This window comes from Plenodomus lingam (genome assembly GCF_022343315.1).
Source record: "Plenodomus lingam strain CAN1 chromosome Unknown scaffold_20, whole genome shotgun sequence".
Classification (NCBI taxonomy): Eukaryota; Fungi; Ascomycota; class Dothideomycetes; order Pleosporales; family Leptosphaeriaceae; genus Plenodomus; species Plenodomus lingam.
This window is the reverse complement of record NW_027093974.1, coordinates 142,923-424,653: the sequence shown is the minus strand read 5'-3', so window position 1 is coordinate 424,653 and position 281,731 is coordinate 142,923. Positions and strand designations below refer to the sequence as shown.

Below are 281,731 nucleotides of genomic sequence, written 5' to 3'. Positions count from 1 at the left end.
AAAGATTATAGTATATAAGGTATATTAATTATAGATATTAAAATAATATTATACGCTAAATATTAGGCTAGGATACTACTTAGGATCCTTATAATAAATATATCTACTACTAATACTTTCTTAAATACCTAGATTAATATAATAACACCTAACGCCCTAGCTCTCCCTAACCTTTAATAGCTTCTACTAGATAATTATAGGGTATAGAGTAGTTTAGAAAGCTACTACTACTAGATAATTATAGGGTACGGAGTAGTTTAGAAAGCTACTACTACTAGACTACTTCTAGTTAAGTAGCTCCCTAAGTCTCCCTAATAAGTGTAAAGGAGGCTTAACACGCTAAGAGGGTAAAATATACCTTAGCACTCCTTACGTTATTAAAGGAGATAGTTTTAATATCCTAGACTAGTAGAAATTAAATAAAGCTACCTATCCCTACCTTACACAGGTAGCACGTAATATTCTACCTATCTAGATTACAGGGGTTAGTGTTAAAAGAGTATTTAACACTAGTAAGGACCTTATTAGGGACTAGAGGCACTACCTTTCTATATAGATAATTTAGTAGCTTATAGTTCTTAAATACGCTATTTCTAGTAAGGAATAGGATTCTACTATAATAGGTAGTAAGTTTATATTAGATAATATTATAGAGGATCTTTTTAAGCTTCTAGCTAGCTTTAGGCAAGTAAATATAGGGATAGGCAAAGGACAGGAGGTTCTAATTTCTAGTAGTTTAGAAGATTCTAAGGTAACTAGGGATAATACACCTATATTAGTAGAGGAGTGCACTAAACCTCTACTGCACAAATATTAAAAGCTACAACGTTACTATAATTAATAGCTATAATAAAAAGATATAATACTATTTTAGAGTTCTATATATAGTGTATTTTATATATAACTATAAGAATAGCTATAACCTATATACTACCTATATAACCTTAACTAATATCTGCTTACGTAATACCTAACCTAACTACTAGGTCTAAGCAACCTAAACCTAACCTAAGCCTATAGGCTATATAACCTAAACCTAACCTAAGCCTATAGCCTATATAACCTAAACCTAACCTAAGCACTAGGTCCGTGCAACCTAAACCTAACCTAAGCACTAGGTCTGTGCGACCTAAACCTAACCTAGTACCACAGTTAGTGTACACTAACCTAGATTTACCAGCCTAGTTCTAATATAGCTATCCTACCCTACTATAAAATTCCTAAACTTATTTTGTTATATAATAGATTTCTTGCTAGCTAATTAGTCCTCTTTAACTCTTTTTCTTTTAATCTAGCCCCTATTACTTCTATTATATCTAAATCTGCTACTACTAGTGCTAGTAGTAGGGATCTACTATAAGGTAGTTAGACCTTACACTAGGCCTACTAAGATAAGGTGTGTACTTCTAATATTCTCCTAATATTATCTATACTAACCTTTTTCTTAGTACCCTTCTCCCTAAACTTAGTTACTTAGTAGCTTTATTATTTCTAGTAACTTACATAATAACGAGTATAATAGTAGTTTTATAAAGCTACTTCCCTATAATTAGTATATTAACTAACATAGAAATTTAGATTACTAAGCTTAGGAATAATTTAGGAGATTAATTATTAGATTATATCTACTATAATTAGACATATATAAATAGAGCTTTAGCTACCCTTACTAGAAGGTGTATAATTAGTAAACCTTCCTTACTAGAGCCCCTGTTCCTATTAGGCACTTAGTAATAAGCTAGTAGTTAATTAGATAGTAGGTTATATAGGGGTATTAATTAGGATTAATTAGGATTAATTAGATCAAGATACTCTATAATCTATTTATTATCCCTCCTATAATACACCCCCTAGGTATAGGTAGATCTTTTTATTATACTTATCTATATATAGATAAGTAGCTAGTATAGCTAATTAGATCGTTATATATCTAAAGGGTTAAACTAGTGCACCCTTTAGATACCTATTTAGAGCTAACGTGCTTTCCTTACTAGGCTTATACGCTTACACGCTAAGATATTATCTAGAGTAAGCTTTAAAATCCTTTTACTTAACTATAATCTTTACTATAGCTTAAATTATAAGATTATATAATCTTAAAGATCTAACCTATAATTATATCCCTACTAACCTATATTTTAGTTAAAGTCTAAAACTACTACTTATACTTATTCTACCTATACTACCCTTAATACCTTACGTGCTACTAAGGCTACTATTACTACTAAGGCTAATCGCGCTACTACTAAAGCTACTAAAGAAGCTAAGTATATAGCTACTAAGTATAAGGCTATTACTAAGCGTATAGCTACTAGGCGCGTAGCTACTACTACTATTAAGGAGGCCCTAATTAATACTACTTATAAGAAGTATATATAGTTATATTTAGCTAATATTAAGAAGCTAAAGAAGGGGTATATCCCTGCCCTAGCTCTTACTCCTCCTCTAGCTCTATCTCTATCTCTAGCGCTTGCCCCCTCTCTAGTTCTTACTCCTCCCTAGACTATAACTAAGGCCCCTACTTCTACTCCCTCTCTAGCTCCTGTTATAGACTAGCCTTAAGGGAGAATACAATAAGTGTTAATACTAGTATTTAGTATCTTAAAGGAGGGGTAAGCCCTCTACGCCTTTTTATAGGTGTGTAGCGTGTTTGCTTAGTAGTAGTAGTATTAGACTTAGTCTATCTTATATTAGGCCTAGGCTTAGGCATAAGCCTAAGCCCTTTATATACCCCTAACCTTCCCTATAAACTATTGTAAAATTGTCTTTCTAGGGGTTTAGGGTTATATCTTTATCCTCTATAATCTATATTAGGCTTTATTACTATATATTCAGGTTTTATTATTATATCTTTATATTCCCTCTTAATTTATAATAGGCCTATATATTAAGTAGTACGCACGTGTAGCGTCTATATGCTTGTTTTAGCACCCTACTATAAAAGTTCTAATATAGCTATCCTACCCTACTATTAATTTCCTAAACTTACTTTACTATATAGTAGATTTCTTTTCCTACTAATTAGCTTTTCTCTACTCTTTTTCTATCTATCTAGCCTATATAGCACCTATTATATCCTTATCTACTACTACTAGTACTAGTAGTAGGGGCTTAGACTTCTAGACCTATAGGTAGTGCTAGATTACCTTTAGAAAAATCGCGTTAGATTATATTAAGGTAGAGACCTAGAGACTACTAAAAGCCTAGAGGAATTAGAGGCAAAGCTAATATCCTCCTACAACTAACCCCCCCTAAAAAGAAAAGATTTATTATTCTTATTAACTATAAAATATTAGATAAAGGTAAAGGAAGGGTATCTAGTTTAGCTACTTTTAAAAGCCTATTTACTAATAGAAAGAAATTAGATAAGGAAGACTTAATTAATAACGCCCTCCTTAAAGGACTTGCTTCCTATCTATCCCTTAAGGTACCTTATACTCCTAGGAAATCTTAAAGCAATACCTCCCTTAAAGATAAATATATATTAACCCTATCTAAAAAGGAGAGGTTAGAGGAATAAGTTAAGTAACTTACTAATTAGTTATATAACACCTCCCTCTATAAGGAGATATAGGGTACTACCTAACCTAGCTAGTCTTTAGCTTCTATATTAAACCCTATAGTGTATGCTATAAAAGCTAAGAGATAATCTAAAAAGACGCTAAATATCTCTATACTTAGTAATAGTGCTAATCCTACTTTTAGATAATAGTAAGCATCTATTTAGGATAGGCTAGAGATTAACACTAATTACTACCCCTCTTCTAGAGCTTAGATAGCGTTAGTCTAGGGACACTGCTTAGGACTAGCAAGAGAATACTTAGAGCCACGTTACCTATCTAATTCCCTAAGTCTTTAATTCTAAAAAGCTAAGGAAATAATTACCCTCCTTTAAACTTACTTTATTACTAAAAATAAGATAGCTAAGAGTTAGACTATATTTAACCGCCTGTATATAACTAATATAGAGACGTTCCCTACTTTTAAGTTATAATTCTAGAGTCTTGCTATTAGAGGAGAAGTACCCTAATTAGAGTAGTATTACTACCTCTAGATAAAGATTACACCTTCCCTAAGGATGCCAAATCTTGCTTTCTAATAGAATTAGCAGAATAATTTCAAGACTATAGTAGATTATCTTACTGCTTTTAACATAGAACGCCGCCTATACCCTACCTTGTCTGCTCCTACCTAGACTACTCTATTATCTAGAAAAGGACTAACCCCCTTCTAACACTCTAGAAACTAGTCCTATTTAGACGCTAATTAGAAACTATGGAAATTTAGATCACTAAGGTTAGGAATAATTTAGGAGATGGATTATTAGATTATATCTACTACGATCGTACTTATATATATAGAGCTTTAGCTACCCTTACTAGAAGGTAAATAATTAGTAAACCTTCCTTACTAGAGCTCCTGCTTTTTATTAGGCACTTAGTAGTAAGCTAGTAGTTAATTAGATAGTAGGTTATATAGGGGTATTAATTAGGGTTAATTAGATTAAGATACTCTATAATCTAGTTAATATCCCTCCTGCAACACACCCCCTAGGTATAGGTAGATCTTTTATTATTATAGTTATACTTATAGTTAGTAGGTAGTATAGCTAATTAGAGTGTTATATATCTAAAGGGTTAAATTAGCTTACTCTTTAGATACTAACTAGCGCGCCTTCCTTATTTAGCCTGCGCTTGCGCGTGTAGATATTATCTAGACTAAGCTCTATAACTCTATCTACCTAACTATAATCTTTTACTATAGCTTAAATTATAAGATTATATAACCCTAAAGATCTAAACTATACCTATATCCCTACTAACCTATATCTTAGTTAAAGTTAAAAACTACTACTTACGCTTGCTCTACCTATACTACCCTTATTACCTCCTACGCTGCTAAAGCTACTATTACTAAGGCTACTGCTACTAAAGAAGACTATGCTACTACTAAGCGTAAGGCTATTATAGAGCGTGTAGTAGCTAAGTGTATAGCTACTACTACTGCTATTAAGATCGCGAAGCTAAGGAAGGGCGCTCCTGCTCTAGCTCCTACTACTCTAGCTCTAACTCTAGCTCCTACTCCTCCCTAGACCCCGCCCTATATCCCTACTCCTGCTCCTACTCCCTCTCTAGCTCCTAAGGAGACCCTAAGATCCTCTTATTATAAAGAGCCTAGTATTTATTATACTAAAACTTATCTAAATTATCTACGCTCTACACTTTTTAATAAGTCTAATAGTAAGTGCTATAACTTTTCTAGTAGGGGGACTTAGTACTAGTAGTGCTCCTCTAGGTATAGCTATATCCTAATATATATAATTTATATAAGAATTTTCCTTTATAACGCTTTAGTAAGATCTTATACTAATAAACTAATAGCCCTAAGCTTGCCTAATATTCTACGCTATCTTTCCTAGTAAGGAAGCAGGTAGGTAAGAGCTAAGACCTTCTTAAGGATAAGAAGCAGAGGGTCTTAGTGCTCCTTAAGGAGAGCGAGGCTAAGCAGCAGGAGCTAGTAAAAGCTACTACTGCTGCTACTAAGCTTGCGCGCAAGGCTACTACTATAGCTAAGGGTGCCTAGAGCTCCTTATTAGAAGATAAGGACTTTAGCTCCTCTAAGGTTCCCCCTATAGATCCTAGGTTAGGGTAACCTAGGTAGCTCCCTATAGACTCTAAGGCACGCTTTACGCGCGTAATAGAGCTCCTTAGGGAAGCTACCTAGTTAATAATAGAGAGGTAGGCTATAGTTAGTTATTTTTATATTATATATTAATAGATCTTATATACTACCTTACTTTAATTAACGCTATATAATATATACTCTGCTATTATATAACTTTAGGTGCTCCCTAAACCTTATAAATTATTATATAGTTAGGTTTTTAGTAAGCCTATTAGCTAGTATATTACTAGTAGGTAGGTAGGTAATATAGAAAGATCCCTTTATATACTCTTATCTTAGCTATATGTTTTAAATATCTATATAGCGCAGCTTAGTAGTGATCCTTTTATTATTACCTACTACTAACCTAATAGTTTGTTAATTATTATAATTAATTGTCTAGGTGTTATCTAAAGTAAGGTGTATTTTGGTTAAAAAGCGTTTTAACGCTATTGCTTCTTTACCTACTTGCTTAAGCGCAAGGAGCTCTGCCTTAGTAGTTAAAGTAGTAATAGTTACTTATTAAGCTGCCTTCTAAATAATAGGTCCTCTAAAGAGCGTAATTAGGTATCTATATAATAATCGCTAAGTATTAATATTATTAGCAAATAACGCATTACTATATATTATAAGCTTATTAGGATCCCTATTCCTATATTAGATTAATTAGTATTAAGTTTAGTATAGATAGATAATCACTTAATTAACCGCATTAAAGTGTTGTTTAGATAGGTTAGTAAGGTATTAGGAGAGCTAGGAGGCTGCATAGGTAATATTAGGGCGCACCATAATTAAGGTGTAAAGGATTAATCTAACGCGCTCCTAATAGTCCTTAATCTCTTTTTTAGTAGCTTCTCCTGTGCTCTTTTTAATATCTTTACTTAATAGTAGTGTAGTAGGGAATTTTCCTATCTCTGCTAGATTAAATTTCTTTATAATCTTGTTAATGTATTTATTATAAACAAGCGTTATTATCTATCTCTTTCTATCCTAGATTACTCTTACCCCTAGAAACTAGCTTATAGGTCCCTTTTCTTCTATAGTATATCTTTACTTTAGAGCTTAGATAACTTTATAAGCTTAGCTTGCGTAGTTTTAGTAATAGAGTAATAGGATATCGTCCACATAGAATATTAACAAGATACTGCGATCTCTGTTAAAGAATAGGTATAGCTCCTCTTTAGAAGCAATAAGCTTATTTTCTTAGAGTGTAGTTAAGAGCTTATTATACTATAATAATAGTAAGACTTTTAGTCTATATAGAGCTCGTTTAAGCTTAACACACTTCCTAGGTATTTAATATCCTTTAGGTAGCTTGTAGATAACTATAGGGTGTTAATCCCTTAAGGCGTTAAGGAAAGCTCTAATAATGTTATATTAATATATCTTAAGGTTAAACTTAGCTCTAATAGCTATTGTAGTCCTAAAGGTTTAAGCTGCTAGGGTAGCTGCGTAGGTTAAATAAATTAAGTTAGTAAGCTATAGATCTCCTCTTACTACTATCCTTGCTTTGCACTTAATTAGGTAACTATCCTAATTAAGCTTGTATATAAACACCTATTTAAGTAGGAGTAGACACTCTCCTTTAGTTAGCCTATTAATCTCCTCCTAGGTACTAGCTTTTAGTAGAGTATTAATTTCTTTATATACTACGTCTCTAAATTGCTGTCCTATTTAGTAGTTATAGAGATCCTTCTATTATTTTAGCTCCTTTTGTAGAGCGTCCTAGTGCGTATTTCTTTTAGGGTTTTTAGGGGATTTGCTCCCTATTACTACTGCAATTATAGCGTGGATTATAGCGTTTAGTTTAGGATATACTAAAAGATTATATAAGGGATTTCTAATTAGATCTATATCTAATAGATCTATTACTATATATATCCCCGCACTTATAGAGCCTCCTAGTGGTTTATTAGGGTCCTGTCCCTAAGCTTGCTTACTAACACGCGTTAGTGGCAGTCCTTTAACTTGTAGTTTTCTGCTTCTTCTAGGAGCTCTAGGTGCTGCTTGTAAGGGATCTGCAGGAGATATAGAATCTAGTCCTAAAGTAGGTAGGTAGGAGCTCTACTTACTACCCCTATAAGAGCTAGATAGGGTGCCCTTACCTATCTCTATGCTCTTATAGAGTGACCTACTAATAGCACTCTCCCCTCTAGGTCTTTCCTAGAAGCTACCTATTGTGGCGTTAAAGTAAGTTAGATTACTACTATCTCAGGTAGTAAGACCCTAATCTATAACCTGTATAGATCCTTTATCTCCTGTACTAGAGTTTAGTTCTAGTATTAGTTTAGGAGTTTAGAGCCCTGTTAGCTTAGGGGACTTTGCATAGATCCTTTGTGCTAAGCTAGCTATGCTTAGTACCTACGCTAGAGGTGTCTGCTTAGGGGGTTGTGAATTACTAGGCTAGCTAGCCTAATTATCTACCTCCTCTAGCTCTACCCTACCCCCTAGCTCCTACGCTAGGTTTAGTCCTCCTTGCTTACTAGACTCCTTATATTACTCTACTGCAATATAAAGCTAATTAAAGATATTAAGCTCTTTATATACTTCTCCTATATTATAGATCTTATCTTTGCTAATAATATTAACTATCTTTTAAGCCTCTAACTATTAAAGCTGCTCTAGATCTTTCTCTTTATAGAAAAGATCCTTATTAAAGGTAACGTTCTGCGTTATAATAATCTAATTAAGCAAGGGGATTTATATCCTATATATATTAGATACTCTATATCCTACTAGATATCTAATATAACCCTAAGGGTTCACCTTAAAAACCCTCTTGTGACGCCTAGCTACTTAATCTCTATTAAGGGGGTAAGCTCGATAGCTATAGGCGTATATTCTGCTCTAATTAGGGCAGAGATTAGCAGTTACCTCCCTTATCTACTCTAGTTGCTACTACCTAAAGTATCTAGTAAACTAACAATCTAGCACTTTGTTAGGTGATATTATATTATAAGCATAGGACAGGCTTATATTATAGAGCTAAGTCACTGCTTTAATAATTTTAGGCTAGAGCTTTGTTAGTAGGTTAGCACTAATCCTTATTTTAATTAATTTTGTTATAATCTCCTACCCTACTCTTTCTACTCCTCTATTAGGTTTATAGGTATATATAAGTAAGCTCTTAATTTTAATACTATTATTAGCTACCTAGATCTAAAAGCAAGATTTGCTACACTAAGGGAGCGTTGCAACGTTATTATCTTATATAATCTTAACTATACTAAGCTTATATTAGTTAAGTATTAAGCTCTTAAAATTTTTAAATACCCGCATAATCTTATTAAGGTTTTTAGCTTATAGTAAATAGGTATAAAGCTTTCCTAAGTAGTCGCACTTTAATACTAAGATCTATTACTTATAAGCTATACCTATTAGCATGTTAAATAGATCCTATAATACCTAGTAGTATAGACGTAGTAATCTTTCCCTTAGTTATCTTAATATAACCTGTTAGGCATATATAATAGCGCAGTGCTTGCATTTGCTCCTAGGAGTTCCTTTAATCCTAACATTTATTACTAACTTAACTAGAGCTTTAAGCGCCTTAGGTCCTAAATAGCCTAATTATTAGTGCTAAAGCTCCTTTCTGTCGTGTCTTAGGTAAGTTATCTAGGATTATTACGGTTGTTTAGGCACTATGCTTTAGATTATTTAATAAGGGGTAGAGGGCTTGTATTCTAGGAAAGTTAAGTTAAACTTGCGCAGTAACTTAGCTAATACAACGCTCTTTCCTAATAATCTAAACTATAAGTTGGCATCTAGCCTAAGGAACTAAACTCCTACTTTAAGTAATTAAGCTTCTAATATAATATTTATATAAAAACCTTTTACTAACACCACGTTAGTAAGCACTAAATCTTCTGTTTTTGGACCTCTTGGTCTATTAAGAGTATTAGGGATTACTCTAGTCCCTCTACCTAAGATTAGAAAAGCTTAAGTTCCTGCTTTAACTGTCTTATATTTAACTAATCTAAACAAGCTTTCTTCTAGGTAGCTTATATTATTAACTAGGTGCACTGCACCCCTATTATTAAAGATAGTGCTCTTTAATAGAGCGTAAGCTTTAAAGTCTATAGTTAAATAGATCCTGTTTGTTTTCTCCGCTATTAATATAGGGTTAATTAGTGCCGCCTAGATACTGCCTGGATAGGTAATCACGCTTGCCTTACTACTATAATCTTGATTAATAGGATAGGACTCAATTAGAGCTTTTCTTAACTCTTTGAATTTTTAATTCCTATTAATCTTTTTCTTAATCTCTAATTGTTAAGTAGTAGTAAGCTTATTACCTATATTAGTCTAAGCTTTAATAACATTTTTGTATTTAGGAGGTTTCTATAGGTAGGATCTACTATATAGGCATAAAGACTCCTTCTTTAGTTAATTAGAAGGAGGAGCTCCTATTGTTGCAAAGACTCTAGGACCTTTAGAGCTTAATCTTATGTTGTTTTCTTAGAGAAGTGATAAATAGATCTTAGCAACCTGTAGGAGGTTATAAGTTAGCTCTCCTATTACTAACTTTTTAATAATCCTTTAAAATATAGTTTAGCCCTAATCTAGTAAGATCCTAGTAGATAGAGCTTTAAGATAATTCTATACTACAATCTATCCTTTAATATTAGGAACGTTGTATACCTTAGCTCGCGTATATAGGATTGTCTACTTCTTCTACTAGTAATTAGTATCTTAGCTACTTATCTTTGCCTTAGCAAGATAAGCTTTATACTGCAATCTCGCTAGTGTTACAGCGCTTAAATTAGTTAGCGCTAGGTTATTGCAGAGCACTTAGATAAGTGCTTAGAGGGTCACTCTTCCTTAATTAACAAGCTCTATATAGGCTAGGGTAAGGATCCCTTAATCTACTATGTTGTTAACCTATATAAAAAGGTTCTAGATTGCTAATAACTTTAATGCCTAATCTAATAAGTAGGCTTAGTACTAAGCTATTTTAAGTTTGTACTACTCGCTTGTTTTATTAGATAGCGTAATATCTATTAGCATATTAGGCTTAATAGGTCTATTCTTAAAGTAGTTTTTAGCATCCTAAGCCTTAGGGTCTACCTCTACCTAGATCCCTTTAGTTAGGGCATAGTATCTAAATTAAATGTACTAGGTAGGCTAGTTAGTTAATCTAGTAAGTAGGATATCCCCCTTTAGGATTTAGTTGCTTATAGTAGAAGAGTAATAAGTAAGCTTCTGCTTAAGAAATAGTATAAAGAAAGAGTAAAGCTTGCTAGTTTAGTGTCTAAGTTAAACAATACGCTTAAATAGATAGGACGATCTTTAATAAGGTAAAGCGCGAACTAGGCTTATAACTATAGAAATTTAGATCACTAAGGTTAGGAATAATTTAGGAGATAGATTATTAGATTATATCTACTACAATCGTACTTATATATATAGAGCTTCAGCTACCCTTACTAGAAGGTGAATGATTAGTAAACCTTCCTTACTAGAGCTCCTGCTTTTTATTAGGCACTTGGCAGTAAGCTAGCAGTTAATTAGATAGTGGGTCATACAGGGGTATTAATCAGGGTTAATCGGATCAAGATGCTCCGTGATCTAGTTGATATCCCTCCTGCAACAGAAACCCTATAATAGACCTTTAACGGCCAAACCTTATGTGCCCTACTTATAACAATAAGGCACTACCCCTTAAAACAATTAACCCCTATCTACTACACTAGCCACTCCTAGCGCTACTATAACAGGAATCCTAGTAAATTGCTATAATTATAGAAAGCCTAGGCACTTCTCTAGTAACTGCCCTAAACCCCCTAGGATTTAGGCTATAGATGTAGAACAGGTTGTTAAGAATTTTAAGGAAGAAGAAGCTGCTAAATTAACCAATTTGGATAGCTATTAGACGGGAAACAACAACGCCTAGGAGGATCCTCCTTCCTAGGCCTAACTTAATATAACCTATTAAACCTTTCCTTAACTAAATTATTTATTAGTTCCTATTTACTTGCACGTATAACCCTGTGCCTTAACAGATCTAGTGTTTACCTAAACGCTTTAGTAGATACTAGGGCCTAAGGTTACTTATTTCTTAATTTAAAAATTGCTTATAATATCTCTTCTACACTTAGGGTACCTATCTAAAAGCTACTATACAAGCTTACTATTAAAGGGTTCTAGGATTAGATTACCTCCCTAGTTGCCTACTACATTTAGCTTTATATAATAGTTAGTAGCTAAAAGGTTTATAACTACCCCTTTATAATAGTAGACTTAGGTTCTTAGGATTATATTATTAGATAATACTAGCTAAAATAGTTCTAAATCCTAATTAATATAGATAAATCTTAACTAATCTAGCTAGATAAATATCCTCTAACCTACAACCCCCACCTCCTATTCTAGTATAACTCTACTAGCAAGTGCTGTCTACTCTAGTTACCCACAATATCTTGCAAAGAGACGCCCTTTAGGATTAAGAGGAGAACTAGAACTAAAACAGTCCTAGTTTAATTAACAGGATACGTAGTATACTTAAAATTCTAGCCACTTATAGGGCTGCTACTAAACCTATTACGCTACCTACCCTAGTCTAATCACTAACTATTACCCTACCTATAAAATTCTAAATTGCTACTATTTCTACTAATGCTTTCTATTTTAATATAAAAAAATCTTCTAATAAATTCTTTACTACTAGCCTGTATAAGATTAAGTGTAGGATCTAAACCCTATCTAAATAGGACACTCTTAATAATAGCCTGCTAGATTAGAAGCTCCTATCTAACTATAACTCCTATTAGGACGTCTTTAATAAGGCTAAGGCTAATAAACTTCTAATCTACTAGCCTTATAACTATAAGATAGTCCTAGAGGAACCCCTTCTAAACTACTAGAGTCCCCTCTATTGTTAAAATACTAAGGAACTCTAGGCTACTAAGGAATATGTACAAGAGCACCTATAGAAAGGTTTTATTAAGACTAGTTAGAGCCTATTTACCTCTCCTATCCTATATATTAAGAAGCTAAATAGAGGCCTTAGGATCTATATAGATTACTATAAGCTTAATAGCTTAACGCGAAAGGACGCGTATCTAATACCCTGTATAGATAATCTATTGTCCTAGCTAGCTAAAGCAAAAATCTTTACTAAGCTAGATATTTGTGCTGCCTTTAATAAGATCTAAATAGACCCTAACTTAGAGGAGTACACTACTTTCCGCACTAGGTATAGTGCCTATAAATACAAAGTCCTACTATTTAGGCTATATAATAGACCTGTAACCTATTAGCGTTATATAAATAATATACTAATAGATTATTTAGATAACTTCTATATCACCTATCTAGATAATATCCTTATCTACTCTAAAAACCTTGCTACTTACAAGGACTATGTTTAAAAAGTCCTTAAGCGTCTTTGTTCTACTAGATTATAGGCTAATATTAAGAAAAGCGAATTCTATATAACCTGTACCTATTACCTTAGATATATCCTTACTAACAAAGGCTTAGAGGTAGATCCTAACAAAGTTAAAGTACTCTAAAACTGGTCCGCTCCTAAGACGATAACTAGAGTAAAGTCCTTCCTAGGATTTACTAGATTCTACTAGCAATTTGTAGAAAACTTCTCTAAGACAGCCAAGCCCTTAACCGCTCTCTAGAGCCATGCTACCCTATTTATATAGATTTTAGAATGCTAACAAGCCTTTAACTAGCTTAGGAATACCCTGCTAGCAATCCTAAGCTTGGCTTACTTCTATCCTAAGTACCCTCTAAAACTAGAGATAGACGCCTCTAATAGAGTCATTACAGCTATCCTCTTATAGAAGTATCCTAATAGGAAATAGTACCCTATATCCTTCTTTAGTTAGACCCTTACTAGTTCTAAACTTAACTAGGAAATCTATAATAAAGAATTATTTACAATAATCTGCGCTTTTAAGAAATAGCGTGCTAACCTAATAAGTACTTAGCACCTTATTAGAGTATACACAGACTATAGAGCACTAGAGTACTTTATATCTACTAAAGTCCTTAGTGCTAGGCAAGCTAGATAGCTAGAGGTTATAAGTCCCTTTAACTTCTAAATTAAGTATACTCCTAGATCTTATAACGCCTAAGCTAATATCCTAAGTAGAAGGGAACAGGATATAATTAACCTTAAGACTACTTAAAGGGATAATTGCTTACAAGTAATAATTGCCCTAGATAGGTTATACCCCTAAATTAACTCTAACTTAGCGCAAGACTACCTAGCTAAGCGTTCCTTACTAATCCTTGCTTTAATTATAATAGTTTAGAACCCTATAACTCTTAGATCCCTAGAACTTATTAAAACTCTTCTCTAAGAAAATAGGTCCTTATTCCTAATAGAAAGATTAGAGTTGCCTAAGCACTATTAGATAGAAAATAGACTCCTTCTCTACTAGGATTAACTTTGCGTGCCTGCTAGATTAGTCCTATATACTAGACTAATTTATAAGGCTTATAATTAAGTGTCTACTACGCACCTATTAGCTACTAAAACCTATTAGATTCTAGCCTAATATTACTATTAGAAAGGTATAGAGACTACCTATAAATGCTACGTTTAGAACTATATCCTATGTAGGAGAGGGCACCTAAGATAGCACTAACTCCCTAGCATGCTCTACCCCCTTCCTATCCCTAGTCTACTAATGCAACACCTGTGCATTAATTTTAAGGATTTTCCCTAGGATTAACGTGGTTATAATTAGATTATAGTTATTATTAATCGCCTATTAAAGCAAGCTATTACTATCCCTTGCTATAAAACTATAGACGCCTAAGGTATAGCTACCTTATTTGTTTAGTAGGTGTACTAATTTAGATACACTCTAGATACTATTATTTCTAATTAAGGCCCTTAGTTTATATCTAGTTTCTAGTCTAAGTTCTATTAGATTATAGGCACTAAAGTTAAGCTCTTTACTACCTACTATAAATAAACTAATAGACAAACTAAAATTATAAATAAGTATATTAATTAGAGACTAAGGCCTTTTATATCCTATTACTAAGATAACTAGAGTAACCTACTACCTATAATAGACTGTGCCTAAAGTACTCTTCTATATTTATCTATTAGTATAGCTCTATATTAGCTCCTCTTTAGTTCCTTACTAAAGTAAAGTTAGTATTAGAAACTAGAAAAGACCCTATCTACTATACTAGAGAAACTAAACTATAAGGACGCCTTATCCCTTGCTACTTAGATACACGACGCCTAGAAGATTGCTAAAGAAAATATAGAAAGAGCTTAAGACCAAATGCGCTCTGCTACTAATCGCTATTACTATCTAGTTAACTAGAAGGTTAGTAACTATATTTATCTATCTACTACTAATCTTGCTATTTTACAACCTAGCTAAAAACTATCTAAATAATAGGAAGGTCCCTTTAAGGTATTAGAACAAGTAAGAAATGCGTATTGCCTCTAATTGCTACCTAGTTCTAAGATCTATAACGTTTTCTCTCCTAATATACTATACAAAGATCCCTAAGACCTATTACCTAGATAAGAGGCTCTAAAACCCCCTAGTACGCCTATACAAGGTGTAGAGGAATAGAAGGTAGAAGAAATCCTAGCTAGTAAATTATATTAATCTAAGCTAAAATATAAGGTTAAGTAGGTTAGACATAATTCTAATCCTGTTTAGTATCCTACCTCTAACTTTATAGGTGCTCCCTATAAATTACAGGCATTCTACTAATAGTATCTAAATTAGCTAGGTCCCCCACGCAGCTTACTAAAATAGATTTAAGCCTAGGAAAAAGGCAAAGAGGATCTAACGTTACTTCACAATAATTATATCTAATATTAGAACTAATTTATATCCTATTTAGCTATATATTAGGCTATTAACTACTATCTATTACTATTATTCTTGTCGCTATTTATTATTATATCCTATTTAGAACTAACCTAGAACCTTTAAGGTTCCTAGGACACTACCCCTAGGAAACCTCTTTATTCTATATCTATCTCTCTATTAGAACCTAGTTTAGACTCTGTATTAGCTAAGATAGCACCTAGACTACCCTTCTTAGCTAGCTTCTTGACAACTAGTGCAGCAGGGTTTAGAGCAGGTGCAGGAGTAGGGGTAGGAGCTAGGACTAATTTAGACTCCTTCTTGTGGAACGGCTTTATCTTAGCCTATACTATAAAGGTTACCTCCTAATTTAGTGCTATTTCCTCTTTAAGTTTATTAATAGCCCTTATTAAGCCCCTAACTACTAAGACTATCTTATAAATACTATTCTAAAGCTAATATAAATTAGATATAGCAGTATAATATATAGCTATAAGGATCTTAGTAGCTTCTATGCCCTTAGTCTAAGTATTAGTAATAGTAACGCACTTAGCTAGGTTTTAGGTAGTTTCTTAAATAGTAGCCTTAAACTACTTAACATCCTTCTAATAAGTAACTATAGCTTCCTTATCCTTATCCCCTTTAGTAGGGTTTGCTACTAAGCTATAGTACTTATCTAGAGCACCCCTAAGGGTAGAGTACTCTTAGCTAACAAAAGAAGGAATCTGCTAGAATTAGTAAAGGAACCCTATTAGACTTAGATACTTACTAGATTATAATACTTATTCTAGGAGATACAGTACTAGCACTTCTTAGAATTCTTTAACTTAAAATTAAAATTATTAAACCTACCCTTAGCTAGAGCCCTAACTGCCCTTATATAGAGAGCGTGATAAGTAATAGGGAGGACTCCTAGTAGTACTAGTACTAGCATAGCTAAAGGTCCTAATTTAGATTAGTAACTATTTAATTATATAGATTAAATACTTACTAGATTTTAGATAGATTAGGTTAAATAATTAAAAAATAGGGGATATAGGAATAAGAAAGTTAGTAGGTAGAGGGCTAGTTATATGCAGGCTAGGGATAGGGGTCTGTGCCCTAGGAAGAAGAAGTAAAGGTAAAGGTAGAGGTAAAGGTGGATTTATTTTGCAAAAAGCTCTTCTTTTATAAGGGATCTAAACCTAATCCTAAGGATAGGGACTATCCTTTCTCTATAGGAGGGGGTAGTGTAACAATAGGGTAGAATTGCCTACCTATTATTCTATACTAAGTTAGGCCTAATAAAGGCCTGACTTACTAATATATATAGAGAACAGCTCGCCTATAGTTAGGATAGGCATGTTCTTCTTATCCTTTCGTACAAGACCTATAGGTGTAGGAATCTTATCCTTTTCTGTACAGACGCGCACTCCTATATGCCTTTAAGTCGTATAGGATATCTTTTGGATGCTCTACCTACCTAAGTCGTTACAATAGCTATAGGTCTTGTACAAAAGGATAAGAAGAACATACCTGTCCTAATATACGCGAGCTGCTCTCTATATATATTAATAAGTCTGGCCTTTATTAGGCCTAACTTGGCATACAATAATAGGCAAGTGATTCTGCCTTATTATTACAAAGTAGGGGATAAGGTACTTATATTAATCAGATATATCTAGTTATTACGCCCTAAGAAGAAGCTAGACTAGAAGTATTTAGGCCCTAGAACTATTATAGAATAATTTAGGCCTATAGCTATACAATAGATAGCAAAGGACTAGGTAGTGCCTATCCTACCTTCTACACGTTACTCCTAGAGCCTTATAATCCTGATAGTTCTATCCTACACCTAAATAAGCTAATTATAGACACACTAGCCTATTATAGTAATAAAGTATTTAAGGTAGAAAAGATTAGGGATAAAAGGTATAGTCCTAATAATTAATAGGAATATTTAATTAAATAAATAGGTTATAGTACAGAGGAATGTTCCTAGGAGCTAGGATCTAGGCTAGTAAATCTAGCTTAGTATACACTAGCTATAGTACTAGGTTAGGTTAGTGTACACTAGCTGTGGTACTAGGTTAGGTTTAGGTCGCACAGACCTAGTGCTTAGGTTAGGTTTAGGTTGCACAGACCTAGTGCTTAGGTTAGGTTTAGGTTATATAGGCTATAGGCTTAGGTTAGGTTTAGGTTATATAGCCTATAGGCTTAGGTTAGGTTTAGGTTGCTTAGACCTAGTAGTTAGGTTAGGTATTACGTAAGCAGATATTAGTTAAGGTTATATAGGTAGTATATAGGTTATAGCTATTCTTATAGTTATATGTAAAATACACTATATATAGAACTCTAAAATAGCATTATATCTTTTTATTATAGCTATTAATTATAGTAACGTTGTAGCTTTTAATATTTGTGCAGTAGAGGTTTAGTGCACTCCTCTACTAATATAGGTGTATTATCCCTAGTTACCTTAGAATCTTCTAAACTACTAGAAATTAGAACCTCCTGTCCTTTGCCTATCCCTATATTTACTTGCCTAAAGCTAGCTAGAAGCTTAAAAAGATCCTCTATAATATTATCTAATATAAACTTACTACCTATTATAGTAGAATCCTATTCCTTACTAGAAATAGCGTATTTAAGAACTATAAGCTACTAAATTATCTATATAGAAAGGTAGTGCCTCTAGTCCCTAATAAGGTCCTTACTAGTGTTAAATACTCTTTTAACACTAACCCCTGTAATCTAGATAGGTAGAATATTACGTGCTACCTGTGTAAGGTAGGGATAGGTAGCTTTATTTAATTTCTACTAGTCTAGGATATTAAAACTATCTCCTTTAATAACGTAAGGAGTGCTAAGGTATATTTTACCCTCTTAGCGTGTTAAGCCTCCTTTACACTTATTAGGGAGACTTAGGGAGCTACTTAACTAGAAGTAGTCTAGTAGTAGTAGCTTTCTAAACTACTCCGTACCCTATAATTATCTAGTAGTAGTAGCTTTCTAAACTACTCTATACCCTATAATTATCTAGTAGAAGCTATTAAAGGTTAGGGAGAGCTAGGGCGTTAGGTGTTATTATATTAATCTAGGTATTTAAGAAAGTATTAGTAGTAGATATATTTATTATAAGGATCCTAAGTAGTATCCTAGCCTAATATTTAGCGTATAATATTATTTTAATATCTATAATTAATATACCTTATATACTATAATCTTTTATAATAGATCTAGGATAGTAGTATAGTTAAATAGGTAGCTATGCTCCTTATCTATCCTCCTATAGTATTTTAAGAGTTTTTCCCTACCCTTTTTAGTAGTAGCTTTTACTAACTTTAGCTATTTAATATTTTCTTAGTTACCTATATCCTCTCCTAAGTTATTATTTATCTTATCTAAGAAGTTAAAAAGCTAGTTATATATTAACTATAAGTATTAAACTTAAGGTTTCTAGTTTTAGCTAAGGTAGCTAGTTACGTCCTTAAATCTTTCTAGCATAGTAGTAACAAGCTTAAGGTAGTGCTATTCTATAGAGGAAAGTTAAAGTTGCTTAAGATTACAGGCGCTAATATAGTTATTATCCTCTCTAGAAGCGCTAGTAGAGTTTATTATAATTTCTTACTAAAGCTAATTATTAATATAGCGTTTAAAGTAAAGAGCGTAAGAGTATATATTATATATAGAGTTCTATCAAGTTAGTATATCTTATATAACTAATAGATATTCTTTTAGTAGTAGGTTCTATTAGGTAGTAATATAACACTTAAATTATTATAGTAAATAACTAATTATAATATATATTATTCTAATCTAATAGTAGCTTAGTATATAATAAAAAACTATAATAAATATATACCTTCTTAAGTAAGGTTAGAACTTATATATTAGACTTAATTTGTTATATCTGCTACTTAGGTATAGACTTATCTAGGGCTAAATTATAAGGGGCTACTATCTAGAGGTGCGTAATAACGTCCTAGACTACTAGGTTAATAATATAGGCAAGGCATAGCACTATATTTTAACTTAGGCTCTACTAGATCCTATCCTCCCTAAGCTTAGCCTTAAGTAACTAAGCTAGTGTGCTATTATTACTAGCGTTATTAGAAGTAATAGCTAATAGCTTTTATTTATAGCCTGTCTCTCTAAGAAGCTAATATACTTCTATTGCTATTAATTTACTAGTATGCTGTCTATAAAGGGGTATAAAATCTAGAAGCTTCTTGCAGAGGTGCTATTAATTAGTAATATAGTAGCCTTTTATAGCTAGGAAGCTAAGATAGTTACTTATAGACTAGGTGTCTAAGGTAAGGGAGATCTTTAACTTCTTACCTAAGTTAGTAAGAAGGGAAGTTTTAGTAATAGTATATTACTCCTAGAATAGCTTCTAAAATTTATAATAGGTAATTATTATAGAGTTAGGCCTAAGGAATTAAATAAATTGTTAGAACGCAGGTCGCTTAATTATCTAGAAAGACTAATTACTATCTACTACTACCTATACTAGTTTAGATTTAAAGGTAGCCTAGGTGTATAGTAGGATTATCTTATTACTCTTATAGGGAGTAATATAAGGACTAGGTGTTCTTCTATAAATAGGAGTTATAACCTATAGGTAGTTTTATAACTTTAGATAGTTAAGAAGGTGCTTTATACTAATTACTTTTACTAGTAGGTGCTATAAGGTAAACCTATAGTTATAGTAGAAAATATATAGATAACTATCTAATAGTTACATAGCCTCCCTAAAATTACTCTATATATAGCCTGTATAGGTAGGGCTACCCTATTATAGGTAAATAGAGGTAGAATCTATAGCCTACTTAGTATTTTCCTACTATATATTCTAGATTTAAAGTAGCTCCTTTTTACTCTTACTTAGATTAGGATTTAGGAGTAGATATTTAAGTAGGGTTAAGGTCCTACATAGTCTACCTTTTAAAATATAGGTTGCTATAACCTTAAGATTATAGAGGGTATCTAGAAGATATAGGAGATCTTATAAAGAAGCTATAGATAGTATTAGGTAGTAATAGAAGGTAGTAGAGTAAATACAATATAAGTAATAGAATAGTATATAGGGATAAGCGCTCTCTATCTCTAGTAATTAAGTTTATATAATAAGTAAATAGGATACTAAGTAGGTTTTTGTATTTATAAGGAGAAATAGAGTAATTATAGTAGTATAAGACTACGCGCGTGACTGTTAGCTATAATTAACCTTATAAAGTCTGTGTAGTATTAATTATAATACTAGACCCCCTAAATTCTGCTAGTTAAACTCTATTAAAGTATAGGCTAGCTAAGTATATCCTAGTTAGAAAATCTATTAAAATTAGTCTTAGTATTATTATTATTGTCCCCTAGACCTAGATTGTACTTATTACTACTACCCTTATATATCTTAGAATCCTCCTTACCTTCCTCCTTATATTCACTATTACCCCTAACTATATATTAGTTGCTATAATTAACAGCAGTATCCTTGTTAATACCCTAAATTAGTGTAAGTTCCTATTACCTAGTACTATTAGTATATTTATATAATAAAGGGCTATAATAAACTTACTACTTCTCTTTAGCTATTACTATCTATAGCTTATCCTTTATAAGACTACTAATAAACTCTTACTAACTATCTCTTACCTCCTTATTCTTAAAAGTATTATTTATAAGGTTACCTAATCTATCTTAATAGATTTTGCGTATTATTTTATAAAGAATTCTACTAGAGCTCTATACCTAAGTAAATATATAGCTTATAGTTAATTCTTTACTAGACTTTCCCTTAGTATATTACACGTCCTTAATAGAATTCTAGTAGCCTCTAAGTGTAGTTTAATAATTAATATTAGCCTACTTTTTATAGATAATATCTAAGGTAGTCTATAGCTACTTACCTACTAATTATTAGTATAGGTATATAATAATCTACTATACTAATATATAGCTTTTCTTCTTATTATATCTCTTCTAATTTAGTTACTCCTAGCGTTCTACTAGAAACTACTACTTGTGCTTTTTACTAAGGCGTATATATTACTCTAATTTTTTAATCTTCTTCTTAAGCTAGGATTATACTATATAGTCTAATATATTTCTAGCCTTAATTTCCTTTACCTCCTAATCTTAAAGCGCTATATAATCTCTCTACTATATAGTATATATAGTATTACTTAAGGGACCCTTATATAGAACTAATATATACGTAGGTCTACCCCTTTAAGACCTACCTTAACTACGCTACTTAATTATAGCCTAGATCTCTTACTATTTAGAGGTAAATCCCTAGTTAAAATAGCTACTACTATAATAATATAATAGGATAATTATATTTATTAGACTTTCCTATTCTACTACCTTAAATCTATTAGGTATGTTATACTTAGTAGGGGAAAGAGGGCCCTTAGGTACTAGAGAAATAGTGCTATCTAAATTAATAGAGGGCTCTTACTTAATATAAGTAGGCTCTATTATAGTTAGAATATAATTAAAGTATATAATAAAGTTTATAAAACTATAAGTTACTAATAGTAGGTAGGAGGCAGGTAGGTAAGGTAGATTTTAGGTGTTATTGTTTTTTTCTAGTGTATAGATTTTTTCTAGTTACTAGCGCTAGCTATTTACCTAACTATAGCCTGTGCTTAAACTAGTAGTGTACTATCCTAGACTCTATACCCTATTCTACACTATTTTTACTAGCATGCACGCTATAATATTAGTATTATTAAATTAAGCTTGTTAAGCTAACCTAGTAGGGGTAATATTATAGTTAATTATAATAGGATTTATATATTAGGTAGTATTTAACTTTTTCTATAGGTTTAGCTCTAATATTAATACCTTATTTACTGCGTATTTAACGCCTATCTAATATTACTATATTATTTACTATATATCTAATATTACTATCTAAATTTAACGCGTCCTATACCTTAGTAACGCGTTTATCCTACAACCTATCCTCTAATTCATCTATTTTTTGCTCTAGAGCTATTAATACTATAAATCTCTCTACCTCCACGACACTAGCTACACTATTATAGCTAGGACCAAGTAAATAGCAGGTAGATCTACTAGTAGAAAACAATCGCAAAAAAACTTAGCTAAGAAAGCTACTTAAAACCCTATTAAAAACAAGAATAGAATAGATATAAAGAAGTATTAGTACAAGCTAGGTAGTAAGTTTATTATAGATTTTAATTATATTCCTAAGCTAATAATAGTCTATAGCTATTATACTAAGAGAGATTATATACTACTAGAAACGCGCTAAGCTCCTCCTCTATAAGCTGCTATTCTTTTAACTTGTACGTGAGATTACTAATATTATAGGTTAGCTAAAGGACTATTACTTCTAGAGGTATGTAATTAAAGCTATTTAAGAATCTATAGAAGCTTTTCTTATTAGGTTTTTAGAATGTATATTTTTATACAAGTATACCTAGTTAATACTATAGCTAATAAAATAGACTATAATATAAATAAAATTTATATAAAGAGGGTAACTATTTAGGCTAAGGATTTATAGCTAGCAAAGTACTACTATTAGAAATTTAGTAGGAAAGACTTTACTTAGGGTTTCTATATATATACTATAATAAATACCTATAAAAAATACCTATAATAAATACCTATAATAAATACCTATAATAAATACCTATAATAAATACCTATAATAAATACCTATAACAAATACCTATAATATATACCTAAGATACATGCCTATAATAGATGCCTATAATAGATACCTAAGATACATGCCTATTATATATATACTATAAGTAGATTATATAAGACCCTAGACCTAACCTAAGCCTATAGCCTATATAACCTAACCCTAACCCTAACCTACTTATATAAGACCTAACCTAAGCCTAAGGTCTATATAACCTAACCCTACCCTAAGCCTATAGCCTGTGTAACCTAAACCTAACCTAAGTCTATAGCCTGTGCGAAAATTTGGGGTTAGGTTTAGGTTAGGTTTAGGGTCTAACATAAGCTAACCTAACCTATACCTAACCTATACCTAACCTATACCTATTTAATACCCTACTAGGATCCTGTATATTATATAACACGCTACAGGAATTTTAGAAAAGAATAGGAGTTACTAATAGAAGGTAAAAAATAGACTAGATAAAGGCAAGTAGTAGGAATATAAGGCGTTAAGAATAACTACCTTTAAAAAGAGGGGATAGGTACTAAAACTTAGGTAGAAGATAATATTTAACTACTAGATAGCCTATAATAGCTTAAAACAAGCTATAATAGGTATAAATACTACTAAACCTCCTTTAGATAACTAGAAATTCAAAACATATTCTACTAATTCCTAGATAGCTAATAATAGTAATAATTCTAGCCTAGAATAGCCTAGAACTACTTAACTAAGGCTATAGGGCAACTAACTAGCAAATTATGCTACCTTTCTTACCCTTAATAGTAGATATTTGTATAGCTTGTAGCTTAGTAATCTAACTAATACGGTCTTTATACAATATAGCCTACTTAGTATTATAGATAGTCTTTATATTAACTATATAGCCCTATAATAGGTTAGTATATATTAAATAGGCTAAAATAACAAAATTAATATTTCTCTTAATTATATAGGGCCCCCTAGTCTTAGCTATAACCCCCTTCTCTATATAGGCGTTAAAAACGCGCTTCTTAACCTTAGCCTTACTAGTAATTATCTAAGTATTATAAGAATAGCCCTTAGAGTAAATCTTAGACTAGGTAGAATTACTAGAGTAAGTAGTACTACTATAGAGGAATAAGTAATTATAGTAAGGAATTAGCTCCCTAAAGAATAGGGTTAGTATAGCCTAGAATAGCCTAGAAAAACTAGTTTACGCTAGAAAGAATCCTTACTAAGTTAAGGCCTACTAGAGAGGATAATAGCGCTCTATAATATTATATTTAGTAATCTTCATCTACTCTTTAGTTATATAGTTTTTACTTTTAGGCGTCTTAGTACCCTTAGGGTAATTAAGAACTTTACTAAATAAATAGTCTTTAAAAGGCTAGAAATAACCTTAAGATTACTATTATACTTATTTAAGACCTATTATAGGTTAGAATAGCCTATTCTAAGGTAATATAGGTATACTTACTATAATATACTCTTAACTAAGGATAAAGTAGTATAACTACTTATAGAAATACTTAGTCCTACTATTAGCCTTCTAATTGTTAAAGATACTACACTACTAATTATTAAAAATCAGTAGTAGGTAACCTAGCTTCCCTAAATACTAATATTACCTATTAGTAAAGGTATTAATATAATAGATATAGGAGTAGTTAGTAAAGGCCTTATATATTATTATAGAATTACCTATAGTAGTAGTATCTATAATAAAGCTATAAAAGAGGTAGAAGTATATAAAGAGATAGTTTAGGAAATCTATAAGTTAAATAAGTAATAGATTATACTAGAATAGCCTATAATAGCTTATTATAACTACCTTAGGAAGTAATAAAAAAGAAATAAACCTTAGGAAAATACTTACTAAATAGGATAAGTATAAGTTAGAGTAGAGAAGTAAGAAAAGAATTTAGGCTAAAGGTAGGCCTAGTTTTATATAGGCGCTAGTAATAGTAGCTAGTAAGCTAGTAAAGTTAGTAAGTAAAGGTATAGGTAAAGGTAGGAGTAAAGATTACTAGCTTTACCTTAGATTTTAGTAAATTTAATAATTAGTACTAGAGTAGGCTAGAATAGCCTATTATAGCCTATTTAAGAAGGCGTATAGCCCTTAGAAGACCTAAAATCTATCTAGTTAAGTTAGTTAGGGTAACCTCCCTAAAGAGGGGGGATAATATTAGGATATAGGGCTCTACTAACCCTACTAACATAAGTATAGGCTAGAGTAGCCTAAGCTAGGTAGATTATATAATTATAGGTAGTATAAATACCTTCAAGAATTAATATATATAGTATTAATTTGTTTAATATTTAATTAATACCAATTATCCTTACCTACTACTAAACCTCTATCTCCTACTATAATATCTTATACTATCCTAGTATAATACTATAGGTAAATAGGAACGTATAATAGGGGTCTAATATAACTTAAAGTTATATAGTAGTGCGTATCTATATAGAGAGCAAATAATTAATTCCTACACCTATAGGCCTTATATAAAAGGATAAGAGAAATACATCTATCTATAGGCAAGATGCTTCCTATATACCTAGGAGATTTAGGCTAAGGTTAGGTTTAAATTACAGTGCTAGCCCTAGGAACTAACTTAGGAGGTTAGTTGTGGTGACCGTGAGTGGCAGAGCCGTTATAGCTGGTTTGTAGCTGGCCAGTGTTGTTGTTAATCTTTTGCCCTAAGCCACCTATCTCTTACCCTTTGCAAAACAGCCTAGAAGCCATATCAAAACGCGCAAGAGTTCTAGGAGAACTGAACGGGTATTATGATAATATTCTCTAGTCAAATCCTAGCCAATCTCCCTCTTCTCTATCATCGTTACCGTCTATTATATCGTCTCGGTCGATTTTCTCTATCGCTTCAACGCCAAAGTCGAGCTGCAGCGTCGTTTCCTTCGTTTCTACCGGCTGAGACAGGAGGTATTCGATCCTGTAGATATTTTCATCGGCCAGCCTTGCAAGTTCAGCCTGTATTCTTCGAACTGCTTTCTCCACACTTCGTAATTCTGCTTCTAGCCCGCCCTTGTTTTCCTTCATCCACCGCCCATGTTTGTTGAGCAGTGATTCAATCCAGACGAGATTGAATTCCAAATGTGGAGACTCGTCTGCTTGTAAAGCAACAAAGCGTAACAATCGACCAAGATACATGGTGGGAATGTCCTGAACGACGAGCGGCACATCCGCAACAGGAATGGCTTCGTAGACACGACGAATGAGGTTGCGTTCATTCAAGCGGAACGCCATGACCAAAGCTTTCAAGTATTCCTTCCGGGCCAGGGTCTCCAAAGTTGTCGAGGGGGTAACGGAGATGTCCAGGTCGAATGGGTCGAATTGGAAGGTATTATCGAGAGAATAGATGAGCAACCCTTCTGTAGAGGCTGCACAGAACGCACGGCCCGTAGGAGAGAAGGCCACAGCCGGGACGCGAATTTCAGGTCGAGTTCGTCTTGCACCAGTACCTCTTTGTGCGCCTGGAAGTGTTGCATCTCGACGATCTTCAAGATCAGACGCTTCGCCTTGATCGTCAATAAGACCTTGTGGGCCTGCAGCAGTGAGAAGCTTGCTATTGAGAAATTCTTGGGTACCATCCAGAGAGAGATTGGTCGAGACTGTAAACTTTTTCAATAACACTCCTGACTGCGCATCATACAGACAGATGTACTTGCTGTTGCCGCCAGCAAGCACACAAGTGCCGTCTGCACTATACCTGACAGAAGTGAAGGCCTTGGTTCCCGCCACATTCGCGGCGGTCCGCCGATCAGACATTTTACGACCTCCAGATACATCGCGCCGTGCATCCACGCCGTTTTGCTGTGCAGCCTCGGAGACTGACCAGAAGGTCAATTGCCCGTCAAGTGTGGTGACAGCTATCTGTTTCGAATCAGGACGGAATGCGACTGAGAGAACGTCAGCCATCAACTGTAATGGCTCGCTGGTCTGTGTGCGAGCGAAAATGTTCCAGATGCGGACAGTCTTGTCCCAACTTCCACTGACAAGCGTTCCTGCATCTGGTGAGAATGCTAGCGACGACACTGGACCTTCGTGTCCGGCAAGTCTATCGAGAAGCTGCCCGGTCTGAACGGACCAGATGTGAATGTCGAAAGAATCAATGGAGCCTGCGCATACGACCTCTCCGCTAGGATCTACTGCCAAAGATGAGAAAGACAGTCTCGAAGGGGCCGTAAAGGTGCGGAAATTGCGGTAACGGATGAGATCCCACGCTCGAATTGAGCCGTCGAGGCTGGCTGTAAAGAGCACGTTTCCCCTCTTAGCGAATTCACAAGCAGTTACTCCGCCAATATGCTCAGTGAAGGTGACGATGCAGAAGCCTGAGTTTACATCCCAGACTTTGACCTTGCCGTCGTCGGCGGCGGTGATGATGCGCTGGCCCTCTGGCGAGTATGCGATTGTGTTCATCGAGTCAAAGTGGCTTTGCTGTTTCAAGACGTACGACTCGGACTGCCATTCCCACACCAGCAGTTGACCGAGATTGGAGGCACCAAAGGCCAACCATTCCCCTGTCTTATTGATGGCGATGTAGTCGATGTCGTTTTGCGAAATGCCGAGACTTTGGATCTGGGCGAAGCTGGGTAGTTCGTGTACGAAGAAGAGACCGTGGGAGAAGCCTGTGACCAGCAGGTTGGAATCGGCATGGAATTGAGCACATGTGACGTGAGCGTTGTTTTGCATGAAGAAATGGCGTTGGGCGATGCCCCACTGCAAGTTTTGGTCGTCGTTCTCATCGGCGTCGTCGGGCGCATCGTAGCGCAGCATATACTTCCAAATGAAAAGGGCACCATCCTTGCTGACGGTGTAGATGGTCTCTTGATCTTTGGAGAACCAGGCGCCCACAATGGCCTGCCTGTGTCCGCTGAGAGTGGTTTGCGCGAGGCTCTCGTCTTGGCTGACGCTCCATATCCGCGCCGTCATATCTTTGGAGGCGCTGAGAAAGAATCGCGAGTCAGCGGACCACTCTAAGCCCTGCACAGCATCGTAGTGGCCCGTGTAAATGCGATGTCGCACGAAGGGCGCGAATTCCAGCTCACCTTGGGTGACATCGGGCGTCGACGGCGTATGCCAGACTTCGATCTGACGCCCCAGTCCGACGGCGAAGTGACGACCCGAGGGCGCAAAGGACAGTGCCGTGACCTCGGCTCGGAGAGAGAAGTGGTAGAGGACGATGCGGCGGGCGAGGTTGGTGAGGATGGCGCGGCCGTCTTGGTCGACGGAGAGGAGCAGGTTACCCTGCGGATTGAGGGCCAGACGGGCAATGTTTCTGCGATGTGCAAAGGGGAGAGTGTATGACTTGGAGCTAGAGGAGGGGCCATGTTAGCGGGGGGACGGTTGCCTCTGTCCAGGTTGTGCCTTCCTGTTGTTCACAACTCACTTGAACAGGTCGAAGACGGTGACGCGGTTGCCTACGGGCGACAGCAGACAGGTGCCATCGGACGTGAAGAGTAGATTGCCTCTGCTATAGACGGTGCCCAGCAAGTTGGAGAACTGATGGCACATGGGATCAGCCAGCAATTATGGGAAAGTAAATCGGAACTCGGTAGAGTGGAATTGGGGTTGTCGCATGTGCGTGGCAATTTGGTACTACTGACCTGGAAATCAGTCTTCATGTTGGATTCAATCTACTAGAAGTAGCAGTAGTAGTAGCAGTCGTGAGCATGGCGCGGCAGCATTCGGTTTGTCTGTAGGAGAGGAGAGAAGGGAAGAGGAGTGGAGGGAAGAGGAGTGGAGAGAAGAGGAGTGGAGAGAAGAGGAGTGGAGAGAAGAGGAGTGGAGAGAAGAGGAGAGGAGAGGAGAGGAGAGTGGAGAGAGTGTAAGTGGAGTAGAGAGAGTACTAGAGGAAAGCAGAGTACAGTGCAGTAAAGTCTAGTAGAGTGGAAAAGAGTATAGGATAGTGTAGTGTAGAATAGCTCTGGTAGTATGGTACTACTCTACTCTACATTACATACACAGGCGCAAGTTGTCGCATCACTCTTCTGCCTCAACTTTCTGTTTCTTTCTCTTTTTTTCTTCGTTTTTTTTGGGGAAGCTCAGACCCTCTGAAAAGAGCGCTAGCTTGGAGTGAGGTTAGGTGCATGCATTAGCGTGCCTTCTGTCCAGGGTCAGTGCCGTCAGTAGTGCTTGCCGAATAGGTTCAGTGTGCCAGGTGCCAGGTGCAGAAAGGGGACTCGCTCAAACTGCACGACACTCGGACACCGCCCATAACATTACGCCTCACCCCTCGCACTGTGTGTTTGTCTTCCAGTCTTTCAATATCCCCCTTGCGAAAACTTGTAGCAATCAACAACACCCAAAAGCATCGAGAACGGCATTGTCAGGCTTCCTTCCCCCTTGCTCTCCCTCCTTTCCCTCTTCTCTCATGTTGGACTCACCAGACTAACGTACACGCCCAGACACGCCTATCTCTCTCCTCCCATACAAGACAACCAGCACACATCAGAGACCGCCGCAAGACCGCCATCGCCATCGTCATGGCCGAGTCACTGTCCCCCATTGGCATTGCCAACGTACGTGTCTCCCACCAAACGCATCTGACTACATATCACAATGCTAATCTACATCGCAGTTGCCCAACCAGAGGTGCGCTCTCCCCCAAACGGACACGCCCACCCCTAACTAACGTCGCACAGGCACAAGATTGTCGCGAAACGCGGAGCTGCCTTCACCATCATGGTATGCCACCCAACCCAAACACGTGCCGATGCGTCGTCAATTGGCTCGCACCTCCAGCTCTAACAATGGCAGGTCGCTGGCGAGTCTGGCCTCGGAAAAACGACGTTCATCAACACGCTCTTCTCCACCACGATCAAGAACTATGCCGACCACAAGCGACGACACCACAAGCAGATGGACAAGACAGTTGAGATTGAGATCACAAAGGCAGAGCTTGAGGAGAAGTTCTTCAAGGTCCGTCTGACCGTCATCGACACACCTGGCTTCGGCGACTACGTGAACAACCGTGATTCTTGGCAGCCTATCATTGAATTCCTCGACGACCAGCACGAGTCGTACATGCTGCAGGAGCAGCAGCCGCGCCGCTCTGATAAGATCGACCTCCGTGTCCACGCTTGCCTGTACTTCATCCGCCCCACCGGCCACACCCTTAAGCCTCTCGACATTGAGGTCATGAAGAAGCTGTGCACGCGTGTCAACCTGATTCCCGTTGTCGCAAAGGCCGACACATTGAGTCCCACAGACTTGATGAGGTTCAAGGCGAGGGTATGCCTCCTCACCAGCACTACACTTGGTCCTCACTGACACAGCCTAGGTTCGCCAAGTCATTGATGCTCAGGGCATCAAAATCTACACACCACCGCTTGAGGACGATGACGCGGCCGCCATGCAACACGCTCGTGGTCTCATTGACGCCATGCCCTTCTCAGTCATTGGCTCCGAAAAGGATGTCCAGACTAACGATGGCCGCACTGTCAAGGGCCGTCAATACGCCTGGGGCGTTGCTGAGGTGGAGAATGAGGAACACTGCGACTTCAAGAAGCTCCGCGCCATTCTCATTCGCACCCACATGCTCGACTTGATCCACACCACGGAGGAAACTCATTACGAGGCCTACCGCGCCGGACAAATGGAGACCAGGAAGTTTGGCGAAGCACGCCCGAGGAAGCTGGATAATCCCAAATTCAAAGAAGAAGAAGAGGCGCTCAGGAAGCGCTTTACCGAGCAGGTCAAGGTGGAAGAGCAGCGATTCAGGCAGTGGGAACAGAAGCTCATTGCTGAGCGTGATCGTCTCAACAAAGATCTCGAGGCTAGCCACGCCGAGATTAAGCGTCTAGAGACCGAGGTGGACTCCCTCCAGGGCAGCATCAATCGCTCACACGGCCGTCGCTAGACTTCGCAAACGGTGTCATTGGATACACGCAAGCGAGCTCGACGTGGCGTCGTTGTCGAAATTATTCCTTCAAGATTCCCCTTCTTTCTCTCTCTGTACGTTTGTAATGTTGGTTGTAACGCGGTAGGGTCGAGCCTCAGACTGGGTTTGTCTATGCTCGAGGGAATCTTATAGAGGCTCTTGCTACATACCATGTTGCAGCTTTTAGGACCTTAATTTACTTGGCAGTGCCTGAGTTTCAAGTGTCTTCTAGTTTGGTGACAGACGTATTGCACGTGTATGTGATGATTGACGACATTGGTGGTGGAGAGGGAACGCTGTGCGCAGGGTAGATGAGGCATGCATAGAGCCGAAAGAATGTGGGCATCGCCAAGTATGTCATGCGTCCATGTACTCTCCTAGACCTTCAGCTGCCCAAACACCCTGTCCAGTTCCTCCCCCTCCTGCCTTCGGCCATCTGCCTGTGGGTCCAAATCCATGAACTGTGGCACTTGCTCGTTGGCCTCACCCTCTCTTTGACCCGTCTGGTCGCCAACCACCTCGGGCTTCAGGATATGCACCCCACTATCCAGCCATCCCGGCGCCACCCTCCGTTTCTCTGCCAGCTCCTCGCGTTCTCGTTTGTCCTCCCACTCTTGGAGCGTGCGCCTTGCGTCGGCTTCCAGTTTCGCGAGGTGCTGTTGTAGGGCGAGGCAGGAAGTCAGGATTTCGTCGGGGGTCGCCGTCGTGCCGGTTGAAGATTGAACGTAGGCGGGTGGTTGGGACGGGTGGGAAGAGTTGGGTTGGGTGATGGAGGGAGGCAGGGTTGACGGGAGGGTTTTGTACGAGTAGGGCAGGGGGATTGCGGTCGGAAGAGAGAGGAAGGGGGAAAGGGTAAGGGGAACTTGGGCTAAGAGGGGATGCGGATCTTCATAGGCGCGTTAGTGGCTTGTTTGCTATTGTAGAAGGGTGATTGAGTGTGGGGTGAGCTTCGTCCATGTCGCCTTGCGTTTCGTGCTGTTCAGCTCTCTATGTGCGTCGGCTACCGGTAAGACGGGCAGCTTGCACGCGCGTCTGGACAGTAGAAGTCGTGGAAACAGACTACTTACGTTCATCATGCATCGTTATTTGTATTTTGCGTTTAGGATGACACCAAAATCTGGGGTCTTGTTCGCCGTCAATGTCGAGCTGGCACGGTCACACGCTGCGTTGTTTGGATGAAGCGGCTCGGCGGGGGCGGGGAGTTCTTGTGGAGGTTTGTGGAGTGGAGCCAGGCAATGCAGGTCCGCGTCGCCTAGGTACCGGTACTCTAGGTCCTAGTTGTCTCGGGTAGTTTGAGGATCACGTTACTTGTCTTGTGCCATCAAAATAGCCAGGATGTAGCAGTGGCAAATCACATGATACTCAAACTACCCGAGCGCATGAGATACCGTAACTGTACCAAGTGCCGCTGTGCGTGGCACGGTACAGTACAGGTATCAATAATTCAGCCTACCTACATTCTAACCCCATGCTTCCATTCTCGATACACGGGTCGTACGCAGATGGAGCTTGGCATGATATTATATGGATAGGCATGTTGGAAAGTCCATGGGTAGATAAGATAGGTAGATATAGCAGAACACCTTGAAATCCTACCCTATTGTCCGAGGTCCATTGTCCCTCTACCATGATGTAACTCGACCCCTCAAACTTGGACTCTTCCGTCTCTTGGAGCAATCAATTGCGCTTAGCAGAACAAGTGAAGGGCCGGGGACCAGGAATACTGTACGATGTAGGCTTTGGCCAGTACAGCTGGAACTTGATTCCTGGGTCTGAACCTTTGTACGCACCAGGAAAGCTTATCGTAGGGGGATTGGCATTGCCGCCACCTGTAACATTGATCTGCGCACATTCCATGTAGAATTGAGCACCTGGGTAGCTGCCTGCACCGTGTAGCGCGATAATTTCTGCCCTCAAAAGATAACTGTGTCTGAATTAGCTCGCTGCGCAGAGGAGGAGAGGCGCATGCCAGCTTACTGTCCACTCGGGATGCATGAAGGAATGGCAAAATCTACCAAGCCCTTCTTGTTGTAAAGACGCGTAACAGCCCATTCGCCATTTGCATCCATGCCGTCTTCATAAATCTTGAACCACTTTAAGCCGGTGACCTTTGTGGTCAGGGCATCGTCGACTTTGGCAAGATAAACCATTATAGGGCCCAAGTGGCCAGGGTCAATGGGGTCTGCCTTGTCTGTCTCGGGCTTGGAATCCAGCGTATGGTGCCATTCGGCAGAGAGTTTGTCCCCGGCTTTTACCTGCCTACTTGTGAGTGTGTATTCGCCTTCCAAAGCTCTACTGCAAGCTCCACGTTTGCGAAGAAGGCTTACGTTGAGGATATCTTTCGGTAGAGGCATTCTTAGCGGGTTGGGCCTGGTCAGGGGTCAATACAGGCGTTGATATAGCTGTCTAGATACACCTGCCCTCCATTGCAAATCATGTCATTGGACGTGACGTCCGTGATCGGTCTGAATGTATTAGATATTACCTGAGCAGAACAGTGGTCCGCCAGATCTTACCCATCGTATGTCTGCACTTCTTGTTAGCAGGACTACTATAGTGTTGGTACGCGGTAGGTTCCTGTACCGGAACTCGAATTCCTTTAGTATGACCCTGCCCTACGCCATTGACGTGAAGCTGTGTGAAGATGGTATGGGCCGAAGTGCCAGCTAACAATGAACAAGTGATGGGAGTGAGCTTCATTGTTGCGCCAAATCTCCAAGCGTGCATTACCACTACGCAGCAACACGATGACCTTGGTCCCTATATGATCATCTCTTGAGATCTCTGGCCCGTCTCTCAAGCTAATCTGAACCGACACGGAGGCATCTAAACAATGTCGTCACAATCTTCAGAGCAGTGTTGGCATCCCACAAATGGATCACTGCCCAATTCCAATTCCTAGTCTTCTAGCCCGTCAATATATGCGATAGACTATGAAATAAAGGTGCACTATCACGCGCCATTGTGATAAATGCCACTGAGACTGTGAGGCTTCGCGTGTGGCGTCCGGCAAATGAGTGCGAATTGACCAGTGCTTGCACATCCTTGGTGTGGTGTTGGTGGGGTGTTGGTGTGATAAAAGCAAAATGAAATGCCGGCGGAAGAATCAATGCTTCATTACAGGCAGAACGTACGATTCAGGCGCGTGCGAGCTAACACAATGTAGTGCGAAGAGGGTTGCAATATAATATATTGGCAGGTACTGAACTGGGTCGATCTTCAATTCATGAAACGCGTCCAGGCTTGTTGCGAGTAGTCATATCTTGGTCTGGTTCAGCCTCGTGCAACGATCGGAGAGAAGGTAGGACCGAGTTTCTCGAAGCGGTTCCACGTCGTCAGGAACACAAAAGCTTGTCGTGTTTCCGGAAACATGTCTTGTAGCAGAATATGTATTTGCGGCGCTTTTTTTGGAGGCCCAATTTAAGCCGTCTGGCCAGACGTTCCCCTGCAGCCCATGTGATAAATGATTGTGGAGAAGTCCAACATGGCTAGCCACCTGGCCGTCGCCCCTGCGCTGCCCTGGTTTCCTCTTTCAATATACATCAATCAACCTCCCATGTCACCATTAGCTTCAAACAAATTAACGGTTAACCTCGAATCTTACCCAAAGTGTTGTTGTTTTCGTGGGGGCCAATCGCAGCTCATCTGATGATCATCAGCTTCATCGTTTCGGCAATTTTCATGCGGGTGCTCATATTCTGGACCTGGTTGAGGGAGCTCGTTTACCTCTCTTTTACTCTGCTCAATGATAGCAACCCTGTCAAGGCCTTGGTATCCCGGTCTTAGTTTTAGCCATCATCTGGCGTCTGCTGTGCCGCAAGGTCACCCATTGTTGTATAGTATATAACATGCCTACCTACGGGCAATCGACTGGACTTTGTCTTTGTCGTCTGTATTGCCGGTGCACGGTTCATTTACAACGGATACCTACCGACTTGTAGGAAGGTTTCACCATGAAGGGCTCGTCACTCGTTCGCGTGGCTTCGCTGCTGTCTCCTCTTTGTACTGTCACGATCCCTTTTACATGACATTCCCGTGACTGACACTCACAGTTTCTTTGTCAGCATATGCTCAAGACAAATTCACCCATGCCGGCACTGGTATTGAGTTCTGGTATATGATTTATGCCTCTTCGAAATGATCGTCCTGACCATTTTAGGCGACAAACAGTCAGTTCAGACCAAACCCCTGGAGGGCTGGAGTGGGGCTATGTGCTACCTGGCGAGCCTACTGGTAACAATGATGAGTACATCGGGTATTTGGTATGATTTCTCGTGGTTTTCAAAGACTTTGACTCACCTCTTTAAGAAAGGTTCACTGGAGGCAAACAGGCAGGGATGGACTGGTATCAGTCATGGAGGTGGCATGCCTAATTCCCTATTACTTGTGGCTTGGCCAGAGGCAGACTCCGTCAAGACAAAATTTGTTTGGGCTGGGTAAGTGTATATCGACATTGTGTGACTCCCGGTACTGATCAGATTGCAGTGGCTATGTAACGCCTCAGGACTACACTGGTGACGCGATCATCTCCCAGATTTCACACGCGGTCAACGACACACACTTCGAGCTCATCTACCGCTGTCAGAAATGTTGGACCTGGAACCAAAACGGCGCCACAGGCTCTCAAATACCGTCTGAGGTTCAGGTCATTGGCTGGGCACAGCACAGCACGATCTATTCTGGAACCTGGGTCTTTCACAACAAGGGTCAATCGCAATTCGGCATCACAGTAGCAGACGCAAGAAACCAAAAGTATTTCGACTGGGTAACGCTGGTACCAGGAACTCCGCCAGAGAGTCCTACGTCAACGCTGCCAGGCCAGCCAAGCCCAACACCTACTCCTACCGGCCCCGTCACGTGTGTTGGGTCTCCAGCACCTACTAATGCATATGATTATATCATAGTAGGTGGTGGTGCCGGTGGCATACCCGTTGCTGACAAACTTTCTGAATCTGGAAAAACGGTGCTTCTGATCGAGAAAGGCCCACCTTCCTTAGCACGGTTTGGAGGGACCATGGGTCCCGAATGGGCGACAAGTAACAATCTCACTCGCTTCGATGTACCCGGTCTTTGTAACCAGATATGGGTAGACTCAGCTGGGGTTGCTTGCACCGACATCGATCAGATGGCTGGCTGTGTCCTTGGTGGTGGCACTGCTGTAAATGCAGCGCTCTGGTGGAAGCCTGTTGACGTCGACTTCGACTACAATTTTCCTAGAGGCTGGAAGTCAGGGGATATCAAGGGCGCCGTCGACCGCGTTTTCAAGCGCATCCCTGGTACAGACACTCCTTCGATGGAAGGCAAGCGCTACAAGCAGGAGGGCTTCGATGTTTTATCCGGAGCTCTGGGTGCTGATGGTTGGAAGTATGTGACTGCGAATGATCAGCAGAACCAGAAAAACAGAACATACTCACATTCGCCATTCATGTACGAGAACGGACAGCGGCAAGGCCCTCTCGGCTCATACTTGGTCACCGCCCTTGCGCGCAAGAACTTCAAGCTCTGGACTAATACCATGGTTCGTCGCATTGTTCGCACCGGAGGTAGAGCTACTGGTGTCGAGCTCGAGAATGGTATTGGTGGCGGTGGCTACTGCGGGACCGTCAATCTTAACCCAGGGGGTCGTGTCATCCTTTCAGGAGGCGCTTTCGGAACAACCAAAGTTCTTTTCCGCAGTGGCATTGGACCCAAGGATCAGCTCACCATTGTCAAAAACAGCACTATTGATGGAGCCACTTTCATCAATGAGTCTTCTTGGATCAATCTTCCAGTTGGTCAGAATTTGAACGACCACGTCAACACTGATCTTGTCATCAGGCATCCTAACATCTCGCACTACAACTTTTACGATGCGTGGGACAAGCCGATCGAGACAGACAAGGATTTATACCTTAACAAGCGATCTGGTATTCTCGCGCAGTCCGCGCCAAATATTGGTCCCCTCGCTTGGGAAGTCATTAAGGGATCGGATGGCATTGATCGTTCACTCCAGTGGACTGCTCGTGTCGAGGGTCCTGGTGCCAACGATACCCGGCATTTGACTATTAGCCAGTACCTTGGTCATGGCTCCACCTCCAGGGGTTCACTTTCCATCAATGGCGGTCTCGGGGTCTACGTCAGCAAAGCGCCATACCTCCAGAACGAAGCTGACACTGGCGTCGTTGTTGCTGGAATCAAAAGCATGATGAAGGCCATCCAAAAGAATCCCGCTATTGAGTTCCAGGTTCCACCTTCTAACATGACGGTTGAAGCATATGTTGCTAGTGTATGTCACATCTACCTCTGTACTAAATATGCTGACTTTGCTCCCTAGCTTCCTAAGACCCCCGCTGCACGTCGTGCCAACCACTGGATTGGTACAGCTAAGTTAGGTACCGATAGTGGTCTCTCTGGTGGAACCTCCGTTGTCGATCTAAACACTCAAGTCTATGGCACCGAGAATATTCATGTCGTTGACGCTTCTCTTTTCCCAGGGTCAGTGGCTTGTTCAACTTGTCTGTTAATCCAAGCTAATGTAACACAGGCACATCTACACCAACCCAACATCATACATTGTCGTGATGGCTGAACATGCTGCAGCCAGGATCCTTGCTCTATCTGCGTCAGGCGGGGATGGGCAACAATAGTCCTCAAACATGGGTCAGCCGAATACTGACTCTCACAATGCGGCATGCTGATAATCTACCGCCTAGGTGACTAAGCTGTCATCTGCCACCCAAATCCTCAACATGAATATATAGCCCCCAGCTAAGCCATAGAATAGCTGGAGGTCATCGGCTGCAATACTCAGATTCTCTACCTAGTCATTACTCGTGAACTCATCAGCCGCGGCTGGCGAATAGCTCCTACTAGGAAGCTAGTGAAAGCCGTGTGTTAATGACATCTCCCTCGCCCGTGGGGTTGCATTGAATATGTCCGGAGGGTGGGAGCAATGTGGCGGCGTAGGTTTGACTGGCCCCAGAACTGGTGTCTCTGGTTACACTTGTCGTACTGAGAACCCGTAGTACAGTCAGCATATCATGGATTAGGATGCGATCTTCGATTTTATTGTACATACTTGAACCCTAAAATTTATTCTTCTCCTCGGAACTATGGCTCTTTTTTCTGGGTCTGTCGAAGCACAAATCGCTCTTTCATTCGTTGAATATGATATCCCCGTGTCCTAATCACCAACAATGATAGCTTTAACTGCCCTATCAGGTACTGTATCGAAATCAACCAACTTTATGGTACCACCCAATTAATGCTAGCGCGAATCGTGTATTACAAATAAATTTTCTGTTTATTATAATGTCGTCGACTTGCGCTCACTACGGTACAAAACCGGTTTACAGTAGCCATATGTATCTAAAGTATACTAAGAAGTGGTTTAGGTAAAGAAGTAAACCTAAATAGGGTTTACTATACTATGTATGCCACGAAAGTAAACTACTTTTATTTCTACTTCTATTAATCTACTAGTATTACGTAGTACTATAATAACTAGTTTCCTACTAACTATTTAAGTATTTTACCCCTCCTTTCTTTAATCTTCTTTACCACCTCTACCACCACCTCTACCACCACCTCTACCACCACCTCCACTACCTCCACTACCTCTACTACCTCCACCACCTCTACTACCTCTACCACCACCTCTACCACCACCACCTCCTATTAGTAAAACTATTATAACTTATTATTATGTTATATGTGCGTATAGCGTAAAGCTAATCTTTCTACCCCTTTTAGTCTTAGTTAGGTATTATAGCGTATAATAGAAATAAAACTACTTTTTATACTTAATTTAAACCCCTACTATAAAAGTAAACTACTACTTTAAACCTATTTATAGGTATATACAAGGTTAGTTTACACCTATATAGTAAACTTCTAGCGTACTATTCTATAGTAAATAATTTTTTACTATAGTGATAAGACCTATAGGTATAGGAATTATATTCTTTTCTATATAGACGCGCACTCCTATGTACCCTTAAGTCGTATTAGATCCCTTTTAGATACTCCTACCTACCTGCGTTGTTACACCTACTAACTATTTAAGTATTTTTACTCCTCTTTTCTTTAATCTTCTTTACTACCTCTACTAACACCTCTATTACCTCTATTATCACTGCCTCCTAGTAGTAGAAATATTTTAACTTATTATTATGTTATATATGCGTATAGCGTAAAGATAATCTTCTTTACCCCTTTTAGTCTTGGTTATTAGGACATAGGCCAACGTAGCCTAAGATAGATAGATAACGTAATTATAGGCGGTATAAATACTATAGAAATCTAGTTACTAAGGTTAGGAATAATTTAGGAGATAGATTATTAGATTATATCTACTACAATTAGACTTATATATATAGAGCTTTAGCTACCCTTACTAGAAGGTAAATAATTAGTAAACCTTCCTTACTAGAGCTCCTACTTTTTATTAGGTACTTAGTAGTAAGCTAGTAGTTAATTAGATAGTAGGTTATATAGGGGTATTAATTAGGATTAATTAGATTAAGATACTCTATAATCTAGTTAATATCCCTCCTATAACACACCCTCTAGGTATAGGTAGATCTTTTATTATTATAGTTATACTTATAGTTAGTAGGTAGTATAGCTAATTAGAGTGTTATATATCTAAAGGGTTAAATTAGCTTACCTTTTAGATACTAACTAGTGCACCTTCTTTATTTAGCCTATACTTATATACTTAGATATTATCTAAACTAAGCTTTATAACTCTATCTACCTAACTATAATCTTTACTATAGCTTAAATTATAAGATTATATAACTTTAAAAATCTAAACTATACTTATATCCCTACTAACCTATATCTTAGTTAAAGTTAAAATCTACTACTTATACTTACTCTACCTATACTACCCTTATTACCTCTTACACTACTAAAGCTACTATTACTAAAGCTACTACTACTAAAGAAGAGTATACTACTACTAAGTATAAGGCTATTATAGAGTGTGTAGTAGCTAAGTATATAGCTACTACTACTATAGCTAAAATTAAGAAGCTAAGGAAGGGCGCTCCTACCTTAGCTCTTACCCCTCTAGCTCTAACTCTAGCTCCTACTCCTCCCTAGACCCTACCTAATACCCTTACTTCTTCTCCTACTCCCTCTCTAGCTTCTAAGGAGACCCTAAGATCCTCTTATTATAGAGAGCCTAGTATTTATTATACTAAAACTTATCTAAATTATCTATACTCTATACTCTTTAATAAGTCTAATAGTAAGTGCTATAACTCTTCTAGTAGGGGGACTTAGTACTAGTAATACTTCTCTAGGTATAGCTATATCCTAATATATATAATCTATATAAGAATTTTTCCTTTATAATACTTAGTAAGATCTATACTAATAAACTAATAGCCCTAAGCTTGCCTAACACTCTATACTATCCTTTCTAGTAAGGAAGTAAGTAGGTAAGAGCTAAGACCTTCTTAAAGATAAGAAGTAGAGTGTAACGAGTTAGGTAGGTAGGGCATCTAAAAGGTATCCTATACAACTTAAAGGTATATAGGAGTGCGCGTCTGTATAGAAAAGGATAAGATTCCTACACCTATAGGTCTAGTATAAAAGGACAAGAAGAATATACCTATCCTAACTATAGGCGAGCTATTCTCTATATATATTAGTAAGTTAGGCCTTTATTAGGCCTAACTTAGTATAGAATAATAGGTAGGTAATTCTACTCTATTATTACACTACCCCCTCCTATAGAGAAAGGATAGTCCCTATCCTTAGGATTAGGTTTAGATCCCTTATTAAAGAAAAGCTTTTTATAAAATAAATCCACCTTTACCTCTACTTTTATCTTTACTTCTTATTCTTAGGGTATAGACCCCTATCCTTAGCTTATATATAACTAGCCCTCTACCTACTAACTTTCTTATTCTTATATCTCTAATTTTTTAATTATTTAACCTAATCTATCTAAAATCTAGTAAGTATTTAATCTATATAATTAAGTAGTTACTAATCTAAATTAGAAGCTTTAGCTATACTAGTACTAGTACTACTAGAAGTCCTCCCTATTACTTGTTACGCTCTTTATATAAGGGTAGTTAGGGCTCTAGCTAGGGGTAGGTTTAATAATTTTAATTTTAAGTTAAAGAATTCTAAGAAGTGCTAGTACTATATCTCCTAGAATAAGTATTATAATCTAGTAAGTATCTAAGTCTAATAGGGTTCCTTTACTAATCCTAGTAGATTTCTTCTTTTATTAGCTAAGAGTACTCTACCCTTAGGGGTGCTCTAGATAAGTACTATAGCCTAGTAGTAAACCCTACTAAAAGGGATAAGGATAAGGAAGCTATAGTTACTTATTAGAAGGATATTAAGTAGTTTAAGGCTACTATTTAAGAAACTACCTAAAACCTAGCTAAGTGCGTTACTATTACTAATACTTAGACTAAGGGTATAGAAGCTACTAAGATCCTTATAGCTATATATTATACTACTATATCTAATTTATATTAGCTTTAGAATAGTATTTATAAGATAGTCTTAGTAGTTAGGGGCTTAATAAGGGCTATTAATAAACTTAAGGAGGAATTAGTACTAAATTAGGAGGTAACCTTCCTATTATAGGCTAAGATAAAGGCGTTCTATAAGAAGAAGTCTAAATTAGTCCTAGCTCCTACCCCTACTCCTGCACCTGCTCTAAACCCTACTACACTAGTTATCTAGAAGCTAGCTAAGAATCCTAGTCTAGGTGCTATCTTAGCTAATATAAAGTCTAAACTAGGTTCTAATAGAGAGATAGATATAGAATAAAGAGGTTTCCTAGGGGTAGTGTCCTAGGAACCTTAAGGGTTCTAGGTTAGTTCTAAATAGGATATAATAATAAATGATAATAAGAATAATAGTAATAGATAGTAGTTAATAGCCTAATATATAGCTAAATAAGATATAAATTAGTTCTAATATTAGATATAATTATTATAAACTAATATTAGATCCTCTTTACCTTTTTCCTAGGCTTAAATCTATCTTAGTAAGCTATATAGGGGACCTAGCTAATCTAGATACTATTAGTAGAATACCTATAATTTATAGGGGGCACCTATAAAGTTAGAGGTAGGATACTAAATAGGATCTAAATTATATCTAACCTACTTAACCTTATATTTTAGCTGTTATAGACTAGCCTTAAGTGTTATAGACTGGCCTTAAGGGAGAATGCAATAAGCGTTAATAATAGTATTTAGTATCTTAAAGGAGAGGTAAGCCCTCCACGCCTTTTTATAGGTGTCTAGTGTGTTCGCTTAGTAGTAGTGTTAGACTTGGTCTATCTTGTGTTAGACCTAGGCTTAGGCATAAGCCTAAGCCCTTTATATACCCCTAACCTTCCCCTATAAACTATTGTAAAATTGTCTTTCTAGGGGTCTAGGGTTATATCTTTGTCCTCTATAATCTATATTAGGCTTTATTGCTATATTTTTTAATTTTATTATTATATCTTTATATTTCTTCCTAATTTATAATAGGCCTATATATTAAGCAGTACGCGCGTGTAGCGTCTATGCGCCTATTTTAGCACCCTACTATAAAAGTTCTAATATAGCTGTCCTACCCTACTATAAATTTCCTAACTTACTTTGTTACACAATAGATTTTTCCCCCTAATTAGCCCTTCTCTCTACTCTTTCTCTATTAAATCCCCCCTATCTAGCCCTTATTATATCCCTATCTGCTACTACTAGTGCTAGTAGTAGGGATCTACTATAAGGCGGTTAGACCCCACGCTAGGCCTACTAAGATAAGGTGCGTACTTTTAATATTCTCCCTATATTTCCTGCACTAACTTTTTATATAGCATACACCTCCCTAAATATAGTTGCTTAGTAGCTTTATTATTTCTAGTAACTTAGATAATAAGGAATATAATAGTAGTTTTATAAAGCTGCTTCCCTATAATTAGTATATTAACTAGCTTTATCTCTTTAGCAAGTATAACTATTAGGAAGGTAGTAGTAAGTTCCCCTTAATTTTATTTTCTTTATAGCAAGTTCTAACTATATCTAGGGCGCTTGTGCAAGTCCTACTATTATAGCTATAAGACCTATACTTAATTAGAAGCTATCCTTACTAATAATCCTAATATTTGCTAAGCCCTTTGTAACTAGCTTTAGTTTTATTATAGTTACTAGGAGGATCGCCTCTATATTATAAAGAAGGGGACCCTTAGCACCTTTATAGGGAAACCTACTAAAGGCACCTATTACTAGTTTGTGCTATAGTTCTACTAGCTCTGCTACTATTTTAAGGATCTTATATTAAGGGCTTAGACTAATAATACTATTACCCTACTTGCCCCTACTACCTACTCGCGCGCCTATAATTAGTATTAGCTTAGTGCTATTATTCTATCTACTACTAGTACTCTAGTATTTCTACTTTAGTCTACTATTACGCCTTTATATAGTAGTTATAGCAATAATAATATTATATAGCTTGCTACTACTACTAGTGTTTGTGAAGGGCTTAGGCTTATGCCCAAGCCTGGGTCTAACACAAGACGGACCAAGTCTAACACTACTACTAAGCGAACACACTAGACACCTATAAAAAGGCGTAGAGGGCTTACCTCTCCTTTAAGATACTAAATACTATTATTAACACTTATTGTATTCTCCCTTAAGGCTAGTCTATAATATTTTAGTATCTTCTTCTAAATATACTATAATAGTAATAAGAGATAGACGCGCTAGATATTTAGAATAACTAGGTGCAACCTAATATAGTAGAAAGGCTAATACAACAGGTTTATAGATTAATAGAATAATAGGCTTAAGACTCTGCTATAATAGCTGTACTACGTTAATAGAACAAGGAAATACGCAATTAGATTCTATCCTAACCCTCCTCTAAGCCTGCTAGGTTTAATAACATGCTACCTCTGCCCTCTCCTACCTTACACTGCAAACCTTTCCTAGTTAGCTTGCTATATAATAGCACTAAGGCAAACTTCTCCTCCTAGCAAATAACTATAGAGTTTAAACTGCGTGCAGATAAGGTCTTTATTAGGGATAAGGAGGCAAGGTTTATATATATTTAGTCCTAGTTATCGCCTATAGTCTAGCGCGCTATAGTACTATACTTTAAGGATAGGGCACGCAAGCGTTAGGATATAAGCAGGTTTCTTAACTACCTAGCGTTCTATTATAGCAACTATTACAGGCAGGAGCACGCCTAAGTTGCGTTAGAACACTTATATTAGGGCTAAAATTAACCTTTTATAGAGTTCTTTATAAATTTTATATAGCTCCTTATATAGTTAGGAGGTTTATACTAGGATAATAAATAGAAGCTTTTATAACTTTAGTAATCTCTTAATAGTTATATGCGCTTAGTTTCCCTTAATAGGGGAGTCTCTAGGACAAACTACAACGTAGCTATAGAGAAATATAAGATAATTATAGTAGATATTAAAATAGCCTCTCTAGAACTAGGCTTTCTTTAGGCTAGTAAGTCTAAGGAACCCTAGTAGAAGTCTAACTTAGATTAGGACAGCGACACAAATATAGTAGAAGTAGTAGCCTTATTAAGTGCACCTACTAAACTACTAATATTACGTCCTAACTAGATCCTACAGGACCTATTTAATATATAGAAACTAGCAAAGGTCTACACCTAGTATAGATAGGGTAGTTATTTTATGCGTGCATACCCTAATACCCTGTTGCTATAACTAGTAGGTGTTAAGACAGTTGCAGCATTAGCAAGCGGCCCTAATTTAGGAAACTAGCCACCCCTAACCTTAGGCTAAGTTAGGGGTATAAGGAGGATACTATAATAGAGGAATTATTAATAGCAGAGGCTATTAAGTATCCCCTAGATATTAAGGCTAGGTTAAATAATCCTCCTTTCTTTATTCCCCTTCTCTTAGGCAGAGTAGAGAACGTACAAGTAATAGTTAATTTAGGGTGCTAGTGTTTTAGTATAGTTAAGGAAAAGTTAGCAAGATAGATTAGTAAGAACTTTATTAACATTCCCCCGCGACCCTTGCAATATGCCTAGGGAATTACTAAGGGTACAAGAATTTTATAGTTAGTGGCATTAGACTATAATTTAGATAGTTAGCGGTCTTAGCTTTTAGCTTATATAGTACCTAGTCTCTCCTATTAACTAATACTAGGTAGACTATAGCTATATAGAGAGGGCGTTGTTATTAATATTCTATAAGGCAAATTAATAATTAGGAAGGCGGGAAATATAGTAGTACAAGAGAGCGGGAGACGCCTATATCCTACCTATATCTCTATTATCTTAGGTTTAGTTATAGCAGGGTTGCTAAATTAAGGATCCTAATAGGAAGATATATAGGTACAAATTTTTATAATAAATATACTAGATATTTTATAGGTAATATATAACTTACGCCTAATAAAATATCTAGAAAGTATTAGTAAGGGAAGTCCTATTAATATACACACTATCTATATTACTAATAATATAGTTCCCTATAAACCTAAGCACAAAACTAGAAAGATAAAGTTGCTACTAGAACTATAAGAGTTTAAGGACCTGTTTAACAAAGAGTTAGCAAGCAGTTTGCTGCCTTATTAAGGCAGTATAGATTACTATGTTTAGTTAATAACTCTCCTAGATAGAACCTAGCCTAACCCCCTATAGGGTCCCCTGTACCCTATATTGCGTGATTAATTACTAGAACTAAGAATATAACTTACTAGATTAATAGATAAGGGCTAGATCTAAGCAAGCTCTTCTATAGCTAGAGCTCTAGTATTACTAGTAAAGAAGCTATTAGGTAGTTAGCGCCTTTATATAGATTACTAGATACTTAATAGCATAATAATATTAGACTAATATCTACTACTACTTATTAAGGAAACTTTACGCACACTATCTAGCGTAAATTAGTTTATAAAAGTAGATATTCACGCTACCTTTTATAAAGTTAGAATAGTAGAAGGTTATAAGCCCTTAATAGCTTTCTGTACCTAGTTTAGGTTGTATAAATAGTTAGTATATCTATTTAGTCTTAGTAGTGCGCTATCTACTTTCTAATAATATATTAATGCTACGCTTACAGAGTTACTTAGATTATATACAATAGCCTACCTTAACAATATCCTAATTTATTTAGGAGGAGACTAGTTTAACTATATAAAAAAAGTAAAGCGTGTACTTATGCTATTAAAAGAAGTAGGACTACACCTAGACTTAGAGAAATATGCTTTTAGTATTAAGAAGGTACGCTACCTAGGCTATATTATTAAGGCAGGCAAATTACTTAGACCTAAGCCTAAAAAGCTTAGGGTAGTATAGGAATAGGAATCCCCTAGGAATATAAGAGAGGTAAGGAGTTTTCTAGGTTTTGCTAACTTCTACTATAATTTTATCGCAAAGTTTTCTAAAGTGGTAGCGCCTTTAAACTAACTAACTAGGAAGGACACCCTATTCTAATAGGGAGAGGAAGAATAGAGTGTATTTAATGCACTAAAAAAGGCATTTATATCTAGACTAGTACTAACGCAATAGGACCTAGCTAAAGAAATATTATTAAAAGTAGACTATTTAGGATACACTCTTAGGGGTTGCTTATTACAAAAAGTTAGGGGCGTCTAGCGCCTAGTTACTTACTACTCTGCAGCACTAACGCTAGAGAGATAAAACTACACTATATATAATAAGGAACTACTAGCTATTATTAAGTGTCTTAAAAGTTAGTTAGCAGAGCTACAGAGTATTTATAAGCTATTTATAATATTTACAGACTATAAAAACCTAGAGTACTTTACTAGCCTTTAAAGCTTAAGCAAGTAATAGTACTACTAGGCAGAGGAACTTTTAAAATATTAGTATATCCTATAGTATAGACCTAGCCGTCTTATAGGATAACCTAATACCTTAAGCAGGTAACCACAAGATTTAAACTCCTCTAAAGCAATACTATAGTTAGTAATACGCCCTAAATTAATTTAGGTTGTAGTGTTAGAAGTAGAGGAGGCGTCTAAGTTACTAAAGGGCGCTAGCCTCTTTGCTAACCTATATATATAGATACTATAGGACAAAGCAGTACTAGAAGATAAGATATACTAAGTACGTCTTAATATAGTTTAGAAAGGCGCTAGGTCTTTCCTAGTTTTAGCTAATATAAAGCAATAAATTAGGGACTATATAATTAGCGCACACAGCACTTTACTCTAGAGGGGTGTTATTTAGTTGCTAATATAGGAACCCCTTATAACTACTATTATATAGTAAGCATATAAATTAGGTTTAGTAGGATATCTAGGGAAGAACACAATATTTTAAATACTACACTATAACTATTATTAGGATAGAATATTAGGAGACGTTACGTGGTATATTTAGAACTACTATTATTATAGTGCTTACATCTCCTAGAAGCGCTAATAGGGTCTATTATAACCTATACTAGTTGCGTTATAATACTAGTCCTAAATATCTATAGATTTTATAGTTAACCTACCTATAAAAGATAATAGTAAACCTTAGTTCCTATTAGTTATTACTAACAGATTATCTAAATATATTTAGCTTAAAGTAATAGTCTCTATAGTAGCTAATTATTATACAAGGATCTTCTAGGATAACTAGTAGTAGTTTTAGGGCTTCCTATCCTCTATTATTACTAACTAAGGTTTAGACTAGTTAGGATCCTTTTAGATAATATTATACTAGATAATAAAGATAAACTAGTTACTATCTACTATATACTACCCCTAGATAGACAGCAGGACAGAGTAGGCAAACTAAGAAGTATAGGTAGTGCTACGCATAATAGTATGCTTTAAGCAGACTAACTAGCCTAATTACCTACTAGCCTGCTAACTTGCACTTAATAATAGGGACTCTAGTATAACTAGTATTAGCCTAAATCTACTTTTAAATAGGTATACTATAGACACGCTCTAAAAGATAATATTACTACTAGTAAAGCCTAAGAATCCTTATAGAGAGGCGGTAGCGTTCTTATCACACCTATAGAGGGGTGTAGAACTAGCGCAAGCTACTATTACGTTCTAATAGTAATAATAACAAGAAGTAATAAACTAGTCCTAACGCCTAGCTAAAAAGTTCCTAAAAGGCAATATAGTTTAGTTTATAATATATAATATAAAGATAAACTAACTAAGTAAAAAGTTTAACTAGCTACAGGTAAAGTATAAAGTAATATAAGTTCCTACTCTACTTATAGTAGTATTAGACTTACTAGGGAGCTTATATAAGACTATATATATAGATCTACTAGAGAGAGTAGCTAATAACCTGCTACTAAGCTAGAAGCTTAAGGACTTATAACTAGGTCTAATAGTTACTCTAGAAAATAAAGATGCAATACTAGATAAATAGGAAGTAGAAGAGATCCTTTGTGCAAAGAATGCAAGGGAAAAAGGGAAGTATTAAGTCCTAGTAAAATAGAGGGGGTATATTAATCTAATATAGCACCTGTTAGAGGTAGTGCAGGATACTAAGGCTCTAGATAGGTTTAAGGAATAGTATAGGGATGCCACGCATAATAATAGCCTAATATATATAAAAGCTAGGAAGTAAGGGCAAAAGGAAACTAGAATAATAACTTAGACCTTTGTTATAATTAAGAAGTAGGAAGGTATTAGAGATATCTTTTATTTCTCCTTATAACACTCTAAGCAAGTGCCTTACTACTAAAGTTTTATAGTGTAGCTAATAATTAAGTAGTAGTATCTATAACGTCACTATCTATAACTAACCCCTCTTTAGCCCCCCCTAAACTATTATTTATATTATTCTAACGCCTCTATATCTCTTAGCAATAGTAGTGGCGCTTACGCGCGGCGCAGGTAGGGGACAACTTAGTTAACAAGTATAAACGGCGGCAGTAGCAGTAGCAGGAGGAGGGTAGTGCTTTAATAGCTAGCTAACGCGTAGCACCCTAGGCCTAAAGAAAATAAATATTAGAATAGATACAAAGGAAATAAGGGAAAATCAACACTAATAATAAGAGTCTTAATACCTTAGGTAGTACGCTTAGCAGCGCTCTTAAGCTAATTAATACAAAGGTTAGTTTAGGCCTAGGTCTTGTTTATACACTAGTTAATACGCTAGAAGGTAATACTAGTAGCAGCAGTAAGCTATATAACGTTGTTATTACTATAACCACTACGCAAAGGTATAATAGTAGACTAAAGTAGAAACGCTAGAGTACTAGTAGTAGATAGAATAATAGTACTAAGCTAATACTAATTATAGGCGCGCAAGTAGGTAGTAGGGGCAAGCAGAGCAATAGCGTTATTAGTTTAAGCCCTTAATATAAGATCCTTAAAATAATAGTAGAGCTAGTAGAACTATAGCATAAACTAGTAATAGGTGCCTTTAGTAGGTTTCCCTATAAAAGTGCTAAGGGTCCCTTTCTTTATAATATAGAGGCAATTCTCCTAGTAACTATAATAAAACTAAAGCTAGTTATAGAGGGCTTAGCAAATGTTAGGATTATTAGTAAAGATAGCTTCTAATTAAGTATAGGTCTTGTGGCTATAATAGTAGAACTTGTATAAGCGCCCTAGACACAGTTAGAACTTGCTACAAAGAAAACAAAAATTAAGGGGAACTTACTACTACCTTCCTAATAGTTACACTTGCTAAAGAGATAAAGCTAGTTAATATACTAATTATAGGGAAGCAGCTTTACAAAGCTACTATTATATTCCTTATTATCTAAGTTACTAGAAATAATAGGACACTAAGTAACTGTGTTTAGGGAGATGTGTGCTAAGCAGAAGTTAGTGCAGGAAATATAGGGAGAACATTAAAAGTACGCACGTTATCTTAGTAGGCCTAGCGCGGGGTCTAACTACCTTATAGTAGTTCCCTACTACTAGCACTAGTAGTAGTAGATAGAGATATAATAGAGGCTATATAGGCTAAATTAATAGAAAAAGAGTAGAGATAAGACTAATTAGCTAGGAAAATCTGCTGTATAACAAAGTAAGTTTAGGAAATTTATAGTAGGGTAGGATAGCTATATTAGAACTTTTATAGTAGGGTGCTAAAATAAGCGCATAGACGCTACGCACGCGTACTGCTTAACATACAGGCCTGTTACAAATTAGGAAGGAATATAAAGATATAATAATAAAACTAAAAAATATAGTAATAAAGCCTAATATAGATTATAGAGGATAAAGATATAACCCTAGACCCCTAGAAAGACGATTTTACAATAGCTTATAGGGGAAGGTTAGGGGTATGTAAAGGGCTTAGGCTTATGCCTAAGCCTAGGTCTAACACAAGATAGACTAAGTCTAACACTACTACTAAGCGAACACACTAGACACCTATAAAAAGGCGTGGAGGGCTTACCTCTCCTTTAAGATACTAAATACTATTATTAACGCTCATTACATTCTCCCTTAAGGCCAGTCCATAACAGTGTTACCTTCTAGTGTATTAACTAGTATATAAATAAGACCTAGGCCTAAACTAACCTTTATATTAATAGGCTTAAGAGCGCTGCTAAGCGCACTACCTGTAGTATTAAGACTTTTATTATTAGTATTAATTTCCCTTTATTCCCTTTTATATATTCTAATATTTACTTTCTTTAGGCCTAGGGTGCTGCGCGTTAGTAAACTGTTAAAGCACTGCCCTCCTCCTACTGCTGCTACTACTATTGCTTATACTTGTTAACTAAGTCCTCCCCTACCTACGCTGCGCGCAAGCGTTACTACTATTGCTAAGAGATATAGAGGCGTTAGGATAATATAAATAATAGTTTAGGGGGGGCTAGAGAGAGGTTAGTTATAGATAGTAATAGTATAGATACTACTACCTAATTATTAGCTACCTTATAAAACTTTAGTAGTAGGGCACTTACTTAGAGTGTTATAAGGATAAATAAAAGATATCTCTAATACCTTTCTACTTCTTAATTATAATAAAGGTCTAAGTTATTATTCTAGTTTTCTTCTACCCTTACTTCCTAGCTTTTATATATATTAGGCTATTATTATGCATAATATCCCTATACCTTTCCTTAAACCTATCTAGAGCCTTAGTATCCTATACTACCTCTAGCAGGTGCTATATTAGATTAATATACCCCTTTTATTTTACTAGGACTTAACACTTCCCTTTTCCTCTTATATTCTTTGCATAAAGGATCTCTTCTACTTCCTATTTATCTAGTATTGCGTCTTTATTTTCTAGAGTAACTATTAGGCCTAGTTATAAGTCCTAAAGCTTCTAGCTTAGTAGTAGGTTATTAGTAGCTCTCTCTAGTAGATCTATATATATAGTCTTATATAAGTTCCCTAGTAAGTCTAATACTACTATAATTAGAGTAGGGACTTCTATTACTTTATACTTAACCTATAGCTAGTTAAACTTTTTACTTAGTTAGTTTATCTTTATATTACGTATTATAAACTAAACTATATTACCTTTTAGGAACTTTTTAGCTAGGCATTAAGACTAGTTTATTACTTCCTATTATTATTACTATTAGAATATAATAGTAGCTTACGCTAGCTCTATACCCCTCTATAGGTGTAATAAGAACGTTACAGCTTCTCTATAAGGATTCTTAGGCTTTACTAGTAGTAATATTATCTTTTATAGCGTGTCTATAGTATACCTATTTAAAAGTAGATTTAGGCTAATACTAGTTATACTAGAGTCCCTATTATTAAGTGCAAGTTAGCAGGCTAGTAGGTAATTAGGCTAGTTAGTCTGCTTAAAGCATACTATTATGCGTAGCACTACCTATACTTCTTAGTTTGCCTACTCTATCCTGCTGTCTATCTAGGGGTAGTATATAGTAGATAGTAACTAGTTTATCTTTATTATCTAGTATAATATTATCTAAAAGGATCCTAACTAGTCTAAACCTTAGTTAGTAATAATAGAGGATAGGAAGCCCTAAAACTACTACTAGTTATCCTAGAAGATCCTTGCATAATAATTAGCTACTATAGAGACTATTACTTTAAGCTAAATATATTTAGATAATCTATTAGTAATAACTAATAAGGACTAGGGTTTACTATTATCTTTTATAGGTAGGTTAACTATAAAATCTATAGATATTTAGGACTAGTATTATAACGCAACTAGTATAGGTTATAATAGACCCTATTAGCGCTTCTAGGAGATATAAGCACTGTAATAATAGCAGTTTTAAATATACTATGTAATATCTCCTAATATTCTATCCTAATAATAGTTATAGCGTAGTATTTAAAATATTATATTCTTCCCTAGATATCCTACTAAACCTAATTTATATACTTGCTATATAATAGTAGTTATAAGGGGTTCCTATATTAGCAACTAAATAACACCCCTCTAGAGTAAAGTGCTGTGTGCGCTAATTATATAGTCCCTAATTTATTGCTTTATATTAGCTAAAACTAGGAAAGACCTAGCGCCTTTCTAAACTATATTAAGACGTACTTAGTATATCTTATCTTCTAGTACTGCTTTGTCCTATAGTATCTATATATATAGGTTAGCAAAGAGGCTAGCGCCCTTTAGTAACTTAGACGCCTCCTCTACTTCTAACACTATAACCTAAATTAATTTAGGGCGTATTACTAACTATAGTATTGCTTTAGAGGAGTTTAAATCTTATAGTTATCTACTTAAGGTATTAGGTTATCCTATAAGATAGCTAGGCCTATACTATAGGATATACTAATATTTTAAAAGTTCCTCTACCTAGTAGCACTATTACTTACTTAAGCTTTAAAGGCTAGTAAAGTACTCTAAGTTTTTATAGTCTATAAATATTATAAATAGCTTATAAACGCTCTATAACTCTACTAACTAACTTTTAAGATACTTAATAATAGCAAGTAATTCCTTATTATATATAGTGTAGTTTTATCTCTCTAGTGTTAGTACTATAGAGTAGTAAGTAACTAGGCGCTAGACGCCCCTAACTTTTTGTAATAAGCAACCCCTAAGAGCATATCCTAAATAGTCTGCTTTTAATAATATTTCTTTAGCTAGGTCCTATTATATTAATACTAGTCCTAATATAAACACCTTTTTTAGCGTATTAAATATACTTTGTTCTTCCTCTCCCTATTAGAATAGGGTGTTCCTCCTAGTTAGTTAGTTTAAAGGTGCTACTACTTTAGAAAACTTTATAATAAAATTATAGTAGAAGTTAGTAAAACCTAGAAAACTTCTTACCTCTCTTATATTCCTAGGGGATTCCTATTCCTATACTACCCTAAGCTTTTTAGGGTTAGGTCTAAGTAATTTGCCCGCCTTAATAATATAGCCTAGGTAGCGTACCTCCTTAATACTAAAAGTATATTTCTCTAAGTCTAGGTATAGTCCTACTTCTTTTAATAGTGTAAGTACACGCTTTACTTTTTCTATATAGTTAAACTAGTCTCCTCCTAAATAAATTAGGATATTATTAAGGTAGGCTATTATATATAATCTAAGTAACTCTATAAGCATAGTATTAATATATTATTAGAAAGTAGATAGCGCACTACTAAGACTAAATAGATATACTAACTATTTATATAACCTAAACTAGGTGTAGAAAGCTATTAAGGACTTATAACCTTCTACTATTCTAACTTTATAAAAGGTAGCGTAAATATCTACTTTTATAAACTAACTTATACTAGATAGTATACGTAAAGTTTCCTTAATAAGTAGTAGTAGGTATTAGTCTAAGGTTATTATACTATTAAGTATCTAGTAGTCTATATATAGATGCTAACTACCTAATAGCTTTTTTACTAGTAATACTAGAACTCTAGCTATAGAAGAGCTTGCTTAGATCTAGCCCTTATCTATTAATCTAGTAAGTTATATTCTTAGTTCTAGTAATTAATCACACAATATAGGGTATAGGGGACCCTATAGGGGGTTAGGCTAGGTTCTATCTAGGAGAGTTATTAACTAAATATAGTAATCTATACTACCTTAATAAGGTAGTAAACTGCTTACTAACTCTTTGTTAAACAGGTCCTTAAACTCTTATAGTTCTAGTAGCAACTTTATCTTTCTAGTTTTATACTTAGGTTTATAAGGAACTGTGTTACTAGTAATATAGATAGTGTGTATATTATTAGGACCTCCCTTATTAATACTTCCTAGATATTTTATTAGGCGCAAGTTATATATTACCTATAAAATATCTAGTATATTTATTACAAAAATTTGTACCTATATATCTTCCTATTAGGATCCTTAATTTAGTAACCCTACTATAACTAAACCTAAGATAGTAGAGATATAGGTAGGATATAGGCGTCTCCCGCTCTCTTGTACTACTATATTTCCCGCCTTCCTAATTATTAATTTGCCTTATAGAATATTAATAACAACGCCCTCTCTATATAGCTATAGTCTACCTAGTATTAGTTAATAGGAGAGACTAGGTACTATATAAGCTAAAAGCTAAGACTACTAACTATTTAAATTATAGTCTAATACTACTAACTATAAAATTCTTATACCCTTAGTAATTCCCTAGGTATATTATAAGGGTTGCGGGGGAATATTAATAAAGTTCCTACTAATCTATTTTACTAACTTTTCCTTAACTACACTAAAACACTAGCACCCTAAATTAACTATTACTTGCATATTCTCTACTCTACCTAGGAGGAGAGGAATAAAGAAAGGAGGATTATTTAGCCTAGCCTTAATATCTAGAGGACACTTAATAGCCTCTACTATTAATAATTCCTCTATTATAGTGTCCTCCTTATACCTGTAATAAGGTAGGCGCCCTGCCTGTGAAATAAATACTACGTTATCTCCCCTACCTGTACTACTTAGCTATAGTCTAAAAGGTACGTATAAGAATACTTAAGCTAAGTAATCCTTATATAGTATAATATATATATCTTAGCTAAACAGCCTTAGATAATAGTGCTAGACCCTAGCGCTAACCTATAAACCTTGTTTAAGTCTAGCCTAGGCATCTAGTAAGCGCTAGATATTTTTAGCCTAGCCTTGTTATAATACCCCTAACTTAGCCTAGGGTTAGAGGTAGCTAGTTTCCTAAATTAAGGCTGCTTACTAATACTATAACTGTCTTAACACCTACTAGTTATAGTAATAGGGTATTAGGACATACACGTATAAAATAACTGCCCTATCTATACTAGATATAGACCTTTGCTAGTTTCTATGCATTAAATAGGTCCTATAGGATCTAGTTAGGACGTAATATTAGTAGTTTAGTAGGTATACTTAATAAGGCTACTACTTCTACTATATTTATATTGCTGTCCTAATCTAAGGTAGACTTCTACTAGGGTTCCTTAGACTTACTAGCCTAAAGAAAACCTAGTTCTAAAGAGGCTATTTTAATATCTACTACAATTATCTTATATTCCTCTATAGCTATATTATAGTTTGTCCTAGAGACTCCCCTATTAAGGGAAACTAAGCGCATATAACTATTAAGAGATTGCTAAAGTTATAAAAGCTTCTATTTATTATCCTAGTATAAACCTCCTAACTATATAAGGAGCTATATAAAATTTATAAAGAACTCTATAAAAGGTTAATTTTAGCCCTAATATAAGTGTTCTAATATAACTTAGGCGCGCTCCTGCCTATAATAGTTACTATAATAGAACGCTAGGTAGTTAAGAAACCTACTTATATCCTAACACTTGCGTGCACTATCTTTAAAGTATAGTGCTATAGCGCACTAGACTATAGGTAATAGCTAGGACTAAATATATATAAACCTTGCCTCCTTATCCCTAATAAAGACCTTGTCTACAGGCAGTTTAAATTCTATAGTTATTTACTAGGAGGAAAAGTTTGCCTTAGTGCTATTATATAGCAAGCTAACTAGGAAGGGTTTGCGTTGTAAGGTAGAAGGGGGCAGAGGTAGCAGATTATTAAACCTAGCAGGCTTAGAGGAGGGTTAGGATAGAATCTGATTGCGTATTTCTATAATAACTTAGTAGGTAGGGCATCTAAAAGGTATCCTATACGACTTAAAGGCATATAGGAGTGCGCGTCTGTATAGAAAAGGATAAGATTCCTACACCTATAGGTCTTGTACAAAAGGACAAGAAGGATATGCCTATCCTAACTATAGGTAAGCTGTTCTCTATATATATTAGTAAGTCAGGCCTTTATTAGGCCTAACTTAGTATAGAATAATAGGTAGGCAATTCTACATTATTATTATACTACCCCCTCCTATAGAGAAAGGATAGTCCCTATCCTTAGGATTAGGTTTAGATCCCTTACTAAAGAAGAGCTTTTTGCAAAATAATTCTACCTTTACCTCTACCTTTACCTTTACTTCTTCTTCCTAGGGCACAGACCCCTATCCCTAGCCTGTATATAACTAGCCCTCTACCTACTAACTTTCTTATTCCTATATCCCTAATTTTTTAAATATTTAACCTAATCTATCTAAAATCTAGTAAGTATTTAATCTATATAATTAAATAGTTACTAATCTAAATTAGAACCTTTAGCTATGCTAGTACTAGTACTACTAGGAGTTCTCCCTATTACTTATCGCGCTCTCTATATAAGAGCAGTTAGGGCTCTAGCTAGGGGCAGGTTTAATAATTTTAATTTTAAGTTAAAGAATTCTAAGAAGTGCTAGTACTATATCTCCTAGAATAAGTATTGTAATCTAGTAAGTATCTAAGTCTAATAGGGTTCCTTTACTAATTCTAGTAGATTCCTTCTTTTATTAGCTAAGAGTACTCTACCCTTAGGGGTGCCCTAGAAGAGTACTATAGCCTAATAGGAAACCCTGCTAAAGGGGATAAGGATAAAGAGGCTGTGGTTACTTATTAGAAGGATATTAAGTAGTTTAAGGCTACTATTTAAGAAACTACCTAAAACCTAGCTAAGTGCGTTACTATTACTAATACTTAGACTAAGGGTATAAAAGCTACTAAGATCCTTATAGCTATATATTATACTACTATATCTAATTTATATTAGCTTTAGAATAGTATCTATAAGATAGTCTTAGTAGTTAGGGGCTTAATAAGGGCTATTAATAAACTTAAGGAGGAATTAGCACTAAATTAAGAGGCAACCTTCCTAGTATAGGCTAAGATAAAGGCGTTCTACAAGAAGAAGTCTAAATTAGTCCTAGCTCCTACCCCTACTCCTATACCTGCTCTAAACCCTACTGCACTAGTTATCTAGAAGCTAGTAAAGAAGCCTAGTCTAGGTACTATCTTAGCTAATACAGAGTCTAAACTAGGTTCTAATAGAGAGATAGATATAGATTAAAGGGCTTTCCTAGTAGTAGTATCCTAGGAACCTTAAGGATTCTAGGTTAGTTCTAAATAGGATATAATAATAAATAGTAATAAGAATAATAGTAATAGATAGTAGTTAATAGATAATACGTAGCTAAATAGGATATAAATTAGTTCTAATATTAGGCATAATTATTATAAAGTAATATTAGATCCTCTTTGCCTTTTTCCTAGGCTTAAATCTATTTTAGTAAGCTACGTAGGGGACCTAGCTAATTTAGATACTGTTAGTAGAATACCTATAATTTATAGGGAGCACCTATAAAGTTAGAGGCAGGATACTAAATAGGATTAGGATTATGTCTAACCTACTTAACCTTATATTTTAGCTTAGATTAATATAGTTTACTAGCTAGGATTTCTTCTACCTCCTATTCCTCTACACCTTATATAGGCGTACTAGGGGGTTTTAGAGCCTCTTATCTAGGCAATAGGTCTTAGGGATCTTTGTATAGTATATTAGGAGAGAAAATATTATAGATCTTAGAACTAGGTAGTAATTAGAGGTAATACGCGTTTCCTACTTATTCTAATACCTTAAAGGGACCTTCCTATTATTTAGATAGTTTTTAGCTAGGTTATAAAATAGCAAGATTAGTAGTAGATAGATAAATATAGTTACTAACCTTCTAGTTAACTAGATAGTAATAGTAATTAGTAGTAGAGCGTATTTAGTCTTAAGCTCTTTCTATATTTTCTTTAGTAATCTTCTAGGCGTTGTGTATCTAAGTAGTAAGGGATAAGGCGTCCTTATAGTTTAGTTTCTCTAGTATAGTAGATAGGGTCTTTTCTAGTTTCTAATACTAACTTTACTTTAATAAGAAACTAAAGAGGAGCTAATATAGAGCTATACTAATAGATAAATATAGAAGAGTACTTTAGGCACAGTCTATTATAGGTAGTAGGTTACTCTAGTTGTCTTAGTAATAGGATATAAAAGGCCTTAGTCTCTAATTAATATACTTATTTATAATTTTAGTTTGTCTATTAGTTTATTTATAGTAGGTAGTAGAGAGCTTAACTTTAGTGCCTATAATCTAATAGAACTTAGACTAGAAACTAGATATAAACTAAGGGCCTTAATTAGAAATAATAGTATCTAGAGTATATCTAAATTAGTACACCTACTAAACAAATAAGGTAGCTATACCTTAGGCGTCTATAGTTTTATAGCAAGGGATAGTAATAGCTTGCTTTAATAGGTAATTAATAATAACTATAATCTAATTATAACTATATTAATCCTAGGGAAAATCCTTAAAATTAATGCACAGGTGTTGCATAGGTAGACTAGGGATAGGAAGGGGGTAGAGCATGCTAGGGAGTTAGTGCTATCTTAGGTGCCCTCTCCTGTATAGGATACAGTTCTAAATATAGCATTTATAGGTAGTCTCTATACCTTTCTAGTAGTAATATTAGGCTAGAATCTAATAGGTTTTAGTAGCTAATAGGTAGGTAGTAGACACTTAATTATAAGCCTTATAAATTAGTCTAGTATATAGGACTAATCTAGCAGGCACGCAAAGTTAATCCTAGTAGAGAAGGAGTCTATTTTCTATCTAATAGTGCTTAGGCAACTGTAATCTTTTTATTAGGAATAAGGACCTATTTTGTTAAAGAAGAGTCTTAATAAGTTCTAGGGATCTAAGAATTATAGGGTTCTAAACTATTATAATTAAACTAAGGATTAGTAAGGAACACTTAGCTAGGTAGTCTTGCGCTAAGTTAGAGTTAATTTAGGGGTATAACCTATCTAGGGTAATTATTACTTATAAGTAATTATCCCTTTAAGTAGTCTTTAGGTTAATTATATCCTGTTCCCTTCTACTTAGGATATTAGCTTAGGCGTTGTAAGATCTAGGAGTATACATAATTTAGAAGTTAAAGGGACTTATAACCTCTAGCTATCTAGCTTACCTAGCACTAAGGACTTTAGTAGATATAAAGTACTCTAGTGCTCTATAGTCTGTGTATACTCTAATAAGGTGCTAAGTACTTATTAGGTTAGCACGCTATTTCTTAAAGGCGCAGATTATTGTAAATAATTCTTTATTATAGATTTCCTAGTTAAGTTTAGAACTAGTAAGGGTCTAACTAAAGAAGGATATAGGGTACTATTTCCTATTAGGATGCTCCTATAAGAGGATAGCTGTAATAACTCTATTAGAGGCGTCTATCTCTAGTTTTAGAGGGTACTTAGGATAGAAGTAAGCTAAGCTTAGGATTACTAGCAGGGCATTCCTAAGCTAGTTAAAGGCTTATTAGTATTCTAAAGTCTATACAAATAGGGTAGCAGGGCTCTAGAGAGTAGTTAAGGGCTTAGTAGTCTTAGAGAAGTTTTCTACAAATTACTAGTAGAATCTAGTAAATCCTAGGAAGGACTTTACTCTAGTTATTATTTTAGGAGCAGACTAGTTTCTAAGTACTTTAACTTTATTAGGATCTACCTCTAAGCCTTTGTTAGTAAGGATATATCTAAGGTAATAGGTATAGGTTATATAGAATTCGCTTTTCTTAATATTAGCCTATAATCTAGTAGAATAAAGACGCTTAAGGACTTTTTAAACATAGTCCTTATAAGTAGTAAGGTTTTTAGAGTAGATAAGGATATTATCTAGATAGGTAATATAGAAGTTATCTAAATAATCTATTAGTATATTATTTATATAACGCTAATAGGTTATAGGTCTATTATATAGCCTAAATAGTAGGACTTTATATTTATAGGCACTATACCTAGTGTAGAAAGTAGTGTACTCCTCTAAGTTAGGGTCTATTTAGATCTTATTAAAGGCAGCACGAATATCTAGCTTAGTAAAGATTTTTGCTTTAGCTAGCTAGGATAATAGATTATCTATATAGGGTATTAGATACACGTCCTTTTACGTTAAGCTATTAAGCTTATAGTAATCCACACAGATCCTAAGGCCTCTATTTAGCTTCTTAATATATAGGATAGGAGATGTAAATAGGCTCTAACTAGTCTTAATAAAACCTTTCTATAGGTGCTCTTGTACATATTCCTTAGTAGCCTAGAGTTCCTTAGTATTTTAATAATAGAGGGGACTCTAGTAGTTTAGAAGGGGTTCCTCTAGGACTATCTTATAGTTATAAGGCTAGTAGATTAGAAGTTTATTAGCCTTAGCCTTATTAAAGATATCCTAATAGGAGTTATAGTTAGATAGGAGCTTCTAATCTAACAAGCAGGTGTTAAGAGTATCCTATTTAGATAGGGTTTAGATCCTACGCTTAATCTTATATAGGCTAGTAGTAAAGAATTTATTAGAAGATTTTTTTATATTAAAATAGAAAGTATTAGCAGAAATAGTAGTAATTTAGAATTTTACAGGTAGGGTAACAGTTAGTAATTAGACTAGGGTAGGTAGCGTAATAGGTTTAGTAGTAGCCCTATAAGTAGCTAGAATTTTAAGTATACTACGTATCCTATTAATTAAACTAGGACTGTTTTAGTTCTAGTTCTCCTCTTAATCCTAAAGGGCGTCTCTTTATAAGATATTATAGGTAACTAGAGTAGATAGCACTTGCTAGTAGAGTTATACTAGAATAGGAGGTGCGGGGTTGTAGGTTAGAGGATATTTCTCTAGCTAGATTAGTTAATATTTATCTATATTAATTAGGATTTAGAACTATTTTAGCTAGTATTATCTAATAATATAATCCTAAGAACCTAAGTCTACTATTATAAAGGGGTAGTTATAAACCTTTTAGCTACTAACTATTATATAAAGCTAAATATAGTAGGCAACTAGGGAGGTAATCTAATCCTAGAACCCTTTAATAGTAAGCTTGTATAGTAACTTTTAGATAGGTACCCTAAGTATAGAAGAGATATTATAAGTAATTTTTAAATTAAGAAATAGGTAACCTTAGGCCCTAGTATCTACTAAAGTGTTTAGGTAAATACTAGATCTGTTAAGGCACAGGGTTATACGTGTAAGTAAATAGGAACTAATAAATAATTTAGTTAAGGAAAGGTTTAATAGGTTATATTAAGTTAGGCCTAGGAAGGAGGATCCTCCTAGGCGTTGTTATTTCCTATCTAATAGCTATCTAAATTAGTTAATTTAGCAGTTTCTTCTTCCTTAGAATTCTTAATAACCTATTCTATATCTATAGCCTAAATCCTAGGGGGTTTAGGGCAGTTACTAGAGAAGTGCCTAGGCTTTCTATAATTATAGCAAGTTACTAGGGTTCCTATTATAGTAGCGCTAGGAGTAGCTAGCGTAGCAGATAGGGGTTAATTATTTTAAGGGATAGTGCCTTATTATTATAAGTAGGGTATATAAGGTTTAGCTATTAAAGGTCTATTATAGGGTTTCTAATTAGCGTCTAAATAGGACTAGTTTCTAAAGTATTAGAAGGGGGTTAGTCCTTTTCTAGATAATAGAGTAGTCTAGGTAGAAGTAGATAAGGTAGGGTATAGGTAGCATTCTATATTAAAAGTAGTAAGATAATCTACTATAGTCTTAAAATTATTGTGCTAATTCTATTAGAAAGTAAGGTTTAGCATCCTTAGGGAAGGTATAATCTTTATCTAGAGGTAGTAATACTACTCTAATTAGGGTACTTCTTCTCTAATAGCAAGACTATAGAATTATAACTTAAAAGTAGGGAATATCTCTATATTAGTTATATATAGGCAGTTAAATATAGTCTAACTCTTAGCTATCTTATTTCTAGTAATAAAGTAAGTTTAAAGGAGGGTAATTATTTCCTTAGCTTTTTAGAATTAAAGACTTAGGGAATTAAATAGGTAATATAGCTCTAAGTATTCTCTTGCTAGTCCTAAGTAGTATCCCTAGACTAACGCTATCTAAGCTCTAGAAGAGGGGTAGTAATTAGCATTAATCTCTAGCTTATCCTAAATAGATGCTTGCTATTATCTAAAAGTAGGATTAGCACTATTACTAAGTATAGAGATATTTAGCATCTTTTTAGATTATCTCTTAGCTTTTATAGTATATACTATAGGGTTTAATATAGAAGCTAAAGACTAGCCTAGTTAGGTAGTACCCTATATCTCCTCCTAGAGGGAGGTATTATATAACTAATTAGTAAGTTACTTAACTTATTCCTCTAACCTCTCCTTTTTAGATAGGGTTAATATATATTTATCTTTAAGGGAGGTGTTGCTTTAAGATTTCCTAGGAGCATAAGGTACCTTAAGAGATAGATAGGAAGTAGGTCCTTTAAGGAGGGCGTTGTTAATTAAGTCTTCCTTATCTAATTTCTTTCTATTAGTAAATAGGCTTTTAAAAGTAGCTAAACTAGATACCCTTCCTTTGCCTTTATCTAATATTTTATAGTTAATAAGAATAATAAATCTTTTCTTTAGGGGGTTTAGTTATAGGAGGATATTAGCTTTGCCTCTAATTCCTCTAGGCTTTTAGTAGTCTCTAGGTCTCTACCTTAACGCAATCTAACGCGATTTTTCTAAAGGTAATCTAGCACTACCTATAGGTCTAGAAGTCTAAGCCTATAGGCTTTAGTTATTAGAAGTTCTAATAGCTATTCTAACTATAGAGTTATAGGGTTAGATAGCTACTAGAACTAAATTAGTAGCTTAAAATAATAATAAGTGCGATATTCTTAAATACTATTACTAGCTAGGATAATATTCTTCTTATAATATAACAACTTAGGTAGGTAGGGTATCTAAAAGGTATCCTATATAACTTAAAGGTATATAGGAGTGCGCGTCTATACAGAAAAGGATAAGATTCCTACACCTATAGGTCTTGTATAAAAGGACAAGAAGAACATGCCTATCTTAACTATAGGCGAGCTGTTCTCTATATATATTAGTAAGTTAGGCCTTTATTAGGCCTAACTTGGCATAGAACAATAGGCAGGCAATTCTGCCTTATTATTACATATAGTATATCTTTGCTTTAGAGCTTAGATAACTTTGTAAGCTTAGCTTGCGTAGTTTTAGTAATAGAGCGATAGGATATCGTCTATATAGAATATTAACAAGATACTATAATCTTTGTTAAAGAATAGGTATAGCTCCTCTTTAGAAGTAATAAGCTTATTTTCTTAGAGTGTAGTTAAGAGCTTGTTATACTATAATAATAGTAAGTCTTTTAATCTATATAGAGCTTGTTTAAGCTTAACGCACTTTCTAGGTATTTAATATCCTTTAGGTAGCTTATAGATAACTATAGGGTGTTAATCCCTTAAGGCGTTAAGGAAAGCTCTAATAATATTATATTAATATATCTTAAGGTTAAACTTAGCTCTAATAGCTATTATAGTCCTAAAGGTTTAAGCTACTAGGGTAGCTGCATAGGTTAAATAAATTAAGTTAGTAAGCTATAGATCTCCTCTTACTACTATCCTTGCTTTGCACTTAATTAGGTAACTATCCTAATTAAGCTTATATATAAACACCTATTTAAGTAGGAGTAGACGCTCTCCCTTAGCTAGCCTATTAATCTCCTCCTAGGTACTAGCTTTTAGTAGAGTATTAATTTCTTTATATACTACGTCTCTAAATTACTATCCTATTTAGTAGTTATAGAGATCCTTCTATTATTTTAGCTCTTTTTATAGAGCGTCCTAGTGCGTATTTCTTTTAGGGTTTTTAGGAGATTTGCTCCCTATTACTACTATAATTACAGCGTAGATTATAGTGTTTAGTTTAGGATATACTAAAAGATTATATAAGGGATTTCTAATTAGATCTATATCTAATAGATCTATTACTATATATATCCCTATACTTATAAAGCCTCCTAGTAGTTTATTAGGGTCCTATCCCTAAGCTTGCTTACTAATATATATTAGTAGTAGTCCTTTAACTTATAGTTTTTTACTTCTTCTAGGAGCTCTAGGTGCTACTTATAAGGGATCAACAGGAGATATAGAATCTAGTCCTAAAGTAGGTAGGTAGGAGCTTTACTTACTACCCCTATAAGAGCTAGATAGGGTGCCCTTACCTATCTCTATGCTCTTATAGAGTAACCTACTAATAGCACTCTCCCCTTTAGGTCTTTCCTAGTAGCTACCTATTATAGCGTTAAAGTAAGTTAGATTACTACTATCTTAGGTAGTATAACTATAATCTATAACCTATATAGATCCTTTATCTCTTATACTAAAGTTTAGTTCTAGTATTAGTTTAGGAGTTTAGAGCCCTATTAGCTTAGGGGACTTTATATAGATCCTTTGTGCTAAGCTAGCTATACTTAGTACCTACGCTAGAGGTGTCTACTTAGGGGGTTATAAATTACTAGGCTAGCTAGCCTAATTATCTACCTCCTCTAGCTCTACCCTACCCCCTAGCTCCTGCGCTAGGTTTAGTCCTCCTTGCTTACTAGACTCCTTATATTGCTCTACTGTAATACAAAGCTAATTAAAGATATTAAGCTCTTTATATACTTCTCCTATATTATAGATCTTATCTTTACTAATAATATTAACTATCTTTTAAGCTTCTAACTATTAAAGCTACTCTAGATCTTTCTCTTTATAGAAAAGATCCTTATTAAAGGTAATATTCTATGTTATAATAATCTAATTAAGTAAGGGGATCTATATCCTATATATATTAGATACTCTATATCCTACTAGATATCTAATATAACCCTAAGGGTTTACCTTAAAAACCCTCTTATAACACCTAGCTACTTAATCTCTATTAAGGGGGTAAGCTTAATAGCTATAGGCGTATATTCCGCTCTAATTAGGGCAGTGTAACAACTTAGGTAGGTAGGGCATCTAAAAGGTATCCTATATAACTTAAAGGCATATAGGAGTGCGCGTCTGTATAGAAAAGGATAAGATTCCTACACCTATAGGTCTTGTACAAAAGGACAAGAAGAACATGCCTATCCTAACTATAGGCAAGCTATTCTCTATATATATAAGTAAGTCAGGCCTTTATTAGGCCTAACTTGGTATAGAATAATAGGTAAGTAATTCTGCCTTATTATTACACTACCCCCTCCTATAGAAAAAGGATAGTCCCTATCCTTAGGATTAGGTTTAGATCCCTTATTAAAGAAGAGCTTTTTGCAAATAATTCTACCTTTACCTCTACCTTTACCTTCACTTCTTCTTCCTAGGGCACGGACCCCTATCCTTAGCCTGCCTATAACTAGCCCTCTACCTACTAACTTTCTTATTCCTATATCCCCTATTTTTTAATTATTTAACCTAATCTATCTAAAATCTAGTAAGTATTTAATCTATATAATTAAATAGTTGCTAATCTAAATTAGAACCTTTAGCTATACTAGTACTAGTACTACTAGGAGTCCTCCCTATTGCTTATCGCGCTCTCTATATAAGAGCAGTTAGGGCTCTAGCTAGGGGCAGGTTTAATAATTTTAATTTTAAGTTAAAGAATTCTAAGAAGTGCTAGTACTATATCTCCTAGAATAAGTATTGCAATCTAGTAAGTATCTAAGTCTAATAGGGTTTCTTTACTAATCCTAGTAGATTCCTTCTTTTATTAGCTAAGAGTACTCTGCCCTTAGGGGTGCTCTAGAAGAATACTATAGCCTAATTAGAAACCCTGCTAAAGGGGATAAGGATAAGGAAGCTATAGTTGCCTATTAGAAGGATGTTAAGTAGTTTAAGGCCACTATTTAAGAAACTACCTAAAACCTAGCTAAGTGTATTACTATTACTAATACTTAGACTAAGGGTATAGAGGCTACTAAAATCCTTATAGCTACCTATTATACTACTATATCTAATTTACGTTAGCTTTAGAATAGTATCTATAAGATAGTCTTAGTAGTTAGGGGCTTAATAAAGGCTATAAACAAACTTAAGGAGGAATTAGTACTAAATTAGGAGGCAACTTTCTTAGTATAGGCTAAGATAAAAGTATTCTACAAGAAGGAGTCTAAATTAGTCCTAGCTCCTATCCCTGCTCCTGCACCTGCTCTAATCCCTGCTGCACTAGTTGTCTAAAAGCTAGCGAAGAAGGATAGTCTAGGCGCTATCTTAGCTAATACAGAGTCTAAACTAGGTTCTAATAGAGAGATAGATATAGAATAAAGAGGTTTCCTAGGGGTAGTGTCTAAGGAACCTTAAAGGTTCTAAATAGGATATAATAATAAATAGCGACAAGAATAATAGTAATAGATAGTAGTTAATAGATAATATATAGCTAAATAGGATATAAATTAGTTCTAATATTAGGTATAATTATTATAAAGTAATATTAGATCCTCTCTACCTTTTTCCTATACTTAAATCTATTTTAGTAAGCTGCGTAGGGGACCTAGCTAATTTAGATACTATTAGTAGAATGCCTGTAATTTATAGGGAGCACCTATAAAGTTAGAGGTAGGATACTAAATAGGATTAGGATTATGTCTAACCTACTTAACCTTATATTTCAGCTTAGATTAATATAATTTGCTAGCTAGGATTTCTTCCACCTCCTATTCCTCTACACCTTGTATAGGGGTACTAGGGGGTTTTAAAGCCTCTTATCTAGGTAATAGGTCTTAGGGATCTTTATATAGTATATTAGGAGAGAAAACGTTATAGATCTTAGAACTAGGTAGCAATTAGAGGTGATACGCGTTTCCTACTTATTCTAATACCTTAAAGGGGCCTTCCTATTCTTTAGATAGTTTTTAGCTAGGTTATAAAATAGCAAGATTAGTAGTAGATAGATAAATATAGTTACTAACCTTCTAGTTAACTAGATAGTAATAGTAATTAGTAGTAGAGTGCATTTAGTCTTAAGCTCTTTCTATATTTTCTTTAGTAATCTTCTAGGCGTTGTGTATCTAAGTAGCAAGGGATAAGGCGTCCTTATAGTTTAGTTTCTCTAGTATAGTAGATAGGGTCTTTTCTAGTTTCTAATACTAACTTTACTTTAGTAAGGAACTAAAGAGGAGCTAATATAAAGCTATACTAATAGATAAATATAGAAGAGTACTTTAGGCACAGTCTATTATAGGTAGTAGGTTACTCTAGTTATCTTAGTAATAGGATATAAAAGGCCTTAGTCTCTAATTAATATACTTATTTATAATCTTAGTTTGTCTATTAGTTTATTTATAGTAGGTAGTAGAGAGCTTAACTTTAGTGCCTATAATCTAATAGAACTTAGACTAGAAACTAGATATAAATTAAGGGCCTTAATTAGAAATAATAGTATCTAGAGTGTGTCTAAATTAGTACACCTACTAAAAAAATAAGGTAGCTATACCTTAGGCGTCTATAGTTTTATAGCAAGGGATAGTAATAACTTACTTTAATAGGTAATTAATAATAACTATAATCTAATTATAACCACGTTAATCCTAGGGAAAATCCTTAAAATTAATGCACAGGTGCTGTATTAGTAGACTAGGGATAGGAAGGGGGTAGAGTATACTAGGGAGTTAGTGCTATCTTAGGTGCCCTCTCCTATATAGGATACAGTTCTAAACGTAGCGTTTATAGGTAGTCTCTATACCTTTCTAGTAGTAATATTAGGCTAGAATCTAATAGGTTTTAGTAGTAGATAGGTAGGTAGTAGATACTTGATTATAAGCCTTATAAATTAGTCTAGTATATAGGACTAATCTAGCAGGCACGTAAAGCTAATCCTAGTAGAGAAGGAGTCTATTTTCTATCTAATAGTGCTTAGGCAACTCTAATCTTTCTATTAGGAATAAGGACCTATTTTCTTAGAGAAGAGTTTTAATAAGTTCTAGGGATCTAAGAGTTATAGGGTTCTAAACTACTATAATTAAAGCAAGGATTAGTAAGGAACGCTTAGCTAGGTAGTCTTGCGCTAAGTTAGAGTTAATTTAGGGGTATAACCTATCTAGGGCAATTATTACTTATAAACAATTATCCCTCTAAGTAGTCTTAAGGTTAATTATATCCTATTCCCTTCTACTTAGGATATTAGCTTAGGCGTTATAAGATCTAGGAGTATACTTAATTTAGAAGTTAAAAGGACTTATAACCTCTAGCTATCTAGCTTGCCTAGCACTAAGGACTTTAGTAGATATAAAGTACTCTAGTGCTCTATAGTCTGTGTATACTCTAATAAGGTGCTAAGTACTTATTAGGTTAGCACGCTATTTCTTAAAGGCGTGGATTATTGCAAATAATTCTTTATTATAGATTTCCTAGTTAAGTTTAGAACTAGTAAGGGTCTAACTAAAGAAGGATATAGGGTACTATTTCCTATTAGGATGCTCCTATAAGAGGATAGCTGCAATAACTCTATTAGAGGCGTCTGTCTCTAGTTTTAGAGGGTACTTAGGATAGAAGTGAGCTAAGCTTAGGATTGCTAGTAGGGCATTCCTAAGCTAGTTAAAGGCTTATTAGCATTCTAAAGTCTATATAAATAGGGTAGCAGGACTCTAGAGAGTAGTTAAGGGCTTAGCTATCTTAGAGAAGTTTTCTACAAATTGCTAGTAGAATCTAGTAAATCCTAGGAAGGACTTTACTCTAGTTATTGTCTTAGGAGTGGACTAGTTTTAGAGTACTTTAACTTTATTAGGGTCTACCTCTAAGCCTTTATTAGTAAGGATATATCTAAGGTAACAGGTATAAGTTATATAAAATTTGCTTTTCTTAATATTAGCCTATAATCTAGTAGAATAAAGACGCTTAAGGACTTTTTAAATATAGTCCTTGTAAGTAGCAAGGTTCTTAGAGTAGATAAGGATATTATCTAGATAGGTAATACAGAAGTTATCTAAATAGTCTATTAGTATATTATTTATATAGCGCTAATAGGTTATAAGTCTATTACATAGCCTAAATAGTAGGACTTTGTATTTATAGGCACTATACCTAGTGCAGAAAGTAGTGTACTCCTCTAATTTAGGGTCTATTTAGATCTTATTAAAGGTGGCACAAATATCTAGCTTAGTAAAGATTTTTACTTTAGCTAGCTATAATAATAGATTATTTATATAGGGTATTAGATACGTGTCTTTTCACGTTAAGCTATTAAGCTTATAGTAATCTACACAGATCCTAAGGCCTCTATTTAGCTTCTTAACACATAGGATAGGAGAGGCAAATAGGCTCTAACTAGTCTTAATAAAACCTTTCTATAGGTGCTCTTGTATATATTCCTTAGTAGCCTAGAGTTCCTTAGTATTTTAATAATAGAGGGGACTCTAGTAGTTTAGAAGGGGTTCCTCTAGGACTATCTTATAGTTATAAGGCTAGTAGATTAGAAGTTTATTAGCCTTAGCCTTGTTAAAGACGTCCTAATAGGAGTTATAGTTAGATAGGAGCTTCTAATCTAATAAGCGTTAGTTAAGAGTATCCTATTTAGATAGGGTTTAGATCCTAAGCTTAATCTTATATAGGCTAGTAGTAAAGAATTTATTAGAAGATTTTTTTATATTAAAATAGAAAGTATTAGTAGAAATAGTAGCAATTTAGAATTTTGCAGGTAGGGTAATAGTTAGCAATTAGACTAGGGTAGGTAGTGTAATAGGTTTAGTAGCAGCCCTATAAGTGGCTAGAATTTTAAGTATACTACATATCCTATTAATTAAACTAGGACTGTTTTAGTTCTAGTTCTCCTCTTAATTCTAAAGGGCGTCTCTTTACAAGATATTATAGGTAACTAGAGTAGATAGCACTTGCTAGTAGAGTTATACTAGAATAGGAGGTGCGGGGTTGTAGGTTAGAGGATATTTCTCTAGCTAGATTAGTTAAGATTTATCTATATTAATTAGGATTTAGAACTATTTTAGCTAGTATTATCTAATAATATAATCCTAAGAACCTAAGTCTACTATTATAAAGGGGTAGTTATAAACCTTTTAGCTACTAACTATTATATAAAGCTAAATATAGTAGGTAACTAGGGAGGTAATCTAATCCTAGAACCCTTTAATAGTAAGCTTATATAGTAGCTTTTAGATAGGTACCCTAAGTATAGAAGAGATATTATAAGCAATTTTTAAATTAAGAAATAAGTAACCTTAGGCCCTAGTATCTACTAAAGTGTTTAGGCAAATACTAGATCTATTAAGGTATAGGGTTATACGTGTAAGTAAATAGGAACTAATAAATAATTTAGTTAAGGAAAGGTTTAATAGGTTATATTAAGTTAGGCCTAGGAAGGAGGATCCTCCTAGGCGTTATTATTTCCTATCTAATAGCTATCTAAATTAGTTAATTTAGTAGCTTCTTCTTCCTTAAAATTCTTAATAACCTATTCTATATCTATAGCCTAAATCCTAGGGGGTTTAGGGTAGTTACTAGAGAAGTGCCTAGGCTTTCTATAATTATAGCAAGTTACTAGGGTTCCTATTATAGTAGCGCTAGGAGTAGCTAGCGTAGCAGATAGGGGTTAATTATTTTAAGGGATAGTGCCTTATTATTATAAGTAGGGTATATAAGGTTTAGCTATTAAAGGTCTATTATAGGGTTTCTAATTAGCGTCTAAATAGGACTAGTTTCTAGAGTATTAGAAGGGGGTTAGTCCTTTTCTAGATAATAGATTAGTCTAGGTAGGAGTAGACAAGGTAGGGTATAGGCAGCGTTTTATATTAAAAGCAGTAAGATAATCTACTATAGTCTTAAAATTATTATACTAATTCTATTAGAAAGCAAGATTTAGTATCCTTAGGGAAGGTTTAATCTTTATCTAGAGGTAGTAATACTACTCTAATTAGGGTACTTCTCCTTTAATAGCAAGACTCTAGAATTATAACTTAAAAGTAGGGAATATCTCTATATTAGTTATATATAGGTAGTTAAATATAGTCTAACTCTTAGCTATCTTATTTCTAGTAATAAAGTAAGTTTAAAGGAGGGTAATTATTTCCTTAGCTTTTTAGAATTAAAGACTTAGGGAATTAAATAGGTAATATAGCTCTAAGTATTCTCTTACTAGTCCTAAGTAGTATCCCTAGACTAACGCTATCTAAGCTCTAGAAGAGGGGTAGTAATTAGCGTTAATCTCTAGCTTATCCTAAATAGATGCTTGCTATTATCTAAAAGTAGGATTAGCACTATTACTAAGTATAGAGATATTTAGCATCTTTTTAGATTATCTCTTAGCTTTTATAGTATATACTATAGGGTTTAATATAGAAGCTAAAGACTAGCCTAGTTAGGTAGTACCCTATATCTCCTCCTAGAGGGAGGTATTATATAACTAATTAGTAAGTTACTTAACTTATTCCTCTAACCTCTCCTTTTTAGATAGGGTTAATATATATTTATCTTTAAGGGAGGTGTTGCTTTAAGATTTCCTAGGAGTATAAGGTACCTTAAGAGATAGATAGGAAGTAGGTCCTTTAAGGAGGGCGTTATTAATTAAGTCTTCCTTATCTAATTTCTTTCTATTAGTAAATAGGCTTTTAAACGCAGCTAAACTAGATACCCTTCCTTTACCTTTATCTAACATTTTATAGTTAATAAGAATAATAAATCTTTTCTTTTTAGGGGGTTTAGTTATAGGAGGATATTAGCTTTGCCTCTAATTCCTCTAGGCTTTTAGTAGTCTCTAGGTCTCTACCTTAACGCAATCTAACGCGATTTTTCTAAAGGTAATCTAGCACCACCTATAGGTCTAGAAGTCTAAGCCTATAGGCTTTGGTTATTAGAAGTTCTAATAGCTGTTCTAACTGTGGAGTTACAGGGTTAGATAGCTACTAGAACTAAATTAGTAGCTTAAAATAACAATAAGTGCGATATTCTTAAATGCTATTACTAGCTAGGAGGATATTCTTCTTGTAATATAATAACTTAGGTAGGTAGGGCATCTAAAAGGTATCCTATATAACTTAAAGGCATATAGGAGTGCGCGTCTATATAGAAAAGGATAAGATTCCTACACCTATAGGTCTTGTATAAAAGGACAAGAAGAACATGCCTATCTTAACTATAGGCGAGCTGTTCTCTATATATATTAGTAAGTCGGGCCTTTATTAGGCCTAACTTAGCATAGAACAATAGGCAGGCAATTCTGCCTTTATTATTACATATAGTATATCTTTGCTTTAGAGCTTAGATAACTTTGTAAGCTTAGCTTGCGTAGTTTTAGTAATAGAGCGATAGGATATCGTCTATATAGAATATTAACAAGATACTATAATCTTTGTTAAAGAATAGGTATAGCTCCTCTTTAGAAGTAATAAGCTTATTTTCTTAGAGTGTAGTTAAGAGCTTATTATACTATAATAATAGTAAGTCTTTTAATCTATATAGAGCTTGTTTAAGCTTAACGCACTTCCTAGGTATTTAATATCCTTTAGGTAGCTTATAGATAACTATAGGGTGTTAATCCCTTAAGGCGTTAAGGAAAGCTCTAATAATATTATATTAATATATCTTAAGGTTAAACTTAGCTCTAATAGCTATTGTAGTCCTAAAGGTTTAAGCTACTAGGGTAGCTGCGTAGGTTAAATAAATTAAGTTAGTAAGCTATAGATCTCCTCTTACTACTATCCTTGCTTTGCACTTAATTAGGTAACTATCCTAATTAAGCTTGTATATAAACACCTATTTAAGTAGGAGTAGACGCTCTCCCTTAGCTAGCCTATTAATCTCCTCCTAGGTACTAGCTTTTAGTAGAGTATTAATTTCTTTATATACTGCGTCTCTAAATTACTATCCTATTTAGTAGTTATAGAGATCCTTCTATTATTTTAGCTCTTTTTGTAGAGCGTCCTAGTGCGTATTTCTTTTAGGGTTTTTAGGAGATTTGCTCCCTATTACTACTATAATTATAGCGTAGATTATAGTGTTTAGTTTAGGATATACTAAAAGATTATATAAGGGATTTCTAATTAGATCTATATCTAATAGATCTATTACTATATATATCCCTATACTTATAGAGCCTCCTAGTAGTTTATTAGGGTCCTGTCCCTAAGCTTGCTTACTAACACGCGTTAGTAGTAGTCCTTTAACTTATAGTTTTCTACTTCTTCTAGGAGCTCTAGGTGCCGCTTATAAGGGATCTGCAGGAGATACAGAATCTAGTCCTAAAGTAGGTAGGTAGGAGCTCTACTTACTACCCCTATAAGAGCTAGATAGGGTGCCCTTACCTATCTCTATGCTCTTATAGAGTAACCTACTAATAGCACTCTCCCCTCTAGGTCTTTCCTAGGAGCTACCTATTATAGCGTTAAAGTAAGTTAGATTACTACTATCTTAGGTAGTAAGACCCTAATCTATAACCTATATAGATCCTTTATCTCCTATACTAAAGTTTAGTTCTAGTATTAGTTTAGGAGTTTAGAGCCCTATTAGCTTAGGGGACTTTATATAGATCCTTTGTGCTAAGCTAGCTATACTTAGTACCTACGCTAGAGGTGTCTACTTAGGGGGTTATAAATTACTAGGCTAGCTAGCCTAATTATCTACCTCCTCTAGCTCTACCCTACCCCCTAGCTCCTACGCTAGGTTTAGTCCTCCTTACTTACTAGACTCCTTATATTACTCTGCTATAATACAAAGCTAATTAAAGATATTAAGCTCTTTATATACTTCTCCTATATTATAGATCTTATCTTTACTAATAATATTAACTATCTTTTAAGCTTCTAACTATTAAAGCTACTCTAGATCTTTCTCTTTATAGAAAAGATCCTTATTAAAGGTAATATTCTATGTTATAATAATCTAATTAAGTAAGGGGATCTATATCCTATATATATTAGATACTCTATATCCTACTAGATATCTAATATAACCCTAAGGGTTTACCTTAAAAACCCTCTTATAACACCTAGCTACTTAATCTCTATTAAGGGGGTAAGCTTAATAGCTATAGGCGTATATTCCACTCTAATTAGGGCAGTGTAACAACTTAGGTAGGTAGGGCATCTAAAAGGTATCCTATACGACTTAAAGGCATATAGGAGTGCGCGTCTGTACAGAAAAGGATAAGATTCCTACACCTATAGGTCTTGTACAAAAGGACAAGAAGAATATGCCTATCCTAACTATAGGTAAGCTATTCTCTATATATATAAGTAAGTCAGGCCTTTATTAGGCCTAACTTGGTATAGAATAATAGGTAAGTAATTCTACCTTATTATTACACTACCCCCTCCTATAGAAAAAGGATAGTCCCTATCCTTAGGATTAGGTTTAGATCCCTTATTAAAGAAGAGCTTTTTGCAAATAATTCTACCTTTACCTCTACCTTTACCTTCACTTCTTCTTCCTAGGGCACGGACCCCTATCCTTAGCCTGCCTATAACTAGCCCTCTACCTACTAACTTTCTTATTCCTATATCCCCTATTTTTTAATTATTTAACCTAATCTATCTAAAATCTAGTAAGTATTTAATCTATATAATTAAATAGTTGCTAATCTAAATTAGAACCTTTAGCTATACTAGTACTAGTACTACTAGGAGTCCTCCTTATTGCTTATCGCGCTCTCTATATAAGAGCAGTTAGGGCTCTAGCTAGGGGCAGGTTTAATAATTTTAATTTTAAGTTAAAGAATTCTAAGAAGTGCTAGTACTATATCTCCTAGAATAAGTATTGCAATCTAGTAAGTATCTAAGTCTAATAGGGTTTCTTTACTAATCCTAGTAGATTCCTTCTTTTATTAGCTAAGAGTACTCTGCCCTTAGGGGTGCTCTAGAAGAATACTATAGCCTAATTAGAAACCCTACTAAAGGGGATAAGGATAAGGAAGCTATAGTTGCCTATTAGAAGGATATTAAGCAGTTTAAGGCTACTATTTAAGAAACTACCTAAAACCTAGCTAAGTGCGTTACTATTACTAATACTTAGACTAAGGGTATAGAGGCTACTAAAATCCTTATAGCTACTTATTATACTACTATATCTAATTTATATTAGCTTTAGAATAGTATCTATAAGATAGTCTTAGTAGTTAGGGGCTTAATAAAGGCTATAAACAAACTTAAGGAGGAATTAGTACTAAATTAGGAGGCAACTTTCTTAGTATAGGCTAAGATAAAAGTATTCTACAAGAAGGAGTCTAAATTAGTCCTAGCTCCTATCCCTACTCCTGCACCTGCTCTAATCCCTGCTGCACTAGTTATCTAGAAGCTAGTAAAGAAGGATAGTCTAGGCGCTATCTTAGCTAATACAGAGTCTAAACTAGGTTCTAATAGAGAGATAGATATAGAATAAAGAGGTTTCCTAGGGGTAGTGTCTAAGGAACCTTAAAGGTTCTAAATAGGATATAATAATAAATAGCAACAAGAATAATAGTAATAGATAGTAGTTAATAGATAATATATAGCTAAATAGGATATAAATTAGTTCTAATATTAGGTATAATTATTATAAAGTAATATTAGATCCTCTCTACCTTTTTCCTATACTTAAATCTATTTTAGTAAGCTGCGTAGGGGACCTAGCTAATTTAGATACTGTTAGTAGAATACCTATAATTTATAGGGAGCACCTATAAAGTTAGAGGTAGGATACTAAATAGGATTAGGATTGTGTCTAACCTACTTAACCTTATATTTTAGCTTAGATTAATATAATTTGCTAGCTAGGATTTCTTCCACCTCCTATTCCTCTACACCTTATATAGGGGTACTAGGGGGTTTTAGAGCCTCTTATCTAGGTAACAGGTCTTAGGGATCTTTGTATAGTATATTAGGAGAGAAAACGTTATAGATCTTAGAACTAGGTAGTAATTAGAGGCGATACGCGTTTCCTACTTATTCTAATACCTTAAAGGGACCTTCTTATTATTTAGATAGTTTTTAGCTAGGTTATAAAATAGCAAGATTAGTAGTAGATAGATAAATATAGTTACTAACCTTCTAGTTAACTAGATAGTAATAGTAATTAGTAGCAGAGCGTATTTAGTCTTAAGCTCTTTCTATATTTTCTTTAGTAGTCTTCTAGGCGTTGTGTATCTAAGTAGTAAGGGATAAGGCGTCCTTATAGTTTAGTTTCTCTAGTATAGTAGATAGGGTCTTTTCTAGTTTCTAATTCTAACTTTGCTTTAGTAAGGAACTAAAGAGGAGCTAATATAGAGCTATACTAATAGATAAATATAGAAGAGTACTTTAGGCACAGTCTATTATAGGTAGTAGGTTACTCTAGTTATCTTAGTAATAGGATATAAAAGGCCTTAGTCTCTAATTAATATACTTATTTATAATCTTAGTTTATCTATTAGTTTATTTATAGTAGGTAGTAGAGAGCTTAACTTTAGTGCCTATAATCTAATAGAACTTAGACTAGAAACTAGATACAAACTAAGGGCCTTAATTAGAAATAATAGTATCTAGAGTGTGTCTAAATTAGTACACCTACTAAATAAATAAGGTAGCTATACCTTAGGCGTCTATAGTTTTATAGCAAGGGATAGTAATAGCTTGCTTTAATAGGCGATTAATAATAACTATAATCTAATTATAACTATATTAATCCTAGGGAAAATCCTTAAAATTAATACACAGGTGTTGCATTAGTAGACTAGGGATAGGAAGGGGGTAGAGTATACTAGGGAGTTAGTACTATCTTAGGTGCCCTCTCCTGCATAGGATACAGTTTTAAATATAGCGTTTATAAGTAGTCTCTATACCTTTCTAGTAGTAATATTAGGCTAGAATCTAATAGGTTTTAGTAGTAGATAGGTAGGTAGTAGACACTTAATTATAAGCCTTACAAATTAGTCTAGTATATAGGACTAATCTAGCAGGCACGCAAAGTTAATCCTAGTAGAGAAGGAGTCTATTTTCTATCTAATAGTGCTTAGGTAACTCTAATCTTTCTATTAGGAATAAGGACCTATTTTCTTAGAGAAGAGTTTTAATAAGTTCTAGGGATCTAAGAGTTATAGGGTTCTAAACTACTATAATTAAAGTAAGGATTAGTAAGGAATGCTTAGCTAGATAGTCTTGCGCTAAGTTAGAGTTAATTTAAGGGTGTAACCTATCTAGGGTAATTATTACTTGTAAATAATTATCCCTCTAAGTAGTCTTAAGGTTAATTATATCCTATTCCCTTCTACTTAGGATATTAGCTTAGGTATTATAAGATCTAGGAGTATACTTAATTTAGAAGTTAAAGGGACTTATAACCTCTAGCTATCTAGCTTGCCTAGCACTAAGGACTTTAGTAGATATAAAGTACTCTAGTGCTCTATAGTCTGTGTATACTCTAATAAGGTGCTAAGTACTTATTAGGTTAGCACGCTATTTCTTAAAGGCGTGGATTATTGCAAATAATTCTTTATTATAGATTTCCTAGTTAAGTTTAGAACTAGTAAGGGTCTAACTAAAGAAGGATATAGGGTACTATTTCCTATTAGGATGCTCCTATAAGAGGATAGCTGCAATAACTCTATTAGAGGCGTCTATCTCTAGTTTTAGAGGGTACTTAAGATAGAAGTGAGCTAAGCTTAGGATTGCTAGTAGGGCATTCCTAAGCTAGTTAAAGGCTTGTTAGCATTCTAAAGTCTATATAAATAGGGTAGCAGGACTCTAGAGAGTAGTTAAGGGCTTAGCTATCTTAGAGAAGTTTTCTACAAATTACTAGTAGAATCTAGTAAATCCTAGGAAGGACTTTACTCTAGTTATTATCTTAGGAGTAGACTAGTTTTAGAGTACTTTAACTTTATTAGGGTCTACCTCTAAGCCTTTATTAGTAAGGATATATCTAAGGTAACAGGTATAAGTTATATAAAATTTGCTTTTCTTAATATTAGCCTATAATCTAGCAGAATAAAGACGCTTAAGGACTTTTTAAATATAGTCCTTGTAAGTAGCAAGGTTCTTAGAGTAGATAAGGATATTATCTAGATAGGTAATGCAGAAGTTATCTAAATAGTCTATTAGTATATTATTTATATAGCGCTAATAGGTTATAAGTCTATTATATAGCCTAAATAGTAGGACTTTGTATTTATAGGCACTATACCTAGTGTAGAAAGTAGTGTACTCCTCTAATTTAGGGTCTATTTAGATCTTATTAAAGGTGGCACAAATATCTAGCTTAGTAAAGATTTTTGCTTTAGCTAGCTATAATAATAGATTATTTATATAGGGTATTAGATACGTGTCTTTTCACGTTAAGCTATTAAGCTTATAGTAATCTACATAGATCCTAAGGCCTCTATTTAGCTTCTTAACACATAGGATAGGAGAGGCGAATAGGCTCTAACTAGTCTTAATAAAACCTTTCTATAGGTGCTCTTGTATATATTCCTTAGTAGCCTAGAGTTCCTTAGTATTTTAATAATAGAGGGGACTCTAGTAGTTTAGATAGGGTTCCTCTAGGACTATCTTGTAGTTATAAGGCTAGTAGATTAGAGGTTTATTAGCCTTAGCCTTGTTAAAGACGTCCTAATAGGAGTTATAGTTATATAGGAGCTTCTAATCTAATAAGGTGTGGTTAAGAGTATCCTATTTAGATAGGGTTTATAGCTAACACTTAATCTTATATAGGCTAGTAGTAAAGAATTTATTAGAAGATTTTTTATATTTAAATAGAAAGTATTAGTAGAAATAGTAGCAATTTAAAATTTTGCAGGGGGGGTAATAGTTAGCAATTAGACTAGGGTAGGTAGTGTAATAGGTTTGGTAGCAGCCCTATAAGTAGCTAGAATTTTAAGTATACTACGTATCCTATTAATTAAACTAGGACTATTTTAGTTCTAGTTCTCCTCTTAATTCTAAAGGGCGTCTCTTTACAAGATATTATAGGTAACTAGAGTAGATAGCACTTGCTAGTAGAGTTGTACTAGAATAGGAGGTGCGGGGTTATAGGTTAGAGGATATTTCTCTAGCTAGATTAGTTAAGATTTATCTCTATTAATTAGGATTTAGAACTATTTTAGCTAGTATTATCTAATAATATAATCCTAAGAACCTAAGTCTACTATTATAAAGGGGTAGTTATAAACCTTTTAGCTACTAACTATTATATAAAGCTAAATATAGTAGGCAAATAGGGAAGTAATCTAATCCTAGAACCCTTTAATAGTAAGCTTATATAGTAGCTTTTAGATAGGTACCCTAAGTATAGAAGAGATATTATAAGCAATTTTTAAATTAAGAAATAAATAACCTTAGGCCCTAGTATCTACTAAAGTATTTAGGTAAATACTAGATCTATTAAGGTATAAGGTTATATATATAAGTAAATAGGAACTAATAAATAATTTAGTTAAGGAAAGATTTAATAGGTTATATTAAGTTAGGCCTAGGAAGGAGGATCCTCCTAGGCGTTATTATTTCCTATCTAATAGCTATCTAAATTAGTTAATTTAGTAGTTTCTTCTTCCTTAGAATTCTTAATAACCTATTCTATATCTATAGCCTAAATCCTAGAGGGTTTAAGGTAGTTACTAGAGAAGTGCCTAGGCTTTCTATAATTATAGCAAGTTACTAAGGTTCCTATTATAGTAGCGCTAGGAGTAGCTAGTATAGCAGATAGGGGTTAATTATTTTAAGGGGTAGTACCTTATTATTATAAGTAGGGTATATAAGGTTTAGCTATTAAAGGTCTATTATAGGGTTTCTAATTAGCGTCTAAATAGGACTAGTTTCTAGAGTATTAGAAGGGGGTTAGTCCTTTTCTAGATAATAGATTAGTCTAGGTAGGAGTAGACAAGGTAGGGTATAGGCAGCGTTTTATATTAAAAGCAGTAAGATAATCTACTATAGTCTTAAAATTATTATACTAATTCTATTAGAAAGCAAGATTTAGTATCCTTAGGGAAGGTTTAATCTTTATCTAGAGGTAGTAATACTACTCTAATTAGGGTACTTCTCCTTTAATAGCAAGACTCTAGAATTATAACTTAAAAGTAGGGAATATCTCTATATTAGTTATATATAGGTAGTTAAATATAGTCTAACTCTTAGCTATCTTATTTCTAGTAATAAAGTAAGTTTAAAGGAGGGTAATTATTTCCTTAGCTTTTTAGAATTAAAGACTTAGGGAATTAAATAGGTAATATAGCTCTAAGTATTCTCTTACTAGTCCTAAGTAGTATCCCTAGACTAACGCTATCTAAGCTCTAGAAGAGGGGTAGTAATTAGCGTTAATCTCTAGCTTATCCTAAATAGATGCTTGCTATTATCTAAAAGTAGGATTAGCACTATTACTAAGTATAGAGATATTTAGCATCTTTTTAGATTATCTCTTAGCTTTTATAGTATATACTATAGGGTTTAATATAGAAGCTAAAGACTAGCCTAGTTAGGTAGTACCCTATATCTCCTCCTAGAGGGAGGTATTATATAACTAATTAGTAAGTTACTTAACTTATTCCTCTAACCTCTCCTTTTTAGATAGGGTTAATATATATTTATCTTTAAGGGAGGTGTTGCTTTAAGATTTCCTAGGAGTATAAGGTACCTTAAGAGATAGATAGGAAGTAGGTCCTTTAAGGAGGGCGTTATTAATTAAGTCTTCCTTATCTAATTTCTTTCTATTAGTAAATAGGCTTTTAAACGCAGCTAAACTAGATACCCTTCCTTTACCTTTATCTAATATTTTATAGTTAATAAGAATAATAAATCTTTTCTTTAGGGGGGTTTAGTTATAGGAGGATATTAGCTTTGCCTCTAATTCCTCTAGGCTTTTAGTAGTCTCTAGGTCTCTACCTTAACGCAATCTAACGCGATTTTTCTAAAGGTAATCTAGCACTACCTATAGGTCTAGAAGTCTAAGCCTATAGGCTTTAGTTATTAGAAGTTCTAATAGCTATTCTAACTATAGAGTTATAGGGTTAGATAGCTACTAGAACTAAATTAGTAGCTTAAAATAATAATAAGTGTAATATTCTTAAATACTATTACTAGCTAGGAGGATATTCTTCTTATAATATAACAACTTAGGTAGGTAGGGTATCTAAAAGGTATCCTATATAACTTAAAGGTATATAGGAGTGCGCGTCTATACAGAAAAGGATAAGATTCCTACACCTATAGGTCTTGTATAAAAGGACAAGAAGAACATGCCTATCTTAACTATAGGCGAGCTGTTCTCTATATATATTAGTAAGTTAGGCCTTTATCAGGCCTAACTTGGCATAGAACAATAGGCAGGCAATTCTGCCTTATTATTACATATAGTATATCTTTGCTTTAGAGCTTAGATAACTTTGTAAGCTTAGCTTGCGTAGTTTTAGTAATAGAGCGATAGGATATCGTCTATATAGAATATTAACAAGATACTATAATCTTTGTTAAAGAATAGGTATAGCTCCTCTTTAGAAGTAATAAGCTTATTTTCTTAGAGTGTAGTTAAGAGCTTGTTATACTATAATAATAGTAAGTCTTTTAATCTATATAGAGCTTGTTTAAGCTTAACGCACTTTCTAGGTATTTAATATCCTTTAGGTAGCTTATAGATAACTATAGGGTGTTAATCCCTTAAGGCGTTAAGGAAAGCTCTAATAATATTATATTAATATATCTTAAGGTTAAACTTAGCTCTAATAGCTATTATAGTCCTAAAGGTTTAAGCTACTAGGGTAGCTGCATAGGTTAAATAAATTAAGTTAGTAAGCTATAGATCTCCTCTTACTACTATCCTTGCTTTGCACTTAATTAGGTAACTATCCTAATTAAGCTTGTATATAAACACCTATTTAAGTAGGAGTAGACGCTCTCCCTTAGCTAGCCTATTAATCTCCTCCTAGGTACTAGCTTTTAGTAGAGTATTAATTTCTTTATATACTGCGTCTCTAAATTACTATCCTATTTAGTAGTTATAGAGATCCTTCTATTATTTTAGCTCTTTTTGTAGAGCGTCCTAGTGCGTATTTCTTTTAGGGTTTTTAGGAGATTTGCTCCCTATTACTACTATAATTACAGCGTAGATTATAGTGTTTAGTTTAGGATATACTAAAAGATTATATAAGGGATTTCTAATTAGATCTATATCTAATAGATCTATTACTATATATATCCCTATACTTATAAAGCCTCCTAGTAGTTTATTAGGGTCCTATCCCTAAGCTTGCTTACTAATATATATTAGTAGTAGTCCTTTAACTTATAGTTTTTTACTTCTTCTAGGAGCTCTGGGTGCTACTTATAAGGGATCAACAGGAGATATAGAATCTAGTCCTAAAGTAGGTAGGTAGGAGCTTTACTTACTACCCCTATAAGAGCTAGATAGGGTGCCCTTACCTATCTCTATGCTCTTATAGAGTAACCTACTAATAGCACTCTCCCCTTTAGGTCTTTCCTAGTAGCTACCTATTATAGCGTTAAAGTAAGTTAGATTACTACTATCTTAGGTAGTATAACTATAATCTATAACCTATATAGATCCTTTATCTCTTATACTAAAGTTTAGTTCTAGTATTAGTTTAGGAGTTTAGAGCCCTATTAGCTTAGGGGACTTTATATAGATCCTTTGTGCTAAGCTAGCTATACTTAGTACCTACGCTAGAGGTGTCTACTTAGGGGGTTATAAATTACTAGGCTAGCTAGCCTAATTATCTACCTCCTCTAGCTCTACCCTACCCCCTAGCTCCTACGCTAGGTTTAGTCCTTCTTGCTTACTAGACTCCTTATATTACTCTGCTATAATACAAAGCTAATTAAAGATATTAAGCTCTTTATATACTTCTCCTATATTATAGATCTTATCTTTACTAATAATATTAACTATCTTTTAAGCTTCTAACTATTAAAGCTACTCTAGATCTTTCTCTTTATAGAAAAGATCCTTATTAAAGGTAATATTCTATGTTATAATAATCTAATTAAGTAAGGGGATCTATATCCTATATATATTAGATACTCTATATCCTACTAGATATCTAATATAACCCTAAGGGTTTACCTTAAAAACCCTCTTATAACACCTAGCTACTTAATCTCTATTAAGGGGGTAAGCTTAATAGCTATAGGCGTATATTCTACTCTAATTAGGGCAGTGTAACAACTTAGGTAGGTAGGGCATCTAAAAGGTATCCTATACAACTTAAAGGCATATAGGAGTGCGCGTCTGTACAGAAAAGGATAAGATTCCTACACCTATAGGTCTTGTACAAAAGGACAAGAAGAACATGCCTATCCTAACTATAGGCAAGCTGTTCTCTATATATATAAGTAAGTCAGGCCTTTATTAGGCCTAACTTAGTATAGAATAATAGGTAAGTAATTCTACCTTATTATTACACTACCCCCTCCTATAGAAAAAGGATAGTCCCTATCCTTAGGATTAGGTTTAGATCCCTTATTAAAGAAGAGCTTTTTGCAAATAATTCTACCTTTACCTCTACCTTTACCTTCACTTCTTCTTCCTAGGGCACGGACCCCTATCCTCAGCCTGCCTATAACTAGCCCTCTACCTACTAACTTTCTTATTCCTATATCCCCTATTTTTTAATTATTTAACCTAATCTATCTAAAATCTAGTAAGTATTTAATCTATATAATTAAATAGTTACTAATCTAAATTAGAACCTTTAGCTATGCTAGTACTAGTACTACTAGGAGTCCTCCCTATTGCTTATCGCGCTCTCTATATAAGAGCAGTTAGGGCTCTAGCTAGGGGCAGGTTTAATAATTTTAATTTTAAGTTAAAGAATTCTAAGAAGTGCTAGTACTATATCTCCTAGAATAAGTATTGCAATCTAGTAAGTATCTAAGTCTAATAGGGTTTCTTTACTAATCCTAGTAGATTCCTTCTTTTATTAGCTAAGAGTACTCTGCCCTTAGGGGTGCTCTAGAAGAATACTATAGCCTAATTAGAAACCCTACTAAAGGGGATAAGGATAAGGAAGCTATAGTTACCTATTAGAAGGATGTTAAGTAGTTTAAGGCTACTATTTAAGAAACTACCTAAAACCTAGCTAAGTGTATTACTATTACTAATACTTAGACTAAGGGTATAGAGGCTACTAAAATCCTTATAGCTACCTATTATACTACTATATCTAATTTACGTTAGCTTTAGAATAGTATCTATAAGATAGTCTTAGTAGTTAGGGGCTTAATAAAGGCTATAAATAAACTTAAGGAGGAATTAGTACTAAATTAGGAGGCAACTTTCTTAGTATAGGCTAAGATAAAAGTATTCTACAAGAAGGAGTCTAAATTAGTCCTAGCTCCTATCCCTACTCCTGTACCTGCTCTAATCCCTGCTGCACTAGTTATCTAGAAGCTAGTAAAGAAGGATAGTCTAGGCGCTATCTTAGCTAATACAGAGTCTAAACTAGGTTCTAATAGAGAGATAGATATAGAATAAAGAGGTTTCCTAGGGGTAGTGTCTAAGGAACCTTAAAGGTTCTAAATAGGATATAATAATAAATAGCGACAAGAATAATAGTAATAGATAGTAGTTAATAGATAATATATAGCTAAATAGGATATAAATTAGTTCTAATATTAGGTATAATTATTATAAAGTAATATTAGATCCTCTCTACCTTTTTCCTATACTTAAATCTATTTTAGTAAGCTGCGTAGGGGACCTAGCTAATTCAGATACTGTTAGTAGAATGCCTATAATTTATAGGGAGCACCTATAAAGTTAGAGGTAGGATACTAAATAGGATTAGGATTATATCTAACCTACTTAACCTTATATTTCAGCTTAGATTAATATAATTTGCTAGCTAGGATTTCTTCCACCTCCTATTCCTCTACACCTTGTATAGGGGTACTAGGGGGTTTTAAAGCCTCTTATCTAGGTAATAGGTCTTAGGGATCTTTATATAGTATATTAGGAGAGAAAACGTTATAGATCTTAGAACTAGGTAGCAATTAGAGGCAATACGCGTTTCCTACTTATTCTAATACCTTAAAGGGGCCTTCCTATTCTTTAGATAGTTTTTAGCTAGGTTATAAAATAGCAAGATTAGTAGTAGATAGATAAATATAGTTACTAACCTTCTAGTTAACTAGATAGTAATAGTAATTAGTAGTAGAGTGCATTTAGTCTTAAGCTCTTTCTATATTTTCTTTAGTAATCTTCTAGGCGTTGTGTATCTAAGTAGCAAGGGATAAGGCGTCCTTATAGTTTAGTTTCTCTAGTATAGTAGATAGGGTCTTTTCTAGTTTCTAATACTAACTTTACTTTAGTAAGGAACTAAAGAGGAGCTAATATAAAGCTATACTAATAGATAAATATAGAAGAGTACTTTAGGCACAGTCTATTATAGGTAGTAGGTTACTCTAGTTGTCTTAGTAATAGGATATAAAAGGCCTTAGTCTCTAATTAATATACTTATTTATAATCTTAGTTTGTCTATTAGTTTATTTATAGTAGGTAGTAGAGAGCTTAACTTTAGTGCCTATAATCTAATAGAACTTAGACTAGAAACTAGATATAAACTAAGGGCCTTAATTAGAAATAATAGTATCTAGAGTATATCTAAATTAGTACACCTACTAAACAAATAAGGTAGCTATACCTTAGGCGTCTATAGTTTTATAGCAAGGGATAGTAATAGCTTGCTTTAATAGGTAATTAATAATAACTATAATCTAATTATAACCACGTTAATCCTAGGGAAAATCCTTAAAATTAATGCACAGGTGCTGTATTAGTAGACTAGGGATAGGAAGGGGGTAGAGTATACTAGGGAGTTAGTGCTATCTTAGGTGCCCTCTCCTATATAGGATACAGTTCTAAACGTAGCGTTTATAGGTAGTCTCTATACCTTTCTAGTAGTAATATTAGGCTAGAATCTAATAGGTTTTAGTAGTAGATAGGTAGGTAGTAGATACTTAATTATAAGCCTTACAAATTAGTCTAGTATATAGGACTAATCTAGCAGGCACGTAAAGCTAATCCTAGTAGAGAAGGAGTCTATTTTCTATCTAATAGTGCTTAGGCAACTCTAATCTTTCTATTAGGAATAAGGACCTATTTTCTTAGAGAAGAGTTTTAATAAGTTCTAGGGATCTAAGAGATATAGGGTTCTAAACTACTATAATTAAAGCAAGGATTAGTAAGGAACGCTTAGCTAGGTAGTCTTGCGCTAAGTTAGAGTTAATTTAGGGGTGTAACCTATCTAGGGCAATTATTACTTATAAACAATTATCCCTCTAAGTAGTCTTAAGGCTAATTATATCCTATTCCCTTCTACTTAGGATATTAGCTTAGGCGTTATAAGATCTAGGAGTATACTTAATTTAGAAGTTAAAAGGACTTATAACCTCTAGCTATCTAGCTTGCCTAGCACTAAGGACTTTAGTAGATATAAAGTACTCTAGTACTCTATAGTCTGTGTATACTCTAATAAGGTGCTAAGTACTTATTAGGTTAGCACGCTATTTCTTAAAGGCGTGGATTATTATAAATAATTCTTTATTATAGATTTCCTAGTTAAGTTTAGAACTAGTAAAGGTCTAACTAAAGAAGGATATAGGGTACTATTTCCTATTAGGATGCTCCTATAAGAGGATAGCTGCAATAACTCTATTAGAGGCGTCTGTCTCTAGTTTTAGAGGGTACTTAGGATAGAAGTAAGCTAAGCTTAGGATTGCTAGTAGGGCATTCCTAAGCTAGTTAAAGGCTTGTTAGCATTCTAAAGTCTATATAAATAGGGTAGCAGGACTCTAGAGAGTAGTTAAGGGCTTAGCTATCTTAGAGAAGTTTTCTACAAATTGCTAGTAGAATCTAGTAAATCCTAGGAAGGACTTTACTCTAGTTATTATCTTAGGAGTGGACTAGTTTTAGAGTACTTTAACTTTATTAGGGTCTACCTCTAAGCCTTTATTAGTAAGGATATATCTAAGGTAACAGGTATAAGTTATATAAAATTTGCTTTTCTTAATATTAGCCTATAATCTAGTAGAATAAAGACGCTTAAGGACTTTTTAAATATAGTCCTTGTAAGTAGCAAGGTTCTTAGAGTAGATAAGGATATTATCTAGATAGGTAATGCAGAAGTTATCTAAATAGTCTATTAGTATATTATTTATATAGCGCTAATAGGTTATAAGTCTGTTACATAGCCTAAATAGTAGGACTTTGTATTTATAGGCACTATACCTAGTGCAGAAAGTAGTGTACTCCTCTAATTTAGGGTCTATTTAGATCTTATTAAAGGTGGCATAAATATCTAGCTTAGTAAAGAGTTTTGCTTTAGCTAGCTATAATAATAGATTATTTATATAGGGTATTAGATACGTGTCTTTTCGCGTTAAGCTATTAAGCTTATAGTAATCTACACAGATCCTAAGGCCTCTATTTAGCTTCTTAACACATAGGATAGGAGAGGCGAATAGGCTCTAACTAGTCTTAATAAAACCTTTCTATAGGTGCTCTTGTATATATTCCTTAGTAGCCTAGAGTTCCTTAGTATTTTAATAATAGAGGGGACTCTAGTAGTTTAGAAGGGGTTCCTCTAGGACTATCTTATAGTTATAAGGCTAGTAGATTAGAAGTTTATTAGCCTTAGCCTTGTTAAAGACGTCCTAATAGGAGTTATAGTTAGATAGGAGCTTCTAATCTAATAAGCGTTAGTTAAGAGTATCCTATTTAGATAGGGTTTAGATCCTAAGCTTAATCTTATATAGGCTAGTAGTAAAGAATTTATTAGAAGATTTTTTTATATTAAAATAGAAAGTATTAGTAGAAATAGTAGCAATTTAGAATTTTGCAGGTAGGGTAATAGTTAGCAATTAGACTAGGGTAGGTAGTGTAATAGGTTTAGTAGCAGCCCTATAAGTGGCTAGAATTTTAAGTATACTACATATCCTATTAATTAAACTAGGACTGTTTTAGTTCTAGTTCTCCTCTTAATTCTAAAGGGCGTCTCTTTACAAGATATTATAGGTAACTAGAGTAGATAGCACTTGCTAGTAGAGTTGTACTAGAATAGGAGGTGCGGGGTTGTAGGTTAGAGGATATTTCTCTAGCTAGATTAGTTAAGATTTATCTATATTAATTAGGATTTAGAACTATTTTAGCTAGTATTATCTAATAATATAATCCTAAGAACCTAAGTCTACTATTATAAAGGGGTAGTTATAAACCTTTTAGCTACTAACTATTATATAAAGCTAAATATAGTAGGTAACTAGGGAGGTAATCTAATCCTAGAACCCTTTAATAGTAAGCTTGTATAGTAGCTTTTAGATAGGTACCCTAAGCGTAGAAGAGATATTATAAGCAATTTTTAAATTAAGAAATAAGTAACCTTAGGCCCTAGTATCTACTAAAGTGTTTAGGCAAATACTAGATCTATTAAGGTATAGGGTTATACGTGTAAGTAAATAGGAACTAATAAATAATTTAGTTAAGGAAAGGTTTAATAGGTTATATTAAGTTAGGCCTAGGAAGGAGGATCCTCCTAGGCGTTATTATTTCCTATCTAATAGCTATCTAAATTAGTTAATTTAGTAGCTTCTTCTTCCTTAAAATTCTTAATAACCTATTCTATATCTATAGCCTAAATCCTAGGGGGTTTAGGGTAGTTACTAGAGAAGTGCCTAGGCTTTCTATAATTATAGCAAGTTACTAGGGTTCCTATTATAGTAGCGCTAGGAGTAGCTAGCGTAGTAGATAGGGGTTAATTATTTTAAGGGGTAGTGCCTTATTATTATAAGTAGGGTATATAAGGTTTAGCTATTAAAGGTCTATTATAGGGTTTCTAATTAGCGTCTAAATAGGACTAGTTTCTAGAGTATTAGAAGGGGGTTAGTCCTTTTCTAGATAATAGATTAGTCTAGGTAGGAGTAGACAAGGTAGGGTATAGGCAGCGTTTTATATTAAAAGCAGTAAGATAATCTACTATAGTCTTAAAATTATTATACTAATTCTATTAGAAAGCAAGATTTAGTATCCTTAGGGAAGGTGTAATCTTTATCTAGAGGTAGTAATACTACTCTAATTAAGGTACTTCTCCTCTAATAGCAAGACTCTAGAATTATAACTTAAAAGCAGGGAATATCTCTATATTAGTTATATATAGGCAGTTAAATATAGTCTAACTCTTAGCTATCTTATTTCTAGTAATAAAGTAAGTTTAAAGGAGGGTAATTATTTCCTTAGCTTTTTAGAATTAAAGACTTAGGGAATTAGATAGGTAACGTAGCTCTAAGTATTCTCTTGCTAGTCCTAAGCAGTGTCCCTAGACTAACGCTATCTAAGCTCTAGAAGAGGGGTAGTAATTAGCGTTAATTTCTAGCCTATCCTAGATAGATACTTGCTATTATCTAAAAGTAGGATTAGCACTATTACTAAGTATAGAGATATTTAGCATCTTTTTAGATTATCTCTTAGCTTTTATAGTATATACTATAGGGTTTAATATAGAAGCTAAAGACTAGCTAGGTTAGGTAGTACCCTATATCTCCTCCTAGAGGGAGGTATTATATAACTAATTAGTAAGTTACTTAACTTATTCCTCTAACCTCTCCTTTTTAGATAGGGTTAATATATATTTATCTTTAAGGGAGGTATTGCTTTAAGATTTCCTAGGAGCACAAGGTACCTTAAGAGATAGATAGGAAGCGGGTCCTTTAAGGAGGGCGTTGTTATTTAAGTCTTCCTTATCTAATTTCTTTCTATTAGTAAATAGGCTTTTAAAAGTAGCTAAACTAGATACCTTTCCTTTACCTTTGTCTAATATTTTGTAGTTAATAAGAATAATAAATCTTTTCTTTTTAGGGGGGTTAGTTATAGGAGGATATTAGCTTTGCCTCTAATTCCTCTAGGCTTTTAGTAGTCTCTAGGTCTCTACCTTAACGTAATCTAACGCGATTTTTCTAAAGGTAATCTAGCACTACCTATAGGTCTAGAAGTCTAAGCCTATAGGCTTTAGTCGTTAGAAGTTCTAATAGCTATTCTAACTATAGGGTTGCAGGGTTAGATAGCTACTAGAACTAAATTAGTAGCTTAAAATAATAATAAGTGCGATATTCTTAAATACTATTACTAGCTAGGATAATATTCTTCTTATAATATAATAACTTAGGTAGGTAGGGTATCTAAAAGGTATCCTATATAACTTAAAGGCATATAGGAGTGCGCGTCTATACAGAAAAGGATAAGATTCCTACACCTATAGGTCTTGTATAAAAGGATAAGAAGAACATGCCTATCTTAACTATAGGCGAGCTGTTCTCTATATATATCAGTAAGTCGGGCCTTTATCAGGCCTGACTTGGCATGGAACAATAGGCAGGCAATTCTGCCTCATTGTTACAGGCAGAGATTAGTAGTTGCCTCCCTTATCTACTCTAGTTGCTACTACCTAAAGTATCTAGTAAACTAACAATCTAGCACTTTATTAGGTAATATTATATTATAAGTATAGGACAGGCTTATATTATAGAGCTAAGTTACTACTTTAATAATTTTAGGCTAGAGCTTTATTAGTAGGTTAGCTCTAATCCTTATTTTTATTAATTTTGTTATAATCTCCTACCCTACTCTTTCTGCTCCTCTATTAGGTTTATAGGTATATATAGGTAAGCTCTTAATCTTAATACTATTATTAGCTACCTAGATCTAAAAGCAAGATTTGCTACGCTAAGGGAGTGTTATAATATTATTATCTTATATAATTTTAACTATACTAAGCTTAAAAGTTAAGTATTAAGCTCTTAAAATTTTAAAACACCTATATAATCTTATTAAGGTTTTTAGCTTATAGTAGATAGGTATTAAGCTTTCCTAAGTAGTTGCACTTTAATACTAAGATCTATTACTCTTAAGCTATACCTATTAGTATATTAAATAGATCCTATAATACCTAGTAGTATAGATATAGTAATCTTTCCCTTAGTTATCTTAATATAACCTATTAGGTATATATAATAGTGTAGTGCTTATATTTACTCCTAGGAGTTCCTTTAATCCTAATATTTATTACTAACTTAACTAGAGCTTTAGGCGCCTTAGGTCCTAAATAGCCTAATTATTAGTGCTAAAGCTCCTTACTATTATATCTTAGGTAAGTTATCTAGGATTATTAGGGTTATTTAGGCACTATACTTTAGATTATTAGATAAGGAGTAGAGGGCTTATATTCTAGAAAAGTTAAGTTAAACTTACGCAGTAACTTAGCTAATATAACGCTCTTTTCTAATAATCTAAACTATAAGGTAGTATCTAGCCTAAGGAACTAAACTCCTGCTTTAAGTAATTAAGCTTCTAATATAATATTTATATAAAAACCTTCTACTAACACCACGTTAGTAAGCACCAAATCTTCTATTTTTGGACCTCTTGGTCCATTAAGAGCATTAGGGATCACTCTAGTCCCTCTGCCTAAGATTAGAAAAGCTTAAGTTCCTGCTTTAACTGTTTTATATTTAACTAATCTAAACAAGCTTTCTTCTAGGTAGCTTATATTATTAACTAGGTGTACTACACCCCTGTTGTTAAGGATAGTGCTCTTTAATAGAGCGTAAGCTTTAAAGTCTATAGTTAAATAGATTCTATTTGTTTTCTCTACTATTAATATAGGGTTAATTAGTGCCACCTAGATACTACCTAGATAGGTAATTGCGTTTTCTTTTACCTTACTACTATAATCTTAATTAATAGGATAGGACTTAATTAGAGCTTTTCTTATCTCTTTAGATTTTTAATTGCTATTAATCTTTTTCTTAATCTCTAATTATTAAGTAGTAGTAAGCTTATTACCTATATTAGTCTAAGCTTTAATAATATTTTTATATTTAGGAGGTTTCTATATATAGGATCTACTATATAGGTATAAAGACTCCTTCTTAGGTTAATTAGAAGGTAGAGCTCCTATTATTATAAACACTCTAGGACCCTTAGAGCTTAATCTTATATTATTCTCTTAGAGAAGTAATAAATAGATCTTAGTAACCTATAGGAGGTTATAAGTTAGCTCTCCTATTACTAACTTTTTAATAATCCTTTAAAATATAGTTTAACCCTAATCTAGTAAGATCCTAGTAGATAAAGCTTCAAAATAGTCCTATACTATAAGCTATCTTTTAATATTAGGAACGTTATATACCTTAGCTTGCGTATATAGGATTATCTACTCCTTCTACTAGTAATTAGCGTTTTAGCTACTTATCTTTACCTTAGTAAGATAAGCTTTATACTATAATCTTACTAGTATTATAGCGCTTAAATTATTTAGTGCTAGGTTATTATAGAGCACTTAGATAAGTGCTTAGAGGGTTACTCTTCCTTAATTAATAAGCTCTATATAGGCTAGGGTAAGGATCCCTTAGTTTACTATATTATTAACCTATATAAAAAGGTTCTAGATTACTAATAACTTTAATACCTAATCTAATAAGCAAGCTTAGTACTAGGCTATTTAGAGTTTATACTACTCGCTTATTATATTAAATAGTATAATACCTATTAGTATACTAGGCTTAATTAGTTTATTCTTAAAGTAGTTTTTAGTATCCTAAGTATTAGGGTCTACCTCTACCTAGATCCTTTTAGTTAGGGTATAGTATCTAAATTAAATATACTAGGTAGGCTAGTTAGTTAATCTAGTAAGTAGGATATCCCCCTTTAGAATTTAGTTACTTATAGTAGAAGAGTAATAAGTAAGCTTCTACTTAAGAAATAGTATAAAAAAAGATAAAGCTTGCTAGCTTAGTATCTAAGTTAAATAATATACTTAAATAGATAGGATAATCTTTAATAAGGTAAAGTATAAACTAGGCTTATAACTATAGAAATCTAGATTACTAAGGTTAGGAATAATTTAGGAGATAGATTATTAGATTATATCTACTGTAATTAGACTTATATATATAGAGCTTTAGCTACCCTTACTAGAAGGTAAATAATTAGTAAACCTTCCTTACTAGAGCTCCTGCTTTTTATTAGGCACTTAGCAGTAAGCTAGCAGTTAATTAGATAGTGGGTCATGCAGGGGTATTAATTAGGATTAATTGGATCAAGATGCTCTATAATCTAGTTAATATCCCTCCTGCAACAAATACCTATAAGACTTAATACAGATAGTGTTAATTTGTTTAACAATTAATTAATATTTATTATCCTTATCTACCTAGCAAACCTCTATTATTTAATGTAACGTTATATATTAGTTAGGTATTATAGCGTATAATAGAATTAAAACTGCTTTTTATACTTAATTTAAACCCCTAATAATACAGTATATAACTACTTTAGATATATATAGGGATATATTTCTAGGTTATTTACGCCTATAGTATAAACGCTAGTCTACTATTCTACTATACGTAATTTTGTACTATAGTAAGAGGAAGTAAATATAATTAGAGTTCCTGGTAGAAGGTACGCTAGAGTCTACTATAGCAAAATAATTTTATTTATATTATTTTTCTAGCGCTAGGTAATAGTGCGTAGCTTCTTGCTAACTATTTAAGTATTTTTACCCTTCCTTTGCTTAATCTTTCTGCTACCTCTACTACTACCTCTATTACTACCCTTATAGTAGAATACTAACCCCTATACTACTATTTTACTGTAAACCATTTTAGACTACAGTGACACTAATGCTTTTAAGGCCTTTATTATAAATTTTACATCTTCTAGACGTAAGCGGTAACACAGCTATTGTAATGCGTTGTAGTAGCAGCTTCTATATCCACACTATTTATAACAGACGCTCAGAACGCGGTTAAGAAGATTATTAAGAGGGCCGACAATCAGTTGAAGCATCAATTTGGATAGCAGCCTAGAAAGCAAGTGGAGAACATGCTTGCGAAAGTTTATAAGCAAGAAGAGCCATTGAAACCAAGAAGAAAAATGAAGATACTGTATGAAAACAGTGTCGGTTAGGTCCACGAGTAACAGCAGTACTTGGTTAGTGATTGGGACACTGATCCACGCGCTGGCTGAACCGCCAGTTTATCCAGCATCTGCTACGGCTCCAATAAGACTAAAGTAAAAGTGCAGGCACTTATCCATGCCCCAATATACGTGCTACAGTCTTCATGTGGGGTCTAAGTATTGTTGATTCTATCTCACCTTCTGACATGTTCTTTTTGGTTTCACGTGCTGGGCCACCTTTCAAGTCTGGTAAGCAGCTCATTCACATTCCCGTCGAAGTTCCAGAAATAAATCGGCTCAGAACGGCCGATGATCGAGAACAGGACCAGAATATAGAAGATTTGGTAATGGGCAAAGAACAAATGTCTCACTCAATTGACTTGGCCTTTAGTATGCTTTTAACTTGACCATGAGCATGCGTAGTGAAGATCCCATCAGGGCTACCAAGAAGAAACGAGGCGAATTACATTTAAAGTCATTGGTCAACTACTTTGGGATGAAGAGGCGAGCATGTGTGTACCCCGCCTACCTGCTAGGCGTGGCATAGGCTCCTGTCCGCACAGCGTTCTGCCCTTGTAGCGGCTATAAGACAGACATTTCATGCCCAGTTTTTTTTGGCAGCGTTCAGAGTGCCTATTTGCTCTGATGGCTGTGTCGGAAACCACGTTTTGATGTCGCGTTCGGTTTGTAGGGTCCTTTCGATTTAGTCGCAAGCTAATTCTTGCAATATTCAATTTCCGCTTCCCTTTACAGTAGCATGCGGGAAGACATGGGTATTTCCCTAACTTGTTTCTCTGGAAGCATCAATATGTAGTCACATCGCTAATTACGGTAGGCTAAGGTGTCCAGAAAGTCTTAGGCAGACGTACAGATTTTGTCGGAGCGCCGCTCGTGTGTATTGACCACTTGCTTACGCACCGTTGCGCTTGAAATTGGGGCAGCTCTGAGGGTGTAGTCTATTGATATACTAAAGAATATCATGATCTTAAGTCTACGGTATAGTGCAATGGATCTTTGACAAACCTTGGACTTGGGTTCTGTTTCACAGCATGGTTTCGACCTACAAAGGCCAGCTCGTGAAACGATCCATATTCACCCACTACGTGCTATGGTACCATAGCTAGTTCAAGTTGCACAGCTCGGAGAATTTCTTGGATTAAAAAACCTTGGAGAATGCGATGATACTTTGACAAGCAGTTCATGATTGGTGCAGTGAAGAGAAATGACGCGTGTCGCGGCTACTGAGGGAAGATGTCTCGAATAGTACCAACACAAGGATGTTTAGGCTAGGAGTCAATACAGACGACACAAAACTCATGCCATTAACACAAAGCAGACAGTTCCTGCAGGCGGTGTGAAGGGATTCGTTGTGGGCAAGTCTTGGACAGTACCTAACGACCACCCCCCCCCCCACTATAAATTGTGGCACCCGCCAAATCCATTTCGAATCGAGCAATAAAAGCCGGCCAACGATAAACCCGCAGCTTTTGTATTCCTTCACCAGTACCCACTCTCAGTGCTATTGGCTATCAGGATCAACATTTGCAGTCCGTTTACCATTACCGACAGAAGAGATTGCTGTTTTCAACTTGGAATTTGCCGTCGGGTTTCTCTGAAGACTTCTCCGACTTGGTGGCTGCAGCTGCCCGTCGGATTAAAAACCGAAAGCCTTGTCGAATCCGAATTCTTCATCCTAGCTGAAGGAATCTGCACTGTTGCATATTCGCGTCGCTGTTCAACTGAAAGTCAACCTTTGGGTCATTCACCATGTCGGACAGTCGTGATCTCGAGAGTGCCCACGAAAGACATCAAGTTGGCCGAGTTCACCATGAAGCTACGGTCACACCCCCAATCGCACCGTCAAACGTGGGCTCGAATCCGCAAGAAGAGGAAGAAAGAATAACACAGATCCCAACCCATACGAGCCATCCTCTCCATCCCAAAACTACCATTCTTGGCCTCGCTAAATCGCTGACCGCTCGCTCCAACGCCACAGTGCTCGACCCGGGTCCTCCACCAGACGGCGGTGCGAAAGCATGGACACAGGCCTGTATGGGCCACCTCGTCGTATTCAATACATGGGGCATGATTGCCACCTTTGGTGTCTTCCAATCCTACTACACCTCTTCCCTCTCGCTTGAACCCAGCGCCGTATCCTGGATCGGGAGTCTGCAGATGCTCGGTCACTTCAGTCTGGGTATACTAACAGGCCGTCTTTTCGACGCGGGTTACTTTTACCATTCCATGGTGCCAGGCATGCTCTTCGCTGCGCTGGGCATGTTCATGACAAGCTTGGCGACGGAATACTGGCAGCTTATGATTACACAAGGGCTCATGAATGGGCTCGGCAATGGGATGCAGTTTTCCCCGGCCCTGTCGCTGGTTTCGACGTATTTTGCGAAGAACAGGGCGGTTGCGTTGGCCATCATGGCGTCGGGGAGTGCGACGGGCGGTTTGGTTTATCCCACCATCGCAAGGCAGCTTCTTCCCAAGATTGGGTTTGCATGGACGGTGCGTGTGATGGGATTTATGATGCTGGCTGTGGGTTCGTGTTATTGTTTGTTACTGCGTCCGTTCTTGCCGCCGCGGAAGTCAGGGCCGTTGCTTGAACTTCGTGCTTTCAAGGAGAGACCGTATAGTCTGTTTCTGATTGGGATTTTCCTCATCTGCTTGGGCCAGTATTTCGCCTTCTACTACATTTCTACCTTTGCAGTCGATATCCTGCATCTGCCTTACGGTAACTCCATCAACGTCCTTCTCGTTCTCAACGGTGTCGGCGTTCTTGGCCGTATCATCCCCTCCTACTTCTCCGACAAGTACACTGGGCCTTACAATATCCTCATACCCTTTTGTTTCATTTCTGCTATCATCTTGTTCTTCTGGCCACTGGTCAACAGCGAAGCGGCACTCTACGGTTGGGCCATCACTTTCGGCTTCTTTGTTGCAGGATTCCAGGGCATATTCCCAGCGGCACTAACGACGCTGACCAAGGATATGAGTAAAGTGGGCACGAGAAACGGACAGGGCTTTGCAGTGGTAGGATTGGGAACTTTTATTGGACCTCCGATTGCTGGAGCTCTGATTCAGAGCTACGGCGGGAAGTACATGGCTGCGCAGTTGTTCGCGGGTGCCAGTGTATTTCTGGGAAGTTGTGTGCTGGTGGTTGGGCGATATAGCGTTACGGGATGGAAATTTAAAGTACGGGCGTGATGATGGACGCGCAACGAGATAAGAGAAAATAAAAATTGTAAGATAGGATGGCAGTAAACAGAATATACATGGCTATGTCCTGAGCGGCACATAGGTCCCATTCAATCCACATCCCGGGTGTCCATCGCATGTCGAGATTGTATGAATATACCTCAACATACCCTTTTCTACCCGGAAAGTATGACTGTCGGGTGCTGGCTCCTCACTTGCTCTATCCAAACCTGGGAAGCCCACGTAGATGTTCACTGTTCCCATCTCGACATCAACCACATACCGCCGGTCAACGACGTGCACTGTCGACGGCAGACCCAGGGCGCAAGTGGACGTGTTGGTGCGTTGTGTGTCGGTGTATGCACCGCCTTCGAGGCGGGCGCAAGGTGTTCCTTGCGGTCTTGTTAATACAGTATTGAAGGTGGGTGGGGAGGGAACTAAGGCTGCAATCAAGTGCTAAACGAGAACTCACCGAACGGCACGACTACACTGGCATTTCCAAAGCGATCAAAATACGCATCGCCAGCCGCTTTGATGACCTCCCTTGTATCGCGCTGATCCGCTGGAATCACCTGCCAATTCTCCAACGAATTCCAATAGGCAGTTCCTGTCGCATTGAACAGCCAATCCCCTGCATCACTCACCAACGTCTCCACTTTCCATATAGCCTTGCCATCCCCTTCTGCCCGCACACCAATGACGTACGGATGGCTGGCGTTCGTTACAATGATTTCTGTGAATGCGCTGCAGAGGTCTGGGTCTAGAATCGAGCGTGAGGTTGTAATATTCAAAGGCGTCGAGAGAATAGAGGTAGGAGCCGAGAGGTTGCGGGGAAGAAAGTTTTCAGTATATGAAAAATTAGAGGCGATTTGAGAGCTGGTGTTTGTGAGGAGGGAGGGCGTGCCGAGAGCTTGTGCAGAGAGGTATAGAGATGTGAAGGAGGCAAGAAATTCGCGTTCACAGGGAGTTGCGCGAGAGGGGGAGATGGCAGAAAGGGAGATGGCAAGTATTGAAATCGAGAAAAGGCGCATCTTGCAAAGTGGAGATACGTGGGCACCCAATTGTCCACACTGGGCTTGTCTTTTTGGGTGTAGTGGTCAGGGTTGATCGAGATGGAAAGTGTGTATAGGCCAGGTTTGAAGCGGGCCCGGGGTGGTTTGAAATACGCATCACTTACACAGGGTGGTGGTAGGCGATGATGTCGTGGCTGAACTGCCGTTGCGGGCGCTATAATACACCTTGTAGGCGCTATAATACACCTTGTAGGCACTATAATACACCTTGTAGGCGCGGAAGCACCTGCATCTTACCCGAATGGCTCCCAAGATTGCGGGGCCTACCACTCACCAACAAGCTTTCAAGATTTCAATCTAAACAGGACCGCATGTATTGCGTCAGCTTTGTTTTGTGTGTGTGTGTGTGTGTGTGTGTGTGTGAATAAATTGCACTTGTCGTGCCATGCAATCTAGTCGTAGATTTTACCCATTACCGGTCAGAGTAGCGATGCTACGATGCATGACGTCCGTCTTACACGGCATCTGGGAGGGAAAGGTCGACATGGTTGGCAGCAGTCCTAGGAAGACCGTGGGACTCAAACGCAGTTGCAGAAAAGAGTAGACATGGATAGGTTGATTGACCAAGTACAGTACCTGTTATGCACAGCCCAAACGGTCATTCGCTACTTGTTCCTCTTGTAAATCTTGTTCAAGAAGGCGTCGAAGACTTCCTTCTTCAATCCTTCCTTCTCATCGATTTTGTCAATCTTTGCCCTCAGATCTGCAACACGCTCATCCTCCCACTGCTCGTAGAATTCCTTGAGCCTCAGTTCGTGGTACAGCTGCTTGACCTTGGCCTCTTTTTGCGAGTCTTTCTGGCCGTAATTTTCGTTGAGGAGCTGCCTTTGCTCGGGGTTGACTTTGCGTAGGGCCTGGTTGATCAGCCAGGAACACTTGTTGTCCTGGATATCGGTGCCGATCTTGCCGAGCACGTCTGGGTCGGCAAAGGCGTCCAGGTAATCATCCTGGGCCTGGAAGTACTCGCCCATGGGGATCAGGATCTCCTGTGCGGTTTGGAGGTTCTTCGGGGTAGCGGCGCCGACATAGTGGAGGGCAATGGCAACCGGGAGGTAGAAGGAGTAGAAGGCAGTCTTGTAGATGACGATGAAGGTGAACTTTTCCAGGCTGAAGTTGTCCAGGTTGACGTTGTCTTCGGGGGCGGTGATGAGGTCACATAGCTGACCACACTCGGTCTGGAAGGTGACTTCGTGGAAGAGTTCTAGCAGGTCCAGGTAGCTCTTGTGTCGGCGAAAGTGCTTTTTGAGGAGAACGTAGATGGAGGCCTCGAGCATAAAGGCATCGTTGATGGCAATCATGCCGACCTGGGGCACAAGATACCAGCAGGGGCTGCCACGGCGGGTCTTTGACGAGTCCATGATGTCGTCCGAGACGAGAAAGAAGGCCTGGAGGAGTTCAATCAGCCATCCCAGCAGGGCAGGGCCAAAGTAGTCGTCCGAAGCCGGGTCCAGTGCCTTGTCGGTGAGGATGGCGGTTGTGTCGACGACGGACATGCCACGATTGCATTTCCCACCCACGGTGTTGTAGTTGAGCGACTGGAGGAGATGGTGGTGAGCATCTGGCTATCAAGCCACCAAGGGCACTGCATGGTCTGATTGTTGGAGGAGGAGGGCAGCTGTACCTTTGTGAACCAATCAAGCGACTGCTGAGGCAGATTGTATTGTTTGCAGTGATGCTGCAGGTCTTGCACGATGCGCGGCCAGACGCTCTCAAACTCGGCTAATGTGGTTCGCGGGGGCATTTTCTTTTTGTTTTTTTTTCTTCTTCTGGTTGTCTGGTTGTGTAATTGTTGTAGGTTTGGAGGTTTGGAGGTTTGGAGGTCTGGAGGTCTGGATGTTTGTTTGTTTCCTATGCCCTCCCAAGGATTTCTGATTTTGATGTCCAGTCCTGAAATCAGAAGGGGGAGGGGTGATGAAAAAGGGTTGGTGGGGGGGGGAGGATTTGTTGTGCATGCAGCTGGTAATTTCCGATGGGCCAGTTGGGTGGGGGCTGGCTTCCGATGCCAATTGTACTCTAGTGTACGGAGGTAGGCTGGCTGGTGCCGGTACTAGTGACAACAACACATCTAGAGTACTCACTCCTCTATCTACATCAGTGCTAGGTCTGCGCATACTACGAGTGCCGGCATGATGTACACAGAGCTCGCCGACATCAAGTATATCCAAGTCTACAAGTCTACACCGGGCCACAACATGGAGTTTGGAAGACCTGGTAGAGTAGATGGGAGAGGGTAGCCACGATGGGCCTGGGTAGTAACGTTACAGTCCACGTCGACTGTTGTCTAGCACATACTGTACTCGAGGTACATGGCATACAACAGCCATCACGTGCATCCGTGCATCGTGCATCACGTGCTGTCAGGTACCCATGTCCAACTAACGTGACTTCCAAATCTTGAACATGTAGAAGTCGCCACCAGCTCCTCGGGGCAGGTGCATTGTGGCAGGTGGCAGGTGCATTTGTTGCAGGTGGCAGGTGCAGGCCGCAGAGTGGGCGGGCACGAGGCTCGCGGAGCTTCGGAGCCTCGCTCGGAGGATGAGGGGCGGCGGTCGGCGGTACATTTGGCCGTTGGGACCCTTGTTACGTGTATTTTGTTTGGTGTTTACCCCCCACACTGTTCATTGTTGCGGCCAAGCCCCAAGCATCAACAGACGCGTCCCTCCATCTCTCGGAATCTCTCTCCATTGTCCATGTCCATGGTACACACACACACACACACACACACACACCTTGTTAGTACCAGTGACCGGCCCACATCCTGCTAGGTAGAGAGAATTGGCCATGGGCGCATTGTCCCCAGCTGATGAGGCCCAGCTCAAGGCCCAGCTGCAGGATGCTGTCGTCTCGTCGACGGAACGTTGTCTATATCATTCAGCCAAGTGGTGTGTTCGAACGATTCCCACATGCATGACAGCAAAAGCAACGCCCGTCGCTTGTCTGAACTGATATTCATTTGACCAAGGGCTGCAGAACTGCTCAACTCCCTCCCCGCCGCCGACGACCACGCCGACTCGGACACAGATGTCGGCTCGCCCATGTCTGGCACACCGGCCCCCGCCACACCCACGCCCGCCATGAGCATCACCAAAGACCCCATCGAGGCCCGGCTCGAGGCTCGCGAAGCCCACCGCTTCCTCCTCGCCAAGACGTACTTTGACTGCCGCGAGTTCGATCGATGCGCCGCCGTCTTCCTCCCCGGGCCCCTCCCGCGCCTTCCTTCACAAGGCAAAGCACAACCACAGCCAACAGCCGCCTTGCCCACGACCCTCAGCCAAAAATCCCTCTTCCTCGCCCTGTATGCCAAGTTTTTGGCAGGCGAGAAGCGCATGAACGAAGACAGCGAGATGATTTTGGGGCCCCAGGATGGTGGCGTCACGCTGAACAAGGAGCTCCCCGCCGTCTCCGCCGTGCTGGAAGAATGGTTCAAGAAGTTGCCTACCAGCGGCCGCCGACCGCAGGGCTGGCTCGAGTACCTCTACGGCATGGTGCTGGCCAAGGGCAAAAACGAAGCGCTGGCCGTCGACTACCTGGTCAAGAGCGTGCACCACTACACCTTCAATTGGGCAGCCTGGCAGGAACTGCAGGGCCTACTGAATACGGTCGAGGAGCTTGGTAAGCTCGTCACGCGCCTCCCCCAAAATCTCATGACCTTCATCTTCCACGTCTCGGCATCCCAGGAACTGTATGCGGTCAACGAGCAGATTCATCACTCCTTGTCCCAGATACTCGACATCTTCCCCACCTCGGCGTTTCTGAAAACCCAACGCGCCCTCTTACACTACCATAACAAAGACTTTGACGACGCCGAGCAAATCTTCTCCGACCTCCTCATCTCCGATCCACATCGTGTCGACCACCTCGACAACTACTCCAACATTCTCTATGTCATGGGCATGCGCCCCAAGCTCGCCTTCCTCGCCCAACTCGCCACCGCAACCGACAAGTTCCGCCCAGAGACATGTTGTGTCGTCGGAAACTTCTACTCGCTCAAGTCGGAGCACGAAAAGGCTGTCATGTACTTCCGCCGCGCCCTCACCCTCGATCGCACCTTTCTGTCTGCCTGGACGCTCATGGGCCACGAGTTTGTAGAGATGAAGAATACGCATGCTGCCATTGAGTCTTACCGCCGCGCCGTCGATGTAAATCGCAAAGACTACCGCGCCTGGTACGGTCTAGGCCAGACGTATGAGGTCTTGGAGATGCATTCGTATGCCCTCTTCTACCATCAACGCGCCGCCGCGCTGCGCCCCTACGATCCAAAGCTCTGGATGGCAGTCGGCCAATGTTTTGGCAAAGTCGGCAAGATTATGAATGGCATCCGCGCATACAAGCGTGCACTCGTCGCAGGATCTTACTATGATGCCGGTGTCGGGAGCTCCTTTGGTAGTGGCGAGGTGTCTGGTCTCGGCGGTGGCGTCCTGGATCCAGAGGTCCTCTATCAGATTGCCTTGCTATACGAGCGGATACACAATATGAACGAGGCCGCGGCTTACATGGAATTGGTGCTGGCCCAGGAGGAGGGACCCGAGGGTGAGGAGGGCGCGGATGCGAGCGGGGTCGGCGTTACAGCGACGACAAGTAAGGCGAGGCTGTGGCTTTCGCGATGGGAGTATATGCGCGGCATGTATGCGAGGGCCATGGAGTTGGCCAATGAGCTTTGTCAGGATGGGGTCGAGGTTGAGGATGCAAAAGCCCTTGTTCGGGATATTAGGGCGAGGATGGAGGGAGGCAGAGGGGATAGCCATGTCTGATGTTGAGCTTTCAACAGGCTATGCAGCAGACAAGGAAGGTTTCATGAGCATTTTCGGGCGCACTAGGAAGTGATACCCTTTGGATACATTAGACACAACATGGAAAAGAATGCACGATTCACAATCCGAAATCCGCCCTCGAACTCTCTTGGGCGTCCCAAGCACAGGTTCCCTGTGTCGTTTATGTTCCATCCTTTGTTCTTGACACCCACACCCACCCCTATTCACTGATATCATGAGCGTGCATAGGGCGCTTGCTAGAGTAAGCATGCATTGGCTCTGCAGCTTCAATCGGTTTTGTGATGACCGACCTATCAAGGCATTCCATTGCTGCTTCTCTTTTGATATACTCGTCATCCACATGGTGGCTCATGTACATGTACGGTACCGAGAGTGAATGTGGAACCCTTCACCAAGATGATGTGCATTACTGGACTCCACAATAGCAGATGATCTTTTTTTGAGCCTCATGTTGAAATCATTATCATCAAGAGGTATCTGACCGGTGGTCATCACTTGAAAACCCGGTCGGCGTGAAGTCTTTTTCATCACCTGGCAATCATGGCCGATTTCATTCGCTTCACTGTTGAACTGGCTCTAAATCTCTTTACTCTCTTGGTTGCCCTTCTCAATAACTACGCAATCTCTTACACCTGATTCAAAGAAGCGGTAAAAAAACACCCTTACAGAGTCGTGTAAACGCCCTTTTCAATTCTACCCAAGCCTAGTCTCCTAACTCTTCGGCGTCCTAAAATAAACAAATGTTCGGTTACCGAGCTGGTCTTTCGATGATTCCGATGAGGGGTCATTCCTTGATAGAAGCACAGAGCTTCTACGAACTCGAGGCCTTTGTCGACAACGTTAAGAGATTCCCTTTGCTCTCCCTGGATGAAGACGTGACGGAAACGATAAACAGGCCCACTTGAGCTATCGGCCATCTCACCTCTTTCCACGAGACCCATTGATTGGCAGAAGCTATGCCTCGGGCCTTTCTCTCCAAGCTCCGCAACCGTCTGCACTGGCACCAGCTATTGTACAGATGACTGCTGCGCCCCCGGTGGTGTTGTATGAAACCATGGATCATCTGGTTCGTATTGTTGCCAGGTCTTATGGGCTTCCGGCCGCTTCTGCTGGAGCTGTGGCGCCCGAGACAGCAGAGGAGAAGGACAAGAGGGAGTTTGAGGAGTGGGGGCGGGCAAATGGGAAGTAGCATCAAGCGTAGTCTGGAATATACAGTTGTTATAAAATAGTCGTATATATATATATATGTGTGTGTGTAAGAGAGAGAGAGAGAGCAAGAATGGCGGGGCTTGATATTTCACGAAAATGACGCCCTGAATTTTAGGATCCCTGCTCTCATCGATCGAGCATTTCATACCGAAACACTAACCATCATGTCGATTCTCAGGGGCAATGTGTACGACAGGTGGTTCATGCGACCAGAACAGCATCCACTTAGTGTTATAGACCTCTCGCGATTGTCTTGTTACTACCTGAGGAGACCGTGTTCCTCAATCATTGATTTTGTGGACGACACCAGGGACTTTGCATCTGTTTTCGAAAACATGATGTTATAAGATACGCTGGTCACTCTGGATCGTATCGTAATGATAATCAGAAGTCGTACCGGAGGCCTGACTTTCTTTGGTCTACCAAGTCACCGCCTTAGGTTCATCGAGCGAGCGCAGCAACAACTTCTTATCCAAGCCCCGCAAGACGTCGTAGCGCTTTCACCAGGTTAGCCAGGTTCCATCATCCAGCCAAGCAGGTAGGAAAGCGTGCAGATGAGCAGAAACGTGCAGCCAAGAGGATGTGCGAGATCAACCAAGCGAAGGGTATTCTTTGCGATGAAGGGCGCATAAGGGCTTGTGGCGAAGTGGGCGCCGTGTTCGAGTTTGAGTATGAAGCATGGAAGAAGTCGAGTGAGTGGGCAAACCAGAGGAAGTGAGTAATACTGATGTGTTACAGCCGAAGCTCCAAGCCCGGGTATCAAAGGATCTGTGGGCAAGTATTATCCATCTTGTTGAAATTGAAGTCGGATTGGGTGTCGGATAGTCTATACCTTTTTGAGCATAGGTTGAATGGTGTGCATGTGGTCAACCACGTGTGTCTGCTTACATACATTACACATGCCTGGCTAGTGCTTCTCATCATGGCTCTGAAGAACAAAGTTTGAGACTTGAGGGGATAGCTAGCTAGCTAGCTACTCTACCCTTGTTCTGATGGAATTGATCAGGGGTTGCTTGTGTGGACTGTCCCTTTTGTAGTCTTTGTCCATTTCCTTGTCTTTACTTGTGGCTTGGAGCATGCGATAGCAGAAACGTTGAACTCTGCATGACTATGTTCGTTTCTGGAAACGAACGATTTCTTCGCGGTCCTGTAGGGTTGAAAGCGAACTTGCATCGCTCCACTCAAAATTTGATGGCAGTGGGCAAGGAAGGCAGATTGGAAGGAAACTTGATCGTTTCGCAGATAAATAACAAGCGAGTTACACAATGTGTCGGAATCGATAAGCGAAGCTGGCGGCTAGATCGCCTCGGGTCACATTGTATTGGCTGACCCCAGACACGGCACAACAGCGGCCGCAATGATCGTTAGGGTGGGCTTCGACTGGATGGAACTCGGTACCTCTCTACTACACCCATGTATACCACAATATTCTTTTGAGGTTGCTTTTGACGGGGTCAATCTTTCTTCCGATGTGCTGGGCAAAAAGATCAGTCACGAGGAAAGGTGTGAGCAAGTAGTGGAGTACCAAGTATGTAGGCTTGCCAAGTACCGGTACCGCGATGATCCGCAGCTGCATCACACCGTTCACTGCTGCGGGGTCCTGGTAAGGCGGAGATGGGGTGCAATTCATACATGCAATCTCTCTTGATGGAAACTGGGCCTCGTGTCACCCCGCAGATAAGGCGCGTGGTAAAGCTGCCAGTGCCAGCCTAGGCCATTGGTGTTTGAGGTTGTGCAGTGATATTGGGAGCAGCAGACGGTACCTACTAGGCCGGTAGGCGCGCAACGTTGATGTGCTTGAAGGCTCGACAGCGCGTGACGCTTGGTGGCGCCACCAGGTAAGTACTAAGTAATGTGCGGTAGGTAGTATCTTGTGGACTTGGGTTGACATGCTATTGGCCTACCTACTCGAGCTTCAACGCCAACCTCCAGCATGGCTAGGAATGCAAGGGTTGTCAAATGCTCCGCGGACAGTGGCCATGGCTGGACTGCAGGAATGTGCTCTGAATGGCTGCTGCTGATCAGCAAGAGGGAGATTGAGTAAAGCTGGGTTTGCCTTGTCTCTACGCCATCATAGGGGTGGATGGTGCGGCCAAAGTGCGGTGAGCAAGCTGATGCTCCGAACAGGGTTGCTCCCGTCTGCGCCCTGCCTCTGCGTCTTTTGTCCAGCCCAGGTTGGCAATCTGGTATTTGTCGTGACGTAGCCATGAACGGCGAGCTCAAGCAGCCTTGTGCCACCGGCAAGGCTTATTGTCCTCTGTCCAACTTCTTGATGCACGGCCGGACTGCAGAGGCTGAAGGAAAGGCTTTCGTGCCGGGATTTCCTCGTCCAGCCTCCGTACACAATACGGTAGCCCCAAGCGACGGCCATGAGGCGAGAAGGAGAGCCTGGGGTGTTTTCAGATGGATGTGGATACATGGCTGCATCCTGCAAGCAATCGACACGGTACGGTACTCTAGGGCTGGGAGGGTTTCCAAATGTCGTCTTTGTAGTAGGCCGGACGCATTTTGTGTCGTCAAATGGCACTGTTGCCCTTGGCCCACTCGTTACCTTCCTACAGTAGTCGCGCGCACGGTCGTCAATCCGATGGAGGGGAAACATCGGCCCGTTGTGATAAGCGGGCACTTGTTCCTTTCCGACTGTCTATCTACTTACTTGAATACTCACTCACTCACCACCTGGGCAACCCTCAAAGCCTCCTGGGTTGGTGGTCTCTCTTGATACGCACGCATGCAAATCTCCCCAACCTCCTTGTCCTCCCAACACATATCGCTACAATGCCGCCCGACCCAAAGGATGCTCCCTTTCCCACCAAACAGCTCATCATCATTGGTATGCCCGCCCCGAATGGTCTTGCTCTCCTAAAAGGGCTGCTTGCACGGCTGTTGACTTCGGACAGGAATATGCCGATTCTCCGAGCCTCTTGCCTTCAACTCCATTCTCGCCTACTCATGGCTGATGGTCCAGGACTTGGGCATTCCCAAAGACGATGCTTCCTTCTACGCCGGCCTGTTGGTCTCGGCTTATGCCATTGCAGAGGCCATGACGGCTCCAGGGTGGGGTATGATCTCTGATGTCTATGGCCGAAAACCGGTCGCGCTCATTGGTTTGGCTGGCGTCGCCATGTCGAGCATTGTCTTCGGTATGGCGCCCACGTACTGGGTTGCACTGCTTGCCCGCTTTATTGGCGGGGCTCTAAATGGAAATGTGGCTATCATGCAGACCATGGTTGCTGAAATGGTCAAGAACCCAGCACATGAACGTATGTAAATCGCGCACTCCCGCATCTGGCAGCGGAATGCTAAATCAGACTAGCCAAAGCATATGCCACGCAGCCTTTTGTCTGGACGCTGGGAGGCATCATCGGTTCGGCCATGGGCGGCTTCCTGGCCCGTCCAGCAGAGTTCTTCCCCAATACGTTTGCCCAAGATGGCCTCTTTGGACGTTACCCGTATCTTTTGCCCAATCTCGCAGCGGCCATAGGAATCGTCTTAGCCATCATTCAAGGTTGCTTCTTCCTAGAGGAAACCTTGGTACGTGAGGAAAAGGAAGAAAACAGCACCACGGATTATCACGACTACCATGACCACCTCGACACGATCAACGAGTCCAACGAAAGAAGCCGTCTCCTCCCTCCACAGACCCATACTCGGGACCGTGAAGTCCGTGGTTCCATGGCCGGATCGTTACGGCCCAGGGGATCTATTGCGAGCTTTACTCGTGAACGCTTGGCTTCCATCTCTGTTCAAGGCAGCATGCGACAAATCCGTAAGCGCGCGTCGTTCATGGAGGAGGGCATGCCGATGCCTTTTGACCAGCGCTTCGATATCCGCCGCTCCTCGTTCGGTACCATGCATTCGATTCGGATTGCACCACACGATGTATTGCCTATGCGCAGACAGCCCGCCCCCAAGCCCCGCAAAACTTTCAATCAGACTGTGGCCATGGTCATACTTGCCATGTCTATTTTCGCTTTCCATCAAATGGCTTTCGTCTCCATTCTCCCAGTTTACATCCAGGATAAGCCAATCCATACTGGCTTGGACTTTAAGGGTGGCCTCGGGATGGACTTGCCACATGTGGGTACGTTTCTGGCAGTCAATGGCGTCATTACACTGTTCGTCCAAGGCTTTATTTTCCCCATCTTTGTAGAATGGGCTGGTGTCTGGAGGACGTTCATCTGGATGATCATCCTCTACCCGACGACTTACATCATCGTCCCATTCATCACCGCTCTTCCACATGAGTTTTGGTCGCCTGGTGTCTACTTTTCGCTCGTCCTACAGGCATTCTATGGCATCCTCGTGTTCCCATGTGCGTTGATTCTCATGAAGAAGGCCATACCTTCACCACTTGTACTCGGCCGCGTAAATGGCATCGCCATGTCCGCCTGCTGTCTAGCTAGGACGGTTTCCTCCCCGCTTGTCGGACTCTTCTACTCTCTCGGTGGTTCTGGAGTCGCTTTCTTTGGTCTGGGTCTTGTGGCGTTCATTGGTGTCATACAGTTGATCTGGGTTCCCAAGGAGGAGATAGGTGCCGTACAGGTTGACAATGGGCTCAAGAAGGTCCTTCACGACGCGGATGAGGATGCTATTGATGACATCTCAGTGATTGAGTCCGTCCGATAGCAGAACCCCATGGTCGTCCTCTCTTTTTTAGCGATTGGTTTGGCAGGGAATACACCACGGAAACGGCAGTGAAGAGTATGAGGATACGCATCCAACGGCTTGACGCTCAGTTCTCGCATGGTCGTTCGGCGTTTGGGGGATTGGTTCATATTGTCGAGGCCGAATCTCTGTCTTCAGCCTATTTTGCATAGCGATTATCTCAACAAAAAGCTAATACTGTAGACGACATCTCCATCTAGCGGAAGATGTTCTTTTTCATGCGGAGAGAATTCCTTGTTGCGCCTGGTGATTGCAATTGTCACATGTAAAACATCAGAGTCGTGAAAGATGACATGCCACAGCCGTCCATGGATGTCTCGGAGTGCTGCGGCTATTTGAGGCGAACGGGGCGGGTCTACCAGGGTCCGGCTTGGCAGGCACCTCCGCTCTCTCCACGCAACCTGGCTTTCACCATTTGGCGACTGCCTCTATCTGCAATGCTCTCACTACAGCGCTTGCCTCTCCATGAGATGCTTCTCCCGTAGAAGCTCCTCACTATGAATCTGGCACGGACATTGGAACATGGATCACTGGGGCGACCCTTGGAGCGACAATGCCAACGACGCGTCTGCCTCGAAGGCCGAGGTGACATCGCCGCTGCCATCGGCGCACACCTCGGCGCCGGTGCTTCTGAACGGATTTCTGGATGACGCAGGATGGGGGAATGAAGATCACAGCTTCGGCGATTGGGCAATCGCTCCGCAGCCTACGGTACCGACCGCAACGACACCACATGCGCTCACGGGTGATGCAAAAACCCCTGATGGCCATGATCCATTTCAGGTTGGCAGAGAGTGGGATGTGGAGGGACATGGCGAGTCTACACCACCGGTAGACGGTCACGGTTGGCATCAGGAACACCGCACCGGAGCTGGAACAGACAGCGTACCTTCAGAAGCATCCGATTCAACGACCACTGTCCAACAAGGCAGTTCGCCGCATGACACGACAATTGAATCTTTGGGCCAAATACAGCCCGACGATGATTCTTCTGCTCGTCCATCTACGTCGCTCTCTGAGAGAAGTCACAATGAGCCACCAGCAGAATCGCCACGGACATCCATTGAAGAAGATCGTGGAGCAAACAAGTCCTCGGGTCATGGGCTAGATGTCCCCGAGGAATCTGCCGTGGAGTCGCGGCAAGAGGGCAAAGGAAGATCCGAATCCGTCCAAGAAGGTGTGCCCGACGAAGCGGCCAGCTTTTTGACGAAAAATAACACCAAAAGAGTCCCCCAGAAAGACAATGTTCTTGGTTCGAACGTTGGTGACATTGAAGAAGATACATCGCCAGACTCGCAATCATTCCAAAATGAACCTGCGCCTGCCCAACAGATATTCAAAGACAATATCTTCCGAGTTGACACAACACTCTTGGATGAGCTCTTTCGTCCTCTCCAGAAATTAGGCAAACAAGACGAAGAGGCACCAGATGATCCAATCTATTCGACAGCAGCACGAAAAGCTTGGTACAGGCTTACACGCAAACAAACACTCCGAGAGTACAACAACGGCAATGCAGATGACAATTATATCCGAGTTACGTGGGCGAATTCAGAGATTAGAAAAGAAGTGAACAAAGTTGTAGGAAGGTGGGCGCGCGAGGATCGCCTCTCTGGCACTGGCCCTGGCGCAAGAGCGTCTTTCTATTGGGACACGTCTGCACCATTGGAGCCCAAGAGACCGTTGGTTCACTCACGCACGAAGTCTCATGTCCCAACTCCACGCGCCGTCATTCCTGCAAGGCAAAGTCTTCCACCAGTGAACACAAGTGCATCGGCAGCTTTCGATTGGAGCTCTGCTGAGACCGCCGACTATTGGAAGCTTGACAGTCCTGCACCACGCTCTGCATCTTCACCTCTAACAGCAAACCCAGTCCAGGCATGTCAGCTAAATCGAGAGAGTCGGGCTGTTTCGGTGACAACTACATCCCCAGATTTAGGGATGTGCGAAATAGTTTCAATCCAACCTTTTGAAACCATGGGCGCAGCAGATCCAATTGCACCACCTCCTATAACTTCTTCGCTCCCAGCGCTCACAGAACCACTTAACACCTCCGGCAGTATCGATACGAAAATAAAGCAAACTGATGATGATGGTGCTGCTGTTGCTCCAGTAGAGGATGACGATGAATGGGGAGAGATGGTAGGCAGTCCAATCCCAACACAACTTGAAACTTCAAAAACGATTTTGCAAGCTGCACTTGCTAGCGACACCCTTCCCGCACTGCCTGCGACACCACCGTCGAACCGATCATTCTTCGTGCAAAAGCAGCCTGCAGATACCATGCAGACCTCGCACATTACGCGCCTGAAAGGCACCATTTCTCCAACTTCGGCCATCTTTGGACCCAGGTCTTTCGTTTCATTGGGTGTAGAACAGGGTCCTGTTGGTCCAGGAATCTTGAAGCCGGTCAAACGACCTGAAATGGTCATATTCGACCATGATCCGAAGAAGCCATCGTCTGTACTACCTGCCGACTTTGCTGTGTTACACAAGTCAGAGAATGATTGTGCAGACCCAGTTGGTGCACCATGTGACGAGACAATTATCGACATTCCGCACCTTGAGCCAGCATTCGCACCAACGGAAGATGACGGAAGCTCTACCTTTGCTTCTGTCACATCGTCTCCGCCTCCAGCGGGTACAGACACTCTGCAAACGAACACTGCATCACAGCAACCCATAGCTGATGCGTGGGCAAATGTAGACTTCTCCTTCTTCGAGTCCGCTCAGCCCGTACCGGTACCCGCCCAACCAAAGCTGGGTGATTCGGATGCGTTCTCTATATTCGAGACTCCCGCAAGATCAGCACGGTCATCAAGTGGAGCCTCGTCAAAAAGTAATGCTCGCTCTCCGCCACGAGCCTCACCATTGCCGATCCAGTCGTTGACTGGTGCGACGAATGCCGCGCAACGAAGAAAAGACGAGGAAGAACAAACGATTAGAGACATTTTGAGTAGACTACCAAACTTGGCATACATGTTACGATGAGTTGTATTTTTGTTGCTCAGATGGATCCTTGTATGTATTGGCTTGCTTGAGTGCATATAGTATGGCGTTGATGGGTGTTTGTGGGCGATGTTCTTTCTACCCATGTCAAGTTGGGAGGACCTGGCAATAGGAAATTCTGCGTCCGGCGACGCATAGCTAGCAAACATTCTTACAGTTTCCCACAGATATGCTCCATTGCTTGCTACAGGTCTCTTGGAGTGTGCCCCAGTGAATACTGCTCGAATCCGAGGTGCTGTTGGGTCCATAGTTGGCGAGATGGCTGGTAGAAGAAGAAAGTGTGTGCTTTTTCGGTAAGAGCTATGGTTCGAGTCCAAAATGACGTTTAGAGTTGGATTAGAGTAGGTGTGACTTGAAGTGTCAACAAGCCTATTGTTATCAGTCAACATGTAGGTGGCCCACCCTTGGTATAGGTACACAAGCAAACGGTTTCAGCAAGCCTATCATCAAACGGGGACAGTCACATGATTAGGAAACATGGAGAGAGCAAAGCAAAGTTTTCAATCATTCTTCATTTCAACTCACGTGCCAGGGAGGTCTACTGATGTGGCGTGCGAATCCGTGTACAAAAAAAGCAGAGTATACCAACCCAAACCCCATGCACGCCAAAGGAGATTCGTTGCTTACATCTCCCCAATGTACCTATCCTCTTCGTTAATGCATTCGTCGCCCTATAGGATATCTCTAGTACTTCATAAACCAGTGTAACGCCTCGTAAGATCCTCAATCAATTAGTCCTGTACACCACAATGTATGGCCATGGATCCACTGGCACTCATCCATGCAAATCCGGTTTAGGTAGTTCATGAGATGACGAGTAAGAGTAAGTCAGAGTAAGAAGAAAGCCAAGAAACAAGGGGGAATCATGCTAACGGAAAGAATCGATGCCGAAAGTAAAAGTGTGCGAGCAATAGAAACATGGAACACCCTCGCTATGCATGCATATTGGTCCATGTGTGAAAAGTCGCGCAGTGCTCGGATGCGATGGGCTTGAAAAAAAAGTTCAAGAAATAAAAGGGGCAATCATGCATACTGAGGTCGGGGTATCGTTGGAAATATGTCGAGCAAGGAGGAAAGAGATGCAACAAGAGAACGCAATCTCACTGTGCTCTTGGAGGATTTATGTTCTCGAGCTCGCTGCGCTGGCGCAAGTATTTTGCAGCGAGGTGGTCGCCGCCGCGCATAGACTGCTCCATCCAGTGTTGGGCAACACACATGGTCATTGGATCGCTTCGAGTTGGGTCCTGCGACGCTTTCCTCTCACGATTGAGCAACTCTGTCTTGAAGACATCACTTGGCTTGGTCAGGGGCAGCACGGTCCTGTGTACAAGCTCGGGGGAGGTGAGATAGAAAATGGCGAGTTCTCGCTCAGCCACAGCATCTCCTTCCTTGGCCGTGATGAGGAGCATTCGTGCAGCATCTTCCATGGTGTACCTCGACATTGGCTCGTCGATCGACGGAGGCAAGGAAGCTGTGATGCCCCCCGCCTTTTCGGCTGCGCCGCCATTGCTTTGCTTGACTTCGGCGTCACGCTTGGAATTCTGCGTTATGACCTCGTCGACGAGCTCAACCATTATGCGACAGACATCCTGCTTGAGGCCCAGAGCAGCGAGACCAACGTCCCAAAAAGCTTTCCCTCTTGCGGTCTTGTCCAGCATCTGAGCTGGAACGAAGGAAGCAATGTACTGAAGATCTCTAAAGAGCGTCTTTGGACGAATGTTGGCGTCCCGGAACAGACCTTGAATTACGTCAACGATCATGTCAGTGCTCGGCATTCCAACAGGAGAGCGGGCTCCGCTGCGACTGGGCAAGGGTGAGGCATTGCTTGCCCTTTCCACCGTCATGCTGTGTGATCGACGCTCCTCACAGTTGGCAATAGCCTGCTCTAGATTTTGTGCGCGAGAGGTGTGCGTGGCCGGCTCACGGGAGCTAAGCTCGGGCATGGCACCGAGTGTTGGTGATTGAGGGACAGGCGGTAGCGTCTCACGGCGGCTGTTGTACGAACGACCTGAACGGGAGGAAAGCGAGGCGATGATGAGCTGCTCTAGCTCATACAGAGCATGCAGCTTCGCGAAGGGATTGGGGTGCGTCTCGAACCTGTTGAGCAATCGTCGGAAGGCGACGTTGTAGGGAAACTCTAGCAAGCCTGCCTTCTTGGCCGCCGAATGGCCAGACGAGCGCGACGTGGCATCGCTTGAAGTGGAAGAGTGTTCACCAGCCGAGTGGTGCACGTCCGAGGCGGCAGCATTCTGGTACGTCGCAACAGGTGGCGCAGCTAGACCCCGCTCAGGTCGACCAAGCGCCTCCAGGGGGGCAGCATTCCTATGATCGGGAAGATTTTGCTTGCGCATATTCTTCGTGCTCTTCTTCTTGGCCAGTTGCTTCTTGCGCTGGCGCTCCTCCTCCTCTCTGCGTTGTATGCAATCCTCCAGCAAGTCGCCGCCGAACCAAGAGTCCGTCTCACTTCCAGACGCAAACACCATGGTCCCTAAGTCGCTCAGCAACAAGCCTGTGAGCGTCTGCTTCAAGTCGAGCATGAAGCGGCGCTTGTCTTCGTTGACACTGGCGGATTGCTTCAGCATAACTGTGCCTTTGGACGAGGATGCAGTCCGCGGGCGAATACTGGTAGTGTTGGTGGGAGATTGGGCCTGTGTCTGAAAGGGAGACCAGAAGGTGGCTACAGAGTCCATCGAAGGAAGAGATGATGATCCGCTAAAGTAGTCATGAGAGGATTCAACAGGACTTCGGCCGCCCCAGGGGCTCTGGTCAAAGCCATGTTGATTATCATTGCGATTGGCAACCGATCGTAGGCTGCCATGGCTTGGGCGATTGGCAAAGTCGAGGTTGCGCGGGCCCGATTGTCCGTGAGTTTCGTACTCTTCATCGCCTGCAATCGACAGTGTGCCGACACCAGTGAGGAAGAGGTCACCCTTTTGCCGTCCACTTTCCAGGACCTGCTGGTCTCGCTTGTACAAGTCACTAGCCCAGAGTACGGGACCATCCAGCAGACCCTCGCCAATGATTGTGTTGACACACTTGTCGACTTCGAGGCAGAAGCGATGAATACGTTCTTCTCCTTTGCAAAAATTTTCGACGCCATAGTCTGTGAGCCACTTGAGCGTAATTTGTGACTGCTCATCAGATAGCTTGTTGGGCCCCCCAAAGTCTTGGGAAGCTGACATGATGTCAACGAGCTGGGCTTCATTCTTCAGCAAAAAGTTGTTGGCCGACGACTTGGAATAGTTGCGTGATCGGGGACCGGGGGGTTTGCCGTCCAGCGTCTTCGACTGCTGTCCCATAATCTTCAGCGCAATGGCAACATCTCGGGCTTCTGCGTAGGGCTTGGACCCTCGCACGTCAGAAATGTACCACATCTTGTCGCGCATATTTTTGAATGTCTGCATCATTTCCTCAATCATTGCGTCGGAACGCTCCTGCGACTGCTTCAGCCAAACAAACCAGGCCTCGAACTCTTCAATGGCATTGGCAGCCTTGCTAAGCAGATCGCGAGGCCCACGAGAAAAGTAATTGAGAAGTGCAGCATAGCCATTCTTGACCAGGGTAGGCGAGGTGAGCCTTCGCAGACTTTGGAGCGTCTTGAAGTACATGTGTGCATTGACAAAGTCGGAACGTGCTTGGCATTGTTGCATGGCCGTTTCGAGCATGGTGACCAGGACAGAGGCGTTGCTCTGTTTTTCAGTAACCTGTGGGCTGCTGCTGCTGCTACCTCCTCTCGGGTGTTGTGGAGAGCGGCGCGAGGAAACGTTGCGCTGGCTTGCAATCATGTTGCTGAGTTGACTTTGACTTTGTGTCGCATTGTATGGGTTGCGTGAGCCCAGATTCTCACTCACGTGTCGTACTGGTCTGCCTCGCGTACTCTTTCGAGTCGTCATTCGGTTACTGAAGTTCTTGGATTCGCTGTCAGGCGCTAGCTCCTTTGGAATCTCCCACTCCTCCACTAGCTTGGCGATCGCTTCCTTGAGCTGATGGTAGTCGTTTCCAAGATCAAATCTGTCTCCGGCGCCTTCGTCGTCACTACTATCGCTATCAGGTGAGTCGTCATCGTGCTCGTCCTCGTCGTCAAAGTCTTTGCGCATCCGCGGTTTCAACTGTTTGCCATCAGCAGAGACGTAGAGCACAGCCCATCGCTCGGCGCAAGGGTGGCACGACCCAGAAGTAGCTTCGGGGCCTAGGATCCGCGTCATCTCAGCACATGCCATCCTCAAGCGCTTTCCATATTGGTCCGTGGGGGCGATTTTCGCTTCTACTTGGTGCTCAGTTGTTGTCGTCGACGAACTGCTGTCCAACAGAGGCTCGCGAGAAGTCTGGTCGCTCGTCACAGATGAAGCGCTGGCACTCAAAATGGAGCTTGCATCACCCGTCGAGGCCGCGGCATTTCGAAAGGGAATAGAAACACCAGAAAGTGACGAAGCAGAGGATGTGGGGCCCGTCCTCGGTTGACGCTCCTTGTCGAGATGGCTCGACGTTGGCCGTCGCTCGGGAAACAAGGCATTTACCATGGTGATGATATCAGCTGGGGAGAGGACAATAAAAGGTTGCACCTCGACGGTCTCCCTGGGGGAGGTAATGGCCTTTGCAGGAAGCAGAATGGGTTTTGCCGGACTTTTTGTATGCTTGAACCTGGCCAAGATGTTCTCAATATGGACACGTATCTCCGGGAGAACTGGAACTTGCTGCCGCCTACAATCAAGATTAGTTACGCGGTGGTAGGAAGAAGGTGAGCCAAATGGAAAGTCGTACCAATTGTAGGTCATGTCCAGGACCATTTTTTGCGCTCGGATAGCTATCTCCTTGAGGATCCTCTGGCGGGCGAGTTCGCTAATATGATGGCCAATCATGATGCCATGTGTCTGTGACATGTCAGACACAAAAAAAAAAGAAGAGTGTTGTAGGGGGAAGGGGGGAAATATTCAGCTTTAAAAAAACGTACTTCAGGGTGTATGATGGCATTCAACAGGAATGTAGAAAATAGCCAACGAGAGACAAAGAAATTCTGGGTAGCCTTGCGGAGATTCTTTTCTTCTTCCAATTTCCGGAGTATGGCATTTCCGATTTCTAGGATACCCTCGGGGATGCCGCCAGCGCTAGGCTCATCGTCTATGACCTCGAAAAGATGCTTCACGGCCTTGTCAAAAAACTCATCAGCGGCAATGGTGTCCTTGGAGCTTCGTTGTACCGGCTGGGTGCTCGTGCGTGCCGTGGACTCGTCTACCTTTTCCAAAAGGAACTGGCCATCCTGGAGGACGCGCATGAGATAGAGCTCGAGATTGGACTTGCCGGGCCATTCGCGCATGCCAGCATATACATCGAGGACGGTGCGGATGAAATTGGAGGCGGCGTTGCTCTTGAGGTCCTTGATCAGCTTCGCGCAGGTAGTGGCCCATACTTCGGTCCGGCGAAGGTCCTCGGCTGAGTCCGGGCCCGACGAGTTGGCAAAGATGGAGTACATGAGGGCAGCCAGGGGGTCATGACGCTGAAAGGACAGCAAGCGCTCGACTGGATTGGAGCCTTGCTGGTGGGCGGCCTTGTGGGCACCGATATGCTTGCCGCGGGCCTGCATGGCCATGACGGAATCAATGGGATCGAGAGCCTGACGGAAAGAGGTCAAGGAAGCGAGTTCTTGCTGCGAAAGAGTAGAAATACGAGCAGCAAGGAAATCAGGATTGGTACGAATCTCAGAAATAAAGTCCAAGAGATCGTCCAAAATCTTGGACGGTACTTGGTTGAGGAAAGTGGAGGAAGACAGTTTTTCGCCCTGGATGCATTTGGACTTTGCGAATTCCAAGTCGGGTTCGAGCAAAGCATACTGGCGTGTGACGTCGCAGGAATTGCGGACATCGGTGAGGGCATTGTACAACGAGGCAAACCCCTTCTTGTCATCGGACCTGAAATTGTCGACGAGGGTGCGGTAGGCCAGCTCACCGCAATGGACCAGACGGGCAGAGAGGGCACTGGAGACGAGCCATCGGTGCAGACGGACGCGCGAGTAGGCCTTGCGCTGCTCCTGGTAGCCCTGGAGGCGGATCAGGTGGGCGAGTTCTGCGAGGGAAGTGGCCGAGGTGGGTATGGCTCCTGTAGGCAGGTATGGGTCCGAGTAGGAGGAGAGATCAGCCGGGAGCAGGCGCGGCAGGCGGCCAGCAGGCGCAGACATGGAGGCAGACATTTGAGGTCGGTGGGCCGTGGTCGAGGGGCGGTCATGGTGGTGATGAGGAGGAGGATGATTGCTGTCCTGTGTGAAGCCAGATCGACTGCCCATGGTCGAGTTGTTCGAGGACGAGGCGAAGGAGGGAGGATGGGCAGAGGGGGGTTGGTGTGGACCAGGCGAGGAGGACCTGGGCGGCGGGGGCGAAGAGGACCGGGGCGGAGCCTCAGCAGGCGGGTCGTCGACGACAGTTGTACTGTGCGAGGGCGTGTGGCTTCGAGAAGACCGATGGGTGAGGGTGGGCGAGAGGGCTGCAAAGTAGGGTCAGCGTCGGTTCGGCTGCCAGCTCATCGTACAGAGCGCATTGATGCGCGGCCCCATTGTCGATTGGGCCTGGGCACGGCGAAGGAACACGACCCTCCTAGAGGTGTGGGAACCAGAAGCCAAAGAGAAGAGCGAAGAGTGAGAAAGGCGAAAAAAAAGGGCACCTACGGGGCAGCAGCGGCGGTGGAGGAGAGGTAGTATTGGAAGACGACAACGCCGAGGGCGAGGCCGAGAGTTGGGTTCTTCTGATCATGTCGCCATGGAGGAGGCCTTTTGCAGCCCTACGGTACAACGCAACGCTTCTTTTCTTCTCTTTTGATTCTCTCGGTGAAAGGACGAGAGGTGGAGGAGAAGCGTAGTCAGGCAGTCAATAGGCAGGCTAGGAGGGGTGCAATTTGGCAAAGAGAGAGGGAGAGCAGGGCAAGAGGAGGAGGAGAATGAGGAGGAGGAGGGCCCAACGGTCGACTACGGCATGGCCAGATGAGGCAGTCGAGCGAGTTGGGAGACGACAAGGCTGGTTTGGTTTTGGTTTGGGCGCTTTTTCCTTGTCGGCTCCAGGGCGTGGCGTGTGCTGGGGTTGGGGTGAGAGGCGGGGGGAGGGGGGGGGGGGGAGTCGAAGGTGTGCGTTGGCGCGTCTTTGACTTGTTTGGGCAGTATCGTCGCGGTAGGCGAGGCGGTGGGGGTGGGGAGGCGTGATTGGGTCACCTCCTCTCGAGTCGGTCCCTGCAACGGCTGGAACAGCAACAAGAAGAAGAAGAAGAAGAAGAAGAAGAAGAAGAACCACAACAACAACAACAACAACAACAACAAGGACTAGAATAACAAAGTGACAGCAACGAGACGGTGGCCAAGTGGGTGTGTGTATGGGTGGTTGGCTGTGAGCGAGTGGGTGTGAGTGTGTCTGTGTGTGCGGTGCGTGTGTGCATGTGTGGAGGGGTTGGTGGGCAAGCAAAGTCAGCAAGTCACGACGGGGTGCTGCATCTCAACGGGGGTCCGACTGTGGACTGTGGACTGGGCTGCGAACAGGAGCGAGCGGTGATGGGCGAACGGGCCGCGAACAAGGCCAGCCATAGGACCATGGGCAGAGATGCTGCTGTACTGTACTGTATATGTACGTACTTGTGTGCGTATGTACCATGTACCATGTACCATGTACAGCATGTACACGTACCTGTACCTCTACCTACGCGGTACCTACTGCAGGTGTACCTCCTGTACAGTGTGTGTACCTACGAGTGCCACGACCAGAGGTAGCCAGTAAGTAGCTACCATGTCACTTGAGATGACTTGTTCTAGGCCTTCAAGATCATCCTCATCCTCATCGTCGTCGTCGTCGTACATCATCATCATCATCATCATCATACGGCTTGTACCCCAAAAGAGTGCCTACATAGTACCTACAGTCACTATCACCTGGACATGTACACATAGCACCATCGGATTTTGTTGGAGTATGCACAGAGAGGTTCCTAGCACTACCGACTTAGACTCTACCTTCATGTTAGGTACTCTTACTTGCATTCATGTATACATAGCACTGCACTACACTACACTACTACGCTAAGTAAAGACAAGACTGGGGGCCCATACATACTCTAGACGGACGACTGGACAGCGCATCATCCTTCTTGATCGCATCGCATCGCATCGCGTCGCCACCGCCGTTGTTTTTTTGTCGTTGCCACGGTCATGCCTGTCTCTCTCTCTCTCTCATTTTCATTTGTTTCCATCCTCATCCTCATCGTCTCTCTCTCTCTCTCTCTCCCCCTGCTGTTTGAATGTTGTATCACCAAACTCGAACATCAACCACAGCCATACATAGCCGTTGATCTGCACAAATCTCATGCTCGTCGTGTCCCATCATCCGTAGCTACTACCGATACCCGCCCTCGGTAGCCTAGGAGTACACCTACGTGACTCTTGTCCAGTGGTCGACTTGTCTGGGTCGCCTGTCGCCTGCATGCCCCTTCCCTGCACCTGCACCTGCGCTTGATGTGTTGGCAGCCCGCCGCCAAGAAAATGGCCGCCCATCCCATCCCATCCATTCATTCATTCATTCATTCATTCATTCATTCATTCTTTCTTTCATTCATTCACCCATTCATCTCTCAATCCACTCGCAGTGACAGTTACAGTCTACCCTACTTTACTCCTACTCCAGCCAGCCAGCCAGCCCCAATCTTGCTGTCCAACACAAGACGACATGGATAACCCCTCTTCCCTCTCTACTTCCTCCACTCTCTGTCACTCCACCCCTCCCCACCTCTCGCTCGGTGAACCGCTGTTTTCCCACGGCTTTGCCTTGCATCCACTACCTACTTACCCTACCTACTTACTACCTACTCATGTATGTACACAGTACTAGACTGGCTCCCTGCCACCCTCCCATGTATGCCATGTCTGCACCCTCAACCCCTGCACCTCGCACGACCAACTAGACCATGTACAATGCCTACCCACCCTCTCTCCTGCTTGCACACACTCCAGTAACTCCACCCATATTCCTGCACCTCTCCTCGTCCTCTCGACCCATCCCAGTCTGCACACGGTTGGGGAATGCTCATGGCCATAGCCCACGTCTAGCTGTTCTCAAGCTCGACTGCTCGGGTGCTGAGCTCGCTGGGCGGCACCTCCAGAGCTGGGTCGGGTCCAGTGCAAGTGCCCAGGTGATCCATGTGCCGGCCTTGGCACCTTCTCCTGTCTCCCCGCCGTCCTCCATGGTACAGTACGGTGCTTGCTCTGCTCTGCCAGTGCACTACTACAACTCTACCAACCAGTCCTACATACCCAGAGTACATACCATGTCCCATCTACCCATCTAGATTCTACCTAAACCTAGCTGGCACTACATAGTCTACTTGCACCTACCCATCTACGCTCAACCGGGTATCTGTCTATAGACTATCAAATGTACAATCCATCCCAATCATCCCCCATCTACGACTCCACATCGCCCATCTCCTCGACAGGCCCACAGGCTCTTACTCTGCTCTATCCTATCCTACCCTACCCTACTCTACAACTTGCTGCCCATTGCCCATGGCTGCCCGGAGCAAAGGCGCGACACGTTTCCGACTGTGCTGCACCTCTCCTTGCCACCACACCTTTCTCCACTGCTCCTTGCCTAGACTCCCCTCGGCCACGTCGCTGGGTCCATCCCATGTGGACAGCCCCAACTCCTCTTCGGCCTGCCTCGCAAACCCCTTAGCCGCCCTGACACCACTTTCCCCAAACCCCCACACCAGCAGCTCCCTCTGGAACTTGCCCTCGGACGATGTCGACGTCGTCATCACGCTGTACACGTCCAGCCCACGTTCTCTGCAAAACTTCTCCACCCCACCCAGCAACGCCTTCTCCGCCCCAACGCCTCCTCCTCCTCCTTGCCCTTCTTCCTCACCAGCCTTTTGCTGCAGGAATGCAATCGGCTTGACCACCGAGCTCACTCCCAACTTCAACCCCTGCTGATCCCACTGCTTGTAATCCTTCCGAAGTATGTCTTGCAGTGCCATTGCGCCCATGTCCTTCTTTGCAGCGTCGATCTCCTCGTAAAAGCTTCTACGATCATAGGTTGCCGCAAGCTGCGGACAAAGCATCACCTTGGCCTCGAGATACTCGACGGCTGCAACGTCATGTTTCGTCGTCTTGCTCTTGTCCTCAAGCTTGGCCGTGTCAATGAGTATGCTTGCGAGGCCTAGTTTGGCCACATCCGCATCCCACTGCTTCACAGAGGCCGCATCTGCATCACTAGAGCGACTACTCTCTTCTGGACCCGGTTCTGCACCTGAAGACATTGCAGACCCGGAGAGCTGGTCCCATGCAGGCCGACAATAGTTGGCAATCAGACTGGTGCAGCTACCCGATTTCTCAAGGATCCGCGGCTCATCACCGGTATCCCTCGGCACGCTGCCTTCGTCATCATGGTGATCGATGACTCCCGCTACGCGATGTGAATAGATTTTGCCCAGCTGGCCTTGTAATTGGTTGTGATCCACAAGAATCCATTTCGTCTTCTCAGGCCTGAGACGAGATTGCATGTCCTCCGGAGCCGGCAGGTCATCCAGCGTGATGAGCTGCTTAGCTTCCACGTTGGCATGTCTCAACACCGCTAGATACTCGGGTCGCAACTGGACGTCGGACGCGGGAATATTGGTGATCGGTATATAGAGGGGACTAAAGGCATTCTTGGGCGGTGACATGGACCGTAGGTAGGCATAAAGTAGGGAACAGGACATCGAATCAAGGTCTGCCACTTATCAGCCTCGGACGAATCCAGAGTCACCGCTGCCCTCACCGGCCGACTCATTGCCAATGACAAGCGTCACGTTCTGGCTAGAGTCGATAGCACCTCGCAAAGCGGCTCTGGCCTGGGTAAGAAATCCACAGAGGGACTTTCTCGGTCCCGCCATCCTGCTCCGATGTAGCGGTGAGAAACACAATGGTGGAAAGTCGAAGTGGAAGTGGAGTACATAGTATACAGTCACAGTACGTATGCATCAAAACGGAAAACCAAAGGTGGTGACGCAAGGGGGGCGCACAGGCCATGGGCCATGTGGCATGCCTGCCTAACCTACATACAGTATGGTATGCACGTGCACATCCCCTCGGATGCCCCGCCAGCATTTGGGGATGCCCAGCTGTCCATCAAAGGACTCGGGACAAATGAGGGGAGACAAATTCACGCACGGCGACAAGCTTCGTTTCTTTCTTCTCGAATAGACAGTACCCGTAGGCAGTACCTACCGTCAGCTCCAACATGACTGGTGGCCAGTCCTCCCTCTTCTCTGATTGACCCTCCCTCATGTTGTTGTTGTCGTCGTCGTCGTCGATTAGGTATCGAATTAGGGGCCGACTGTCCATGGCTTCGTCGGCCGCAGTCTGACCCCAGTGTGCATCATTGAAATGGTCCTCATTTTCTAGAAAACCCAACGGTTCCTCATGTCAACTCAACACTGCCTGCGGGGACGCCTCGAGTGCTTCGCAACCGGCGGGCGAAGAATTGCATGATTGGCATCATTTCCTCGCGGTTACTCGCCATGCCGTCACCCCTTTTAGCCCATTCCTTGATCTCTACGTATTCGAAGACGCCCTTGATTCTCGACACGGAGCCGTCGGTGACTGCCGAGTTTCTGGATGCCTTGCATACCAGAACCGGAGTCTTGCTCTTCTTTTCCTGTGCTTTCACGGACAAGGACAGTGGCAGAGTGCCTCCTATGCTTATGACCCCGCCCAGCTCTTCGCCATCAAGCTCTGCCGCTGCTTGTAGGCCAACCATGCCGCCTTGCGCAAAGCCAAAGAGGATCATCTCACGCGCTTTGTAGCCACACTTCTTCATCAGCCCCTCGCGAATCACACTGTCCAGGACGAGTCGCATAGACGCCTTGAACCCAGTGTCCATGTCCATTTCACCCGTCTTCTGATCGAATATCATGTCATCACCCCAATGAAAACCGCCGAGATCGAATGGCAGTGGGGCGGGTGCTTGTACAGCGATGCATACTGTCTCTGGCAGATTTAGTTGTTGTCCCAGTCTTGTAAAGGACGCATTCGTGTCGCCAAGGCCGTGCAACAGGATCAAAACGTTGGTGGGCGGTTGTGGAGTGGGCGCTGTTGGTGTTATTTAGCCAGGTTCGTGACGCGAATCCTAAGCAATTTAGACGAGACTCACGTGGCGTGATGGTCAACTTCGCAGAGGATGGGAAATCGGCACTTGAGGGCAGTCGGCCAGGCATGGTTGTGGTTGTAGGGTTTAACGGATTAGATCCTAGGAGTAGGTACTACACATTGGTGATGTGCGATGTCGTGGTGAAACCATGGGGAACAGCATTCCGCCACGCGCGTGATAGCCTAATGATAGTAGGCATGCCAGTCGCTTACGTGTCGCGACTTGTCCCCTTCGATAAACAAGCTCCTTCAAAGATGACAGGTGTTCCTGCTACTAGGATCCAAAGCCTTTTGTTTTGGTTTATTTGGATGTAAATGTTATATAACTGTGGAAGAAGGGGCCGGGTTGATGTTCTTTTAGTTGTAAATACATTACTAAAGATGTCTTCAGGAAGATGATAAAAGGCTGCGGGTAACTAAGCTTTACCAAGCAAAGCTTGTTTAGCTTTGTCATTTGCTCCATCGGATCCCCATCCGGCCCCCCGCGTGACGCAAGCTTCTAAACTGCATCAGAACCTTGATTATGCTCTCACGCGTCTCGATCTGTAAGCTGTGCCCAATGATACCGTCACCCAGGCTCCCCGATGCGTATTGAGGTGCAATCACAAATCCAGAAAACACGACACTACCCCGGATGGTGTGCCACAAATGCTGACTATGCAGCTGAGCGGTTTAGGGAGACACCTCGACATGACAGGCGCCAGTAGAGTGATCTGTCTAAAGGGCAGACTACCTACGGTACGCGCGATTGGGTGCTGGGATGGCCAATAACGCATCCAGGTTGACTTAGGCGGAAGTTGGAACGACGAATACTTAACGTCCGCCAGTTCCCATGTGTCCCGATAGCCTCGAGTACTACTACATGACTCTCAGTCCTCATTCTTGAATAGAACATCTTCATCATGGGTTTTTGGGGTGCGGATTCCGGCTTCCCCTCGAGAGACAGACTAATTCATAATTACAGACAAACACGAGGACAACTACCAGCAGGTGTACGAGAATGACCAGTTCGAGGAAAACAAGGGCAGTCTAGGCCACGAAATCCTTGCTGGAGGGGCCGCCTTTGCTGGCTTCAAGGCTTTCGAGGACCACCAGCGCGCTGAAGGTAGGCTGTGTCGTGCTATTCGAAGGCTCCGTATCATTCACTGACAATGGCTACAGGCAAGCCAGTGTCCCACCAGTTCGCCAAGGAGCTGCTCGCCGGATTTGCGGGCGCCGAAGTCGATAAGCTTGCGGTATGATACGGTAAGCCCTTGGCCTCGTCCGAACCAGGTTCTGACCTTTACAAGGAAACCAAGGGTGAAGACTGGTTCGACAGAGAGAGGACAAAGCGTCAGGCAAGGCAGAACGCCGAGCAGATGTACGACGAGCATTACATCAACAACCAGTCAGCCGACCAGTATGATCCCAACCAGTACGGTCCCCCCCAGCACTTTGAAAGACGCAGATGGTAGTGAAGCCGGCCGCACGCATACCAACACCGTGCAGTAGGGCTGGCTGAAGGCGATGCCAGATGCATCAGATGTTTCGTAGACCAATACAGTGTAATCAAGACGCCGTGCTCTCGTGTACCTACATGAATGATGAATGTCCATCTCAGCCTTGGTGAATGCACGTGGACGCGACATCACGTGCGTGAAACAAGGGGCCTAGAATTATAATTTATGACGTCGGATTGGTCGTCGCCAAGTGGGCCAATCCCTGATCGGCGAACAACTCATCCATCACAACCCGCATCTCATAACGAATAGATTGCTGGAACAAACACAGTCGCAGTCTTGCGCCCTCTCCCGAGCGCGCATCTGGGCGCGGCTTTTCGTTGAACGCGCTGAGCGAGGCCGCATCCTGTGTCTTCTCGCATCCGTGTGTGCGACTGTCCCGTGAAGATAGCCAATACCCGTCCATCTTTTCCCTGCATGGATGGACGTCTCGGGGCGTCTACAGTATCGATATGAAATTCGCCAAGTAAAGACTCGTTCGCAGCCGTCCGTCTCGCACATGTACTGACTGGCAATAGAGAACTAGAACGCGATCTCGTGCCCGAGTGGCGGCTCAAGTATCTAGACTACAAGGTGCGCCGGTTGCTCTCTAGCCCTTCAGTAGTATGTACCTATAGTTACGCATTTGCTGACGGCCTCGTAAGACGGGCAAGAAGAAAGTCAAAGCGATCGGCCGGGCGCTGCGCAATGTAGACTCGACACCGCGCCTTCGCCGCCGCGGCACCAACATCCTGCCTTCCCCCTTCGACATCGCTCCCAAATACTCCTATCTGAACCGCGACCACGCTAGACAGGGAGAGACGGGCAGCACGAGGAACCCCGAGGATCTGAGGACGCTCGCCATCACCAACAGTCGCAACAGTCAACAAGAACAACAACAACAGCAGCAGCAGCAGCCCAGTGACAGCCAACCCGGGCGCTCACCCGAAGAGCAGCCGCTGGCGCATAGACAGGCCACCAGCTATGGCAGTTTCTTTGCGAGCCCGCGCAACCGTGATCGGGCGGCTTCGGATGGAAATAGCAAAGCACCACCATCGTTGAAGCTCCCTGGTGCAGCCCTTGATCCCGAGAATGTCTCTCCACGCGTCGGACCAGCTCCCGCCTCTCCAACCAAGCATACAACAGTTGCATTGCCCCCCGCAGACACAGAGACGGATAATGCCTTTGAGGTGGGCAGGACAAAGTCTCCTAATAAGAAGAAGCATATCTCTCTGCCTGACAGATACAAGACTGTGTTCTCTCCGAAGCGCGTCAATTCGTTGCCAGGACCCATTACTCAGACCAGGTCACGACCTGCACGCCGACGCTTGTTCTCCATGAGTAACAAATCACCTCCTCGGAGCCCGGGCGATGTTCCTCTGGAAGCGTATCGCGATCTCGATTTTCGACAGGCCGAGTTCTTCAATTTTCTCGACGCCGAGTTGGACAAGATAGAAACTTTTTACAAGCAAAAGGAAGATGAAGCTACACAACGTCTCTTCATACTGAGAGACCAGCTTCACATTATGCGAGATCGGCGTATCGACGAGGTCATCCAACGTCAGACTGCCAAGATCAAACAGAAGAGCGGCAAGAAACAGGAGGGCCATCAATTGCTGAAGGATGGACAAGCCAGCTCGGCCGACGAAACAGCTCAGAACCCCAAAGCAGACAATGGTACAATGAAAGAATCGTGGTTAAACCCGATTGATGCTGCACTGGATGCCATCAACGCCGGCAAGTATGGTAAAAGCACAAAGAACATCACACAGCTTGCAACACCTGCCGCATTGCAACCCAAAGATCATCTCGATGATCGACGTGATTTTTCTCGTCGCCCAGAACTACCTGATGTGCCTTACCGAACCGCAAAACGAAAGCTCAAAGTCGCTCTCCAAGAGTATTATCGTGGGCTGGAGCTACTCAAATCGTACGCCTTGTTAAACCGGACGGCTTTTCGCAAGATTAACAAAAAGTACGACAAGACTGTCAACGCCCGTCCTTCGTCGCGTTACATGAATGAGAAGGTCAATAAGGCGTGGTTCGTCAACAGCGAGATCATAGAAGGGCATATTCGAGTGGCCGAGGACCTCTATGCGAGGTACTTCGAGCGTGGAAACCACAAAGTCGCCATTGGAAAGCTGCGCATCAAGGTCGCGCGTGCAGGAGACTATACAGACAATACGTTTCATAACGGCATCTTGCTGACTGCCGGTCTTATCCTTGGAGTTCAGGGCCTCATTCAAGCGACCAGTATTACAGATCTGGACCATCCAGAGAGCAGCACATTGGCAATGAATACTAGCTATCTATTGCAGGTCAGTTGCGCGGAAGATGAGTTGTGGCTGTACTAATCAATGCAGATCTATGCCGGATACTTTCTCATCAACTTCCTTCTCCTTCTCTTCTGCTTGGCGTGCCGCATTTGGCACGATAACAAGATCAATTACGTCTTTATCTTCGAATACGATACTCGTCATTATCTTGACTGGAGACAGCTTGCTGAGGTCAGTACTCCGGCTTCCTGAGAATACTAGATGCTAATAGGCTTCAGTTACCTTGCTGGTGCTTCTTCTTGTTGGGCCTTTTCATGCAAATTAACTTTAATCGGGTCGGAGGAGAGCGGATGTACCTGTACTATCCCGTGATTTTGATTGGAATTGCTGTCTCCATTTTGTGTAATCCGATGAAGATCTATTACTTTCGAACACGCATGTGGCTTCTGTATTCTCTGGTAAGTTTTGCTTTCCCTAACAGCAGGCTGAATGCTAAATAAGTTGCAGTGGCGATTAGTACTCGCTGGTATTTATCCGGTTGAATGGCGAGATTTTTACCTTGGCGACATGTTTTGTTCCTTGACATACAGCATGGGCGTGAGTCTGTCGCACTTTTGATCATGAAACTGCAGCTAACCTCGTATAAGAACATTGCGCTATTCTTCTGCCTCTACGCCCAGGGATGGACTGATCCGCCTCAGTGCAACTCCTCGCACCTACGGGTCTTGGGCTTTTTGACCACACTGCCAGGTATATGGCGTGCACTACAGTGTATGCGCCGTTACTGGGACACTGGCAACAAATTCCCGCATCTGCTCAATTGCGGGAAGTATATGGCCACCATAATGTTTTATGTAAGCTTGAGCATCTATCGTCAGGATCAGAAACCAGCAACAAAGGCCGCTTTCATCACCTTTGCAACGATCAATGGCATTTATACTTCCATTTGGGACATCATGTTTGACTGGTCACTGGGCGATCCACACGCAAAACACCGCTTTCTGCGGAAAGAGTTGGCCTATAAGAAGGTTTGGTGGTACTATGGAGCCATGATTATGGATCCCATCCTTCGCTTCAACTGGGTACTCTACACGATTATACCGCTCCAGCTCCAGCATTCGGCCGTGACATCATTCTGTGTCTCTCTACTTGAAATCTTTAGGCGAGGAGTGTGGTCCCTATTTCGCGTCGAGAACGAACACTGCACAAATGTCGGTCGGTTCCGCGCAAGCAGAGATGCTCCCTTACCATACTACATGTCTACCACTCCCGAACAAACGGGCTACAGTGGCGGAAGCCTCCGAGGCCAGAGAATCAACGGGGAGCAGCCTGACGAAGATCGTCCACGTACACCGGACGTACCGTCTGGCCTCCCTCCTGGCCTACCCCATCCCGCCACAAGTACCGGTGCAGATCTCGAACGCCAAACCTCGTCCACACGCCAACGTTTCGCCCTTCAAGAGGACTTCAAACCGTCTCCATTACAGCGCGCTTTCACCCATGTCGGCGATATTTTCCGCGATGCACATGCCCAGGACTTTGAACGAAAGGTGAAGCCAGAGCTTGGGCACGACCCGCGGGACGACAAAGAGGACGATGACGATTCGGACGATTCGGAGGGTGAGGAGGAGCGAGATGAAGATGAGACGGAGCATCTAGGTGGTACTGCTATTAGTGACAATAGTGAGGAGGAATTTGGCGATGATGAGGAGCAGAGTGTATTGTCTAGAATTAGAGAGGATTTTGAGATTGGGATGAGTGGTCCGAGAGGGGATCGGGCGCATGCTGAGTAGGCGAAAGTATGGTCATGGTCAACGGATGCATTCTCGCTTCTTGGGGTAAACGAGGGACTGCCTATGCCCTGTACTTAAGGTCGAGCAGTTGTATTTGCGCTTCATTCTGTTTGGGGGAAGTTTGCACGTCGAATATTTTAATGTTTACATGACATTCTCATCACAGCACTGCTAGGGTAACACCAAGCGCACCCCGCCGCCCAGGGACTTGCTCTCACTCCATCAGAACACGAACACATTGCACCCAGAACGCATAGACCGCATTCGCCATATCCGCATGCCTCTTTCTCACTTCTTTCAGCTGCCTCATTGTCATCCTCTTCTTGCCCGACTGCGCAAGATCCAACCTCATCTCATAATGCCAACGTGCCACCACCTCAAACACGGCCTGTTTCTGCTCCTGTCTTCCCTCGTAGGAACGTGCACATGTATATCCCACTTGGCCAGCCGTCACCAGGAATTCGGTGGCCATGTAGCGCCAAGCGGCTGGCGCAAATGACTCAAGGTAGCGCATTTGGTCTACCGCGAAAGCCAAGCTCAGCGGTCCTGTGAACATGCCGACTTCTGACGACTCATAGGCTCGTAAATCAGCTGACTGGAGTGGTCTTTCTTTGAAGAAATCGTATCTTGGACTGGATATCCAGCTGATTATGTTTTCATAGTTGAATGGGCCGACAAAGGTCACAGTCGTGGACATGTTGAACTTTTCCTCTGGCACGGACAATTTTGTGCCAAGGGCGCTGATGGTGGTGCGGAGGGGCGTCGGGTTGTAAGAGAGAACTTGCGCTTCGATGCGTAGATCTTTCTTTTCAATGTTTTGAAGTATTTTCGAGGCCATGTAGCCGTTTGTCTCTTGGCGGATGCTGTGGCTGGTGTTGATGAGAGGCGGAGCGCGGAGGAGGCCATGAGCGTTGATGCGGAGAGGATTTGATGTGTAATAGTCTTCCATGTAGTCATTGTAGACTTGATTGCGGAGCTCGGGTGGGAGCATGCAAAATGGGTGGAATGTCGTGAGCGGATATGTTGGGGTTTCTGGCTCGACTGGTGTTGCGTCCACCATGTTGATATCGTCGTTGAAGAGAGCGTCGAGCTCTGATGTGGTGATGTTGGACATTTGGAGCTTGGTGATGATGTATCTAAGGCTTTTTGTGTGCATGTGTGTGTAATGTTTGTACCCGTGTTGGTTTTGGTTTTGGTTTTGGTGTGATTGTGAGTTTGAGTATAAATGTGAATGTGAGTGTGAATGTGAGTGAGAGTGTGAGTGTTGGTGTGTACTTGTCTGTGTCTGTGTGTATATCTTCTTGTTAGAGGGAAGAAGGAACAGAGGGATTTCAATAGAAACTTACAAGAATTTAGATATTAATGAATATGCAGGGCTAAGTGACTCTTTGTAATCAACCATACTTTGGCTCGCTGAATCTTCTGACTCACGACACTAGACTATCTCAAATGACCAAGTTGTATTCATCTCGCAATCTAGCCTCCTCGGCTGCTTCTCAGCCCAACATTTTTGAATCTACTAGGGCTGCTTGCGTATGATGGGACTGAGTCTTTGGCTCTTCTCCGGTACCAGCCTCTTGAACCAAACTTTGACGTTCTTCTTCTACACCATCACTTTTTTCTAGTATGTCCCAGGCTCTTTTGTACCCTTCTTCCACCCTGCATATAGTTCCAGATCTGATCGCTGGCTTCCTCAAACCGTACTGCACCGCTTCCGCTTCCAGAGTTCCATCTCTTCCAATTCTTTAAAACCAATGACTGGGCATAGTACCTCCCATTCACTCCCTCAAGTCCAGCAGCAGGCGGTCGCTATAATTCAGTAAGCCTAATAGATAGAGTGGATAGACTATATAGTAATGCGCGCTACTACCAAACTCACTTTGCTTGTGCACTAAAGCTGGAGCGACATAAGCCCCTATCAATCTCCTTAATGTACGGAATGGGCCTGTGTATAGCTTAAAATCTATGGATATATATATTTCCAATATACAGTCTTGTACCAGCAGAAGATTCATCCCCATGGATGTTGGTTTAGATCCGGTGCCCGGCTTATAATAGTGTATGAGGGAGGCTGGCGCTTGCACGTCTGCATCCATGCGTGACTTGAGGAGTTTATATTTCAGTTGGGGAATGGTTAGGTGTGAGTCAAAGGAGCGCGTGATATGGGACTCTATGTAGCTTGTTGGAAAACGGGTAGTAGCCCTGGCGAAGTTGAGACCTTTTGTGAGTCAGATGGTAGTATTATGCGTGGAGCAGAAACGACATGCTTCTTCCGATAGAACTATCTAGAATTCCTTTCTATTATTTGTGGAACGTGGTCTGATCTAGGTCTGTGCTATATATAACTAATATGATACTATGGGGAGTCTCTTCTCGAGATCTTGTTGTATTGCATGCGATGCCTATTTATAGCAACGAAATCACATGCCGTACCAAGTTTTGGAGATTTCGGTGTGCGTTTGGCAATCTGGCTCTCAATGGTCATCACATCCTGCCGCTAATTTTCGATATGACTGGATCTGTACCAATAAAGCGAGAGTTTGCTGATGTGAGCATGCTCATTGCTAGACAAAGACTGCATGACTAACATTGCTGCTAAACCGATGCGCATCATGTGGTTATTTGGTAACAAGTATGTGCTTGTGTAGTAGGTAGCTACTTTAGTCTACCTATAGATTTCTCTGGTAGTACCGCTTTAGCGTAATTCCATACGAAGATCATCATCCAGTGCTATGTATACGATCTATGATCGCTAGTGTACGCGACAGAAATTTGAGTAGATGCCGGTACTAGTAGTCTACACAGTCGTAGCGGAACGTGCAAGATCCAGAGGATTGTTATCATGCATATTCTACTCGTTCTCTCCAGCATCATGTGTGCCATACCAAGGTTGTCATCAGTCCCTCCCGTCTAGATTAATGCAGCTACAGCTAAGGGTCTTGTACATTCAACCCAGTCTGATGCACAGATTTCATGATTTCATTCCCATGTATGTCAGCATCTATGGGTTCAATTGAGACTTTTACCTAATAAGCAGAAAAACCCCGCATTTGCAGCCACAGGACCAAGACATGATGGTGAACAATCGCCACTCCAGTTTGGATTAAGAAGTCCATCCCGAATCCCTCGAAGCCCTAAATCGTCAAACCTCACGACCAAGATCAATATCAATCCACACAACCCTGCCCCGCCCCACCACCATCGAGTTCAATCCCATAAACCAAAAGTACTCAGCCCTCCTTCCATCCATTTCATACATCCCTCCAATCATCTCTGATACTCTCCCCAAAATCATCCGCATCCATAGCATACGCCTGATACATCTTCTCCTTGCCATTGCCTTTCCCCGTATTCCTACTCTTAACCCTGCTATAAGTCTTCTTCAATGTCGGATGATCGGGCCTCTGCCTGAGTTTGGCCGTCTTTGTGCCTGGGGAGGCCAATGATGTCGAAGTGTACGAAAGTGGGAATATGAATTCTTCGGGGTGAACCTCCGGCTCCACCGTTGCCCTATGGCTGGCGGTGAAGCTCGGGGAGGAGATGGTTACGCGACGGGGATGAGGGGCTGGGCGAGAAGATCGCGAGACGAGGGAGGTTAGAGGTGAGGGTGTTCGGCATCCGGAAGGTTGGGGTACAGGGGAGATGGAGCGGGTGGGTGAGGGTGGATAGCCGCCTGCTTGGTTGTAACAATCAATCGGGCAGTAATCTCCATGGTGATTGGTTCCTGGACGATTCCATGAGGCTACACGTGCGTCTTGCTTTTTCTTTTGATGGGACAACTCGAGCCCGTTGTGGTGAGAGATCGGATCATCGCGACGCTTGGTGCATATTTGTCGCTCACTCTGCGCTGGAGCCCTCTCGTAAGGAAGGGGCTGAACATCGATGTGCAAAGCAGATGGAGGCTTCGAAGTTCGGGATGAAGCTCCCGGAATATTTATGTCTGGAAATGACTGCGGAGGAACGGGAGCAACAAGTTTCCGTCGCCTCAGATCAAAATCAACCCCCTTCTCCCTCAACATCCTCCGTCCGCACGGGGTCTTGCCATAGGGTCCCAAACTAGTTTTCCAGCGTCCAGACCTAACTGGTTCTAATTGCAACACATCTGCATTCAAAAGATCAAGTTCATCGTTTGTGAAATGCATGCTGATATCGAGGAAGTCGCCAAAGGGAGCAAAGTGGATACCGGCGAATTGAATGGGGGTGTCCAAGCAAAGGCCACAGATCTCAGAGGGCCTGGGGTGCTTTGCGTACTCTAACAGGTTGAGATCGAAGACAGATGTGTGGGGGAAAGGAATCGGGAAATGAGCTGGCATGGTTGGCTCGTCCGAGAGAAAGGGTTCATCGAAGACGGGCTGTGGCATAAGAGTGTCGTGGAAGTCAAGAGGCGACCACATGGGCACTTCACTCTCCTCTCTGTCCCTTTGCCTTTTCGCCCGTGAGTCTTCCATCCGCTCTCTCACAGAGGGACCCACTCTTGGTGGCCTAGTCCTGTTCACTTGATTAGGAGCAAGGTTGCAGTGACAACATTCGACCATTCGCCCCCATTCAGCCTCATGTGCCTTGAAGTCCTCATGCCTTCTATACTCTCGTGTGCATGCATCTCCTCTGAGTCCCGCTTTTGGCGAAGCGCTTGATCCGCTCTGCAAAGCATACATTCTTTGGCGACCGGACGATCTGACGAGATCCACAAGGTTCGCCAGGCCCAAGTCGATGGTGATTTCCAACCTGTCAAGGCTGACGAGGTCATTTTCGGATATATGGGTGGGAGTACAAGGGAAAGGCGGTGTCATATTGTATGGGCTGGTAAGATAGTATAAATCACTATCAATGACGGTTTTCTTGCTACTGGAATGAAGTAGGAAGGATGGTGAGTTTAAAACTGGAAGCTCGGGGCCGCTGGCTTTTTGTACTTGGTCCACAGCTCGACATGTTTGCAATCTGTGAGAGATTTGAGACACGTTTGTCTAGTACGTTGGCTGCCAGTTCACAGATGCGGTTCGTGTTTCTGGGATTGGATGCTGGCTGTTGATGAGTGAATTCGCGCATGCTCACTACCAGCCAAAACCTTGACGGTGATTGAAACAGACATGTCACTTGCCACACCCTCGGGTACATGGACGCAAGACCGTCTTTTGAAGAGTTGAATTCAAGATTGTATCTGTGAGGCTGCATGTGCTATCTTGAGAACAGTTTTACATGATGCAGCAAATCCAATAGAAAGTATACGCACTGTCAAACTTGGCATTCCACTCCTCGACGCCGCCTTCATCAAATCGGGCATCAAGAGAAAAGCCCGGGAGGAAATGGAAAAAGAAATCACAATCTTTCGTTGTAGATCGAGATCGAGTCGCAGGCTGTTGATCTTCGTAGGTCATGTACAACGCACTCGACCACGCTTGACACGATTCACCGTTGTCCTTGTCTTGCCCTGGCCAAACCAAATGGGAGATAGACATGGATAGATTCTTCAGCCGCGGTGGAAGACCAAGAAGCCAATGTCAGCGTCCATCATCCACCGACCAGGCTGACACTCCATCTCGATCTGATAATAGCTTCTCAGGTGCCACTCGCCGTTTAGCTCGCGACACCAGAACGGATCGTCATCACGGGCATCGGCGGGGCGTATCTTTCTCGGATCGTATGCGCCACGCAGGGTTGCAACACGACGATTCTCCATTTGAATCTCCTCGCGCGAGAAGCCCTGAGTGGGGTGGCCATTGTGTCCAAAGGCAGGCCGAGTCTCCCTCACCACCTGTGGGGCAGCTTGGAAGGGTTGAGCTTGGGCGTTGGTGACATGGTATGTGGTGGTGGTGGTAGTGTGCGGACCAGGAGGATAGACATGAGCGGTTGTATAGCCGTAGGTGGGCGTCGTGTTGTAGTAGGTCCTCTGATATGGAGTGTAGAAGTTAGCAAGCGGATATGACTGCCCGTAGAGGCCGACGTTGTAGTAACCGCCGTAAGAGGGATATTGGTAGTGTGTGGCGGGGTAGTAGCCGGCACTGTAGGCGTAAGGGTAGTAGGAACGGGCGTTGTATACCGCAGGTTGGTAGACGCCAGCCGCATATCCTAGACCGACGCCTACACCAGCAACAAGGCCAACACCGGCATTGAAGCCACCAGGCATGATGCCGGCGGGGTATGCGCCATTTTGCTGCTGGCCAGCGTAGCTCAGGATACCGCGCTGGCCATAGCGGGGTGTGTAGATGTAGTTGTGGCGGGGCTTGGGGTAGGCCTCCATTGCGGCGGCAAGCGATTTACTGGTTTGACGCGCCACAATGAAGGAAGAGGAGGAGGAGGAGGAGGAGGAGGAGGAGGAGGAGGGGGGGGGAGACAGATGGACGCAAGATGTGTGCGAGCGAAAATGTGGGAGAGAAGGGGGGGGGTTAAGTTGGTGGTTGGAGGGAAGAGGGGTTGGGAGGAGGATGAAAGCGAGGTGAAGGTTTAGAAAGGCTTCGATGGCTCACATGTTGCCAATCAATTGGGCTAGGCAGACGAGAAAGGCGAGCAATCGGCCAACTGTCGGGCGGGCCAATGACAGTGAGTGAGTGAGAGAGAGAGAGAGAGAGAGAGAGAGAGAAGGAGAGAGAAGGAGAGAGACAGGGCAGAGGCGCGCGAGGCAGGTGCGAGGACTGCGAGGGCAGCGACGGCGGGGCATGCAGGAAGGAGCGGAATGGAAACACAAACGGAAACAGAGATGGAAACAGAAGCAAAGAAACAAAGAGCAGAAACAAGAGACTTACCAAGGCGGGTTGAGTTGGCATGATAGCAAGACCACCGGCTGGAACCTGCTGGTAGTAGTAGTTGCTGTTGTTGTTGTTGTCGTTGTTGTTGCTGGCCTGGTAGCCATGGCCGGGCCTCAAGTGATGGGACAACCGTTGAGGAGCGGGGCGGGGGTGGCCAGCTACGACCATCGCCCGTGAGAGTGGCTGCAGTGAGATTCCAGGGGGAACGCCTCGTTGAAAGCCTCCGGGCATGATGCCACTGGGATATTCTCTTCCTCCTCCTCCTCCTCCTCCTCCTCCTCCTGCTCTTCTTCTTCCTGTCTGCTGGTTGTGCATCGTGTTTCGTAGAGCAGGGACCAAGTGGCCAGCGGGCGGGCGATGATAGTATCTGTCGGGGTAGTACAACCCTCCCAAGCCGTGGCGCCGACGCCATGACGTGCGACGATGCGGAAGAACCTGCTGTTCGTAATGGCCATGGTCATTGCGAATCTCGACGCTGGTCCGGTACGTGCTTCTCTCTTCGTCGTCCTCGAAGAAGCACATGATGACCTTGGGCTGAGTTCCGGATCCTCGAGCGAAACAAGGTGGTGGTTTGGGGAACCCGTGCAGGGCCGCAACCCTTGCCCATCGTTGTGCTCGGGTTGAGCCAGCCACGCAGGTGCCAAGACTAGAGAGCCACTCGACAGCCATTTCAGGTTTCGACCTCAAAAGCAAAGTGAAGAACACCCAACTCCCTCGTCACCTTTGGGCAGTCTAAAACGCCCCTCACTCTGGCATTTTTCCCCGGCCAACAGGGGCTCGACTGAGAGGCAAACGGTCTGATCCATACTTGGCTCCCTTTCTCATGTCTTCTTCCCAGTTCCCACCTTTGGCACTGTGCCACCCTCAACAGTCCCCGTGCCTGCTGCCCCACCGCTACCAGATGCTTTGCCTTTCCGCCTAAACAGCCCCCTCAGTCTCCCAAAAACAGGAACAACAGTCCACCTGGCAAACCACGGCGTGGCCCATACACTGAACATGATTCGCGGCACCAGAAACATCTTGGTAATCGCATAGGCCGTCGCAAACTCAACCACCAGCCTCACTCCCCCCTCGCCCATATTCCACGCTCTGTCTACTCTTCTCCATCCACCCTTGCCCTCATTCTCACCCGGGACAGCTTCGTTGTGCTTCTCAACCTCCACCTTGGCCTCGGCAGCTTCCTCGCTCCTGATCCACCCCTTCCGTCTAAAATACCGCCCAAACCTCTCCACTCCCCTGGCCGCCCAAGCACCCTCTGCAACCCACGGGGGAAGCCAGTGCGTATAGTGAAAGTACGCTGCCAGACTGAATAGCGGGATGACGGCGGTGAGTTCGTGCAGGATGAGGAAGGATGTAATGTGGGTGAGAGGCGCATTCGAGAGTGCAGAGGTGTACTTGTGGAGGAATCGTGGAAGCCGGCGGTTCACCCGGGCTAGCCGCGAAGATGCTGTACGAGGGGTGGGCGTGGGCGTCGAGGTCGCGTAGTGTTGCGTGCGCAGGGAAGAGCGTGCTGGGAAGCGGATAAGGGGAGGAAGGCGGCGCAGCATGGTTGTGGCCTTTTTTGTCTTCTCTTATAGACAGATGAGATGAATTGGAGATAGACCGTCTACGATCTGGGGATGAGCAGCGTCCTGGGGTTGGTTTTGCAGTGTCAGGATGCCATGGGGAATCTGAAGTGGTCGTCTGGTCGTGTTGAAGATGACGTCGGTAGTTGTACGCGCTAAGGCCGACCATCCTGGTTCGCTTACGCATGACTGCCGTTGCGCTAGCCAGTGCCGGTAATCCATCGTCTGTCTGTCTCCCCTCTTCCGCCTCTGCGTCCTCAACTCTCTGCGTCCTCAACTGCATTGGATAGAACAAGTCACGGCGCCTTTGATAGAGACCAAGAGCAAGCTTGCATGGCTGCTTCTCTAGACTTGGTCGTAGATTCTATCTTATCGAGCTCACCCATTCTCGCACGCTACCCATTCTACACGCATATAGCACTAAACAAACATTCATCCTATCTTTTCATCAAGTTCCTATTGGAGCACAGAGCATGTCTCTATTCCATGACTGACTACATGACCATTCACAACTTCTCCGCCACCTCGACAAAGTCCTCCAGAGGCCTTACAGGCCGTACGCCAGTACTCAGCTGCATACTCGCCTTCCAGGCATGAACATCTTTAATCAGCACAGGATGCGACGCGTCCACTACGCGCTGCACATCCGCCGTCTCGTCGAGAGCCTTGGGCTCCGCAGGCAGGCCTGATTCTGCCATGCCCATAGCAGCCTTCGCTTCGTCGAGTACCTTGCCTGCAATGTTCTTGTCGAGCTTGAGATCTTCAAACAGGTGTTTGGCAACGGCATCCGCAATGGCATCCGTCGACGAAGCATCCGTCATGTGGGAGTCCAGCTTGGCATCATCATGTGTCATCTTGTGCTCTGTAAGAATAATCTTGAGTGCTTCCACAGCTGCACTCTTCTTCTCATCGAGCGAGGGCTCCTTGGCCTTGGCTTGCGCCTGCAAATGTACCGAAAGCTTTGCACGCTGCGAGGATGATGTGGAAATGTAGCGAGCATAGAAATCGACCATGTCTTGCTTCGTAAGCGCGTCAATAACCTCGGCGTCCGTCTCGGCTGTTCTAGGATTAGCAAGAATAGATAGAGATCCGCCGAGTGTGCTCTCGTACCTTGTCGGAAATCATACGAGTCACTATAGATATGATTCCAGAATCTGTCATCTTCCGAAGACAAATTCTTTAGCTTGGCAAGACGTTTGTTAATAATCGCCTTTTTATGGCTCTCAAAGTCTTCCTCGCTCATCTCGTTGAGCATGCCCTCAAAAGTGTTCAAGAAATTCTCAATGCGACCTTCGAGGTATCGGCAGTCTCTTTCGCTCTGGATGAGGATACGGTAGCCGGACCAGACGTCGTGGAACGACGGGCCTGAGAAGACGACATACCCGAGCTGTTCGATGGTTCGCAGCTGATTGAAGCACGGCTCATCCGTCATTTGTCCAAGCAGCTGCAGTTTGGCGCGGACCGCGTCATCGTAGCGATGTCCCACGTACAAACTGTACTCGATGCAGTGATTGACATTAGCTGGATCCTTGAGCTCCTTTTCGAAAATGAAGTTGCTACCGGATGGTAGGATCAGGTTGCGTCGAATTGGCAGCTGGCTTGCAGGTAGCTTTTTCGGCTTGACGGTTCGTTCCACGAGATCTGTGATTTTCAAGGCTTCCTCCTTGTACAGATTTCCGTGTGCAAGGATTTCAATTTGACATTGCGCCAGGATTTGTGGGAAGAATTGCTGCACATCTCGCGCTGTCACACCCTCAAGCTCTTTGAGCAGCTCAGCGTTCAAGAATGATGTCTCGCTCTTGAACTGCCGCGAATAGGTTCCAACCTGCTGAAAAGGCTGGCCATAGTCCCAGTTCCTCAGCGAGCGCGTCATGCGGTCGTGGACAATCCGGAAGCGATCCTCATGGACTTCAAGGTCGCGAACCTGAAGCAGTACCTTCTCCAGCAAGACATGCAACTTATCATTGTAGCCACTTACCGTGATAGATAGGCCGCTCACGTGGTTGGTAAAGTCGTAGACTAGACCGGAAATATCAGCATCGTATGTGTACTCTACCAAGGCATCGTTGACGAGTTCGCGGTACATTGTGCACAGCAAGACAACGCGTGCAGTGACATTTGTGATTGGTGTTCGGAAGTAAATGTGCACGTTGGCCTTGGGCACCCAAAACTGGTCGTCCTTCTTCCACCAGATGCGGACATTCTCATCATTCCTTATCAGCTTCGGTTCTTTCGCTGGCTGCTCAACCTCCTTCTTCTCCACGTCTAGGCGACTAGGAATGAATTCGTTCTTGTGAGGGAAGTGCAGCTCAGCTGGTCTGTCCTTGCTTTCGAATGCTTCCTGGATTTCGGCGAGGAAATCTTGAGGTATCCTTTCCTGCTTGTACTCTGTACCATACCACCTTTCCTTTTGGTCCCAGCCACCCGGGAACTCTTGGCTGATGATTCTCAAGTTGAAATTATCGGGTCGCAGGTACGACATGGCCTCGCTAATTAGCTTGGCATCAAACTTGCGGATCGTAGCTGGACCGCTGAGGAGTAGGTTTCGAGCGTATGGTTTTTGCATGGTGCCTGCCAGTCCGCTTACGGTACGGCTGGGTGGACTCTTTTGCTTGAAGCGGAAAGCTACCTCGGTGATTCTCATTTGCTCTTGCACTACCCATTCCTGGGGCGGCTGATCCCGGATCATGCCGATGTATTGGAAGATCAACTTTGCAACCTCCTTGTAGTTTTTGAGTCCCTCCTCGGTCAGCTTGACGTTGATACTGAACAGACCCGAACCAGGACACAACGTAGAACCTCCAGCTCCTAGACCGTTTGCCCACCCTTTTGCCTTGATCAGGGCCAGAATGCTGCCAGGGCCTTCGTGACCGATCAAGTGACTCAGATATCTAGAAGGGTGGGATTCGTAGAAGTTTTCCTCGTCACGATAGGCAAATTGAATATCTAGTGATCTCGACTCCAGCACTGGCTTGGCAAAGGTCTGTGTCAGGAGCTCATTTTCGGTGTAGACTGGTATGTCCCAACGGAGGAGCTCTAGATCTTTGTTTGGCACTTTGGCAAAGATTTCTTCGACCCATTCCTCAAGCGTATCTAAGCTTTCACGACCCAACACCACCAGCTTCATCCGGTTGGCTGAGTAGTGTGTCGAGTAGAACTTGATGAATTCGTCGCGAATCTTGACGCCACGTGCAATTGGATCATCATGTAAGGTCTTGTAGCTCCCAGTGGAGAAGTGATTATAGGGATGATTTGGGTTCGCCAAGGCCTTGTTAAGTTGATGTAAGCGCCATGTGTCGTTTTGTAGGTTCTTCTTGTTTTCCGAGTCCACGGCCTTTAGTTCGCGGTCCACCGTGTCTTCGAGGAAGAGTGGACTGATGAAGAACTGGCCAAATCGGTCCAGTCCACCCCACAGCGGTGACTTCTCCTTGGACTCTGGCAGTTGGGTAACTGATGGTGTTGGCGAAGGCGGCTTGCTGTTGGCAGTGGATGGATAGGACAACTCGAAGTAATAGTTGGTGGAAGTGGCGGCGGTGAAGGCATTCGAGTAACCACCGTGACTCGTCAGATATTTGTTGTACGCGTTTTCTTCGGGGTATTTCTCGGTTCCCATGAACAGCAGGTGCTCGACGGCATGCGCAATACCCGGCATGTCAGGCGCATCGCTGAAGCTGCCCACATTGACATCCAATGCCGCGCTGGCCTTGTCTGTCCCGGCCTCGTGTATGAGGAGTACTTCGAGCTGATTCTGGAGAGTGAAGATGCGATATGAGCGGTCATCCAGTTGCGGTCTCTCCAGATCCTCAATCCGCTGTCTCCCTTCGACACTTCTTCCTAGCTGTTCGACCATGATGGGCGAAGGATTTATGGAGGCTGTGATGCTGCGGCGTGCAGTTGCAGTATGTGGCGAGGCAGGTGTAGGCCTGAGCAAGAGCGGAAGGCGTCTGAGGTGAAGCAATGGGTGACCTGAGGCGGACGTGGCGGATGATGAGAAACGTCGCAGGACTGTCGTGTAGCCGGCTTTGTGCCGTGCAATTCCGGGATTGGAAGTGAGTGTTCGGTGATGTGAGACGAGTGACAATTTCCCCAGATACAATCGCGCGCGTTGGACAGGAAGCATCCAACGAGACCTCTGCCAGTGCAGATTCGGTCAGCAGCGGGTGGGCGGGCTTGCTGAAGGGGGTGGGGAGGGGGGGAGGGGAGTTTCACTGCCACAGCCAATTCAAGGAGCCGTCTAACCTGTCCACTCAGTCCTACCTAGCAGACACGCCGTGGCCGTGACCGTGGCCGTGACCGTGACAAACAGATGGCGGTGAGACAGGAACAGGGCTCAGGGCTGGTAAGGTTGGCTAGATATGTAAAGTGATCCGACATGGCTTACTTGACTTGCTTGGAAAGAAAGAAAGCTCCCTAGCTTCCAAAACAATCCGCCAACCCGCTGGTTCGGGACCGATTGGCGTCCAGCGATCCCCTCCGGGGGCCCCTCCAGTCCCCTTGTCGCCATCACGGTGCGCAACCAAAAAAAACCAACAACAACAACAACAACAACAACAACAATCGAAATGACTGCACAAGACCACTGTAAGTAAAAAGTCGGCTGTTCAATGTAACCATGTACAGGATGGAAAGCAAGGATGCACGTCTGACCCAGATTCATATGGGAAAGGGTAGGTAGGTAGGTAGGTAGTACAACAACAGAATCCATGACAGTCCTCTCCAACAGACAATACGGACATCATCAGCTGCAGCCTGTGTGTGTGTGTCTGTGTATGTATGTGTACATACTGTATACCTACCTAGCCTCGTGCTTCCTGCGCCTCCATGTACCTATCAGTGCTGATTGTCTCACATCCACGTGCCCCGGTTGACACCAGCGCGGTAGTGGTAGACATCTCTGATGTACCACCTCGAACCTCGAACGCGGTTGAAGGGTGACGCAGCATGGGATGCATGGCAAAACCTACATGGCTCGTGCAATCCATAAACGGCAGCCCTCGCTTGCCAAGTCAACCCAAGACAGGGCGACAACATACACATCGAAGACAGTCTGAAGAGGACTCGCAATCTAGGCGGGCCAGAGTCAAGACCAGCTATCGTGGCCAGCAGTGGTGATAGAGCGCGTGTAGAAAGCGCACACGCATGGGGTCGCAGAGGGGGCGCATAGAGTCATCACATCACCTCCTGCCTTTGCCCCTACCTCTCCCTGCAGATCCTCGTGGTCCAGCTTTCTTCGGACAGCTGGTCGCCATGTGTCCCAGCTTTCCACATTGATAACACTCCACTTGGCTCATGCCACGGCCAGCCGGCCTGCTACCACCTGTTCCGCCAGACAAGGATGTAAGATTGCCCAAGTACATATCCTCATCAATTGGTTGAGGCGGTGCTCGCGCCGCATCACTGCCCATACTCGCTCGTGATTTTCGGGACTCACGTCGCTCGGCAGCCACTTCGCGCTTCGTCTCTCGTATCAGCTCTGCAGTGGGGTCGTCCGAGTCGATATCCTCGCCTGAAGAACTTATCTCGCCTTCTGAGTTTTCCGCCTTCTGAAAGGGTACAGATGCCTGGGGATCTGGTTAGAAGATGTAAGGGTAGCGGGAACGGGTCGCCAATGGCTTGAACCACTTGCTTTTTCTTTCTTCTTGATACCTCCACCAAACTGCATCCTAGCAGGCCTGACTTGGTCTTCTTCCTCGTCAGAGTCATTCTCTGCGTCAATCTCCGCAAATCCAGCTGTCCTGACCTTCATCGACTCTTGCCGTCTGCCATGGAGTCCGTCTTGGAAGCTCAGTACCCATTTAGTCTCGCCTGAATATTGCGCCGCCTTGTCGGAAGCCTCTTGTCGCTTTCTTTCTTCCTCGGCCAATGCAGTTTGCAGGATCTCGTGGTCATGGGAATTCGGCCTACTGGACGCAGAACCACCGTTTGAAAGACGAACCTTCTTGGACGGGGGACCATTCGGCGTAGAGGGCGACGGAGGGGTAGACTTTGCTGCAGACCGCTGCATAAACTATTCAGGCTTGTCAGTCTTCCATGGCGCAACGCGGTATAGGAGCGCTCGCATACCTTCATCGTCATCAGCCGGCTAGACATCGTCTTTGGTGTGCTTGCCGACATATTGGCGTGTTAGTATGCAGGATGTGTGTTTAATGGTCGCAGAATTACAAGTCGCTTTTGCCTGTCGCGTAGATGCGCTATCCGAGTAACATCGAACTTTGGGAGGGTCGCAAACATTCGGCGTGCTAGTCAGGCGCTAGCGGTTTATCGATAAGCCGAGGACGACAGGGGCGAAGGGTCTCTTTTTCATCCTTCATCCTCACAACGACTCCAGCCTTCTCACTTTCGCTTGATTTCCACGATGCCGCATCTTATCCTGCCTCCATTGTCGATTGTTCGCCAATGCTCGTTCTACAAGTGTGGTTGATATTCGGCTACATCATGGGAGAGTGGTCTCAAATTTCGGCAACAGCAATAAATCCATCACATACGTACAGCATGGGAAATCGTTGGAGAACCAATGCTTTTATTCCAATGCTACTACTTCTCCGCACCTCTGGTGGATCGGTGGTTGTGAGGCGGCCACATCTTTACGCAAACGCAAGCTATCGTGGACGCCCTAGCGTCGCGCCACCACCTAGGTAGCTGTGCAGCAGGGAACTCGAGATATCTGGAATTCCAAATTCCATCTTCACTTGGCGTAATTCACCTGTCTCGAACTTCAAACCGTCCATGATATCAGATCGTGCGCAGACGAGAGAGGCTTCAGCTACCTGCACTCATTTGGTGCTCTTTCCTTGCCGCCCTTCACCTCCACTTGACAGGCAACAGTCAGCTAGGGAATACGTGCGCTATGCTGATCGGATTCATGGTGCCGACGGTTTAGATCAAGCCTACAGCCGCATGCTGTTGCGTTATGTCGCTTTTCGATTTGCAAATTTGAGAATTGGCTGTGGCCGTCATTATCCGGATCCCTGTCGCTTGGTGGCCATTGCTTTCGAGAACAAGGCCAGCTTGAGCAGTCGATAGGCCTCGACAGTGGCCTCGGGTGTCTTGGATTCAGATTGGCATTGCTGGTGTGCACCGGAACTTCGCTCTGGTAGTGTTGAGGTCCAGGAAGAAATTGTGCTTGCTCGGCCAGGGGTCAGAAATGGATGTGGTGAAGTGAAAGAAGTAAAAGTAGCCATTTGATCCGAAGAGGATGTAGACGAGCTTTGAGAAGTTGTCGAAGATGAAGATCGAATAGACATGTCGAGGGATGCAAAGCCAGGGAGATGCAGTGAGATATAGTCCAAGCTGATCAATTTGTCACCGACGGATGAGTATATAAGTATCTACGAGTCTTTGATTCGTACGGGCATCGTTTGACATACACGGGACCCTCGGATCGCAGGCCTACTGCACGGCAGCCCATGGCCGCCTTGGACGACAAGACCACAGTCGCACACAGTTGTAAATGCGGTGTAGGAAATGCCCATCGCAGACAACAAAGCGCTAGGATTCCTCGAAGCGAAACATCGGGTGGACTTATAGCGAACCAATGACAACAACTATGCTCGAGCCAAAAGTTACCAGTCCAAAGTATGATCTACAGAAGTCGTACGTTCCTGACAAATACCAAAATATCAGTGACCGGCTAATGGCAGTTGTTTGCACACGCGATGCTGGCTCATGCTGGTCTGGTCGATGTGTATTCCAAATACCGCATCAATTGCTGGACAAAAGGCGCACTAAGGATCCCAGCCCACATCCTTGGATCAACGACCTTTTGCCATCCACTTACGCAATCTCTCACGCGTATGACTTGTACGCAGGGAACACATCTCCAATTCATCCATTCTCTGACGCCCAAGACATTCGTCCGGTTTGACTTGCCCTTTGTTTTGATGCCAATACTCACTCGTGGTCCATACGCGCTTTCATCCGACATGTGTAATAATTATATGTGCTCCATCGGATTCACTCCGAAACATTGGTACTGAAACCTGAAGTTTTGGAAAGGTACGTGGAGTATCTAGTATCCTAGCTCACGATGACGCTTCAGCATTAAACAAGATCAAGGGCACTTGGGTCTCTATATACGTTATGCGTACAACTGTGTCTACAATTAATATCCTCGTTGCAGATTGAACGCAGCATTGCATTCCCTCTATGAGCGAACAGTTGCAGGCTCATTATCACAGTAGCTTACATGCATCTTCCGATCACCTTCAGAATCCTCTCAGCGTGTACTCATGCAGGCTGACGCCATTCCATCATTGCATAGTCGCCCTCAACTCGTCGCATCGTCACGGCGTTTTCATTGCTTTGATCGTAACATGTCACTCAGAGGCTGAACGACTGCATGGGGCAACCTTAATCGCCTCATCATCGCGGGCGGGGAGCAGCCTTATGAACGGCAGCTTCATGATCTTATTGAAACAGGCCGAAAACTGCATTTCACAGTGGCACAAACGGGCTCCAGCATATGCATCAAATTTTGACTCAGGCCGGTGCCGAATTTTGCTTCATCAAGGAAACTGCATCGACTCAAACTTGCCCGCTCACACACCCAGATTTACCTCGCAACCAATCGTACATTCAACGATTATTTGCACTCCAGTGGCTACATGATCATCGGATACCATTGGTGGTCTTATTTCTCTACAAATCAGGACGTCTGTTTTGTATCGTAGATGTTATTAACAATCCTCACTACTTTTGCAGCGTAGTCGTATCAGCGATCGGATCTCAGAAGAGGCCCACGAACAGCGGCGGCAATGCTCACTGAGTGCGCGCGAGGTCAAGCTGTGACCAAAGGAGTTTTGCTCAATTCATCATTTATTCTCATCAGCTATATTTGAGGTTCACTGGAAATAATTCTCGCAATCTCTAACACATCAAACGATGCATCCGCTCTTCACATTTCTCCTCGACAAGTCAGAACGAAGATGCCGAAGATATCGATCCTAGCCGCGAAGGCCAATCATGTTCGAGAGACTCCAGTATTATTGCTACGTCCTGACCATCATTCATTGAAAGGATCTGAGCCGTTGTGCGTACGCGAAGAAGTGCAGTGACCCCACCTAGGTACCATGGTAGCGTAACCGGCGGTCTTTTCATCCGCGAAGCTTTTCAGTATCACACAACATCACCTAGGTGGCACACAGGCAATGCCCATGTGTCTCATAACACAGGTCTGAGTTTGAGATATAGCCGTCGTCTTTGTTCTGGCCCTGCATAACATTCAGTGATCATCCACGGATCATAGTGACGATGTGGTTCAAGTTGGGTGAGCAGTCATTCTAGCGGAACATCGACATCATGTCAACCACACAATTTGTCCTCCGTCGGTACGGTCCGACCTAGTTTGCCTGACCTAGCTGCCTCTCAACGTCGAATAGGCTGATTTCCCCGGATCAGTCTTGACTCACAAGCACTACATGGATCTTGTCACTCTCACGATAACGCCTCCTGTCTCCAGCCTGGACAGCCACCATGCGTACCCACTCGCCGAGCTGGTTCATTCTTTCATCTGAAGCAACGGCTGATATTCAAATCGATGCCCTTGTTCCTGCCATTGTCTTTACTATACTGGCTAGTATTATGGTTGGCTTGCGTTGGTACAGCCGTCTGTACTCAGCTTGCGGTGTGAAGACGGAGGACTATCTTGTGACCGCTGCTTTGGTATGTAGGATGATCATGATGATCATGATGGTGTAGCGGTGCCTGACCAAGACCGACAGATACTCTCTATAGGGAACACTGCCGTGATCGGGGCAGGTAGGTCATGTCCAATTCCATCATGTGCAAAACTGACAATGCGTAGAGTACAGGGTGGATTCTCGTCGTAAAGACTTGGACCTGTCTCAACAGTCTTCCATGACGACCATGCTAAAGGTCTGTTTTAAAAAAAAAGAGCATCTTCTAGTCACGCAGCGACACTACTAACATGTGCTAGCTCGTCTTTGCGCAATCGATCTTCTACCATCTTTCCGTCAATCTTGTCAAAGCCTCATTTGTACTGCAGTATACTCGTCTTTTTTCACTAACCCGATCCATCATGTACGCTTGTTATGTGCTGCTTTTACTCATCCTCGGAGCCACGGCCTGGGGGGTATTTGGCGTTGTGTTCCTATGTAAACCTGTGCAACAATATTGGAACCTGAGGGTGCTTGGAACATGCATGAATGCTGAGACACACTTCTTGTCGACGAGCAGCATAGGCATCGCCCTCGACTGGATGATCTGGATACTCCCGATTCCTGTTGTAGGGAGGCTGAAACTGCCTAGGAGACAAAAATTGAGCTTGCTGGTGGTGTTTGGACTGGGAGGGTTGTACGTTTCTCCCGGTAATCACATGCCTTGGTACTGATTCCTCCCAGTGTTTGTATTGTGAGCATTCTCCGTCTTGCCTTGGTGCACCAATTCGCCCACCGACAGCAGGTTACCAGTACGTAGACCACGCAGCACATTCGTCTTCTCTGCTAACTCTTGTAGAATCGGGTACCTATGCCTTGATACTGTCTGCCATCGAGGTCAACGTGGCTCTAGCCTGTGCATCGCTGCTCGTCTTGAAGCCATTGCTGGTGCGCTACGTGCCTGTATGCATCTCCGACAAGCCGATGACTGCAAGAGAAGACATGCGGAGATTCAGCGATTTCACAGACCTGTTCAGGGCAGCATTGGATGACATGGAACAAAACATGGAGGAGGCCAAGCGTGGGGAGAGACGAGACACCATGACCAGCAGACCGACGACGAGCATGGAGGGGCCGCAGTAAGGAGGCCAAGTGCGAGCTGTTTGGAGGACATGTTGGCTGGCGGATCGAGACTGATCTGATGTTGCCGAGTGCGGTTATCAATTGATGCTGTCTGGACTCTACTGTCATGCAAACTTGCGCATGGAGCTGTTGGGCGGATGAGAAGTGCCGGTAAGCTCTGGCCATGACGTCAGTCGCCAGTTTGTGTTGTCTTAGGGTAGCTCCTGCCCGTTGCCAGGACCGGTAGGCACTCTAGAAGGGAAAAATCTTTGTTGTCGTGCGATGATGCCGGTACCGGTGCTCATCACAAGAACAATACCGCTGTGGACAACTGCCCGAGCTTTGCTGCAAAACCACAATCCATCATCGCCATCTGCGATTGGGGTGAAGAGTGCTACCGGTATACTCTCCAACCTACTTCTTGTACCCAGCCTACTCCTAGGTCGACAACTGTTCCTGTGTTGCCCCACCAGCTTAGAGTAGAAGTCAGTCGGCTCCGTTAGCGCAGCGCCCGCCCTGCACGGCCCCTTTCTGTGTTGACCTCAACCTGCGCTGCATCGACCAGAGCTGCTCACTGAATGCATGTTGGCCTGCGCCCTCGCCTCAAACCCCAGGCCTCTCTTTACGACCTCATCCACAAGAAGAACATCGACCAGATCTCGACCGCCCTCGACCGTGTTTCGCCCTTGGAGATCGAGGCTCATCGCATCCCCTTGCCCCAGAGCCCGCTGATATCACCGCACCCCGAGCTCCCCAGCCAGCTCCCGCCGCCGCCGCGCATCACACTCCACACAGCTAGCGATTCCGACGACGACGAGGAGGAGCCAGACATCGCCAAGATGCCGCCGGTAAGCCTTTTGTTCCAGGCCAAATCAAAATATCGACTGTGGCTGATGGCTTGGGGCGGACATAGAAATCACAGAAGAAGCAGGAGCAGAAGATGAAGGGCGAGGACAAGGTCGAGCATGGTACGTGTAGCAGCACGGTATAGTATAGAACGAAGAGCTGACCCTTCACAGGCGCCGTCTACTCCATCTCGGGGTACGTCACCGCAAGACAATGCGCATCCCTCATACTGATAGTAGTTCCAGGCCCGTCATCATCGCCGAGAATATGATCGGATGTGCCATGTATGAGCTTGTAGGTATAATCTCTTCACAGCTGCAGGAAACCTCCACTGATGTAGGCAGGTCCGCGTTGGCCACGATAGCCTGGTAGGAGAGGTCATTCGCATCGAGAACGACAAGGCCACCATTCAGGTCTATGAGGAGACAGGTAGGATGCAGAATACATGCCCTCCCCACCCCTCCAATGAGCTGCGTTACTAACACGCCATAGCTGGTGTCACTGTTGGTGATCCCGTCTACCGATCCGAGCAGCCCTTGTCCGTCGAACTCGGCCCCGGCCTAATGGAGACCATCTACGATGGTATCCAGCGTCCTCTCAAGGGTATCGCCGATGAAGCCAACAGCATCTACATCCCCCGCGGTATCAACTTGCCCGCTCTCGACCGCACGAAGAAGTGGGACTTTACACCTGGCAGCCTCAAGGTGGGAGACCACATCACGGGAGGCGATGTTTTTGGTGTCGTCTTCGAGAACAGTCTTCTCAGCGAGCACAAGATCCTGCTCCCTCCCCGCGCAAAGGGTACCATTACTCGCATCGCAGAGAAGGGCAGCTACACTGTCGATGAAAAGATTCTGGAACTCGAGTTCAACGGAACCAAGAGCGAGTACAGCATGATGCACAAGTGGCCCGTACGGGTGCCCCGCCCTTCCAACGAGAAGCTGTCATCTGATCAGCCGCTCATTGTCGGCCAACGTGTCCTCGACTCCTTGTTCCCCAGTGTGCAGGGTGGTACCGTGTGCATTCCCGGTGCCTTTGGATGCGGCAAGACCGTCATTTCGCAGTCGTTGTCCAAGTTCTCAAACAGTGACATCATCGTCTACGTCGGATGTAAGTTGCCATCACTTCTCACCGACACGTGCATCATGTGCTAACAAGATCAGGTGGAGAGCGCGGTAATGAGATGGCCGAAGTTTTGATGGATTTCCCTGAACTCACCATCGACGTCAACGGAAAGAAGGAGCCCATCATGAAGCGCACAACCCTCATCGCCAACACCTCCAATATGCCCGTGGCTGCCCGAGAAGCCTCCATTTACACAGGAGTAAGTCTAGTCCTCTTATATTGACACGATACGCCGCTAACAAGCATCAGATCACGGTGGCCGAGTACTTCAGAGATCAGGGCAAGGATGTTGCCATGATGGCCGACTCGTCATCGCGATGGGCCGAGGCTCTTCGTGAGATTTCTGGTCGTCTCGGAGAGATGCCTGCTGATCAGGGTTTCCCTGCCTACTTGGGTGCTAAGCTTGCATCCTTCTACGAGCGTGCTGGCCGTGTCCAGGCGCTCGGTAGCCCTGAGCGCTACGGCAGTGTGTCCATTGTCGGTGCTGTCAGTCCGCCTGGAGGTGATTTCTCGGATCCCGTCACGACGAGTACGCTCAACATTGTGCAAGTATTCTGGGGTCTGGACAAAAAGCTTGCTCAGCGAAAGCATTTTCCTTCAGTCAATACCTCCATCAGTTACAGCAAGTACACAACGCCGCTCGACAAGTTCTATGCCAAGAACAACCCCGACTTCCCTCGCCTGCGTGATCGCATCAAGGAGCTTCTTACAACCTCTGACGATCTCGACCAAGTCGTGCAGCTGGTTGGTAAGTCCGCTTTGGGCGACTCGGACAAGATTACCCTCGATGTCGCAACACTAATCAAGGAGGATTTCTTGCAACAAAACGGTTACTCAGACTATGATCAGTTCTGCCCTCTGTGGAAGACTGAATGGATGATGAAGAACATGATGGCGTTCCACGATGAGGCCCAGAAGGCCGTCTCGCAAGGACACAGCTGGCCCAAGGTCCGCGACGCAACATCAGAGATTCAAAGCCAGCTTCGCTCAATGAAGTTTGAGCTACCCAGCGATGGTGAAGAGGCAGTCACCAAGAAGGTATGCATTGTGGTCTGTTGCATGTCTTGTGAAATGTACACTAACGCTGCAACAGTACGAGGAGCTTCTGCAGAAGATGACAGACAAGTTTGCGTCTGTTGTAGACGAGTGAATGGTCGTCTCCAGTATTTATATAGCGAACTTGTCCCGTTCATGTCCAAGTATATAGAATCTGAATTGTACCGTGCGACCCAGACACGAAAGCTGATGCCTGAACCGCTGACGACGCTGCTTCGCATCCTGTGACCGCAAGCGTCGTCATGAGCCCAAGGAAGTCTTACTGAGCCATGATTCTTTTTTGCTACGCCATTGCTTCTCTGGAGTGTATCTCACTGCCTAATTCCTCTTTTCGTGCCAAGGCGAATATACGCAACTCTACCATACCTAGTATTAACCACCTGGCGCAGCACACGTCCAACCCGACCGTTTCCATACAGTTCGCCGGTTTGTTGTGGCTGTGCTGTGGCGTCTAGCGCGGAGCTCTACGCAACCCAACACGACGCCGAGTGTTACAGCGTATTCGCCTTCTTCCCACCTTGATAACACACACCTTGAGCTTTGTACTCGAACCTGTGCGCATACCACACATATAACTAGAAACTCGAATACCGCCTCGCCCACCATGGCGACCAACCCGAATGCGTACGCACATGCCAAAGCATAGCCCCTCCCAGGGCCCCAAAAGCTACACAGCTAACAGGAACTACAGCATCAACGTGAATGACCCAGGGCTGATTACACTTGTAAATAAGCTCCAGGATGTTTTTACAACTGTAGGAGTATGTTGCTACCCAGAAGCCCCCCCTCTGCGCCCTCTACACGCCGACTTCTGCAACGTCTATACTGATGCCTACGTCAGGTTCAAAACCCCATAGACTTGCCACAAATCGCCGTCGTAGGATCGCAATCCAGTGGAAAGAGTTCTGTGCTCGAGAACATTGTCGGACGAGACTTGTGAGTTCTGGCACTCTTGCGCTTCACTCGTTGGGCAGCATACTGACCGTCGGGCCCAACAGCTTGCCCCGAGGAACCGGTATCGTGACGCGAAGACCGCTCATTCTACAACTCATCAACCGCGCGGCCGGCTCACAAACCAATGGCGTCAGCGAAGAGGCCAAGTCGGCCAGCGAACAGAACAACGCCGACGAATGGGGCGAGTTCCTGCACATCCCTGGCCAAAAGTTCCACGACTTCAACAAGATTAGGGAAGAGATTGTACGGGAGACGGAGTCAAAAACGGGTCGCAATGCGGGTATCTCACCAGCCCCCATCAACCTGCGGATATACTCGCCTAATGTGCTGACCCTGACGCTGGTCGATCTACCGGGTCTGACGAAGGTGCCTGTTGGAGACCAGCCGAGGGATATCGAGCGACAGATCCGAGAGATGGTGCTCAAGCAGATTAGCAAGTCCAACGCCATCATATTAGCCGTCACCGCGGCGAATACTGACTTGGCCAACTCGGACGGTCTGAAGCTGGCACGAGAGGTCGATCCAGAAGGACAGCGGACAATCGGTGTATTGACAAAGGTCGATTTGATGGATGATGGTACCGATGTTGTCGATATTCTAGCTGGACGGATTATCCCCCTTCGATTGGGTTACGTTCCTGTTGTCAACCGAGGGCAGAGGGATATCGAGAATAAAAAGGCGATTTCCTATGCGCTCGAGCACGAAAGGCAATTTTTCGAAAACCACAAGGCATACCGTAATAAGGCTGCCTACTGTGGAACACCCTATCTAGCGCGCAAGCTGAATCTGGTACGTATCCAAAAAAAAACGTTGACTAGAGTACATGAAGCTAATTGCATAAGATCCTCATGATGCACATCAAGCAAACGCTTCCTGACATCAAGGCACGCATCTCGTCTTCGCTGCAGAAGTACCAGGCAGAACTCGCGTCGCTTGGGAATTCCATGCTGGGAAGCAGTTCGAATATTGTCCTCAACACCATCACAGAGTTTACAAACGAGTATCGGGGGGTTCTTGAGGGTAACAATCAAGAGCTCTCAGCGACGGAGCTGTCAGGTGGTGCTCGTATCTCTTTCGTTTACCACGAACTATATGCGAATGGTGTCAAGGCCGTGGATCCATTCGACCAGGTCAAGGACGTCGACATCCGTACCGTCTTGTACAACTCTTCCGGGTCCTCACCAGCGTTGTTCGTTGGCACCACTGCTTTTGAGCTCATCGTCAAGCAACAAATCAAGCGACTAGAAGAGCCCAGTATCAAGTGTGCTAGCTTGGTGTATGACGAGCTGATTCGCATCCTCGGCCAGCTCCTCAGCAAGACGTCGTTCCGAAGATATCCTGGACTCAAGGAGAAGCTCCACGCTGTGGTGGTGGCCTTCTTCAAGAAGGCCATGGAGCCAACCAACAAGCTCGTCAAGGATCTTGTGGCCATGGAGGCTACCTACATCAACACTGGCCACCCCGACTTCATCAATGGCTCGCGAGCCATGGCCATTATCCATGAGCGACACAATAGCGCTAAGCCGCAGCAAGTAGACCCCAAGACTGGCAAGCCACTACCGCCCTCGGTACCTCCGCGGTCGATATCACCGTCGCTGGGAGATCCCAACGGCGAGGGTGGGGGTTTCTTCGGCTCCTTCTTTGCTAGCAAGAACAAGAAGAAGATGGCAGCGATGGAACCTCCGCCACCCACTCTCAAGGCCTCTGGTACCCTTTCAGAGAAGGAGACGCAGGAAGTGGAAGTCATCAGTAAGCAATGCTCGCAATCAATGCCGTAGCCAATCCTAACCATGGTTACAGAACTGCTCATCACTTCCTACTTCAACATTGTGCGTCGAACGATGATCGACATGGTCCCTAAAGCCATCATGTTGAACCTGGTGCAATGGACAAAGGAGAACATGCAAGGCGAGCTCCTCACCAACATGTACAAGACGGACGAACTCGACGATTTGCTCAAGGAATCAGAGTACACCGTCCGGAGGCGGAAAGACTGTCTGCAGATGGTGGAGAGTCTATCAAAGGCACAGGAGATTGTGAACCAGGTGCAGTAATGGGCGGATGTGGAGCCAGGGGGGGTGGAGGTGTGGGTTTTACCGAGCACTTGTTCGTACGGTGTTGGCGGCACTAGACTGGGAGTTTAGCTTGTGCGTGTCCGAAGTTGTGCGATGAGTTGACCTGGAAAATGTTTGTGATGGACTGGTGCTGTATGCTTGTGTATACTATTAATTACCTGACTACTTGGTGTTGTGCTGCCCACGGGACTTTGTATACACTGACTGGCTCGTCTCTGTTTGCACGTGTTTGGGAAGGACGCTAGTTCCAAGATTGGCAGCCATTTTCGCGCCCGGACCACGTTCGTCCATGGCCAGCCAGAAGAAAGTGTCGAGAGCAAGCAACGACCAAGAAGGGAATACGACGTTGTCGACCATCACCAGCGACAGCGCGTCATGCTGCTGCCACGAATCTATGCGCCTGTCCGCGCAGCCATAGCCACATCGTCGACTTTTATTGCACCGTCTACCCGTGTCCTGGACGTGCTCCGGAGCGCCAATGCATCCTCTACAGCGCCCGCCCCAATCCTTTCGTTTGTAAGACATTCTGCCCACCAGGCCCAGGGGCGTGCCAATGGAGCAAAAGATGGGCCGGGAAAGCGATTGGGGGCCAAGAAGAGCGGCGGTACGTCTATTCTCGAATCAGCCGGATGCCATTTCACACACACACACAACACCAAGGGTGGTGGTGTTGTGTACATGAGATGGCATCCATGATGGATACTATAGCACACAACGCCAGACTGCTAATGCTTGGGATGCAGGCGAATACGTGATCCCAGGCAACATCATCTTCCGCCAACGCGGTACCCACTGGTATCCCGGCGAAAACTGCAAATTCGGACGGGACCACTGCATCTTCGCCACGGAATCAGGCTACGTGCGATACTACCGCGACCCCCGCAAACACCCCGAGCGCCAGTACATTGGCGTCGCGCTCGAAAAGGACCACTCGCTGCCCTATCCACCCAATGCGGCGCGCAGACGCCGGCTGAACATGCTTGCTGTGCCCGTGGGTTCCCAGGACACGGCAGCCCCGCCATCGCAGCATGAGACGATTGTCATGACGGACGTGATGCCCGTGGCAACCGCCAAGTCAAAGAGGCGGGATACACCGCGTGAGGCGGCGAGGAAGAAGTTGGTACTGAACAAGGGCAAGGGGTATGCCTATCGTGAGGCCAATTGGCAGATTGGACGGGCGGCGGAGAGGGCGGGCGTGCAGGTCAAGCAGTTTGTGCCGGGAAATCGGTGGGCGGCGTGGCGCAAGAGCAAGGCGAGGATTACGGAGAATGAGCAGAGGAAGCGGTTGAGGAATGCGGGCAAGAAGACTGCGAAGCCAAAGGCGAGGAAGCCGAGGGTGATTAAGAAGTGATGGGTCATGGACATGGCGTGCGACAGAGGTGTGTTACAGGTACAAACCTTGGTAAAAGAGACCGTTACCTTGTCTATTCTAGTCCAGTCTACAGCTTAGACCTGTCCTTCCAGCCCAAACCCCCGTCCACTTCCTCGTAATGCCTCCCCTTGGTCCACCCCATCCACCTCTCAATCGTCTCCTCCCCGCCCTCGCCCGGCACCAATCCCTTCTCCACCCACCCACTCCCCTCCCAACCAATCCCCTGTCCCTCAGCCGCGCTCCTGTCGTCATCCCCTTCTGTGATTGCCAGCCCCGGTGTCTCCCGCAATGTGACCGCAGGTCGTTGATCGAAGCCACGTGCCTCGAGATCACGCTGGGTAAGAACAGGGGTACAACAGGCATCTGTGCCGTCAAAAATGTGTTCCCACTCTGCACGAGTTTTGGTCTTGAAGACGGACGCGAAGAAGGTTTTGAGCGCCGGCCAGTCGGACTTGTTGTTTCGGTCGCCGGGGAGGTCGGACGGGGTGAGGGAGAGGCCTTGGATGAGGGCGGCATAGAACTGGGGTTCGATGGCTCCGCTGAGAGAGGGGGGGGGGGGTTAGCAAGTATCGCTACCCACCTTTGCTCTGGCTCTGGCATGAACGAAAGCCCGAGAACTTACACGGCCATGAAGTTGCCATCCTTGGTCTCGTACGTGTCATAGAACGGCGCACCGCCATCCAACAGATTCGTGCCCCGCTCCGCACTCCACACGGGCGTCTTGCCCCCGAGTCTCGGCATCGTCGCCAACATTGCACTCCCGTCCACCATATTCGCCTCGACCACCTGGCCGCGGCCCGACCGCTCCCTCGCCAACAAAGCCAGCAAGATGGCGATGAAACACATGGCACCGCCGCCCGCGAAATCGCCCACCACATTCCCCGGCGCATACGGCCGCTCGCCCTGGCGGCCAAACAGGGACAGCACGCCGGAGACGGCAATGTAGTTGATGTCGTGGCCGGCCATGTCCTTGTACTTGCCATCGCGACGGAAGCCCGTCATGCGCGCGACAATGAGCCGCGGATTGATCCTGCGCAGCACCGTGACCGGGTCCAGTCCAGCCTTCTCCAGCACGCCCGGCCGGAACGGGTCGATGAGGACGTCGGCTTCGCGCGCAAGTCGCTGGACGAGGGCGACGCCGGCGGCGCTCTTGATGTTGACCCGGATCGAGGTTTTGCGCCGCGTGAGTTGGTCCGCCGTGGGCTGGGGGCTTATGGTTGCGCGGTCGAGTCGGAGGACGGAGGCGCCGTAGTCGGCGAGGAGGAGGCCGGCAAAGGGGCCTTGGGGGGGGGGAGAAGGTGAGTTGGAGGTTTAGGGGGTGGTATATTGAGGGGAGGATGAAAAGTCCATACCTGGTGCCAATCCCGCGAATTCCAGGACGCGCAGGCCGGACAAAGGTGGTGGGTGGTAGTCTGGCATGGTGTACATTGACTGTATGGTGTGTCTGTCTGCATGTGATTCAATCCACAGCTAGTTAGTTCCCCTTGACCGTTCTTGACCTGGAAGCCAACAACTACCGGTACATGTTCAGGACGAATGATGAAGTACTCAAGGAAGTGGGGCAACCACGGATTTCATGTAGGAATCCCCAACATGCTCGACGTCGTTGCTTGCTGGTAGCCAAGCAGGCAAGTCGGCTAAGCCCACTCCCGCGGGGAAAGGTCGAGGTTCGTGCCGAGGTGTGGGGAGGGCGAGAGGCTGGGGTGCATTAGCGCCGAGTTTAAATAGAAAGTATTGATCCTAAGCTCGGTGTCCTAACATCTACTCGTTAGCCAGGATAGAGGTTCAAATGGAATCGAGGGAAACATATCGTCATTACCTGTAACTACGTATTATATACATGTGTTTGTAGAAAATAATCTATCCTCTCCGTCATGCTAACAACACAAACGTACTACCAGAATCGATGGCAAAAGAAATGCTTGTCCTCACTGCAGAGTACTCTCCAAAGAACTTTTTGACGGCATTATACTGTGCTGGCCTTTTGACACAGCCGGCTCATTCAGTCCTCGTCGTTCACGTCATGCATTGTTGCTCCTCCACCTGGACCTCCACCTCCACCTCCACCTCCACTCCCTTCTTCATCACTCTCCCCTTCACTCCCCGTCTCACTCTCATAGACCTCAATATACAACTCACCCTCATGCTCATAGACATGCACTCCACCCTCATCCTCGAATTCATCCTCGAGTTCTTCCAGATCATCCAATTCCATCTCCAACGCCATGTCCTCCTGCTCCTCCAAATCATCCACCTCCAAGTCGCCCATGCCATAGTACTCCGAGTCCTCTTCGATACCGTCGTCGGAGCTCATGCTCACGTCCCAGAAGCTCGGGCGCCGGTTGCGGCTCACGAACCGGCGTTTGAGCGCGTCGAGGAGGCGGCGGGTCGACGAGGCGATGCGTTGGATGTCGGCGGTGTTGAGTTGGTCAGTTTCGGGTGGGGGTGCCGAGGGAACGGGATCGGGCGAGGGGCTGACGGCACGGTTGGCAGAAGGTTGTGGGCTGGGCGAGCGAGCGGGGGAGTTCCATTCATCATCATCATCGTATGGTGTGCCATGGTTCCCGGAGAAGTAGGGCTCTGGCTGAGCGGTCTCGGGTTCGTCAACCACAATATGTCGATGGAATCCTTCTTCGCTCGCATCATATATACATTCTACAATGGGGACACGTTCATCTTGGAGATAGGGTGGGATGAGTGCGGGATCCCTGTGCATCTCTATGAGCATCCTCAAGTTGATGCCAGCCTTGGACAGTCTGTAGGCCTTTGCGTGACGGTTGCGAAGCCGCTCAGCATCGCAAATGTAGCCCGAGAGCGCGTAATCGTGCCAGAGAAATGACAATTGCATGAGCTCGAGTGTGTTGAGCGACGGCAATGGCAGGTAGTGGTCTATATCTGGTGGCTGGTCCCAGAAATCAGTCTGAACCTCCCAATGGCGGCGAACGCGCAGTGTGTCCAGGCTAGGGGGGGCTAGATCACGATTCATGATGACGGCCTGATGTAGGAAGGAACTCGTATCGCATTCGAGATATCGGAGGGAGTCGAAATTTCGCATACCCTCGCCAATGGGGCGGATGCTGCGTAGCACGTTTGGGCTCGTGTCTATTCGCCATGCTGGATCGAAGTGTGTGAGGCTTTCCAGAGAATGTGCGACAGCGGAGAGAGCTTCTAGTGAAGCAGTCGGATTCATGGAGAGGACTGGCTCGATTCCACGAGTGCGGTTTATGTTGTAGACATTTTCTCCGAGCGTCAAATTCTTCAGTCGCGCCGGGGTGCGGAGGATGCTAAGCAGACTCTTTTGCGAGAGCTCGCACTCATCGAAGACCAGGGTTGTCAGAGGTGATGTTCTGACATGCGAACTGAGTTCCAGGATCTCGTTGGGAGGCAGGGTGATGCACGAGATATGGAGGCTCCGAAGGGCAGGATGTCGAAAGAGGCAGTGGAAGCCATCAAGATTCCAAAAGTCGGCGGTAGCCCCATGGGAATGGATCGTCAGGTCTTGCAGCAAGGCGAGGCCAACGGTCCTCTCCATTCTTTGGCCCAGACCCCTCGCAGATGCTATGCGCTCCGTCTCCTTTGGTCCCTCGTTGCAAGCCTGTTCCAGCGCGCGACGGAATCTCTCCATATCCCGCTCCACCCATGCATCTCCACCGGCCTTTTCCCAGTGGAAGTTGTCGTACGGGCTCTCGATATGCCAAGCTCGCAAATGGACCATTTGGGCGACAAACTCATTAAAGGCCGTCCTAGAATCGGCACTTTTGTTGAGGTCATTCTGCCTGTACTGATACAAGATGCGCAGGGTCTGTACGGCGCGGACGCGGGCAGGACGGTTGGTGAAGGCGGCGATGATGGCGTGGAGGTCTTTGACGGAGAGGAGGTGGATGGTCTTGTAGAGGCGGTCCTCTGCGAGATACTGCAGGTTGCTACAGGTCTGGGCGAGGGCGCAGAGTGTCTGCCGGTCGTCGGTGAGGTGATCGATGATGAGGAAGGCGAGTTCATTCGGCAGGCTGCTGTCCGCACTGCGCAGCAAGCCGGAAGCCATTGCGCATGCAGTTGTGCTGTGTTGGAGATGGACCTTCACCCGCTGGAAGAGCTGGGTAGTGTTTCCAACTTTGGTGGCATGAGGGGGGGTTGTGGATTGGTAGGCAAGGAAGATGAATTCATGATTCTACAGCAAAATCATCGTTGGAGGGGGAGGGTTGTCGGATCGCGGGGTTGTCCGACTTACTAAGCAATCTCGGCTAGTTTGAGGATCACGTTACTTGTCTTGTGCCATCAAAACAGCCAGGATGTAGCAGTGGCAGATCACATGATACTCAAACCACCCGAGCGCATGAGGTTATATACGTCGTTTACAGGGGCACCGCCAGCTGCCAATCATGCAAGACCACGCTGGCCGACCATTCAACTGGACAGTCCAGCTAGAGAGGAACAAGGACAAGGACAAGGACAAGGACAAGGACAAGGACAAGGACAAGGACAAGGACAAGGACTCGGCATGGATGGAAAACAAACTGCTGCATCTCTTCATTCCCTCCATGTGCAAGACCATCTTCTTCTCTTCGGTAGCCCACAGCAATTACCATGTTGCTTGCGAGAATCCATCCCGTCAACGAACGCCATCTGCATGCAATCCATGCGCGCCTGTGGTATAATAATAACAAACAACAACAATCCTAATAATCACAATCAGCCCCCCAATAGACCTGTTCTTCATGTGCTACTCTACGACTCCTTGCCTTCTCGACGGACTCAATGCTCCATGCCGTTCCCATTTCAGCGGCCCACGAAGAAATGCATGGCAGTCGGCCTTTGCATGCAGCTCTTTGGGCTGCGACGCGGGCCAAGTCGATTCCAAGGGAAAACAAAACGTAGGTAGGGCGATCATCTCGCGTGTCCAAGATACTGTGATGAGCAATATGCATTCTCCCTAGGTGCTTGGTCGTCAGCTGCAATCCACCTCTTCGAGTACGAGCAGGTCTATCCGACAACAGCCAAAAAGCGTGGGGAGGACGACGCACTTGGTCAGATCACTGCCGTCAGCCTTTGCCCTTCGTGTCTCCAGAAGCGGGGGTACAAAAGGCAGGGCAAGGGCGGAGACGACATAGCCGGTTGCCAGTGTTGCCTTGAGTCGGTAGTGTGGGTCGCGTGGTAGCTGTGAGGAGTAGCGCCTGATTTGGGTCATGGCATGTGTTGACATGGCTGCCATTGTGTGGATGAGGTTGGATTTCGAGAAGAGCAGAAAGTACAATGGTGATTCGTCAAATGGAAAGAAGAAGAGGGTTGCAAGAACAATCGGCAGACAGTCTGATCAAGGGGACGACGGATGTGCTGCTATATTGTACCGATGGAGGCGGTTGGTGGTGTACGAAGACAGCAAATGTGGGGCTCGAATGGGTGGCTTCTTGGATGGAGAGGAGTGGTGTGGTGGGTTGTGGGGTCGAATCCGGTCCCAACGACAGTACAAAGTACCGGTAGAAGACAGAAAGTCGTGCGAGTGTTTGCGGGTTCCCAGGCCAAAGTAACGTCGTAGCACAGGCACAGACACGGTTAGCTGGCCAGAGTAGGAGCCTTTGCGAAGTTTATATACCTACCGACTACCGGTAGTGGGGGTCAGGCCCTGTGTCCATCATATCAGATGGCTGTTGGCAATTCCTCAAAGGGAGAAACTCGGTCCATTCAAATCACACCACACTCGTTCGACCGAGCGCGCATTGCGGCAGAAGCTTCTCCCGCCCTGCAACTCCCTTTTGCCCACGACGGGATATGCTGACGGCACGGCACAATCGGGTGAACTGGGAATCACGACATCCTCTGCAAGCGGGTTGTGGGTTGTCGTCAGCCTCGTCAGCCTCGTCAGCAGTAACTGGCCGCTGTTGATTGGCTCGCAGGTTGCGGGTGACCTGGGCGAATACCTACCGTGCATGCATGCATGCTTCTGTTGCCTACATGAAAAACACACACCACTAAACACGTCCATCTCGCTCACGGACTGAGGTTTGTGAGGAGAAACTGGAGCGACGAATTAATTAATAAACCTGTGCAGGAAATGTCTGTTATGCTGCTGAGGTTGGACTCGCAACTGCGCGTTCAAGGGCAAAGGTGTGAATGGCAAACGGCCTCGACGTTGCCAAGGTAGGAACACAACAAAACACCAGAATCAAGTCACCCATCCACATAACATTACGAGACGGCGAGTTCCACGCAAGACTGGCATCATTAGGAGATGTCTAACTCTCTCTCTCTCTCTCTCTTTCTATCCTCCCCACCCTCACCTGCCATCTCCCTCAAGCTCCTGAGCCTCCTTTTCAAACAGCAAAGTACACCATAAGCATCCCTTCAACAAAACCCTTTGCAGCCGCCTTCATCTCCGCGTGTGCCGGGCACTCTTCATCGTAGTACTTCTGATCCTCTTCGCTTTCAAAGATGGAAGTGGCTGCGACGGTGTAGCCTTGTGCTCGCGCATCTTGTTGAGTGGGGCCGGCTTCTATCGAGCGGATGTAGGGGCGGCCGTTCTATTGTATGATGTTAGGGTGTGAAGGTGGGGTCTCTGAGGAAAATGGGAACGGAAAGTAAACATCAGGTACACAAGGCCAATGCAAGGAACGGATGTACCTTGACAGCTTTGGTCGACATGGCGTTATACATGTCGAGAAGCTTTTGACGGTCCTCTTCCTTGCGGACTTTGAACAATGCTACGCGGCGAATGGGCATGGTGAGGACGGGCAAGGACAGTCGGGTTCGAGATGGGAATCAGTGATGAGTTCTAGAGGATTGAATACAGCACGAGGATATCCAATAGGCCTGATTGACGTTCGAGATGATAACTCTGACTCCTGAATCCAGACGCATCAATGTCGGAGGATGCAGCTTCGGGAACTTGAGAGACCCAAGAGCTACCCCACATCGGGTACCAGTCCCCAGCCGGGTAGCCACTTGGGGTATATATGCGGAATTGCCGCGGTTAAGGGTTTCCGGGATTGCGGAGGCCACAACACGTTCCGGTCATACTGCCGATGACACATACGGCCAACTGTCCCTGTCTTGGAACTGCGGATATCCCATTGCTCAGTTCACGGCGTGAACTATCATCGCAAGGAGAGGAAACGGCAGTGGACGTTAGCTCGAGCTACTAGCATTCATTTTACATGTCTTTTGGCCGGTTATCCATGAGAAGTATATGTCCAGTGCAATATGACGTCACCTTTTCTTGTCAGAAAGCTTCCTGTGTTGTGTCGTGGAAAAGAAGTGGTGATGGGTTTATGGAGTGATGAAGGATCGGCTGAATGTCAAGGTTCGTAACCAACTTGAGGTGAAACAGTATTGACAGGAGACTTCAGCAAATTACATCAACATAGTTGACCACACGATAATGGCTGTCCTGAAGACGGAGCAGAGTGAGTCTCCCGCGACGAACGTAGGGAATGGTAGATGCCGTGGTCTTATCTCCGTCCAATCGCCGAGCCAACTCCCAGGCAAACCCCGTCAGCCCTACGGAATCAGACCACTTTCATCACTAAACACAACCTCACAAAATCTGTGGCGCACAACAAACTCAATCAAAGCTTCTCACCCACACTTCTACTAGCAAACGGAACGCAGAAAACCACACAAGATGAACACGGTAGGTTCAAGACATGTCGCAATTGTGAGCCTTGCAACATTGAACTGACGCGCAATTTGCCCATTAGATAAAATCAGTATAGTACGTCACCGACCGACCCAGCCTATGAGGAGAGAAGAAGATGACTCCAACCCACCATCCTACCCTAGTACCCTATGCCCACACATGCAGACACACACAAAAATACACAAAACTAACCGAAATCCCTCCTCACCAGCTACGGCTGGGCGACCCTCATCGTCGCCGGCGGCGGCGCCTACTTCTTCGCCAAACGCAGCATCAACGCCGACCGGGCACAAAAAGCCGAACTAGACCGCCAAAAGCGACAGCGGGCGTGGGAGCTGGAAAAGTCGCTCACTGCCTCGTCCTCCTCGGGCACCCAGCGCACTGCGACGACGCCGCTGAACCCGACGGCTACGACGGCCCCGGGCGGTGTGCTGGGCGAGATGCAGAGGAGGAGGGGCGAAGGAGGGGCGGACGAGTCGGGCCCGAGTGCAGAGGCGAGTCGCGATCCGGCGCCTACGCGGCATGAGGCGGAGAGTGAGGAGCAGAGGGCGCGGGAGAAGAGCAAGTATGAGGCTAGTGAGGCGTATAGGAGTAGGAGGGGGGACAGGTTTTCGTGAGCTTGAGCGTGGAACAAATTGAGAGCGAGAGCGAGAGAGTGTGTGTATACTAGATTTCAAGGCACAGGCGGGGAGCCGATGGGACAAGGCTCCACTCTTTTTGTACAAGTACATGGAATGAAGGTAGTCGAAAGAAAAAAGGCAAGGGGCAGGATGCGAAGAGGACAATGAACATGGATGTCTAGACTTGATCCCCGATACTGGTCTGATTGAACTTTGCATGGCTTACTTTGAACGATTCCACCAAAACGCCATACGATAGAACAGGATATACAGCATAATAGGGTATACAGCGATGTGATGCATGTCCTCTTGTCTCATCTCATCTCACACCTCTACACACACACTCATGCAACTCTCTCTCTCTCTCTCTCAAGCAAATAAACTGCTCCTCGGACTATCCCTTCGCTTCTCATACAGCCACTTGTTGTTCAAGCCCACACTTGCTTTGCCCATCATGGGCGTCGGCGTACCCGGCCCACTACTCTCGCTCCCGCTGAACAAGCTGCTGCCGAGCTCACCCCCACCGCTCCCACCACTATAACTCGCCCGCTTATTCGCCGACGACCCCATGGCGCGCTGGAACAACGGACTGCTCGTACTGACGCCCATGTTGCTCTGTCCAGGGCTAAACGGGCTCCCCGAGTTGCTCCTTGCAAACGGACTTGCACTGTGATCTTGGGAGCCGAAACTGCTGCTGCGCGGAGTGGAGCGCGCATAGCGGGGCGGTGTTACGTAGTTTGGGGACGCATAGGCGGAGCCGGGGGTTTGTGCCAAAGGGACGTTGGTCTTCAAGCCGAGAGCGGCGCGTTGCGAGGGCGTGAGGGGGATGTCAACGATGTCGTCGGGTTTGTAACGGCGGATCAAGGGCCAGAGGTTTGCAACAATGTTGGCGACGAAGATTGTGCGGATGAGGAGGGGGATCCATGAGGTGAGAGGGATGTAGGATATGAGGGCGTTGATCGGGGTGCTGGTGGGGATGGTGGTGTTAGTTGGACTTTGTTCTTCGACAGAGGAGATCATCTGAATGGGGAACAATGGAAGACGTACGCCGCATAGCTGAGGAGTTTGAGCTGCGAGGTGATTGCGCTACCGTAGAAGGAGAGGAACAAGAGAGTAGAGGATACGACTATGGTGTGGACGTTTTGTTGGTCAAATGTTGTCGCGTACTGGCGCTGGGCAATCTCATCGAATTTGGGATGGCGCCAGGCTCCGTTGGGCGTCTCTATACCCTGAACGGTTGTTGCCGTGGGTGTTTGGGGGGTTTTGGGCGTGGTGGGCTGCTGTACGACTCGAGCTAGAGACATGGCGAAGGAAGTTTTGGTGTTGTGTGTGTGTGTGTGAGGAAGAGAGAGAGAGAGAGAGGGAGAGGTAGAGGGAGGGAGAGATGTGGGCGTGTTGATTGACCTCTGTTGTTTGTTTGGCTGCCGTCTGGGTGTGTGGTTAGTGGCTGGCAGTGGTTAGTAGTAGCAAGTCGCTCGCGGGTTATAGCAGGTGTCGTTATCGTGACATGGTGACTGGGCGTGGGTGTGGTTGTGGTTGTGGGGTGTTGATGGGAGATGCAGTGGATTGTTTTGGCCGACGTGCAACGACTACTCTAGAGTGGGTTAGGTGCCGGTTCGCCCCAAGTCCGTCGGCACGGAGCTTCTGTTGGCGCGGTCGCGGGTGTCTGTGGTCCCACTAGCAACCGTTCATCCCACGCTCCCCTCCCCTGCCCTCCCCTCCCCTCCCTTCCCCTCCCATGATCAGAGTCACATCTCAGTGAACCACCATGCCCGGCCTTCTCGACCAGCTCGATGCAGTCATTTCCGACCAGTTGGCGACATGGAACATCTACTCCACTCTCCTCGTCTTTGCCATGCTCGCCTTCCTTGCTTTTGTCATTTACGATAGCAAAGATGCCGACACTCACCCACTGCTACTTGCTAGACAGGCGCAGGCCTCATACGTGCGCCAACCGGGAGAGTCGGCCATCTTCAGGTCGCCCGAAACGCCTCATGGCTATCCCCTCCGAACCGGCCTCGCCGTCAAGATACCCGGCGCACCCATGTACTCTGCCGGCAAGGATGGCGACCTGCAGGACATCTGGAAGCGCGTCACGGGCGAGATTCCCCTGGAAAAGGGACAGAAATCTAGCGGGACAGCAACGCTGATGACGGTCCGGGGCAAGGAGGGCGTCTCCGAACACGCCGTTGACGACATCACCAAGGAGATAGCCATTATTGGCAGCCACCTGAAGGACCACGGTGCGACGAGAGTGGCTGTCTACCTGCCCAACAGTGTCGAGTTCCTGGCCGTCCTCTTCGCCGCTGCCTTCTACGGCTTCACTCCCATCCTGATTCCCTTCAACCAACCACACCCGACCCTCGTGGATCTCTTGGTCAGCACAGGCGCTGACGCGTTGATTGCGGCAGCTGGCTCCATCTCACTCGCCGAGGTCGGCAAGGGCGCTCCAGGTCTCCGACAGATTGTATGGACGGTCGAGGAGACAAGCAGACACATGGACTGGAGCGAGGTGCCCCAAGGTATCGGCGGGAAGATTGACGTTTCCGTATGGCACGAGCTCGTGCTAGAGCAAAAGACCAGTGCTGTGCAGCTGCCTGCGAACAAGGACAAGGCGCCCAGCGTTGCCTTTGTCTGGCAGGAGGCTCCTGGTAAAGCAGCCGAAGTGGTCGAATTCACCCAACAGGTACTTCTGCCTCACCACTGTGGACACGTTCCTTTTGCTAACATGACCAGAACTTGGCCGCTGCCATCGGTGCCTTGATTACTGCTCTGCCGCCCGCGCCTCGCATCAACCCCTCGGACACGTTCCTTCCGGCTGATGCCTTTACAAACTCGTATTGCTTATGCTTAACTCTGGCCGCGCTCTTCTCCCATGCTACCGTCATCATCAACTCGGTTGCAGGTCCAGGTGTCGACCTGACGCTAGCCAGCCGCTCCATTGCGCCCACAGTCACCGTCATCTCTGCTGAGACGGCTGCCAAACTTCACAGCACTACAAACGTCTCCATCACAAGTGGAGCAAAGAAGCTGGCTCACTATCTCGAATCACGCATTCTCCAATCCGGTCGTTTACCCACAGATTCGCTACTATCAAAGCTCAACCCACCAACAAGGGCCAATGTTGGCAGCACGCCAGGAAAGCTACGGCTCATTTTCGTCTCGGAGCGTGCCGGCCACAATACGCCTCCACTGAGCTCAGAGGATCTTTCCGATCTTCGCATCTACACCCAAGCCCGTGTAGTCTACGCCTTGACAGCTGCCAAAGTTGCAGGCGCTATCGCACAGACTAATGTTTATGATTACAGGACAGGCAACACACCAGCCAACAAGCACAGCCATTTTGGCGTACCCCTGAGCTGTGTAGAGATCAAGTTGAAGGACACGCCGCAGCTCAAGACAACGGATGAGCGGTCTGTTGGCGAGCTTGTGGTTACTGGGCCTGCCGTGGCTGGTGGAGAGGTACATCTTGGGTTCAATGGTCAGTAATTGTCTCCAGTCTCAGTAGAAACTAATGTGAGTTACTGACATGGTACAGCGACCGTGCGAGACGACCATACACTGGTATATGTATAGAAGCAATTGACAACAACGAAACCTACATTTAATCGTCGATATCTTTTTCCATGCCTGCCTAAAGTCGTAAAGAAGAGTCCTTGAGAGCTAATGATGATTGTAATTGACAAACGGGAAAACTTGACATGTACAGTGTGGCGGTGTTGCAACAAGACTGCATGCAGCTTGGTGGGCACAAGATGAAAGTTTTTGATCGTCTGCATCATGATTATATTGGTATATTTCGTCGCCGTGCATGGAAATTCTATCCATAGACTTTGTGTCTAATTCACGTCTGGTAATCGTACGGCAATGTCGCCAGATTGCGTAATGTACCGCACCCATGGAAGCGAAGGGTATTGTAGCTATCTCGATTGTTAGTTCGTCTACTCGGAAGCACAAAAACCAACAAGAATGACCAGGCCGATACAAGGATGAGCTGATCTTTGGGGGGAAGGGAAACATACCTTTGGCTCGATGATCTTGAGGTATCGCACTTGGATACCAGATGTGGTGAAGTAGGGTATCTCAAACTTGACATTAATCGGTCGCTTGGCCTTTCCAGCCCCCACACCGCCCATGCTGCCACCAAAGCCACCCATCATACCCCCACCCTTGTCGTCGTCTCCGCGCACAGAAGGTAGGCCGAGCTCGGCACGCATGAGAAACTCCTTGCCGCCGCCAAACTGCTTGATCTTCCAGACTATCGAAGACGTCTCGGGCGCGTAGTGCACGGTCCCAATGTTCGTTCGGAACCGTGGACTATCGGCGTCTTCAGGTACAGGTATCGAAATCTGCACATTGTTGGCTGTGCTTCGTCGCTTAAACTGCGCTCGGGCCTAAAGCTTTCATCAGCGTACGATTCTGTTTGTCAAGCAAGAGCCAAGTCACCTTCAACATGTACTCTATGCGGCTGCCAGAGTGGCTTTCTACGATACACTCGACCCAGATCAAAGGCTTGACTTGAGTGTTGAGTCGGTAGCTCATCAGTTCAAACTCGCCGTCTGGTGGGATGAAGCTGATTGTCCGGTCGTTCTCAAATCTCGAGAGCCGCACGCACTGGTGGAACTTGACATCCTCCATCTCTACAGCCTTTCCTCGCGTCGCTCGGCCCGTTGTTTCAAACATGACCTTGTCGTTCAAGCCCAGTCTGAGCTCAGGCATACCGGACAGATAGCACTTCATCTTGACAGCGCCCAGAATCTCCGATCGAAGCACACTGCCTGTGGCGGATACGAGGAGGTTGAGCGACTCGATGACGTCGAGGAATACTTCGTTCTTGCGGTACCGGATGCCTTCGCTTCGCCAGCTGACGGCGTTGGTGACTGCAATTGGTGGCCGTGCCACTTCGAGCTTATGCGACTCTTGTGTGATGTATCTAAGCCGTCTGTTAGCAGTATTTCACACATCAATTTTCCAGAAAATCCCATACTCTTGTAATATCTTGGTCTCGGTTGTTTGTGGGTATCCAAAGTCCATCATCTCGTCCAGCAGCTCGTAGATGACTACAAAGTTGTCTCGTATACTCTCCTCCTCCAATTCCTTGAAGTATTCTGTGAAGACCTCGACGATCTTATGCAAGAATAGAAGAATCTCGGCCGCATTCGAATTTCGTTTTGTGAGGGCGAGGAGGTACAGGTTGTTGTGGCGGATGTAGAGGTAGTTGATGCCTTCGTCGGAGAAGCATGGCGGTACAGCTGAGCTCTCTTCTTCGGCCTCACTGAGCAGCACAGGAAACTTTTCGACGGCGGACATGGGAATGTCTCCCCTGTAATTGCGCGCCAGAAGGGTCTATATAGCCAGTATCAGTAGGCGTCCCTTTGGGCATGATTACCCCACAAGCGTACCTTGCCCTTGAGGTCGAGGAAGAACAACGCCGACGCCATCGTGATAAGTGAAAGAAAGGAGTTTGGTTATATTCGCTGGCTCAGATTATCGGATCATTGTGCGTGGGACACGAGCACTTCAAAGAGATTCTGTCTCGTCGCATTGCCAGACTCGGCAGTGATGCCAGAGTAATTGGGAGTCGCCGTGCACGCGCCCTGACGCTAGCCGTCTTAGTCACCTCCCGCCCGCACTCCTTCTCCACTAGACATGTGCTCATGTGCTCATCCTATGGGCATGACACCAACGCCATTACTTCAAGACACACATCAGCTCTCGAGGTAGAGCTCTCCAGGGCCAATGCAACATAGGCCAAAAATGCACAAGTCACTGCCATGGCCCCACACAAAAGATCGCGGACCGGGTGCTGGACGTGCAGAGAAGCTGGGTACAAGTGCGATGAACAGAAGCCATGGTGTGGCCGATGTATGAGATTGAAGATTACATGCCAAGGCTATGGGATCAAGTTGAAGTGGCAAGACGATGGTGCCAGTACGTCGAATAAGCCGCCTCAAAAAGCCAGGAAGAATCAGATTCGTCGTTCGGAACCAACATCTAGTCCAAGCTCTACTTTGAGTATCTCATCAACACCCACCATGATATCAAGCCCACAAGATCTGCTCTCGTCGTCAGATTCGGTTAGGAATATGGATAGGCTACCAAATACACTGCAGTCAACATATGGATTGTCCCCGGCTGACCGGTGGCTGCTTCACTACTGGATCGATCAACTCTCGACGTTGATTTCCGTTGCACCAAAGCATAATGGCATGGCTCCATTCCAGCTTCACTTGACATCAATGGCGTACGAATCTCCAGCGCTCCGCTCTACAATCCTCTCCATGGCTGCAGCCCACATGTCATCAGCGTCGGGGGATGTCACACTATCCATACAAGCCCATCGACATGAAAGAGATGCGATCCGTGAACTTCAGCATATGATTCGAGCTCCGACTAAAGTAGAAATGGAGCCAGCACTCGCCACTGTGATGATGATGCAAGTTTCTGCGCGCTTGTTCGGCGATGACGACGAGGCAAGCGTTGCGAACCATCTCATGGGTGCCAAAGCAATGATTGCGCACTTTGGTAAAGGTAGTCAGCCAACGTCATCTCGTATCCGATTCCTTATGAGTCTGTTCGCATATCATGATATCCTGTCATCAGTCTCAAGGGGCGCGCCGCCACTGATCAACCATGAATCGGACTTTGCAGCCGTGGAAGGCGAGAGGGACATGCAGAGCATCGCCAAGGTTTTACTGATCGTGGCACGTATTAGTGAGCTGCAGGACAGGATTCGACAGCGAAGAGTAGGAACAGAAGAAGCTGCCCTGAATGAGGAAGAAGACGCTATTGGAAGAGAGCTCCAACAGAGGTTACTTGCCATGGACTTTACGTGTTCGACAACCACTGCAACCGTCAATGGTTCTGATATTAGCTGTACGGCCGAGGCATACAGACACGCAGCATTTATCTACCTTTACCGAACCTGGCTCGATATCGGCGCACCCAATCGCATCAGTGTTGATCACGTCAAGCGGTGTCTGCAATACATTGAGCGAGTAGAGGTTAGCTCTCCTGTTACCTCTGCACACGTGTGGCCGCTGTTCACGGCAGGCTGCGAAGCCATTGACGAGGAGCAACGCGACTTTGTACGAAATCGTTTCGGTGCCATGTACACTTTGAAGCGGTTCCCGAGCTTGAAGCGAGTGATGAGAGATATCGAGGATGTATGGGTTGCCAAGGATTTGGAGCAGCAGATGAAGGGGCAAGACGGGATGGCCAAAGTGGATTGTATACAGGTTATCCTAAAACGGAGAGGTCGTGAGGTAGACCTTGCATAGAGGTTGAAGTGTGTATGTGAGAGTTTTAGGACACTGAGAATCTATGGGTTGTCGAGAAGTGATAAGACTGCCTCTTTGAGACCGAGTCTAGTTAAATACATCGTTCTCATTGTAAACACACTTTGTCCCATCCAATGGGTAAGTGCTAACACCTCCAATCACTCTCATGGTGGTGAACCTTGTGGAACACGACGAATACAAGGTCAAATCGACTGGCTTGCCGTTCAGCCGTCCTAGTAGATCCAGACATTTGAGTGGCCAACCTGGTGTGGTATGAAGACTTGTACGAGCACAGCGATCATCTGCCAGCTAGACTACAAATAAAGCATGCTCACTCGTCTCGGTCCATCACCTTCAAAGCTGCTCCCTAGATGTATTCAGGGAAAAATACCTAGTGATGAAGCAAGCTTGCAAGAAAAGCATGATTTTGTACCGCTCCTATGACACCGCCTGCGCAACCGAAAGAATGCGCAGCCAGCTCTAATGGAGCACTTGATATTTCCTCTCCGCAGCGCTGAATCGCAACAACCCAATAGGAAAGACTCGGTACACCTCAATACAAGACGTAGAGAGGCATGTGAGATGGGTCGTTGAACTGTCTGATGGTGCGTGAAGGAGCGCAAGGGGAATGCACGCATCGCCAGAGTTTTATTTGCATCGGAGGGCTTGGCGTACCATTCTGCTTTCGGTTAGGCGGTGGGTATCCACTTTTCGCTGCATATACGGACTAGCTTGAAGTTCAAATGTTTGACAGATGCCCATCTCAAATCAAACAACAGCCATGTTTTTTTGTATATTCGTGTTGTTCTCACTTCGTGATTATGCTTCATGCCGCTGTTTACAGGAAGCGAGTGGCGAATGTGCAGACTTGCACACAGGACTTTTGACTACGTTACCATGACATTCGAAGCTTCTTCCTGGACTACCTAAAGTGCGAATCGACCTGTCTATGGCGTTCCATCTCTGACTGGCTGTATTCTGCCAGAATAGAGACAAATAACCTGACAGAGCGGAGTCAGTTGGTCTCCATGTTGGCGGTGTTGATCGCGGGCATGCAGGTGAGAGAATGTGGAGGGTGGATGGTGGAGGTTGTGAAGTGTGTGGTGTATATATATGTAGAGAAAGTGTTTGCAGATATGGACGAGCTGATCAGAAAGGAGTTTATGCGAATGGTTATGCATAGTGGTGGTAAGGCTATCCCGCTTGTGGAGGTGCCGTCTGATTTTGGGAGGCTCTATGGAGGTGATGCTGGCGGAGATGATCTGGGTAGGGTAGATGAAGGCTCTCCGTTGGAGTAAAGTATATAGTACACAGAGATGTGGGCAGCACAACTAAGCTAGTCTGATATCTTCATATCTTTGCCAGCATGGAATTCGTCCTCGGACAGCCCGCTCTTCAACTTCCAGACCCCATCCGGTACATCAAAGCACGCAATTAGCCACTCGTGTCCATTGCATCATCTTCTTCTTCGTTCACCATCCCACATACCCGATCCAAATCCGCAATCATCTTCTCCCTGAGCTCCTTACTCGGCCAACCCTCCTTCTGCACCGTAACCTTCTTATCCCCCCTCCACAGCCGCGGCGCCGGCAGATTCTTACCCGTTTCCTCATCTACAAACCCATGTAATACAAAATCCAGATAATACTGCTGGACATTGAGGCCGCGCTCTATGCTCTCCATAATGACCAAATCCACCACAGATTCCATCTTCTTACCACCAAGTTCCCATCCCTCCTTGCTCAGCAGTCCCGACTCCTCAACCGGAACCCCATTCTCAGTCTCGTCGTCGAGCCAGCTATACGCATCGGTATCGAGATCGGTTCCAAGATAGGTACGCACGACGATATCCGTCGCGGTGTCATAGTCCAGTACCAAGCGCCCATTCAGCACCTTCCACAGCGGCACCAAGCTCCGCTGCGTAAGCAACGCATGACTCAAACCGCCAACGCCATTGCCCAGCACCGTATCCGTGAACCGCATATCCAACTTCACAAGGAAGTGCTGGAAATGAAAGAAATCCGCATCCGTCCAGATGTTGCGGTCCTGCAGAAAGGAAATACGCAGCCGCTGCGTTTTCATCTCCATGACGCTCCAGAACTTCATCACCGCGCCGCACACACCCGCAGGCAATCTCAAACCTTCAAGGCCCAGAAGTGTCAGGATACTGCGTACAATGCTTTCCCGCCACAGTACCATGCCCACCCATCGAAAACTTGGGACGTCGCGTGCCAGCCACTCGCGTCGATCCATGGGCCGGAGCATGGGATCGGAAATGCAAAGCTGCGGGTACACTCGCCAACTAAAGATATAGCTGGCCAGTGGAGCGTGATACTTGGCATAGTCATGGATCAAACTGACGCTGAACTTGTTGAGGCGGTAGTGGAATTCTTTGTCGATGGCGTAGAGGGCGGTGATAGCTGAATAAGGAAGTCGCAGCGCGAACTGGAAGAAGAGGTTATGGTGGCGAAGTAAGGCTTTGTAGACGTTGAATGGGTTAATGGGGGTGCAGGTGTGGTTTGGGGGGACAGAGGTAGAGGGAGATCTAGGTGTTGTGAAGGCAGCAGGCGTGGAGGCAATGTCAGACCCCCAGATTGGTGCAGCAATGTTGCGCTTGCGGTGGATGTGACGATGGAGAATATTCGGCGTGCTAGCCATTTTGGCGGAATGAGATTGATTCAGAGGGGGAGGTGGATAGGTATCGGAGGCTGCGCGCTTGTTGCGGCCCTTGGGCGCTGAGCTGGTGTGCGTTGGTGCCAGTGGAGGATCCATGGTGAGTGTAGATGAGGTGCTAAGTGAGTTTTGCGGTTCAAGGTGAGTGTTAGATGGAAGAAAACAGACGAGGAGTAGTATGCGGACATTATAATAAGTTCGTTAGCGCGGGGCAGGAGCAAACGATGAGTGGGTGAAAGTGAGAGAGAAGGGAATCAGCCGACCACTGGAGCGTAGAGTGGGCGTAGCCACCACCAGTGTTGCTCACGATGTACAAAAAAGAACCCCCCCCCCCCCTTCGCGTTACATAGATATCATATTATATCCATTCATGACTCAGGTCCAAAAGGTCGAAACTTTTCTAATTGCCCTACATCACCCCTAGGGGTTTGAATTCTGGTCAGAGTGTTCACGTGCTGGAATAGTCTATGATGACTACCATGAAGCCAAGGACCCAGCCTATTGTAGAAGCAATGAGTGGCTTCCAGAGTGCAATGCATGAATGGGTCTACCCAATTTCTTATCCTTGAGCACAACGACAACATGCATGGAGCACCTTGAGCATCTCTACAATGCACCAATGCTCTCTTATTCTCCTTGCCCGTGTCTTGCTACCTCTAAACACCACCGCCCCCGCCAAATTCCTCGAACAACTTTTTCTGCTTCTCCCACTCTTTCCTCAACTTCTTCGCCCTGCTCTTATTCACCTCTACCCCATCCTTGTCCTTGATTGGCATTCCATCCTCATCCCAAGCGCTCCACTCCTCCGTCCTGAACATGACCTTTGGATCAATCTTGGCCTGCTCCATCAATCTTGCTTTCTTCTCCGCTTCCTCCTTCTCACGCTTGAGTTTTGCCTCTGCTTTCTGCTTGGCAATAGCTTCCTTTTGTGTGCGTGCTGCGGCTAATTCCGCATCCACCGGGCGCACCATTGCGGGTGCGTTTTCGCGGTCTTCGAGGTAGATGCCCAGGTTCCAGAGATGTGTGTCACGAAGCTGGTCACACAAGTTGAGATACTCCTTCGCCGGTGCTTTCTTGGCCGCCAAGTCGCGCAGATTTTCTTGAAAAGTGGACAAGACTTCTGCATAGTGAATTGCGGCCATGTCTTGCTTTTTATTGACGCTATCTTGTGATAAGATAGATTCGAGGACTTCATCAGAAAGGTCGCCTGCAATGGCATGCTGGCGGACGGCATCGCGTTCACGGGACACAGCGTAGACGAATTGTTTGGCTGCGGCGGGAATGTCCACACCGGCCCAGCCGATAGTGCCGTCATTGGGGTCGGCGGAGCCGTCTAGACCAAAGACTCGGACGATACGCGTGATGTAGCGAGCGATGTCGAAGGAGAGGCCATCTGACAGCCCAGACTTGCTGGCAGAGTTGTAGTCGGTGATCAATTGGGCGATGGTGCGCATGGCAGTCGGAGTATCAAAGGAGTCTGCGAGTGCATTGTGGACTTTTGTCTTTGCGGATTCAAATGCTTGTGTGATTCTCTCTTCTTCGGTGGTCGTTGAGGTCATGTTGGGGTGTACTTCGAGATCCTTGACTTTGTAAAAGAAGTTGGAGACGTAGCTCTCCCATGAAGCGCCTTGCTTGCGCATGTCGTCTGTGATCTCAATACCGTCATGCCATCCGCCAAGTAAAAAGATGATGCGCAAGCTGCGAGCGTTCCAGTCCTTGCGTGCTAGAGCCTCACGAATGGTGGTGAAATTCTTCAAGCTCTTTGACATTTTGCTGCCGGATATCGAGAGATGGCCCATGTGTAGAAAGTAATTGACCCATTGGTGCCCACCGTCCTTCCCTGACCAATGCGCTTCAGACTGCGCAAGTTCACTAGATTGTCAGTGCAAGTCAAACAAGAGGAAGACATGGAGCTTACTTGTCGTGATGCGGAAAGCAGAGATCGATACCACCAGAATGGACATCCATTTGCTTTCCTAACACGTCACTAGCCATGACGGAACATTCGATGTGCCAACCCGGTCTACCAGGTCCCCAAGGTGAATTCCACGCAGGCTCTCCTGGTTTACTTGACTTCCACAATGCGAAGTCTGCATCACTGCGTTTCTCTGATGTCTTTTGCGTTGAAAGAGCACCTTCTCCATCGGCCTGCAGACCCTTGTCACCACGATTCCATGGCTCAAGACGGGCGTAGTGGTTTCCGGGAATCTTTTCAAAGCTGTCAATGTCGAAGTAAACTGAGCCATCTGAAGTCTTGTAGGCGAAACCATTGTCAACAATCTTCTCGACGAAGGTGACAATCTGGTCTCCATATTCTGTGACTCGTGTCACGACGTGTGGATCTAAAACGTTCAAGCTGCGCATATCCTCGTTGAAACGAGCTTCATACTTTTGGGTGAGCTTTGTAAAGACGCTGTGATCGCTGGCATCGATTGTGGAGCCGTAAAGAGAATCGAGATAGGGAAGTAAGACATCTTCGGCCCCAGAGTAGAAGCTGTCGACGTCTTTTGGCGTTGATTTGGATGGTGCCAGTAGCGATGTGACTGCTGTGCTGGCTGTTCGGAGATGCATCTTAATCTTCGCTTCCTTGTCGCCTGGTGGCCCTGTGCCATCTACCGATTTGCCTTGTATAACGTTGGCATACTTCTCTGCGGATTCTTGGTTGAAGCTGCCAATGTTGACCTGGTCACTTAGTAGCGGTAAATTCTTCTTGACGTATGCGTCAAAAGCCTTGATGGTTGTGTTGATGACTTCCTCGGTGACTGTAGGGTTCTGCTTCTTGAACTTGGCCAGTAAGTGCTGCTGCCTCCCACGGAGAATGATTTTGTCGTCTACATCGGTGATGTTCTGCACAAACAGAAGCTTGTATTCAAAATAATCTGATAATATTCTGCGAAGGATGTCGATGGTGACATAGTTCCGCGCGTGCCCAAGATGTGCATCATCATACACTGTAGGGCCGCAGTTGTACCACTTGACCAGTTTGCCTTGGGGATCGATGGGTGCAAACTCGTTCTTTGACCGCGTAAGAGAATTCCAGACCTTGAGTTTTGCAGGACTCGAGGACTTTGGCTCCTTCCATGGCGGCTGAGTGGTACGTGCGGGCGTCGCCATGACGGCTGAATATCTTACTTGAAGCGGCCGGCTGGACGATTTGATGGTCGAGTAACGCAGTGGATACCGGCGATTTGTGGTGATAGTCCTTTGAATCAGCGAGACGTAGGCCACTACCATGTGGCGCGCAGAGTGAGCAGGGCCCAAACTGAACAAGTGGCCAAAAAGGAAAAGACTCAAAGGACGACCATCTGCTGACCGGGTGAGTCAGGGGGATCCAAGACTAAAGTGAATATGTAGTCGTGTCACGTTTGTTAGGTGGTTGGTGGGTGGTTGTGGGCTGGGTTGTGGTGAATATCCCGGTCAGCCTTTCCTTGGCATTTCCCCCACCAAAAAAAAAAGAAAAGTCCCAAGGTTGTCGGTATTCGGAGGTTTATCGCCAACGAACCTGACGAACCTGACGGGAACCTTGGAACGATAGGAATAGAAATCCCAAAAGCATCCTCGCCGCAAAACGCAAAGACCCATAGCGAGGACTACCGGTACAGACTTCTTCACTCACTCGGATCTTCCCAGAGTCTTTGCCTCTTTTAATGGCTCCCATCCTATCGCCATTTCTGGACCCAGGAACTCATGCGACTGCACATAGTCTCGGCATCCTTCAACTGCGACGAGACCACCTCATTCCCGCTGTTCTTGCGCCAGACAGCGACTCTGAATATGCAGAGGGCAAGGTCGAGAACACGCGCTTTGGCTCCTATCCCCACAGCACTCTCGTTGATCAGCCGTGGGGGACCCAGATTCTTGCCTCGATTGTAGATACAGGATCGCGTGGGAGGTCGAAGAAGAGAAAACGTGGCGATGCCCAAGACAGCGACGCGTCAGAAGCACGCGTGGAGAGGCCAGAGGCTCTTAGAAAGGAAATTGTAAAGGCTGCGGCAGCAAGCAGTGGTTTTGCCCATCTCGTTCCACCCACACCAGAGACCTGGACACTGTCGCTACCACATCGCACCCAGGTCGTCTATACGCCCGACTACAGCTACATCCTGCAGCGGTTACGTGCAAGGCCAGGTGACCACATCATCGAAGCCGGCGCAGGAAGTGGCAGCTTCACGCACGCCGCCGTCCGCGCAATCTACAACGGCTACCCAGGCACCTCCCCGCCCAATGGCGACCAAGAACTTGCTGTCGGTATCGTCCCCAGCCGAAGAAAGCGCACACGGCGTCAAGGTGGCGTATACAGCTTCGAATATCACGAACCCCGCGCAAAGCAATTGCAGGCCGAAATCATCGACCACGGTCTCTCCCCCTTCGTCACAGTGACCCATCGCGACGTCTACGGCGACGGTTTCCTCCTCGACGATGCCTCCAGTCCCGACGCCGACATCATCTTTCTCGATCTTCCCGCTCCATGGCAGGCCCTAAAGCACCTCACACGCTCTCCCCCCACCGCTGAAACCCTCAATGCGGTAGCCTCCGAAACCGCACCCCCCGGCAATACCACACCCGCCGTCGCTCCCTCGCCGTCCACATCCTCCAAACCTTTTTGCTCCCCCCTCAATCCCCGTAGCGCAACGCGCATATGCACATTCAGCCCTTGTATCGAGCAAGTTACCAGAACCGTGTCCGCACTCCGCTCATACGGCTGGCTCTCAATCGACATGGTGGAAGTCCAAGCCAAGCGCCTCGAAGTACGTCGCGAGCGCGTCGGCCTGGCCGAAGAAGGCGTAAGGGGAGGAAACGCAACGGCAGCAAGTGTGGACGAAGCCGTACAGCGGCTACGAGAGGTCGAGGGCAGAGCGGCCGTGTTTCATAGTCTGCAAAAGGAGAAGCAGGAAGAGATTATGCGTGCGGCGGAGGCGAAGAAAAGAGGGGAGGCGGTGGAGGCGGTGTCTGCGGACGGCGCAAATGGGGCCAAGGGTGGGAAGAAGGGCGGGAAGAAGGTGGATGCTGGTGTGGCGCCGCAGAGTAAGCAGGAAAGGGTCGAGCAGACGAAGAAAGAGACCGAGGGACGAGCGTTGTTCAAAGAGGGCAGGCTGGTGCATAGGACGGAGCCGGAGTTGAAGACGCATACCAGTTATCTCGTCTTCGCCGTGTTGCCACGAGAATGGAGAGAGGCAGATGAAGAGAAGGCCAAGAGAAAATGGACCACGGAGCAGAAGAAGTAACAACTGGTATATAATTACTACATTTGCAATACGAATGAGATACCCATTATGATTACCCGATGTGATAGTTAAATTGACTGAGAACAAACATTCCCACTACATGGCCCACCTAGCAGCTCAGCCCCACACAGCATCCCGTGCCCTATGACTCCCCTCTCTCTCGGGTGGCGTACTAACAACGTACGTCCACACTTCCTCCCCATCGACAAACAACCTGTAATTCAACAAACTCTGCTCCCCATGCGGTGGATTCGTAATCTCCACAGCGCCAAACTTGCTGTTCCCGTCGGGTAGATACTTGACACATACATCATCGCCATCCTGCTCTTTATAAGTTCTCAGCGGCAGGTAGAACATACTCAACGGGCTTGTGCTAAACTCATGTACCGTCGCGCTGAGTGGCCACTTGCCGCCTACAGGAGGAGGAAAGGCGGTGGCGGCAAATTCATGGCGGTCGCCGCTGAGGACAACGACACCAATGGGTGAATGGCTGGACAGCTCCCATGCCGCTTCGAGGATGAGGCGACGTTCATGGAGGTGTCCGCCCCATGTATCTTCAGATCCAAAGTGCCAGTTCTTGGTGAAGGGCGTACCCGTGACAATGAATTTCCAATGAACGCCAGGTGGTGGAGGGTTTTGGATCCATGCGAGTAGATCAGCCAGTTGCTGTGCGCCAAGCATGGTCTTGTTTGGGTCATTGGCATCTTTGCTGGCGCGACTGCGATATCGTCGCGTATCGAGGAGGAAGAAATCCGCAGGGCCTTGGGTGAATGAGAAATAAGTTTGGCCTTTGCGGTGGGGAGGTGGATTAGGGGCGGCATTGTAGTGTGTAAAAGCGTCGTAAGCCGGTACAGCGACGCTAGACATGTTGCCGCTCCAGTCATTTTCGATCTCATGGTCGTCGATGACGTGTATCCAGGGGAGATTGTCACTGACAGCGGGCCAGGATGGGGAAGAGTAGACCTGTCGATATTCGCGGCGATAGGTTTCGTGGTCTTTGCCTTGACGGTGCGGGACATCGACATAAATGAAGTCGCCGAGAAAGAGCATAAAGTACGGCTGAAGGTTGGGGATCCAGCGCGCTAGGTGCTTCATTCCGGGGAACTCGAGTGGGTGTTGGAGGGGTGTGTACGGTACACGGGGCTTAATGCAGCTTGAGTGTACAAATGTGTATTTGTTGTCTTTCAGTTGGGAGATGTGCCCAGGCCGTGGAGCCGTTGTAAAAGTACCCGTCTTGTTCCCATTCGATGTTTCCACCACGTACTCATACTGCGTATCCGGTCGCAGGTGCTCGATGTTCATGACAGTTGTGAAGTCGGTCTCATTGGTCAGCCATCCGCTGGGCTGGCTGGCGAAATGCGTCTTGTGCATCCAGGAACGATTGGGCTCGTCGGTGGAGCGGTAGAGGACTCGGACGTCAAAGGCGTACGGTTCTCGCACTAGAATCTTCGCGCTGTTCTCCGACACGTAACCGACGCGTCCAAATGACGCGTCATGACACTGATGGAACATGGGCGCGCGGTACACAACGTCCAGAACCATGGCAATAAGCGCCATGTTGATGGCAAACGTGATCCAACTCCATAGCGCCGACGAGGGACTTGGAAGACCTGTGAGTAGCGTGCGCAGTCGTTTAGGGTCCCTCTCCTCCAACTGGATGGTTTCCTGTACGTCTACCTCCTCGAGTGAAGGGTCCCCGGCGCTATCAATCAATGGCTCCTCTTCACTTGAGTCATCGCTACGATCAACAGTCTCTTTGACAATGATATCGAGCTCATCGGATATGACCTTGTATTGCGCCGTGTCTTGAAAGCTCGTGAAGAAGGAAGGAATGTAAACGAGCGTGAGAGCTGTCGCGAGCGCCGGTACAATCTGGCAGATGGAACATCAGAATACCAATGTAATCATCATTGCGATAACTTGAAAGTACTCACAGTGGTAGGAATCTGTGAAACATTAGTGTCCAGTGACTGAGAGTTATTGAAGAGACATACCCATCGCAAAAAGACCCATACACTTAGGCGAAGTGCTAGCGAGCTGATCAATGTAAGAGTGTCGCTTATAGAAGCCATGGCTGTAAAGAGAGTCGCATAGCTCAGCTTTTGAGGCTGCTCCTTTGGTGGAGACGTTGCGTGCTCGTGAAAGTTAATCATGACAGTATATGACATGTGACGTCAGCGGGAGCTAGCATGAATTCGGTATAGCGGACGTTACGAACTCGACGTCAGTCGTCGCGTATTATGGCACTGCGTTCGTTCATGCACTGTAAACTTTATGGTTTCGAAAATGTTGAGTATCACAGGCCAAATTGTTAGAGTGGAAAGTGGCGCGTTGAAGAGTGGGAGATTTTCATTGGAAGCGACATTCACTGAGATGCGATCCTCTCACATTCCTGAAAAGAGGAGGATTCCATGATAGAAGTTTGGCTTGAGGGTCATTATGGAACTATGCAAGATATTGGGTGGACTGCTGCTGATTTACAGGAAAAGGCAACATTGTTATGTCTGCGCGCATACGAGTTCTATGCGCTGCTCTCCGACCTCGCGCCCAAGTCCGCCCGACTATACGCATTGCCGCAATGTAGGTGGTTGTAAGCATTTTCGTGGCTCTGATATGCTAGTATATTGACTGCCATGGCACACAAGCATGGGTATTATACGGCCTTGTCGCCCCCCTGAAAATCGAGTTCCCTGATGACGAAAATGTTCACTTTCAAGAGCGCCTGGTCTAAGCATACATCCATCATCGGCTGAATGGAAAAATCGAGTTAAAGCGTACATTGATTCATAGTAATATGCTTCTCGATCATATGCCCTGGACCGCCAACCGATAGACTCGCACATAGGATGGGGCATACTGGCTCCAAGGGCCACCGCAGAAACATACATCTGCTTTACGGAGAAGAAGAGAAGTGAGTATAGCGATTACAGGAGCAAACATGCGGTCAAAAGTCGATCTGAAATTTATTGGATGGCAGAGAATTCCAGCAATGCCTGGCGTTGCTGTTTCGAAATTTCGCTGCGGGATTCTAGCGACTTCACCTATTGATCGCGGCAGGCATTGGGTGCTCGGAACGCCCTGTACGAGACCGCGGTGATTGGAGTTTGTGCAAAGAAAGGGTTTCTAACACTGGAGCACATCTGTGTGAAGGCATTGTTGTCCTCAAAATTGGCCCTGTGGCCTGACGGTGTGCATTTTCCCTGCAGAGTTGGAGTCGAGCTCCAGAGGACCGAGAATCAGCACTATAGCCCAGACCAATTTGTGCAACATAACAATCATGTTCTCAATGGGGATCCGACAATGTTGCGTCCGCGCCGATATTTTCCTACTGCTTCCAAGCTGGCGTTCCGTTCATCACATGCTCTTACCAGTACACGGCTCTGATCGCATTCCGACAGGCGCCAACAAACGGAGCAGGGTTGCTGCAAGGTTGAGTTCCAGACCGACGTCCAATAGTGACCGTAGGCTTAAGCGCACTATGTTATAACGACAGCATCTTATACACTTTATCGATTCGGTGTCGAATAAATTACGTGGTCCATTCATTCTAGTGGAACACACTCAGCACTTTTATGTTGCCAACGAACCGTAAACGAAATCCGCAGTGGCACCATTATCACCCCACCCTCAAATAGTTTGTTCTGGTGTTTTGGGTATACGTTACTATACTTGTATGAGGCGTGCATGTGTACGTGATTTATCGAGGTTGAACGTACTCGATTGCGAGTAAGACTGCAGCGGCTGTTGAATACGAAAGCTGGCTTTGCAACGGCTTACGATTGGCACAACAATATCATAAGAATTTGTACAATAGTCTCCACTGGAGATTATGCGATGATCCTGCAAATATAGAAGCTAGCGAGGAGCAGTCCGTGGGGATATTGTACTGAGTACTGTCCAAAATGGTCGAACTTCCAGGTCGTCAACAATACTCCTGATACCTACACGGATCTTGAACCGTCACTGGACCTTACGCAGCGTTTTCGCAATTAAATCTGGTGCGATCTGGGCCAAATAATTTTGCGACCGGAAATCAATACGCCGAGTTCTGGAAGAGATGTATTTCATTGTCAGTCCAGCAGCCTGCCAAACCCACCTGATAATTTAAAAATCTTGTCTCGAGGTCTCTGTCATCACCGCATTGCGATGACATCTACTTGCGGTCAGTGACGGTACTCGAAGCGAACCCGCTTATCAATAAAATCTGATGCGTATGCGGAGGAGCAGGAATAAGGATTAGATCATGTGATGCCATGCCGGAACCTACTGAGATGTTAGCAAGGTGCTCAAGACCAACCTACCTGATATGAAAAACCAAGCAAAATACGCAACCGGATCCTCACTGCTCTCATTCCAAACTGGTAGGTTAATTGGTGAACAGCTTACTGACGTTGTCAGGTCGAGCTCAGGCCAATCGACCTGACAACGTCAGTAAGCCGTTCACCACTAACCTACCAGTTTGGAATGAGAGCAGAATGCGGGAAATGAGAGTAGAACGCGAGACCAGATCATAACTGGACCGCGTCCAGACCTAAGAAACGTTAGCAAAACTCTGATAAGAGGGGGGAGAGGGGGCCTGTGTATTAGTCGAAACCTGCTACATGGGTTAGTGTCACAATGCTTAGGAGATATATACAAATCGTCTCCGGAAACAACAAAGGTCCAAACACAACGCAGAAAGCAAAGCAGAAAGCAACGCAGAAAGCAACGCAGAAAGCAACGCAGAAATCAGAACATGCTATCGTCTCTCAATTCGAAGCCGCCGTCCGTTACCACCGTGAGGTGATGACTTGCATAGCCGCCATCTGTCACCGTCGCTGTCGCCTGCTGCGGTGGTTCGCTTGACCGCTAATGTCTATCTAATAAACGAGGATCTCGCTGCACCAGGATGGCCGCTAGCATCAACCCGTCTACCGATTCTTCGCTGCATCAAAGCTACTGAACCGAGTAGCAACGCCAACGTCGACATTTGACCGACTTCGATATGAAGGATTGCTAGGGTTTTGATTGCACAGTCCCTGCAAAACTGAGGAGTGTTTTAGGACGAACATTCAACCATGGAGAAAATTCACAGCGGAGGTCCTGACTCGACTCGACCATGTCGCTGCCACGACTGGGAGGAGTACTACCGTTGCTGAAATTCTTTGCGTGGGTTTTGTCTACCCAGGTTTAACCTGCCTGGAGAGATGTTTTTACAGGGTAACATTCAACCTTGGGTCTAAGGCCCAGTGAATTAGACACGAGCCGCGGCTATTGAAGACCAGGTGCTCTTGTCGTTGGAATCATGCGCCATCCAAGGGTATTTCTCGAGCATCTGCTTCTTCACCTGCTCCAAAAATTGAGGATCGAACGAGGGAGGCTTGTCAAAATTGGGCCTTGAGGGAAATCCCCACTTGGTCGTGAAACCAACAGTGGGTTTTGTTCCGGATTGAGTTGTGAACTCGGCTGAGTCTGTGAACTGCGCTGAACTAGTGACTTCAGCTGAGTCTGTAGACCCAGTCATGTTTGTGAGCTTGGTCATAGCTGTGGCGGCAGTGCCATCATAAAGAGAATCATGAGAATAGTCAAGCCGTGGCCTAGCTTCGTAACGAGCTGAATTTGGGTAGTCCGGTTGGCGACGGGCAGTAACAAATGGTCGCGGATGAGGCTGTGCGACATCCGGCTCGGTGAATACGGTGGCGGTCACGGCTGGTTGCGCATACGAGGCCACAACCAGACCATCTCCGCCCTGTGTTACTGCTGTCCATTGCTTGAGGGTTGCAGTACATGCTTTCATGAAGCTCGGCGTGTATATGATGCTGTGTATCTTGCGATCATTAGTCGGTCCAAAGTGCCTAAACCACTTTCCTTCACACCCGCAAGCCCTTGCATGTGAAAACCTGCTACAGTTCCCGCCCTTGGTACATTGGTAGCGGCCATAGAATCCGGGTTGCGCAGTCGAATCAGTGTGACATTGGAAGGCCTCACTCCTGAAGACCCAGTCACCACGGGAACCAATAGTTGCCTCACCGAAAGCGAAAACCGGCAAAGCATCCTCCAAGGCATCATATTTGTCAATCACAACGCCATACCACAACGGATTCTCCCTGCTAGACTTGTGGCCGTAGAAACCGGGGATCATCTGCTTGACTACAACAATGTCGGGGTCCGTGACAGTAGCAAGCGCCTCGAGTGCCTGGGCCCGGTAGTACGCCTGTACCTGACAGACACGTGCACGCTGTTGCGTTGTCCGAAAGCCCGTAATGACGTCGTAATCGGTCTCAACTGTCCTCCACATTTGCGCATGGGAACCCGTGGGATCGCGGAGTATCGGCGTGTTCAGTGAACCAGTCGTCCAGGAAACTGGCTTTAGGGCATGCTCATCAAGAAGATGTTTAAGACTTTCGTCGGCATGCTCTGCTGTCCATTCAATAGTGCGGACCTGCTCAGACTCCGCGAATCTAACCGACTTGTGCTTCTTGGGCGCTCCAGCCTTCTTGAGTATCGACTGATACGTTCGAGGTCTATAGTTACGAGTGATCTTCAGTCTCGGGCGACGCACTGTAGTCTGGAGTGAACGTTAGCCAATACAAGCGGCAAGAAGCGTGTAAGAGGAGGCACGTACAGAACGCTGCGCAGCAGGAGGGATATTCTCCCTCTTCCTCCTCTGCACATTATCTGGTACCCTAGGAACTTGCTGCCTCTGCACAGTATCTACCACCCTGGGAACGACCTGGCACGCATTAATTCGGCGCAATTTTCGTCATCACCGTGGTATACACTTACAGTCCTCTGTTCCACTTTTGGCATGTGGGCGTGTATGCTCTGACCTGGGTTTCCCCGGCCCATCCACCCACCCCTTTGACCCCAGACCTTGGGAGCAGCCTGGCACGCTTTAGTTTCAAACTATACGTGTCTCCGTTGTATCATTGTACACGTACGGTAGCCTGACCCTCCACTGGCACACTGGCATCTCGCCTTTGACCGCTGACTCCCTGGCTTATTCGTCCATCCCTGAGGGCAAATACTGGTGGAGCAGCCTGATACGCGTTAGCCATGAAATCATTCCTCTCCAAAATATCATGGTAAACGTGCGATATCCTGTTCCACCACAGACACACTGGCATCTCGTCTTTGGCCGCTGTATCCCTGGCCCATCCGTCCGCCCCTAGGGTCACACACCGCAGGAGCAGCCTGATAAGCGTCAGCCATAGACCTAAATCGTAACCCTGTGTACGTACAGTAACCTCTTCCACCTTTTTCATATGGGCATATATGCTCTGACCGGGAACCCCCCGACCCATCCACCCACCTCTTGGACCCCAGACCTTTGGCGCAACCTGATATACGTCAGCGGGGATAATAAGTACCATCCCATCGATAATTTATCGTACAGAAGTCTGTTTCACCACTGGCGGATACGCCTCCCGCCTTCGACTGCTGGTCGCCTCCGCGACCTCCTTGACCCACCTGGCCACACGATCCTTATCGATTGTCAGTATTAAATGAAAACATGTATGGGGTATCGCAAATTTCAAAAAAAAAATCTCACCTGTCGATCCTCTTCTTCCAGCCCCGATGTGCATTTCTCAGCATGGTCGGGTTCTGGCTGGATCTCAGGTTCTGGCTGGATCCTCCTCCCTCGTGCCCACTACGACTGATCAGTCTTTGGGCATGTGCAGCGCAAGTCATATCCGCCTACCCTCCTTGGCCACGGTCTAGTATGACCATAGTCAGCAGCCGTAGCGCGATAGAGCGTAGGAACGCGTCGCGGCGGCTTCGACGCGTCAGTAAACAGTTCCCAAACAACAACACAACAAAAGCGACAACCGTCTCAACTTCCGGCTCACACGGTCGTGCCTCCCAAAGGCGAGCAGGACGCTCGTTCTCAGCACTACAATCCTCCTGTGAGGGAGGTGGGGATGTTTGTAGCGTGTGCTACGACGCGTCAGTCACTGGCAGTTAAAGAAAGTGGCACCAGGCAGTCGCGCAGCAACTACCTCTGGTTGGACACGACTTATGCGAGTAGCAAGAGGTACTCTGCTCGAAAGATTTACTCGCTGGGCGAGGTTGTTTTGGTGTCTGGCAGGAAACGCGTGGCAGCGCGTTCCAGTGACGACCCTTGAAGAGGAAGAAATGGGAAGGCGTGATGGTGCTTGTGAAGGCATCATGGTAGAGGGCATTTTGAGAGTATAGAAAGTGTGAAAAATGTATGTCGTGGCAACTACTCAAAAAGCGATGTGAGGAAAGAAGAAGAGAGAGGGAAGGGCAGCCGCAGACGGCTTATAAGGGCTGGGAGCCAGCCAAGACCTCGCCTCCTCAAGCCCTCTTTGAGATTCCATATGACGACTAACTTAATTCCATAGAGGCCGGAACAATAACCTGATTTGAGTCTTCACTAACCATGGTAGTGCCAACCCATGTGAGCCAGTTTTGATGGTCTTTTGAATAGCTCAACGACCTGACTTTGGCATGGGCATGTGCATCAATATGCATCATATTGGCTCTTGCCCATGCTTTGGTGCATGGCCTAATTATCAAGCACAATCACACTCTTGCCTTACATGCTAATGTAACACGCGGGCTATGTTTATGTCCCCTGTTGGCATCTAGTTTAGCCTTCTGTTCCCATTATCTGCTTCCTGGCCACGTTTCGTATCACAGATCGATTCCTGGGGAGGCCTATAGACCTTAAGATGCATTTAGCACTACGGTACAAAACCGGTTTACAGTAGCCATATTTATCTAAAGTAGACTAAGAAGTAGTTTAGGTAGAAGAAGTAAACCTAAATAGGGTTTACTATACTATGTATTCCACTTTTACTTCTACTTCTATTAATCTACTAGTATTACGTAGTAATAACTAGTTTCCTACTAACTATCTAAGTATTTTACCCCTCCTTTCTTTAATCTTCTTTACCACCTCCACCACCTCTACCACCTCTATCACCACCTCCACCACCTCTACCACCTCTACCACCACCTCCACCACCTCTACCACCTCTATCACCACCTCTATCACCACCTCTATTATCACCACCTCTATTATTACCACCTCCTATTAGTCAAAATATTATGACTCATTATTATGTCATATGTGCGTATAGCGTGAAGCTAAGTTTCTCTACCCCTTTTAGTCTTAGTTAGGTATTATCGCGTATAATAGAAATAAAACTACTTTTTATACTTAATTTAAACCCCTACTATAAAAGTAAACCACCACTTTAATAAAAGTAAACCACCACTTTAAACCTATTTACGGGTATACACGAGGTCAGTTTACACCTATATAGTAAACCCCTAGCGTACCATTCTACAGTAAACAATTTTTTACCGTAGTGTAGTCTGAATACCCGTACAGTACAATGTAGCCAACCACCACAGCTCTTTACATCACGATTCAAAGGGGGCCCACAAGTCCTACTATTGACTCTGCGCGAACGTGCGATGGCATCGCACATTTTGAGCTGGATAAATCATCATTCGGCACTTGGATAGCCCCTGAGAATGATGCTACTGGATTTCAAATATTTCAATCATTCGAGGAACTTCATTACCTACATTGCAGCCTGTGCTGACTGCTATCTCTTTACAGATCTCTCCATACACATTGATTAGCGTGGCATTCATCGTCTGTCGCAGTCTTCGCTCGCTCTGTCGCCACAACAGTATGCCGTCGTCCCCGGGGAAAGTTGGACGATCCCTCCAAATCGACCAAGGTTGCATCGAATTTCAATCGCATCGAAATTGAACACAGGATCAAGAACACAATGACGTTGATCGCGGGCGTAGTTTTCGCAGCACTGATGCGCGATGCAGTGAATGAGGCGGCCGACCCAAACACACATACTACAATCATCACACGGGTAAGCATATCAGTGCCACGAAAGAAAAAACGAGAACCAGATAAAGAAGGACAACGTACATCATAGACATGGCCAGAGCAGTAACAAGATTATTTCAACATCCTCAAGCTCCACCATGGCCAGGTGAGGACAAGCTAGCAATCGATCATCTCAAAGAACATCAAGGCCACTACTTGTTGCTAAAATACACGCTCACCATATCATACAGTCCCCTTGTCACTATGATTAGATCCTTCAAATGTATTAGGGGTGAAGCCTGAGGACCCAGTAGAACGGAAATTGATCGCGCATAGTAAAAGGAGGTTCTCCGGCGTCCTCACATCTTCAACGCCTCCCATTCTTCCCCCTGCGGAAAGCCAAGATGAAACCGGCCACACTTTGCAAACCCCAAAACGCCTCCCCCCTCCATCCTAAAGTCCTCAACCCTCCCCCCTACCTCCTCTCCAGCATCCAGAAAATAGGCATGGATTCTCGGCCCACAAATTCCCTTCATCCACATCGGCACTACAAAGCCAAACAAGGTGCCATCGATCGCATTCCTTCGGGGCCCATCGCGAAACTCGAGCGAAGAGAAGTGGCCCGCGATCAAAAAAGGCATAAGGGTATTCACGCCCTTGACGGGGCCAAGGTCATCACCACTGACTAGCGCATCGAAAGTATCGATCGTCAGGCTGAACACTGTGACTTTGAAGCTCGGCTCGTAGACTGTCACCATGGCCCAAGGGAGACGGGCATCCGGCTGTGCTGATTTCGCGAGCCCTGTCTTGGTGATGCTGAAGGCGCGGCTGTCTTTGAGGAGGAGGAGGGTGCCGTCTTCGTAGATGCCGATGCCATGGGTGCCGTGGGTGGTGAGGTCCGAGGTACAGGGCTGGCCGGTATTGAAGCCGGCATGAATGGCGGAGATGGTGGAGAATTGGTAAACGTCGTTGGGGATTGAAGAGGACATGATTATTTTCAGTTCTTTCTTCCGTCTTTTTGTCTTCTTATTGTGTGGATTTCTATGGGTTTGGTGGTGTGGTTGTTGTTGGGTTTGCGTGACAGAGACAGTGGAATAGTAGAGAGGGGCAGTTCTGGAAGATGAGGCTGTGACGCAGATGGAGTACCTATGGACAGAAATTGTCCTTCAATCAAGAAGTGGTTCTGATGTAACCTGTAGTAATGCTATATCGTCAACCAGGTTATAGGAAGAGCAGCAGAAAGGAGGGCGCACCAGTTCAAGGATGTCGGAAGTGGAGAGCCGGATATGATGGATTGTGCCAAGTGAGTGCGGGTGGTCGAGCGCGTGTTGTACTTGGTCATGTATGATAGGTGGTGGGTATCATACACATAGACAAGTGCGATGCAGGCGATGCAGGCACCGTCGATGTAGAGATGTTGAAGGATGTCATCTTCGAGCTTTCAACGGTCAGATGCAGATGCAATTGTGATTGGCTCACTTGGGTCACATACCCTACACCAACTGATATCGGGTGGTATACAAAGCACTAGGGGGCTTTTCTCAAAGTGGCCAAATGTAAACTTGATTTACACCTCGCCTGATTCCCGTCAATTCAATTTGGACAATGTGGATAAAAACACTGGCCGTAATGGTGATTATGATGATGGCGATGATGATGCAAGGCCTGGCCGTCGGGGACCTGCTTAATAAGCCATGTCTTGGCATCACGGCTTCCGACCGCAACCTCAACCTCAACCTCAACCTCAACCTCACACCAAACATTGTCCAATCCTCCGCCCAAGCCATTGCGCAGCCCGTCTGCGTCCCAGCCCGTCCTTTTGCCCATCAAAATGCTTCCCTCCACCTTCCGTGCCCTGCGCACCCGTGTACGCACCCCGCTTCTCCGCGCCTACGTCTCCACAGCCACAGCCCCCAACCAAGTGCCCGCCAATGACCCTCTCAAGCGCGATGTTCCACCCAATGTCTCGGAGACCAATGCGACCGCCACATCATCACTGGGCTCATTTGACAAGGTACTGCAAGAGGATGTTGCTACGGCGGAGAAGCTGCGGAAACAACAGGCGCCAAATCGTGAGGGCGTGTGGAGTCGGAGTCAGAATCCGAGGGAGGTTGCCATGAGCGGACCGCAGTTTGAGCAGACCATCATCGAGGACCAGGTAGGCCAACTTTCGGTTTCCTTTGCAGCCAATTCTGCGATTGCGAGGGTACCGAGCACTGCTTGAGGTGGCGCATACGGACGTGAGAAGAGAGAGATTCAACAGAGAGGAAGATATAGACCTGATCAGCTGATATCTGAAATGATAGCCCCGTCCCTATGCAGCTATCGAACTCATCCACCAGCAGCCTGTCCGCTGGTCTCACGACAAAGTCGTCTCTTGTGACGGTGGAGGTGGACCTCTTGGACACCCGCGCATCTTTATCAATCTAGACAAACCGCAGGTTTGCTGGTGCACATACTGTGGTCTACCATTTGTAAGTCATTTCTGCTAAAAAAAAGACCTTCCCTTCGTCAATCAGTTCGTTTCGATGCCTAGGGAGATCATATGCTGATACGCATGCCTTAGGCCCACGAGAAGCACAGACACCATCTCGAATCTCTGCCGGAGTCGGAATTGTCATATCCATTGGGACCGAAGGGGCACCCTGCCGAAGTCAACGAGACACAAAAGGTCACGGATGAGCCGCTTGCTCAGCGGTAGATGGTGATGAGAATTGGGCGAATCAGAAAGTGTAAATATGCTTTGTCAATGACGAATTGATCTCAGAACGACTACCATTGTATCGCACTTATTGATATCATGTCTCAGACTTGGGGCGTTTTAGTATCTGCATATTGGGAAATCATAAGCGGTCTGATTCCATATTTTGTCGCACGACTAGAGATCATTGTGGCTATAAGGTCAAGTGGAAGTAACAATACATTTCATTCCGCATACATTATTTCAAACCGCCATGTCCCACTCGCTAGATCCATTTTCTTCAACTTCGCCCTCCTACCATCCAACTTCATGCCACTAGGGACCTCAAACACCCCAGTCAACCCTTCTGGCACCACAATCTCAACCACCGCATCCTCCCTAGCAATCTCCCACGCAACCTCAATCGCCCCACGCGGCGTCGCAACCCTACCCTGCACCTTTTTCAACCCCAGGTACCCCAACATCGGCCTAATCGAGAACCTTTCATACCCAGGCCTCGTGGGCTGCACGCCCAACAAATACTCCGCAAACACATACGTCGGCGCCGCACCCCACGGATGCGAGAGGCTCGTAAACCCGTCAATCCCCGGCGATCCATCCGGCTTGACATACTCCCAACCCGCACCGCTGTAATACTCGTCGTCGTTTACCATGGCGGCCCACAGATTGTCCAGTAGCTGTTGGATAGCGGGCGTGCTGTTTGCGGCGGCAGCAAAGTGCGCGTGCACTTGGAACAGGGCTTCGAGGAGGAAACCCGACGGGTTGGGCGCGAGTTGGTAGTCTGGGGTTGCCGTGTCACTGGACAGGGTCTTGTAGCCGATGCTGAAGCGGAGGTCTTCAAGTGCGGCAATGGACGAGGTTGCGCGGGAGAGATTGGCGGCGCCGGAGAGGATAGCGAACGCCGTGGATTGGAGAGAGTGGTTGCCGCAGTCGGTGAGGGACAAGGCGTATGTGCCTGTTTCCTCGTTCCAGAGTTTGTTGTTGATGGCGGTGCGGAGGCGGGAGGCGGTGGTGGCGTATTGCGTGGAGAGCTCTGCGGCATCCATGGCAGACGCAAGAGGGGTGAGGAGATCGAGCATAAAAGCCATGAGCCCCGTGACTGCTGTACCGTTTACAGGGCCATTGAAATGACGCGGCATCGGGACCTGAGGACTGCCAGCTACCAGACCGGAATTCGGGTCGATAAAGGCGAGTCGTGCGGCCACGACTTTCTGGATAGCCGCCCAGTGCGGTTTCAAGCCCTCCAGGTCACCCGTGTATCGGTAGTACTCGCCTATCCCAGCGAGGAACAGGTCCTGATAGTCTATTAGAGCGTCCCAATTCGACTTTGCCTCTTTGTATTCTGCTCGCGAACCCAGCGCCGGGGAAATGGGCACAAAGCCTGCGTACGGACCCTCTTCGACCTGATATCTGAAGACGTATGCAATGCTTCCCAGCAGCTGGTCCCATCGCGATGTCGAGTGCGCAACGACACGCACGGTATGGTAGAAGTCGCCGATCCAGACCAGGCGGTCTCGCTTTCCGCCGTCGAGGCAGACGGATGCATCGAGTGGCGCAACGCTGTATTCTGCAAGCGTGTCATTCGAGGTCATGGCGTTGGAATAGATGCTCGTGCCGTTGCGAGCGGTGACGGAGACGTTGGCAAAGTAGGTGACATGGTCTTGGTAACCGCCGAATCCCCAGCTTCCTTCGTATGGAGATGGAGTGGCAAACAACGCGTTGCTATCAGGAGGGGGCAATGGCACAAAGGCGATTTGCTGCCCGTCGAGCGTGACCTGGTAGCCAGTCGCTGTGACTACTGTGCTGATGTGGTACCATATGTCTTCTTCGATTGTGAAATTGACAGGGTAGTACTGATTCGCCGGTACAGGAAGCGTGCTTTGATTGACTAGACTCCAAGCACTGTTGAAAATCAACACATTCGTGGTAAGAGCGTCCGATTCGTATTGACAAATGTATTGCCCTCGGGATAGTTTGATGTCAAAACAAAGTACGGTCCATACGGTTCAAACGCACTTGCCACTCTCCAACCGGTTCCTCCCCTTACAATCTTCGTCTTGAATGCCAGCGTATAATTCGCCATCCCAAGACCCTTTGCAGACTGCGCACTCGCTTGCCCACGAACCAATGCCCCTTGGTCCGTAATCTCCCACGTTGATGGTGCATTTCCCGCATCCACACATGCTACTTGCACAGACCCGCCTCCCAGACCATAGATCCTATCATATACTGCATTCGATGTACTCAGACGTCCTGGGAGTGTCTCGGCATCCTCGTGTGGACCTGTCAAGCGGAATCCTATGCCCGCGATATCTACCGTAGCATTGGTGAGTAAGCGGATCGACTCCCATCGCTGACCTCCCTGTACAAAGAAACTCTCGATATATCCTTCTTCTGTGATGTTAAATGTCTCAACACGAAAGGTATTCGACAGGCCATTTGAAAATGTCCATGGTCCGTCGGAATTTGGCTCCGCGAGCGCGGGCAAGGTCTCGGAGTATTTAACTTCGATTTGTACTGGGCTTGAGAGCGCAGAGACGTGGAAGAATGGGAAGCCTGCAATTTCGAAGCCGTAATCGAGGGCGAGGAAGGGGCTTGTGGGCGAAAGTGTCAATGTTGTGTTCTGCCATGACTGATACGTCGATAGTGATGGATTATTCGTCTGAGAGTATTTTTTTCGGATAGCCTGTGCCGTAATCAACGAATCTGCATCTTGTTTATTAATGTACAAATTACTTCTTTCGCATTCTCTCTTTTACTTACGCGGCTACTGCTTTGTAGAACCGCAGCACAGCGAATACCAGCTTGAACTTCAGCATTTTCAAGCCCGTTTCCAAATACCAAGTGGAAAGATATGAGATTTCGTAAGATCTGCAGCCGTATTCATGTAATGTCTCTCGGCATCATCCTCGCTGCTACTTCTTCCACCGAGCGCTAATTGCAATGACCCATGATGCTTCCTCACATAGGTAGACACCCACCATGTACCCGCTCTGCCCATGAATGAGGGGGAGGGGTGAGGGATTTGGTTATTTTGTTGCTTCGGGGTACTTGCTACTGTAGGCTGCCCCACTTCCATGACTGAACAAATTGGCCATGGTGATGGGTGATCAAGGAGCTTTTTCCTGAGGCGGGACTGTGAGTGGAGATAGCGGGGGATTGTGGAGAGTGCAGTGCCTAGGCTAGGTATGGTAGGAAAGATACGAATTGTGGGGTAAATTCGGTGGGCCTTCCCCCGAGAGACGAAAGAAACCATGTGTACTCCAAAGACCACACCATTCGAGTATCGTTCTCAACAGCCAAGGGGGGCTAATCTCCTACAAATTATAACATGCATGTGTGCATCAAGTCTCGAAAGCTCAATGGTAGGCAAGAAGATTTGCCCTGCGTAGCTAGACTCTTCGGACATTGGAGTGAAGTGGGGACACAAAGTCAGGCTGATGGCAGATGATGATGATGAATAACCAAATCAGCAATCTTCATATTCCAAATGTTGGATCGGACAGCGACCATGGTTGGCAACCGATTGATGTAATTGGTTAAAGTATCACAGACGATATTAAATACAAGCGAGCTTTTCTTTTAATACGATATGAGCAATTTGCTTACTGGCCTGGGAACACATGTTGTGATAGGTTTTATAGCTCCAGCTATGTCAACAACTGTAGATCGTCAGGTATTTGGCTTAGCTGTCTACAATTGATTGGAGGGCGATGTGCTTTCATAAATAAACGAGTGTGACAAGGAAACGATACACATTCCAGGTCCTTTCAAATCCCACATTTCTGCACGCAACTGTACCGGTACTTGCTTGACTCAGCATTCTCACATATTGTCCTTCGCACCAATCTAACAACTACAGCCACAACTCTTATCCCCTTCCTTACACCCCTGCCCACACGCCTCCTCTGAATTGCAATCCTCAGCTCTCTCGCAGCGCGCCCAATCGCCAACTCCATTATTATAAGCCGTCCAGCACCATTCCCCCGCCTTCCCACATGACTTCCAGCAGTATCCATTTGTACAACCGAGCGGTGCATCCCACCAACAGGCCTGCGCTGCGCGTCCGAAAATTCCGGCCGCCTTGACAGCACCCAGGTCACGCTTGGGGCTGGGATCGATACCAGGAGCGAGGTCCTGGTTGGCGTAGATACGGCGGTCGGGACCAAGGGGGTGGGAGTTGCAGTGGCGGTAGTCAGCTAGGCTGGCGTCGGCGGGTATCTCCATGATACCGAGGGCACCGCATTCTTCGGCTAGCTCTGCAGTGGTAGCTGAGAGGGTGTTTCTGGCCTGGAGGAGAATTGCAATGATGGAGATGGTGACCTTCATTCTCACGGCTGTGTTTATGATCAATTGGAGAACCTGTGTTGCGCTGGCGTGTGGTGGCCACTCACATTGTGCTTTGTGACGATGCGTTTTCTTGTGTATCTTTGGAAGTTGGCTTGGAGGTGTTGATGAATTGGATCGAGGTAATGAGTTGATCAATTTCTAGACGTCTGGAGACTTTCACTTTATATCTTCGTTCAGAGGTCTACCAAGCCAAAAACTGTGCTGACATCGTTACCTTGCTTCAGGGTCAAGCTGCAAGTCCCTCATCTGATCGTAAGCCGGTCAATCCAACGTACTCATGCATCATTGCTTTGTGATACAAGGCAATTGTGCCTCAATCTACTCTAGTCAAGGGAGTTAGGCCTCCGATGCTTATGCCGTGAACGACAAAGTCAAACCTGATCTCCTGCCTCAACTACCTCTTTGCAAAGTTTATGGGGACACTCGAAACGTTTTAGTGAACACCGGCCTTTGGGGTCTCTAGAAAATATCTTGAAATGTTTTACCGTGAAAGTTTTGCTCACCATGTTCTACTAGAATGTGTCAAGAAGAGACAGCAGATCTTCGGAACATGGGAGAGAAACAAAGCTACTTGTGTCATTCCACTATGACGGATCTGTTGCACAACCTATGGCATCGTACATGTGGAACCATGGAGTGATCGTGTCGTTTCTGAGAGAATGAGGGGTTGTCTGCCTACAATGTTCACCGTAATGTTTAGCTATTTCTGCAAGGGGTCAATGACTTTTAATCCAATGTAATGAAATGGCTGCATACACAAAGTATATATTTCTGTCATGAAGAGTTGCATGTAGGTTCTCTTTTTGAGTTCGCAAATCATATTTGACGTGAAAGTAGGGTGGTCATGACGTTACACAGTCTGAATTTACAATCGGGTGCTCGATGGAGACTCCAAAACCAGAGAGGCTCATTCCCGTGGAGTTCTAGGCCGACCTGTGAGCCACCATCAATTGGTGTAACAAAATCAGACATTTCAAAATTCCCTCTACTATAATAGCACGATGTTGCATATCTCATTATAATGAGACCATCATCTCGCACATGACAAGCTAATAGGCCCCTACAGCGTGTTGGCCGGTTCCTCAATACTACGTCACTCTTCTGGCCTTTTACGCCCGCCTCGCTCCGCTTTTTGCTTGCGTTGAGATCTAGTTGTGTGCGGAGTGCAAGGGCGTCTTACTGCGTCGTTTTCCAAAATCGTTCATCTTGTAACAGCGGATTTCACTTGAGACGCACTGTTGGTCAGCTTCGTGCGACTCCAAAGGCTTGCACATGACAAGGAATTCGTAAGAATCATGTCTCCTAAGACCATGTATTTGATCGAGGTTTCACAAGTGCTTAGAAGTATGCAACGACGTCGGGATACAATGATAACTCTCTCACGACTAGTTGAGTGACAAGAGGTCAATGCACCGGTGCACTGACGTTGCGGAGCGGTGTGTTTGTCTCGTAAGTGCGGTAAGTTTCGATACTCCTGCTGCTGTTGTCACTGGAGTATTGATACGGCGGCGCGGCCTGGTGTACATGCGAAGGGGAGGAATGTATTCTGCCCGTTCATGAGAGGATCAGATCCGCTTCGAAAAGATGTGCAATGTGATGGTGTCTCGCTATGTCGTTCTTGATCCTACCTATGGTAGCTTACATCTTCTCACCCTGGATCGTAGCTACTACTTTGCGAGTATGCTTCATATCTCTGAACTCAAGGTACCAGATACCTTGCCATGTACCCGTATTCAGTCTGCCGTTCGTGATTGGGATCGTTACGCTCGCTCCGATCAAGGCTGATTTGACATGTGCCTGTCCTTGGTCAGCCTATATGCCTGAGATCCAACACTTGCCACATCGTCTTCTTCTCGTCGGCAACCTCACACATACAGGCATGTCATCGCTGCCTTCATCGTCGTGACGATACAACCCAGTGCCCTTCTTGTCCTCTGGTACAATGCGGTCGAGCGCGTCGGTCATGTCTGCGCGCACATCCTGGTCGTAGTTTTCATTCAGCGAGAGCGCGCAGGAGGTGTGTTGGATGAAGAGATTGAGTAGGCCAGTCTTGTACTCTTTGATCTGAGGTAGTTCCTTGGTGATGTGGTCGGTGACTAAGTAGGAGCCACGACTGCGCGAGGGCAAGGTGAGGGATTTCTGGAACCTGTGCAGGTGGTGAGTAGGATGAGGTTGGAGTAAATGTGGAATGGCCTTCCGCCTACCAAGACATGGTAGGAGTAGAGATGCAGATATCCGGACTCGTGCACACGACACTGCGGCGCGGTTGGACGGCAGGGACCAGGTAGTTGGCTAGTGAGTTGTAGGGGAGCCAGAAGATGGACACAAAGCTACCAGGAAAGAGGGCAAGCACAAAGAGGCAGACAAGGAGGAAGGTGGTTAATGGAGAGATGGTCGTCGAACCTTGTTGTGGCATCGCATTGCTGTCGGATGGGCAGTGGGGGGAAAGTTGAGCGTCGCGTCGAGCCAAAGTGGGGTTGGTCTGACGTAATTTCAACCTGGTACGCACAATACTATTCTTACACCACCACCACAACCACCACCACCACCACCACCACACCACTCACTTCCCTACCTACCATGTAGTATCTGAATCTAAGGGAAACGCATCTAGCCTTTGACATGTTATCCAGGTGGCCCTCATATCCGTAGACACGGTCAAAACTTAAAGCTGACAGTGGAATCGCATTTGCATGGCCAAGGTGCGCCAAAGCCTGGAAAACTATCCACTTTCACATCGATTGCCAGTACCGGTATACAGCAGTAAATTGAAGGACAAAACAGCCGATCACTGCTCGTGCAGTGCAGCCGCTATCGAGATTGACACCGAATTCACGCCTTGGCGGGCTTGAGTCAGACATTCGTTCCTACCCAAAAACGATCTGCTTCAGGGGTAAAACCTGGGAGATGCCTACGGTCCTGTAGGCTGGGGTCTGAAAGGATTCAACTGTCGACTTGGCGGGAGCGCGATTTCTTTGACTCGACTCCCGCAGGTGTCTAGACCACCCGATCCCAATGGTGGCTGGACTTCAGAGGTAAGGTGCATTCACAGCACATAGTTAGGTACAGTACAGTGGGTAACGAGTATTCAAAGTGCGGGCTTTTACTCCTATTATTATCATTTACAGCCTACAGTAAGATCTGGGATTATCGCCGAAAAAACTCCTTGCTTCATTACCGGCCTGAAGATCCGCAATTCTTCTTTTTGTACAAAACAATCAACCTCCCTTCCTTCTCCACACCAGAAACCGGTGAGATGTCAAAAGATGACCTCGGCACGAGCTGACCTGACATCTTGGCAACAAGGCTTGAAGTCTTGAAAGCTGCAGACCCTGCTCGCTTCGTGATGGCGTCGAAAATCGACGCGAGATGCACAAAGCAGACGGCAAGGCAGAGCCAATCAAACACCTTATACCAGCAAACTGACATAAGCCAATGTGGACTCAACTCCCAGGGTCGGCAACAGCATTCGGCCCTTCTCCACACCCTATACGCTTTTCATCAATTTCTACCGTGCAAACCATGTCCACAGCGAGAGAGAGGCTTTGATGCTCCACCAGCCTCTACCAAGCGTCCTGCAGTTATGCTCTGAGTTGCCCCTTTAAAAGGCATCTTGTTCACCAACTGCGACTCTGGACGCTGGTCTCATAGTCATTACCTACTTCTCGATATGAAGTTGCCGTGAACATTGCCTACCTGTTGGCCGGTAGTGCATATGTGCGGCATCGTTACGTCTCTCACATCCAACCAGGGACTGCACATGTTTATGGAGCTGGTACCATACATATTGTACACTAACGTTAACGAAGGCAAGCCACCGAGGAAGAGCCAGAACGCACGCGGAGCCCAACACGGGCTTGCCGCACTCTCCTTTCCTTTCCAGTATCAAGGACGTCCCATTTTCAGGCCTGATTCGTGGCTCGACATCTAGCGAGCGTGTTTCCTCGAATAGAGTCCTAGCTGAAGCAGCCACAGCACTCTAGATCTCCGGGACTCGAGCACGCGACACTCGCGTTTCTTTCCACTTGCTAAATTCGTGCACGCGACACTAACGGGACGTTGCTAATACGGACCCCGTTTCATAGAGGCAGTGCAGGCTGGCTCACGGCAAAATGCGCCTCTTCTAACCTTGCTCGGGGTTTCTCTCTCTTCATCCCCTCCTTCTTGGATTTTCCCCGTCTGTCTGTCATGTGCGAATCTGCTATTACCTCCGCGAGCGCCCTTTTCGACTAACGATATCCACGACCCTCCTTTCTTTCAATGTCATGCTGTTCAATCCTTTAGCCCTTGTTCAGGCTTTCTGGAGGCCCAAGAACCAATTTGCTCTCTTTTTCGTGTCTTACTTTCTCGCCAAATTACTTCATCTCGGTAGCCATGCCTCATCTTTGCCTATACTTCTCTACATTCTATACTTTCCAACCTTTCTTTTGCAGGACTGGCTCCTCTTGGTCATAAGCAAGACGTTCATTTATACACAGCATGGTGGAATTTATAGGAAGGTGATTGGATGTCTCCTTGCGTAAGTCTAATTCGCAGCATGACCACAATCGATTGCTAATATTGCTATGGTATAGTCTATTCACTGCAGGGTGTGCATCTTCACAGATTGCTTTCTTCGCGGAGACGGGAGGCGAGATCCAATGGATGGCAGCTGGCAGAGTACTAGGCGGCAGTGGAGGCTTAGGTCTACTTTTGTCTGGGTTGCCAGCTGTAGGCTTGACTTTTGGCAGTCTTTCCACAGTTGCGTGGATCATAACGCCTAGGTTCTACGATGCCGTGGATTTGGTCCTAGCAAGAATAAGCGCGTCTTTCTGTCGCGTCTATGCGCTATTGAGAAAGACAACCAATATCGATGAAGCCAAGGCCCCCCTGATCTCGTTAGAGGAAAGTCGTTCGTCCTCACCTGTTGATTTGGAACCTTTGCCAGGCACAATGTCCACTGTGAAAACAACTCCAACTCCACGGACTGCTATTGCGATTTCTTTCACAACGCTGATAGCGGCCATCGTGGTGATCATACTCCAGATTGTCCGGCCCAAGTCACCACCATATGCGCATATGTCAGGTTCCATACCCATCACCTTAATCGAAGCCGCGTGGTTTCAACCCATCAACTCGGAATTCTGTCTGGCGCATCCAGTGGAGCAATCGATTTTTCCATTTGAGCGTTTCGCTAATTTTTTCAACAACACACAGCCCCACAGTTGGATGCCACGTTCGCCATCGTGCGGTAGAGGGATAAAAAAAGGGCCGCCCGAATGGCTGGAGATGCCTGGAGATGACGGGTCATCTGCTCGTGAACTACCGCCCCATGGCCCTCCCAAATCCGACTCATCCTCCCATAGCCCGTCTCCTGATCATGGCTCGGATGGTTCATTACTAGGCGGTGATGGGCACCATGGAGGGTATGGACCTCGTTGCGATCCTCTCAAGCTCTCTAACCTTGAAGCACCCATAACGGAAAAGCTGGCACACAGGCTAGCCACGAAGAAGCCTAAGATTAGGAATATCCTTCTACTGACTTTGGAAAGCACCCGCAAAGACATGTTTCCTCTGAAAAAGGGTAGCCGCGCTTACGAGGCAATCATATCGACCTATAGTTCATCCAACGCAACAGCCGAATTGGACGCTAAACTCGCCAAATTGACTGCAACCTCTGCTTTTCTTTCTGGCGAGTCGACTGGGTTTGAATCACACGAGGAACTTATGCAAGAGAAGCCATGGAAAGCAGCGTTTAAGAATGGCATGGGCGGGCTGAACGTGAAAGGCGCAGTTACGCAGGCAGCGTACACGCTGAAGAGTCTGGTCAGTAGCCACTGTGGGGTGGAGCCACTTCCAGTCGACTTCACGGAGGAAACCAAAGGTAGCATTTACCAGGCTTGCTTGCCACAGATACTTGAGCAACTGAATCATCCCTGGAATGATACCTCCATCCACCCCAAGGCAGGAGTTGAAAAAACGCCGCATGGGGAGGGGGACTACCGAAACACGGAATGGACCTCCACCTTCATCCAGTCGGTGACAGACCAATTCGATAACCAAGACGTCTTGAACGATCGCATGGGTTTCAAGCACACTATAGTGGAAGCCCAAATTTCTGATGAGCGGTCGAAACATTACCCCCCGAAACAGCCACGCGTAAACTATTTTGGGTTCCCGGAGGTTGAAACGCTTGACTACCTTCGCGACCTGTTTGTGGATGGTATGCAACAGGACAAGCGCGTATTTGCCTCGCATCTCACGAGCTCGCCTCATCATCCATTTGCAACGCCAAATGACTGGGCGGGTAGGGACACATACCTCAAGCAGAACCATTGGCGACCACACGATCCCTTTGACGATTATCTGAACACCATAAAGTATCAGGACGAGTGGATTTCTGATATCTTCGAGATGCTCCACGAGGTCGGCGCACTGCAAGAAACGCTTGTGGTGATGACTGGCGACCACGGATTGGCCTTTACTGCGGTTGACAAAAGTACCTCTGCGGTCAACAACGGCCATGTCTCCAATTTCGCCGTACCTCTCCTATTCCTTCATCCTGACCTGCCTCGCATTGAAGTCAGCACATCAACAACCCAACTGTCCATCCTCCCTACGATTCTGGATCTGCTCATCGAGACGGATTCCCTTAGCGCCGACGCTGCATCGACAGCACACGCGCTTCTCCCTCTTTATCAGGGCAACTCACTCATCCGCGACATCGATTTCAGTGTCCTACTGGAAGACGGCTCCGAGGCCCCGGCCTTCTTCCAGCCATTTCACTTCTCTGCCATCAACCCCGGTGGCTCCGTCCTTGCCATTGCCGATGCCTCGACGACGTATCGTCTCATTCTCCCACTCTGCTCAGCCATCCCACTGCGCTTCACAGATGTCTCCACGGACCCTGGAGAGCTTCAGCCCATCATTGCATGGACGATGGAGGAGTTGGTCGCAATCATCAAAGTCAGCCACGGGGGTAGAGCGAAGGACTGGGCCATTCTGGCTGAGGAGCTTGGTCGGTGGTGGGTGTGGAATCAACGGTCCAAGTGGGGCTATTGGGGCGTTGCGAGGAGCACGGGAAGAGGCGGTGCAGAGAGGAGTGGGCGGGGACAGATTAAGCACAAGCATTGGTGGGAGACTTGATAGACTATGTAGACAGAGTAAGCGATTTTGTGTTTTTGTGTTGGAGTAACGGTAGCATTGATCCAAAATACACATACATTTGTTTCGCCTTGACGTGTAATACCACCAGTACGCTCGAGTAGACTTGCAGAGGGATGGGTATGTGTGCCGGCATGCTGGGCTGGTGATGCTGTTTGTCTTGGACGTACATCAATCCGAGCGAGGTGGTGAATGAATGTTTGCGTACTAAGCGTCACACGGCCTGGTCGTGACTTCCTTTTCTCTCCGCGATAACGGGCAAACATTGGAAACAACACACGACCATCACGCCCGCCCTCCCTTGCCCGCCAGTCGAATGTTCGATGACGCAAACAAAGCCTCATCGCTGGGAAACGTGTGAAAAGCCCGGGCGCGAGGGAAAAGTATGACTGGCTTCTGCCTCATGACCACGCTCATATGAACGCCCACCACCCACCAGTCTCCTAGATTCATCCCTTTGCCTTCTCCTACAAAGGACAGACTGCCAGGCTATCCGACAGCAAGACAGGAAGGCCAAGCTAAATCATCAGCTAGACTCGCTACTGTGACATCTTGTCCGCCGGTCCTCGGACTCTGCCTACAATGATAGCCACTCTGAAAGATCTTCACGCCGACCTTGCACGCAAGTTCCAACGCCAGGGTCCTTTGATTGAGCAGACATGGCGATCTCTCCAGCAGAGACAACGCGAAACGATTGTAAGAGACGGTTCCCTTGATGGGGTAGTCCTGAAGCACCCGGACGACACCAGCATGGGAGCTGTGTACAAGATCTTGCCAGAGTGGAACATGCGCGACCTGACTGCGCCCTCGTCCGACTTCCTCCTCAATTTGTTGCGACATCGAGCAACCACTTCCTTACAGGATCAGTATGCCAGTGGCGTCAACGGCAGCGCAGGAGACTACGAGCATATAGTCGACATGATGTGCAGGAAGAATCTACAGCTTCGGAATGCATCTGACCACAATGACCAGTTTACAACCTTCCACAGCAAGGAGAAATATGGGCAAACCTTCGCGACCACACCAGGAAACAAGAGAGAGGTTGTGGCAAGCCTTAGATCTGCATTCCAAGCTGGATTGATCGTTCCACAATCCACCGGCGAGTTGATCATGATGCGACAATTATATATACTCCAAGCCCTCAACATCACCTTCGAAGACATACTCGACGTTGGATCTACCACGCGAACTGCAAAGGGCCCGACGCCACGCCCCGCTGAGAATGCGACGACAGCGTTGGCTAAACTATCGGTTCATTCGCCGCCCACCAAGACTGAACTTCCTGGCCTGGCTGAAAGTGCTATCGATCAACAGGTGTCGTTGGAGGACTATATTGATCTGGTATCCACGGAGCCAACGATCCTTGCCTACGAGGTCAACCTTTGGTATTACACGCGACCAGAGCTTGTAGCTGACGATAGAGGACGAATTCTGCCAGCGATCCTGGACAAGTTTATCAGCGGGGCCTTCTTCGACGCCGTTCGAACGGTGGTGAGGAACGCTTGTGTGTGGAAGTACATGGCGTGCCTCTTGCGAATGCTTGGCATTTCCCACGACAGGCAATTCCGAGCGATCATCTTGCAGGAACTTTCTAAAGTGTGCGCCATGGAGTACACGCGTGCTCGAGATACGTTCAAGCGATATGTGTCCACGGGCACAGGTGGGGGTAGGTGGTTCAGGCGTGCTACGAACGCGAAAAACTACGACAAAGTTCGTGTGGGCTTGAAATGTAGTCCCGAATCCTTGACGGTGGAGAATCCGCAATTGCATTACATGCTTCGTCTCTGTCAAGAAGAGACGACGTGGACCAAGTCCGCTGATTGGCTGCAGAAGCTGACCGACCTTCATCGCGTCCATCCACTCGAACAGGGAAAAATGTTGAAGCAGGAATTTGATTCCCTCGGCGATCTTGCCATCATTGTGACTTTCATTCAGTGTCTCTCTGGCGTCGTCAATCTACCGACAATCAGCAAGAAAGGGCAGTCGTCGTTTGTGTCTAGAGTCGAGAGTCTTGACAGTCGACTGGAATCAATCAAGGCAGGATTGCGTCTTGATGCCTTTGTGATTCCCATCGACAACCTCCTTGAGCCAGGGATGGCCTCTGGGGCTCTCGAAGTCCTACATACCTATGTTGAGGAGAAATTAGGCGGCAAGCTGACCGTGCTCTATCAGAATCTGGTGGACAGTGCGCTATGTGAAATGCACGAACGTTACCAGGATCAAAAGGCAAAGTTGGCACATTTCCGAGCGGCCTATGTATCGCCCACAATCCCGCAGGCTCCAGTCACGGCGACTCATGTAAGGAAGGCGAAAGAGAAGACGCGACCAGTGCATTCGCTCGGAGTTGAGAGCAAAGATCAATTCGACATGAGCACCTCGTGCAAGGACCAACCTACCGTAGCAAATGACATGTTTCGGGTGAAGAAGTCTACGTTGGACGTGTTTTGCTCGTTGTTGTCGAGATCATCGGAGGCTCGCAGTTTTGTTGCTTGGGATGGGTTTGTTGCGGCCATGGCAGACATTGGGTTTTCCATTATGCCGAAAATGGGCTCCATTTATGCTTTTCGACCGCCAGAGAGAATGGGTGTGCAGAGGGGTCTGACGCTGCATCGGCCACACCAGTCGAATATTGAGGGAACACAGCTGTTGGTGTTTTCTCGTCGGCTAACGAGGGTTTATGGATGGAATGAGGGTACGTTCAGTGCCTTGTAGGGCGGAGTGAGCGTGGGTAGAGGTTCTGTGATTGGGAAGCAGGGGGGGGGGGCGGTACCTAGTCTACCGGTAGTAGTCGATGTCGACCCAGGCTTGGCGGAAGAGAAAGCCAAAAGATGTATGTATTTGTCATGATCGCGCCAGTGAGATGAAGGAGAGACATTGGCAGATGGCTGGGCAGCTACATGCTGTGTACATGGGAAAGAGAAGATGCATAGCATGGATGGATGCATGGATGGACTGATGGGCCCAAGCTGCATGTCTAGCCAGGAGGTTGGATCTGTTGGGGGTTGTGGTGTGATGGGGATGCATGTGGATGTGGGCATGTGGAATCTGGGACTGAAGTCGTTTCAAGGTATTTTGCAGCTTCGTAAGAGGAAGAGAGTGGCTACGTGCCGAGAAGCAGCCAATTTTGCATTGTCATGGAGGTCCTGGTAGGGACACAGGATCGTCTCTGCGGTGATTGGTGGTTGGTGGCCAAGCCTGTTAACGTCGTACACACGGAGACTGCTCCGCCCGACAGAGACGTCACCCCGTTGCTCTGAACAAAGGGGAGGGAAGGGGGATTCGTGTGGAGGGACTACGAGGTGGGCAGTGTGATGGGCGATGAAGGATGTGCACTGTGTTACCTAGGTCGGTAGACGAAGGCGGCCCAAAGCGGCATCTACTGCGACTGGGGTGAAGGAGGGATTTTATTTTTTCCTCTACTTAGCCAGCCAGGTAGAGTCACTTTAGTACTCTAGCCCACTGAAGAGACTTGGGCACGTGAGTACCATCTATTTAGGCCCCTACTTGTTGGATGCCTTCTCTAATTCCATGTACACGGCATAAGAATCTACCGAGGACAGTGTGTAGTCTGCACCATTCACCTACAGTCGCACGGCGTCTCGCAGCATCCAAGTCATCCATCACACTGATCTGCCCTTCCCCAGACGGCGCTCGCTCTCCACCCGAGAGAGAGAGAGAGAGCATCTACCAACATACACAGTACCCATACCTCCGCCTACAACTACACATCGCTCGCCGTTGGGGATATCTCCGCAGTGGGACCGATCTGCCCGCCAACGGATGGCTGGAATCGGTAGGCGTAGCAAGGTGATTGACTACCCAACTCTAGCGCAGGAGGGACTCTTCCCCAGTTCCATCACGAACTTACTTATGTAGGTAAAGGCACCGCTTCTGCAGCTCCCTCGCACATTTGTCTTCTGATACCCAGTTGTACCGTAACGTGCGCGTCTCCACCGCCGGACGATGCTGGAAGTTTGCCATTGACCCTCTACCTCCCCCGGTACGGTGCCCACCACCTCTTGCTCTGCCCTGACGACAACTCCACGCCCTCCCGCCCATGCGCGCCCATTGCGGCCAACACTCGCTCTGCGCGGGTGCCCGCAAGCTCGTCGTCGTCGTCGTCGTCGTCGTCGTCGTTGTTGTTGCTTGCACGTGGGCCACCACCGCACGCGCCACCGAATTTCTGCCACGGAACATCTCGAATCCACCCGGCTACTCGCTGCTACCGGGCGTGACCCAAGTCCCGGCCCCCATCCCCGTTGTCCCGGACGAGCAGAACTGGGCGGGCATGGACGGTGCCTGGAACACCTTCAGCCTGCGCGTCGGCTCGCAGCAGACCAACACCAGCGTCTTGGTGTCGACGGCCGCGAAGCACATCTTGCTCGTGGATGCCCCGGCTTGCGCCCAGAACGCACAACAGGATTGCGAGGACAGCCACGGGCGCTCCTTCAACCACTCGCAGTCGACGACTTTTCAGGAGCTCGGCGATTACGAGCTGGGCTCGGATGGGTACAGAGGCCTCTCTGGCACCGGCCATTACGGGCTTGACACAGTCCGTCTGGGAGCGGATGGCCTCACCCTGAACAGCACGACGATTGCGACCATGGGCGCCAATTCCACCCTCTCCACACCAGCAGAACCCTGGCTGGGCTACATCGGACTTCAGTCGCAGGCGACCGAGTTTCCGCGCAGCTCCACCAGAGAGAGCTACATCACCCAACTTTTCCAGGCGATGAGCATACCTAGCCAGTCTTTTGGATATACAGCAGGCGCCCGGTACCGCGTCGGCAAGGAGCCAGCTTTGGCAAGCTTGACCCTCGGTGGTTATGATGCAGCTCGCTTCGCCGACACGCAAACCAACTATGCACTCGACAGCGAGCAAAGACCAGTAGTCGGCCTTGTGGGACTCTCATCACAATCTCCAGCCTCCAACGGGTTCGACCTCTTCAAGGCGAACACGGCTAATGTGGCCATGGTCATCGATTCCACCGTGGCTGAGATTTGGTTTCCCATTGAGATCTGCAAAGCGTTTGAAGAAGCGTTTGGGTTGACGTACGATGAGACCACGAATCTGTACCTGGTTGACAGCATCCTGCACGCCAGACTGCTAGCCCTCAACCCTGAAATCACGTTTCTCATCACCAACACCAATACCCGGGACATTGTGGATTCCAACGCCTTCTTGCTTCCCTATGCGGCCTTTGATCTTGAGGCGCAACCGCCCTATCAGAATCTCACCGAGGCAACGAGATACTTTCCAATCCGCCGGGGGACTGACCAAAGCCAGTGGATACTGGGGCGCACATTCTTGCAAGAGGCCTACCTCAAAGTCGACTGGGAGAGATCTGTGTTTTCAGTCCATCCGCGGGTTTGGGATGATCGGCCCTCGAACATCTCCGCAGTTGTCTCACCCCGTTACGGCCGGGCCGAAGATGACCCACCGATATCGAGTAGCCCGTCTTACCCGCCACTTTCGACTGCATGGATCGTGGGGATTAGTTTTGGCTCCGCCATCGTATGCCTGGCACTTGCCGCGGTCGCCTGGTGGTTCTGGCGGTGGCGACGAAGACGGCGACAAAAGGTAGCAGCTCCTGCCCGAGAGCCTCAGCCAATTGCTAGACCTGAGACACCACCTCTAAACAGTCCCCGGGGCGTACCGGATGGAGGAAAAGATGTCAGATTTCACGCCCAGGCAGAGCTGCCAGGAGCACCCAATGAGCATATTGAGAGGGATCCTTTTGTCGATCCCAAACCTGCACAAGCACAGGACTTTTTCTTTGAATTACCGGGTGACATGCCCGTCAGCGAAGCCGACGGCCGCCAACTATCCGAAAAGGAAACCATGGTCGTTCGGGAGCGAAACGTAAACGGGGTGGACCCGTGCGAACGCGCTGGTTCCCCTGTATCCATCACTGCATCAACCAGGTTATACCCGGCTGTCCCGCTAGATGGGGTCGCCATGTCTGGTCGCATGTCCTCGAGCCGCAGGTCGAGGAAGAACCACAGAGTTTCGTGCTCGACGGGCGCTTCGATGCAGGATGAAATCGAGTTGCCGCCCTATCGCACAATGGACGATGAATCGCGGGCGGCGGACAATTCACGACGACGATTTTCATACGAGAGTTAGATGTATTTTCCCCATGTAAATTAAAGAATTTTAATATCGCGTTCGGAAAGGTTCTATTTATACTTTTTCACGTTCTTTTCGTTTTGTCTTCTATACGCACAGCTGGTACCCCTGTTATAAATGTATATAGTATAGTACTCGCGTTAGAGCTTAGCGTCTATGGGATGGAATGAAGTGGCAGCTCAAATGCTATACAAAGGTTTTCCTAGCGCACTGCAAGCGTGAAGACTGTCTTTTTGGGTAAGGGGAGAACAGTTCATTCTTACCATGCATTAGATGCTGGACATAACCCGACTGTCTACGTGAGATGATTGCTAAACTTGTGCCTACTAGTTCCTGTGTACTGTCCACCATCCTGGTCTGCACCGTGCACCCCAGCATTGACCACAAACTGTGGCAGTGATTAAAGCTGCATTCTTAGATGCTTTCAAATCGATCTTGACGCGGTTCTGGCTAGTCGACGTCGTAGTTGTCGATGTTTTCGTATAGGAGACTAGAATTGCTTTTTGGGCAACTGTGAAATGTCGATTGACTACTTCATGTAAATGTACTGCGGGCGGGCTGCCGCTGACTTTGCCTACTATTGCCTACCTTTGACTTGAATGAGGCGCTGGTCTTGCGATCTCTACCTGGCAATAGGACTTTTAGTAACCATAATAGAGTTGACACTTATGGTACGACTGGTTAACGTCAGACCTGTACCGTATACAGGAGGGTAGTAGACCCTTTTACAAAATTACGAATAATAGCCAAGAGGTAATACCATATTACGCGTTACAAGAACATTACGTTTGATCGCGAATAGACGTGGACAAAGAGCCAGCCCCAACTCGCGATTGGGTCGCTGGTAGTAAATAGCAATGAAAAAGAATCTAGGTCCGTGGAATACAGAGTCTAAAGATCTGCCCTAGTTCAACTCAGCAAACACGTCTACTACATACACTTTCCCCTCCTACACCTAAGGAGTGTGGGCGAGTCTCCCATCACGGCTAGGGGCTGGGAGCCTTCCCTTAGTCTCTTCTTCACTCGTTGCGACAAGTTGCTTGGCCTGTACAGCGATGGTGAATTCCGCAAGCTCTACTTAGCACACTCTAATAGCAACTCCTGTAGTATATAGACTGTTGCAGGAGGGATATCAACCAGATCACGGAGCATCTTGATCCGATCAATCCTAATCAATACCCCTGTATGACCCACTATCTGATTAACTGCTAGCTTACTGCCAAGTGCCTAACAAAAAGCAGGAGCTCTAGTAAGGAAGGTTTACTAATTATTTACCTTCTAGTAAAGGTAGCTAAAGCTCTATATATATAAGTCTAATCGTAGTAGATATAATCTAATAATCTATCTCCTAAATTATTCCTAACCTTGTAACGACTTAGGTAGGTAGGGCATCTGAAAGGTATCCTATACGACTCAAAGGCATATGGGAGTGCGCGTCTATATAGAAAAGGATAAGATTCCTACACCTATAGGTCTTGTACAAAAGGACAAGAAGAACATGCCTATCCTAACTATAGGCGAGCTATTCTCTATATATATTAGTAAGTCAGGCCTTTATTAGTCCTAACTTAGTATAGAATAATAGGTAGGCAATTCTACCTTATTATTATACTACCCCCTCCTATAGAGAAAGTGTGGAAATTTAGATTACTAAGGTTAGGAATGATTTAGGAGATAGATTATTAGATTATATCTACTACAATCGTACTTATATATATAGAGCTTTAGCTACCCTTACTAGAAGGTAAATAATTAGTAAACCTTCCTTACTAGAGCTCCTGCTTTTTATTAGGCACTTAGTAGTAAGCTAGTAGTTAATTAGATAGTAGGTTATATAGGGGTATTAATTAGGGTTAATTAGATTAAGATACTCTATAATCTAGTTAATATCCCTCCTGCAACACACCCCCTAGGTGTAGGTGGATCTTTTATTGTTATAGTTACGCTTATAGTTAGTAGGTAGTATAGCTAATTAGAGCGTTATATATCTAAAAGGTTAAATTAGCTTACCCTTTAGATACTAACTAGCGCGCTTTCCTTATTTAGCCTGCACTTACGCGTGTAGATATTATCTAGACTAAGCTCTATAACTCTATCTACCTAACTATAATCTTTACTATAGCTTAAATTATAAGATTATATAACCCTAAAGATCTAAACTATACTTATATCTTTACTAACCTATATCTTAGTTAAAGTTAAAAACTACTACTTATACTTACTTTACCTATACTACCCTTATTACCTCCTATATAGCTAAAGCTATAGTTACTAAAGCTACTACTACTAAAGAAGAGTATACTACTACTAAGTATAAGGCTATTATAGAGCGTGTAGTAGCTAAGTGCGTAGCTACTACTACTATAGTTAAGATTATAAAGCTAAGGAAGGGCGCTCCTGCTCTAGCTCCTACTACTCTAGCTCTAACTCTAGCCTCTACTCCTCCCTAGACCCTACCCTATATCCCTACTCCTACTCCTACTCCCTCTCTAGCTCCTAAGGAGACCCTAAGATCCTCCTATTATAAAGAGCCTAGTATTTATTATACTAAAACTTATCTAAATTATCTACGCTCTACACTCTTTAATAAGTCTAATAGTAAGTGCTATAACTCTTCTAGTAGAGGGACTTAGTACTAGTAGTGCTTCTCTAGGTATAGCTATATCCTAATATATATAATCTATATAAGAATTTTTCCTTTATAATACTTAGTAAAATCTATACTAATAAACTAATAGCCCTAAGCTTGCCTAATATTCTACGCTATCCTTCCTAGTAAGGAAGTAGGTAGGTAAGAGCTAAGACCTTCTTAAGGATAAGAAGTAGAGGGTCTTAGTACTCCTTAAGGAGAGCAAGGCTAAGTAGCAGGAGCTAGTAAAAGCTGCTGCTACTACTACTAAGCTTGCGCGCAAGGCTACTATAGTAGCTAAGGGCGCCTAGAGCTCCTTATTAGAAGATAAGGACTCTAGCTCCTCTAAGGTTCCCCCTATAGATTCTAGGATAGGGTAACCTAGGCGGCTCCCTATAGACTCTAAGGCACGCTTTGCGCGTGTAATAGAGCTCCTTAGGGAAGCTACCTAGTTAATAATAGAGAGGTAGGCTATAGTTAGTTATTCTTATATTATATATTAATAGATCTTATATACTACCTTACTTTAATTAATACTATATAATATATACTCTACTATTATATAACTTTAGGTGCTCCCTAAACCTTATAAATTATTATATAGTTAGGTTTTTAGTAAGCCTATTAGCTAGTATATTACTAGTAGGTAGGTAGGTAATATAGAAAGATCCCTTTTTATACTCTTATCTAAGCTACATGTTTTAAATATCTATATAGTGTAGCTTAGTAGTAATCCTTTTATTATTACCTACTACTAACCTAATAGTTTATTAATTATTATAATTAATTATCTAGGTAGTATCTAAAGTAAGGTGTATTTTAGTTAAAAAGCGTTTTAACGCTATTACTTCTTTGCTTACTTACTTAAGCGCAAGGAGCTCTACCTTAGTAGTTAAAGTAGTAATAGTTGCTTATTAAGCTACCTTCTAAATAATAGGTCCTTTAAAGAGCGTAATTAGGTATCTATATAATAATTGCTAAGTATTAATATTATTAGCAAATAACGCATTACTATATATTATAAGCTTATTAGGATCCCTATTCCTATATTAGATTAATTAGTATTAAGTTTAGTATAGATAGATAATCACTTAATTAACTGTATTAAAGTGTTATTTAGATAGGTTAGTAAGGTATTAGGAGAGCTAGGAGGCTACATAGGCAATATTAGGGCGCACTATAATTAAGGTATAAAGGATTAATCTAACGCGCTCCTAATAGTCCTTAATCTCTTTTTTAGTAGCTTCTCCTATACTCTTTTTAATATCTTTACTTAATAGTAGTATAGTAGGGAATTTTCCTATCTCTACTAGATTAAATTTCTTTACAATCTTATTAATATATTTATTATAAACAAGCGTTATTATCTATCTCTTTCTATCCTAGATTACTCTTACCCCTAGAAACTAGCTTACAGGTCCCTTTTCTTCTATAGTATATCTTTGCTTTAGAGCTTAGATAACTTTATAAGCTTAGCTTGCGTAGTTTTAGTAATAGAGCGATAGGATATTGTCCACATAGAATATTAATAAGATACTGCGATCTCTATTAAAGAATAGGCATAGCTCCTCTTTAGAAGCAATAAGCTTATTTTCTTAGAGTGTAGTTAAGAGCTTATTATACTATAATAATAGTAAGTCTTTTAGTCTATATAGAGCTCGTTTAAGCTTAACACACTTCCTAGGTATTTAATATCCTTTAGGTAGCTTATAGATAACTATAGGGTGTTAATCCCTTAAGGTGTTAAGGAAAGCTCTAACAATATTATATTAATATATCTTAAGGTTAAACTTAGCTCTAATAGCTATTATAGTCCTAAAGGTTTAAGCTGCTAGGGTAGCTGCGTAGGTTAAATAAATTAAGTTAGTAAGCTATAGATCTCCTCTTACTACTATCCTTACTTTGCACTTAATTAGGTAACTATCCTAATTAAGCTTGTATGTAAACACCTATTTAAGTAGGAGTAGACGCTCTCCCTTAGTTAGCCTATTAATCTCCTCCTAGGTACTAGCTTTTAGTAGAGTATTAATTTCTTTATATACTACGTCTCTAAATTGCTATCCTATTTAGTAGTTATAGAGATCCTTCTATTATTTTAGCTCTTTTTATAGAGCGTCCTAGTACGTATTTTATTTAGGGTTTTTAGGAGATTTGCTCCCTATTACTACTGCAATTATAGCGTAGATTATAGCGTTTAGTTTAGGATATACTAAAAGATTATACAAGGGATTTCTAATTAGATCTATATCTAATAGATCTATTACTATATATATCCCCGCACTTATAGAGCCTCCTAGTAGTTTATTAGGGTCCTATCCCTAAGCTTGCTTACTAACACACGTTAGTGGCAGTCCTTTAACTTGTAGTTTTCTACTTCTTCTAGGAGCTCTAGGTGCCGCTTGTAAGGGATCTACAGGAGATACAGAATCTAGTCCTAAAGTAGGTAGGTAGGAGCTCTACTTACTACCCCTATAAGAGCTAGATAGGGTACTCTTACCTATCTCTGTGCTCTTATAGAGTAGCCTACTAATAGCACTCTCCCCTCTAGGTCTTTCCTAGGAGCTACCTATTGTGGCGTTAAAGTAAGTTAGATTACTACTATCTTAGGTAGTAAGACCCTAATCTATAACCTGCATAGATCCTTTGTCTCCTATACTAAAGTTTAGTTCTAGTATTAGTTTAGGAGTTTAGAGCCCTATTAGCTTAGGGGACTTTGTATAGATCCTTTATGCTAAGCTAGCCGTGCTTAGTACCTACGCTGGAGGTGTCTGCTTAGGGGGTTGTAAATTACTAGGCTAGCTAGCCTAATTATCTACCTCCTCTAGCTCTACCCTACCCCCTAGCTCCTACACTAGGTTTAGTCCTCCTTACTTACTAGACTCCTTATATTACTCTACTATAATACAAAGCTAATTAAAGATATTAAGCTCTTTATATACTTCTCCTATATTATAGATCTTATCTTTGCTAATAATATTAACTATCTTTTAAGCCTCTAACTATTAAAGCTACTCTAGATCTTTCTCTTTGTAGAAAAGATCCTTATTAAAGGTAACGTTCGGCGTTATAATAATCTAATTAAGCAAGGGGATCTATATCCTGTATATATTAGATGTGTAACGACTTAGGTAGGTAGGGCATCCAAAAGGTATCCTATACGACTTAAAGGCATATAGGAGTGCGCGTCTGTACAGAAAAGGATAAGATTCCTACACCTATAGGTCTTGTACAAAAGGACAAGAAGAACATACCTATCCTAACTATAGGCGAGCTGTTCTCTATATACATTAGTGAGTCAGGCCTTTATTAGGCCTAACTTAGTATAGAATAATAGGCAGGCAATTCTGCCTTATTATTACACTACCCCCTCCTATAGAGAAAGGATAGTCCCTATCCTTAGGACTAGGTTTAGATCCCTTATTAAAGAAAAGCTTTTGCAAAATAAATCCACCTTTACCTCTACCTTTACCTCTGCCTTTACCTTCACTTCTTGTTCCTAAAGCACGGACCCCTATCCTTAGCCTGCCTATAACTAGCCCTCTACCTACTAACTTTCTTATTCCTATATCCCTAATTTTTTAATTATTTAACCTAATCTATCTAAAATCTAGTAAGTATTTAATCTATATAATTAAATAGTTGCTAATCTAAATTAGAACCTTTAGCTATGCTAGTACTAGTACTACTAGGAGTCCTCCCTATCGCTTATCGCGCTCTCTATATAAGGGCAGTTAGGGCTCTAGCTAGGGGCAGGTTTAATAATTTTAATTTTAAGTTAAAGAATTCTAAGAAGTGCTAGTACTATATCTCCTAGAATAAGTATTGCAATCTAGTAAGTATCTAAGTCTAATAGGGTTCCTTTACTAATCCTAGCAGATTCCTTCTTTTATTAGCTAAGAGTACTCTGCCCTTAGGGGTGCTCTAGATAAGTACTATAGCTTAGTAGCAAACCCTGCTAAAGGGGATAAGGATAAGGAAGCTATAGTTACTTATTAGAAGGATATTAAGCAGTTTAAGGCTAACGTTTAAGAAACCGCCTAAAACCTTGCTAAGTGCGTTACTATTACTAATACTTAGACTAAGGGCATAGAAGCTACTAAGATCCTTATAGCTATATATTATACTACTATATCTAATTTATGTTAGCTTTAGAATAGTATTTATAAGATAGTCTTAGTAGTTAGGGGCTTAATAAGGGCTATTAACAAACTTAAAGAGGAAATAGCACTAAATTAGGAGGCAACCTTTATAGTGTAGGCTAAGATAAAGGCGCTTAATAAGAAGGCGTCTAAATTAGTTCTAGTGTTATGGACTGGCCTTAAGGGAGAATGCAATAAGCGTTGATAATAGTATTTAGTATCTTAAAGGAGAGGTAAGCCCTCTACGCCTTTTTATAGGTGTCTAGTGTGTTCGCTTAGTAGTAGTGTTAGACTTAGTCTGTCTTGTGTTAGACCTAGGCTTAGGTATAAGCCTAAGCCCTTTACATACCCCTAACCTTCCCCTATAAACTATCGTGAAATTATCTTTCTAGGGGTCTAGGGTTATGTCTTTGTCCTCTATAATCTGTATTAGGCTTTATTACTATATTTTTTAGTTTTATTATTATATATTTATATTCCTTCTTAATTTGTAACAGGCCTGTATATTAAGTAGTACGCGCGCGTAGCGTCTATGCGCTTGTTTTAGCACCCTACTATAAAAGTTCTAATATAGCTATCCTACCCTACTATAAGTTTCCTAAACTTACTTTATTATATAGTAGATTTTCCCTACTAATTAGTCTTATCTCTACTCTTTTTCTATTAATCTAGCCTATATAGCCTCTATTATATCTCTATCTACTACTACTAGTGCTAGTAGTAGGGAACCACCGCGAGATAGTTAGACCCTGCGCTAGGCCTACTAAGATAAGGTGCGTACTTCCTATGTTCTCCTAATATTTCCTGCACTAACTTTTACTTAGTATATATCTCCCTAAACCTAGCTACTTAGTAGCTTTATTGTTTCTAGTAACTTAGATAATAAGGAGTATAACAGTAGTTTTATAAAGCCACTTCCCTATAATTAGTATATTAACTAACTCTGTCTCTTTAGTAAGTATAACTATTAGGAGGGTAGTAGTAAGTTCTTTCTAATTTTTATATTCTTTATAGCAAGTTCTAACTGTGTCTAGGGCGTTTGTGCAAGTCTTGTTATTATAGTTACAAAACCTGCACTAGGTTAGAGGCTATCCTTGCTAACAATCCTAATATCTGCTAAGCCCTCCGCAACTAGCTTTAGTTTTATTATAGTTACTAGGAGGATTGCCTCTATATTACAAAGAAAGGGACCTTTAGGACCTTTGCAGGAAAACCTACTAAAGGCACTTACTACTAGTTTGTGCCGCAATTCTACTAGCTCTACTATTAGTTTAAGGATCTTATATTAAAGGCCTAAACTAATAACACTATTACTCTGCTTGCCCCTTCTGCCTACTTGCGCGCCTATAATTAGTACTAGCTTAGTGCTGTTATTCCCTCTACTACTAGTGCTCTAGTATTTCTACTATAATCTACTATTACGCCCTTACGTAGTAGTTATAGTAACAATAATATTATATAGCTTGCTACTACTACTAGTATTACCTTTTAGCGTATTAACTAGCGTATAAATAAGACTTAGGCCTAAACTAACCTTTATATTAATAGGCTTAAGAGCGCTACTAAGCGCACTGCCTAAGGTATTAAAACTCTTATTATTAGTATTAGTTTTCCCTTATTCCCTTTATATCTATTCTAATATTTATTTTCTTTAGGCCTAGGGTACTACACGTTAGCAAGCTATTAAAGCACTACCCTCCTCCTAATACTACTACTACTACTACTTATACTTGTTAACTAAGTCCTCCCCTACCTGCGCTACGCGCAAGCGTTACTACTATTACTAAGAGATATAGAGGCGTTAGAATAATATAAATAATAGTTTAGGGGGGGCTAGGGGGGGGTTAGTTATAGATAGTAATAGTATAAATACTACTACCTAATTATTAGCTATATTATAGAGCTTTAGTAGTAGGGCACTTACTTAGAGTGTTATTAGGATAAATAAAAGATATCTCTAATACTTTTCTACTTCTTAATTATAATAAAGGTCTAAGTTATTATTTTAGTTTCCTTTTACCCTTACCTCCTAGCTTTTATGCGTATTAGGCTATTATTATATGTGATATCCCTATACTATTCCTTAAACCTATCTAGAGCCTTAGTATCCTACACTACCTCTAGTAGGTGCTATATTAGATTAATATACCCCTTTTATTTTACTAGGACTTAATACTTTCCTTTTCCTCTTATATTCTTTGCACTAAGGATCTCTTCTACTTCCTATTTATCTAGTGTTGCATCTTTATTTTCTAGGGTAACTATTAGACCTAGTTGTAAGTCCTAAAGCTTCTAGCTTAGCAGCAGGTTATTAGCAGCTCTCTCTAGTAGATCTACATGCACAGTCTTATACAAGTTCCCTAGTAAGTCTAACACTAATATAAGTAGAGTAGAGACTTCTATTACTTTATACTTAACCTATAGCTAGTTAAACTTTTTACTTAGTTAGTTTATCTTTATATTACGTATTGCAAACTAAACTATATTACCTTTTAGGAACTTTTTAGCTAGGCGTTAAGACTAGTTTATTGCTTCCTATTATTATTGCTATTAGAACGTAATAGTAGCTTACGCTAGCTCTACACCCCTCTATAGGTGTGATAAGAACGTTACAGCTTCTCTATAAGGATTCTTAGGCTTTACTAGTAGTAATATTATCTTTTATAGTGTGTCTATAGTATACTTATTTAAAAGTAGATTTAGGCTAATACTAGTTATACTAGAGTCCCTGTTATTAAGTGCAAGTTAGCAGGCTAGTAGGTAATTAGGCTAGTTAGTCTGCTTAAAGCATATGTAAAGATTTGGATCACTAAGGTTAGGAATAATTTAGGAGATAGATTATTAGATTGTATCTACTACGATCGGACTCATATATATAGAGCTTTAGCTACCCTTACTAGAAGGTAAATAATTAGTAAACCTTCCTTACTAGAGCTCCTACTTTTTATTAGGCACTTAGCAGTAAGCTAGCAGTTAATTAGATAGTGGGTTATACAGGGGTATTAACTAGGATTAATTAGGATTAATTAGGATTAAGATGCTCTGTAATCTAGTTAATATCCCTCCTGCAACACACCCCCTAGGTGTAGGTGGATCTTTTATTGTTATAGTTACGCCTATAGTTAGTAGGTAGTGTAGCTAATTAGAGCGTTATATATCTAAAGGGTTAAATTAGCTTACCCTTTAGATACTAACTAGCGCGCCTTCCTTGTTTAGCCCGCGCTTACGCGCTTAGATATTATCTAGACTAGGCTCTATAACTCTATCTACCTAACTATAATCTTTACTATAGCTTAAATTATAAGATTATATAACTAAAGATCTAAACTATACCTATATCCCTACTAACCTATATCTTAGTTAAAGTTAAAATCTACTACTTACGCTTACTCTGCCTACACTACCCTTATTACCTCCTGCGTAGCTAAAGCTATAGTTGCTAAAGCCGCCGCTACTAAAGAAGAGCGCACTACTACTAAGCGTAAGGCTATTATAGAGTGTGCAGTAGCTAAGCACATAGCTACTACTACTATAGCTAAGATTGCAAAGCTAAGGAAGGTCGCTCCTACTCTAGCTCCTACTACTCTAGCTCTAACTCTAGCTCCTGCTCCTCCCTAGACCCCGCCTAAGGCCCCTACTCCTGCTCCTGCTCCCTCTCTAGCTCCTAAGGAGACCCTAAGATCCTCCTACTATAGAGAGCCTAGTATTTATCGTGCTAAAACTTGTCTAAATTATCTGCACTTAGCGCTCTTTAATAAGTCTAATAGTAAGTGCTATAACTCTTCTAGTAGGGGGACTTAGTGCTAGTAGTGCTTCTCTAGGTATAGCTATATCCTAATATATATAATCTATATAAGAATTTTTCCTTTATAACGCTTAGCAAGATCTTATACTAATAAACTAATAGCCCTAAGCTTGCCTAATATTCTACGCTATCCTTCCTAGTAAGGAAGTAGGTAGGTAAGAGCTAAGACCTTCTTAAGGATAAGAAGTAGAGGGTCTTAGTACTCCTTAAGGAGAGCAAGGCTAAGTAGCAGGAGCTAGTAAAAGCTGCTGCTACTACTACTAAGCTTGCGCGCAAGGCTACTATAGTAGCTAAGGGCGCCTAGAGCTCCTTATTAGAAGATAAGGACTCTAGCTCCTCTAAGGTTCCCCCTATAGATTCTAGGATAGGGTAACCTAGGCGGCTCCCTATAGACTCTAAGGCACGCTTCGCGCGTGTAATAGAGCTCCTTAGGGAAGCTACCTAGTTAATAATAGAGAGGTAGGCTATAGTTAGTTATTCTTATATTATATATTAATAGATCTTATATACTACCTTACTTTAATTAATACTATATAATATATACTCTACTATTATATAACTTTAGGTGCTCCCTAAACCTTATAAATTATTATATAGTTAGGTTTTTAGTAAGCCTATTAGCTAGTATATTACTAGTAGGTAGGTAGGTAATATAGAAAGATCCCTTTTTATACTCTTATCTAAGCTACATGTTTTAAATATCTATATAGTATAGCTTAGTAGTAATCCTTTTATTATTACCTACTACTAACCTAATAGTTTCTTAATTATTACAATTAATTATCTAGGTAGTATCTAAAGTAAGGTGTATTTTAGTTAAAAAGCGTTTTAACGCTATTGCTTCTTTGCTTACTTGCTTAAGCGCAAGGAGCTCTACCTTAGTAGTTAAAGTAGTAACAGTTGCTTATTAAGCTGCCTTCTAAATAATAGGCCCTCTAAAGAGCGTAATTAGGTATCTATGTGATAATTGCTAAGTATTAATATTATTAGTAAATAACGCATTACTACATATTATAAGCTTATTAGGATCCCTATTCCTATATTAGATTAATTAGTATTAAGTTTAGTATAGATAGACAATCACTTAATTAACTGCATTAAAGTGTTATTTAGATAGGTTAGTAAGGTATTAGGAGAGCTAGGAGGCTGCATAGGCAATATTAGGGCGCACTATAATTAAGGTATAAAGGATTAATCTAACGCGCTCCTAATAGTCCTTAATCTCCTTTTTAGTAGCTTCTCTAGTGCTCTTTTTAATGTCTTTACTTAATAGTAGTGTAGCAGGGAATTTTCCTGTCTCTACTAGATTAAATTTCTTTATAATCTTATTAATGTATTTATTATAAATGAGCGTTATTGTCTGTCTCTTTCTATCCTAGATTACTCTTACCCCTAGAAACTAGCTCACAGGTCCCTTCTCTTCTATAGTATATCTTTGCTTTAGAGCTTAGATAACTTTGTGAGCTTAGCTTGCGTAGTTTTAGTGATAGAGCGATAGGATATCGTCCACATAGAATATTAACAAGATACTGCGATCTCTATTAAAGAATAGGTATAGCTCCTCTTTAGAAGCAATAAGCTTATTTTCTTAGAGTGTAGTTAAGAGCTTATTATACTATAATAATAGTAAGTCTTTTAGTCTATATAGAGCTCGTTTAAGCTTAACGCACTTCCTAGGTATTTAATATCCTTTAGGTAGCTTATAGATAACTATAGGGTGTTAATCCCTTAAGGTGTTAAGGAAAGCTCTAACAACATTATATTAATATATCTTAAGGTTAAACTTAGCTCTAATAGCTATTATAGTCCTAAAGGTTTAAGCTGCTAGGGTAGCTGCGTAGGTTAAATAAATTAAGTTAGTAAGCTATAGATCTCCTCTTACTACTATCCTTACTTTGCACTTAATTAGGTAACTATCCTAATTAAGCTTGTATGTAAACACCTATTTAAGTAGGAGTAGACGCTCTCTTGTATTTAGCCTATTAATCTCCTCCTAGGTACTAGCTTTTAGTAGAGTATTAATTTCTTTATATGCTGCGTCTCTAAATTGCTATCCTATTTAGTGTTATGGACTGGCCTTAAGGGAGGATGCAATAAGCGTTAATAATAGTATTTAGTATCTTAAAGGAGAGATAAGCCCTCCACGCCTTTTTATAGGTGTCTAGTGTGTTTGCTTAGTAGTAGTGTTAGACTTGGTCTATCTTGTGTTAGACCTAGGCTTAGGCATAAGCCTAAGTCCTTTACATACCCCTAACCCTCCCCTACAACCTATCGTGAAATCGTCTTTCTAGGGGTCTAGGGTCGTGTCTTTGTCCTCTATAATCTATATTAGGCTTTATTACTATATTTTTTAGTTTTATTATTATATCTTTGTATTCCTTCCTAATTTATAACAGGCCTATATATTAAGTGGTACGCGCGTATAGCGTCTATACGCTTGTTTTAGCACCCTACTATAAAAGTTCTAATATAGCTATCCTACCCTACTATAAATTTCCTAAACTTACTTTGTTATATAGCAGATTTTCCTAACTATTTAGTCTTATCTCTACTCTTTTTCTATTAATCCTGCCTATATAGCCTCTATTATATCTCTATCTACTACTACTAGTACTAGTAGTAGGGATCTACTATAAGGTAGTTAGACCCTATGCTAGGCCTACTAAGATAAGGTGCGTACTTCTAATATTCTCTCTATATTCTCTACACTAACTTCTGCTTAGCACACGTCTCCCTAAATATAGCTACTTAGTAGCTTTATTATTTCTAGTAACTTAGATAATAAGGAGTATAACAGTAGCTTTATAAAGCCGCTTCCCTATAATTAGTGTATTAACTAGCTTTGTCTTTTTAGTAAGTGTAACAATTAGGAGGGTAGTAGTAAGTTCCCCTTAATTTTTATTTTCTTTGTAGCAAGTTCTAACTGTGTCTAGGGCGCTTATGCAAGTCCTGTTATTGCGGCCACAAGACCTATACTTAATTAGAAGCTATCCTTACTAATAATCCTAATATTCGCTAAGCCCTCCACAACTAGCTTTAGTTTTATTATAGTTACTAGGAGGATTGCCTCTATATTATAAAGAAGGGGACCCTTAGCACCTTTATAGGGAAACCTACTAAAGGCACCTATTACTAGTTTGTGCTATAGTTCTACTAGCTCTGCTATTATTTTAAGGATCTTATATTAAGGGCTTAAACTAATAATACTATTGCTCTACTTGCCCCTACCACCTACTCGCGCGCCTATAATTAGTATTAGCTTAGTACTATTATTCTATCTACTACTAGTACTCTAGTATTTCTACTTTAGTCTACTATTACGCCCTTATATAGTAGTTGTAGCAACGACAACGTTATATAGCTTACTACTACTACTAGTATTACCTTCTAGCGTATTAACTAGCGTATAAATAAGACCTAGGCCTAAACTAACCTTTATATTAATAGGCTTAAGAGCGCTACTAAGCGCACTGCCTAAGGCATTAAGACTCTTATTATTAGTATTAAATTTCCCTTGTTTCCTTTGTATCTATTCTAATATTTATTTTCTTTAGGCCTAGAGTACTACGCGTTAGTAAGCTATTAAAGCACTACCCTCCTCCTACTACTACTACTACTGTTATTTATACTTGTTAACTAAGTTATCCCCTACCTACGCCACGTGTAAGCGTTACTACTATTGCTAAGAGACGTAGAGGCGTTAGGATAATATAAATAATAGTTTAGGGGGGGCTAGAGAGGGGTTAGTTATAGATAGTAATAGTATAGACACTACTACCTAATTATTAGCTATATTATAAAACTTTAGTAGTAGGGCACTTGCTTAGAGTGTTATTAGGATAAATAAAAGATATCTCTAATACCTTTCTACTTCTTAATTATAATAAAGGTCTAAGTTATTATTCTAGTCCCCTTTTACCTTTACTTCCTAGCTTTTATACGCATTAGGCTATTATTATACGTAGTATCCCTATACTATTCCTTAAACTTATCTAGAGCCTTAGTATCCTGCACTACCTCTAGTGGGTGCTATATTAGATTAATATACCCCCTCTATTTTACTAGGACTTAACGCTTTCCTTTTCCTCTTATATTCTTTGCACAAAGGATCTCTTCTACTTCCTATTTATCTAGCGTTACATCTTTATTTTCTAGAGTAACTGTTAGGCCTAGTTGTAAGTCCTAAAGCTTCTAGCTTAGTAGTAGGTTATTAGCAGCTCTCTCTAGTAGATCTACATGCATAGTCTTATATAAGCTCCCTAGTAAGTCTAATACTACTATAAGTAGAGTAGGAACTTATATTACTTTATACTTTACCTATAGCTAGTTAAACTTTTTACTTAGTTAGTTTATCTTTATATTACGCATTATAAACTAAACTATATTACCTTTTAGGAACTTTTTAGATAGGTATTAGGACTAGTTTATTACTTCCTATTATTATTACTATTAGAATGTAATAGTAGCTTGCGCTAGCTCTACACCCCTCTATAGGTGTAATAAGAACACTACAGCCTCTCTATAAGGATTCTTAGGCTTTACTAGTAGTAATATTATCTTTTATAGCGTGTCTATAGTATACCTATTTAAAAGTAGATTTAGGCTAACACTAGTTATGCTAGAGTCCCTATTGTTAAGTGTAAGTTAGCAGGCTAGAAGGTAGTTAGGCTAGTTAGTCTGCTTAAAGCATACTATTATACGCAGCACTACCTGCACTTCCTAGTTTGCCCACTTTATCCTGCTATCTGTCTAGGGGTGGTATGTAGTAGACAGTAACTAGTTTATCTTTATTATCTAGTATAACGTTGTCTAGAAGGATCCTAACTAGTCTAAGCCTTAGTTAGTAATAATAGAGGATAGGAAGCCCTAGAACTACTACTAGTTGTCCTAGAAGATCCTTGCACAATAATTAGCTATTATAGAGACTATTACTTTAAGCTAAATATATTTAGACAATCTGTTAGTAATAACTAATAGGTACTAGGGTTTGCTCTTATCTTTTGCAGGTAGGTTAACTATAAAATCTATAGATATTTAAGACTAGTATTGTAACGCGACTAGTATAGGTTATAATAGACCCTATTAGCGCTTCTAGGAGATATAAGCACTATAACAATAGTAGTTTTAAATATACTACGTAACGTCTCCTAATATTCTATTCTAATAATAGTCGCGGCGCAGTATTTAAAATATTATATTCTTTCCTAGGTATCCTACTAAACCTAATTTATATGCTCGCTATATAACTATAGTTATAAGGGGTTCCTATATTAGTAACTAAATAACACCCCTCTAGAGCAAAGTGCCGTGTGCGCTAATTATATAGTCCCTAATCTATTACTTTATATTAGCTAAAACTAGGAAAGACCTAGCGCCTTTCTAAACTGTATTAAGATATACTTAGTATATCTTATCTTCTAGTACTACTTTATCCTATAGTATCTGCATGTGCAGGTTAGCAAAGAGGCTAGCGCCCTTTAGTAACTTGGACGCCTCCTCTACTTCTAACACTACAACCTAAATTAATTTAGGGCGCATTACTAACTATAGTGTTGCTTTAGAGGAGTTTAAATCTTATAGTTATCTACTTAAGGTATTAGGTTATCCTATAAGATAGCTAGGCCTATACTATAGGATGTACTAATATTTTAAAAGTTCCTCTACCTAGTAGCACTATTACTCGCTTAAGCTTTAAAGGCTAGTAAAGTACTCTAAGTTTTTATAGTCTATAAATATTATAAATAGCTTATAAATACTCTATAACTCTACTAACTAACTTTTAAGATACTTAATAATAGTAAGTAATTCCTTATTATATATAGTATAGTTTTGTCTCTCTAGCGTTAGTGCTATAGAGTAGTAAGTAACTAGGCGCTAGACGCCCCTAACTTTTTATAATAAGCAACCCCTAAGAGCGTATCCTAAATAGTCTACTTCTAATAATATTTCTTTAGCTAGGTCCTATTATATTAGTACTAGTCTAGATATAAATACCTTTTTTAGTGTATTAAATACACTCTATTCTTCCTCTCCCTATTAGAATAGGGTGTCCTTCCTAGTTAGTTAGTTTAAAGGCGCTACTACTTTAGAAAACTTTATAATAAAATTGCGGTAGAAGTTAGTAAAACCTAGAAAACTCCTTACCTCTCTTATATTCCTAGGGGATTCCTATTCCTATACTGCCCTAAGCTTTTTAGGGTTAGGTCTAAGTAATTTGCCCGCCTTAATAATATAGCCTAGGTAGCGTACCTCCTTAACACTAAAAGCACATTTCTCTAAGTCTAGGTGTAGTCCTGCTTCTTTTAATAGCGTAAGTACACACTTTACTTTTTCTATATAGTTAAACTAGTTTCTTCCTAAATAAATTAGGATATTATTAAGGTAGGCTGTTATATATAATCTAAGTAACTCTATAAGCGTGGTATTAATATATTATTAGAAAGTAGATAGCGCACTACTAAGACTAAATAGATATACTAACTATTTATATAACCTAAACTAGGTGCAGAAAGTAGTTAAGGACTTATAACCTTCTACTATTCTAACTTTATAAAAGGCAGCGTGAATATCTACTTTTATAAACTAATTTACGCTAGATAGTGTGCGCAAAGTTTCCTTAATAAGTAGTAGTAGGTATTAGTCTAAGGTTATTATGCTGTTAAGCATCTAGTAGTCTACATATAGACGCTAACCGCCTAATAGCTTCTTTACTAGCAATACTAGAGCTCTAGCTATAGAAGAGCTTGCTTAGATCTAGCCCTTATCTATTAATCTAGTAAGTTGTGTTCTTAGTTCTAGCAATTAATTACGTGATATAGGGTACAGGGGACCCTATAGGGGGTTAGGCTAGGTTCTATCTAGGAGAGTTATTAACTAAATATAGTAATCTATACTACCTTAATACGGTAGTAAACCGCTTGCTAACTCTTTGTTAAATAGGTCCTTAAACTCTTAAAGTTCTAGTAGTAACTTTGTCTTTCTAGTTTTATGCTTAGGTTTATAGGAAACTATGTTACTAGTAATATAGAAGGTATGTATATTAATAGGACTTCCCTTATTAACACTTCCTAGATATTTTATTAGGCGTAAGTTATATATTACCTATAATATATCTAGTATATTTATTGCAAAAATTTATACCTATATATCTTCCTATTAAGGTTCTTAATTTAGCAACCCCGCTATAACTAAACCTAAGATAATAGAGATATAGGTAGGATATAGGCGTCTCCTACTCTCTTATACTACTATATTTCCTGCCTTCCTAATTATTAATTCGCCTTGTAGAATGTCTATAATAACGCCCTCTCTGCAAAGCTATAGTCTACCTAGTATTAGTTAATAGGAAAGGCAAGGTACTATATAAGCTAAAAGCTAAGACTGCTAACTATCTAAATTATAGTCTAATACTACTAACTATATAATTCTTGTACCCTTAGCAATTCCCTAGGTATATTACAAGGGTCGCAGGGGAATATTAATAAAGGTCCTACTAATCTATCTTGCTAACTTTTCCTTAACTATACTAAAACACTAGCACCCTAAATTAACTATTGCTTGCACGTTCTCTACTCCACCTAGGAGGAGGGGAATAAAGAAGGGAGGATTATTTAACCCCGCCTTAATATCTAGGGGACACTTAATAGCCTCTGCTATTAATAATTCCTCTATTATAGTGTCCTCCTTATACCCCTAACTTAGCCTAGGGTTAGGGGCGGCTAGTTTCCTAAATTAGGGCTGCTTGCTAATATTATAACTATCTTAACACCCACTAGTTACAGTAATAGGGTATTAGGACATGCACGCATAAAATAACTACCCTATCTATACTAGGTGTAGACCTTTGCTAGTTTCTGTGTATTAAATAGGTCCTATAGGATCTAGTTAGGACGTAATATTAGCAGTTTAGTAGGTGCACTTAATAAGGCTGCCACTTCTACTATATTTATGTCGCTGTCCTAATCTAAGGCAGACTTCTACTAGGGTTCCTTAGACTTACTAGCCTAAAGAAAACCTAGTTCTAGAGAGGCTATTTTAATATCCACTACAATTATCTTATATTCCTCTATAGCTATATTATAGTTTGTCCTAGAGACTCCCCTATTAAGGGAAACTAAGCGCATGCAGCTATTAAGAGATTGCTAAAGTTATAAAAGCTTCTATTTATTATCCTAGTATAAACCTCCTAACTATATAAGAAGCTATATAAAATTCACAAAGAACTCTATAAAAGGCTAATTTTAGCCCTAATATAAGTGTTCTAACGCAACTTAGGCGCGCTCCTACCTATAATAGTTGCTATAATAGAACGCTAGGTAGTTAAGAAACCTACTTATATCCTAACGCTTGCGTGCACTATCCTTAAAGTATAGTGCTATAGCACGCTAGACTATAGGCGATAACTAGGACTAAATATATATAAACCTTGCCTCCTTATCCCTAATAAAGACCTTGTCTGCACGTAGTTTAAACTCTATAGTTATTTACTAGGAGGAGAAGTTTGCCTTAGTGCTATTATATAGCAAGCTAACTAGGAAGGGTTTATAACGTAAGGCAGGAGAGGGCAGAGGTAGCATGTTATTAAACCTAGCGGGCTTAGAGGAGGGTTAGGATAGAATCTAATTGCGTATTTCCTTGTTCTATTAACGTAGTATAGCTATTATAGCAGAGTCTTAAGCCTATTATTCTATTAAACTATAGACCTGTTGTATTAGCCTTTCTACTATATTAGGTTGCACCTAGTTATTCTAAACATCTAGCGCGTCCATCTCTTATTACTATTATAGTATATTTAGAAGAAGATACTAAAATGTTATAGACTAGCCTTATAGGAGGATACAATAAGCGTTAATAATAGTATTTAGTATCTTAAAGGAGAGATAAGCCCTCTACGCCTTTTTATAGGTGTCTAGTGTGTTCGCTTAGTAGTAGTGTTAGACTTGGTCCGTCTTGTGTTAGACCTAGGCTTAGGCATAAGCCTAAGTCCTTCACATTTAGTAGTTATAGAGATCCTTCTATTATTTTAGCTCTTTTTGTAGAGCGTCCTAGTGCGTATTCCTTTTAGGGTTTTTAGGAGATTTGCTCCCTATTACTACTGCAATTATAGCATAGATTATAGCGTTTAGTTTAGGATATACTAAAAGATCGTGCAAGGGATTTCTAATTAGATCTATATCTAATAGATCTATTACTATGTATATCCCTACACTTGTAGAGCCTCCTAGTGGTTTATTAGGGTCCTATCCCTAAGCTTGCTTACTAACACGCGTTAGTGGCAGTCCTTTAACTCGCGGTTTTTTGCTTCTTCTAGGAGCTCTAGGTGCTGCTTATAAGGGATCTGCAGGAGATACAGAATCTAGTCCTAAAGCAGGTAGGTAGGAGCTCTACTTACCACCCCTATAAGAGCTAGATAGGGTGCCCTTACCTATCTCCGTGCTCTTATAGAGTGACCCACTAATAGCACTCTCCCCTCTAGGTCTTTCCTAGGAGCTACCTATTGTGGCGTTAAAGTAAGTTAGATTACTACTATCTTAGGTAGTATAACCCTAATCTATAACCTATATAGATCCTTTGTCTCCTATACTAAAGTTTAGTTCTAGTGTTAGTTTAGGAGTTTAGAGCCCTATTAGCTTAGGGGACTTTATATAGATCCTTTGTGCTAAGCTAGCTATACTTAGTACCTACGCTAGAGGTGTCTGCTTAGGGGGTTGTGAATCACTAGGCTAGCTAGCCTAATTATCTACCTCCTCTAGCTCTACCCTACCCCCTAGCTCCTACACTAGGTTTAGTCCTCTTTGCTTACTAGACTCCTTATATTGCTCTGCCGCAATACAAAGCTAATTAAAGATATTAAGCTCTTTATATACTTCTCCTATATTATAGATCTTATCTTTGCTAATAACATTAACTATCTTTTAAGCCTCTAACTATTAAAGCTACTCTAGATCTTTCTCTTTATAGAAAAGATCCTTATTAAAGGTAATGTTCTACATTATAATAATCTAATTAAGCAAGGGGATCTATATCCTATATATATTAGATGCTCTGTATCCTACTAGATATCTAATATAACCCTAAGGGTTCACCTTAAAAACCCTTTTGTAACGCCTAGCTACTTAATCTCTATTAAGGGGGTAAGCTTAACAGCTATAGGCGTATATTCCGCTCTAATCAGGGCGGAGATTAGTAGTTGCCTCCCTTATCTGCTCTAGTTACTACTACCTAAAGTATCTAGTAAACTAACAATCTAGCACTTTGTTAGGTAATATTATATTATAAGTATAGGACAGGCTTATATTATAGAGCCAAGTCGCTGCTTTAATAATTTTAGGCCAGAGCTTTATTAGTAGGTTAGCACTAATCCTTATTTTAATTAATTTTGTTATAATCTGCTGCCTTGCTCTTTCTGCTCCTTTATTAGGTTTATAGGTATATATAGGTAAGCTCTTAATTTTAATACTATTATTAGCTACCTAGATCTAAAAGCAAGATTTACCACGCTAAGGGAGCGTTGCAACGTTGTTATCTTGTATAATCTTAACTATGCTAAGCTTATATTAGTTAAGTATTAAGCTCTTAAAATTTTTAAACACCTGTATAATCTTATTAAGGTTTTTAGCTTGTAGTAGATAGGTATAAAGCTTTCCTAAGTAGTCGCACTTTAATACTAAGATCTATTACTTGTAAGCTATACCTGTTAGCATGTTAAATAGATCCTATAATACCTAGTAGTATAGACGTAGTAATCTTTCCCTTAGTTGTCTTAATATAACCTGTTAGGCATATGTAATAGCGCAGTGCTCGCATTTGCTCCTAGGAGTTCCTTTAATCCTAACGTTTATTACTAACTTAACTAGAGCTTTAAGCGCCTTAGGTCCTAAATAGCCTAATTATTAGTGCTAAAGCTCCTTACTGTTGTGTCTTAGGTAAGTTGTCTAGGATCGTTAGGGTTGTTTAGGCACCATGCTTTAGATTATTTAATAAGGGGTAGAGGGCTTGTATTCTAGGAAAGTTAAGTTAAACTTACGCAGTAACTTAGCTAATACAACGCTCTTTTCTAATAATCTAAACTGCAAGGTGGCATCTAGCCTAAGGAACTAAACTCCTGCTTTAAGCAATTAAGCTTCTAATATAATATTCACATAAAAACCTTCTACTAACACCACGTTAGTGAGCACCAAATCTTCTATTTTTGGACCTCTTGGTCCATTAAGAGTATTAGGGATCACTCTAGTCCCTCTGCCTAAGATTAGAAAAGCTTAAGTTCCTGCTTTAACTGTCTTATATTTAACTAATCTAAACAAGCTTTCTTCTAGGTAGCTTATATTATTAACTAGGTGCACTACACCCCTGTTGTTAAAGATAGTGCTTTTTAATAGAGCGTAAGCTTTAGTAGTTAAATAGATCCTGTTCGTTTTCTCTACTATTAACATAGGGTTAATTAGTGCCGCCTAGATACTGCCTAGATAGGTGATCGTGCTTGCCTTACTACTATAATCTTGATTAATAGGATAGGACTTAATTAGAGCTTTTCTTAACTCTTTAAATTTTAGATTCCTATTAATCTTTTTCTTAATCTCTAATTATTAAGTAGTAGTAAGCTTATTACCTGTATTAGTCTAAGCTTTAATAACATTTTTGTATTTAGGAGGTTTCTATAGGTAAGATCTACTACATAGGTATAAAGACTCCTTCTTAGGTTAATTAGAAGGTGGAGCTCCTATTATTGCAAATACTCTAGGACCCTTAGAGCTTAATCTTATGTTGTTCTCTTAGAGCAGTGATAAATAGATCTTAGCAACCTATAGGAGGTTATAAGTTAGCTCTCCTATTACTAACTTTTTAATAATCCTTTAAAACATAGTTTAACCCTAATCTAGTAAGATCCTAGTAGATAGAGCTTTAAGATAATCCTGTACTACAAGCTATCCTTTAATATTAGAAACGTTGTATACCTTAGCTCGCGTATATAGGATTGTCCACTCCTTCTACTAGTAATTAGCGTCTTAGCTACTTATCTTTGCCTTAGTAAGATAAGCTTTGTACTGCAATCTTGCTAGTGTTGCAGCGCTTAAGTTAGTTAGCGCTAGGTTATTGTAGAGCACTTAGATTAGTGCTTAGAGGGTTACTCTTCCTTAATTAACAAGCTCTATATAGGCTAGGGTAAGGATCCCTTAATCTACTATATTATTAACCTATATAAAGAGGTTCTAGATTACTAATAACTTTAATGCCTAATCTAATAAGCGAGCTTAGTACTATGCTATTTAGAGTTTGTACTGCTTGCTTGTTGTGTTAGATAGCGCAATATCTATTAGCATGTTAGGCTTAATAGGTTTATTTTTAAAGTGGTTTTTAGCATCTAGAGCCTTAGGGTCTACCTCTACCTAGATCCCTTTAGTTAGGGCATAGTATCTAAATTAAATGTACTAGGTGGGCCAGTTAGTTAATCTAGTGAGTATGATATCCCCCTTTAGGATTTAGTTGCTTATAGTGGAAGAGTAATAAGTAAGCTTTTTGCTTAAGAAATAGTATAAAGAAAGAGTGAAGCTTTGCTGGCTTAGTGTCTAAGTTAAACAATACGCTTAAATAGATAGGACGATCTTTAATAAGGTAAAGCGCGAACCAGGCTTATAACTGTGAAGATTTGGATTACTAAGGTTAGGAATAATTTAGGAGATAGATTATTAGATTGTATCTACTACGATTGGACTTATATATATAGAGCTTTAGCTACCCTTACTAGAAGGTGAATAATTAGTAAACCTTCCTTACTAGAGCTCCTGCTTTTTGTTAGGCACTTGGCAGTGAGCTGGCAGTCGATCAGATAGTGGGTCATACAGGGGTATTGACCAGGATTGATTGGGATTGATTGGGATCAAGATGCTCCGTGATCCAGTTAATATCCCTCCTGCAACAGCATACTATTATACGCAGCACTACCTGCACTTCTTAGTTTGCCCGCTCTGTCCTGCTGTCTATCTAGGGGTGGTATGTAGTAGATAGTAACTAGTTTATCTTTATTATCTAGTATAACGTTATCTAGAAGGATCCTAACTAGTCTAAACCTTAGTTAGTAATAATAGAGGATAGGAAGCCCTAGAACTACTACTAGTTATCCTAGAAGATCCTTGCACAATAATTAGCTGCTATAGAGACTATTGCTTTAAGCTAAACATATTTAGACAATCTGTTAGTAATAACTAATAGGGACTAGGGTTTGCTATTATCTTTTGCAGGTAGGTTAACTATAAAATCTATAGATATTTAGGACTAGTATTGTAACACAACTAGTATAGGTTGCAACAGACCCTATTAGCGCTTCTAGGAGATGTAAGCACTATAATAATAGTAGTTTTAAATATACCACGCAACGTCTCCTAACATTCTATCCTAATAATAGTCGCGGTGTAGTATTTAAAATATTATATTCTTCCCTAGATATCCTACTAAACCTAATTTATATGCTTGCTATATAATAGTAGTTGTAAGGGGTTCCTATATTAGTAACTAAATAACACCCCTCTAGAGCAAAGTGCTATATACGCTAATTATACAGTCCCTAATTTATTGCTTTATATTAGCTAAAACTAGGAAAGACCTAGCGCCTTTCTAAACCGCATTAAGACGTACTTAGTATGTCTTATCTTCTAGTACTACTTTATCCTATAGTGTCTACATATATAGGTTAGCAAAGAGGCTAGCGCCCTTTAGTAACTTAGACGCCTCCTCTACTTCTAATACTATAACCTAAATTAATTTAGGGCGCATTACTAACTATAGTGTTGCTTTAGAGGAGTTTAAATCTTATAGTTATCTACTTAAGGTATTAGGTTATCCTACAAGATAGCTAGGCCTATACTATAGGATATACTAATATTTTAAAAGTTCCTCTACCTAGCAGCACTATTACTTGCTTAAGCTTTAAAGGCTAATAAAGTACTCTAAGTTTTTATAGTCTATAAATATTATAAATAGCTTATAAACACTCTATAACTCTACTAACTAACTTTTAAGACACTTAATAATAGCAAGCAATTCCTTGTTATATATAGTGTAGTTTTATCTCTCTAGCGTTAGTACTATAGAGTAGTAAGTAACTAGGCGCTAGACACCCCTAACTTTTTATAATAAGTAACCCCTAAGAGCATATCCTAAATAGTCTACTTCTAATAACGTTTCTTTAGCTAGGTCCTATTATATTAATACTAGTCCTAATATAAATACCTTTTTTAGCGCATTAAATGCACTTTATTCTTCCTCTCCCTATTAGAATAGGGTGTTCCTCCTAGTTAGTTAGTTTAAAGGTGCTGCTACTTTAGAAAACTTTGTAATAAAATTATAGTAGAAGTTAGCAAAACCTAGAAAACTCCTTACCTCTCTTATATTCCTAGGGGATTCCTATTCCTATACTACCCTAAGCTTTTTAGGGTTAGGTCTAAGTAATTTGCCTACCTTAATAATATAGCCTAGGTAGCGTACCTCCTTAACACTAAAAGCACATTTCTCTAAGTCTAGGTGTAGTCCTACTTCTTTTAATAGCGTAAGTATACGCTTTACTTTTTCTATATAGTTAAACTAGTCTCCTCCTAAATAAATTAGGATATTATTAAGGTAGGCTATTGCATATAATCTAAGTAACTCTATAAGCGCAGCATTAATATATTATTAGAAAGTAGATAGCGCACTACTAAGACTAAATAGATATACTAACTATTTATACAACCTAAACTAGGTGCAGAAAGCTATTAAGGATTTATAACCTTCTACTATTCTAACTTTATAAAAGGCAGCGCAAATATCTACTTTTGTAAACTAACTTGCGCTAGATAGTGTGCGTAAAGTTTCCTTAATAAGTAGTAGTAGGTATTAGTCTAATATTATTATACTATTAAGCATCTAGTAATCTATATAAAGGCGATAACTGCCTAATAGCTTCTTTACTAGCAAGACTAGAGCTTTAGCTATAGAAGAGCTTGCTTAGATCTAGCCCTTATCTATTAATCTAGTAAGTTATATTCTTAGTTCTAGCAATTAATCACGCGATATAGGGTATAGGGGACCCTATAGGGGGTTAGGCTAGGTTCTATCTAGGAGAGTTATTAACTAAATATAGTAATCTATACTACCTTAATAAGGTAGTAAACTACTTACTAACTCTTTATTAAATAGGTCCTTAAACTCTTATAGTTCTAGTAGTAACTTTATCTTTCTAGTTTTATACTTAGGTTTATAGGGAACTGTATTACTAGTAATATAGATAGTGTGTATATTAATAGGACTTCCCTTATTAATACTTCCTAGATATTTTATTAGGCGTAAGTTATATATTACCTATAATATATCTAGTATATTTATTGTAAAAATTTGTACCTATATATCTTCCTATTAGGATCCTTAATTTAGCAACCCTGCTATAACTAAACCTAAGATAATAGAGATACAGGTAGGATATAGGCGTCTCCTGCTCTCTTATACTACTATATTTCCCGCCTTCCTAATTATTAATTCGCCTTATAGAATATCTATAACAACGCCCTCTCTACACAGCTATAGTCTGCCTAGTATTAGTTAATAGGAGAGACTAGGTACTATATAGGCTAAAAGCTAAGACCGCTAACTATCTAAATTATAGTCTAATACTACTAACTATAAAATTCTTGTACCCTTAGTAATTCCCTAGGTATATTACAAGGGTTGTAGGGGAATATTAATAAAGTTCCTACTAATCTATCTTGCTAACTTTTCCTTAACCGCACTAAAATACTAGCACCCTAAATTAACTATTACTTGCACGTTCTCTACTCTACCTAGGAGGAGGGGAATAAAGAAAGGAGGATTATTTAACCTAGCCTTAATATCTAGGGGATACTTAATAGCCTCTACTATTAATAATTCCTTTATTATAGTGTCCTCCTTATACCCCTAACTTAGCCTAAGGTTAGGGGTAGCTAGTTTCCTAAATTAGGGCCGCTTGCTAATACTACAACTATCTTAACACCTACTAGTTATAGCAATAGGGTATTAGGGCATACACGCACAAAATAACTACCCTATCTATACTAGGTGTAGACCTTTGCTAGTTTCTATATATTAAACAGGTCCTATAGGATCTAGTTAGGACGTAATATTAGTAGTTTAGTAGGTACACTTAATAAGGCTGCTACTTCTACTATATTTATATCGCTGTCCTAATCTAAGTTAGACTTCTACTAGGGTTCCTTAGACTTACTAGCCTAAAGAAAGCCTAGTTCTAAAGAGGCTATTTAAATATCTACTATAATTGTCTTATATTCCTCTATAGCTATATTATAGTTTGTCCTAGAGACTCCCCTATTAAGGGAAACTAAGCGCATATAACTATTAAGAGATTACTAAAGTTATAAAAGCTTCTATTTATTATCCTAGTATAAACCTCCTAACTATATAAGGAGCTATACAAAATTTACAAAGAACTTTATAAAAGGCTAATTTTAGCCCTAATATAAGTATTCTAATATAACTTAGGCGCGCTCCTACCTATAATAGTTACTATAATAGAACGCTAGGTAGTTAAGAAACCTGCTTATATCCTAATATTTGCGTGCACTATCCTTAAAGTATAGTACTATAGCGCGCTAGACTATAGGTAATAACTAGGACTAAATATATATAAACCTTGCCTCCTTATCCCTAATAAAGACCTTGTCTGCACGTAGTTTAAACTCTATAGTTATTTACTAGGAGGAGAAGTTTGCCTTAGTGCTATTAAATAGTAAGCTAACTAGGAAAGGTTTATAGCGTAAGGTAGGAGAGGGCAGAGGTAGCATGTTATTAAACCTAGCGGGCTTAGAGGAGGGTTAGGATAGAATCTAATTGCGTATTTCCTTGTTCTATTAACGTAGTATAGCTATTATAGCAGAGTCTTAAGCCTATTATTCTATTAATCTATAGACCTATTATATTAGCCTTTCTACTATATTAGGTTGCACCTAGTTATTCTAAATATCTAGCGCGTCTATCTCTTATTACTATTATAGTATGTTTAGAAGAAGATACTAAAATATTATAGACTAGCCTTAAGGGAGAATATAATAAGTGTTAATAATAGTATTTAGTATCTTAAAGGAGAGGTAAGCCCTCTACGCCTTTTTATAGGTGTCTAGTGTGTTCGCTTAGTAGTGGTGTTAGACTTGGTCCGTCTTGTGTTAGACCTAGGCTTGGGCATAAGCCCAAGCCCTTTACATCTAGCTCCTACACCTGCTCCCGCACCTGCTCCTGCACCTGCTGCACTAGTTATCTAGAAGCTAGCCAAGAAGGGTAGTCTAGGTGCTATCTTAGCTAATATAGAGTCTAAACTAGGTTCTAATAGAGAGATAGATATAGAATAAAGAGGTTTCCTAGGGGTAGTGTCCTAGGAACCTTAAAGGTTCTAGGACAGTTCTAAATAGGATATAATAATAAATAGAGATAAGAATAATAGTAATAGATAGTAGTTAATAGCCTAATATATAGCTAAATAGGATATAAATTAGTTCTAATATTAGGTATAATTATTATAAATTAATATTAGATCCTCTTTACCTTTTTCCTAGGCTTAAATCTATTTTAGTAAGCTGCGTAGGGGACCTAGCTAATTTAGATACTATTAGTAGAAAGCCTATAATTTATAGGGAGCACCTATAAAGTTAGAGGTAGGATACTAAACAGGATTAGGATTGTGTCTAACCTACTTAACCTTATATTTTAGCTTAGATTAATATAATTTACTAGCTAGGATTTCTTCCACCTCCTATTCCTCTACACCTTGTATAGGGGTACTAGGGGGTTTTAGAGCCTCTTATCTAGGTAATAGGTCTTAGGGATCTTTGTATAGTATATTAGGAGAAAAAATATTATAGATCTTAGAACTAGGTGGCAATTAGAGGTGATACGCGTTTCCTACTTATTCTAATACCTTAAAGGGACCCTCCTATTATTTAGATAGTTTTTAGCTAGGTTGTAAAATAGTAAGATTAGCGGTGGATAGATAAATATAGTTACTAACCTTCTAGTTAACTAGATAATAATAGTAATTAGTAGCAGAGCGTATTTAGTCTTAAGCTCTTTCTATATTTTCTTTAGCAATCTTCTAGGCGTTGTGTATCTAAGTAGCAAGGGATAAGGCGTCCTTATAGTTTAGTTTCTCTAGTATAGTAGATAGGGTCTTTTCTGGTTTCTAATACTAACTTTGCTTTAGTAGGGAACTAAAGAGGAGCTAATATAGAGCTATGATAATAGATAAATATAGAAGAGTACTTTAGGCACAGTCTATTATAGGTAGTAGGTCGCTCTAGTTATCTTAGTAATAGGATACAAAAGGCCTTAGTCTCTAATTGATATACTTATTTATAATCTTAGTTTGTCTATTAGTTTATTTATAGTAGGTAGTAGAGAGCTTAACTTTAGTGCCTATAATCTAACAGAACTTAGACTAGAAACTAGATATAAACTAAGGGCCTTAATTAGAAATAATAGTATCTAGAGTGTGTCTAAATTAGTACACCTACTAAATAAATAAGGTAGCTATACCTTAGGCGTCTATAGTTTTATAGCAAGGGATAGTAATAGCTTACTTTAATAGGCAATTAATAATAACTATAATCTAATTATAACTACGTTAATCCTAGGGAAAATCCTTAAAATTAATGCACAGGTGTTGTATTAGTAGACTAGGGATAGGAAGTAGGTAGAGCATGCTAGGGAGTTAGTGCTGTCTTAGGTGCCCTCTCCTGCATAGGATACAGTTCTAAACGTAGCATTTATAGGTAGTCTCTATACCTTTCTAGTAGTAATATTAGGCTAGAATCTAATAGGTTTTAGTAGCTAATAGGTAGGTAGTAGACACTTAATTATAAGCCTTACAAATTAGTCTAGTATATAGGACTAATCTAGCAGGCACGTAAAGTTAATCCTAGTAGAGAAGGAGTCTATTTTCTATCTAATAGTGCTTAGGCAACTCTAATCTTTCTATTAGGAATAAGGACCTATTTTCTTAGAGAAGAGTTTTAATAAGTCCTAGGGATCTAAGAGTTATAGGGTTCTAAACTACTATAATTAAAGCAAGGATTAGTAAGGAACGCTTAGCTAGGTAGTCTTGCGCTAAGTTAGAGTTAATTTAGGGGTGTAACTTATCTAGGGCAATTATTACTTATAATTAATTATCCCTTTAAGTAGTCTTAAGGTTAATTATATCCTATTCCCTTCTACTTAGGATATTAGCTTAGGCGTTATAAGATCTAGGAGTGTACTTAATTTAGAAGTTAAAGGGACTTATAACCTCTAGCTATCTAGCTTGCCTAGCACTAAGGACTTTAGTAGATATAAAGTACTCTAGTGCTCTATAGTCTATATATACTCTAATAAGGTGCTAAGTACTTATTAGGTTAGCACGCTATTTCTTAAAGGCGCAGATTATTATAAATAATTCTTTGTTATAGATTTCCTAGTTAAGTTTAGAACTAGTAAGGGTCTAACTAAAGAAGGATATAAGGTACTATTTCCTATTAGGATGCTCCTGTAAGAGGATAGCTGCAATAACTCTATTAGAGGCGTCTATCTCTAGTTTTAGAGGGTATTTAGGGTAGAAGTAAGCTAAGCTTAGGATTACTAGCAGGGCATTCCTAAGCTAGTTAAAGGCCTATTAACATTCTAAAGTCTATATAAATAGGGTAGCAGGGCTCTAAAGAGTAGTTAAGGGCTTAGCTATCTTAGAGAAGTTTTCTACAAATTGCTAGTAGAATCTAGTAAATCCTAGGAAGGACTTTACTCTAGTTATTATCTTAGGAGCGGACTAGTTTTAGAGTACTTTAACTTTGTTAGGATCTACCTCTAAGCCTTTGTTAGTAAGGATATATCTAAGGTAACAGGTATAGGTTATATAGAATTCGCTTTTCTTAATATTAGCCTATAATCTAGTAGAATAAAGACGCTTAAGAACTTTTTAAATATAGTCCTTATAAGTAGTAAGGTTTTTAGAGTAGATAAGGATATTATCTAGATAGGTAATATAGAAGTTATCTAAATAATCTATTAGTATATTATTTATATAGCGCTAATAGGTTGCAGGTCTGTTATATAGCCTAAATAGTTAGACTTTGTATTTATAGGCACTATACCTAGTGTAGAAAGTAGTGTACTCCTCTAAGTTAGGGTCTATTTAGATCTTATTAAAGGTAGCATAAATATCTAGTTTAGTAAAGATTTTTACTTTAGCTAGCTAGGACAATAGATTATCTATATAGGGTATTAGATACGCGTCCTTTTATGTTAAGGTGTTAAGCTTATGTAATCTACACAGATCCTAAGGCCTCTATTTAGCTTCTTAACACATAGGATAGGAGAGGCAAATAGGCTCTAACTAGTCTTAATAAAACCTTTCTATAGGTGCTCTTGTATATATTCCTTAGTAGCCTAGAGTTCCTTAGTATTTTAATAATAGACAGGACTCTAGTAGTTTAGAAGGGGTTCCTCTAGGACTATCTTATAGTTATAAGGCTAGTAGATTAGAAGTTTATTAGCCTTAGCCTTGTTAAAGACGTCCTAATAGGAGTTATAGTTAGATAGGAGCTTCTAATCTAATAAGCTATAGTTATAAGTATCCTATTTAGATAGGGTTTAGATCCTACGCTTAATCTTATATAGGCTAGTAGTAAAGAATTTATTAGAAGATTTTTTTATATAAAAATAGAAAGTATTAGCAGAAATAGTAGCAATTTAAAATTTAGCTAGTAGGGTAATAGTTAGTAATTAGACTAGGGTAGGTAGTGTAATAGGTTTAGTAGCAGCCCTATAAGTAGCTAGAATTTTAAGTATACCACGTATCCTATTAATTAAACTAGGAACATTTTAGTTCTAGTTCTCTTCTTAATCCTAAAGGGCGTCTCTTTGCAAGATATTATAGGTAACTAGAGTAGATAGCACTTGCTAGTAGAGTTGTACTAGAATAGGAGGTGCAGGGTTGTAGGTTAGAGGATATTTCTCTAGCTAGATTAGTTAAGATTTATCTGTATTAATTAGGATTTAGAACTATTTTAGCTAGTGTTATCTAATAATATAATCCTAAGAACCTAAGTCTACTATTATAAAGGGGTAGTTATAAACCTTTTAGCTACTAACTATTATATAAAGCTAAATATAGTAGGTAACTAGGGAGGTAATCTAATCCTAGAACCCTTTAATAGTAAGCTTATATAGTAACTTTTAGATAGGTACCCTAAGTGTAGAAGAGATATTATAAGCAATTTTTAAATTAAGAAATAAGTAACCTTAGGCCCTAGTATCTACTAAAGCGTTTAGGCAAATACTAGATCTATTAAGGCATAGGGTTATACATGCAAGCAAATAGGAACTAACAAATAATTTAGTTAAGGAAAGGTTTAATAGGTTATATTAAGTTAGGCCTAGGAAGGAGGATCCTCCTAGGCGTTGTTATTTCCTGTCTAATAGCTATCTAAATTAGTTAATTTAGTAGTTTCTTCTTTCTTAGAATTCTTAATAACCTATTCTACATCTATAGCCTAAATCCTAGGGGGTTTAGGGTAGTTACTAAAGAAGTGCCTAGGCTTTCTATAATTATAGCAAGTAACTAGGGTTCCTATTATAGTAGCGCTAGGAGTAGCTAGTGTAGCAAATAGGGGTTAATTATTTTAAGGGGTAGTGCCTTGTTATTACAAGTAGGGCATATAAGGTTTAGCTATTAAAGGTCTATTATAGGGTTTCTAATTAGCGTCTAAATAGGACTAGTTTCTAGAGTGTTAGAAGGGGGTTAGTCCTTTTCTAGATAATAGAGTAGTCTAGGTAAGAGTAGATAAGGTAGGGTATAGGCAGCGTTCTATATTAAAAGTAGTAAGATAATCTACTATAGTCTTAAAATTATTGTACTAATTCTATTAGAAAGCAAGGTTTAGTATCCTTAGGGAAGGTGTAATCTTTATCTAGAGGTAGTAATACTACTCTAATTAGGGTACTTCTCCTCTAATAGCAAGACTTTAGAACTATAACTTAAAAATAGGGAACGTCTCTATATTAGTTATATATAGGCGGTTAAATATAGTCTAACTCTTAGCTATCTTATTTCTAGTAATAAAGTAAGTTTAAAGGAGGGTAATTATTTCCTTAGCTTTTTAGAATTAAAGACTTAGGGAATTAGATAGGTAACGTGGCTCTAAGTATTCTCTTGCTAGTCCTAAGTAGTGTCCCTAGACTAATACTATCTAAGCTCTAGAAGAGGGGTAGTAATTAGTGTTAATCTCTAGCCTATCCTAAATAGATGCTTGCTATTATCTAAAAGTAGGGTTAGCACTATTACTAAGTGTGGAGATATTTAGCGTCTTTTTAGATTATCTCTTAGCTTTTATAGTATATACTATAGGGTTTAGTATAGAAGCTAAAGACTAGCTAGGTTAGGTAGTGCCCTATATCTCCTTATAGAGGGAGGTGTTGTACAACTAATTAGTAAGTTGCTTTACTTATTCCTCTAACCTCTTCTTTTTAGATAGGGTTAATATATATTTTTCTTTAAGGGAGGTGTTACTTTAAGATTTCCTAGGAGCGCGAGGTACCTTAAGAGATAGATAGGAAGCGGGTCCTTTAAGGAGGGCGTTGTTAATCAAGTCTTCCTTATCTAATTTCTTTCTATTAGTGAATAGGCTTTTAAAAGCAGCTAAACTAGATACCCTTCCTTTGCCTTTGTCTAATATTTTGTAGTTAATAAGAATAATAAATCTTTTCTTTTTCTTTTAGGGTTTGGTTGTAGGAGGATATTAGCTTTGCCTCTAATTCCTCTAGGCTTTTAGTAGTCTCTAGGTCTCTACCTTAACGCAATCTAACGCGATTTTTCTAAAGGTAATCTAGCACTATTTATAGGTCTAGAAGTCTAAGCCTATAGGCTTTAGTTATTAGAAGTTCTAATAGCTATTCTAACTATAGAGTTGCAGGGTTAGATAGCTACTAGAACTAAATTAGTAGCTTAAAATAACAACAAATGCAATATTCTTAAATGCTATTACTAGCTAGGATAATATTCTTCTTATAATATAACGACTTAGGTAGGTAGGGCATCTAAAAGGTATCCTATATAACTTAAAGGCATATAGGAGTGCGCGTCTGTATAGAAAAGGATAAGATTCCTACACCTATAGGTCTTGTACAAAAGGACAAGAAGAATATGCCTATCCTAACTATAGGCGAGCTGTTCTCTATATACATTAGTAAGTCGGGCCTTTATTAGGCCTAACTTGGCATAGAACAATGGGCAGGAAATTCTGCCTTATTGTTACAAGGATATAGTATAGGGGCAAGCAAAGACCTATAGGCTATCTAAGAGCTAAACCTAATATTAGTAATATACAAGTTAAATTAAGGTGCGTAATAAAAAGTAGCGCAAGTAGTTACTAAAGTAAACACTAAGTATAAAATAGTTTACAAGAAAATCTAACTAGTAGATAACCTAAAAGAGAAGGATAAGGATATAGAGTTTAGAAGGGAGGACTAGAAAATAGTAGCTAAAGAAAACTAACTACTAAAGCTTAGTATTTGCAAAAGAGTTAACCTTAGCCCTTTTAACTATCTTTTTAAGAAAAGATATATATTATTTCTAAGAGGCTCTAGGCTAACTACTAAGAGGATATAAGAATAGAAATTTAGTATAGACTTATTAGTAGTAGAAAGGACTCTATTTTAAGAAATAATTCTTAATAGAGAAGTAGCTATTACCTTTAACTTTAGAGAAAGTAGACGCATTACTTAAGATATTAGCCTGCCTTACTAAATAAAGATAATCCTGTATAAAGTATAGCAAATACGCAGTTTCCTAGTAGCTAAGGTAGTAGAAGAAGGATTTGTTTAGATATTAGAAGACCGCCTAGATTAAGGAATATTTAAGAGGTGCAATAGTCTATACTAGAACCTATATTTCTTAGTAGCAAAGAAAGATAGGAAGCACTAACTAGTCTAGAATGCTATCTATATAAACAAGGTTAGCTAGAGGGACGCAAACCTACCTCTAACTGTAGATAAATTCTCTAAGAAATTTGCTAGGTGCAAGATATTATCCTTAATAGATATATTTTTAGGATATAAGTAGATTACTCTTTACCTAGATAGTAGAGATATAACTACTATACACACCCCTATTAGCCTACTATAATCCTACACTATAGTACAAGGAGTAACAAACTTAGTAGTAGCCTTTTAGAGAATTATAATAAAAATACTATATAATTATTCCCCTTATATAATACTATTTATAGATAATATAATAGTAGGGGGGCCTAAGACTAACTATAGGGGCAAAGAGGCGCTTCCTAGGGTCTAGAGATTTGTGCTTAAGTATATGCAGCAGCTTAACTAAGTCCTAGTAGATATTAAGCAAGTAGGGGGTATAGTTTTAGAAAAGAAATATTATTAGGGCATAGCTTGTCTTAGTGTTATAGGCTATAAGGTTAGCTTTAAAGGAAGATACCCTATCTATAAAAAGGTAGAAAAGATTGTAAAATAGCTAGAATATAGAAATATAAAGGAAGTCTAGATATTTATTAGGATCTATATCTACTACTAGATATAGGTTCCTAGCTTTGCTATCTAAGTAAAGCTATTATTTATACTCCTATAAGGCAACACTAGGTAGATATAGGAAGAACTATAGAGGGTAGTAATAAAAGAGCTTAAGCATTTTATTACTATAGCACTAGCCCTAATAACTATTAATTATAAGACTAGAGGGACTATCTACCTTATAGTAGACGCTAGTAGGGAAGGCGTAGGAGCTTCCCTAGAACAAATAGGACTAGATAGAAGGCAATATCTATGCTAGTTTAAAAGTACTGTATAGTTAAAGTCTAAAGTAAAGTAGCACTCTACTAAGCTAGAGTATAGAGTAGTACTATAGGCCCTAAAAAAGTTTAGAGTTTAGCTCTATAGAACACTATTTATTATTAAGATAGACGCTTAAACCTTAATTACTTAGCTTAATTAGTCCTTGTAGAAATCTAGATTATAGAGGTTTGTAATAATAAGGCAGAATTGCCTGCCTATTGTTCTATACCAAGTTAGGACCAATAAAGGCCCAACTCACTAATGTATATAGAGAACAGCTCGCCTATAGTTAGGATAGGCATGTTCTTCTTATCCTTTTATACAAGACCTATAGGTGTAGGAATCTTATCCTTTTCTATATAGACGCGCACTCCTATATACCTTTAAGTTATATAGGATACCTTTTAGATGCCCTACCTACCTAAGTTGTTATATTATAAGAAGAATATTATCCTAGCTAGTAATAGTATTTAAGAATATCGCACTTGTTGTTATTTTAAGCTACTAATTTAGTTCTAGTAGCTATCTAACCCTGTAACTCTATAGTTAGAATAGCTATTAGAACTTCTAATAACTAAAGCCTATAGGCTTAGACTTCTAGACCTATAAATAGTGCTAGATTACCTTTAGAAAAATCGCGTTAGATTGCGTTAAGGTAGAGACCTAGAGACTACTAAAAGCCTAGAGGAATTAGAGGTAAAGCTAATATCCTCCTATAACTAAACCCCCTAAAAAGAAAAGATTTATTATTCTTATTAACTACAAAATATTAAACAAAGGTAAAGGAAAGGTATCTAGTTTAGCTACTTTTAAAAGCCTATTTACTAATAGAAAGAAATTAGATAAGGAAGACTTAATTAACAACGCCCTCCTAGAAGGACCTACTTCCTATCTGTCCCTTAAGGTACCTTATGCTCCTAGGAAATCTTAAAGCAATACCTCCCTTAAAGATAAATATATATTAACCCTTTCTAAAAAGAAGAGGTTAGAGGAACAAGTTAAGTAACTTACTAATTAGTTATACAACACCTCCCTCTATAAGGAGATATAGGGTACTACCTAACCTAGCTAGTCTTTAGCTTCTATATTAAACCCTATAGTATATACTATAAAAGCTAAGAGATAATCTAAAAAGATACTAAATATCTCTACACTTAGTAATAGTGCTAATCCTACTTTTAGATAATAGCAAGCATCTATTTAGGATAGGCTAGAGATTAACGCTAATTACTACCCCTCTTCTAGAGCTTAGATAGCGTTAGTCTAGGGACACTACTTAGGACTAGCAAGAGAATACTTAGAGCTACGTTACCTATCTAATTCCCTAAGTCTTTAGTTCTAAAAAGCTAAGGAAATAATTACCCTCCTTTAAACTTACTTTATTACTAGAAATAAGATAGCTAAGAGTTAGACTATATTTAACCACCTATATATAACTAATATAGAGACGTTCCCTATTTTTAAGTTATAGTTCTAAAGTCTTGCTATTAGAGGAGAAGTACCCTAATTAGAGTAGTATTACTACCTCTAGATAAAGATTACACCTTCCCTAAGGATACTAAACCTTGCTTTCTAATAGAATTAGTACAATAATTTTAAGACTATAGTAGATTATCTTACTACTTTTAATATAGAACGCTGCCTATACCCTACCTTATCTACTCTTACCTAGACTACTCTATTATCTAGAAAAGGACTAACCCCCTTCTAACACTCTAGAAACTAGTCCTATTTAGACGCTAATTAGAAACCCTATAATAGACCTTTAATAGCTAAACCTTATATGCCCTACTTGTAATAACAAGGCACTACCCCTTAAAATAATTAACCCCTATTTGCTACACTAGCTACTCCTAGCGCTACTATAATAGGAACCCTAGTTACTTGCTATAATTATAGAAAGCCTAGGCACTTCTTTAGTAACTACCCTAAACCCCCTAGGATTTAGGCTATAGATGTAGAATAGGTTATTAAGAATTCTAAGAAAGAAGAAACTACTAAATTAACTAATTTAGATAGCTATTAGACAGGAAATAACAACGCCTAGGAGGATCCTCCTTCCTAGGCCTAACTTAATATAACCTATTAAACCTTTCCTTAACTAAATTATTTGTTAGTTCCTATTTGCTTGCATATATAACCCTATGCCTTAATAGATCTAGTATTTGCCTAAACGCTTTAGTAGATACTAGGGCCTAAGGTTACTTATTTCTTAATTTAAAAATTACTTATAATATCTCTTCTATACTTAGGGTACCTATCTAAAAGTTACTATATAAGCTTACTATTAAAGGGTTCTAGGATTAGATTACCTCCCTAGTTACCTACTATATTTAGCTTTATATAATAGTTAGTAGCTAAAAGGTTTATAACTACCCCTTTATAATAGTAGACTTAGGTTCTTAGGATTATATTATTAGATAACACTAGCTAAAATAGTTCTAAATCCTAATTAATACAGATAAATCTTAACTAATCTAGCTAGAGAAATATCCTCTAACCTACAACCCTGCACCTCCTATTCTAGTACAACTCTACTAGCAAGTGCTATCTACTCTAGTTACCTATAATATCTTGCAAAGAGACGCCCTTTAGGATTAAGAAGAGAACTAGAACTAAAATGTTCCTAGTTTAATTAATAGGATACGTGGTATACTTAAAATTCTAGCTACTTATAGGGCTGCTACTAAACCTATTACACTACCTACCCTAGTCTAATTACTAACTATTACCCTACTAGCTAAATTTTAAATTGCTACTATTTCTGCTAATACTTTCTATTTTTATATAAAAAAATCTTCTAATAAATTCTTTACTACTAGCCTATATAAGATTAAGCGTAGGATCTAAACCCTATCTAAATAGGATACTTATAACTATAGCTTATTAGATTAGAAGCTCCTATCTAACTATAACTCCTATTAGGACGTCTTTAACAAGGCTAAGGCTAATAAACTTCTAATCTACTAGCCTTATAACTATAAGATAGTCCTAGAGGAACCCCTTCTAAACTACTAGAGTCCTGTCTATTATTAAAATACTAAGGAACTCTAGGCTACTAAGGAATATATACAAGAGCACCTATAGAAAGGTTTTATTAAGACTAGTTAGAGCCTATTTGCCTCTCCTATCCTATACGTTAAGAAGCTAAATAGAGGCCTTAGGATCTGTGTAGATTACTATTGTGCCGTAGTAAGGGATGTATAGGAGGAAAACAAGGCTTAGCCTAAAAGGTTAGGCAGATTAAATAGTATAAAGGTATAAAGGATTAGAGGATAGGATAATAATAACTCTAGTAGACTTAACTTTAACTCTATAATATTATTATTTTACTTATATTGCTATATTAAACCCCTATCCTCTACTATAGGATTACTACTATTAAACCTTGCCCCTCCTACTTCTCCTAGTTTAACTAGGTTACTCTCCCTAACAGTATAAATAGCGAAGCCTAAGGGGAACTTATCTTATCCTAGTAAAGGGGAGGGCCTAGTAGCATATAACTAAGAGGATATTTCTCTAAGTATAAGGAAGGCAGAGAAAAATTAAAAAAAATAGGTAGTGTTAATAATTAATATTGTTAAGACAAAAATAGTAGGCCTATATTAGGACGTGGCTAACGCGCGTTAGTAGGAACAGAGTAACAACACTAAGAGGCTAACTAGAAAACACTAGAATACTAGAACAACTAGAACAACTAGAACTAGAACAACTAGAATAACTAGAACTAGAATAACTAGAATAACTAGAACTAGAATAACTAAAACTAGAATAACTAAAACTAGAATAACTAAAACTAGAACTATTAGAATAATTAGAACTACAAGAAGCATTAGCAATACTAGAAGTGCTAGAATACCTAGAATATTGCTACTAATAGAAAAGCTACTATAAAGGCCACAGGGTAGTGTGCGCTATTAGCAGGAAAAATAGGGCTAGGCTAAAGTTACTAACGCAACAAGAATCTACTAAAAATAAATGCAAGTGCTAGCACTATTTAGGAAGGGTGTTAGGGATATAGCTACTAAGGAGGAGGAGACAGTCTATAAAAGTAAGAGATAGGAAAGAGAGGAAGTAATATAAGCAAGTAGATACTAACTTATCTAATAATTTTAATTAATATTACTAGTTTATACACCTCCTTTAATATTTATAGAAGCCTACTACCTTAACTAAGCCTATTCTTTTTACTAGGAATAATACCTAGAGAAAGTAATATTACCCTAGGGTTAACTAAAATAGAAACCTCTAGATCCCTAAGAAGAGTCCTTGTCCCTATAAGGCCTAGGAAAACTAACTTTTAGTTCTAGGGGAGGGAGGTTATAGAGTTCCTAGATAACTATAACTATAAGGCAGAAAATAGGGGGCTAAATAAAGTAGATTAGCTAAAAATTCTACTAGACTTTTATAATACTATATGCAGAATATTTGTAAAGAAGCTTAGACCCTACTAGAAGTAAGACTAGGAGGAGCTGCAGGAAGCTATAAAGGAGCACTAGAGGGACTAGGATACAGCCTAAAGGATAGGTACCTAAACCTTCCTAGATATATATATATAAGAAGCCTCTAGGAACTTCCTAGGTCTCTTAGACTACTATACTAATTTTGTAGTATATAGCAATGCCTGCCTAGTATCTAAATAGCTACACAAAAGCAAGGTTAGATTCTTCTTCTTTAGAGGGTTACCCTAGGTAGATAAAGAGCTAGTCTTGCTTAGTATACTAGGAGGGCCTAATAGTAATAAGGTAGCAAGCTATAAGCTAGAGAAGATCTATGCCTATATTAAAAGAATCTATTAGTAAAGAGAAGGAATAAAATATATATTAGCTAGCTAAATAGAGGAAGATGCTTAGCAGGCATATTAGATATTAGAATTAGCAAAAGCTATACCTATAAAGGAGGATATTATAGAGGCAGTAAAAGGTGTTAGAAAGGAGCAAGCTACTACTTAACTACTACTAAATATTAACCTAGAAATAGACTAGTTAATTAGGGCACTAGGAAAAATAAAGATAAGTTTAGCTAAGGCTAATAGGCTATAGGAATACTACGTAATAGGCCTGCTACTAAAAAGCCTAGCAAACTAGCTCTACTTTATTTTATATATAACTAACGCTAGGATAGAGCAAGGAATACGTTAGAATACTATAGTAATTAGGGGCTTATTAATAAACTAGCTAAGAACCTAGGGCCCTACGTAAATATTAACTACTTAGCTAGGGATATAGAGTTATAGGGGGTATAATAAGAAACTACCTACCTGTAATATATATAGATTAGAAACCTACCTAGCAAGGGACTACCCCCCCCTAGCTAGAACTTATAGCGCTAGGGTAGGTAAGCACTTCCTAGAATCTAGAAATAAGGACTAGGATATTTTACTACAGACTATTATATAAAAGACTAGGGCAGATTACTAAGCTAGCACTATAGAACCTTGCTCTTTACTAGATAAAGAAAAAGTTGCGTAAATACTATAAGGTTACTAAGGATATCCTTAGCTAGCTAGCGTTATAGGTTAAGCTAGAACTATTTAATAGAATAGATTTAAGAGGCTAGCAGTAGAGGCAAACTTAAGGACTAGACTACCTAGCGGTAAAAAGAGCGGGAGCTAACGCGATATCTTCCTAGAATTAAGGATTAGAACTAGGGGATACTTAAAAAGAATATAAGTAGTTCTTAAACTATTAAATGCTATAAACTAGTAAGGAAGACCTAGTAGTAATAACGCTAGATTATATAGACTTAAGATATATTATCCTAGGATTAGCAGACAAGAATACACCTAGGATCCACGCCTCTATAAGGGAGAAAGAAAAGCAAAGGGACTAAGTCTTAGAAGAAGTAAGGACAGGATTAATCTAGAAGCGCAGGCGAGGAAGACTAGCATAAAACCTAGTAAACTAAGAAGAGGGAGCAAGTAAGGAGATAGAGCTTAAAGAGACCCTAGAGATTCTATACCTAGCCTAGGCCCACACGGACCCCTTTGCAATAATCTAGCTACTAGATAATATAGGTAAAGGCTATGCGAATTTAGGGCCTAATTAGGACCTACTAATAACAAGAAGAAAAGTATAGTTTAAGGAAGTAAAGAATAAAGAGCTTAAGGGAATAATATGCCTAAGCCTAAACTAAATAGCAGCTGCTTTTCTTAGGTAGGAAGTCTAGGGAATTGCAGTAGCTAACCTACTAGGGCAAGATTATCTATAGGAATAAATTAAGACGTTATTATAGGAACCCTAGACTTAAGTCCTATAGGATAATAACTACTTTAGCGGGGTAAATATAGTAGAGCTAGGGGTCCTAGAAAGTGCGCTAGTCCTAAATAGGTATCTAAAGGGTGCGCTAATTTTACCCTTTAGATATATTAACTAATTAGAGAAGCTAGAGGTAAAGAGCCCTACGCTAGGTTAGCGTAATATACGTGTAATGCTAGAAGTACTTAATACTTAAGTAAGGCTCTAATTTAAATAAAACTTAGATAGGTATAGAAAAGATTTAATTATATAAGAAGAAAAAAATAAGTCTTATACTAACTAGGAATTAAATTAGATAACTCTCTATATAGAACTACTAACTAGCTAGACTAGTATAAGGGGGAACGTAGTAAACTACCTAATTAATATAGAGGTATAAATAAATCTCTTAAGATTAAGTGCTATATAGGCGTTACAGGTACCTATTAAGATACTAACCTAGACCCTAAGGTATACGTAGGGGGTAGTTATAGATAATAGTAGGATAGACCTATTTATTAGAACTGCGTAGAATATGCTAGTACGTATAGGGGAGGTAGAGACCCTAACTTATTTTAGGGTAATTACAAACCTAACCTACTTAGCTATATTAGGGGGGCTATAGTGTACCTCTACTAGGCTAGCTATTTAGTATAATATCTACAGGAGGGTTACCTACTAGGTGCTATCCTTAGATAGGGAAAGGAATACAGTCTTTATAGCCTTAGATCTAAAGCTAGAAGATAGAGACAAAATAGAAGAGGAAGACGAGTTAGAAAACTAATAGCAGGACCCTTGCTTAGGAAAGAGATCCTGCAAAATTAATACCTAGGAGATAAATGCTGTATAGTAGAACATGTAGCATATTTAAAATTTCTACAAGAGGCAGACTATATAGAGCTATAAGCGGGATTTAGTAAATATAGATAACTATTCACCTTAGAAGACAAAAAGATGCTAGAAAAATAGGCAGCACAAACTATAGGATATAGTGTAGGGGCAAGCAAAGACCTACAGGCTATCTAAGAGCTAAACCTAATATTAGTAATATATAAGCTAAATTAAGGTGTATAGCAAAAAGTAGTGTAAATAGTTACTAAGGTAAGCACTAAGTATAAAAAAGTTAGCAAGAAAATCTAACTAGTAGACAAACTAAAAGAGAAGGATAAGGATATAGAGTTTAGAAGGGAGGACTAGAAAATAGTAGCTAAGGAAAACTAACTACTAAAGCTTAGTATTCGCGAAAGAGTTAACCTTAGCCCTTTTAACTATCTTTTTAAGAAAAGATATGCATTATTTCTAAGAGGGTCTAGGCTAACCACTAAGAGGATACAAGAATAGAAATTTAGTCTAGACTTATTAGTAGTAGAAAGGACTCTATTTTAAGAAATAATTCTTAATAGAGAAGTAGCTATTGCCTTTAACTTTAGAGAAAGTAGACGTATTACTTAAGATATTAGCCTGCCTTACTAAATAAAGATAATCCTGTATAAGGTATAGCAAATACGCAGTTTCCTAGTAGCTAAGGTAGTAGAAGAAGAATTTGTTTAGATATTAGAAGAGCGTCTAGATTAAGGAACACTTAAGAGGTGCAATAGCCTGTACTAGAACCTATATTTCTTAGTAGTAAAAAAAGATAGAAAGCACTATCTAGTCTAGAATACTATCTATATAAACAAGGTTAGCTAGAGGGACGCTAACCTACCTCTAACTATAGATAAATCCTCTAAGAAATTTGCTAGGTGCAAGATATTATCCCTAATAGATATGTTTTTAGGATATAACTAGATTACCCTACACCTAGATAGTAGAGATATAACTACTATACACACCCCTATTAGCCTACTACAATCCTGCACTATAGTACAAGGAGCAACAAACTTAGTAGTAGCCTTTTAGAGAATTATAATAAAAATACTACGCAATTATTCCCCTTATACAATACTATTTATAGATAATATAACTATAGGGGGGCCTAAGACTAACTATAGGGGCGAAGAGGCGCTTCCTAGGGTCTAGAGATTTGTGCTTAAGCATGTGCAGCAGCTTAACCAAGTCCTAGTAGACATTAAGCAAGCGGGGGGTATAGTTTTAGGAAAGAAATGTTATTAGGGTATAGCTTATCTTAGTATTGTAGGCTATAAGGTTAGCTTTAAAGGAAGATACCCTAACTATATAAAGGTAGAAAAGATTGTAAAATAGCTAGAATATAGAAATATAAGGGAAGTCTAGATATTTATTAGGATCTATGTCTACTACTAGATATAGGTTCCTAGCTTTGCTATCTAAGCAAAGCTATTATTTATACTCCTGCAAGGCGACACTAGGTAGACATAGGAAGAACTATAGAGGGTAGCAATAAAAGAGCTTAAGCATTTTATTACTACAGCACTAGCCCTAATAACTATTAATTACAAGACTAGAGGGACTATCTACCTTATAGTAGACGCTAGTAGGGAAGGCGTAGGAGCTTCCCTAGAATAAATAGGGCTAGATAGAAGGCAACATCTATGCTAGTTTAAAAGTACTGTATAGTTAAAGTCTAAAGCAAAGTAGCACTCTACTAGGCTAGAGTGTAGAGCTATACTATAGGCCCTAAAAAAGTTTAGAGTTTAGCTCTATAGAACACTATTTATTATTAAGACAGACGCTTAAACCTTAATTACTTAGCTTAATTAGTCCTTAAGCAAAATACTAAGGGGAGTAATAAATAGGTAGCTTGCTACTATTTTAGCGTGGGACTTTAAAATTTAACATATTCTAGGCAAGAGGAATATAGTTGCAGATACTCTATTATAATATCTAAAAGAGGATAGATAGGAACCCCTAGATAAAACTAAAGATAATATTAAAGACTTTATTAAGCATATAATTGCTAACGTTAAGTTATATAATCTAATAAAGGATAAAGTACTATATCCTAAATATAGCGCTAAATTAGAAGGAATTGCCTAGTTTCTAGTTAGGTTTAAAATCCTAGATATTCTATAAAAGGAGTTAAGAGCATAGAAGAAATAAGTATTAAACTTCTTTATAAGAGATAGGTTCCTCTTCCGCAAGATATCTTAAAATATAGTAGTAAGACAAGTAGTTAATAATAAAGACGTTAGGATTGCTACTATATAGGAAATACATTGCCTTATTAGTTATTATAGGGTAAATACTATCTACTTAATAATAGCTTAGCAATATTAGTAGGAAAGGATATATAAGATAGTAAGGCTTACTCTACGCACGTGTTATAAGTGTTAGAAAAGAAGCAGTAAGAAGAAGGTTAATATGCTTACTAACACCTACTCCTATGCGCTATAGGAGATGGTAGCTATTAATATAGTCTACATGCCTTATAATTCTAGGAAATAATTCCTAGTAATAGCCTAGGACTATTTAAGCAGGTAGCCTAAAGCACAAGTATTACTAAATAATAGATTAAAAACTATCGCTAAATTTATATACAAAGACATCCTATATAGATAGAGCATGGCGCGAAGGATTATAGTTAATAGGGGGCCTAACTTCTAAAAAGTTATTTATAATTTAGCTACTATCTATAGTATATATAGGGTTTAGATCTCTACCTATAACCCTTAGGTTAATAGAAAAATTAAAGGAGGGCATAAACTAATTATTAACGCACTTATAAAGCTCTAGGGGAGCTAGGTCTCTAATCTACTAATAGTACTCCTAGCTAACTAAATATCTATTTAAGAAAATACTAGATACTCTGTATACTAGCTAGTTACTAGTTAGAACCTAGTGCTCCTAATTAAACTAGCTCTTCTAATATAGTAGACGCTTCCCTTTAGGTAGATAATAGATAGGGCTTAGCTACTAGTAGTAAGGGCCGCCTAGGTTAACCTAAGAGATTAGTTTCTTAAAGATATAGTATTAAGAATTAAGAGGCTGCGCTTATAGAAGAAAGAATATTAGGACAACTATAAGGAAATTTAAAGAGAGGAAATTAGCCCTAGCTTATTAGTACTGCTATGGGATTTAGTCTGCTAGATAGATATATCTAGAGATAGGAAACTTAGTAACAAATAGCTAGGTCTATACCTAGTAGCGTAGAGCTTTCTAGAGTTAGGGACGTATTAGCTAAAAGATTTAGATAGAGCTAAGTTTATATATATAACGCTAGGCTAGAGGGTAAAGATCTTCTACTAGAGAAGCTAGGATAAGGTAAACTAGGAAGACTAAGGACTTATAAAGTTGTAGGATAGGGCACTATAGGAAAATAGGTATATCTTCTAATCGCTACTAGCGTAGTTTAATAAGTTAGGTATAGAGGGAAGAGAAGAAAATAAGGAAGCTAAATTAGAGAATTAGGACTAGGAAATCCTACAACTAGATATAGGCGGTCCTACTCTTAAGATTAGGCCTAGGACGCTCTTAGACAAAGAATAAGCAGAATACTAATATTTTAATATCTTAGATTCTAGCAAAAGTAATTAAGAGGAGGATAATTAATAATTAAGAGTTAATAGTATTAATACTTTAGTGTTAAAACTTAGGAAAAGATGCGCTATAAGACGGGCGCAAGATTAGTAGGGGGAAGGTAGGAAGCGCGCTAGTCCTAAATAGGTATCTAAAGGGTGCGCTAATTTAACCCTTTAGATATACAACGCTCTAATTAGCTACACTAACTACCTACCTACGCGTAGATAAGCAATTATAATAAGGACAATAAGAAAGTAAAGGTAGAAGGACAATAAATAAGTAAAGGTAGAAGGACAATAAACAAGTAAAGGTAGAACAAAGTAAAGGTAGGAGAATAATAGGAAGGCGTAAGTATAATAGGAAGGCACGCGTGTTCCTGTATATAACCTACCTACGCTACTACTACTATAATAAACTACATTAAAAACTTTAGATATCTAATAAAACTATAAGTATCTAATAAAGCTACTACTAGAAGATCCTAAATAAAATAACAAGCCCTAAACAGTTATTAGAAGTCTAGAAAGGAAAATAGCTAGTAGTTAAGCTAGGTTTACTAGGATCCCTAATATTAACAGGTTCCCTGCAGTCCCTAAGGTTAAGCCCACAACCTAGAGGGTTGTAGCTATAGCCTATAACACCTAGAAGTTTTGCACTAGACTATTAGTATACGTTATAATAGAGGAGTCTTTTAGCTATTAAAAGGTTAGACTTAGTTTAGCCTAAAGAGTTTAATACGCGGACCTAGGCACTTTATAAAGGTATCCCTCTTCTATAGAAAGGAGGTATAACTATAGGTAGCTAGATTAACAAGATGCGTATAAGCACTATTACGTAATAGAGGAATATTATAGATAACTTTATAGGAGCACTAGGGGAGCACTTTAATAAAACTTTAGGATTAATAATAGTAGTAGGGAGCTTTATAGAGTCTAGCCTAGCACTTATATAGTTATATAGTAGTGTAGCTAATTTTAGGCTATAGTACCTATTTATAAAGGAAGCGCGCAACATATATAAGAAGTGGCTTAATAAAATATACTTAGTAATATAGTATATCTGCGCTAATTACGCTAAATTTAGTTAGAAATACCTAAGCTAGTTTACCCTATAAGTTAGTTAGACACACTAAGGATACATAGATATAAGGTACCTCCTACATTGCGTGGGTCTAGACTAGCTTGCTAGCTTCCTAAACTTAGAGGTATACTATAGAATATAGGGTTAAAACTAGTTAAAAGATAATTTTGTTAATATTACTAACTAGCATAGGGTCTAGGTTATAATTGCTAAGCTAATAGGAAAGGTAGATACTATCTTAAAGGCTAAGGAGGAACTAGAGGACTATTTCTTGCAATATATTAGGGCAATTATTTATTACTACGTAATAGGCCTGCATACCCTACCTAGACTAACGCTTAAAGGTATAAGCAACCTACGTAACTTTAACATGCGCTATAGAGAGGAGGATAGTGCTTATACTAGGATTTAGCGCCTAGTACTATAATAGTATAGGAAGTTAGAGAACTAGGTAGGGATGTTACTTAGTATAATCCCCCCTAGCAAATAGATATAGAAAGAGGGTATAAGGCTATTAATAAACTATAGGATACTAGTGCTAAAAGAAATTAAAGATATTCTAGATAGCTCTCTATAAGGAAGCAGAGAAGTAGCTAAAAAGAAAGTAGAGAAGGAGAGGGTAACACAAGAGATTAAGAATCTAGGTTATAACTAGCTACCTAGGACTATATCCTACGCTAGACACGCCTAGACTATACTACTAGATAGGAGTGTAGTCTAGAATAGAGAACTATTAAGGTTAGGAAGTATAGCAAGGGAGTTATAGAGTTATAAGAAGAGGATAGAGGATATACTAGATACTACCCTAGGAGAAATTAAATTAGCTGCCTATATCTTAGAGGAAGAATCTCTAGCAGAATTGCCTATATAAAGGATAACAAGAGCACAAGGAAGACACGCTGCCTAGCTCTTAAAAAGGATAGGAGAGAACGTTTACTAGGAGTTTAGTATTATTAGCTAATACATAGTAGCAGGCCTATAACTATAGGATACTAATATAGAGGTAATAAATAAATTACGCAACTCTTTACCTAGACTGCTTAAGGAACTTAATAAGACTCTAGATACTAAGATAATAATACTAGAAGAAGAGGGTGTTACTAAAGATAAGTATACTATAGTTAAGAATAAAGCGCCCTATTAGTGCAAAAACTAACACTCTATACTATAATTAATTACTACTAGGATTAGGAGTAGTGCACTTAACGACACTAAGTAAAGGAAGCTAGTTAAAGCATAGTACTATAAAGTCACTAATTGCAGCACTATCTAGGACGCTAAGGGGAGGATAGTATAGGATTTAAATTAGGTATGCTTTAGCTACTTAAAGTTTATTACTAGCAAGATAGGGCTCTACACTTAGACTCTAAACGCAGAGGTAAGTAATAGATAGCTAAATATGCTATACTATAAGCCTAGAGAATAGGGAAATTTGCAAGCTAACCTAGTTACTATAGTAGCTTTTACTAAGCTATTTAACCAAGATTATACCTATAAGGATCTACAAGCTTATTACTACTAGCTAAAGAAGATAGCACTAATAATTAACTAGGCTTAACTATAATAGGTAATAAGATTTAAGTAGAGTTACTAAGGCTTCTTATAGAAAGGAAGTATAACCCTAGACACCTTTATATAGATCTATAAAGACCTAGAACTAGTAAGGATAGTAGATAAGTGCTTTAAGATGTACAAATAGCACTTAAGGGAGATAAAGTAGGTAGCTAATTTAGGGTGGTGTAGGACTATGTACTACTCTATTATTTAATAGCTAGTATAAGGGGATATAGGATACTAGCTCTAATACGCTATAATCTAGGAAACTATAAATATAATCTTATACCTATACTACACTAAGTACGCCTAGGTAGGAGACTAGACCTTCTTTTATTATGTGGACGTGAACCTTTCTAAGGTAGCGTAGTTAGGACAAGGGCTTAAGATAATCTAAGGCTTAGTTTCTTTTAATAACAAGGACTAAGATAACTATACTAAGCTTCTAATTAGGTTTAAAGAAGTATAGAAGAATTAGGTAAATTAGATAGATAGAGGATTAAGGAGGAACAAGAGGGCCTATATCTAAGTATAGGAAGATAGGGTGCACTAGCCTAAAGAGCTAAGGGAGAAGTGCCCTATAGTAAAATAGGAGAAGGAGATCTACTAAAAAGGATAGGCAAGGATTATAAGCCTAGTAATACTGCATAGATCTACTAGACCTACTACTTAAATACAGCGTATAGTTCTACTATAGTATATAAAAGTGTAGGATAATATAATAATAATAGAGGTGCTAGAGATAGGAATATATATAGAGATCGCACTAGCCTACCTATAGATAAGTATAGCCCTAAAGACTCTATTAGGGCACCTAGTTAAATATAGTAGAATCTAATAGTAGTTTCCTAGGGATATCTAGGCTACCTACCTAACCTAGATCTTAAAGGCAATTATATATTAGGTTTAATAGGATAACCCTTTAGTAAAGGTAGAGATCTAGAAGTACCTAATAGGAGATTTAAATAGAGAAAAGATAGGAGTATAGATTAGGAAGAGTTAGGTTAAGATAGTAAAAGAGTTAAAGAAGAATTAGGCTATCTGCATTAAGAATAAGAAGCTTGCATTTAGCAAGGATAAGGACGCTAGGGTACTAGACTAATCCTACTTTAGTATAAAGGGAGTATAGCCTACTAAGGAAGGAGAGTAGTAGAGGTATAAGAGATAGATTAAGTAATTAGAGACTCTAGATGCTATTAAAAAGCATCTAGGAGCTATTAAGGAGGAACAGAAGGCAGAGGGATCTAGGCGCCTAGGGCTAGGCTATCTAGGAAGTCTAGCTAGGGCGTAGAGGAGAACTATCTTGTTAAGTTTAGGTTTAAGATTAGAGACCCTAGATACTCCTACTCCCTTACCTAAAGCTTAATAAGCTAGGAACTAGGGTCGTAGACTAGGAGGAGGAGAGTAAGGTCTAAGCTTAATAGGGCTAAGCTTAAAGGAGGGGGAGGTTTATGCTATAGTAAGGGATGTATAGGAGAAAAATAAGGCTTAGCCTAAAAGGTTAGGCAGATTAAATAGTATAAAGGTATAAAGGATTAGAGGATAGGATAATAAAAACTCTTAGAGACTTTACTTTAACCTTATAATATTATCTTTTTACTTATGTTCCCGCATTAAACTATATCCTCTACTATAGCACCACTACTATTAAACCTTGCCCCTCCCTACTTCTCCTTGTTTAAATAGGTTACTCTCCCTAACAGTTTAATACCTTAAAGGGACCTTCCTATTATTTAGATAGTTTTTAGCTAGGTTATAAAATAGCAAGATTAGTAGTAGATAGATAAATATAGTTACTAACCTTCTAGTTAACTAGATAGTAATAGCAATTAGTAGAGGAGCGTATTTAGTCTTAAGCTCTTTCTATATTCTCTTTAGCAATGTTCTATACGTTGTGTATCTAAGTAGCAAGGGATAAGGCGTCCTTATAGTTTAGTTTCTCTAGTATAGTAGATAGGGTCTTTTCTGGTTTCTAATACTAACTTTGCTTTAGTAGGGAACTAAAGAGGAGCTAATATAGAGCTATAATAATAGATAAATATAGAAGAGTACTTTAGGCACAGTCTATTATAGGTAGTAGGTCGCTCTAGTTATCTTAGTAATAGGATATAAAAGGCCTTAGTCTCTAATTAATATACTTATTTATAATCTTAGTTTGTCTATTAGTTTATTTATAGTAGGTAGTAGAGAGCTTAACTTTAGTGCCTATAATCTAACAGAACTTAGACTAGAAACTAGATATAAACTAAGGGCCTTAATTAGAAATAATAGTATCTAGAGTATGTCTAAATTAGTACACCTACTAAATAAATAAGGTAGCTATACCTTAGGCGTCTATAGTTTTATAGCAAGGGATAGTAATAGCTTACTTTAATAGGCAATTAATAATAACTATAATCTAATTATAACTACGTTAATCCTAGGGAAAATCCTTAAAATTAATGCACAGGTGTTGTATTAGTAGACTAGGGATAGGAAGTAGGTAGAGCATGCTAGGGAGTTAGTGCTGTCTTAGGTGCCCTCTCCTGCATAGGATACAGTTCTAAACGTAGCATTTATAGGTAGTCTCTATACCTTTCTAGTAGTAATATTAGGCTAGAATCTAATAGGTTTTAGTAGCTAATAGGTAGGTAGTAGACACTTAATTATAAGCCTTACGAATTAGTCTAGTATATAGGACTAATCTAGCAGGCACGTAAAGTTAATCCTAGTAGAGAAGGAGTCTATTTTCTATCTAATAGTGCTTAGGCAACTCTAATCTTTCTATTAGGAATAAGGACCTATTTTCTTAGAGAAGAGTTTTAATAAGTCCTAGGGATCTAAGAGTTATAGGGTTCTAAACTACTATAATTAAAGCAAGGATTAGTAAGGAACGCTTAGCTAGGTAGTCTTGCGCTAAGTTAGAGTTAATTTAGGGGTGTAACTTATCTAGGGCAATTATTACTTATAATTAATTATCCCTTTAAGTGGTCTTAAGGTTAATTATATCCTATTCCCTTCTACTTAGGATATTAGCTTAGGCGTTATAAGATCTAGGAGTGTACTTAATTTAGAAGTTAAAGGGACTTATAACCTCTAGCTATCTAGCTTGCCTAGCACTAAGGACTTTAGTAGATATAAAGTACTCTAGTGCTCTATAGTCTATATATACTCTAATAAGGTGCTAAGTACTTATTAGGTTAGCACGCTATTTCTTAAAGGCGCAGATTATTATAAATAATTCTTTGTTATAGATTTCCTAGTTAAGTTTAGAACTAGTAAGGGTCTAACTAAAGAAGGATATAAGGTACTATTTCCTATTAGGATGCTCCTGTAAGAGGATAGCTGCAATAACTCTATTAGAGGCGTCTATCTCTAGTTTTAGAGGGTATTTAGGGTAGAAGTAAGCTAAGCTTAGGATTACTAGCAGGGCATTCCTAAGCTAGTTAAAGGCCTATTAACATTCTAAAGTCTATATAAATAGGGTAGCAGGGCTCTAAAGAGTAGTTAAGGGCTTAGCTATCTTAGAGAAGTTTTCTACAAATTGCTAGTAGAATCTAGTAAATCCTAGGAAGGACTTTACTCTAGTTATTATCTTAGGAGCGGACTAGTTTTAGAGTACTTTAACTTTGTTAGGATCTACCTCTAAGCCTTTGTTAGTAAGGATATATCTAAGGTAACAGGTATAGGTTATATAGAATTCGCTTTTCTTAATATTAGCCTATAATCTAGTAGAATAAAGACGCTTAAGGACTTTTTAAATATAGTCCTTATAAGTAGTAAGGTTTTTAGAGTAGATAAGGATATTATCTAGATAGGTAATATAGAAGTTATCTAAATAATCTATTAGTATATTATTTATATAGCGCTAATAGGTTGCAGGTCTGTTATATAGCCTAAATAGTTAGACTTTGTATTTATAGGCACTATACCTAGTGTAGAAAGTAGTGTACTCCTCTAAGTTAGGGTCTATTTAGATCTTATTAAAGGTAGCATAAATATCTAGCTTAGTAAAGATTTTTACTTTAGCTAGCTAGGACAATAGATTATCTATATAGGGTATTAGATACGCGTCCTTTTATGTTAAGCTGTTAAGCTTATAGTATACTATTAGGGAGAGTAACCTAGTTAAACCAGGAGAAGTGGGAGGGGCAAGGTTTAATAGTAGTGATCCTATAGTAGAGGATAGGGGTTTAATATAGTAACATGAGTGAAATAATAATATTATAGAGTTAAAGTCAAGTCTGCTAGAGTTATTATTGTCCTATCCTCTAATCCTTTATGCCTTTATACTATTTAATCTGCCTAACCTTTTAGGCTAAGCCTTGTTTTCCTCCTATACATCCCTTACTACAGCACAAACCTCCCCCTCCTTTAAGCTTAGCCTTATTAAGCTTAGACCTTACTCTCCTCCTCCTAGTCTGCGACCCTAGTTCCTAGCTTGTTAAGCTTTAGGTAAGGGAGTAGGAGTATCTAGGGTCTCTAATCTTAAACCTAAACTTAACAAGACAGTTCTCCTCCACGCCCTAGCTAGACTTCCTAGATAGCCTAGCCCTAGACGCCTAGATCCCTCCGCCTTCTGTTCCTCCTTAATAGCTCCTAGATGCTTTTTAATAGCATCTAGAGTCTCTAATTACTTAATCTATCTATTATACCTCTACTACTCTCCTGCCTTAGTAGGCTGTACTCCCTTTATACTAAAGTAGGATTAGTCTAGTACCTTAGTATCCTTATCCTTACTAAATGCAAGCTTCTTATTCTTAATATAGATAGCCTAATTCTTCTTTAACTCTTTTACTATCTTAACCTAACTCTTCCTAATCTATACTCCTATCTTTTCTCTATTTAAATCTCCTATTAGGTACTTCTAGATCTCTGCCTTTACTAAAGGGTTATCCTATTAAACCTAACATATAATTACCTTTAAGATCTAGGTTAGGTAGGTAGCCTAGACGTCCCTAGGAAACTACTATTAGACTCTACTATATTTAACTAGGTGCCCTAATAGAGTCTTTAGGGCTATACTTATCTATAGGTAGGCTAGTGCGATCTCTATATATATTCCTATCTCTAGCACCTCTATTATTATTATATTATCCTACACTTTTATATACTATAGTAGAACTATACACTATATTTAAGTGGTAGGTCTAGTAGATCTATGTAGTATTACTAGGCTTATAATCCTTGCCTATCCTTTTTAGTAGATCTCCTTCTCCTATTTTACTATAGGGCACTTCTCCCTTAGCTCTTTAGGCTAGTGCACCCTATCTTCCTATGCTTAGATATAGGCCCTCTTGTTCCTCCTTAATCCTCTATCTATCTAATTTACCTAATTCTTCTATACTTCTTTAAACCTAATTAGAAGCTTAGTATAGTTATCTTAGTCCTTGTTATTAAAAGAAACTAAGCCTTAGATTATCTTAAGCCCTTGTCCTAACTACGCTACCTTAGAAAGGTTCACGTCCACATAACAAAAGAAGGTCTAGTCTCCTACCTAGGCGTACTTAGTGTAGTATAGGTATAAGATTAGGTTTATAGTTTCCTAGATTATAGTATATTAGAGCTAGTATCTTATATCCCCTTGTACTAGCTATTAAATAATAGAGTGGTACATAGTCCTGCACTACCCTAAATTAGCTACCTGCTTTATCTCCCTTAAGTGCTATTTGTATATCTTAAAGCACTTATCTACTATCCTTACTAGTTCTAGGTCTTTGTAGATCTAGGTAAAGGTGTCTAGGGTTATACTTTCTTTCTATAAGAAGCCTTAGTAACTCTGCTTAAATCTTATTACCTGTTATAGTTAAGCCTAGTTAATTGTTAGTGCTGTCTTCTTTAGCTAGTAGCAATAAGCTTATAGATTCTTAGAGGTGTAATCTTAGTTAAATGGCTTAGTAAAAGCTACTATAGTAACTAGGTTAGCTTGCAAATTTCCCTATTCTCTAGGCTTATAGTATAGCACGTTTAGCTATCTATTACTTGCCTCTATATTTAGAGTCTAAGTGTAGAGCCCTATCTTGCTAGTAATAAACTTTAAGTAGCTAAAGCATACCTAATTTAAATCCTATACTATCCTCCCCTTAGCGTCCTAGATAGTGCTGCAATTAGTGACTTTATAGTACTATGCTTTAACTAGCTTCCTTTACTTAGTGTCGTTAAGTGCACTACTCCTAATCCTAGTAGTAATTAATTATAGTATAGAGTGTTAGTTTTTGCACTAATAGGGCGCTTTATTCTTAACTATAGTATACTTATCTTTAGTAACACCCTCTTCTTCTAGTATTATTATCTTAGTATCTAGAGTCTTATTAAGTTCCTTAAGCAGTCTAGGTAAAGAGTTGCGTAATTTATTTATTACCTCTATATTAGTATCCTATAGTTATAGGCCTGCTACTATGTATTAGCTAATAATACTAAACTCCTAGTAAACGTTCTCTCCTATCCTTTTTAAGAGCTAGGCAGCGTGTCTTCCTTGTGCTCTTGTTATCCTTTATATAGGCAATTCTGCTAGAGATTCTTCCTCTAAGATATAGGCAGCTAATTTAATTTCTCCTAGGGTAGTATCTAGTATATCCTCTATCCTCTTCTTATAACTCTATAACTCCCTTGCTATACTTCCTAACCTTAATAGTTCTCTATTCTAGACTACACTCCTATCTAGTAGTATAGTCTAGGCGTGTCTAGCGTAGGATATAGTCCTAGGTAGCTAGTTATAACCTAGATTCTTAATCTCTTGTGTTACCCTCTCCTTCTCTACTTTCTTTTTAGCTACTTCTCTGCTTCCTTATAGAGAGCTAGCTAGGATATCTTTAATTTCTTTTAGCACTAGTATCCTATAGTTTGTTAATAACCTTATGCCCTCTTTCTATATCTATTTGCTTAGGGGGATTATGCTAAGTAGCACCCCTACCTAGTTCTCTAACTTCCTATACTATTATAGCACTAGGCGCTAAATCCTAGCGTAAGCACTATCCTCCTCTCTATAGCGCATGTTAAAGTTGCGTAGGTTACTTATACCTTTAAGCGTTAGTCTAGGTAGGGTATATAGGCCTATTATATAGTAATAAATAATTGCCCTAATATATTATAAGAAATAGTCCTCTAGTTCCTCCTTTGCCTTTAAGATAGCATCTACCTTTCCTATTAGCTTAGTAATTATAACCTAGACCCTATGCTAGTTAGTAATATTAATAAAATTGTCTTTTAACTAGTTTTAACCCTATATTCTATAGTATACCTCTAAGTTTAGGAAGCTAGCAAGCTAGTCTAGACCTACGTAATGTAGGAGGTACCTTACGTCTATATATCCTTAGTGTGTCTAACTAACTTGCAGGGTAAATTAGCTTAGGTATTTCTAACTAAATTTAGCGTAATTAGCGTAGATATACTATATTACTAAGCGTATTTTATTAAGTCACTTCTTATATATGTTACGCGCTTCCTTTATAAATAGGTACTACAACCTAAAATTAGCTACACTACTATATAACTATATAAGTGCTAGGCTAGATTCTATAAAGCTCCCTACTACTATTATTAATCCTAAAGTTTTATTAAAGTGCTCCCCTAGTGCTCCTATAAAGTTATCTGCAATATTTCTCTATTACGTAATAGTGCTTACACGTATCTTGTTAATCTAGCTACCTATAGTTATACCTCCTTTCTATAGAAGAGAGATACCTTTGTAAAGTACCTAGGTCCGCGCGTTAAACTCTTTAGGCTAAACTAAGTCTAACCTTTTAATAGCTAAAAGACTCCTCTATTATAATATATGCTAAAGGTCTAGTATAAAACTTCTAGGTGTTATAGGCTATAGCTGTAACCCTCTAGGTTGTAGGCTTAACCTTAGGGACTGTAGGGAACCTGTTAATATTAGGGATCCTAGTAAACTTAGCTTAACTACTAGCTATTTTCCTTTCTAGACTTCTAATAACTATTTAGGGCTTGTTATTTTATTTAGGATCTTCTAGTAGTAGCTTTATTAGATACTTGTGGTTTTATTAGATATCTAAAGTTTTTAGTGTAGTTTATTATAGTAGTAGCAGCGTAGGTAGATTATATGCAGGAACACGCGTGCCTTTCTATTATATACGCGCCTTCCTATTATTCTCCTACCTTTACTTTATTCTACCTTTACTTGTTTATTATCCTTCTACCTTTACTTATTTATTACCCTTCTACCTTTACTTTCTTATTATCCTTATTATAATTACTTATCTGCGCGTAGGTAGGTAGTTAGTGTAGCTAATTAGAGCGTTGTATATCTAAAGGGTTAAATTAGCGCACCCTTTAGATACCTATTTAGGACTAGCGCGCTTCCTGCCTTCCCCCTACTAATCTTGCGCCCGTTCTATAGCGCATCTTTTCCTAAGTTTTAACACTAAAGTATTAATACTATTAACTCTTAATTATTAATTATCCTCCTCTTAATTACTTTTACTAGAATCTAAGATGTTAAAATATTAGTATTCTGCTTATTCTTTATCTAAGAGCGTCCTAGGCCTAATCTTAAGAGTAGGACCGCCTATATCTAGTTATAGGATTTCCTAGTCCTAATTCTCTAATTTAGCTTCCTTATTTTCTTCTCTTCCCTCTATACCTAACTTATTAAACTACGTAGGCAGCGCCTAGAAGATATACCTATTTTCCTATAGTGCCCTATCCTATAACTTTATAAGTCCTTAGTCTTCCTAGTTTACCTTATCCTAGCTTCTCTAGTAGAAGATCTTTACCCTCTAGCCTAGCGTTATATATACAAACTTAGCTCTATCTAAATCTTTTAGCTAATATATCCCTAACTCTAGAAAGCTCTACACTACTAGGTATAGACCTAGCTATTTATTACTAAGTTTCCTATCTCTAGATATATCTATTTAGCAGACTAAATCCTATAGTAGTACTAATAAGCTAGGGCTAATTTCCTCTCTTTAAATTTCCTTATAGTTATCCTAATATTCTTTCTTCTATAAGCGCAGCCTCTTAATTCTTAATACTGCATCTTTAATAAACTAATCTCTTAGGTTAACCTAGGTAGCCCTTACTGCTAGTAGCTAAGCCCTATCTATTATCTGCCTAAAGGGAAGCGTCTGCTATGTTAGAAGAGCTAGTTTAATTAGGAGCACTAGGTTCTAACTAGTAACTAGCTAGTATACAGAGTATCTAGTATTTTCTTAAATAGATATTTAGTTAGCTAGGAGTACTATTAGTAGATTAGAGACCTAGCTCCCCTAGAGCTTTGCAAGTGCGTTAATAATTAGTTTATACCCTCCTTTAATTTTTCTATTAGCCTAAGGGTTATAGGCAGAGATCTAAACCCTATATATACTATAGATAGTAGCTAAATTACAAATAACTTTTTAGAAGTTAGGCCCCCTATTAACTATAATCCTTCGCGCTATACTCTATCTATATAGGATATCTTTATATATAAATTTAGTAATAGTTTTTAATCTATTATTTAGCAATACTTGTGCTTTAGGCTACCTGCTTAAATAGTCCTAGGCTATTACTAGGAATTATTTCCTAGAATTATAAGGCATGTAGACTATATTAATAGCTACCATCTCCTATAGCGCATAGGAGTAGGTGTTAGTAAGCATATTAACCTTCTTCTTACTGCTTCTTTTCTAACACTTATAACACGTGCGTAGAGTAAGCCTTACTATCTTATATATCCTTTCCTACTAATATTGCTAAGCTATTATTAAGTAGATAGTATTTACCCTATAATAACTAATAAGGCAATGTATTTCCTATATAGTAGCAATCCTAACGTCTTTATTATTAACTACTTATCTTACTACTATATTTTAAGATATCTTGCGGAAGAGGAACCTATCTCTTACAAAGAAGTTTAATACTTGTTTCTTCTATGCCCTTAACTCCTTCTGCAGAACGTCTAGGATTTTAAACCTAACTAGAAACTAGGCAATTCCTTCTAATTTAGCGCTATATTTAGGATGTAGTACTTTATCCTTTATTAGATTATATAACTTAACGTTAGCAATTATATGCTTAATAAAGTCTTTAATATTATCTTTAGTTTTATCTAGGGGTTCCTATCTATCCTCTTTTAGATATTATAATAGAGTATCTGCAACTATATTCCTCTTGCCTAGAATATATTAAATTTCAAAGTCCCACGCTAAAATAGTAGCAAGCTACCTATTTATTACTCCTCCTAGTATTTTACTTAAGGACTAATTAAGCTAAGTAATTAAGGTTTAAGCGTCTATCTTAATAATAAATAGTGTTCTATAGAGCTAAACTCTAAACTTTTTTAGGGCCTATAGCATAGCTCTATACTCTAGCTTAGTAGAGTGCTACTTTGCTTTAGACTTTAACTATACAGTACTTTTAAACTAGCATAGATATCGCCTTCTATCTAGCCCTATTTATTCTAGGGAAGCTCCTGCGCCTTCCCTACTAGTGTCTACTATAAGGTAGACAGTCCCTCTAGTCTTGTAATTAATAGTTATTAGGGCTAGTGCTGTAGTAATAAAATACTTAAGCTCTTTTATTACTACCCTCTATAGTTCTTCCTATATCTACCTAGTATTGCCTCGCAGGAGTATAAATAATAGCTTTGCTTAGATAGCAAAGCTAGGAACCTATATCTAGTAGTAGACACAGATCCTAACAAATATCTAGACTTCCCTTATATTTCTATATTCTAGCTATTTTACAATCTTTTCTACCTTTATGCGGTTAGGGTATCTTCCTTTAAAGCTAACCTTATAGCCCATAACGCTAAGATAAGCCATGCCCTAATAATATTTCTTTCCTAAAACTATACCCCCTGCTCACTTAATATCTACTAGGACTTAGTTAAGCTACTACACATGCTTAAGCACAAATCTCTAGACCCTAGGAAGCGCCTCTTCGCCCCTATAGTTAGTCTTAGGCCCCCCTATAGTTATATTATCTATAAATAGTATTATATAAGGGGAATAATCACGCAGTATTTTTATTATAATTCTCTAAAAGGCTACTACTAAGTTTGTTGCTCCTTGTACTATAGTGCAGGATTGTAGTAGGCTAATAGGGGTATGTATAGTAGTTATATCTCTACTATTTAGGTGTAGGGTAATCTAGTTGTATCCTAAAAACATATCTATTAGGGATAATATCTTGCACCTAGCAAATTTCTTAGAGAATTTATCTATAGTTAGAGGTAGGTTTACGTCCCTCTAGCTAACCTTGTTTATATAGACAGCATTCTAGACTAGATAGTGCTTTCTATCTTTCTTTGCTACTAAGAAATATAGGTTCTAGTATAGGCTATTACACCTCTTAAGTGTTCCTTAATCTAGACGCTCTTCTAATATCTAAACAAATTCTTCTTCTACTACTTTAGCTACTAGGAAACTACGTATTTGCTATACCTTATACAGGATTATCTTTATTTAGTAAGGCGGGCTAACGTCTTAAGTAATATATCCACTTTCTCTAAAGTTAAAGGTAATAGCTACTTCTCTATTAAGAATTATTTCTTAAAACAGAGTCCTTTCTACTGCTAATAAGTCTAGACTAAATTTCTATTCTCGCATCCTCTTAGCAGTTAGCCTAGACCCTCTTAGAAATAATATATATCTTTTCTTAAAAAGATAGTTAAAAGGGCTAAGGTTAACTCTTTTGCAAATACTAAGCTTTAGTAGTTAGTTTTCCTTAGCTACTATTTTCTAGTCCTCCCTTCTAAACTCTATATCCTTATCCTTCTCTTTTAGTTTATCTACTAGTTAGATTTTCTTGCTAACTTTTTTATACTTAGTGCTTACCTTAGTAACTATTTACGCTACTTTTTATTGTGCACCTTAATTTAGCTTATATATTACTAATATTAGGTTTAGCTCTTAGATAGCCTATAGGTCTTTACTTGCCCCTACACTATATCCTATAGTTTATGCTACCTATTTTTCTAGCATCTTCTTATCTTCTAAGGTAAATAGTTATCTATATTTACTAAATCCTACTTATAGCTCTATATAGTCTACCTCTTGCAGAAATTTTAAATATGCTATATATTTTGCTATGCAGCATTTATCTCCTAGGTATTAATTTTGCAGGATCTCTTTCCTAAGCAAGGGTCCTGCTGTTAGTTTTCTAACTTGTCTTCCTCTTCTATTTTGTCTCTATCTTCTAGCTTTAGATCTAAGGCTATAAAGACTGTATTCCTTTCCCTATCTAAGGATAGCACCTAGTAGGTAACCCTCCTGTAGATATTATACTAAATAGCTAGCCTAGCAGAGGTATACTATAGCCCCCCTAATATAGCTAAGTAGGTTAGGTTTGTAATTACCCTAAAATAAGTTAGGGTCTCTACCTCCCCTATACGTACTAGCATATTCCACGCGGTTCTAATAAATAGGTCTATCCTGCTATTAGCTATAACTACCCCCTGCGTATACCCTAGGGTCTAGGTTAGTGTCTTAATAGGTACCTGTAACGCCTATGTAGCACTTAACCTTAAGAGATTTATTTATGCCCCTATATTAATTAGGCAGTTTACTATATTCCCCCTTATACTAGTCTAGCAGGTTAGTAGTTCTACGTGGAGAGTTATCTAATTTAATTCCTAGTTAGCGCAAGACTTGTCTTTTTCTTCTTATATAACTAAATCTTTTCTATACCTATCTAAGTTTTATCTAAATTAAAGCCTTACTTAGGCGTTAAGTACTTCTAGCATTGCAAGCATATTGCGCTAACCTAGCGCAGGGTTCTTTACCTCTAGCTCCTCTAATTAGTTAACACATCTAAAGGGTAAAATTAGCGCACCCTTTAGATACCTATTTAGGACTAGCGCACTTTCTAGGACCCCTAGCTCTACTATATTTACCCCGCTAAAGTAGTTATTATCCTACAGGACTTAAGTCTAGGGTTCCTATAATAACGTCTTAATTTATTCCTATAGATAATCTTGCCCTAGTAGGTTAGCTACTACAATTCCCTAGACTTCCTACCTAAGAAAAGTAGCTGCTATTTAGTTTAGGCTTAGGCACATTATTCCCTTAAGCTCTTTATTCTTTACTTCCTTAAACTATACTTTTCTTCTTATTATTAGTAGGTCCTAATTAGGCCCTAAATTCGCATAGCCTTTACCTATATTATCTAGTAGCTAGATTATCGCGAAGGGGTCTGTGTGGGCCTAGGCTAGGTATAGAATCTCTAGGGTCTCTTTAAGCTCTATCTCCTTACTTGCTCCCTCTTCTTAGTTTACTAGGTTTTATGCTAGTCTTCCTCGCCTGCGCTTCTAGATTAATCCTGTCCTTACTTCTTCTAAGACTTAGTCCCTTTGCTTTTCTTTCTCCCTTATAGAGGCGTGGATCCTAGGTGTATTCTTGTCTACTAATCCTAGGATAATATATCTTAAGTCTACATAATCTAGCGTTATTACTACTAGGTCTTCCTTGCTAGTTTATAGTATTTAATAGTTTAAGAACTACTTATATTCTTTTTAAGTATTCCCTAGTTCTAATCCTTAATTCTAGGAAGATATCGCGTTAGCTCCCGCTCTTTTTACCGCTAGGTAGTCTAGTCCTTAAGTTTGCCTCTACTACTAGCCTCTTAAATCTATTCTATTAAATAGTTCTAGCTTAACCTATAACGCTAGCTAGCTAAGGATATCCTTAGTAACCTTATAGTATTTATACAACTTTTTCTTTATCTAGTAAAGAGTAAGGTTCTATAGTGCTAGCTTAGTAATCTGCCCTAGTCTTTTATATAATAGTCTGTAGTAAAATATCCTAGTCCTTATTTCTAGATTCTAGGAAGTGCTTACCTACCCTAGCGCTATAAGTTCTAGCTAGGGGGGGGTAGTCCCTTGCTAGGTAGGTTTCTAATCTATATATATTGCAGGTAGGTAGTTTCTTGTTATACCCCCTATAACTCTATGTCCCTAGCTAAGTAGTTAATATTTACGTAGGGCCCTAGGTTCTTAGCTAGTTTATTAATAAGCCCCTAATTACTATAGTATTCTAATATATTCCTTGCTCTATCCTAGTGTTAGTTATATATAAAATAAAGTAGAGCTAGTTTGCTAGGCTTTTTAGTAGCGGGCCTATTACGTAGTGTTCCTATAGCCTATTAGCCTTAGCTAAACTTATTTTTATTTTTCCTAGTGCCCTAATTAACTAGTCTATTTCTAGGTTAATATTTAGTAGTAGTTAAGTAGTAGCTTGCTCCTTTCTAACACCTTTTACTGCCTCTATAATATCCTCCTTTATAGGTATAGCTTTTGCTAATTCTAATATCTAATATGCCTGCTAAGCATCTTCCTCTATTTAGCTAGCTAATATATATTTTATTCCTTCTCTTTGCTAATAGATTCTTTTAATATAGGTATAGATCTTCTCTAGCTTATAGCTTGCTACCTTATTACTATTAGGCCCTCCTAGTATACTAAGCAAGACTAGCTCTTTATCTACCTAGGGTAACCCTCTAAAGAAGAAGAATCTAACCTTGCTTTTGTGTAGCTATTTAGATACTAGGCAGGCATTGCTATATACTACAAAATTAGTATAGTAGTCTAAGAGACCTAGGAAGTTCCTAGAGGCTTCTTATATATATATATCTAGGAAGGTTTAGGTACCTATCCTTTAGGCTGTATCCTAGTCCCTCTAGTGCTCCTTTATAGCTTCCTGCAGCTCCTCCTAGTCTTGCTTCTAGTAGGGTCTAAGCTTCTTTATAAATATTCTGCATATAGTATTATAAAAGTCTAGTAGAATTTTTAGCTAATCTACTTTATTTAGCCCCCTATTTTCTGCCTTGTAGTTATAGTTATCTAGGAACTCTATAACCTCCCTCCCCTAGAACTAAAAGTTAGTTTTCCTAGGCCTTATAGGGACAAGGACTCTTCTTAGGGATCTAGAGGTTTCTATTTTAGTTAACCCTAGGGTAATATTACTTTCTCTAGGTATTATTCCTAGTAAAAAGAATAGGCTTAGTTAAGGTAGTAGGCTTCTATAAATATTAAAGGAGGTGTATAAACTAGTAATATTAATTAAAATTATTAGATAAGTTAGTATCTACTTGCTTATATTACTTCCCCTCTTTCCTATCTCTTACTTTTATAGACTGTCTCCTCCTCCTTAGTAGCTATATCCCTAACACCCTTCCTAAATAGTGCTAGCACTTGTATTTATTTTTAGTAGATTCTTGTTACATTAGTAACTTTAGCCTAGCCCTATTTTTCCTGCTAATAGCGCACACTACCCTGTGGCCTTTATAGTAGCTTTTCTATTAGTAGCAATATTCTAGGTGTTCTAGCACTTCTAGTATTGCTAATGCTTCTTGTAGTTCTAATTATTCTAATAGTTCTAGTTTTAGTTATTCTAGTTTTAGTTATTCTAGTTTTAGTTATTCTAGTTCTAGTTATTCTAGTTATTCTAGTTCTAGTTATTCTAGTTGTTCTAGTTCTAGTTGTTCTAGTTGTTCTAGTATTCTAGTGTTTTCTAGTTAGCCTCTTAGTATTGTTACTCTGTTCCTACTAACGCGCGTTAGCCACGTCCTAATATAGGCCTACTATTTTTGTCTTAACAATATTAATTATTAATACTACCTATTTTTTTTAATTTTTCTCTACCTTCCTTATACTTAGAGAAATATCCTCTTAGTTATATGCTACTAGGCCCTCCCCTTTACTAGGATAAGATAAGTTCCCCTTAGGCTTTGCTATTTATACTATTAGGGAGAGTAACCTAGTTAAACTAGGAGAAGTAGGAGGGGCAAGGTTTAATAGTAGTAATCCTATAGTAGAGGATAGGGGTTTAATATAGTAATATAAGTAAAATAATAATATTATAGAGTTAAAGTTAAGTCTACTAGAGTTATTATTGTCCTATCCTCTAATCCTTTATACCTTTATACTATTTAATCTGCCTAACCTTTTAGGCTAAGCCTTGTTTTCCTCCTATACATCCCTTACTACGGCACAATAGTAATCTACATAGATCCTAAGGCCTCTATTTAGCTTCTTAACGTATAGGATAGGAGAGGCAAATAGGCTCTAACTAGTCTTAATAAAACCTTTCTATAGGTGCTCTTGTATATATTCCTTAGTAGCCTAGAGTTCCTTAGTATTTTAATAATAGACGGGACTCTAGTAGTTTAGAAGGGGTTCCTCTAGGACTATCTTATAGTTATAAGGCTAGTAAATTAGAAGTTTATTAGCCTTAGCCTTGTTAAAGACGTCCTAATAGGAGTTATAGTTAGATAGGAGCTTCTAATCTAATAAGCTATAGTTATAAGTATCCTATTTAGATAGGGTTTAGATCCTACGCTTAATCTTATATAGGCTAGTAGTAAAGAATTTATTAGAAGATTTTTTTATATAAAAATAGAAAGTATTAGCAGAAATAGTAGCAATTTAAAATTTAGCTAGTAGGGTAATAGTTAGTAATTAGACTAGGGTAGGTAGTGTAATAGGTTTAGTAGCAGCCCTATAAGTAGCTAGAATTTTAAGTATACCACGTATCCTATTAATTAAACTAGGACTATTTTAGTTCTAGTTCTCCTCTTAATCCTAAAGGGCGTCTCTTTATAAGATATTATAGGTAACTAGAGTAGATAGCACTTGCTAGTAGAGTTGTACTAGAATAGGAGGTGCGGGGTCGTAGGTTAGAGGATACTTCTCTAGCTAGATTAGTTAAGATTTATCTATATTAATTAGGATTTAGAACTATTTTAGCTAGTGTTGTCTAATAATATAATCCTAAGAACCTAAGTTTACTATTATAAAGGGGTAGTTATAAATCTTTTAGCTACTAACTATTATATAAAGCTAAATATAGTAGGTAACTAGTAAGGAAATCTAATCCTAGAAACCTTTAATAGTAAGCTTATATAGTAGCTTTTAGACAGGTACCCTAAGTATAGAAGAGATATTATAATTAATTTTTAAATTAAGAAATAAATAACCTTAGGCCCTAGTATCTACTAAAGCGTTTAGGTAAACACTAGATCTATTAAGGCACAGGGTTATACGTGCAAGTAAATAGGAACTAATAAATAATTTAGTTAAGGAAAGGTTTAACAGGTTATATTAAGTTAGGCCTAGAAAGGAGGATCCTCCTAGGCGTTGTTATTTCCTGTCTAATAGCTATCTAAATTAGTTAATTTAGCAGTTTCTTCTTCCTTAGAATTCTTAATAACCTATTCTATATCTATAGCTTAAATCCTAGGGGGTTTAGGGTAGTTACTAGAGAAGTGCCTAGGCTTTCTATAATTATAGCAAGTTACTAGGGTTCCTATTATAGTAGCGCTAGGAGTGGCTAGCGTAGTAGATAGGGGTTAATTATTTTAAGGGGTAGTGCCTTGTTATTATAAGTAGGGTATATAAGGTTTACCTATTAAAGGTCTATTATAGGGTTTCTAATTAACGTCTAAATAGGACTAGTTTCTAGAGTATTAGAAGGGGGTTAGTCCTTTTCTAGATAATAGAGTAGTCTAGGTAGGAATAGATAAGGTAGGGTATAGGTAGCGTTCTATATTAAAAGTAGTAAGATAATCTACTATAGTCTTAAAATTATTATGCTAATTCTGTTAGAAAGCAAGATTTAGTATCCTTAGGGAAGGTGTAATCTTTATCTAGAGGTAGTAATACTACTCTAATTAGGGTACTTCTCCTCTAATAGTAAGACTCTAGAATTATAACTTAAAAGTAGGGAACGTCTCTATATTAGTTATATATAGGCAGTTAAATATAGTCTAACTCTTAGCTATCTTATTTCTAGTAATAAAGTAAGTTTAAAGAAGGGTAATTATTTCCTTAGCTTTTTAGAACTAAAGACTTAGGGAATTAGATAGGTAATGTAGCTCTAAGTATTCTCTTGCTAGTCCTAAGTAGTGTCCCTAGACTAACGCTATCTAAGCTCTAGAAGAGGGGTAGTAATTAGCGTTAATCTCTAGCCTATCCTAAATAGATGCTTGCTATTATCTAAAAGTAGGATTAGCACTATTACTAAGTGTAGAGATATTTAGTATCTTTTTAGATTATCTCTTAGCTTTTATAGTATATACTATAGGGTTTAATATAGAAGCTAAAGACTAGCTAGGTTAGGTAGTACCCTATATCTCCTTATAGAGGGAGGTGTTGTATAACTAATTAGTAAGTTACTTAACTTGTTCCTCTAACCTCTTCTTTTTAGAAAGGGTTAATATATATTTATCTTTAAGGGAGGTATTGCTTTAAGATTTCCTAGGAGCATAAGGTACCTTAAGGGACAGATAGGAAGTAGGTCCTTCTAGGAGGGCGTTGTTAATTAAGTCTTCCTTATCTAATTTCTTTCTATTAGTAAATAGGCTTTTAAAAGTAGCTAAACTAGATACCCTTCCTTTACCTTTATCTAATATTTTATAGTTAATAAGAATAATAAATCTTTTCTTTTTAGGGGGGTTTAGTTATAGGAGGATATTAGCTTTACCTCTAATTCCTCTAGGCTTTTAGTAGTCTCTAGGTCTCTACCTTAACGCAATCTAACGCGATTTTTCTAAAGGTAATCTAGCACTACCTATAGGTCTAGAAGTCTAAGCCTATAGGCTTTGGTTATTAGAAGTTCTAATAGCTATTCTAACTATAGAGTTACAGGGTTAGATAGCTACTAGAACTAAATTAGTAGCTTAAAATAATAATAAGTGCGATATTCTTAAATACTATTACTAGCTAGGATAATATTCTTCTTATAATATAATAACTTAGGTAGGTAGGGTATCTAAAAGGTATCCTATATAACTTAAAGGTATATAGGAGTGCGCGTCTATATAGAAAAGGATAAGATTCCTACACCTATAGGTCTTGTATAAAAGGATAAGAAGAACATGCCTATCCTAACTATAGGCGAGCTGTTCTCTATATACATTAGTGAGTCAGGCCTTTATTGGTCCTAACTTGGTATAGAACAATAGGCAGGCAATTCTGCCTTATTGTTACAAACCTCTATAATCTAGATTTCTACAAGGACTAATTAAGCTAAGTAATTAAGGTTTAAGCGTCTATCTTAATAATAAATAGTGTTCTATAGAGCTAAACTCTAAACTTTTTTAGGGCCTATAGTACTACTCTATACTCTAGCTTAGTAGAGTGCTACTTTACTTTAGACTTTAACTATACAGTACTTTTAAACTAGCATAGATATTGCCTTCTATCTAGTCCTATTTGTTCTAGGGAAGCTCCTACGCCTTCCCTACTAGCGTCTACTATAAGGTAGATAGTCCCTCTAGTCTTATAATTAATAGTTATTAGGGCTAGTGCTATAGTAATAAAATGCTTAAGCTCTTTTATTACTACCCTCTATAGTTCTTCCTATATCTACCTAGTGTTGCCTTATAGGAGTATAAATAATAGCTTTACTTAGATAGCAAAGCTAGGAACCTATATCTAGTAGTAGATATAGATCCTAATAAATATCTAGACTTCCTTTATATTTCTATATTCTAGCTATTTTACAATCTTTTCTACCTTTTTATAGATAGGGTATCTTCCTTTAAAGCTAACCTTATAGCCTATAACACTAAGACAAGCTATGCCCTAATAATATTTCTTTTCTAAAACTATACCCCCTACTTGCTTAATATCTACTAGGACTTAGTTAAGCTGCTGCATATACTTAAGCACAAATCTCTAGACCCTAGGAAGCGCCTCTTTGCCCCTATAGTTAGTCTTAGGCCCCCCTACTATTATATTATCTATAAATAGTATTATATAAGGGGAATAATTATATAGTATTTTTATTATAATTCTCTAAAAGGCTACTACTAAGTTTGTTACTCCTTGTACTATAGTGTAGGATTATAGTAGGCTAATAGGGGTGTGTATAGTAGTTATATCTCTACTATCTAGGTAAAGAGTAATCTACTTATATCCTAAAAATATATCTATTAAGGATAATATCTTGCACCTAGCAAATTTCTTAGAGAATTTATCTACAGTTAGAGGTAGGTTTGCGTCCCTCTAGCTAACCTTGTTTATATAGATAGCATTCTAGACTAGTTAGTGCTTCCTATCTTTCTTTGCTACTAAGAAATATAGGTTCTAGTATAGACTATTGCACCTCTTAAATATTCCTTAATCTAGGCGGTCTTCTAATATCTAAACAAATCCTTCTTCTACTACCTTAGCTACTAGGAAACTGCGTATTTGCTATACTTTATACAGGATTATCTTTATTTAGTAAGGCAGGCTAATATCTTAAGTAATGCGTCTACTTTCTCTAAAGTTAAAGGTAATAGCTACTTCTCTATTAAGAATTATTTCTTAAAATAGAGTCCTTTCTACTACTAATAAGTCTATACTAAATTTCTATTCTTATATCCTCTTAGTAGTTAGCCTAGAGCCTCTTAGAAATAATATATATCTTTTCTTAAAAAGATAGTTAAAAGGGCTAAGGTTAACTCTTTTGCAAATACTAAGCTTTAGTAGTTAGTTTTCTTTAGCTACTATTTTCTAGTCCTCCCTTCTAAACTCTATATCCTTATCCTTCTCTTTTAGGTTATCTACTAGTTAGATTTTCTTGTAAACTATTTTATACTTAGTGTTTACTTTAGTAACTACTTGCGCTACTTTTTATTACGCACCTTAATTTAACTTGTATATTACTAATATTAGGTTTAGCTCTTAGATAGCCTATAGGTCTTTGCTTGCCCCTATACTATATCCTTGTAACAATAAGGCAGAATTTCCTGCCCATTGTTCCATGCCAAGTTAGGCCTAATAAAGGCCCGACTTACTAATATATATAGAGAACAGCTCGCCTATAGTTAGGATAGGCATGTTCTTCTTGTCCTTTTGTACAAGACCTATAGGTGTAGGAATCTTATCCTTTTCTATACAGACGCGCACTCCTATATGCCTTTAAGTTATATAGGATACCTTTTAGATGCCCTACCTACCTAAGTTGTTATATTATAAGAAGAATATTATCCTAGCTAGTAATAGCATTTAAGAATATTGCATTTGTTGTTATTTTAAGCTACTAATTTAGTTCTAGTAGCTATCTAACCCTGCAACTCTATAGTTAGAATAGCTATTAGAACTTCTAATAACTAAAGCCTATAGGCTTAGACTTCTAGACCTATAAATAGTGCTAGATTACCTTTAGAAAAATCGCGTTAGATTGCGTTAAGGTAGAGACCTAGAGACTACTAAAAGCCTAGAGGAATTAGAGGCAAAGCTAATATCCTCCTACAACCAAACCCTAAAAGAAAAAGAAAAGATTTATTATTCTTATTAACTACAAAATATTAGACAAAGGCAAAGGAAGGGTATCTAGTTTAGCTGCTTTTAAAAGCCTATTCACTAATAGAAAGAAATTAGATAAGGAAGACTTGATTAACAACGCCCTCCTTAAAGGACCCGCTTCCTATCTATCTCTTAAGGTACCTCGCGCTCCTAGGAAATCTTAAAGTAACACCTCCCTTAAAGAAAAATATATATTAACCCTATCTAAAAAGAAGAGGTTAGAGGAATAAGTAAAGCAACTTACTAATTAGTTGTACAACACCTCCCTCTATAAGGAGATATAGGGCACTACCTAACCTAGCTAGTCTTTAGCTTCTATACTAAACCCTATAGTATATACTATAAAAGCTAAGAGACAATCTAAAAAGACGCTAAATATCTCCACACTTAGTAATAGTGCTAACCCTACTTTTAGATAATAGCAAGCATCTATTTAGGATAGGCTAGAGATTAACACTAATTACTACCCCTCTTCTAGAGCTTAGATAGTATTAGTCTAGGGACACTACTTAGGACTAGCAAGAGAATACTTAGAGCTACGTTACCTATCTAATTCCCTAAGTCTTTAGTTCTAAAAAGCTAAGGAAATAATTACCCTCCTTTAAACTTACTTTATTACTAGAAATAAGATAGCTAAGAGTTAGACTATATTTAACCGCCTATATATAACTAATATAGAGACGTTCCCTATTTTTAAGTTATAGTTCTAAAGTCTTGCTATTAGAGGAGAAGTACCCTAATTAGAGTAGTATTACTACCTCTAGATAAAGATTACACCTTCCCTAAGGATACTAAACCTTGCTTTCTAATAGAATTAGTACAATAATTTTAAGACTATAGTAGATTATCTTACTACTTTTAATATAGAACGCTGCCTATACCCTACCTTATCTACTCTTACCTAAACTACTCTATTATCTAGAAAAGGACTAACCCCCTTCTAACACTCTAGAAACTAGTCCTATTTAGACGCTAATTAGAAACCCTATAATAGACCTTTAATAGCTAAACCTTATATGCCCTACTTATAATAACAAGGCACTACCCCTTAAAATAATTAACCCCTATTTGCTACACTAGCTACTCCTAGCGCTACTATAATAGGAACCCTAGTTACTTGCTATAATTATAGAAAGCCTAGGCACTTCTTTAGTAACTACCCTAAACCCCCTAGGATTTAGGCTATAGATGTGGAATAGGTTATTAAGAATTCTAAGAAAGAAGAAACTACTAAATTAACTAATTTAGATAGCTATTAGACAGGAAATATCAACGCCTAGGAGGATCCTCCTTCCTAGGCCTAACTTAATATAACCTATTAAACCTTTCCTTAACTAAATTATTTGTTAGTTCCTATTTGCTTGCATGTATAACCCTATGCCTTAATAGATCTAGTATTTGCCTAAACGCTTTAGTAGATACTAGGGCCTAAGGTTACTTATTTCTTAATTTAAAAATTGCTTATAATATCTCTTCTACACTTAGGGTACCTATCTAAAAGTTACTATATAAGCTTACTATTAAAGGGTTCTAGGATTAGATTACCTCCCTAGTTACCTACTATATTTAGCTTTATATAATAGTTAGTAGCTAAAAGGTTTATAACTACCCCTTTATAATAGTAGACTTAGGTTCTTAGGATTATATTATTAGATAACACTAGCTAAAATAGTTCTAAATCCTAATTAATACAGATAAATCTTAACTAATCTAGCTAGAGAAATATCCTCTAACCTACAACCCTGCACCTCCTATTCTAGTACAACTCTACTAGCAAGTGCTATCTACTCTAGTTACCTATAATATCTTACAAAGAGACGCCCTTTAGGATTAAGAAGAGAACTAGAACTAAAATGTTCCTAGTTTAATTAATAGGATACGTGGTATACTTAAAATTCTAGCTACTTATAGGGCTGCTACTAAACCTATTACACTACCTACCCTAGTCTAATTACTAACTATTACCCTACTAGCTAAATTTTAAATTGCTACTATTTCTGCTAATACTTTCTATTTTTATATAAAAAAATCTTCTAATAAATTCTTTACTACTAGCCTATATAAGATTAAGCGTAGGATCTAAACCCTATCTAAATAGGATACTTATAACTATAGCTTATTAGATTAGAAGCTCCTATCTAACTATAACTCCTATTAGGACGTCTTTAATAAGGCTAAGGCTAATAAACTTCTAATCTACTAGCCTTATAACTATAAGATAGTCCTAGAGGAACCCCTTCTAAACTACTAGAGTCCCGTCTATTATTAAA

The 281,731-nt window shown here is 41.6% G+C and overlaps 57 protein-coding genes across 57 annotated transcripts; 25 read left to right on the top strand and 32 right to left on the bottom strand.

Moving 5' to 3' along the window:
- Positions 1–25,553: 25,553 nt before the first annotated feature.
- IAQ61_011132 (uncharacterized protein) lies at positions 25,554–28,821 on the bottom strand. The gene is made up of 3 exons (XM_003843630.2): positions 28,726–28,821; positions 28,509–28,621; positions 25,554–28,433 (listed from the first exon to the last, which is right to left on the bottom strand). The coding sequence occupies exons 1-3, from the start codon at positions 28,741–28,743 to the stop codon at positions 25,901–25,903; spliced, it is 2,664 nt and encodes an 887-aa protein (XP_003843678.2). The 5' UTR covers positions 28,744–28,821; the 3' UTR covers positions 25,554–25,900.
- Positions 28,822–29,604: 783 nt separating this feature from the next.
- IAQ61_011131 (uncharacterized protein) lies at positions 29,605–30,980 on the top strand (the record flags this gene model as incomplete). Its single annotated transcript, XM_003843629.1, has 5 exons — positions 29,605–29,640; positions 29,700–29,713; positions 29,764–29,806; positions 29,879–30,352; positions 30,402–30,980. 5 exons carry the CDS (start codon positions 29,605–29,607, stop codon positions 30,978–30,980), a joined length of 1,146 nt encoding a protein of 381 aa, XP_003843677.1.
- A 398-nt stretch (positions 30,981–31,378) lies between these two features.
- Positions 31,379–32,081, bottom strand: IAQ61_011130 (uncharacterized protein; the record flags this gene model as incomplete). Its single annotated transcript, XM_003843628.2, has 2 exons — positions 31,379–31,887; positions 32,069–32,081. The coding sequence occupies 2 exons, from the start codon at positions 32,079–32,081 to the stop codon at positions 31,379–31,381; spliced, it is 522 nt and encodes a 173-aa protein (XP_003843676.2).
- A 597-nt stretch (positions 32,082–32,678) lies between these two features.
- IAQ61_011129 (uncharacterized protein) lies at positions 32,679–33,701 on the bottom strand (the record flags this gene model as incomplete). The annotated part of the gene is made up of 6 exons (XM_003843627.2): positions 32,679–32,925; positions 32,979–33,256; positions 33,329–33,371; positions 33,422–33,466; positions 33,518–33,528; positions 33,585–33,701. The coding sequence occupies 6 exons, from the start codon at positions 33,699–33,701 to the stop codon at positions 32,679–32,681; spliced, it is 741 nt and encodes a 246-aa protein (XP_003843675.2).
- Positions 33,702–34,942: 1,241 nt separating this feature from the next.
- IAQ61_011128 (uncharacterized protein) lies at positions 34,943–38,082 on the top strand (the record flags this gene model as incomplete). The annotated part of the gene is made up of 9 exons (XM_003843625.2): positions 34,943–35,003; positions 35,054–35,114; positions 35,161–35,263; positions 35,310–35,437; positions 35,487–37,266; positions 37,315–37,475; positions 37,525–37,640; positions 37,694–37,942; positions 38,006–38,082. Coding segments are annotated over 7 exons (2,397 nt in total), but the record flags the coding sequence as incomplete, so codon positions are not given.
- A 55,965-nt stretch (positions 38,083–94,047) lies between these two features.
- On the top strand, positions 94,048–94,290 carry IAQ61_011127 (uncharacterized protein; the record flags this gene model as incomplete). Its single annotated transcript, XM_066099060.1, has 1 exon — positions 94,048–94,290. The coding sequence occupies one exon, from the start codon at positions 94,048–94,050 to the stop codon at positions 94,288–94,290; it is 243 nt and encodes an 80-aa protein (XP_065950579.1).
- Positions 94,291–95,650: 1,360 nt separating this feature from the next.
- On the top strand, positions 95,651–97,093 carry IAQ61_011126 (uncharacterized protein; the record flags this gene model as incomplete). Its single annotated transcript, XM_003843623.2, has 1 exon — positions 95,651–97,093. The coding sequence occupies one exon, from the start codon at positions 95,651–95,653 to the stop codon at positions 97,091–97,093; it is 1,443 nt and encodes a 480-aa protein (XP_003843671.2).
- A 72-nt stretch (positions 97,094–97,165) lies between these two features.
- Positions 97,166–98,115, bottom strand: IAQ61_011125 (uncharacterized protein; the record flags this gene model as incomplete). The annotated part of the gene is made up of 2 exons (XM_003843622.1): positions 97,166–97,476; positions 97,557–98,115. 2 exons carry the CDS (start codon positions 98,113–98,115, stop codon positions 97,166–97,168), a joined length of 870 nt encoding a protein of 289 aa, XP_003843670.1.
- A 647-nt stretch (positions 98,116–98,762) lies between these two features.
- Positions 98,763–100,071, bottom strand: IAQ61_011124 (uncharacterized protein; the record flags this gene model as incomplete). The annotated part of the gene is made up of 2 exons (XM_003843621.2): positions 99,779–100,071; positions 98,763–99,692 (listed from the first exon to the last, which is right to left on the bottom strand). Exons 1-2 carry the CDS (start codon positions 99,896–99,898, stop codon positions 98,763–98,765), a joined length of 1,050 nt encoding a protein of 349 aa, XP_003843669.2. The 5' UTR covers positions 99,899–100,071.
- Positions 100,072–100,532: 461 nt separating this feature from the next.
- IAQ61_011123 (uncharacterized protein) lies at positions 100,533–100,718 on the bottom strand (the record flags this gene model as incomplete). The annotated part of the gene is made up of 1 exon (XM_003843620.1): positions 100,533–100,718. One exon carries the CDS (start codon positions 100,716–100,718, stop codon positions 100,533–100,535), a length of 186 nt encoding a protein of 61 aa, XP_003843668.1.
- A 220-nt stretch (positions 100,719–100,938) lies between these two features.
- Positions 100,939–102,908, top strand: IAQ61_011122 (uncharacterized protein; the record flags this gene model as incomplete). The annotated part of the gene is made up of 2 exons (XM_003843619.1): positions 100,939–101,039; positions 101,120–102,908. 2 exons carry the CDS (start codon positions 100,939–100,941, stop codon positions 102,906–102,908), a joined length of 1,890 nt encoding a protein of 629 aa, XP_003843667.1.
- Positions 102,909–103,685: 777 nt separating this feature from the next.
- Positions 103,686–104,935, top strand: IAQ61_011121 (uncharacterized protein; the record flags this gene model as incomplete). The annotated part of the gene is made up of 4 exons (XM_066099059.1): positions 103,686–103,768; positions 103,825–104,093; positions 104,616–104,830; positions 104,877–104,935. The coding sequence occupies exons 1-4, from the start codon at positions 103,697–103,699 to the stop codon at positions 104,933–104,935; spliced, it is 615 nt and encodes a 204-aa protein (XP_065950578.1). The 5' UTR covers positions 103,686–103,696.
- Positions 104,936–106,209: 1,274 nt separating this feature from the next.
- Positions 106,210–106,557, bottom strand: IAQ61_011120 (uncharacterized protein; the record flags this gene model as incomplete). Its single annotated transcript, XM_066099058.1, has 1 exon — positions 106,210–106,557. One exon carries the CDS (start codon positions 106,555–106,557, stop codon positions 106,210–106,212), a length of 348 nt encoding a protein of 115 aa, XP_065950577.1.
- A 359-nt stretch (positions 106,558–106,916) lies between these two features.
- IAQ61_011119 (uncharacterized protein) lies at positions 106,917–108,767 on the top strand (the record flags this gene model as incomplete). Its single annotated transcript, XM_003843616.2, has 3 exons — positions 106,917–106,971; positions 107,039–107,401; positions 107,455–108,767. 3 exons carry the CDS (start codon positions 106,917–106,919, stop codon positions 108,765–108,767), a joined length of 1,731 nt encoding a protein of 576 aa, XP_003843664.2.
- A 561-nt stretch (positions 108,768–109,328) lies between these two features.
- Positions 109,329–111,797, top strand: IAQ61_011118 (uncharacterized protein; the record flags this gene model as incomplete). The annotated part of the gene is made up of 1 exon (XM_003843615.1): positions 109,329–111,797. The coding sequence occupies one exon, from the start codon at positions 109,329–109,331 to the stop codon at positions 111,795–111,797; it is 2,469 nt and encodes an 822-aa protein (XP_003843663.1).
- A 1,118-nt stretch (positions 111,798–112,915) lies between these two features.
- IAQ61_011117 (uncharacterized protein) lies at positions 112,916–118,555 on the bottom strand (the record flags this gene model as incomplete). The annotated part of the gene is made up of 4 exons (XM_003843613.2): positions 112,916–116,516; positions 116,577–116,686; positions 116,767–118,289; positions 118,471–118,555. The coding sequence occupies 4 exons, from the start codon at positions 118,553–118,555 to the stop codon at positions 112,916–112,918; spliced, it is 5,319 nt and encodes a 1,772-aa protein (XP_003843661.2).
- Positions 118,556–121,313: 2,758 nt separating this feature from the next.
- Positions 121,314–122,708, bottom strand: IAQ61_011116 (uncharacterized protein; the record flags this gene model as incomplete). Its single annotated transcript, XM_003843610.1, has 2 exons — positions 121,314–122,545; positions 122,594–122,708. 2 exons carry the CDS (start codon positions 122,706–122,708, stop codon positions 121,314–121,316), a joined length of 1,347 nt encoding a protein of 448 aa, XP_003843658.1.
- A 527-nt stretch (positions 122,709–123,235) lies between these two features.
- IAQ61_011115 (uncharacterized protein) lies at positions 123,236–124,031 on the bottom strand (the record flags this gene model as incomplete). Its single annotated transcript, XM_003843608.2, has 2 exons — positions 123,236–123,906; positions 123,968–124,031. The coding sequence occupies 2 exons, from the start codon at positions 124,029–124,031 to the stop codon at positions 123,236–123,238; spliced, it is 735 nt and encodes a 244-aa protein (XP_003843656.2).
- Positions 124,032–124,620: 589 nt separating this feature from the next.
- On the top strand, positions 124,621–129,510 carry IAQ61_011114 (uncharacterized protein; the record flags this gene model as incomplete). Its single annotated transcript, XM_066099057.1, has 13 exons — positions 124,621–124,701; positions 124,761–124,799; positions 124,854–124,878; positions 124,928–125,068; positions 125,125–125,198; positions 125,253–125,362; positions 125,734–125,928; positions 125,981–126,035; positions 126,107–127,759; positions 127,805–127,948; positions 127,996–128,175; positions 128,225–128,314; positions 128,365–129,510. 13 exons carry the CDS (start codon positions 124,621–124,623, stop codon positions 129,508–129,510), a joined length of 3,933 nt encoding a protein of 1,310 aa, XP_065950576.1.
- Positions 129,511–129,724: 214 nt separating this feature from the next.
- Positions 129,725–130,666, bottom strand: IAQ61_011113 (uncharacterized protein; the record flags this gene model as incomplete). Its single annotated transcript, XM_003843605.2, has 1 exon — positions 129,725–130,666. The coding sequence occupies one exon, from the start codon at positions 130,664–130,666 to the stop codon at positions 129,725–129,727; it is 942 nt and encodes a 313-aa protein (XP_003843653.2).
- A 2,095-nt stretch (positions 130,667–132,761) lies between these two features.
- On the bottom strand, positions 132,762–133,904 carry IAQ61_011112 (uncharacterized protein; the record flags this gene model as incomplete). The annotated part of the gene is made up of 1 exon (XM_003843603.2): positions 132,762–133,904. The coding sequence occupies one exon, from the start codon at positions 133,902–133,904 to the stop codon at positions 132,762–132,764; it is 1,143 nt and encodes a 380-aa protein (XP_003843651.2).
- Positions 133,905–134,977: 1,073 nt separating this feature from the next.
- On the bottom strand, positions 134,978–136,922 carry IAQ61_011111 (uncharacterized protein; the record flags this gene model as incomplete). The annotated part of the gene is made up of 2 exons (XM_066099056.1): positions 134,978–135,767; positions 136,213–136,922. The coding sequence occupies 2 exons, from the start codon at positions 136,920–136,922 to the stop codon at positions 134,978–134,980; spliced, it is 1,500 nt and encodes a 499-aa protein (XP_065950575.1).
- Positions 136,923–137,074: 152 nt separating this feature from the next.
- On the bottom strand, positions 137,075–137,800 carry IAQ61_011110 (uncharacterized protein; the record flags this gene model as incomplete). The annotated part of the gene is made up of 1 exon (XM_003843599.1): positions 137,075–137,800. The coding sequence occupies one exon, from the start codon at positions 137,798–137,800 to the stop codon at positions 137,075–137,077; it is 726 nt and encodes a 241-aa protein (XP_003843647.1).
- Positions 137,801–138,167: 367 nt separating this feature from the next.
- IAQ61_011109 (uncharacterized protein) lies at positions 138,168–142,219 on the bottom strand. The gene is made up of 2 exons (XM_003843598.2): positions 138,929–142,219; positions 138,168–138,875 (listed from the first exon to the last, which is right to left on the bottom strand). Exons 1-2 carry the CDS (start codon positions 141,936–141,938, stop codon positions 138,325–138,327), a joined length of 3,561 nt encoding a protein of 1,186 aa, XP_003843646.2. The 5' UTR covers positions 141,939–142,219; the 3' UTR covers positions 138,168–138,324.
- Positions 142,220–142,992: 773 nt separating this feature from the next.
- On the bottom strand, positions 142,993–143,932 carry IAQ61_011108 (uncharacterized protein; the record flags this gene model as incomplete). The annotated part of the gene is made up of 3 exons (XM_066099055.1): positions 142,993–143,379; positions 143,445–143,825; positions 143,882–143,932. 3 exons carry the CDS (start codon positions 143,930–143,932, stop codon positions 142,993–142,995), a joined length of 819 nt encoding a protein of 272 aa, XP_065950574.1.
- Positions 143,933–144,774: 842 nt separating this feature from the next.
- IAQ61_011107 (uncharacterized protein) lies at positions 144,775–145,062 on the bottom strand (the record flags this gene model as incomplete). The annotated part of the gene is made up of 1 exon (XM_003843596.2): positions 144,775–145,062. One exon carries the CDS (start codon positions 145,060–145,062, stop codon positions 144,775–144,777), a length of 288 nt encoding a protein of 95 aa, XP_003843644.2.
- A 302-nt stretch (positions 145,063–145,364) lies between these two features.
- Positions 145,365–145,682, top strand: IAQ61_011106 (uncharacterized protein; the record flags this gene model as incomplete). The annotated part of the gene is made up of 1 exon (XM_066099054.1): positions 145,365–145,682. The coding sequence occupies one exon, from the start codon at positions 145,365–145,367 to the stop codon at positions 145,680–145,682; it is 318 nt and encodes a 105-aa protein (XP_065950573.1).
- A 1,607-nt stretch (positions 145,683–147,289) lies between these two features.
- On the top strand, positions 147,290–148,575 carry IAQ61_011105 (uncharacterized protein; the record flags this gene model as incomplete). Its single annotated transcript, XM_003843595.1, has 6 exons — positions 147,290–147,478; positions 147,538–147,574; positions 147,621–147,691; positions 147,753–148,129; positions 148,177–148,244; positions 148,292–148,575. 6 exons carry the CDS (start codon positions 147,290–147,292, stop codon positions 148,573–148,575), a joined length of 1,026 nt encoding a protein of 341 aa, XP_003843643.1.
- A 557-nt stretch (positions 148,576–149,132) lies between these two features.
- On the top strand, positions 149,133–151,860 carry VMA1 (H(+)-transporting V1 sector ATPase subunit A; the record flags this gene model as incomplete). The annotated part of the gene is made up of 9 exons (XM_003843594.2): positions 149,133–149,402; positions 149,468–149,522; positions 149,574–149,595; positions 149,646–149,694; positions 149,745–149,829; positions 149,893–150,510; positions 150,564–150,724; positions 150,775–151,563; positions 151,619–151,860. 9 exons carry the CDS (start codon positions 149,133–149,135, stop codon positions 151,673–151,675), a joined length of 2,106 nt encoding a protein of 701 aa, XP_003843642.1. The 3' UTR covers positions 151,676–151,860.
- Positions 151,861–152,082: 222 nt separating this feature from the next.
- VPS1 (vacuolar protein sorting-associated protein 1) lies at positions 152,083–154,589 on the top strand (the record flags this gene model as incomplete). Its single annotated transcript, XM_066099053.1, has 6 exons — positions 152,083–152,205; positions 152,273–152,342; positions 152,423–152,517; positions 152,580–153,324; positions 153,378–154,284; positions 154,336–154,589. The coding sequence occupies exons 1-6, from the start codon at positions 152,186–152,188 to the stop codon at positions 154,587–154,589; spliced, it is 2,091 nt and encodes a 696-aa protein (XP_065950572.1). The 5' UTR covers positions 152,083–152,185.
- Positions 154,590–154,985: 396 nt separating this feature from the next.
- Positions 154,986–155,961, top strand: IAQ61_011102 (mitochondrial 54S ribosomal protein bL27m; the record flags this gene model as incomplete). Its single annotated transcript, XM_003843592.2, has 2 exons — positions 154,986–155,214; positions 155,354–155,961. The coding sequence occupies 2 exons, from the start codon at positions 154,986–154,988 to the stop codon at positions 155,959–155,961; spliced, it is 837 nt and encodes a 278-aa protein (XP_003843640.2).
- An 88-nt stretch (positions 155,962–156,049) lies between these two features.
- Positions 156,050–157,401, bottom strand: IAQ61_011101 (uncharacterized protein; the record flags this gene model as incomplete). The annotated part of the gene is made up of 3 exons (XM_003843591.2): positions 156,050–156,521; positions 156,605–157,262; positions 157,335–157,401. 3 exons carry the CDS (start codon positions 157,399–157,401, stop codon positions 156,050–156,052), a joined length of 1,197 nt encoding a protein of 398 aa, XP_003843639.2.
- A 583-nt stretch (positions 157,402–157,984) lies between these two features.
- Positions 157,985–160,024, bottom strand: IAQ61_011100 (uncharacterized protein; the record flags this gene model as incomplete). Its single annotated transcript, XM_003843590.2, has 1 exon — positions 157,985–160,024. The coding sequence occupies one exon, from the start codon at positions 160,022–160,024 to the stop codon at positions 157,985–157,987; it is 2,040 nt and encodes a 679-aa protein (XP_003843638.2).
- Positions 160,025–160,361: 337 nt separating this feature from the next.
- On the top strand, positions 160,362–160,637 carry IAQ61_011099 (uncharacterized protein; the record flags this gene model as incomplete). The annotated part of the gene is made up of 1 exon (XM_066099052.1): positions 160,362–160,637. One exon carries the CDS (start codon positions 160,362–160,364, stop codon positions 160,635–160,637), a length of 276 nt encoding a protein of 91 aa, XP_065950571.1.
- Positions 160,638–160,927: 290 nt separating this feature from the next.
- Positions 160,928–161,191, bottom strand: IAQ61_011098 (uncharacterized protein; the record flags this gene model as incomplete). Its single annotated transcript, XM_003843589.2, has 1 exon — positions 160,928–161,191. One exon carries the CDS (start codon positions 161,189–161,191, stop codon positions 160,928–160,930), a length of 264 nt encoding a protein of 87 aa, XP_003843637.2.
- A 1,051-nt stretch (positions 161,192–162,242) lies between these two features.
- On the bottom strand, positions 162,243–163,503 carry IAQ61_011097 (uncharacterized protein). The gene is made up of 2 exons (XM_003843588.2): positions 162,598–163,503; positions 162,243–162,497 (listed from the first exon to the last, which is right to left on the bottom strand). Exons 1-2 carry the CDS (start codon positions 162,694–162,696, stop codon positions 162,291–162,293), a joined length of 306 nt encoding a protein of 101 aa, XP_003843636.1. The 5' UTR covers positions 162,697–163,503; the 3' UTR covers positions 162,243–162,290.
- Positions 163,504–163,619: 116 nt separating this feature from the next.
- IAQ61_011096 (uncharacterized protein) lies at positions 163,620–164,229 on the top strand (the record flags this gene model as incomplete). Its single annotated transcript, XM_066099051.1, has 2 exons — positions 163,620–163,630; positions 163,824–164,229. The coding sequence occupies 2 exons, from the start codon at positions 163,620–163,622 to the stop codon at positions 164,227–164,229; spliced, it is 417 nt and encodes a 138-aa protein (XP_065950570.1).
- A 372-nt stretch (positions 164,230–164,601) lies between these two features.
- On the bottom strand, positions 164,602–165,536 carry IAQ61_011095 (uncharacterized protein; the record flags this gene model as incomplete). The annotated part of the gene is made up of 2 exons (XM_003843586.1): positions 164,602–165,199; positions 165,280–165,536. The coding sequence occupies 2 exons, from the start codon at positions 165,534–165,536 to the stop codon at positions 164,602–164,604; spliced, it is 855 nt and encodes a 284-aa protein (XP_003843634.1).
- Positions 165,537–166,000: 464 nt separating this feature from the next.
- IAQ61_011094 (uncharacterized protein) lies at positions 166,001–167,840 on the top strand (the record flags this gene model as incomplete). Its single annotated transcript, XM_066099050.1, has 3 exons — positions 166,001–166,918; positions 166,969–167,717; positions 167,771–167,840. 3 exons carry the CDS (start codon positions 166,001–166,003, stop codon positions 167,838–167,840), a joined length of 1,737 nt encoding a protein of 578 aa, XP_065950569.1.
- A 231-nt stretch (positions 167,841–168,071) lies between these two features.
- Positions 168,072–169,673, bottom strand: APM1 (AP-1 complex subunit mu-1-like; the record flags this gene model as incomplete). Its single annotated transcript, XM_003843584.1, has 5 exons — positions 168,072–168,152; positions 168,255–168,626; positions 168,679–169,165; positions 169,220–169,578; positions 169,635–169,673. The coding sequence occupies 5 exons, from the start codon at positions 169,671–169,673 to the stop codon at positions 168,072–168,074; spliced, it is 1,338 nt and encodes a 445-aa protein (XP_003843632.1).
- Positions 169,674–170,006: 333 nt separating this feature from the next.
- Positions 170,007–171,512, top strand: IAQ61_011092 (uncharacterized protein; the record flags this gene model as incomplete). The annotated part of the gene is made up of 1 exon (XM_003843583.1): positions 170,007–171,512. The coding sequence occupies one exon, from the start codon at positions 170,007–170,009 to the stop codon at positions 171,510–171,512; it is 1,506 nt and encodes a 501-aa protein (XP_003843631.1).
- Positions 171,513–172,540: 1,028 nt separating this feature from the next.
- Positions 172,541–172,810, top strand: IAQ61_011091 (uncharacterized protein; the record flags this gene model as incomplete). Its single annotated transcript, XM_066099049.1, has 1 exon — positions 172,541–172,810. The coding sequence occupies one exon, from the start codon at positions 172,541–172,543 to the stop codon at positions 172,808–172,810; it is 270 nt and encodes an 89-aa protein (XP_065950568.1).
- A 136-nt stretch (positions 172,811–172,946) lies between these two features.
- Positions 172,947–174,284, bottom strand: IAQ61_011090 (uncharacterized protein; the record flags this gene model as incomplete). The annotated part of the gene is made up of 1 exon (XM_003843582.1): positions 172,947–174,284. The coding sequence occupies one exon, from the start codon at positions 174,282–174,284 to the stop codon at positions 172,947–172,949; it is 1,338 nt and encodes a 445-aa protein (XP_003843630.1).
- A 277-nt stretch (positions 174,285–174,561) lies between these two features.
- IAQ61_011089 (uncharacterized protein) lies at positions 174,562–177,600 on the bottom strand. The gene is made up of 2 exons (XM_003843581.2): positions 176,104–177,600; positions 174,562–176,057 (listed from the first exon to the last, which is right to left on the bottom strand). The coding sequence occupies exons 1-2, from the start codon at positions 177,417–177,419 to the stop codon at positions 174,842–174,844; spliced, it is 2,532 nt and encodes an 843-aa protein (XP_003843629.2). The 5' UTR covers positions 177,420–177,600; the 3' UTR covers positions 174,562–174,841.
- Positions 177,601–177,832: 232 nt separating this feature from the next.
- IAQ61_011088 (uncharacterized protein) lies at positions 177,833–179,407 on the top strand (the record flags this gene model as incomplete). Its single annotated transcript, XM_003843580.2, has 1 exon — positions 177,833–179,407. The coding sequence occupies one exon, from the start codon at positions 177,833–177,835 to the stop codon at positions 179,405–179,407; it is 1,575 nt and encodes a 524-aa protein (XP_003843628.2).
- Positions 179,408–179,524: 117 nt separating this feature from the next.
- On the bottom strand, positions 179,525–181,560 carry IAQ61_011087 (uncharacterized protein; the record flags this gene model as incomplete). The annotated part of the gene is made up of 3 exons (XM_066099048.1): positions 179,525–181,279; positions 181,342–181,353; positions 181,402–181,560. 3 exons carry the CDS (start codon positions 181,558–181,560, stop codon positions 179,525–179,527), a joined length of 1,926 nt encoding a protein of 641 aa, XP_065950567.1.
- Positions 181,561–181,807: 247 nt separating this feature from the next.
- Positions 181,808–182,791, top strand: IAQ61_011086 (uncharacterized protein; the record flags this gene model as incomplete). Its single annotated transcript, XM_003843578.2, has 4 exons — positions 181,808–181,987; positions 182,053–182,132; positions 182,253–182,318; positions 182,465–182,791. Exons 1-4 carry the CDS (start codon positions 181,819–181,821, stop codon positions 182,789–182,791), a joined length of 642 nt encoding a protein of 213 aa, XP_003843626.2. The 5' UTR covers positions 181,808–181,818.
- Positions 182,792–184,640: 1,849 nt separating this feature from the next.
- IAQ61_011085 (uncharacterized protein) lies at positions 184,641–187,569 on the bottom strand (the record flags this gene model as incomplete). Its single annotated transcript, XM_066099047.1, has 10 exons — positions 184,641–185,954; positions 186,012–186,119; positions 186,173–186,271; positions 186,328–186,426; positions 186,482–186,580; positions 186,628–186,726; positions 186,781–186,870; positions 186,939–187,037; positions 187,089–187,163; positions 187,444–187,569. 10 exons carry the CDS (start codon positions 187,567–187,569, stop codon positions 184,641–184,643), a joined length of 2,208 nt encoding a protein of 735 aa, XP_065950566.1.
- Positions 187,570–189,568: 1,999 nt separating this feature from the next.
- IAQ61_011084 (uncharacterized protein) lies at positions 189,569–190,198 on the bottom strand (the record flags this gene model as incomplete). The annotated part of the gene is made up of 1 exon (XM_003843574.1): positions 189,569–190,198. The coding sequence occupies one exon, from the start codon at positions 190,196–190,198 to the stop codon at positions 189,569–189,571; it is 630 nt and encodes a 209-aa protein (XP_003843622.1).
- Positions 190,199–190,379: 181 nt separating this feature from the next.
- Positions 190,380–190,996, bottom strand: IAQ61_011083 (uncharacterized protein; the record flags this gene model as incomplete). Its single annotated transcript, XM_066099046.1, has 4 exons — positions 190,380–190,413; positions 190,463–190,647; positions 190,702–190,770; positions 190,964–190,996. 4 exons carry the CDS (start codon positions 190,994–190,996, stop codon positions 190,380–190,382), a joined length of 321 nt encoding a protein of 106 aa, XP_065950565.1.
- Positions 190,997–191,040: 44 nt separating this feature from the next.
- On the top strand, positions 191,041–191,910 carry IAQ61_011082 (uncharacterized protein; the record flags this gene model as incomplete). The annotated part of the gene is made up of 3 exons (XM_066099045.1): positions 191,041–191,367; positions 191,516–191,683; positions 191,776–191,910. 3 exons carry the CDS (start codon positions 191,041–191,043, stop codon positions 191,908–191,910), a joined length of 630 nt encoding a protein of 209 aa, XP_065950564.1.
- A 224-nt stretch (positions 191,911–192,134) lies between these two features.
- IAQ61_011081 (uncharacterized protein) lies at positions 192,135–194,989 on the bottom strand (the record flags this gene model as incomplete). The annotated part of the gene is made up of 3 exons (XM_066099044.1): positions 192,135–193,812; positions 193,905–194,616; positions 194,752–194,989. The coding sequence occupies 3 exons, from the start codon at positions 194,987–194,989 to the stop codon at positions 192,135–192,137; spliced, it is 2,628 nt and encodes an 875-aa protein (XP_065950563.1).
- A 770-nt stretch (positions 194,990–195,759) lies between these two features.
- Positions 195,760–196,239, bottom strand: IAQ61_011080 (uncharacterized protein; the record flags this gene model as incomplete). Its single annotated transcript, XM_003843571.2, has 1 exon — positions 195,760–196,239. The coding sequence occupies one exon, from the start codon at positions 196,237–196,239 to the stop codon at positions 195,760–195,762; it is 480 nt and encodes a 159-aa protein (XP_003843619.2).
- Positions 196,240–197,098: 859 nt separating this feature from the next.
- IAQ61_011079 (uncharacterized protein) lies at positions 197,099–198,676 on the bottom strand (the record flags this gene model as incomplete). Its single annotated transcript, XM_003843569.2, has 3 exons — positions 197,099–198,057; positions 198,136–198,406; positions 198,465–198,676. The coding sequence occupies 3 exons, from the start codon at positions 198,674–198,676 to the stop codon at positions 197,899–197,901; spliced, it is 642 nt and encodes a 213-aa protein (XP_003843617.2). The 3' UTR covers positions 197,099–197,898.
- A 1,849-nt stretch (positions 198,677–200,525) lies between these two features.
- Positions 200,526–203,385, top strand: IAQ61_011078 (uncharacterized protein; the record flags this gene model as incomplete). The annotated part of the gene is made up of 2 exons (XM_003843568.2): positions 200,526–200,779; positions 200,835–203,385. 2 exons carry the CDS (start codon positions 200,526–200,528, stop codon positions 203,383–203,385), a joined length of 2,805 nt encoding a protein of 934 aa, XP_003843616.2.
- Positions 203,386–203,985: 600 nt separating this feature from the next.
- IAQ61_011077 (uncharacterized protein) lies at positions 203,986–206,115 on the top strand (the record flags this gene model as incomplete). Its single annotated transcript, XM_066099043.1, has 1 exon — positions 203,986–206,115. The coding sequence occupies one exon, from the start codon at positions 203,986–203,988 to the stop codon at positions 206,113–206,115; it is 2,130 nt and encodes a 709-aa protein (XP_065950562.1).
- Positions 206,116–207,460: 1,345 nt separating this feature from the next.
- IAQ61_011076 (uncharacterized protein) lies at positions 207,461–209,530 on the top strand (the record flags this gene model as incomplete). Its single annotated transcript, XM_003843566.2, has 1 exon — positions 207,461–209,530. One exon carries the CDS (start codon positions 207,461–207,463, stop codon positions 209,528–209,530), a length of 2,070 nt encoding a protein of 689 aa, XP_003843614.2.
- Positions 209,531–281,731: the final 72,201 nt, after the last annotated feature.

Bases quoted from the DNA above. Each gene is read 5' to 3' on its own strand.
- IAQ61_011132 (XM_003843630.2), bottom strand. The intron at 28,434-28,508 runs GTGAGTTGTGAA...CCCCTCCTCTAG, and splicing joins ACCGTCTTCGACCTGTTCAA to CTCCAAGTCATACACTCTCC.
- IAQ61_011089 (XM_003843581.2), bottom strand. From the start codon at position 177,419: ATGGTAGTGGCCTACGTCTCGCTGATTCAAAGGACTATCACCACAAAT. The intron at 176,058-176,103 runs GTAAGCTCCATG...CTGACAATCTAG, and splicing joins TGCTTTCCGCATCACGACAA to TGAACTTGCGCAGTCTGAAG.
- IAQ61_011097 (XM_003843588.2), bottom strand. From the start codon at position 162,696: ATGCCCATTCGCCGCGTAGCATTGTTCAAAGTCCGCAAGGAAGAGGAC. The intron at 162,498-162,597 runs GTACATCCGTTC...ATCATACAATAG, and splicing joins TGTCGACCAAAGCTGTCAAG to AACGGCCGCCCCTACATCCG.
- IAQ61_011109 (XM_003843598.2), bottom strand. From the start codon at position 141,938: ATGCTTCCTGTCCAACGCGCGCGATTGTATCTGGGGAAATTGTCACTC. The intron at 138,876-138,928 runs GTACGAGAGCAC...ATCCTAGAACAG, and splicing joins CTCGTATGATTTCCGACAAG to CCGAGACGGACGCCGAGGTT.